Source organism: Microcaecilia unicolor, chromosome 12, assembly GCF_901765095.1.
Source record: "Microcaecilia unicolor chromosome 12, aMicUni1.1, whole genome shotgun sequence".
Taxonomy (NCBI): Eukaryota; Metazoa; Chordata; class Amphibia; order Gymnophiona; family Siphonopidae; genus Microcaecilia; species Microcaecilia unicolor.
The window spans coordinates 52030148-52318505 of NC_044042.1; the positions used below are offsets into that span (position 1 = coordinate 52030148).

General features: G+C 43.3%; 1 pseudogene; it reads left to right on the forward strand.

The window, feature by feature from the left end:
* Positions 1–69753: 69753 nt before the first annotated feature.
* On the forward strand, positions 69754–233293 carry LOC115481372 (annotated as a pseudogene).
* Positions 233294–288358: the final 55065 nt, after the last annotated feature.

The following is a 288358-nucleotide window of genomic DNA, read 5'->3' on the forward strand; positions in this document are numbered from 1 at the left end:
CATCCTTGCTAGCCACCTCCGGAGACTGGGTTCCTTTCAGCTAGCCGTCCTTGCTAGCCACCTCCAGAGACTGTGTTCCTTTTAGCTAGCCGTCCTTGCTAGCCACCTTCAGTGATTGTGTTCCCTTCAGCTAGCCGTCTTGCTAGCCACCTCCAGAGATGGTGTTCCTTCAGCTAGCCGTCCTTGCTAGCCACCTTCAGTGATTGTGTTCTCTTCAGCTAGCCGCCCTTGCTAGCCGCCTTCAGAGACTGTGCTTTGGCAGCGCTAGCTGTCCTTGCTAGCGGCTCTGTCGAGACTGTGTTGCTGGCGTCCAGCCAGGCCGGCCGTCACCCCGCGGTTCCAGCAGTCCCGCTGGCCACCTGCAGCTGGGGGCTCAACCCTCGGTGAACGGCGGTCGCCGCGGGTGAAGATCCGGGGTGCGCGGCAGTCCTCTGAGGTCCTACGGGCCTCAGAGAACCTAAGGGCTCACCTCTACCCAGACCGAACAGGAAACGGAAGCCATGAGCTCGCCGACGCAGCCTGATCTACAGGACCTGGCCAAGGTACTTCAGCAGCAGCAGGAGCAGCTGAACGCCCTGTCAGGGGCGCTTCAGAACGTCTGCTCTCAACTTTCAACGCTTCAGGTACAGAACCAGGGGGCCGCAGCAGCTCCCCGTTCGGGAGGGTTCCGCACGGGACCTCGGTTCCCTGAGCCGGCACGATATGATGGCGCCCCCGGAGGTTGCCGGGGTTCCTCAATCAGTGCAACCTGGCCTTCCGGATGCAACCGGAGACATTTGCTTCAGATCAAAGTAAAGTGGGGTATATCATGGGCCTATGTGCAGGGAAGGCTCTCGCCTGGGTGGCCCCACTGAATGAACAACAGGACCCCATCCTGGACGACTATAGTGAATTTCAGCGCCGGTTCCGGATGGTGTTCGACCTTCCGGGGAGACCATCTTCTGTGGCGTCGGAACTGCTGCGAATTCATCAGGGGGAGGGGACGGTGGCCGATTATGCCATCCGTTTCCGGACTTTAGCCACGGAGCTCCGTTGGAACCCAGAGTCCTTGATGGCAATTTTTATGGAAGGCTTACAAGAACGAATCAAGGACGAATTGGCAGGACGAGAGGTCCCAGGCCAGTTGGATGCCCTGATTTCGCTCTGTATCCGAGTAGATACCCGGTTCCAGGAGCGAGCCAGAGCCCGGGCAGAATGGCAGAAGTGGACGCGGGGAACGTCCTGGACTGCTAAGGGGCTGTCTCCTCGCCGTGGGAACCGGGACTTCAAGGAGAGTGGGGAGGAGCCGATGGTGATGGGCCGGCAACGGCTGGCTCCCTCCGCTAGGAAGAAACGCCTGTGGGACGGACTGTGCCTCTATTGTGGTGAGGCTGGACATTTTATCCGAGCCTGTCCCTCTCGGGCGGGAAACGTCTCCCCCAAGGCACCTTGAGGGGAGGGGTCTTGGGGCATTCCGCTCCCCTACCGGATGCCTTGATCACTCTGCCAGTAACCCTACGATGGCACGAGACCACGATCCAGACCCGGGCCCTGGTGGACTCGGGGTCGGGGGACAATTTCATCGGGCACGAGCTGCTGCAACAGATGGGCTGGCCCACGCTCCCGCGGCGGCCGGCACTGCAAATAACCTCCATCCAGGGAACGACGTTACCGCAGCCGGTCACTGAGATCACCCCCTATTTGGAACTACAGGTGGGGGAGGACCACCGAGAGGAGGTCCGATTCCTGATTCTATCCCGGACCATTCATCCAGTGGTCCTAGGACTGCCATGGTTACGGAGGCATTGCCCTGTTATTGACTGGACCAGGGGAAGCATCCAAGCTTGGGGTAGTGCCTGTCGGGAGAACTGTTATAAGGGCCGGACCGGCAGCTGCCCTGCCCTGGCGGTGGTACCCGGGGGGGCACGGGTAGAGCTGGGCTCGCTGCCGATGGACTATAGAGACTTTGCAGATGTATTTAATCCCATGGAGGCGGAGGTTCTACCGCCCCATCGGTCGTTTGACTGTGCCATTAACTTGATGGTAGACACCGTGCCGCCGTGGGGTCGCCTATATGCCCTGTCCCGAGGAGAGTCCAAGGTAATGCAGGAATACATCCGGGAGAATCTGCGGAAAGGCTTCATCCGGCCCTCTATGTCCCCGGCCGGGGCCGGATTCTTTTTCGTCACTAAGAAGGATGGCTCCTTAAGGCCCTGTATTGACTATCGGGGGTTAAATGCCATCACGGTAAAGGATCGTTTTCCTCTACCGCTCATCCCCGAACTCTTCGGCAGGTTGCAAGGAGCCCAGATGTTTACCAAGTTAAATAGTAGTAGTAGTACCAAGTTGGACTTGTGGGGGGCCTACAACTTAGTTCGAATTCGGCGAGGGGACGAATGGAAGACGGCCTTTAACACCCACGAGGGACATTTCGAGTATCGGGTGATGCCCTTTGGCCTGTGTAATGCCCCTGCGGTATTTCAACGACTTATCAACTTTGTGCTTGAGGATTTTTTGAACTCCACAGTGATTGTGTACCTGGACGATATCTTGGTGTTTTCCCAAAACCCCACGGACCATGTGAGCCATGTTCGCGCCGTGCTGCAACGGTTACGGCAATACCGCCTGTTCGCTAAGCTCAGTAAGTGCGCTTTTCATCAGAGGTCGCTACCATTTTTGGGACACATTCTGTTACCCGGGGGGGTTACAGATGGAGCCGGATAAACTCCGGGCAATTCGAGAGTGGCCACAGCCGCTGGGATTGAAGGCCCTACAACGTTTTTTGGGATTCGCGAACTACTATTGCCAGTTTATTCCTCAGTATTCCCAACTGACGGCGCCGCTGACAGCCCTTACTAGAAAAAATGCTAACGTCCGGGACTGGCCGCCCGAGGCGCAAGTGGCCTTTCGTCAGGTGAAAGAGGCCTTCAAATCAGCGTCCATTTTGCTAGCCCCGGATCCAGAGAAACCCTTTATTGTGGAGGTGGACGCGTCCGCGTTGGGAGCCGGGGCGGTCCTCTCTCAGGTGAATCTTAAGGGCCGGCGCCAGCCTTGTTCATTCTTCTCTCGTAGATTCTCCCCGGCAGAGTGTAATTATACCGTGGGGGATAGAGAGCTCTTAGCATTGAAATTAGCCCTGCAGGAATGGAGACATCTGCTGGAGGGAGTGGAACATCGGTTCACGGTGATCACCGACCATAAGAATCTACTATATCTGCAGGAGGCCCAGCGGCTCAATCCCCGACAAGCCCGGTGGTCATTGTTTTTCGCTAGATTTCATTTTCAACTGGTCTTTCGGGCGGCCGCTCAGAATACCCCTGCGGACTCTCTCTCCAGAGCATTTGAGGTCCCAGAGGAGACAAGGGAGATCCATTCCATGTTGGACCCGGCATGCCTCAGCGCGGCCGTAGGGGAGGTCGCGCCGGTGAAGACACTAGTGCCGGCCGCTGATCGAGCGAAGGTAATGCAATGGGGGCATTCGTCCAGGTGGGCGGGTCATTTTGGGTATCACAAAACCTTGCGTCTCATTGCCAGACAGTACCGATGGCCTCAGATGAGGCGGGACATTCTTCACTTCGTCACCACCTGTCCTGTGTGCGCCTGGACTAAACCGACCATCGGGACCCCCATGGGCGAGTTGCAACTACTGTCCGTACCGACAGGCCCCTGGACGGAGCTTTCCATGGATTTTATCACCGACCTCCCCAGCTCCCGCAGACACACGGTGATCTGGGTGGTGATTGACCGTTTTTCCCGGATGGCCCATTTCGTTCCCCTGCCGGGCCTTCCGTCGGCGGCCGCGTTGGCCCGACTTTTCATCCAACACATTTTCCGACTTCATGGGCTGCCTCTTCGGATTATTAGCGACCGAGGTCCTCAATTCACCTCGCGTTTCTGGAGGGCCCTGTGCTCCGCTTTAGGGGTGAAGACCCATTTTTCCTCAGCATACCATCCCAGACCAATGGCCTGGTCGAAAGGGCGAACCAAACCTTAAAAGGGTTCCTACGAGCATTTGTCAACAAGCGCCAAGATAACTGGGTCTCCCTACTTCCGTGGGCCGAGTTTGCATATAATCACAGTGTCCACTCGGCCTTGGGAGACTCTCCATTTTTCTTGGTATATGGACGACATCCTCGACTGCCAGCACCTTTCCCGTCTGGTTCTACGACCCCCATGGTGAAGGTAACTCTGGCGGACCTGCAAAGAGTCTGGGAGATGGCTCGAGAGCAACTGCAGAGGGCAGCTGCCAAATACAAGGTCTTCGCAGACCGCCACCGGAGGACGGCTCCCGTCTTGCAACCAGGGCAGAAGGTATGGTTAAGCACAAAATACCTCCGACTCCGGGTGCCCTCTCGGAGATTGGGACCTCGGTATATTGGACCGTTTGCAATCCAATCACGACTTGGAGCTGTGACCTATCGGTTGCGACTACCGAGGACCCTGCGAATGCACAACGCTTTCCATATCTCCTTATTGAAGAATTTCCGAGGGTCTCGATGGCATCCCCAACCGCAGGAGTCCGAAGATCTAGAAGCTGACCCTGATCCGGAGTATGAAGTGGACGAGGTTCTGGACTCAAAGAAACGGCGGGGAAAGCTATATTACTTATTGTCCTGGAAGAATTTTGGTTCCGAGGACAACTCCTGGGAGCCCGCGGCGAATGTACATGCCCCGGAGCTGATCAAAGCCTTCCACACCCGGCATCTGTCCAAACCCGGGCCCGGGGAAAAGGGGGCATCCGGGGAGGATACTGTCCCGTCCCGGGTCCTTACCGGTGCTCCCGCGGCGGGGAGCGATGATCGCCGGGGGGCGCGGGCTCCAGGGCGGCAGGGACAAGCCGCCGACGGGGCCATCATCACCGCGGGTCGCTCTGAGGCTGGCGACCGGCGGGAGCAAACGCCGGCCTCGGGGAAGGGGAGACGCCGGCCAAGATGGCGGTGCCGGCGTCGTCGTCTCCCCGGCCAGAGCAGCAGCAGGCAAGTCCCGCCCACTCACGCCGGATTGGTGCGTGGTAGGGGAGTCTCCGCCTGGTAGGCAGGACCGCCAATCCGGGCGCTCCTTGCCTATCAGGGCCGGCGGGATTGGCTCCCTTCCAGGAAGAGAAGAGATGGGCGGGGGATTTAAACCCCGAAGCAAGAAGGGCCCAGCGCTTCCGTTTCGATTGTCAGAAGCCGACGCCGTGGAGTGCAGAGACTGTGTCCCTTCAGCTAGCCGTCCTTGCTAGCTACCCCAGTGACTGTCTTCAGCTAGCCGTCCTTGCTAGCCACCTCCAGAGACTGTGTTCCCTTCAGCTAGCCGTCCTTGCTAGCCACCTCCAGAGACTGTGTTCCCTTCAGCTAGCCGTCCTTGCTAGCCACCTCCAGAGACTGTGTTCCCTTCAGCTAGCCGCCCTTGCTAGCCACCTCCAGAGACTGTGTTCTTTTCAGCTAGCCATCCTTGCTAGCCACCTCCAGAGACTGTGTTCTTTTCAGCTAGCCATCCTTGCTAGCCACCTCCAGAGACTGTGTTCCTTTCAGCTAGCCGTCCTTGCTAGCCACCTCCGGAGACTGTGTTCCTTTCAGCTAGCCGTCCTTGCTAGCCACCTCCAGAGACTGTGTTCATTTTAGCTAGCCGTCCTTGCTAGCCACCTTCAGTGATTGTGTTCCCTTCAGCTAGCCGTCTTGCTAGCCACCTCCAGAGACGGTGTTCCTTCAGCTAGCCGTCCTTGCTAGCCACCTTCAGTGATTGTGTTCTCTTCAGCTAGCCGCCCTTTCTAGCTGCCTTCAGAGACTGTGCTTTGGCAGCGCTAGCCGTCCTTGCTAGCGGTTCTGTCAAGACTGTGTTGCTGGCGTCCAGCCAGGCCGGCCGTCACCCCGCGGTTCCAGCAGTCCCGCTGGCCGCCTGCAGCTGGGGGCTCAACCCTCGGTGAACGGCGGTCGCCGCGGGTGAAGATCCGGGGTGCGCGGCAGTCCTCTGAGGTCCTACGGGCCTCAGAGAACCTAAGGGCTCACCTCTACCCAGACCGGACAGTAGGTCCCTCCTGATGCCAAATCTTCTGCAAGATATAAGTTTGTACACCAAGAGTCAGGGGATGGCCCTTCTTGCCTTCAGCACACAAATTCATTTCTAAATCAAATAGAAGAGATTGAGAACGCTGATTGGGGGGGGGGGGCATTACATTGGTACTGATGATGTCATAGAGGTGGATGTGAGGACAGAGAGTACCATTTGTTTTTGCTTTCTAGTACCTAGATTCTATTAATGAATGTGCATGTACACATATCACTGATTACCCTTGAATGCAGACTACAGTTTGTGCTTATACTGCTGAGGGAGCTCTTATATGTGTAGCTACAGGAGGGGGCCATGATAGCCCGGGGGGGGGGGACACTTACCTCTCTAATCTGTCCCTGATCTCACCCCAGGCTTGGATGCAACGAGTCCTGGGGGGCAGGTGGCGATGGTGGGGGGAAGAATACGCCTGTGCTTCAAGCACAGGTATACTAAAAGGAGATTCTCTCCCACAGAGAAGTTAGGCTCTCTTCGCAGCGCCGAGAAGTTACACTGTCTTCGCAGCACCATGTTTCTCAGTGAATATCTGATGGAAAGCGTGCATCGCCTTATATGGCCGTCCATGCATGATGGATGGCCTTACGTGCACAGCTTCATATAAGGTTCACCATCCCATATATGGATAGGTCGGTATGTGCACTTCTTAGCATGTATAATGGCTCCAGACATGGCCGGCAGTGACGCATGGCCGGCCGTGACGCATGGCCGGCCATGGCCATCTGATGCGTGCGGGGCCTACGTGTGGAGTTTTCCTTATATGGTAGTTTTCCTTATATGGTTCATTATCAAGGGTGCGAACTTCATATATACACACAATAAAATATATTTCCTATAGCTGCATGTTCCACAAGTACAGTGTATGTAGTTGCGGGCATCCAGGTGTGGGGAACATTGAGAAGTATAAAATACAGTAATGCGTTTCTCACATTGCCGTATGTTTCGTATACTTTGGCCGTCCTTAATTTGGCCGGCTCAGATCGTATTATCGAAACAAAAGATGGCCGACCATCTTGTTTCAAAAATACGGTCCGGACCGTTTTTCTCGGGCCCGTCCCCGGAGATGGCCGCCCTTATAGCTGGGTGGCCTCTTTCGATTATGCCCCTCCATATGAAGATATCAAACTGATTTGTTGTGATTGCACAAGCTTATTAAGCCTATTCATACTTGCTTACTGATTATTTTCCTATTTTATTTTGTTCTTTTATGTTTAATATATACTATTTCTGTTGATTTTATACTGTTTTTAGCCTTTTTCAAAATGTAATGTATTTTTTTTTGCTGATATTTTTAATGTAGTTGTTATGCCTCATAGAGCCTTACAGCTAATAGGCAAGTAAAATAACTAAAAAAAATACTATAAGTTTCTGCCTTTAGCGGGTCTGTCTGATGGGACAACTTTGTTAATTTCTTATCACCTTGAGACAGCAGTGCTGCCAGCAGGGTCTCCTGCAGAAGGTCTGAATGGTTTGTGTCTGTCATTCTGTGATGCGTCTCTCTTCCTGAGATTAAATGTTGGCACCCATTCCTGTTAGCTTTGGGAATTCATTGATATGAACCTTGTGAATGCTTTTACTGAACTGAAGGAAAGAAAAAGGAACCTGAACTAATCCATAATGAAATAAAACCTTACCCTGAAGGAAGAACAGCAGAAAGCACAAACAGAACTTTTAGTAGGCAATAGTGAAAACATGCAGAACAAAACTAAGAAAGTAAAACCATGGAGAAACAGAATTTCATTTGCTCCTGTACTGTTCAAAATTCAAACATATAAGAGATATGCCATTCCCAAGGCAGACGCAGAAAGCATGACTTATGTGCCCCACAAAAGAATGAGAAAATAAACCTTTGTTGAATCCCCTGGGAAACAGGAGAAACAGCTATATAGCAGCAAAAAAAATTATATATTGTATCCCGTTACCAGGCCAGAAACATTGTAGATGACAAGAAAAAAATATGGAGCATCACTATAACCTTTGTATTACTGGCTATATTACTTTGAAAGTACATGCACTGTACACTATTGTCATGCCAGTAAGGTCTCTTGAATATGAAATCTTTCACCAGCTTCTCATTCCTATTTCTCACCTCCCTGCCTCTATTTTTTGTCCTATTACCTTTTCTCTTCTGTCAGTGTATAACCAAGGAATGAAAACACTGAGCTGTGAGACCTGAAAACCTATAGTTACCATGCTGGAGTCTGCATAGTGAGTGTGGCGGTCACCTAACCTCTCTTGATTTGTGTCTGCTTTAGTGTTTCTTTACTTTGCATTTAATATCCGCAAGCTGTAATCCTTTCAGCTTTTGCATGCCATGTGTTGATTCATATATCATAGTTAATAGAAAACTCTTTTCTCTCTTTTTGAATCTTTATCTTTTCCCTACTTCTTTCCCGTTGTAATCTTGTTTTTCGCTCTTTAAAACATGTCTTAGGTGTTTATTGGAAGTAGGGATGAAACTGAAGATTGCTCATGTAGAGGATGTAGAAAAGGTTGCATTTGGGAAGACATGAAGGGCCAGCTTTTCTTTCTTAAAAAGGTTGCATCCCCCATACCTTCTCTCTCCACAACCACTCCAATTATTCAAAAGCTTGGCTGAAGCAATAGATATTTCCAGGAGTGTAACCTGTAGTTTCATAGTGAGAAAAAAAAAAAAGGCTTCCAAAGTCCTTAGGCATTAAAGCAGATCTTCCACATGGGTGTTTGCTCAAAAAACCCCACATATTTTATTCACCTTATTTTCATTAGAACTGAAGTTTCAAGAACCTAAGGTTGGGAAAACTAGTCCAGTAGAGATTTAGTTCCTCACTGACAGTAAGGAGCTTGATATCAAGCTTGGTTGTGGACTTTGTGGTTTATTGTTCCAAATCTGAGCACATTTGGAGGACAGTAGACAATTCCAAGTCTGGTCCAAAGCAAATCAGCTCTACTTCTTGACACCTGTGTTTACAGATGAAGAAATCAATATTCAGCTGCATCATAATTTGTTCCTGTTATGCCTTTGAGAAAATCTGGTTAAGTTTATTTATCTATTCATAAAACTTGATATACCACCTTGGCCTATACAAGTAGGCATAACACGGTTTACAAAATAAAATAAACAGAACAATGTGCTACATACAGGGTAAAAATATATACATGCAAAAAATCTAAACATTAACATTCCTTACAATCAAAAAAAAAAAAAGAAAAGGTGAAAGAAAGTCATACAGTGAAAGAAAAAGACCCGGGTAAATAAAAAAGTTTGCAGTGCTTGTTTGAAAGACTGAAGAGGTTGGTTATGGATGGTAGCAGGCAGGTTATTCCAAAGTTTGGGGCCGAGGTAACTAAAGACAGTTTCATAGGTGGTTGTTAGATGGAGTTGGGTAGGGGAGAGGAGAATGAGCAGATTTTGGTCAGCTGAGCAAAGGTAATGCAAAGGGGTGTATGGGATAAGGAAGTTGAAAAGATATGATGGAGCAGAGTATAACTTAGTCTTGTATACAAAAGTGAGATGTTAGCTTGGCAGCCCAATGTTCCCAGATCCATGGAAGAATGCTGTTTGCAGACAGCTCACAAGCAGTGAGCAACCTGCAGTTCAACAATACCTGATGACTCCCACAGTAAATCAAGATGCAATAAAAGCCCCCCCCCCCCCCCCTCTTTTACGGCACCCTGATAACTTGCCTTCTAATGGAAATTGGAAGAATGGCCATCCAAATGTAGATGACATTTAATGTGGACAAATGCAAAGTGATGTACATTGGGAAGAATAATTTAAATCATAGTTACCTGATGCTAGGGGTCCACCTTGGGAGTCAGCACCCAAGAAAAAGATCTAGGGGTCATTGTAGACAATACGCTGAAATCATCTGTCCAGTGTACTGCAGCAGCTAAAAAAGCAAACAGAATGCTAGGAATTATTAGGACAAATAAGACCAAGAATATGATAATGCCTCTGTATCGCTCCATGGTGCAATCTCACCTTAAGTACTGCATTCAATTCAGGTCGCCGTATCTCAAAGAAGATATAGCAGAATTAGAAAAGGTTGAAAGAAGAGCAATCAAAATGATGAAGAGGATGGAACTCTTCTCATATAAGGAAAGGCTAAAAAAGTTAGGGCTCTTCAGCTTGGAAAAGATACAGCTGAGGAAAGATATGATTGAGGTCTATACAATCCTGAGTTGTGTGGAAAGGTTAAAAGTGAATCAATTTTTTACTCTTTCAAAAAGTACAAAGACTAAGGAACACTCAATGAAGTTACATGGAAATACGTTTCAAACAAATAGGAGGAAATATTTTCCACTCAACAAATATTTAAGCTCTGGAACTCATTCCAAGAGAATGTGGTAACAGCAGTTAGCATATCTGGATTTTAAAAAGGTTTGGACAAGTTCCTGGAGGAAAAGTCCATAGTCTGCTATTCAGATAGATATGTGGAACCACTGCTTGTCCTGGAATTGGTAGTATGGAATATTGCTACTATTTGGGTTTCTGCCAGGTACAATATAATAAACTAAACTAAACTTATTAATCAACCCACGCAGAGACAATGAACAAAACGTATATTGTTTTGAAAACTTCCAGATGTTTTATAACACATCTAAATTCTTCCATAAATGAAAGCCAGGATGAAAGTAGTACTAAGACAACTCTACACTCACCTTTAAAGGATAAAGGAAGGGAGAGATTTGATATGGACATAAAGGACTGGTTGAAACATAGCAAGATGAATGCATAACTATAAATGCCAGCACAGTGGTAGGACAGTACATTTAGCAGGCAAAATAGGGCACCTCAGATGTTCCTTATTACTTAGCTCCCTCCCCCACTCTTTGGCAAGAGAGGGATGTAAGTCCAGATATGTCTAGAGGCTGATAAGTGGAGGACAAGGTTTCTACCAGGTCCAATGCAGAGGGTCTTTGTATTACAGGAAGCAAAATGTAGTTCCATTTGGAATATAGGGTCATAATTACTTGTCTATCATAATAGCTAAACTATGAAGGTTGCAATTCCACCTTTGTATCAGGGTCAGCCAAGACCACATTCCATTAGACGCTTATAATTGTTTGTCTTTACTTTGAAATTGATTCAAAGTGAATTAAGTACATTTTCCATTTTGTTTAAATTGTTTACAGTCATCACTCTGCAAAAATACTTGAAAAAGTAAATTATACCAAGAAAACTTGCCTGAGCTAATTAATCAGTTATCAGGGACAGCATGTGTATAATGCTCGATTTCCACTTTCCTCCCCCCGTCCCCTATGATTTCTCTTTTGCTCTTGGATATGCTTAAAGCTGAAGGCAATTTCATCCCTGCCATCACTCACTGTTGCTGACAAGGGTGAGCAGAATCTGTGGTTGACAGAAGGCGGCTGGATGAAGACACTGTATTAAAAATAGATTTGAAGTTATTGCAGCAGCCTAAAGCCTCAGAGGAGAAAAGCAGCCTCTCTGATAGTGGCACTAACTGTGACATACAGTCTGGCTGGGCTGCTGCCACAGTTGGCTATGATGGACTCCTCTTGCTAACAATTCCTCAACAGTGATCAGAGGGAATTCCAAAGAGTAGCCATGTCAATCTGGAACTCTGAAGCTTCAGAAAAACAGATCTAATGTACATTAGGAGAGGAGTCCAAACACCAAAGTAGACTCAACATACTGCTATGAGCTAAGTTGGATCAACCATCATGGACTCAATTGTGTAAATGGCACTCAAATTTGGATGCTGATAAAAATTAGTGCGAAGTACAATGGTGCTAAGAGTTGGACACACCATAAACCACTGCTGCTATAATAATTCAGGGACCCTTTTACAAAGGCGCGTTAGGCTCTATGCACATGCAGTGCATGCCAAAATGAGATTACTGCCAGGCTACCACGTCCCCCTGATGGTAATTTCAGATTTGCCTTGTGCCCATAATGCCTGGCTGATTTTATTTATTCATTTCCTCCCATGCGCTGCGTTTCTGGTGGTAATCGGCAGTTGGCGCTCTCCTACCGGTCACCGCGCATGTAGCGTGTGAGTCTTTACCGATAGATCAATGAGTGGCATTAAGGACTCAAGCCAGTTTGAGGTGCATGCTGGTTTCAGTTTTACCGCATGCCCTTTTCCCGTCCTATTTAAAAAAAAAAAAAAAGTCCTTTTTTGCGGATACGGTAAAAACTGGCCCGGCACATGCCCAAAACCCGTGCCTACACTACCGCAGGCCACTTTTTACTGCGGCTTAGTAAAAGGACCCCTCAATAGCCATTCACACAAGAAAGTAAATTTGGGCCATCGCATTTGGTACTTCCCTCAGAGACAATGCTCCCCAACTCAATTAGTGGTTTTATAGAGAATCCACCTTTTTCTTGTCATCGGACCAATTTGTTAACATTTATATAAGAATATTTCATAAATTCTTGGCAAGCAAGAATTTTGTACTTATCTGAATTGATGGTCTCAGGGCACAATAAGCCAACATGCATTTCGCTCAATGCTTTCTTTCTCAAGGCAAGTCCCTTTTTCATTTCAGATAGACTACCCAGTTCTTCTCCCCTAAAAAACCATCAGTTCAGATAAGTACAAAAATCTTTCTTGCCTAAACGTGTAAAAATTAGGGCAATTTACTATTACAAACAAATGACATGCTGAAAAGTTTAACTGACACTGGCGTAGTTATCCACAGTACAATGTTGCCTACGGAATATGGATGTATATTCATTAGCATGCCTTAAGAGGGTCTTTTACTAAAGATTAGTCCATATTATCTGCCACTGGACCTATTTTATTCCTATGTGCTCTGCTGCACATACTGCCTAGATGAGTTATTTATTTATTTATTTCCTCCCACACGCCTCATTTCCGGTAGTAATCGGCATGTGCTGAATGGTCACCGTGCATGTAGCACATGAGTCCTATGGGTGGTGATAAGGGCTCAGGCCGGTTTTAGGTGCACGCTGGTTTCAGATTTACCTCATGCCCTTTTCCCGTCCCATTACAAACAAAAAAGCCTTTTGTAGACGCGGTAAAAACTGATCCGGGCCACGCCCAATACACAAGCCTACACTACTGCAAGTCATGTTTTACCGTGGCTTAGAAAAAGGACCCCTAAATGTGTGACATAAACAGAAAAAAAGACTTCTGAAAATCTGAGGGAAAGGCCAAAATAAACCAAAAACGTTAGCTCTGTGTACTTCCCTTATACACAATCATGATCTACATGGAAGAGTTGTTAGAAAGAAACTTTTACTGCATGCTTTTGAATGAAGCTGTATGAGAAAACCTTGATAAGCCTAAAACATTTTGGAACAAACTGCTTTGGACCTGATGAAACAAAAGCTGAACTCTTTAGTCACAACCACAAACGATACATTTGGAGAAAAAAGAGTGAACCACTTGATGCTGCTTTTAACTCCTAACCCTTACTCACTTGTTCAGTACCCTTATTGTATCATCCCCACCTTAGTAATTCCCTTATCTCTTATTTGTCCTGTTTGTATGTCCTAATTAGATTGTAAGCTCTGTCGAGCAGGGACTGTCTCTTCACATTCAAGTGTACAGCTCTGCGTACATCTAGTAGTGCTATAGAAATGATAAGTAATAATAATAAGTAAAAAGAAAAGAACACCTTATCAACCATAAAGCCTGAGAGTGGATCTATATACTTGGGATTGTGTAGAAGCCAGTGGTAGAGAAAATATTATGTGGGTGGAAAGAAAAATGAATTCAACTACATATCAATATATTCTAGAAGTTAATGTCCAACAGTCAGTAAAGAAATTGAAGCTGTGAAAAAGGTTGAAAACATACCATTAGATTAACCATTCAGTACGTACAGGAACAAAAAGATGAAGGGTTTAGAATGGTCTTCAGAATCCTCAGGCTTGACTATTATTGAAAATCCATGAAGACTGGGTATCCAAGACTGGGCATGCAAGGACACCTAAGAATATTTTTGAACTAAAGGGATCTGCAAGGAAGAGCGGGGGAAATAAAATCCAAAAGAAAGAACTGAAAGATTCTTAGCTGGCTACAGGAAATGTTTGGAAGCTATTATTTCTGCCAAAGGATGTGATATAAAGTACAGACTGAGTGTCCATACGTTTGCTCTTGGCATATTCACTTTTTAGTTACTTTCAACATTTTAAAAACCAGTAAATAAATAGTACTTATGCTCTGAAATTAGCAGAAAGATATCATGTTAGTTTCACTTTGTCCAAAACACAAGAAAGACAAATCCAAATGCAATTGAATGATGAGAAAAATAGAGCAAAGGAAAACTGAAATAGTAAGCGCTTAAGAAATAAAATTTATTTCACATGCCCCCCCTGTGCGCTAACACGGCTGCCGGTCCACTAATGCCGACACAGCCCATTCACTTTGAATGGGCTGTGTCAGGATTGCCACAATCCTCACATGGCTTAGTTAACGGTGGGGGTGGGGGGGGGGGTAGTAAGTAATACAAATAAACCAGTCCAGTTGGAGTCATATTTGGTCAACCCCACAAATTCAAGCATTCAGCATATGGACCAAAAACAGAAAGAGAAAAAAAGAAAGATATAATCCTTATTACTAAACAGTATTACTCATCAGCCAGGGCTACTATTTAGAATGTTTTTTATAACGTTTTCCCTTGGTGGTTGATCTTAATGAGAAATCTTTAACTATGCTGACTTTCGTTTGCTGTTCTTTCCACTTTTATTTATGCATGGAATACATCTGATCTGGGCTTCCGAGTTAGTATTTTTAAACAATGTCCATGCCTGATTTAAAGTCCTAACCTTTGTGGCTGATCCTTTTAGCTTTTTTTTTAAACATTTTTCTAAGTGATTTTGTTGGTAACCCACTTCCCCAGCCCCTGCCAGCAGTTATAATACAGGTCCTACCTCTGACACAGAGGCAGACTATAATAGGATCGTGTTCCCAGTGGGAAACAAAACAAAATGATAATATTTGGGCTGCCCATCTCTACTCCACACCATCTAACCTGGCTTAAATTATTTTACTCTTTTAGTTAAATATGTTACAATTAGCAGACATACATATTGATCTCTGGGTGTGTGAATTAAATATGTGTTAAAAGAATTGAGTAACACAAAAAGAATGACAGTTGAATATTTGAAATACTTTTCTGCTTATATGTAAGCAACTATGTTCTAGGACAAAAAGGCAACAATTTCTTTTTGAGAGAGGTTTTCAAAGATGTTGAAGAGGTAAAACTAGAGAGAGAACACATAAAGATCCTCATGTTAAAAGCTTGCACACATAAAAGTACTGTAAAACCAGTATTTCAACGTGTATGTCCTATTTACGCCCATATTCAAAAGGGCTGTGCATTGGACAGGAGTTAAGGTGGAACAAAATTTTATACGTGTATTCCCCATTTTAGAAGGGAAATAAACATGTATGCTTTCATATCTCGATGTCAGGATTTACACCTATTTCAACCAACAGTACATGTTGTGGCAAGGTGCTCATTTGGACTATAGTACCACCTGCCCAAAAGAGTACCTTGCCTCCAAATGTAAATGAGCAGAACTGCTCCCCTCCCGGGAATCAGAGCCCCACTGATCATAACCCCCACTGATCATAACCCCCTCTGATCATAACACCTCCATTATAACCCCCACCTCTAATTCAGACCTGCCCCTCACAGGCATCAGATCATCCCTCTAGATCCAATCCCCTCAGAACAACCCCCCTGCCCACTCAATGGCAAGTCCCTCTCCCACCCCCTCACAAGCAGCCCTGGACCCCCCCATCCACCTTAGGAGCATACTTGGAGGTAATTCTGGTGTAATTCTAGGGGCAGGTGTTAAGAGTAGCCCTCTTCAGCTCCCATCAACTCTGGCTCCAAATATAAAATTGGTGCCCATTCTACCCAGTGGTAATCATGAAGTATTTGCAAAAGGCCCTTATATGGAAGCATGACCCCTAGATGTAGTACTATATGACTACAGCTAGGGGTCATGGGTGCCATTTTTTATCCAGGAGCCAGATATGGCGCGAGCAGTAGGGGTCCACTCCCAATCCCTGCCACTAGATTACGAGAATTACCTCCAGGTAAGCCGCAAGGGAGCGGGACTTCATCATCACTGCCAAAAACCTCCATAGAGTAATTAGTGCTATCAATTTTATAAACTTAGCTTAGGCTGCCTGGTCTCTTTTTTTTTTCTTCCCTTCTCAGGTTCTCAAGACAAAGACCATGATCAACGGTGGCCAGCGTTTCGAATCACTGCTTCAGGATCACAGGCCAGAGGAACCTGAGATGGGAAGAAAAAAGAGACCTGGCAGCCTAAGCTAAGTTTATAAAATTGATAGCACTAATTACTCTATGGAAGTTTTTGGCGATGATGATGATGAAGTCCCGCTCCTGTAAGACAGTTTAAGAAGTCTAGGAGCTTCTCGAGGCTTTTCCTCCAGTAATGTTCTTTGTGCTGACTTGTACTTATAAAAGGAGAACCCCACATATTCATTGAACATTAGCGCATGGCCATTAATTGAAAAAAAAAAAAATAGGAACATGACCATATTCTGGTTGTGGAAAAACCCACGTAAGGGCGCGCTAAGGCTACTTTATACCGCAGCTTAGTAAAAAATCCCCTTGATTATTTAAACTCTGCTTTTGTTTTGTGCTGAAACAGCCACAGAGAAAGCAGCTACAAGCCTCTCATGTTAATTTTTCATTGGGCAATCATCATATACTTTTTCTTTGATCCCAACGCAAATCTTGCTGGTGATCAGTTTTCATTATTTGTCCTTATATCTTTAAAAAGAATTATGCTTTTCTCCCCATGAATTAAACTATGCTAAAAGTCTCAGATTGGGTCATCATTGTGTATATAAAAATTTATGTTGGTGGAATGAGAATTAGCATTTGATCATTAAAAAATCATTATCTCAGACCCAACACTCTACTGTACAGCTCTTTATAGACGAGTGTCTCTATTTTTTTTGTTTCATAATAGCAGAAAAGCAATTTGTGCACACAAGAACAATATTAATAGTAATCATACTTGGTAATTGAACTTATAAATATCAGTAGAGCAGATCGGCCATGCCAGGGTACTGTTCAGGGCTGCCTTTTGCAAGATAATCCATTATAAGCACATTAGTGAGACTTGACTTAACCTTTCAGTGGTGTCTTATGCTTTACTCATTTCAGTTGCATATATCATTCTTTCACCCGCCCTTTCCAAGCAGACTGAACATCTGTAGAATGCACATCTGTGTCAGACATAATCACAGATGGCAGTAGCAGATGCCATTTGTGGGACGCTTCTGTGGTGGTCTTCAGTCTGACCGCTGAACACAGGCTGGCTGTTATTGACTGGGAGATGTTACATTGTTATTGAATAAAAATGCCAATGTTTGTGAGTGCTGTACTTAAAATGAGATCTTCTGAGCCTTAACAGTGAAGGGGAGATGGGGGGGGGGGGGGGTGCAAAGGTTAATTCCTTTTGTCTTTGCTCGTAATGAATCATCTATGGCCATTTCCATTGCTTGTATTTTTTTCCCTAGTGTGACAACCAATTGACCGCATTCCTGCAAAGCCCATTTTCTCATCAGGCTTTTGTGAAACAATATACAGATGTTTTATTATGCTTCAGAGTGGCTACTAGAGGCAGTAAGGTTCAGCACCACAGGGGGGCATAAGCATTTTTTGGATTTAGAGAAAGGCAATAAAATTGCATGGGATGGTTAAAAAAAATTCACAGTGTATTTTGGGGTCCTTTTGCTAAAGTGTGACACTTTTTTGCACTTATCACATGTTAGGTGAAAAACCTAATGCACTATAATTGTGAAGGTTGTGTAGTAACTATTGTGGGTGTGTTCAGCGTTTCCCCTGCATTTACCACACAGACAAGTTCCCTGCCACACTTTAATATCAAGTGCAGTGAGCATGGATGCACCTAATGACACCTCTTTAGGCAGCATTAATTGCACCCGTGCTAACTGCACCCTGATAGTGCATGTCTAATCTCGGCCCATAAGTTTGCCCAGTCATTGCCCTGTCCTGCACTAATAAGCATGGATGTTTTACCACACTGGCTAGGAACCAGAAATCCTTTATTGCCAGCATCAATTCTTCAACCCAACACAGCTGTGTTTCGGCATGAACATATGCCTGCATCAGGGGCCTCTAGAACACCTTCATAATAGATGTCACTAAAGTCTGGTTCACAGTCAGCGCTCCTATACAGTGTGACAAGGAGTGCTTTGATGAGCATCAAAACTTTTACACATTGTCATACTGTATAGGAGTGCTAAGAACTGTGAACCAGACTTTAGTCACATCTATTATGAAGATGTTCTAGAGACCCTTGATGCAGACATATGTTCATGCTGAAACACAGCTGTTGGGTCATAGATTAATGCTGGCCATAAAGGATTTCTGGTTCCTATTCTTTTTGCAGGCTCCACTTTTTGTTTTGTATTTGGATTTATTCCATTTGTGGAGGTTTTTCCTTCTTTTCTTTGTGGTTACCACCAGGGCCGCCGAGAGACTGGGCTGGGCCCGGGGTAACGCCGCCCCTGGGGTCCCCCCCCCAGGCTGCCGCACCACAGTCCCCACCTGCCCCCCTCCGTCTGCCACTGGGCCGGGACCCCTGAATTCAAATCTTCACAGCGCCTCACCTGTCACCTCCGTAACTGAAAGCACAGCAGCAGCGGCAGATCAGATTCGCCTCCCTTCGGGCCTTCCCTCCCTGTGTCCTGCCCTTGTCTGATGTAACTTCCGCGAGGGTGAGACACAGGGAGGGAAGGCCTGAAGGGAGGCGAATCCGATCTGCCGCTGCTGCGCTTTCAGTCACGGAAGTGACAGGTGACGGGGACTGCGGCGCTGGGCCCCTCTTGGAGGCCCGGGGAATTTTGTCCCCCCTGCCCCCTCTCTCGGCGGCCCTGGTTACCACACCGGCTGTTATTAGCATATGGTAGCTGCTAGCATGGTCATGTACTAATGGTTAGCACATGCTTAAACCCATGATAACTACTTAGTGCAATTTAATAAAAGGCCCCCTTTATTATGCTCTCAGATTTGTAGATCATATATTTTTGGTAAAGATTCCCTGCACTGTCCAGGACATGTTTGGCTTTGGTGGTTTAGGCTGTGGTTTTGCCAGCAGGTAGCAAGTTTGCGATATGCTCACTTTTGCTAGAAGGGTTGCCCAGTTCTCCAGTCTACTGGAGGGTATCTTCTTCCTTAAAGCAAAGATATGAAACTCTGGCATTCAAGGGTTGCAGATGCCCGACTCTCCAAAAATCGACCTGTTCCTTAGACTAAATGTATGCCGATGTGTCTGACTGAATATTCAGTATGGATATCCTAAAAAAATAAAGCTGTTTGTGGCCTTTTAGGACCACAGTTGTGCATCACTGTGTGAAAGATTTCTGGAATCTGATATTGAAGATGGTAACCAGATAGTTGCCCCATAAACATAGGGCAGCATTTATGCTACCATAAGCTAACTCAATAATTATCCGGGTACCTGCACTGAATATCATTGGGGTGTGAGTAATTCCTAGCTCCTGTCTGACTCCATCCCCAGACCATCCAGGCACTAACTGGATAGTGCCATTGCTGTTTCCCTGGATTTTCAGTAGCACTATCCGGTCATGTGCTGCTGTAAATCTGGTGATCACCTGGTCGGCAGGAGATGACCAGGTAGGAGAGGCTTCTACCCAGTTTTTTTCACTGAATATGTGCTTCAATGAGATTACATCATTCAGCATGTTTGTGGTACAATGTTCCAAGTTAGAATTAAAAGGGGAAATTTCAGAAAGAGTCCTTGGTTGAAAATTGGTGCATCATGGAAGTAGCAATGTGAACCATGTGGAACTTGTGAATATAACCCAGATCTGGTGATTTAATTCAAGCATTGCCTTTATACTGATGCTTCATTGTTCTGGTAGCTAATGCAAAAGCAGTGGGTTAGTGGTTGGGTAGAGGTGTGCTGGGAATTAGTCATTAGGTGAATGGGCTGAGAGGGATTGATAGATGGGTTGGGAGTACATGAGTGGGTAGGAGTTAAATGAATGGGGTTAGGTTGTATATATGTGTGTGTGGTGGAATATAGTTGGAAGGATTAGTGTAGAGCTTCCCATACTGTGGGTCAGGACCCCAAATGGGATCAGAAAATCAGGGTTTGGGGTTGTGAGCTGGGTAGGCCCTCCATGGGTCATCATTGGCCTATGCCATTGGTGATAGTGTGGGGAGGTCACATGCTTTCTGTGACTACATGAATGGGAGCACAACCAGAGAAAGATTGATAAGCACCGGATTATTGACTGGATGAGTTTAGGGGCTAGGTGGAACATACTGCAGGGGAATCGAGAAAGTATGAGCTCAGTAGGAAATTGGCTATAGAATGTGGGTCTCTTGTTCTTGGAGTTCTTGGACTCAGGGATTATGGATTTGGGTCTTCTGGGCATGAGATTCCTGGACTCATGCTGCTGCATATGAGAGTCCTCAAAGTGGGAATTCTGTATCCAGGGATCTCCAACTTGTGGATATTAGGTCTGTTGGTATCAAATTCTTATTTTCCATACAGTGTTCTTAGAAGCAAATGAAAGTTAAAACTTCACCTTACGTCAGCAGTTGTATGAGGGTAAACTTATAACAGGGCATCTAAGAGAGAAATCTGAAAAGGTACCTATTGTAAGCCTATTTTATAAAGAAAAGATAGGCATCTACCTATTTGCTTTTAGAAAATACGATCCTAGAACCAGCCACTGTGGGGTGTAAATATACACAAAACCCTGGCTACCTCACTTATAGACTTCCTTTGTCTCCTGAAGGATAAGGTTAACCATGCACATAGTCTTTCCACCTTCACATTTTACCATAGGTAATTCTTCCCTTCTATCCCCACCTTTCAGCAGCTTATAAAAGCCACATTGTGAGTTCTGAAGGATCACTTGTGATTCCCATTTCTTGCCTGATGGACAGCAGGTTAGAACTTGCTTGGGGGGGGGGGGGGGGGGGGGGGGGGGAGGGAAAGCAAAAGAATAAATCTTAAAAATAGCCTTGGTATGGCATTGTCATATCCAGAAGTGTAAAGAAAGTGAAATCCATTGTTCTGTAACCTGCAGATGGCTTTTGGCTGTAATATTGTTTTAGCAGAAAAGGTTTGAACTATAGTTTTTGCAGGCTCCGAGCAACCATGATTGGCAGTGAGCAGAGGGACTAGAGAAGATCTTTCAGTACTTCAGAGGAGGAAGCCTGCTTTGTCTAGGACTTCGAGACAGGATATGGAAGAACAAAGGCTTTATTCCTTGGAGCTAGCCTACTGAAAAGCCCCCCCCCCCCCCCCCCCCCAATCCTCGCATGTTTGCCCCTCCCTCTTTTCTCTCTCTATTTTATGCCAGCAGGCTTTCTAGCATCAGCAAAGCCTTTCTGGGATTCTGCTGGCATTCCTTTTCCAGTTTCATGGGGTTTTCTTTTTCTCTTTTCCTATTTATGATTCTGATCATTGTGAGACATTGTAGGCAGTGCTGCTTAAAGAAATAGTAATATAGTCATGGTGTGCTCACAGGCCATTAGCGAGAGCAGCTATTCAGGTCTTTGATGCTGCTTGGCTTTTCCTTGCAACAATATCACAGCAAGGATGGGGCTGCATTAGTAAAGTTTAGGGGGAATAGAGAAAGGTTTGGCCGAGGAACAGCAGGTGGCGCTGCACGTCAAGGCTCAGTCATGTTGACTGAGCTGACCTCCGTGGAATACGAGCATAGGAAGAACAGGTGGTGCTGCAGGTCAGGGATGGAGCAGACTGGCAGAGCTAGGTAGGCTCCTCAGTACTGGGATAGCTGCGAGGGGTAGGGGAGGAGGGCATTGTGAGATTCATTAACAAAAGTAAGAAAGAGGAAGGAATCCAGATACAAGATTAATGGTGGTATAATGGAGGTATATATACTGTAAGAGGAAGTTTTGACTTTGCTAATTAAATTAAACATTAAAAAGGCCTATAATTTGGCAAGTGCCTTTTGCGCTTAAATGCACAGAAGCAGCATTTACACACGTAACTGTACTTTGTGCTATTCCATAAGATAAGTGAGGGAGGCAAACGTGGGTGTAGAATGGGAACGATATGGGCGTGTCTCTAACTTATACAAGCAACTTATAACATACTATAAGTTATGCACATTGCATGGTGCACTGAGGCTGACCTATTTATTCCTGCTGTTGACCTGCTGTAATTGGTCATATTTACATTTAGGTGCAACAATGCAGGCTTATACTAGTATTCTATAATAGAATCAGGGGACTAAGATGCCGCTATAGAACAGTCACTCCCTGTGCAGCATTGGGGCTCCTAAGTAGAGGTGCCCTGTTATACTTTTGCCCCTTTAGTAAGGATGTACATTTGATTGAAATGAAATCACAGTTGTCAATGGCATTTCCCATATAATTTTAACCTCAAATGGCAGGACCCCCCCCCCCCCCCCCCAGATTCACAAGTGCGCACTACTTGAGGAAAAGGTACAATATTTTACAATAGTGAGCAGCATTTTGAAAGCGTTTACTACCTCAAAATACGGCATCCTGTTGCTCAAATAGTGTGCACCATTGCAAAACAGTGTGAACTCTCGTGAGATAGTATCCACTACTGCTAATCAGTGGACTCTAAAATTCCATAGGCTTTATTAGGCAGGTGCTTGAAGGGACCTAAAGTTGAAGAAGTGCTTCTATTTCTACTCGTTAAGCGAGGACACGCTTTACTACCAGTGGACACCAGGGTTTTATTCCAGTAGTGAAACCCCTCCCCCCAAAATAAAAAAAAACATTTGCTAGTGAGCTGCAATCCAGCCCTGCAATACTCTCCTGTATTCTTGTTCTGTGTTTTTTTTCTCATCGCATACAAAGGAACATAGATTCATTCCATAACAAAACAACACTATGGACATGGCTCAGCAGATCACAGTGGTGTCTTATTCATTCAGAGTCCATCTGCAATATCCATTTTCAATCTCTGGTATTCTAATAACGCGATATCTGCCTCTCCTTTCTCACAAAGCCCCTCTCGAGCAGAACATCATCCTCTGCTTTTCTAGTGCTGAGACTCCATATACACTGCTCTGCCACTGCTCCTCAGTCCGGCTCTGCAGCCCCCCCCCCCTGCTTTTCCATTATTGATACCATGCCTCCCCCACACACCATAGGTTTGCCAGAGCAGTGCAACACCCCCTCTGCTGTTCAATTTCTGATTCCCATGAGACTCAGCAGGATCAGCTCCTTTAAATTAATGTTTTGTGTACCTGGAGTTGAAGGCTTGTTTACCTTCGCTTATATAATAGCCTTAGGTCCCCAGGGTAGATTAAATCATCTCTTCATTTACTTTTTACAAAGCTGCCTGGCATTTGATGGGAAGTTTTCTTGACCTTCCATCAAGGACAGATACTGACTTCATTGCTTTCTCAGTTTCTGAGCAAGAATAAGGCTCCCTCCTTTCTCTTCTCCCCCAATGAAGCTACTGTGTGAGTAGAAAGGATTGCTTTAGAATGTGTTATACCCCCGGATTCTATAAAGGTCACTGATTTTTACGTGCCAAATTTTGAATGCGATCCTGAGATGTGTACACAACATAATTAGGTAATGAGCCAATTAACATCAATTACCGGCATGGGATAGTCATCCCCTGTGTCTATCCGAGACATTTTTTTGAAAGGTGAGTGAATTAAAAAATGTGTGGGATACAAACAGATGATGCGTAAATAGAAAGAGGATGGAAACAAAACATGGCTGTTGAGGTGTTATGTTGTGCAAGAGTAGTGGGAATGAAAGCCGATGCTGGACAGACTTCTATGGTCTGTGTCCCGCAAACGGCAAAAGACTGAAGAAGATTTACCAAATCCAGCATGGGGGAACTTAGGCTGATGCCGGACAGACTTCTACGATGTGTGTCCCACAAATAGCAAAAGACAGGTGAAGCTTCGGCAACTCCAGTGACGTAGATCACTTTATTGTCATGTGCTGAGAGTGAGAGTGCTGCGCAGCTCAGGGGGGAGGGGAAGGCATCTTGACTGGTAAGCTGAATACTGTCAGCAATACTTAGGGATGATATATGGTTATAACCAAGACTCCATCATGTTTGGCTTCTTGTATGGTTGGCATGGTGGCAACCAGTGTTTAAGCATGGGTGGCTGAGACCTGCACAGAGTGGCGGGCAAGGCACTGGCTACCTTGTTGGGCAGACTGGATGGATCATGTGAGTCTTTATCTGCTGTCATTTACTGTGTTACTATGTAATTGGCAATTATTTGGATTTGCATGAACTTCTGCCTGCATGTTATTCTGTAAAGTTAAACAATGAAATTGTCTTGCATGCAACCCAAAAGGGGGAATTGCCATAGGAGGTGCATGCCCATAACTTAGTCACAATGTTTTAGAATTCTGGAATTGTGCACCAGGAATTATACCAGGTTTCACTTGATGTAAGTCCACGCACCCAAAGCTGATCATGAGAATTGGCGCTAAGCGCTATTCCGTATAGGGTGCTTATCATGGAGCACCCTTTGCAGAATTCAATTTCAGCATGAATCTTTCCGGTGCCTTTTACTGAATCCAGCCCATAATGTCTAGCACTTGACTACCAAATATTGCCATTTGTATGGGAGCAATAACCAAACTGCCCACCCAGACTGTGTGGGCAACTTACCCATGTATGTTCACCACAGAATAAAGTTACCCAGATGCTTTATCTAGATATCTAGTACTTAGCTGCAGAACTTTAAGAGGATAGTGCTAAATATATGTGCTAAAAAGAAAAGTTTAACCATACTCAAGTGAACGCTTCAGTCTTTCCTCTTTTTATGCTGGTATATTTTATCCCCCCCCCCCCCCCAATATTCAAAACCAGTTAACTGGCCAGGAACAGTACTTAGCTGGCTAAGTGCTAATATTCCGTGAGAGATAGCTGGCTATCTCCCTCTGAATATAAGTTCTTACCCCGGATGCTATATAGCGCGCCTAGAGATCTGCAGCAAAATCAATGCAGATTCTATAACAATGCACGCAACTTAATAAGCTTATCAAGCTAATGAACACTGATAACAGCACTTAACAAGCAATAAAGAGCATTAATTGGCATTGATTAGAGTTTAGGCGCACAAGTTGCTAAGTGTATTCTGTAATGATGTATATTGAACTACATGCGCAGCCAAAAAGGGGTGTGGTTATGGGTGGGAAAATGGACGTTTCATTTGCGTTCCGAAATTTACATGGCCCAGTGCACCTAAATCTACGTGCTGGGATTTATGCTTTGTTTTTATTGGTGTAAATGGATGCGCGTAGATTTAGGTGCTGAAATATCAGCTAAGTGTGTTCTATAATCGATTATAGAATACGTTTAGTTGGCTCTGATTTCAGCGCCAATGTTTTAGGCACCATAAATAGAATCTCCCCTGTAGCGGCTAGCTGAAGGACCAGCTATGTCGTGTGACATAGCTGGTCAGCGCCGATATCCAGCATCTGGCCGACTATGTTTGGCAGCCAAATATGGCCACATCAATAGGTGTAATATCTTTGGCTGGTTTGAACTTAACTGGCCAGTGCTGAATATCAGTTTGTCCGGTTAAGTTCAAACTGGCCAAAAGTAAGCCAGATATTCAATGCTGGTCACCAAAAATGGCCTAGCACTGAACATTCGGACTCAGCGCCAACCACGGGAGTTAGCCGGGCTAACTCCTGCGGTCTGAATATCGGGTCCTATGTGTCCAATGATTTACTTGCACAAGATGTATCAGCTGAGTGGGGCAACTAATTAAAACCTTGGTGTTAGTCCAACAAACTTCAAAAGTTAGCCAGACGACCCTTTGAATATCAACTTTTATGGCCATGGAGAAAAACAAAGGGAGCAATATTTGTCACTTGCTAACCAGTAGGAGCGGATCCCAACCAGTTAACTAGTGCTGACCAGGTCCCCATAGTATATTTAGTAGCATATAGATAATGCCACTGACTATCCTATCTGATCACTGCTGCATTATCCAGTTAGTGCTGGAGAGGTCTGGATAATGGTAGAACTCAGAGTTACCTGGGCATCACCAATATTTAGCGGTGGTATCTACTTAACTATCTGGTTAAATTAAGGCAGCAAAAAGGTTATCCTAAGTTAACCAGATGGCTTAATATTGGTGGCGGCTGGGTAAATCTCAATGGCTACCCCAGACCCAGTTTTTCAGTGCCTGTAGGCCCCATCACTGAAACTCTGGGTCTAATTCAACCATTGGCAACCAGCATTTAAAGGAGCATGACCGCTGCTGGCTAAATATTGTCCCCCAAAGTTCCTCTTCATGATTAGAATTCATAGGACTTCACAAACTGCAGAAAGAGAAGCCAGCTCATCCTTATGTGAAATCCTCAACCTGATTCATAGATGTTTATTGCTTATCATTCTTGAATGCATGAAGGGTTTTGTGCAGTGTTGGCAATTTGTCTCCTCCAGTTATGCTTAAACCTATTAACGTTTCCAGCAAGGAATCATTTTACTTAATGAACTTTCTGCATTTTCTCAGTGGGTGTAACTATGACAACAATATATTTCTGGGATGATACCTCTCAGGACGACCAGAGCTTACATGCTTCACATCCTCTCCCTATTAATAGTTTAGAAACAAAATCTATACATCTGTCATTTTAATTTAGGGTGTTACTGATATAAGCTATTAATGACTCAGCAAACTGCTTAGCAGCAACCTATCCTATGTTGTGATGAACACCATCACCTTCAGTTTAGAGAAAAAAAATCAATTTCTTCACTGTCATTCACAAAAGAGTTAAAAGCAGGGTAGAAGATTCTGGAAAGACTTTGTGTGATGTACCTAGTTCCCATCATGCATTTCTAAAACACCTTGCCAGAAAGTTTGTCATTAGGGGTAGACCAGTAGGGCAACTGTTCAATGAATCTTTCAGTTTTTCCTCTTTTTATGCTGGTAGATTTTATCCCCTCAATATTTAAAACCATTTAACTGGCCAGGAACAGCACCTGGCCTGTTAAATGGTACTTAGCTGGCTAAGCTCTGATATTCCGTGTGAGATAGCCAGCTATCTCCCATTGGATATTAGCGCTTAGCAGCCAGCTGAATGGCCAGCAATGTTGCATGACATAGCCGGTTAGCGCCGATATCCAGTATCTTGCTTGGCCATGCTTCCCTTTTGGGTCAGTCTGTGAGACATTGAACCCAAAAAGAAAGGGGAAAGGACTGAAAGCAACCCTGGCCATATGCGCTTTCTCCAAATGGGTTAGTTTACGCCAAGTCCCCTCCCTGCCCATCTTCAAGTCTTTGCTTAAAGCCCACCTCTTCAATGCTGCGTTCGGCACCTAACCCTTACCGTTCAGTGAATCCAGACTGCCCCAATTTGACTGCCCCGATCGGACCGACCGTTCACTTGTCTATTAGATTGTAAGCTCTTTGAGCAGGGACTGTCTCTCTTTGTTAAATTGTACAGCGCTGCGTAACCCTAGTAGCGCTCTAGAAATGTTAAGTAGTAGTAGTAGTAGTAGTTTATGATTGTATATTTTATTATTTATTGTATTGATATTTTTTGTACCTTGACTAAGATTCTATTCAGGCAGGTGGCTGATATGTAAATAAACAATAATAGCTATTAAAAATAATTATTCATTTTTAGTGTTGCAAGTTGCTTTGAGGCATTTTTTTGTGAAAATTGACATAGAAATAAAAAAAGCTAATGAGAATCCATACCCTCATTAACTTCAGGTAGTGAACATTTCAGCTGTGAATATTTATTAGTAATTTTTTTCTTTTGCTTTTTTAATACTAAAACACCATCAAGTAAGCATCCTCAAAACAGAATGGGGCTTGAAGAATCTATGAAAATCCTGCATCCTGCTTCTCTTACAATGCAGTGCTTCTAAAACATGGGCCTTGTGGTATGATCTATTTCATCTTCCAACGCTCTGAGTAGATATCTGCAGATCACCTCTTGCTGTCTTTGCTTAACTGCCCTTCCTATGCTAATTAAGACACCAGATAACCTTCATATATTCTTAAACAAAAGTGCTAATTCACACTCTGTTCTATTTATTACTATATTGTTGAACACATGAATGGGTCCAGCATATCCATTGTCATGCTCCGAAGACAGCCACTTAACTGCTCTGACAATAAAACTGCACTATTGCTAGACATAGAGGATTTATTTAGGATGTCTCTGGGCATCTCAGCAATGCTGAAACTGTGTGTTATTTCTCCCTTTCTCAAGACTGAACAGGTGAAGAGTTATTCTATAACTGCGTCCCTGCATTATGAGGTCATTTTACCAAGCTGTGCTAAAACGTGGCCGGCAATGGTGTTAGCGCATGGGTTTTCTGCATACTGTGGCCACCTTTTGCATAGCGGTAAAATGGCCTCTTTGCCGTATTTTTTATTACTGCCACACATTAATTTCCCCATTAGCGCATAGCCATTACCATGGGAGCCCTTACCGCCACCTATTTATGAGGCAGTAAGGGGTCCCGCACTACTCCTGTTCTAATCAAGTAGCACACAGTAATGTGCCCGTGCTAACCAATTAGCGCAGGCAAGCCTAATCTCCGCCCAAGGATACACCTTCTGTGCTGGAAAATAAAAAATATTTTCCAGTGCTAGATTAGTGCACACTGAGTGGGAAACAAATGCAGGAGGCCTCAGCATTACCCCTTAGAACGGGGTAGGCCTGCGTTAGGCCTACCTTGCCTTAGTAAAAGGTCCCCTTGCACACGTAAATTTACAGCAGGGCTGTCCCGAACGCTGTGTGAGTGGTGTGGCCGAACAGGGCACGGGGAGACGGGGGCTCAAAAATCGCCCTGTATCCTTTGTCTCCCTTGCTCAGCCACAGTGCTGTGGGCAGGATGGAGAGGGCACGATTGAGAGTGCACAATTTGGACTCAGAAAACTCGATTTACAGAATACTAGCACTTTGGTGGGCAGCTAAGCTTTATTCTGTAAGGGTGCTCATAAATAGCTTAGCACATAAATGCAAGGGGCAGTACATATGGGTGGAGCAAGGGTGGGACATAGATGTGTCTCTCAAGTGTATCACTTAAAAACATAAACATTGCCGAACCGGGACAGACCAAAGGTCCATTAAGCCTGTTTCCAATACTGTCCAATTCAGGTCACAAGTACCTGGCAATATCCCAAAATAGTAAAACAGATTTTATGCTGCTTATCCTAGAATATGCATTGGATTTTCCCAACTCCATCTTAATAATGACTTATGGACTATTCTTTTAGGAAATTATCCAAACCTTTTTAAAATCCTACTAAGCTACCAGTTTTACCACATTCTCTGGCAAAGAATTCCAGAGTTTAATAACTCTTTGAGTGAAGAAATATTTTCTTCAATTTGTTGTAAATTTAGTACTTAGTAGCTTCGTTGCTTGCCCCCTAGTCCTAGTATTTTTAGAAAGAGTAAACAAGCGATTCACATCTACCTGTTCCACTCCACTCAGTATTTTATATACCTCTATCATATCTCCCCTAAACCGTCTCTTCTCCAAGCTGAAGAGTCTTAGCCGCTTTAGCCTTTCCTCATAGGGATGTTGTCCCATCCCTTTTATCATTTCCGTTGCCCTTCTTTGTACCTTTTCTAATTCCACTATATCTTTTTTTTGAGATTCGGTGACCAGAACTGCACACAGTATTTGAGGTGTGGTTGCACCACGGAGTGATACAAAGGCATTATAACATTCTCAGTTTTGGTTTTCGTTCCTTTCCTAATAATTCCTAACTCGATGTGGAAGTAAGTGCAGCCCGCTATCAGCAGGTGTGACAGTGCACGATACAGACCTGCATGCTAATTGCCACAGCTGGTCTGTTCTTCAACCTGCCCATGTCATACCCAGTTCCAACCCTCACCCATGTTAGGCAACTATTGTGGGTTTTGTTACCACCTGCTGGTTTTTAATGTGTGGTAGAGGTTTAGCCCGGATCTGTGCTAATGTCTTACCATGCAGTGAAACCCAAACTAGCTGTTTAACGTAGCTTAGTAAAACAGCCCCATAGAATATTTATTTTATTTATTATTTGCAATGATTTGATAATGCACCATTGTACTATAGAAAGCAGAAGGTATAGCAGAGTGGTTTATAAACAAAGGCCAGTGAGCCATAAAGGAAAAGAGAGAGAAGGGAAGCTGCAGATTCAATAATAATAATTTAACTGAGGGCCTGCTCAAAAAGCCAGGGTGTTATGGTTTATTGAGAACTTACTATACTGCCTTTGGCATTCTACAGCTTTTTAAATTTAAAACAAGAGTGCATGAAACATTAACACCTTCATTGGAACAGTTATAAATTTATGTGAGCGAATTTATGTTCTATCAAGAACCTATTCTATAAAGGCACACAAGTACCTATGTTGCATTTATAAAAGAGGCAACCTTTTAGACATTTCACCTAGGCACCCTGCTATGAAATTACCCTCCACCCCAGACCTGTTATGAAGGGCCAGGAACAGAAGAGGAAAGTGTTATAGCTTCATGATGAACCCAAATAAACTTAGACAATAAACCTTTGTTTGAAGGAGATAATGAGTATTGGGTCATGGGTTTGATCAGTGCGTTTTTTCTAGCAAAAAAGGTGCCAGTACTCAAATGCAAGGCCACTGTTCAGGGGTGGATTGATCACTGAGAGGGACTCATCCCACAATAGCCAGGCCCCCTGCAACCAGTCACAGAATCTATGACAAAGCAGAATTGGTGTGTAGAGCATAAGCTCTTTCATTAAAACTTGGAGTCCTAGGGTCAATTTTAGCAGACAATGGAAAAGGTGCCGGTACTCAGTACCCCCAAGTACCCCCTCAAAAAAAAAAAACTGGGTTTGATATACCACCTTTCGGCGTTACAACCTGAGTGGTTTATATTTATTATATACAGGCACATTCTCTGTCCCCAGTGAAGTCACACTACTTTTCACACCTGGGGTAATGGAGGGTTAAGTGACTTGCCCAGGGTCAGAAGGAGCCACAGTAGGAGTCAAAACCTGTTCCCCAGGTTCTCAGCCCACCATACTATCCGCTAGGCTACTCCTAGCATAAAAGTGGTTTGAAACCTTTCAAATGTGAGAGAGTTTGCATCAGTTTAGCACAGCTGAAACAACCAAACTGAGATGCTGAAGAAGTGTCTTGGCTGCTCATAATTATGCATTCATTTCATAGCACTGAGGGAGCTGGTCTGTCCCACAGAGATATGGTGATGTCATACATTTGTGGAGTGGATGAGTGGCCTAGTGGTTAGAGCACCAGTCTTGCAATCCAGAGATGGCCAGTTCAAATCCCACCACTGCGCCTTGTGATCTTGGGCAAGTCACTTAATCCTCCATTGCCTCAGGTACAAACTTAGATTGTGAGCCCTCCTGGGACAAAGAAATATCCAAAGTACCTGAATTTAACTCACCTTGAGTTACTACTGAAAAAGGTATGAGGAAAATCTAAATAAATAAATTTGTGCACCTGATTCAATCCTGCTTGTTAATGAAAAAAAGCTTTGGAGGCAATCCTATAATTTGGCCCCCAAAATAGGGTATGTTTAGCACCAATTCTATACACTTAGGCATGCCTAAGTCATTATAGAAGATAACACAAACTTGCTTTGACTTGCCCAAAGTTACGTGTAATCACTTATGCCAGGTCAATGGTTGGTGTAAGTAGGTGAACTTAAGTGTGCCAATCAATGCACACAACTGATAGTATTCTATAAGTTATGTGTATTGTGTGGTGCACGCCAATGGCCCACCCATGTTCCACACAGTAAAGATGACACAAAAAAAGAAAACTAGACAATGTAAATAGTGTTATTGTTTAATTCAAACACATCCCAGACTCGACAAGAGTTGTGTTTCGGCCAATTTGGTCTGCATCAGGAGTCTTCCCTAGGATGTGAAGCTTGTTATTGCTTCATTGTATGCTGTGCTATGCTATTAAAGAACGACATTCAAGTTGCCTGATATCGTCTTCTGCTTCTCACTGTCTACGCTAATTGAATAAAGTTTTTAGACTAGCTCAGCAAATGCTGAAAGCATGAAGGGCTCATGTCCTAGAGAAGACTCCTGATGTAGGCCAAATTGGCTGAAACATGACTCGTGTCGTCTGGGATGTGTTTGAATTAAACTTTGACACTATTTACATTTTCTAGTCTTTTTTTGTGTCACCTTCGCTGTGTGTCGTGTGTCTTTGAGACTGCAGAGGTCTGTTTGGTTCTTCTGAGATAGCGTCCACCCATGCTCCACCCGTGTGTATGCCCCCCTTGTATTTACACGCTATAGCACTTAGGTGCTATTTTAAAGTATGTCACTGTTGATTATTGGCACCGATGACCTGTTCAAGTGTTGCATACTTCTAGCTGCCCATTTACATGTGGAAAAAGCTTTCTAAAATTACTGTCACAATGTTTATAGTTTCTAGCAGGTAAACTGAGTTATCTTATTGTGCTTTCTATATATAGGCTTTTTGACACTAGCGCATTACAGACATCAACAAGATGTGTAACTGTTTCCAGTTCTGTGGCACTGCGAATGCATTTTTCTATGAAACATTGTATCCATAGTCTACTGTCTTATGTTGAAATTATCACAAGTACCTCTTTAGATTAAGTTCACCATCTTCTTTCGCAGTCAGGTTTCAGGTATCTATCTTCTTGTAGTTGTCGAAGTAATGATCTATATTTCTTACTTACTGTATTTATACTTTAGTCAATTGTTCATACTTGTTTGCATGTCTGAAACACATCCCACATTGATTATATATAGCATTGTTAGGTTCCAAGTTAGGTATGCTGCCCTGTGAAACATCCCTCAAGGTCCAAGTACTACTACTACTACTACTATTTAGCATTTCTATAGTGCTACAAGGCGTACGCAGCGCTGCACAAACATAGAAGAAAGACAGTCCCTGCTCAAAGAGCTTACAATCTAATAGACAAAAAAATAATTAAAGTAAGCAAATCAAATCAATTAATGTGAACGGGAAGGAAGAGAGGAGGGTAGGTGGAGGCGAGTGGTTACAAGTGGTTACGAGTCAAAAGCAATGTTAAAGAGGTGGGCTTTCAGTCTAGATTTAAAGGTGGCCAAGGATGGGACAAGATGTAGGGGCTCAGGAAGTTTATTCCAGGCGTAGGGTGCAGCGAGACAGAAGGCGCGAAGTCTGGAGTTGGCAGTAGTGGAGAAGGGAACGGATAAGAAGGATTTATCCATGGAGCGGAGTGCACGGGAAGGGGTGTAGGGAAGGACGAGTGTGGAGAGATACTGGGGAGCAGCAGAGTGAGTACATTTATAGGTTAGTAAAAGAAGTTTGAACAGGATGCGAAAACGGATAGGGAGCCAGTGAAGGGTCTTGAGGAGAGGGGTAGTATGAGTAAAGCAACCCTGGCGGAAGACGAGACGGGCAGCAGAGTTTTGAACCGACTGGAGAGGGGAGAGATGACTAAGTGGGAGGCCAGCAAGAAGCAGATTGCAGTAGTCTAAACGAGAGGTGACAAGGGTGTGGATGAGGGTTTTGGTAGAGTGCTCGGAAAGAAAGGGGCGGATTTTACGGATGTTGTAAAGAAAGAAACGACAGGTCTTGGCAATCTGCTGGATATGAGCAGAGAAGGAGAGAGAAGAGTCAAAGATGACCCCAAGGTTTCGAGCTGAGGAGACAGGGAGAATGAGAGAGCCATCAACAGAAATAGAAAGCGGGGGGAGTGGGGAGGTGGGTTTGGGGGGCAAAATGAGAAGCTCGGTTTTGGTCATATTTAATTTCAGGTGGCGTTGAGACATCCAGACAGCAATGTCAGACAAGCACGCTGAAACTTTGGTTTGGATGCAAGGTGAGATATCAGGGGTAGAAAGGTAGATTTGGGAGTCATCAGCATAGAGATGGTAGGAAAAGCCATGGGATGAGATTAATGAACCAAGGGAAGAAGTGTAGATAGAAAAGAGGAGGGGACCAAGAACAGAACCCTGAGGTACGCCGACAGGCAGAGGGATAGAAGTAGAAGAGGATCCACCAGAGTGAACACTAAAGGTGCGGAGGGAGAGGTAGGAAGAGAACCAGGAAAGGACAGAGCCCTGGAATCCAAGTGAGAACAGGGTATCGAGAAGTATGCTGTGATCGACAGTGTCAAAAGCAGCGGAAAGATCAAGAAGAATGAGGATGGAATATTGACCTCTGGATTTAGCCAGTAATAGGTCATTGGAGACTTTAGTAAGCGCAGTTTCGGTTGAGTGGAGAGGGCGAAAACCAGATTGTAGTGGGTCAAGAATAGCATGTGAGGAGATGGTCCAAGCTGGGGGCACTTCAAAAGTGTACCTGATAGTGGCACAAAAACCCCTCCTTAGGGCAACTACCATCTATGTGTACTCCTCTTCCCCCACTCACCCCAACAGTTTGCTCATGAGTCATGAGATATTGTGCATCACTGGCGTCTGTGAGATCCCCAAGCCTGATTACATCACAGATAGATGCACCCAAACCTAGGTTTCCCCACTTTGCTGGACATAACATTCTATTCTCAGGCGGGTCTCAGCAGGGCCAGAAGGATGGGAGGATCAAACAGGGTCCCCTGCTACCTCCCAGCCAGCTATAGGCCACATAAGCATGGAGACGCACACACATACCTACATTCCTGACAAGAGCTGTAGCAATGACCCCAGTCAGGCAACAGTGCAGTGGCATCCTACCTCTCAGCCAGTGCCTGGTCACCCAGGGCCCTCCATCAAGGTCGAGACCCATCTTGCATACCTGTAGAGACACAACCCTCTCAGGGGACAAACATCTATCAGGTCCTTGGCTCTTAGGTTCCTTGCTATGTCATCTCAATGGTGCCACAGATCACAGATTTCCACCGGGTAACAACCAGCAGCCCCCACAACCAGGGACAGCTGCTGGTAACAACATATTGGGTACCCGGACCAGAATTGGACCAACCAGAATTAGCAAACAGTCCTCACACAAATGACAGCAACACACAGCACAGTCTCTCCCAGTACTAAAACACACAGTCCTCATACAAACAGCGGCAACACAAAGCACAGTGACAAACTGAGAGTGAGCAAACAAAGGAACAATGAGAAACAGAAGACAAGCATGTAAGGGGTTTGAATGAGAGGTGTGGTGGTTTGGGGACAGTGAGAGTTTGGTGGGGGAAAGGTACGAGGTACAGAGCAAGGGACAGGTGTGGCTGGGGGGGAGAGGCTGGCAGGTATGGACAAAGGCTTGAGGAGGTGAGACATAGAGGAGGCAAGGCAGGAAATATGAGGGTCCAACGGTTCAGGCAGGGGCAAAGAAACAAAGGTTACAGACCACTCAGCAACTCTCCACTCTTTTTCACACACCAACAATTCCACCTCTCCACTCTTCAACTCAGCAAATCACAAATGGGTCCGAAGACAAGTCTGATCTTGGGCTAGTCATTTTTAAAACAGGCCTAAATCACAATATTTTTCTTTCTAGCTCAAGAAAATCATTTTTCTTTCCATTATTGCAAAAAAAAATGTACATCACCTAAGACCGCCTATCTCACGCCCATGAAATGCTCCAGAAATGCCCACTTTCAAAATGTTTTTCTTTCCGTGAATATCGGACTTAAAAGTTTTTATTGTTTGATTATATGGTTTTAATGTTTTCACAGTAGAAACACATCCATCTGCCCCTTGTGCCATGTTTTCTATGTTCTTTTCTTTTGAAAATGAGCCCCATATTGTAAGAGGAAATGTTTCCAGGTTTGGTTGTTTCACTTCATTTCTATGTTTTATTGTTATAGGCCATTCAGAAAGGATGACGTACAGTATGGAAAAATGTCTAAATAAATAAATGTATGTTAATTATTTTCTACTCACTGTGATTATATATTCCAGCTCAGCTTTGTTATTTTTTTCACTTTGCTTTTATTTCCCAGGGCTTTTAGCTGTATTTTTGCAATACTTTCATTGGGTTTTTTTTTCCATTCATAATTCACAAGGACCTTACCTGCTCATAGCTCTACTCATTTTCCTTGTTTATTTTCTGAATATTTTTTCATTTGTTTGTTTGTGTTTACATGTTTACATTTGTTTTGAATTTGTAGTTTATATTTATGATATTTTTGATATACTTCTTATGATATTTTTGATATATGTAAACCAAATTTACATATTACATACTAATATAGCAGGTATTTGCAGAACATAAGCCAAGCTAGCAGTAATTTCCTACCAGAGCTTGCAATCTCTATTCTCATAGGTCAAATGTTGCATGTGACCAATTTTCTCCAGTCAATGGAAGACTTTAGACATCATCCTAAGATGAATCCTCTGATCCTATTGGTCAATCTAGAGCCCCCCCTAACCTTACGGGTATTCTTTGCATACCTTCCTCCAGGCAGAATTCTCCATCTTGGACTTAGGAGCAGGCAGTCCGCAGCTTTTCTCTTTCATTCTCTGCTCTTGGAAATACATCTTTCTTTTCCCTGAAGTCCAACATCCATCCATCCTGAAGCTTAACATCAATTTTCCCTTAACATCCTTCACATCTGGGCTCATCTTCAGAGACTCAGCATTTCTTTACTCTGACAACTCAGAATTTACAAGGACAACTCTTGTTTCAGCTACTTCAGTAAGGGTTCTTTTACTAACATGCTGTAATGAATTTAGTGCATGCTGATGATTAGCATGCGCTAAATGATAAGAGGTTCATTATGCGACTTGTGCGGTTGCCATCAGAGGATTTCCTGGGATTTTCATGCTTCTCTCTTGATTCTTTTTACAAAATCTGCTACTTTTGATTGCTTTTGCAAACAGAAGGAAGCCCATGCAAACCCTTATGCGTGGGCATGAGAAACAGCAGACTCAAGTGAAAGCACACATTGGTGTCTGTTTCCTGTGTCTAAATATAAGCATCCAAACTAAAAAAAAAATATTAAAACACTTATATTTAGGCGGGCAAAAAATAGACACCAATGCTTGCTTCACGTTCAGGTTTTAGCAGGCGCATGCGCACAGGAGCCAAGCTTACCTTGGAACTCTTCTGCGCATGTGCCAGCACAATCCTCCCATGCCAAAGCACAATCCTCCTGCTGAACTCCCTAACGCTCTGTTCCGGAGGTATTTTTACAGCACTATTCAGAAAAGCGCCATAGGTTTGCGCAATGGGCCATAGTGCACATCTCAAAAAGGGGTGTGGCCATGGGCATGTCAGGGGAGCTCTAAAATATTGTGTGCGTCAGTGTGCCCAACTTGGACACCAGCATTTCCACCAGATTTTAGCAGGTGTAAAACTGGTACCTAAAGTTTGGGCGCAGGAATCAGCGGCACCGATCATTTCTGGTGCTCATTTATGAGCGTGATTTATAGAATCCAGCCCTTGATGACATTGTCCCTGAAACAAAAATGAAGACAAACCAAAACAAAACAAACAATGCTGCAAATGACACAAGAAACAAAACAAATATTTTTGAGCTGCTCATCCCTGATAAAGACATTTCATAACAGTGTTGTATTGGTAGTATATGTTTATGGATTTGCTGCTGTAAATTATGACCAGAGGTACTCTGTGGGTATTCTAAACATGCCTGCGGGAAATGCTGCAGTTTAGGGTTGCCATAATTTTTACTAATTTTGAAAGGTTGCTATCACATTCATTAAACTAATTCTCTATTCCCTAAGCACATTCAGCGTAATTTGTCTCTAAATAAAATAGCAGAGAAAACAAATGTAACTCTTGTACTGACCTTGTAAACTGCAGTAACCCGTTCCGCATTTTCTTCCCTTTTTATTGTTGATTATGTTCAAAATACTTGGTTCTAGCTTTATACCCTTTTAACATTTAACTAAAGAAGGATCTGCTTGTGTGACTTAACACAGCACTAGACTGTGAATGGTGCTGATTTATATCCTCCAGAGAAGTGAAATTTAAGTTACGGTAGCAAAAATTAACTTGCTAATGAACATTCATCATTTAATTTGGCATAGGAGAAGTTGGCTATTCAAAGATAATTTGATGGCAATAGACTATTAAAGTAGTCCATAGCATTTACCTTTTCCAGTAATTGCTGTTTAATAACTAACTTTTTGGAGTGTTAATTAAGTGTTCTTTAGCAATATATCTTGATTTTCTCTCAGCAAGCAACTTCCATATACATTTTGGGCAATCAGATTGGCTAGTGCATCCTTTCTTCACGCTTGTTGATTTCTCTTCTGGTGACCACCCTAGCCTTCATAGTCCACATTTTGTAAAATGTTTGTCAGAGATGTCTACTAGCCATTATCTAGGTCAAGGCTTCCCAAACCTATTCTGGGTTAGAAACCCAATATGTGCAAATTTATGTCATTGACATTATGATTGGTTAATTGCTTACGTTATTTTAGTATTGGATCAACAGGGTAGTAAGAGGGCTCACAGCAGTAGAGGACCCAATTTTGCATAGCTTCCATCTAATGTAATCACTTTTGATAGGTGGTTAGGGGCTCATGACCCTTATTGCCCTCGGGCCCAGATGACTGTCAATCTGTCTCTGGGTATATCTGTGGGGTATTTGCAAATGAAAGTGTGAAGGGAGGGAGCTTGGAAGACACCTTTTGGTAGCATTCTTCACCAGCTGTCTCTGTTAATTTCCTTCACTATCTCTGTGGGAGGCGTGTAGTTTTATGGGCAGTGTATATGAGGATATGTGAAGGATAAGGCTGCATACAGATTGCTGGGGGAATATAAAATGTATGCTATGTGGGAGGGGACAGTAAGGAAGCGTGGAAGATACAGAGGCATTTTTGAAAGGATGTCCAAGTCAGAATATCCCAAACAGTACTGTGGACTGTAAGCCAAGGGACCCAGGTTCAAATCCCAATTTAACTTTTTTATTTTGCAATTGTGAGCCCTCCAGGAACAGAAAAAATACCTACTGTATCTAAATGCAGGGCCGGTCAAACCCGGTAAGCGGGGTAAGCACCGCAGGAGGGCACCTGCCTTCAAGGGCACCGCCATACCGCGCCGCCCTTGGTGCTTTAAATCTTTAATTTACCTCAGTTCCAGCAGCCGTGTCATTTGAAAGCCTTGCCCTGTCTCTAGCCTTCCCTTCCTTCGTTAGTTCGTTCTGCAGTCCCGCCTTCTGACGTCATTTCCTCGAGGGCAGGACTCTGAGGGAACAAACTCACGAAGGGAAGGAAGGCTAGAGACAGGGCAGGGCTTTCAAACGACGTGGCTGCTAGAACGGAGGTAAATTAAAGATTTAAAGCACCAAGGGCGGCGCAGTATGGCGGGGGATGGGGCGAAGGAGAATTGCTGGAAAGGGGCAGGGTGGGAGAAGAGAGAAAGGAGATTGGGGGGGGGCGCCAACTCATAGTCTGCTGGGGGGCACCAGAGACCCTAGGACCGGCCCTGTCTAAATGTACACCACTTCAATAACCTTCAGGCTTGCAGATGGCTTCTATATTTATGTACAATAAGTATTTTTCTGTTCCTGGAGGGCTGAAAAAAATTTTAAACATTAAAGTGGGATTGGAACATGTATCCCTGGGTTTACAGTCCACTATACTAATGACTAGGCTACTCTTCAGGCTTGCATCCTGTTTTATTAAGAATGCCTATAATACCTAAAGCTGTCATGGAGACTGATATCTTTCAGTTTCACTTTCAAAGGAGAGGGAGGGGAACAGCAACCATTGGGGGATTAAGGAGATGTCATGCCTAGGGTTACCATATGGCTCCAGAAAAAGAGAGGACAGATTGAGCCAGTCCAGATTTTACTTCCATTGCTTTCAATGGAAGTAAAAACCGGACTGGCTCAATCTGTCCTCTTTTTTTTCTGGAGCCATATGGTAACCCTAGTCATGTCTCAATCTCTTCAGTGGCCAGCTGCTCAATCAGAACAGATTTTTGTACTCCTGAAAGTGATCTAAACAAGGACATCCTTCTTTTTAGACTCGAATGTTTCTTCCCCTTCGGTAATTGCTGTTTGGCATCCTGATTTTGGGCCCTCCCTAGTCCCACCCAAAACACACCCATAACACACCCCCTTGCAATTTGGGCATGTGGCAGTGTTGGATGTCCAAATCCTGCCTTTGCAAAATTGGGATTTGGACATTTTCAGCACATGGATGTCCATTTCAGCATTTTGGGATGTCCATACACTTTGAAAATAAATGCCATAGTGCATGAGAGGGTTTTGAGGGTGTGAAATGGGCATGGCATGGTGTGTAGGTACCTACGCGTGCCCAATGTGCACCAATTTGGAACTACCACCCGACTACTGTGCGGCCCAGGTGGTACATAAGTACATAAGTAATGCCACACTGGGAAAAGACCAAGGGTCCATCAAGCCCAGCATCCTGTCCACGACAGCGGCCAATCCAGGCCAAGGGCACCTTGGAAGCTTCCCAAACGTACAAACATTCTATACATGTTATTACTGGAATTGTGGATTTTTCCCAAGTCCATTTAGTAGTGGTTTATGGACTTGTCCTTTAGGAAACCGTCTAACCCCTTTTTAAACTCTGTTAAGCTAAATTTCAGTTTGTCGCGCATCCAGTAGGCACACCGAAAAATTTCAATCGCGTGGCACTAACTGGGTGATAATCAGCAGTGTATGCGTGCTGACAATTACTGCCCGGTTAATGTGTGAGACCTTACCACTAAGTCAATGGATGGTGGTAAGGTCTCAGGCCGAAAATGGACGTGCGCCAATTTTCATTTTGCTGCATGTCCATTTTCGGCCAAAAAAGGTATTTGTTTTGCAGGTGCACTGAAAAATGAACCTGCAAATGTCCAATACACGTGTCTACATCAGCGCAGGTCACTTTTCGGCTCACCTTAGTAAAAGGACCCTTGAATATCTGGGGTTGGTTCAGTCTACACCTGTGAGTGGCTTACAAGCCACTTATCACTGTGAGTTAAATATTACCCCCATAATTTGTACCTGAGGCAGCAAAAAGTGAGATGTTTTATCAAAGGCAACAAGGATCATTACTAGGATTTGAACCATGGCTTTCAACCTTCTGCTCTAACTACTAGGATACTGCTCCACTGATAGAAGAGAGCACTGGTCTACATTCTACAGTCTCTATTTTCTATAATAAATAATTGGGATTTCTTAGGAAGTTCAGTTGTCCAAAATATTGATATTTCTAGTTTTCAAGTTTGTCTGAGATAGTCACAATTTATTCCAACATGCAAAATCTAGTGAACTAACTTCCTTTATTTGAGCATTATTGTGCCTGTGGACAGACAGAATTTTATCTCTTTTATATAATTCTTCTAACATTCTGTTTGTTGTAAAGCCTAGAACATTTGGGCTTTGTCCAGTTATTCTTGTAATAGTGCCCTAATTCCACAAAGTTTATGTTCAGACCTTCATGATTATGCTCAATTTCCATGCTCTTCCTTCTCTCTCTAGAAATGTTGCTTGGGCAATCTTAGATGAGCATTTGGCTCTGTCCATGGAGATTTACTCCATGCATAATTGTTTCACACTGCTACTATTTTGGTAAAATATAGGCTATTACTTCATCTGTAAACGTCGCTTGAGCTTCAATCTGTCTGAGCTTGGAACCTAAACAGTTTCAGGCCTGGATATTACATGGTTGAAATAGGATTTGGGAAGACCAGGTCCTTTTGGTTAAGATCATAGAATAACTAGTCCATCAAAGTGTTGCTCTAAAACAAAACACCCATAGAAGCAATCATCTATAACCAATTGCTTCTTACCCTCCCTTTGACCAAAATTGAAAACCTGCATTTTATGGATGGGATTTGTACCCTCAGCAACAGAATAACAAGTATAGAATGTTTGTAGGTTTTGGGAAGCTTGCCAGGTGCCCTTGGCCTGGATTGGCCGCTGTCGAGGACAGGATGCAGGGCTTGATGGACCCTTGGTCTTTTCCCAGTGTGGCATTACTTATGTACTTATGTACCATCGAATAAAGAGGCTAAGTACCAAGGGGGTCAACTCAATGTCATCACAATTTATTGAGATTAAAATCACACTGACCTGACACAACTGTGTTTTGGTGTATATTGCCTCCGTCAGCAAATCACGTGCTTATATGTCAGCATAAGAACATGAGTGTTACCATTCTGGGACAGACTGAAGGACCATCAAGCCCAGCATCCTGTTCCCAACAGTGGGCAATCAAGGTCACAAGTACCTGGCAAGATCCCAAAACAGTACATTTTATGCTGCTTATCCTAGACATAAGCAGTGGATTTTATGAAGTCCATCTTAATAATAGCTTATGGCCTTTTCTTTTAGGAAGCTATCCAAACCTTTTTTAAACCCTGCCAAGTTAACTGCTTTTGCTACATTCTCTGGCAACAAATTCCAGAGTTTAATTACATATTGAATGAAGAAATACTTTCTCCAATTCGTTTTAAATTTACTACTTTGTAGCTTCATTGCATGCCTCCTAATTCTAGTATTCTTGGAAAGAGTAAACAAGCGATTCATGTCTACCCGTTCCATTCCACTCATTATTTTATAGACCTCTATCATATCTCCCCTCAACCGCCTTTTCTCCAAGCTGAAGAGCCCTAGCCACTTTAGCCTTTCCTCAAAGGGAAGTTGTCCCATCCCCTTTATCATTGTCGTCACCCTTCTCTGTACCTTTTCTAATTCCACTATATATTTTTTGAGATGAGGTGACCAGAATTGCACACAGTATTCGAGGTGCGGTTGACCATGGAGTGATACAAAGGCATTATAATGTCCTCAATTGCATGCATGGGTCTCCATCCATTTACCTGTTTTTGTTCACCCCTTCAAAGAGATATAGTAGATTGGTGAGGCAAGATTTCCCTTCTCTAAATCCATGTTGGCTTTGTTTTATTAATCCATGGTTTTGAATATGCTCTGTAATTTTGTTCTTCATAATAAGGCATATTTTCAAAGCACAGACTTACAAAGGGCCCCTTTTACTAAGCGGCATTAAGCTGAATTCGGGCTTATCACTCATAAAGCAGGAAGTACTGCTGGGCTACCACAGCAGCCTAGCGGTACTTCCACCTCTAGCATGCAGTCATATCCGGCGCTACAAAAATATTTTTTTTTGTAGCGCCGGAGTGTACCCGGCAGTAATACGGCAGTGCCACACACTGCCTGGTTACTGCCAGGTTAGTGCGGGAGCCCTTATTGCTACCTCAATGGGTGGCGGTAAGGGCTCCCCCCCTGAAATGGCTATGCAGCAAGTGTTTTACTTGCCGCACGGCCATTTCCTGCAGGAAAGAGAGACTTCCCTTTTACCAGCTGCGGTAAAAGGGGGCCTCAGAGCACATGAAAAACACACACCAATGCCAGCACAGGCCTTTCTGAGAAGTTCCGAGAGAAGAGGACATTTCTCTGGTAGGTAAACACTATTTTGCTTTGTGCTTTGGGAACTTAGAGATTGGGGTTTAAAGGAGGAATTGTAGGTTAGTGTTAGGCAAAATAAAAATATAAAAAGCAAATTTTATCAACTAATCTCCATAGTCTTTTCCACTTAGTTTTAAAAACCTTGTACCACAGCATTAACAGATAGAACCTAGCAGGCACTGCAGGATCTAGTTTAGTATTAAGGGGGAATAAAAAGAGAGAGAGAGAGAGAGAGACAGAGAGAGAGAGGGAAAAGCAAGCAGGACCTATTTTAGTATTAAGGGGGGAATAAAAAAAGAGAGAGAGAGAGTGAGAGAGAGAAAAGCAAGCATCATTAACTAGTTGCCATAGAGGGGCATAATCGAACGGGGACGACGATCTCTAAGGGCGCCCATCTCTAAGGACGTCCCGGTGAAGGGGTGGGGAAACCCGTATTATCGAAACAAGATGGGCATCCATCTTTCGTTTGGATAATATGGTCGGGGATGCCCAAATCTCAACATTTAGGTCGACCTTAGAGATGGTCATCCCTGGTTTTCGGCGATAATGGAAACCGAGAACGCCCATCTCAAAAACTACCAAATCCAAGCCATTTGGTTGTGGGTGGAGCCAGCATTCGCAGTGCACTGGTCCCCCTGACATGCCAGGACACCAACCGGGCACCCTAGGGGCACTGCAGTGGACTAACTGATGCACTAACTGAATGGAAAAGGGCATGCAGTGGTCAATAACCACCTCCCACCCTGAAAAAAAACAACTTTAAAAACTTTTGTCTTTTTTTTTAGAGTATAGGTGAAGGATGTCCTTCGTGACGGCAGTTGAGGACATCCTTCGCTATTTATTTATTTATTTAGATTTTGCTCACACCTTTTTCAGTAGTAGCTCAAGGTGAGTTTCATTCAGGTACACTGGATACTTCTATGCCTCCGTCCCTGCAATGGCAGTTGAGGATGTCCCCACCAAAACCCACTGTACCCACATGTAGGTGCCCCCCTGCACCCCTTAGGGCTATGGTAATGGTGTAGACTTGTGGGCAGTGGGTTTTGGGGGGATTTGGGGAGCTCAGCACACAAAAAAATCTAAATAAAACAAAAATAAAATCCCATAAATGACATGGGAAACTAAACAGAATGAAAATTTTTGTTCCTCACTCCTTTAGTAGTGCCTAGTCAAAAAAATTATGGACAATCATGTTAAAAGTCTGTGAAAACAGACAAGGTATACACTATCAAAGAAATGGAAACAGCTGGATATACCGAAAAGTGTACTATGATATTACATAAATCTAATTAGTTTTCATAGTGGCTCCTACACTTTTTAATCATTACTGTTTGTTATACATTGCTCCTAATCATATGCCAATAAACTTGTTCTCCTTTGTAACCTATTTCTGTTATCGGAGAGTTTTCAATATTCTTTATTTTATTACACCTACAATAGTGTTTCCTATTACCATATCTATTCCTCAGATTCCCTTAATCAGCTATATAGTTTTTCAACAATCTCTTTATGAAGTACTAAATGAATATGAGTCAATTCTCTTATTAAAGTAACTGCAATGCAATTTATTAAAAACAATCATTTTAAAGAAAGCTTGCAGCATCCTTATTAATTATAATCATTATTAAACTTCCGTTACAACTCTTTTCATTAAATTATGGCCTTTGCACTACAGAATATAACTGTGCTATTTTTCCCATTTTTTTTCATTAAAAAAGTTTAATATTCTCTCTGTTACTGAGTCATAGCTTAATAGAAAAATATGACGTTAAAAGAGTCCTATCTTTTGGACAAGTTTGTTTGGTTACCTTTTACAAGCACCTTTCCCTATCACATTCACATCTGAACCTCCCATCTCTCGCCCCCAACCTCACACACCCATATCTACACCCACACACATACATTTTATTTTTCTTAGGGCAACACTTACATACTCTTTGCCTCTTGCAGCTTTGTATGTTGGGGCATCCAGAGGGAAGTGACGTAGGAGGAAATGGGTAAAATTCAGTTCTAGAATCTTCATGTTTTTTTCTTATCACATTTTTTTTCTCATGCATTTTGCCAACTCAAATCATAATGTTTCAGTGCCTCCTGTCCAAAAAGATAGTTTATAGGGGTTGATCAGCCTGAACATTTTAATTTATAAGTACATAAGCATCGCCATGCTGGGACAGACCAAGGGTTCATCGGGCCCAGCACCCTGTCATCGACAGTGGCCAAAAGAACAAGCAATTTGTCCCGCCCACCTAGAAATACTCTATTCCCTCGTCCATTCAATAACATTCTATGGCTTTTTCCTCCAGGAAGCCGTCCAACCATTTTTTGAAGTCCGCTAAGTTAACTACCTTAACCACCTTTTCCAGCAGCGAATTCCAGAGTTTTACTACGCGTTGAGTGAAGAAAAATTTCCTCCGATTCGTTTTAAATTTACCACACTGCAGCTTCATCGCATGCCCTCTTGTCCTAGTATTTTTGGAAAGCATAAACAGACGCTTGTTTTCCATATCATTTACAGGAATGTTTGGTTTTGGGGGCATGATTTTTTTTGTGTTTTTAAATGTTACAGAAGCAATATCAATAAGCATGCTCTTTTGTGAAAGTGCATACTTTTCTGAGAGTGTACCTTTTGCAAAGAGGGCACACACTTTCAGAATGAACATGCACTCTTTCTCGACAGTGCACACATAAACTCACTATTCAAACATATGCAATAGCTTGTGCATGCATGCACTATTGAGAAAGATTGCACATTCTTAACAAAAGAGTGTGCACTATTAAGAAATATGAAAAACAAAAACCAGATTATTTTGTTCCTGGTGCTTTGGGAAAAAACAACATAACTAAACATGAATGACATTCCCGTAAAATGAATATACAACCTTAAATACGGCTACCACACCACTTTATATAGACACTTCAAATTGTGTTTTTTCCTCGAGTCAACAAGCTGCTTTGATGGGGATAATGTGCATCCTTTACTCTGTTCTCCCATTAAACTCTTCTGGCTTTCTTTCACCATTATTGAAACCTCTCTGTCAGGATTCCCTAAACATCCTGTTTCAATAGTATCCTTCAAGGATACTCCACACTGAACTATGCACTCCTGGGTGATTGCCATCATTCTCCCCTCCCCCTCTATTTTATTTTAAAAGCTGCTCTATCTCCTTGTAAATGTTAGTGCCAGCAGCCTGGTTCCATCCCAATTAAGGGTAAAGCCTATCCTTTTGGAACAGGTTCCCCCTTTCCCAGAATGTTGCCCAGACCCTAACAAATCTAAATCCCTCATCCCTGCACCAATGTCTCAATCATGCATTAAGGGATCCTATTACTAAGGTATGCTGAAAAATGGCCTACAGTAGTGTAGGCACGTGGTTTCGACACGCACAAATCATTTTTCACCACACCTGCAAAAAATACCTTTTTAAAATTTTTGCCGAAAATGGACTTGCCACAAAAAGAAAATTGCCGCGTGGCCATTTTGGTTCTGAGACCTTACCACCAGCCATTGATCTAGCGGTAAAGTCTCATGTGGTAACCAGGTGGTAATGACCTACATGCGTCAAATGCCGCTTGTTGCGCATCCATTACGCACGTCCCAAAATAAAATTATTTTTTCAAATGCGCGTATCGGACGCGTGCCAAAAATCAAATTACCACAAGAGCCCCACGGTAGCCGGGCGGTAACCCCATTTTGGTGCATGTTGGGCATGCATAGACGCTTACGCAGCTTAGTAAAAGGACCCCTGAGACTGCAGAGCTCTGCTTGCCTCTCAGGAGCCACTTCACTGTTCATTGGTTCATGCATAGAGCCATAAAGAAAATATGGGTTTTTATGGTCATGGTAAAAATGGCCTTTGAGCATGGGAAAGTCTCACGTAAGGGTGTGCTAAGACCAATTTTTACTGCCGCTTAGTAAAATAACCCCTTAGTTAAAAATAGATATTCTAAAGGAAGACAACTATTAGTGTATTAATAATAACATTACCTGGATCATCTTTGGATAGACCATTTTCATAGAATTTTTTTTTCGTGAGAAAGGATTTAAATTTTGAAAAGATACCATCTGTATGCAAATAGAGACTTCCCAGAAGTCCCTGTAGCAGTTTTCACTTTATTTTCAAAAGAATATTTAATAGCCACAGTGCCGATAATATTTTCCCCTTAGAAAATAGAAATTCAGGCCTCTCCTGACAGAGAGGGCTCACTACAGACTAGAGAGCATAGTTTCGTGATATCTTTGAAAACACCAGATTACAGTATGTGTGTAGGAAAGAAATAAGTATTGAAACCAATTTTAATGCTGTGATTTTCCCCTCTGGCAGTTGATGGAAAAAATAATATCTTAATTCTGAAGAGATTCTGCAGTTTGTACACTGTCTTCTGTTTGTGTTTCATTCCAGTGCCGTTTAAATATTTATAACTTTGCTGGTACTTTGCAGCTAGTGTTCGTGTAAGGGAACAGGGCTATGTAATTGAAAATATAATATTGCTAACTGGTTTACAGACAACATGTTTCTTCTGATGTGATATGGAATACCAAAGTAAGAAAACTCAAACTCCATTTGTTTCTGTTACCACTTTCTAGTCATGGAACAGGTTTTTGATTGTGATGAAAAATGTTAACTATGCAGGTTGCAGGAAATTGTTTTAGATGATAAAGATGGATGGATGAGTAGATAGAACAATGAGGGCAATGGTTATATTAATGATGGTAGATGAAACTTATGGGGTGTTCAAGGACTTTCATGAAGTGCATTGTGAGAGCTCCTGGGAGTTTTGCAGGGATAAATAGTGGGTACCTCTGGTGATAATTGAGGTGCATTGGCAGATCTATGGGGATGGTCTCAATGTAGGGTAGGACTGAGAGTCATATGAAGAGCAATAATATGGGATATCAGAAATAGAATAAAGAGGTGCCACAGAGCAGGAATGATGTATACTGGCATAGTGTAGCTGTATTGGTGATATCAGTGCTAGAAAAGTAGGGGACACCGCTAGGAAGGATTATGGACCATGGGCACAAGTGCAAGGAAGCTGACATAGTTGCAAATCTGGGAACTAGAAGTGTTGAAAGAGCTGTGAATGAGGAAGCATGTAATGCTCATTGTGTACTGCCCCATTCTCAGACTGTGCTGGTTACTTCTCACTTACACAAGGAAATTGAACCAATCAACTTGTGAACAGCTCAATAAAAACTTGTTTGACCTCATAATAAACCCATCTTTATGTTTCAATGTTCACATTCACCTCAGTGTCAAACCAACATCGCTGGTTTTTAATTTTCCATGTAGTCAAATCTGTTCATTATACATAAATACTCCCCTATACTGTGTAGATTATATACAACCTGAGGTGAAATTCTTTTAATTGAGGCAATTCTTTATCATGGGCAAAATACACATAAATTAATGACAATATGAGAGATAGTGTTTTCTATGGTCATTAATCCACCAATAATGCCTTATTTCTATCATTTCATTTTATTTAATTTATTTTATATTGAGGGCCTAGCAGCACACTTGCACAGAAATGTATATATGATAAAAGGCAAAAAAAAAAAAAGGAATAATGGAAAAATGATTCCAAGGGAAAAATATAAATAATATAAACCTCTAGTCCTCAACATAAATAGTAGAAAGGCAAAAATGTTAAATGTAAAGGAAAATATTAAATCAGCGGTCAGGAAATATAGCCTTCATGTCCTCAGTCATCAGTAAACCAGAGATCATCCAAATTGTCCTAAGGGAGTCAACTAGAGTGGCTTTTGACGTCTCTTGGAATTAATGAAGGTAATGAGCTGCACAGGACTGGGGGAAAAGACCCATCATATTTAACCAAAGAAAACTTAGCAATAAATGTGCATGGATATTTGAGGAAATGGAACGCGTCTGAATGGTAGACATAATAATAAAATTGCTTCCCCTCCGTGTTTCCTTTGCAACATTGAGGAAAAGTTTAACTTCTAATATTCAGCTCACGATGGTCAGTGTTTTTAAAGCCACTGACTGCTGTGGGCTAAATCTAACCCAGATAATCAATACCGGATCATATCCAAATACCAGCATTTAATATCTAGGTCAGTTGCAAACCAGGAATTTATGTGGGTACTGGCTAATATTCACTGCCGGCGCTCACATGGCTAACTGAGCAAAGTTAATATTGTCTTTTTGCAGTCCTACTTGCCCTGGTAGATATGCGAGTGCTGGTGCCCACATAACTGCTGACTCCCCTTCAACTCCGCCCGTGCTTTATTGAATAATGTCAAGCGATTTCCCACAAATTTTATATATCGCGCCTTAAATTCTGCACAGAAATTGAAGCATTTTGTATAACAATGTGTATTACTTAATTGGTTTAACTAGTTAATCAGCAATTGGATGTTAACAAGCAATTATCATCATTAATTGGCATTAAGATTTACATGCACAACTCACTAAGTGTATTCTGTAATGTGGTGTGTGTAAATTCTAAGTCGCATAGTTGAAAAGGGGGTGTGGCCACGAGCAGGGCATGGGTGTTTCTAATCTCTGTGTGCATTATTATAGAACACACTCACTCTGCGCCAAATTTAGGCATTGGGATTTACGCCAAGTGAAACATGGCCTAAATGGACATGACTAAATTTGGTCATGCATAGAGGCACTCGGCATATTCTATATACCGCATGGAAATCTAAGCCTATTCTATAAAATTTAGGCATACTTTAGAGAATATGCCTAGGTATATTTTTGTTACTACACAGATTTTTCAGGTAGCATATATAGAATCTGTCATAGAGCAAGCATAAGGGATGCTATCTAAATTTAGATACCTAACTGCTGACTTGTCCTAGTATTCTTATAACACATTAGGGGGCCCTTTTACTAAGCTGCGTAGGCACCCACACGCGCCCAACATGAATCGATTTTGAGTTACCGCCCAGCTACCGTGTGGCCCTTGCGGTAGTTTCATTTGTGACATGTCTGCTATGCGCACTGGAAAATATTTGTATTTTCTGGCGTGCGGGCAGTAATCGGGTGGTAATTGGCATTTTACACACATAGACCATTACTGCCCAGTTAACGCATGAGACCTTACCACTAGGTCAATGGCAGGCAGTAAGGTCTCAGACCCAAAATGGCCGCTCAGCAATTTTCATTTTGTCGCATGTCCATTTTCGTCAAAAATTTTTAAAAGCCATTTTTTACAGGTGCGCAGAAAAATGATTCTGCAAGCGCCCAAAACACACATCTACAGTACCACAGGCCATTTTTCAGCAGACCTTAGTAAAAGGGCCCCAAGGAGTATAAATTTGCTGTTGCAGAATACTGGTTTAGTGCCTACATTTTGGGTATCTAACTTTTAGAGCCCTTTATTGATTATCCCCTGTGTGGATAAGGGCCACTGAGTATCTGAGCATGACCCACTGATTGGGGTTAAGTGGACAGAAACCTCTCCTGCCCTCTTAGACCCCTTTGAATATCTGTCCCTTACTGAACAACTCAAGAAGGGAATCTCTTAGTCAAAAAATGTCCCGAGTAACTAGTCCCAGTCAGCTAATAATGCTAAAGTTTTAAAGGAGGAAACAGTCACTAACAAAGTGGCAGAGTGGAGGAGTGGCCTAGTGGTTAGGGTGGTGGACTTTGATCCTGAGGGACTGAGTTCAATTCCTGGCACAGGCAGCTCCTTGTGACTCTGGGCAAGTCACTTAACCCTCCATTGCCTGCCACATTGAGCCTGCCATGAGTGGGACCATGAGTGGGAAAGCACAGGGTACAAGTGTAATAATAAAAAATTCACAATATATGATTTTTCCAAAAACTGTTTAAAACATCCAAAGTTTGTTCACCCTCTTCCAAGAACTTTTTCTTTGCCAGAGGCAGATAATAAATTCTTGATATATGTGGCACAGAATAAGGAGGCACTTTCAAAACTTCTAATAAATATATTTTAAACATTTCTTTTGGTGACAGAGAGGGTAATTTTAGAAAATTAATAACATGAAGGCTCTGTGATCTTGAGACATTTACCAAAATTTCCACTTTACTTGGTAGAGTAGTTAAATCTTTAATCAGAGCAAGGTTCATACTCTGTGATCTCTGTATTTTCCTTTGACACTCAGATCAGCCTTAACTTTAGATAAGTACTCCTCAATATGTTTAATCTTTTCCATATGCCCTTGAGCTTTTAAATTTAAATTATTAATCTGAAGGCTCAATATCATATCTATGACTTCTATTGCTTTACAAATTGAATCCAGGGTAATTACCTTTGGCCAGACTGGAAGGAAATGGGAAGGGAGCATAAAAGATTAAATATTCACTGCAGCACTTTCTCGTTGGTTGCCACCGGCAGATAAGTCAGAAATCAGAAGGAACGCCCTTAGCAGAACAGCAGAAGATCCACCTTCCTATCCACCTGTGGGTAGGGCCTCTGCATGCTGTGACTGAAACTGAGCCAGGTTCAGTGCCAGGCAAACCCCTCTTGCTGCTGATGCACTCACATCCTAATCAGAGGATACCACAGCTTGGGCGAACAGTTAACCATCTTTCCACACTGGTAGCAGAAGCAGTCACAGGTCAGGGCTAAATGATGTTTCCAGACCTGAGAAGGATGCCAAGACCCCAGGCAATGGCATTGATACAACCAGGCATACTTCAGAACCTCCTGAGATCCTTGGCATTGCACAAAGGAGTCCATCAATGGCACCAGATTAAGAGGCTGTTTTTCAGAAGGGAAAACTTGCAGCCATCCTTTTTACCATCTTCCAGATACAAGGAAAGCACAGTCACAACTACATCGCTACAGAGATTATATTCAGCCCATAAGCATCAGCATTTTTATGAGTGGTGATGGGCAAGGGCTGAATTAGACTCAGATATTCAGTTTGGGACCATATTCGGGCATCAGAATTGAATATCCAGGACTTAGACAGCCACTCAAACTATCTGGGTGCTGGCTGATATGCAGTGCCAACGTCCATATTGGCAGAGGAATGGGGTGGGCCACAGGGGCCATGGCCTCACCAATATTTTGCCCAAACCAATATCAGCAGTTAGAGAGTTTAAGACAGAGCTGGATGTTTTGTTTGGCCCCCTCCAACCATAAAGAAGCTTTACTGTTCCTGGGCACTCAGATAATTAACTGGCCATAGTAAAGACAGTTATTTAAGAAGTTCTACTTGGTTTATGAGTTATGGTTTATTCATTTGATATACTGCCTTTTGTTTAAACATCAAGGTGGTTTACAACAAAAGGTTAAACAATTCATGGCACTCACAATTACAATAATGTGTTAAGAGCCAGTTATTCAAATATTATAACAAACTGTTATGTACAATACAACATCATTACATAGCAATCAGTTAACACTAGAATATTCATATGTACCTATTATTAATAAATGTGTTTTCCAAAATATAAATTAACTGACATCAAAACATACATTTATCAGAGGCATTGTAAACTCTAAGTCAATGAATGAACAGCCAAGACTTAACATGAGCCCTAAAAACAGAATACATTAAACCTGCTCTTAAGCCATTAGGAAAGAAATTCGATAGTGCTGGAGCCTAAAACATAAATGCAATTTTTTTGTGTTTCTTCCAGACAAGATTTCACTGGAGACAGAATCATCAGCAGGTGCATGGTAACAGATCTTAAAGAATGAGACAGCGAGACAAGCAAGCAAATAAACTGGTTGCTTAGTTAACAAAACCTTGAAAACAATTGTTGACTAAATTGAATCCTAATTCTAATTGGTAACTAGTGATGTTTTTACAGGAGAGGAGTAATATTATCCAGGCACTGGCAATGAATATCGGTGGTATCCACATAACTGCCGGGTCCACTCCATTCCACCCCTGGACCACCCCAGTGCCAAGCAGAGAAAGTGCAGCTGTAGTCTGTGCTGATATTCAGTGGCACTCTCTGGTTATGTGCAACTGAATCGGGCAGACTGACCATTTGGCCAACCGAAAGACTGAACTGTGTGTGCAGAGAGAATTATGAACATTTCTTTTGTGGCCTGGATCGGATGGACTGAGCTGGTCGGTGAGACCCAGGTTACACCTGCATCAGGGGGTAAATATCACTGGACATAAAACGTTGAAAGAACTAAAAACTGTTGAGTATCATTGTGTGCAAACTAAATATAAAGCTATATAGATCACAACCAAATATACATAATAAAATATTAGAAAAAACAAAACAATACACAGGCCAGTCTTAAAAACAGGCAACAACTGCCTTGAGCCTGCCTTGCGACGCCTTCCCAAAATGGCGACTGCAACCTCTTGTGGTACTACATGAAGTACCGCGAGCTGCCATGAGAAGTTATAGCAGCCATTTTGCAAAGGGGGTTGGAGACGTTTGGGGGAGGGGAATTGGCTTGTGGCCATGGACTGAGTTGGTAAGTGGATGTGTCAAGGGCTTATGTGGAGCTTCAATTATTTAAAAAAAGATCATGCAGGTCCCAACCTGATATCTCTTATGCAGGCCGTGGCTGAATATTGTCTTGACCCGCATAAGTTCCGCCGGCCAGACTGCCCCCATGTAGCCCCCAATATTCAGTGCCTAGCCATGTTTGGGCACTAGCACTAAATATTGAGGGCTAATTTAGCCAGCGACCGTTAGCTTTCAAAAAAAAACGTTGACCGTTGACGGCTGAATATCGGGGGGAGGGGGTATGATTTTTAATATATAGTAGGAAATGCTACATTGTATATTACTACTACTACTATTTAACATTTCTAGAGCGCTACAAAGTATACGCAGCGCTGTACAAACACAGAAGAAAGACAGTCCCTGCTCAAAGAGCTTACAATCTAAATAGACATATGTTAGGACTATTCAGCTTTCCATCCTCAGTTAGTTTTTATGGCTAGGATTCCATTATTGTTGCAATTTACAAATCCAAAGGGTTTCCATTCTAAAGTTGTTTTTTATTCTGTTTTGCTTATTTGACGGCACTGGTTTAGAATGTTCTTCCTATTCAAGCCAGAACACTTACAAGGTATTTGTTACTTAGAAAGTATTTGAAAGCTTTCTTTTTAAATAAATCTTTAATGTAGACCAGTTACATGTGTTATAATTTTGTTGTTCTTCAGTGATTGTCTGAAGAACTTATTAATTATGTTATCCGCATAGAACTGAAATGATTTTGTGGCGTACAAGAAAGTATCAATATTGGTATTGGTGCCTTTTTCCCTAGCTCCTTTCCTGTGGAACAGTTTGCCCCATCCTTATGTTCAGAGCCTGCCCATCAGTGGCGTAGCTACGTGGGGCTACAGGGGCCAGGGCCCCCGTAGATTTTGCCCTGGACCCCCCTACCGATGACCCTCTCGACCCCTCTCCCGCTGCCAACCCGCCGTTGCCTACCTTTGCTGGCAGAGGACCCCAACCCCCGCCAGCCGAGGTCCAAGGCTTCGTTCTGTTTCTGAGTCTGACATTGTACGTGCAGGACATCAGACTCAGAAACAGAATGAAGCCTTGTGCCGGAAGAAGAAGACCTCGGCTGGCGGGGGTTGGTGTCCCCTGCCAGCAAAGATAGGCGACGGTGGCGGCGGGGGAGGGTTGGCGGAAGGAGGGGGGTCGAGAGGGTCGTCAGCAGGGGGGAGTCAAAGTTGTTGTTGTTGTTGGTGGTGGTGGTGGTGGTGGTGGTGGCGGCGGCGGGGGGCAGCAATGGCAGCGGGGGTGTCGGCGGCGCCGGGGAGGGGGCTAAAATGTGCCCCCTCACCTCTGGCTCTGGACCCCCCTCCCGCCGAAGTCTGGCTACACCCCTGCTTCCCAACCAAAGTTTTAAGAAAGGCCTTAAAATACATTTATTTCGGTTAACCTTTGGATCATCAATCACCAGTTAGGAGGGCTAGCTATTATCTGTGATACAAATTACTTTTTTTTTAATATGCTTGTGTCTTATATGCTTGATTATTCTACATTTTTGACATATAAGTTCCTTTTTCATTCATTTTCTATTTTAGAGTATAAATCTGCATTGACTTGCTTGTTCAAAAAAAGCAGAATAGCAAGTGCAAATACAGTACATTAGTAATGCATTTGCTTATATTAGGGTTATGAACCATTTTGTATGCTAGTGTATCTCATAGATTTATTTATTACACAGTTTCTATAATGCACAATAAAAACAGATCAATAACGACACTTGCTCTTCCAACAAAATAAACAAAAATCACAGTTAGCAAACATCCCTAAGACTCCAGATCAATACCTAAGGACTCCCTAAAAAGAAATGCCTTCACATATTTTCTAAATTGACCATAGTTCTTCAATAGGCAAAATTGATCTGGGAGCCGATTTCACAGCCTCACTCCTTACACATAAAACATTTTCAATCTATGATCTTCCAATCATATATATTTCACAGTAGGTACATCAAGAGCGAGGGGACCCTTTTGTACAGGAAATTTGTAGCAGAGTAGCCAAATTGACTGGAGCCCCATTGTTCAGACACTTATAAATTAGTATCAGAATCTTAAATTGTGAGCACCATTTAACTGGCAGCCAGTGGAGTTGCATCAGAACTAGGGTGATACAGGGTGATAGATGTTTGTTGGGGATATTCTGAAAACTAGGCCACCTGGGGGTCCCTGAGGACTTCTTTGAGTCCTACTGTTTTAATCCTATTCCTTAACTGGTGAAGGACAATATGGATAGGCTGACCCAGCCATGAGCTTGCCCCATTCCCTCTATAGATATGGAGTTTCTTTATTAGAAAAATTGGACCTAGAAACCTATAGATGCAGCAGGGCAAAACTAGGTCTGGATCAGGTAGCACCTGACCTGTACTTGAAGGAACATTTTTAGTTGAGAAATTCATTTTCTCTTTTGACTCCTTTGGTCCTTGGTCCTTCCATTAAAATATTTAAGAAAATCAATGATTGGTGCTTTTGTGTCAAGCCAAGCACTTGAGGTTCTAGCATCTACAGAGATACTCACATCATCATAAAACCAAAGGTTTAAAAAAAAAAATAATTTAGTTTTATTACTAATGCTTTGTTTTAGATTTTTCAGGTCTTTCAAAATATAACTTTGAAACATAACACCACTTTCCTTTCACTCTCGTCTTTAATTTTGGAGCACTGAAGGTGTTCTTGCTGGCTACCCTTGTGTGCCCCAGGAAAAACAACAAATCATTCTAACTGACGTAGACTTTCATTTGTAATTAGGGTTTGTTATATGCTTTCCTTTAACCATTTAAATGATGGGTTTATTTAATTTATTTATTTATTTATTTGTTAGGATTTAAATACTGCCTTTTTAAAAAAATTTCAACAAAGGCCAGTGCATTTTTCTTAGCAAAAAAGGTGTCAGTACTCAAATACTAGGCCACCCTTCAAGAGTGGGGTGATAACTGAGGGACCCACCCCATAATAGCCAGGCCCCCTACAACCAGTCACAGAATCTATGACAAGACTGAATTGGTATGCAGAGCCTGAGCTCTTTCATTAAAACTTGGTGTCCATGGGTCAATTTTAGCAGAGAATGGAAAAGGTGCCGGTACTCAGTACCCCCAAGTACCCCCTCAAAAAAGCCCTGCCTAAGGCACTGTATAGGATAGTACAATCACATTTTTCTTATATGTCATTTTTAACACACAAAATAATATACATTCAACTGTGTGCAACACTCTGCACTCTAGTTATGCAAAAAAACCCCTCTATGGATTCTTTGATCTGAGTAGGGTTGCAGTTGACTATGATGAGTTTGATTTTGGTGGTTGACCTTGGCTGACCTTATCTGATTTTGCCAGATTGACAACAGTTACAACCTTGGTTGACAGACAGTATAGATACAGTGGGGTCAATGATATCAAACAGCAAAAATATTAGCAAGATATAATTAGCTATTTCTGCAGTGGTTCAGTCTGGTAAACAATGCCTTAGTTTACTACAGTATAAATTTTAATACATAGGTACTATTATGACAATACATATGGTTTAGGATGGAACTAGAAACAATATATTTTGACATACTACATTGGAGATGGCAAATTTTTACTTCCTTCGGAAATGGAAGGCGTTGCTGCGGCAACAGAACCAGGCTAAACAATTGAGTTTTGTGGCAGGCTATCACTAAATCAACAGCAAACTCTTGTTAATGGGCTAAAGTGTTGCAGGCCCGTTATTCACAATTGTTAACACTTGGACAAGATTGCTCTGTATTGCCAGCCTTCCAGAATCACAGCTCATGCGATGCCGCTCAGCATTCAGTCCATATTTCATGTCAGCCAGCTTAGAGCTCTCGCCAAGATTTCTGTCTGGCTGTGCTCAGAATGAATCAGCCTCAATGCTGAGCTCTTACAGGGACAGGTGACTTATACTAGTGGAAGAAACAAGCCATTTCTGTCCATGGGCCTGATTCATTCCCAAAGATACAGAATGGGAAAAAAGTCCAAGTTAATCAGGCTCCATGGTTGTGTATTTCTCTCTTCATTCATTTTCCTTTTCCTTTTTTCTGTCTTCTTTCCTTTGTCTTCCTTTTGCTATTCTCTCTTTTCTTTCTTGCCTTCCTTTCTTTTTTAATTTATTCTTTGCTTTCTTCTCTTTTCCTTCTGCTGTTGCATATTCTTTTCCTCCATCTGGTTACTGCTTCTGGTTTTCCTTATTTTTTAAGTTCATTTTTATTTATTTATTCTATAAGTAAACACAACAAATATCTGTATATATAATTGCAATGACAAAAGGGGGAGTGGCTAAAACAATAAGAGAAATAAAGAGAAAACAAGAAAATCTGAAGCAAGCATGACATTATAATATCTCGAGCATTAAAAAAAATTACATAATTTAGACTGTATTGCTTATCAACTGTATATTAATGATCTATTTGTTTATTTTTCTCTTGTAGAAAAATTTTAATTGGCCTCCATATAGCTGCTGTAAACTTTCTTTGGTTAGAATTTTGTGCAATATTATGTTCATATTTATAAAAGCTGCAGTTTTCTACCAGAAGTGTACATTTAAGTCACTAGTTCTTCCAAGAATGTAATATTTGATGAATGGCCAAAGCAGTTAAAATAGAAATCAAGGTAATATTAGTCTGTTAATATAGTGGGTTCAGTAAACACATTGAAAAGTGCGCCTTAATATGAGAGTGGCACATTAATAGAAAGCAAGTCCGAGATAGCTGACCATGCTTTAGTCCAGAAATATCATATATTAGGATACCAATAAAGAAAGTGATCCAGAGTGCCCACATCTGCAGCACAGTGCCAGCAAGTGTTAGGAGTATCCTTGGAGACTTAAGTACATAAGTACATAAGTACATAAGTAGTGCCATACTGGGAAAGACCAAAGGTCCATCTAGCCCAGCATCCTGTCACCGACAGTGGCCAATCCAGGTCAAGGGCACCTGGCACGCTCCCCAAACGTAAAAACATTCCAGACAAGTTGTACCTAAAAATGAGGAATTTTTCCAGTCCATTTAATAGCGGTCTATGGACTTGTCCTTTAGGAATCTATCTAACCCCTTTTTAAACTCCGTCAAGCTAACCGCCCGTACCACGTTCTCCGGCAATGAATTCCAGAGTCTAATTACACGTTGGGTGAAGAAAAATTTTTTCCGATTCGTTTTAAATTTACCACACTGTAGCTTCAACTCATGCCCTCTAGTCCTAGTATTTTTGGATAGCGTGAACAGTCGCTTCACATCCACCCGATCCATTCCACTCATTATTTTATACACTTCTATCATATCTCCCCTCAGCCGTCTCTTCTCCAAGCTGAAAAGCCCTAGCCTTCTCAGCCTCTCTTCATAGGAAAGTCGTCCCATCCCCACTATCATTTTCGTCGCCCTTCGCTGTACCTTTTCCAATTCTACTATATCTTTTTTGAGATACGGAGACCAGTACTGAACACAATACTCCAGGTGCGGTCGCACCATGGAGCGATACAACGGCATTATAACATCCGCACACCTGGACTCCATACCCTTCTTAATAACACCCAACATTCTATTCGCTTTCCTAGCCGCAGCAGCACACTGAGCAGAAGGTTTCAGCGTATCATCGACGACGACACCCAGATCCCTTTCTTGATCCGTAACTCCTAACGCGGAACCTTGCAAGACGTAGCTATAATTCGGGTTCCTCTTACCCACATGCATCACTTTGCACTTGTCAACATTGAACTTCATCTGCCACTTGCACGCCCATTCTCCCAGTCTCGCAAGGTCCTCCTGTAATCGTTCACATTCCTCCTGCGACTTGACGACCCTGAATAATTTTGTGTCATCGGCAAATTTAATTACCTCACTAGTTATTCCCATCTCTAGGTCATTTATAAATACATTAAAAAGCAACGGACCCAGCACAGACCCCTGCGGGACCCCACTAACTACCCTCCTCCACTGAGAATACTGGCCACGCAATCCTACTCTCTGCTTCCTATCTTTCAACCAGTTCTTAATCCATAATAATACCCTACCTCCGATTCCATGACTCTGCAATTTCTTCAGGAGTCTTTCGTGCGGCACTTTGTCAAACGCCTTCTGAAAATCCAGATATACAATATCAACCGGCTCCCCATTGTCCACATGTTTGCTTACCCCCTCAAAAAAATGCATTAGATTGGTGAGGCAATTTAACAGGTGTCTACAGTGGTCTTTGAGCAGTAAGGTAAATAGATTGGTGTACTGCCGCAGATTTACAGCACTTGATGCGTTTCATCCAGAAAAAAGACCATTCAGATTCAAACACTGAACAGTTCACTTTTTTGGTCAAAATACTTTTCAATGCTACAGAGTCTGAGAGCAAATCAGGAGGAATAGGGAGGAGTAGCCAAATGGTTAGTGCAGTGGGCTTTGAGCCTGGTGACCTGGGTTCAATTCACAGTATAGCTCCTTGTAAATTTGGGCAAATCACTTAACTCTCCATTGCCCCAGGTACAAAAACTTAGAATGTGAGCCCTCTGGGGACAGAGAAAGTACCCACATATGACACGTACAGCACTGCACATGTCTAGCAGCACTATAGAAATGATTAGTAGCAGTCTGTACCAGTGAAAGGCTTCATATACAGAAGCTTTAATTTGTAAACTCATAAGCTTAAGCTCAGATTGTTCAGTTGTGGAGAGAGATGCACAGACATGTGCTCTTATCATATGTTTAAGTTGCAGCCATCTGAAACACCGAGCAAATTGAAGGCCAATTTTCTTCATCAGTTCTGAAAAGGACAGTAGTTTCGCATCATCAAGTGTATATATTCCACATTTAGTCCATCCAGGCCTCAATGTGACTTCACCTTCAATTTTCAAATTCAGATTGTACCATAATGGCCATTGTAACGATTCCATACATTTATTAGATAACATGGCATCCATTTTGCTTACAGCTTGGATTGTGGATATAAAAATAAGGTTTCCTTTTAGTTGTTTGGGAACTAGTATTCCTACAGCATGTTGTAGTTCAGGGGATCAGCCATGTGTATGTCCATTTGTTTCCAGCTGGGAATGTATATATCCATAGAGTCATCAAACCACTGCCTGTCTTGTCAAAGAATATAGGCCCAATGATAGTTGTAGATATGAGGAAAATTGTTCTTTAGAGAGATAAAGTTTATATAATACAATTCTTGGAGTCTTATTATTACAAATAAATGATGTTAACAATCTATTAACTGTTTTATAAAAGGTTGCATTAAAGAATATTGGGATCATACTTGATGTGTAGAGAATAACAGGGGCAATATACATTTTAATCATTTCATTCCTTTCCCACTAAGATAATCTTTTCGATTTCATTTTGTCAAGAACAACTTTCTGGTTAGCATTAATCGTAGTTTTTAAATTAGGTAGTATTTGTATTCCTAGATACTTAATACCATCTTTTTTCCAAAGGAAATTCTGCAATAAGATTATTAGTTGCATGAATATTCATTGGTGGGAATTCTGGTTTAGACCAATTTATCTTGTATCCTGAAAAAGACCCAAATCTATTTTTAGTGTTCAGCAGTTCAGAGAAAGTAGACTTTCAATTGGTTATACACAGAAGCACATCATCTGCATAAGTAGATAGTTTGTATTCCACATCTCACCATTTTATATCATGTATATTTTTATTCTGTCGTACGGCAATTAATAATGGCACTAAGGCCAAGCTAAATAATAAAGCTAAAAGGGGACATCCTTGTCTCGTACCCCTATGCAAGGAGAAGGAGGGTGCCAAAGTATTATTAATAAATAGTCTGGCAGTAGGATGATGATATAATGATTTAATCAAATTACAGAAATAAGACCAAAACTAAAACACTCAAGGACTTTAAACATTCAACTCTTTCAAAAACTTTCTCCACATTGAGGGCCACAAAGAAGGCTGACTGATGCATATTATTAGAATTTGCTATAATTGAAAAAACAGTCTGGTATTGATAGACGAGAACCTTTTTGTCATGAATCCAGATTGATCAATATGTATTAAGTTGGGCACATAAGTAAGAAATTAGTTTAACTAAAATGTTTGCATTGACATTTATTAAAGATAAAGGTCAGTGGTTTGAAACCTCTGTAGGAACTCTCCCAGATTTTGGAAACACAATAATTAGAGCTTCCACCATGGAGCCTAAAATGGCATTGTTGGATAACTGCTCCTCATAAGCGTCCATTAGATATGGTAATAAAGAGTGTTGAAAATCCAAGAGCTCAATAGTTAACCCATCCATACCTGGAGTTTTACGCTTTTGCATACCCTTAAGTGCTTTTTGTACGTCCATTAATGTGACTTGTTTCTCTAAAGTACTATATTGAGTTTCAGACACCTTAGGAATATATATGCCATTGAGGAATTAGTCACATTGTTCATCAGATTATTCATTTTCACTAGAGTATAAAATCTTATAGAAGTCAGAAAGTGCCTCTAAAATATCATCTTGTCCAGTAAATATATCTTTGTTCTTATTATAAATGGAAGGTATTCATTCCTTAGCTATCCTACCCTTGAGAAAGGGAGCAAGTTGTCTACCTGCCTTATTGTTAGACTCATAATAGGTAGATTGTTGAATGAAAATTTCATGTTGAACTTTTTTACTCAGTTTGTCATTATATTGAAATTTTGCCTTAAGAACAGCATTCTCAGTATTTGGAGACCAATTCTGTTTAAGTTTTATTTCCAGCAGTTGGATCTCTTTTTCTAATTGATTTGAAAGTAACTTATTCTTTCTGTTTTTCTGGGCACAATAACTCATAACATTACCCTGAATGGTAGTTTTAAATGTGTCCCACAAAAGTGGTAGCAGACATGTTCAAATTAGAGTTAAATTCAAAGTATTCTTTTATACATTTGTCTATGTATAATCTAAAATCTTCAATTTCTAATAAAGCATTATTACATCTTCACATAGGAGGATGAGAGGGTTCCAGAGTTACATCTAATTTAATAGTTATATTAGTATGATCACTAATAGAAATGCTACCAATATCCATAGTTTTAACTGAGGAAATCAAAGGTTTAGATAATAAATAAAAATCAATTATTAAAAAGGATTAATGCACATGAGAGCAGTAAGTAAAACCTTTTTCTCTAGGATGAAGCACTCTCCATATATCCAGAAGGCCTAAATCATCAATTAATATAAGCAATCAATGTCACCAGTAATTATCAAATTAGCACAGGTCTTGTCTAACAACTCCATGTGAAGAGTCTGGAAAATCTGTCCATTAACAGAGGTAGGTGCATAAATATTAAGAAAGGAATCAAGCTTTTGCTATTGTGAGAAGTGAATTTGAAGTAAAGGTCTAAACATATCAAACAAGCTTCTGCTGACAGAACTCCAGAATATTCAAAGGTACAGGTTAGGAGAAAACTATACAAAATTTCAATGTGTTTTAATATTCCTTGGTACGCTGTCCCAAGGGTGTAGCCACGGGCGGGCCTGGACGGGCCCAGGCCCAGCCACTTTCCCTCCAGTCCTGCCTAACCAACGCAGACCTGCCAAGTCTCCCGTGAAACACGCGGCACCAGCTCCCATTTCCAGCCACTGCTGCTTCTCCTGTTGAGCAGCAGCGGCCGCTACAAAAACAAAAAAAGCTAATTAAACAACTCAAAATGTTTTTAAAAAGCAAGTGCGGCACCGCAGGCAGCCATCAGGCATTGGCTGTCGGCTCTGCAGCTGCTCCTCTCGCCTCTCACGTCACTGCCTCTGGAGCAGGAACCCGGAAGAGTGCAGCGACGTGAGAGGAGCGGCTGCAGAGCTGACAGCCAATGCCTGATGGCTGCCTGTGGTGCCACGCTTGCTTTTTAAAAACATTTTGGGTTGTTTAATTAGCTGTTTTTGTTTTTGTTTTTGTAGCGGTGCTGCTGCTCAACAGAAGAAGCAGCAGTGGCCGGAAATGGGAGCTGGTGCCACGTGTTTCATGGGTGACTTGGCAGGTCTGTGTTGGGTGGGCGGGCCTGGATGGAAAGAAGGGATAGAGAGAGAGACACTGGATGGAAGAATCGGGAGGGGGGGGGGTAGACGGATTGAACGATATGGAGAGAAAGAGGGAAAACAGATGGAAGGATGGGGAGAAAAAGGGGGAGAAAGGGGGAGATGGATGAATGGATGCAGAGAGAAAGAGGAGAGACTGGAAGGATGTGGAGAGAGAAGGGACACTGAACAGAAAAGAGTAGAGAGATAGAGAGACACTAGATAGAAGGAGGGGGAGAGAGACATTAGATGGAAGGATCAGGAGAGAGGGTAGATGGGTGGAAGGATGGGGAGAGAAAGAGGGAAGACGCTGGATGGAAGGGTAGGGAGAAAGAGGAGACACTATGGAAGGATACAGAAAGAAAGAAGGGAGACACTGGAAGGATGGGGAGAGAAAGAGGAGAGCTGCTGGATGGAAAAGGGGAATAGAGAAAGACTGGAGAATAAGAGGAAGGGGCATGGGGAGAACAAGGGTGAGAAAGATGAAAAGCCATAGGTAGGTGAAGGAAATTAAAGAATGGATAGTAAGAATGAATTAAATCTGGACAGAGAGAGAGGCTGAAAAAATATTGAAGAAAGCAAAGAAAAAGGAGAGAAAAATGACAAATGGTGCAGAAGAGTTAAGCGAAAACGAAGGAAAGCAGAATCTAGAGACTGGGAGCAACACAATGAGAAAAAGTAAATGGCCATACAATAAAGGTAAAGAAAATAATGTTATTTTAAATTTAGGATAAAGTAATATGGTACCTGTGTTAATAACGTTACAGAGACCAATACTTCCTTAGGTCAGGAGAGGATACCATAACAGCATTATACTGACCTGAGGCAGGAGATTTTGGCCTCTGAAAGCTCATTGAAAAGGGTGTTAGGCTAGTAAATAAATTATTTTCTGAAACCTGATGCACTGAAAAGCAGCACTTTACCCCTGTGTGACAAATGCATTTGATTAGTGTGACTAAATTTTGCTGGGGGAAGGGGGTAGAGAGAAAATTTTGTGCCCACCCACTTTGGGTTCAGGCCCACCCAAAATTGGCAGTCTGGCTATGCCACGGCTGTCCAGCCTTTCATTGTAAAGTGGAAAGAATTTGATACCACTAAGACACTGCCTCAGTCAGGCTGTTCCTCCAATGTCAGTAGCTGTAGGTTAAAGAAACTGCTTAGGAAGGTTGTGGGAGATATACCCCTCTCTCATAAGGGGCCAAATTCTATAAATGGCGCTGAAATCTGGGTGCTGAAAAAGAGCAGCGCTAAGTGCAATTCTGCAAAGGGTGCATGGCCTTTACAGAATAGTGCATAGTGCCAATTTCCATGCCCGACTCTGGGTGCCAGACTTGCACCTGCTGCAATGTGGTGTAATCCTTGGTGCCTAATGTGGGCGCACATCCCCGGTATTCTATAACACTGTGTGCAAATTTTAAGAACACCCCAGACTGCCCATGCCCCCCCCCCCCCCCCCATGGCCATGCTCTTTTTTTTGGGTTGTGCACTATGTGGGTGCACATTGGTATAGCGCAGAGGAAGTTGTGCATTCAAATCCAAATTGGTGCCAATTCATGCCAATTAGCACCTAATTACTGTCACTAATTGGCTTGTTAGCCAATTTAGTTCGGCGCACATCTTGGATCAGCACCCAATTTTAGGTGCCTTATATTGAATCCGGGGATAAGTGCATGTTAGCGCTTAACACAGTTTAGTAATAGGGACCCTGGATGCAGTTATTGAGAGCAACCTGTAAAGATTGTGCTGTTTCTGTAGTAACAGATTATTGGTGGAAGATATAATGGAATGGGCCTGTCACTTCTGCTTCTGATATCAGGAGTATGTCCTTGTGGTGAATTACAGCCCAGTATCTCATGTTGGACCATGGATTATCCTTTTTATAATGGATGGCTGTAGTTCTTGAGGAAAATATTAAGCAAATAAGACATGCTTATTTTTGAAGGGCTAGTGAGATTTTAGACATGCATAAACCAACATTTTAGTTTAATTTATTAAAATTTGATATACTGCCCAGTCTAATGGATCAAGAAAAAGAAAAAGTCTAAATCCCAGTTTTACAAAGCTGTGATATAAAATTCCAAAATGTGCTAATAGCAATGGGGCATGGTTTGGGCATGTTCTGAGTGAGGCTAGGGTGGGTCTAGAAAGTAAATGTGTATTCTCCATTTCGGAAGGAGAATGCATATCTATGTCCAAAAATACAAATATCAGGACATCTAGGTTTCAGAAAATTGCTCCTACCAAACAGCACTCCACTAGGGGGATTAGGGAATGGCGCCCCTTTAAACCCCTGAAATTAATATTCTCAACCCCCCCCCCCCCCCCCGCACCAAAGGCAAAACTGACAAGGCATACTGAGATGAGCGACAACTTAGGGAAAAATAAACGGTTATGTTCTGACACTTAAACATTTATGCTGTGATTTCATACCATAAATATTTATATGCGCATTCTGATCCATTGCTATATAGAGGAGTGGAGGACTAGCCCACTGGCTAGTGTAGTGGCCTGAGAACCAGGGAACTGGGCTCAATTCCCACTGCAGCTCCTTGTGATTCTGGGCAAGTCACTTAATCCTCCATTGCCCCAGGTACAAAATAAATACCTGTATATAACATGTAAACCAGTTTGATCATAACCACAGAAAGGTGGTATATCAAATTCTACCCCATTATGTTTCTAAACTGGATGCTCTTGCACATAAATGTCCATCTTTCCATACATTTTAAAACAGGCTCAATCCCCCTCCGATATTCAGTGCTATTTAACTAGCCAGAATGGCTGCTGACTGGTTAAATAGCGTTTAACAAGCTATCCGCCGATATTCAGCAGGGGATAACCGGCTATCCCCCTCTGAATATCCCTAGTTGGCGGCTAGCAGATAGCTGGCTATATTGCCTGATATAACCGGCAATCCGTTAATTATTTAACGCTGGTTTAGTGGCCATATTTGGCCGCATGAAAATGTGGGATATCTTTGGTCGATTTAAAGATAACTGACTAACGTCATCGACTTAGCCGATTATCTTTAACCCAGCAAAAAATAAACTGGATATTCAGTGTCGGTCACTGTAAATATCCGGGCTCAGCACTGATTGCGGGAGTTAGACCGGTTAACTCCCCAACTTAGATGTCTCAATTTTGATTTGAGTCAAAAAACAGCAAGGCAGGTGGTTCACCAAATCCAATATGGAAGATAAAACAACAAGGTAGACCTTGTAAGAAACACAGTCTTTATTAAAAGATTAAAAGCACCCAGAATTTCAGCATAAAATGCCCAACATGGCCAAGTTTCGCCAGTACAAATGGCTGCGTCAGGGGCAGTAGGTCACCAGCTGATGTAAAATTCCAAAATCAGCCTGGCTGGTGCAGCTGTTAAAACATAGTAAGAAAGATTCTGGGATCAGTCTCTCATAAACACGCATTCAGAGCTATGTCGAGAATTTTATGTTCAAATTCTGGGAACTTTTAATCTATTATTGCTTACAAGGTCTGCCTTGTTGTTTTATCTTTAATTCTGATTTGTACTTCCTTTCTAAAAGGATGTGAAGGACAAATCTATAATCTAGACATCCCCATTTATGCATGTTGAGTGGGCTTGGTTTACCCATCAATACCCTTAAACACCTCCTTGGCACTTTCTGGATGCTGTCAGGGCAGTGCGTGAACAGAAGTAAACTGGAGTGAGAAGTTATCTGGACAGCGACAATATTCAGATTGCTAGCCAGAGAACTATCTGGATAAAGTTAGAACAAAAAAATTGATGTCTGGATAGTGGTTTGAAAATCACTACAACTGGATAGCATCAGCACTCCCCGCTCCATACACATATTTGGCACTGCTCATTATCAGGATATTGGCACAAAATATGCATAAATATTGAAACACCATTTTAAACAATCACCAGCTATGGAGTTTAGATGTGGAGAGGCATTTTTAAAAGCGCCTTTTTTGCCATTAAAGTATAATCCAGACTTCCCAGTGGGGACTTCCTCCAAGACTTTTCTTGATTGGCAAGCACGTGGGATCCAGTATTTGTATCAGCTGCTGGATGAGGAAGGGAAACTTTAAAAATTCCCACAATTGCAGCAAGAGTTTGGACTGCCAACCTCCGATATCTTTGCTTACTACCAAGTGAGGCACTATGCTTCCTCATTAGGTTGGGAGAATCTGTGCGAAGATGTACAAGAGGTAATAAGCTCGGCTCTCACATTAGAATCCCAAAATGTGGTGCCGCTGAGGTTCTTTCATCGCAACCTGCTGGACACAACGGAAGACATAGATTACAGAGGATATGCGAAAAAGTGGGCTGATGACCTACAAGTAGAAGTCACGGAGAACCTATTAACAGGGTTTCTGAGGAGCATCTTGAAAGCTACCCCCTTTTTGCGGGATTGGGAGCTGCAATATAAATTTGCTTTCAGACTTTACATTGCACCTAATCGAGCATACAGGGTGAAATTCGGAGCTTCAGGGGCATGCCCTAAGTGTGGACAAGATCCTGCTACTCTGGGACATATGTTTTGGTCCTGTCCGCAGGTGCATAGCTTCTGGAGTGAAATTATAAAAGCTATTGAGACATACTGGGATCGTAAAGTACCTTTGCAGCCCTTGCTTTTATTCGATGAGGTGATGTGCACAGGCCTTAAAGTGCCGGGCCTGAAGAGATTTTTGCAGAGATCCATGCTGCAGGGGAAAAGAGTGTTACTACTGAATTGGAGAGAAAGTGCTAGCCTTACCCTGGCTCAATGGAGGGTGCAAATGGTGGAGATGCTGAAATTAGAGCGGCGAGGAGTGAGTGACTTTGAAACAGAAGCAGGCAGAAATCTGACAAAGATATGGAGCCGCTTTTGGGACACTTTGCAACCAGCAGCCAGAAGTAGACTTCTTAATTGTTGAACTCTGTGTGACATGTTGCCATAATGTGAAGTGTTGTGTCCTGCCTTTCAGTAGAGAGATAGGGATGGGAAGGGGGGTGCGGAGGGAAGGAGGGAGGGAGGGAGAGGGAGGGACTGTTGAGGGGAGATTCAAGATGAATACTGTGATGGTACTAGACACTTGATAGTTGTTGGTTGTACAGTTATGTGAGGATGTTGGAACTTGTGCATGTATTTCATTCTGGCTTATAAATCAATAAAAAAGATTTAAACATAAAAGAATGTCAAAGTCAGAATTAGGATGTTCTGCTCATAAAGTCCCCCCCCCCCCCCAAAAGTCCATCTCACAGCAATTTTTGAACAGCAAAGACATCCAGATTTCCTGTTTGAAAATACATGAGAAGGATTTCCATACGCTGGAAATGTCCATCCTGAACAACCATTTTACAAACTGAAGCATTTAAATTATAAATGTGGAAAAGAGGGCACAGGGACGTCTGTCTGACAGCATTCTTATAAAAATGGCCACACAGACATCCTTGTAAGAACAGAGGAGGAACCTACTGGCTAGTGCTGTGGCCTGTAAATCAAGTAACATAGGTTAAAATTCTACTATAACTTTTTTTTTTGTAAATGTGATCCCTCTGGGAACAGAAAAATGTCTACTGTACCTTCATGCTTGCAGATGTCTTATTCCTTTAGATACAATAAGTATTTTTCTGTTCCTGGAGGGAGTCCCAGGAAAAAAAATTAATAGAGTTACAGTGGGATTTAAGCCTGGGTCCCTTGGTTTAACATCCACTGAGAGCACTAGTGGACACCTGGCATGCTGGTGCCCCAGACCAGCTCTATGCTGGAGGCTGGACCCTAGGTCCCTTCATCGGTGTCCCTTGCCAAAGATCCTAAGTATATAGTCTTGCACTAGACACCCGTCTGGTACCAACCAGCAGATGTGCATAGGCACTGCCTAGACTATAGTTTACTCTCTGTTCTGTATTCCTTACCCACAAACAATATGGCTGAGGGCTTGGGAAGATGTGCAGACAGCTGCTTCCTATATACATATTTACATATTTATAGCAAGAGTAGAATTTAAATATTTACAGTAATGGTGGACATTGGAGAGGAGGAAAAGGAAACCAACTATATACAACTATGGGGAATATATACATGAGGAGGGAAAAGAACCGTTATACACATGTCTCACAACAGCAACCAGTCAGATAGTAACCAGCAGGTGAGCTTGGCCATAGGAGAGACTAGACTTTCTGTGTTCAGCAGGCACCACACTTTTAAAGGTCTAATTCAGGATGTTTTTCTTCCCACCCCTAGGAAGTCATTTTGCTATCCATAAGGGACAATAAACATTCATCACGTAACACTGCCCATGTCACACCCACGAAACACTCCCTCTGGGAATGTCTTCTTTTCAGAAGCTAGCAGACTTGGGCGTTTGTGGGGGGTTGGTTTAAATATATGCTTTAGACTTTTTCTGTGAGAAAAACATATATCTGCTTATTATGAAAATTGTTGGACATTTTTCTCTTTTGAAAATGAGCCCCTTAATATTCCTTGCTTGTATTAATTGTATAGGTGGGTGAAAGCTGTGCTTTTTTTTTTCTAGCATAATCTAGATGAGATCACAATAGATTGTAAGTCATGCCCTTGGAACTTAATGCACTGCTTATCTCTTGTAGTGTGCATTAAAATGTGTTTGTAAAGTAATGGAATTATGCACTGATTGTCTTTGGAGTATTGTGCTTTCCCTGATGACTTCCTAAGCTTCTGTGAGTTCTCTCTAAATGGACTGATTGTGTTGTTTCCCAGACACAGGATGTGTAGGTATATTGCACTAAGTGAATCACATCTTATTCATTCTGTGGGATCTGGCTACCCAATATATGGATGTTGCATTTTCAATGTCTGTTCTCCAAATCATCCTGCCTATCTCTGATTTCTTTTGTCAGTGTCTCCATAGCTTTCAATTTCTTGTCTAAAAACAAACAAACAATAGATTCTATTTGTTCATTAATATGAAGTTCATTCTGCGTAATTCTGTTACCTGGCTTTCATCTCCATTTTTAACTCTCCCACCGCTTTGGACAAATCTGTTCTGAGCAGTCCAATCTCTTGCAGCAATTCAGTCACATCTGACTTAGTTACTAGAGTATTAGCCTTCACTACCGTGTCTGGAGATTTTATCTCATTGCCTCCTTCGTGTCTGCCTTGCTTTCTATATGTGTCTTGGGAGGTCTACTAATTTTGGCCTAAAGCTGCTGTGCATTCTGCAAGAGCTACCGAGATGTGTTCCTTTCCAATAACTCAGGTGTCAAGTAGTCATCAGCAAGAATTAGAGCCAACCTTCCACAAAATAAGCAGCAAGATAAAGTGAGCCTTGAAATCATAAAGGAGTATACCAACTCAGGAATAGAAATATGTGTAATCCCCCATTATATGGGGATTACTGAGTAGTGTGGTTCTTTCCTTGGCATCACTGGGGGGAGGATGTGGGATGTCCCTTGGTGAGAGGGGAGCCCAGCCCAAGGGGTGTGTTGTGAAATAACTTGCATAGTGAATGTGGATTTGTTATAATGCTTGACAATGTGGGTGGAGTTTGAAGGTAATAAAAGTTGTTTGTTTAAGCACATGGTCTTTGGTTGCCTTCACCCCCACCAGGACCCAAGGAGGAGAGGGGGTATTCTGGAAAGGCAGAATAAACTGAGGCTGAATTAAGGCGGAATTCCTGCCCCTAAAAGCAGTAACTGTGAGGGTGAAAAGAGCTCCAGGTGGGTAAGGGGAACCCAGCCTGGGAGCAAGAGCTGGAGCAGGGGAAGCCTGTTCAAGGCCAGGGTGTAGCCCGGAGAGGTACATTGCTGGAAGGAGGACAGAGAGGGAAGTCTGATCCTGAGGGAAATGGATGGTGAGCAAAGACATCAGGAGCAGCATTGGATTATAAAGCTCGAACGAATAGGTGATGGACTGCAGAAGGTGTGAATTTGTATATAGTTCTGAAGTATGAAAGAGAATTGTTTAGTAGTGGATAAGACTGTACCAAATAATCTTGAAACAAGAAACCTCTTAAATGCTGACTGTATATAAAGTGTTTGAAGTTTCTGCCATTGCAGAGTTCAGTAAAGTTTGGATAAAATCACAACTCCTTGGTGTGCTGAATATTCTTTTGAGAGAGAGAGAGAGAGAGAGAAAGAGAGAGAAAGAGAGAGAGAGAGAAAGAGAGAGAGAGAGAGAGAGAGAGAGAGAGAGAGAGAGAGAGAGAGTTACTCCTAGACTGTGAGAAGATACTCAGAAATAATGGCCTTCCAGATCTTTATCCTGCCCTAGCCTGCACCTAAGCTTGAATCTGGAGGACTGGAAGAGGAAAAAGGTATTCAGCGAGTAAGGATTTCTGATTGCTGTGACCCGGGTTGGTTGGAGTATTGAGCTGGTCGGTGAGACATGAGTTATACATGTAATGAATGTATGATATAATATCTTTTGGCAGAGTAGTATTTCTGATTGATTGGTTTAAGGGACACCTCAATGTGTTTTTGTATGATTTGTTTATGTTTTTAAATGTATGTATTTTTTTTTTAGTGCAACAAATTTTATTGAGTTTTCCTTTTATTTATTTTATTTATTTATATCATTTATACCCCACAATTTCCCACCACTGGAAGGCTCAATGTGGCTTACAACAATAACATAAAAAAATAAGAGTAACCGAGGCATTGCAATATATGAGATGCATGGTTTAGCACTCTAGTTAAATGTACAATCATACCACATATAATAGTAAATATTTATAGAAACTGAGTATAATAACAATGAGTACCTAAGGGGGAGAAGTCTATGAATCACAATACCAAGTGAAGGCACTTCAAATCTCCTTATATAGGAGTAAGGCATCATTTCTCATACTTAGCTATGAAACTCATGAGATTCCACCACTGGTGTACAGATGCCTGTGCTGTGTATTTCCAGTGAAGCACCACGACTTTAACCGCCATTGAAATAAGAATATCAAATAACTTATGTAGCTAAGATGGAAGATTAGGAAGCATCACCACTGATCAAAGAAGAATACGTGTAAATGACAAAGGCATATCATACAGAGTAATCCCAGACATCATGCAAGTATTGCATCAGCGATGTACAGTCAAAGAGCATATGCTGGAATGCTCCCACTTGTTGACAATTCCAGCAGATACTGGTGGTTGACTTATTAGAGTTCCAGCTTTTAACTGGTGTCCAATTTGCTTTACATGCAATATAGTATAGAGACTGAAGAATCGGAGCCAAATGTTCTGGTCTATTGATGTGGCACCAGAAGAACTTCCACTGTGAGCTGAAGATTCAATTCTTGCTCCCAAATGGATTGAATTGGTAAAGAAGTACATTGAGGATTAGGAATGATGGATTTATAGAATTTAGATGTTACATACAGTACTTGCTGTTCCATTTGAAAAACTTGAAATATGTCCATTCTGCCTTCCAGTTAACTTCTGCTGGATGCAATTTCTGAGATGCAAATGCTAATAAAAGTGACAGTCTAACAACCCATAACGTGTTTTCAAAGTCTGAGAAGAAACTTTATTGTGAACCACAACTTCCCCCAAACAAAAAATCCCACATTCCGCCCATTGTCTACAGAAAAACTGATGCTTGGCCAGTGTTAAGAGCAGGGCTGCCCCAAAGCGGAGTTGCTTGAGTAATATTTAAGGGATGTTCCAAAGGGCATCAAGCACTTGAAAGGCCCCTATCGTATCCATTATGATAAGGGCTCCTAATGAGGAAATAATGGTTAATCAATCCCAGCAATTTGGATAACGTGTAAGGTTTAACTACTTCCAATTCAATGGCAATCCAAACTGGGACAACATCTGGCACGAGTTCCTGAAACCACCAGCAGGCACTCCACAGATGTGAAGCTAAGGCATATTTCTGAAAATCAGGAAATCACAAAACCCCTTCTGCCTGCAATCTTTTCAAGGTTTTGAGAGATATTCTGGGCACTTTCACACACCACAAAAATTAAAATAGAGTTGATTTGCTTAAAAAAAATCTTGGAAAGATAACAATAACAATTGAAGAATGTATAGAATTTGAGGGCTATAGTCATACGGATAGCTTCCAATTGGCCCCACGACATGAGCCAAAGAGGCGACCAAGTACTACATATCTCTTGTACTTTTGCAAGCAGTAAGTGCATATTCAGTTGCAAAGTTTCCTTCCAGATAGGGTGGAATTTAATGCCTAGATATTTTATTTCAGTAGCACACCATTAGAGAGGAAAATGGCCTGAAAATATAAATGCACAGAGCTTAAAACCTTGTTACAAATGGTATTTTTGAAGAAAACAAAAAGATAGACGTTTTGTGGTTTCAAAAATGGTCATGTTTTCTATTCAGATTTTGTATGTTTACCGCAAAACACCCAAAGTCCGACTCAGACATCATATCAAAAATGCCCCTCCATGTCTGTAGGATTGACATAAAGATGGTCAACGATTTATATATCCTGTATCTTAGAAGCCTGACCCTTATGTTTCAAATAATTTGCATGTAAGCAACCAGTCCTGTTACGACTTTCAAAATAAGGTGCACTGGATTTATTGAAAAGCATGTTTGCTCGTGGTCACTAGTCTCCCGCCAACAACCAAGCCGGCACGCAATGCACACTCTCAATTTCAAAGGGCCTTTCAAAGGAGAGATTAGGAACCTTTGGCATCCAGGATTTAAAGAATTGAACTGGATTGTGGCCTTCCACTTTTCCATGCAAGCCAATTACACATAAGTTGTTGCACTGATTTCTGTTACCAAAATCTTCCATAATTAGTTCCAATTGCTTAATGGCTCTCGGATCCATCCACTGCTGTGAGGAAACATCATCCAAAATCTTATATTTTTGTTCTAAGGTAAAGAGTTTAGCATCTACAGCTATCAATCTGGATATGAAATGGGAGATTTCAGTTTTATTGTATTTAATATCAGTTTTATCTTCAGACAGAAGTGCTGAATTTACTTTGGCCATGCTTTCTTCTGGTATTTTTCTCCATACCTCTTTGGTCGGAGATGGTGGATCTTGTTTGAGACCCTAGGTACCCACATTCAAGGCTAACGCTACCTCCGCTTTTCCAGGTTTATGCTGCAGCATTTCAAATTAACTTGAAATCTTCAATTAGATGACAAGAGGGAAGATTAATTCTCAAACGTTCAGTTGGTAGGAATGGAGCCGAAGCGTTATGCCTTGTGTGGGCTCCTTAGCACTCCTCTCCAAATTTATGTATGTTTTTACTGTACCACATTTAGGCAATAAGCAGGTTAAAATGAATAAATTATTATTTTTATTTGTTGCATTTGTACCCCTCATTTCCCCACCTATTTGCAGACTCAATGTGGCTTACATAGTACCGTGAGGCGTTACCACCTCCGGTGATGAAACAGAGTAATGTTAAAGAGAGTGAGCTATATGTGTTACAGACACATTAGAGGAACGAGAGAGGATGAGTTGGGTGGGCAGAAGAATCTCACCTCACAGGCAATCCGGTCTCTCACTCACCCACCTGTCTACAGGCGATCCAGTCTCTCAACCCCCCCCCCCCCCCGTACCTTTTAAAGAGCACATCTGATAGACACTGCTTGCGCAGGCTCCAGAGCCCTCCTTCTGACGTATCCAACCTATGCAGAAACAGGAAGTTGCATCAGAAGGAAAGCTGTGGAGCCAGCGAAACGTGAGCACTGAGCAGTGTGTATCAGTCATTCTGTTTGCTGCCGGCGAAGATCTGCTCTTTAAAAGGTACGCGGGAGGGAGAGATATTGGAAGTTTTCAGCTGGCGGGTTTTGGGGATCCTTCCAGCCATATTGTAGGTGTGCTGCTACTGGGTAGACCTAACCCAAAGTGGGTGAGTCTGGGCTCACCCAGGCCCACATGTGGCTACACCACTGCGTTTGCATAACCTCCCACCCGCTGCATGTTCAAGCTGCTCTATTAGGCTGCAGCACTTCCAAATGGCAGAACCAAGGTAGCACTGACTTCTCTCACTTTTAGCACTTTGGGATGGCCAAATCGGTGGATCCTTATGATCTCACTGTGTGCTCAGAGAGATTACATTTTTAATTCTGAGCTACTTTCAACACTTAGTTGGGATACTCAGGGGGAAGAGCTCAGACTCTAAGGGGTAATTCTATAAAATAGGCATTAGCATTTATGTGTTAACTGCACATGTAAAAGTTTAGAATACCAGCAAAATGTTGAAATCTTCTGCTCAGTATATAGTGGGAGATAAAAAAAGGAATTATTAGGAAAGAAATGGAAAATAAGACAAAAACATTATAATGTCTCTTTATTACTCCATGGTGCAACCTTACCTTGAGTATTGTGGGCAATTTTTGTGGCTGCATCTCAAAAATGATATAGCAGAATTAGAAAAGGTAGAAAGAAACGGTAAAAGCAGTTAGCTTAGTGGGATTTAAAAAAGGTTTGGATAATTTCCTAAAAGAAAAGTCCATAAGCCATTATGAAGATTGACTTGGGGAAGCAGCATAAAATATATTGTATTGTTTTGGGATCTTGCCAGGTATTTGTAACCTGGATTGGCCACTGCTGGAAATAGGATGCTGGGCTTGATGGACCTTCGGTCTGTCCCAGTATGGCAACGTTTATGTTTTTAAGTGTGACCAATGATAACTCTTTCATATGTTTTATATGCCCATAATTATGCACATATGCATGTAATGCAGAAAATCTGCTTAAGCACTATTCTGTAAATATGCACTTACCTTAAATAATGATATTTGATAGGTAAGCATATGCAGGCAGAGTCTGAGAAGAACATGGTCAGGATTCTTACTTATCTGCATAACTTACAACATACTATAAGTTACACATGTATTTTGGGCATTTAGGCATGAGCACTTATACCAAGCCTATGACTGGGATAAGTGCTCATGCTTAATTATAGGCATGTGTGTAGCCGGTAAAGCTAATACCCTATAAAGGAAAGTAGACACTTAGTTTCTTTTATAGAATAAGTGCCACATAGGCACCCTCTAGGCACCTAATTAGGGGCACACCATTATAGAATTACTCCCTAAGTAGCCATCTTGCTGGGTTCATTGGTGCCCCCTCAACCTCCCTCTTTTTAAGGTACTTTTCCTTTTCTATACATCATCTCCACACGCTCTAGTAATCTTAATTAATCTCAGACTATTTATTAGGTTGTGTTAATCACAGGATGGAAGCTCATCTGTCTGGAATGCCAGTGGTAAGAAGTCTACATTGTTAAGCAACAAACAGACCCACGTGTGTCAGTCTCTCAACCTTCTGTCTGAGACCCTCCAACCTTATGATTAATCACACAGTTACTAGCTGACGCCAGATCTCCTGGGACAAATTAAGGAGACCTAGTTTTGTTGCATTGCATGCATGGTGATTTAGTTCAGATTCTGCCTGTGAAAAGCAGAAACTATGGGGTCCTTTTACTAAGGTGTGCCGAAAAATGGCCTGCGCTGGTGTAGATGCGTGTATTGGACATGCGCAGGTCCATTTTTCAGCGCACCTGCAAAAAAGGCCTTTTTTTGGGCCAATAATGAACGTGCAGCAAAATAAAAATTGGTGCGCATCCATTTTGGGCCTGAGTCCTTACTGCCACCCACTGACCTAATGATAAGGTCTCATGCGTTAACCGAGTGGTAATGGTAATGCCGATTACCACCAGTTTACCACCACGTGCCAGAAATTTTCTGGCGTGCTTAGTGGACATGCATAAACAATGAAATTACCTCCCAGGCCACGATGTAGCTGGGCAGTAGTTCAAAACTGACGCACGTAGGACACGCGTAGGTGCCTATGCAGCTTAGTAAAAGGGCCCCTATATCTTCATGCAAGGAATGATGGTAAAATGAAGAATGGCTCTGTTTCTCCTTGGAGTCATATGGTTACTGTGATTTAATCCTAGGAACTTGAGAGGTGCCTATGATGGGATAGGATTAGATAAATCCTGCGGGTTTGGTAATATGAAACTGTTCCATTCTAAAGAGTGTGTGTGTGCGTGTGTGTGTGTTTGTGTTTGTGTTTGTGTTGTGTTGTGATGGGAGAATCGGGAGAAAAAGGCAAGCTTGACAGGGGTGGAGGCTCTGATATTCATGCATGGCAGCACATGGATTGGACAGAGGCTACTATGCTAATTGTTAACCCACACAGTGACAATGAGCCACCTGCAGTAGCACAAAGGAAAGAGCGAAGAAGAATAATAGAGGGTTTGTATCATCTAGTAATTAGCTGAATCCACACAACAGCAATGAGTCTGTGGGCTCATGCCAGCTGCAGAGATTACCTGAAACATGAACTTGAGAAGTCATTCAGTGCATCAGCTTAATGGTAGGGAAGCAAAGGTCACACTCAAGTCATTGCAGAACATATTTCAGTGACCTCACCCTACTTAGTCAACATTTCGAGCTAAGATGGCATTGCTTTGTTACAACAGTCATTCATATATATATATATATATATATATATATATATATATATATATATATATACACACACACACACATACACACAGTGCAATCCGCTTAAGTGCAAGGGTCTGGGACCAAAGAAATGCATGCAGTTAACCGGAGCGTGCATTTAACCATTGTGACCCATAGAAGCTTGACATCTGATATATCAGTACAGTACTGTTTATTATATGTACAGTATACAGTCTCCGTTAACTGATGCTATACAGTCTCCGTCAACTGACGTTAGGCTTACTTGAAGTAATCAGTCATAGTCCTCTGTACACTCTTGTGTGTGTGAGTTCCATAGACTACATCTGCCAGACGGTAAAAACTGTCATAGCACTGACATCCAGTGGCCTCCAGATAGGCCCGCACGGTGTTCAGACTCTCCAGCGCTCTTGCAAAAGTGACAGGAGGTTGTTGAATTTCGTCCGCATGTGCCTCGCTGCTCATTTCATCATCTGTTCCATCATCAGCCGCTGCCTGAGTGTAGGCGCATATCTTGACATCAGTGCTGTTGTCAGCTGTTTGTAGATCATAATCAACAGCTACGTAGTGATGAAACTCCTCTTCAGTAACACTGGCTGGGATGTCAATAGCCTGTTGTTCTGACGCATTTGCAACAGCTGCATCTGTTTCGTCCCTCTCCACATCCCTAACAAAGCTTGCCCGCTTGTAGCAGTTCACAATGGTTGCCTGTGTAACATGATTCCAGGTTTCTTTCTGCATATGTAGGGAATCCAACAGTGATAGATTATGAGCCAGTTCAATAGCACGTTTATCCTTGCCAGTCTGGTCATCCTTAATGATCATCAGTGCCCGATAATGTTGTTTAAAATTGCCCTAGGCTGGATCAGAGAGGTAGTGTTTGGTGACAGGAAGACCACCTTGACGTTAGAAAGCCTGACATCATCACTGTGTGCAGCATAATTATCACAAAGCAACAAAATTTGATGCTTTTGTGCCCGCTTTCTAGTGTCTAACTTATTTAGCCACTGCTTCCAAATTTCCCCAGTCATCCATGAATTTGCGTTAGCCTTGTATGACACAGGAAGTCGCTTAACATTCTTGAAGCAACAGGGCTGTTTGCTCTTTCCAATGACGAGTGGTTCCAACTTCTCACTCCCATCCATATTGCAGCAAAGGAGGATCGTCAGTCGGTCCTTTGATGTTTTACTTCCTGTAGTTTCGGCTTGTTTGAATGCAAGTGTTCCATCAGGAATCGCTCGCCAGTAAAGACAGTTTTCATCGGCATTGAAAATGTCACGAGGTGCAAACTTGTTCAAGATGGTAGGAAGAACTGAAACAACCCAATTTTCAGCACCAAAGTCATCAGCGTCTTGTTCTTCACCATGCTGTTTCTTGAATTTTATGTTGTTCCTCTCCTTCCATCTTTCCAACCATCCAACAGTGGCTTTGAATTCTGTTAGTCCAAGACTTTCAGCTAGCTGATTAGCTTTCTCCATAAGCAGTAGACCACTGACAAGAAACTGTCTGCTCCTGACTTGAGAAAACCACCGAAGAAGAGCATCTTCTACATCCTCAGCTTTTCCCGGCTATTTACGTTTCCGGTGTAGATTTGTATTGTTTTGCCAGTCTTCCAGAAGCTGGTCTTTCAGCTTCAACATACGTGAAATTTGACTGGGATTGACACCATATTTTTTAGCAATAGATGCTTGACTTTGTTTGCTTTCTAATTTTTTAAGAACTTCTATTCGTTCAGCCAGTGTGAAAGTCTTACAGTTGCGTGACAACGACGACGATGACGACTCCAGTGTACACTCTAACAACATTCTTTCGCTTCTTCTGCCTGTGGCAGTTAACCAACGAGATTTCAAATTTATCGCCCCTTTGTCATGCGACAATCGGCTTCCATATTCCGTGCGTGCGCTTATGCGGAGTCTTTCCTGCAGAGGAGCGGTCTTAAACCATGCATATAAGTGAATCTTGCACTTATCAGTGGTGCACTAAACTGAAGTTTGTCCCCATACAAATTGATGGCGCAAAAAACGGGACCGAAGTACAGCATGCAGTTAAATAGAGCATGCGCTTATCCGACGTGCACTTAAATGGAGTGCACTGTGTATATATATAATTATTAGTTACTGGGGGTACAACCCTTCCTCCTCATGCTCTTTCCTACTGTAATTGTTCTAATCAGACTGAAAGACTGAAAATAGAAATAACTTTTCCTTGCAGACTCAAGGATCAGGTACTAGCTTAATGCTCAGTAATACCTGTGTAATAATCGAGCTCACAGAAAATACCCTGTTGTGAGGAAAAGAACAGAATGGAGCACAGTAGTGACTTGCAATAAACCTGTATCTTCTTGGCCTCCTCTCCCCCCCTTTCTCTTGCATATTATCGACCTAAATTAGTTTGATTGTCAAGAACTTCTATTTAGCTTTCTAATGTTTCAGTTGTGACTTTATCCACGAGATGAATGGATTTAATTTTCCTCTTTGGAATGCCAGGTAGCCAATAAGGAAACTTCTCTTTTGCGGGCGGCACCAAGCGGTTGTGGCCATCTTTCTCTCTCTTTATAGTTCATTGTCTGTGTCTTTTAATGGTGCTCAGTGTCGAGTGGCAGTGGGAAGCCTATATTTCTGCCATGTTTGTTGGCCAGTCTCTAGGGGGAAATGCTTTGTCTTTTGCTCTCTGAATCTCTCCCTCTTCTTTGGCAGCATGACATCAAGGAAAATAATGGATCTCTTGTAGAAGGCATTAAAGCTTTTTTTTTTCTTTTTCACCCTTATGAAAGAGTGAGCTAATGAAAAGGCAGTGACTGAAATTCATCAGAAGCTGAAAAGGGAGGGAACTTAATTGGTGCTCTCCTTAGATCTTGTTCAGCAATTATCTCCACTAATTTTACCTTGAGTGTGTATGTGTGTGTGTGTATGGGGGGAGGGAATCACTCAAGTAATTTATGAATCAATAAAAGCAAAACAAGGGAAAAAAGTCAGTGTTCTGGGTGATGTATTTTATTATGAGAGGTTCTGCTGTGATCATATACTAATGGAAATAGCTAACAGTCTTTCTCTCTGGATCCCATATTTAAACCAGCAACATCTCTCTGACCATGACTTTTATCCAGCCTTTGAACCCTGATCCTGCCACTGCTCTTTATATCTATCTGAAGCATGTTTAAATTAAAAATGTTTTATTAATATGAGCTTTTTGCCTCTCTTCCAGGAACTCCTAAACAGTGAGCCATGTACTGAGCTACAGGGTCAAGCAAGCACCTTTAGTATAAGATGGTTCCCAAACCTGATCCTTGAGGCATCCCAGCCAGTCAGGTTTTAGGGATATCCACAATGAATATTCATGAGAGAGATTTGCATACAGTGGAGGCAGTGCATGCAAATATCTGTCATGAAAATTCATTGTGGCTATCCCTAAAACCTGACTGGCCGGGGTGCTTCCAGGACCAGGTTTGGGAACCACTAGTATAAGGTGATACCTGTAGTTGCTAGATATAAAAACAGTGAAACATGACAGCAGATAACAGCCAAAAGGCCCATCCAGTCAGCCCTTCCTCAGCAACCACTAACTCCTCCTTTTCATAAGTGCTCCCACGTGATAGAATTCAGTGTGAAACTATAAACTCTTGTACTTTATGTACCAGATGACTCTAACTTCTAAGGACCTAAAGCACAAGTTGAGCCAGTCCTGGCTTTGTTTGAATTATATAGAACTTCTATGTCTTCTTTCTTTATGGAAACAAAATAGCTCTCCTAACTAATCTGGATAATTATCTGGATACCAGCACTGAATAGTGACAATATTCAGGTATTAATATACAAACAAACCTTTCCAGAGACGGGAAGGTGGTAGAACTAAAGGACATGAATTTAGGTTGCAGGGGGGGCTGACTGAGGAATAACATCAGGAAGTACTTTTTTCACAGAGAAGGTTGCAGATACCTGGAATGCCCTCCCGCAGGATGTGGTAGAGATGAAAATGGTAACGGAATTCAAAAATACATGGGATAAACACAAAGGAATCCTTTATAGAAAGAATGGAACCAAAAAAACTTAGCGATGCTTAGATGGCAACTTCAGTAAGTGGGGAAGGAAAGTCAGTGTTGGGTAGACTTCTATAGTCTGTGCCCTGATCATGACTGGCCAGATTTGGATGGGCTGGAGAGGGGCTTTTATGATGTTGGAAAAGAAGGCCACTGCCAAGGAGACTGCTATGGTCTGTGCCCTGAAATTGCCAAGGACCAATCAAGATCAAGTATTCATATATAGTATTGCATCATACCTTATGCTATGAGTTTATCTTGTTGGGCAGACTGGACGGACTGTATAGGTCTTTATCTGCTGTCATCTACTGAATTACTATCCTGCTTATAATCGAAATAGAAAAACGCCTATATTGCGACCCAAATCGGGAGATAGACGTTTATCTCACAAAAACGAATAAAGCGGTATAATCGAAAGCCAAATTTGGACGTTTTCAACTGCACTCCGTCGCGGATGCGGACAAGTTGATGGGGGTGTGTCGAAGGCGTGGTGAAGGCGGAACTGGGGCGTGGTTATCTGCCGATCAGAGATGGGCGCCTTTCGCTGATAATGGAAAAAAAATATGCGTTTTTAGCGAGAATTTAGGGCACTTTTCCTGGACCCTGCTTTTCCACGAATAAGGCCCCAAAAAGTGCCCTAAATGACCAGATGACCACTGGAGGGAATCGGGGATGACCTCCTTTGACTCCCCCAGTGGTCACAAACCCCCTCCCACCACAAAATATGCCGTTTCACAACTTTTTATTTTCACCCTCAAATGTCATACCCAACTCCCTGGCAGCAGTATGCAGGTCACTGGAGCAGTTATTAGGGGGTGCAGTGGACGTCAGGCAGGTAGACCCAGGCCCATCCCCCCCCACCTGTTACACTTGTGCTGGTAAATGGGAGCCCTCCACACCGCCCCCCAAACCCACTGTACCCACATGTAGGTGCCTCCCTTCACCCCTTAGGGCTATAGTAATGGTGTAGACTTGTGGGCAGTGGGTTTGAGGGGGATTTGGGGGGCTCAACACCCAAGGGAAGGGTGCTATGCACCTGGGAGCTGTTTTACCTTTTTTTTTTTTTTGTAAAAGTGCACCCTAGGGTGCCCGGTTGGTGTCCTGGCATGTGAGGGGGACCAGTGCACTACGAATCCTGGCCCCTCCCATGAATAAATGTCTTGGAGTTATTCGTTTTTGAGCTGGGCGCTTTCGGTTTCCATTATCGCTGAAAAACAAAAACGCCCAGCTCAAAAAAAGATAAACGTCCATGTTTTTCGAAAATACGGTTCGGTCCGCCCCTTCACGGACCCGTTCTCGGAGATAAACGTCCATGGAGATAGACGTTTCCGTTCGATTATGCCCCTTCACGTAATTTCCAGATATAGTAGCTGGTATCTGGAATGGCCCAGCACTGAATATCTAGATATAAATTTACATGTTGACCGCAGTATTGAAATATTGGGAGTATAAATCCAATGGGACAAAATCTGAACTCTCTCATTCTATTTCATATGGCCTTCAGCACAACTGCATGATCATAGAATCAACTGTGGTACTGAGATTTTTGCCAGCAATTGGTCTTTGCTACTCTGAGATCTGCTGTCTGCAAGGACAGCTATACACATCACTTGCAGTTGACTGTCCATGGTGCTCCAGTACTCTAGTGTTTTATCACCTATAAACCTGTTCCTCTATAGTTTTTTAAGGGGCCCTTTTACTAAGCACTAACGCATGCTTAGCGTACGCTAAAAGGCACTACTGTGGGATGCACTGGTTTATCACCTAGCAGGTAGCCGGTTATATCACGCAATTATAACCAGCTATCCGATGATTTTCAGTGAATTGCCGGCCAAGTTTGGTGTCCAAATTTGGTTGCGTCAATACCTGGAATAACTATGGCCGATTCCAACTTAACCAGCCAGCAATGAATATCATGGAGTGGAGTGGAGTGGAGAAGAAGCCTAATGGTTAGTGCACTGCCCTGAGAACTAGGGGAACTAGGTTCAATTCCCACTGTAGCGACTTGTAAGTGTGGGCAAGTCACTTAACCTTCTATTGCCCTAAGTGCAAATAAGTGCCTGTATATAATATGTAAACTGCTTTGATTGTAACCACAGAAAGGCAATATATCAAGTCAGTGGCGTACCAAGGGCGGGGTGGTGGGGCCGGTCCACCCCAAGTGCACGCTGCTGGAGGGGTGCAGAGAGCAGCCACGCACCTGTCAGCTCTGCTGGTTCCCTGCTCCCTCTGCCCCGGAACAGATTACTTCCTGTTCCGGGGTAGAGGGAGCAGGGAGCCAGCGGAGCCGACAGCCGCATGGCTGCTCCCAGTAGCTAAGAATGCACCCTGGGGGGGGTTGATGAGCCAGGGGGGTCATTGCGCTGGGGGGTGTCATGCTGCACCCTGGGGGAACGGACACTGCTGCACCCGAAGGGGGGGGGATGCGCAGCGGCGATCTGCCCCGGGTGGCAGCCGACCTAGGATCGCCACTGTATCAAGTCCCATACCCTTTCCCTTAAGTTGGAACCAGATACTCAGTGCCAGTACCAGAAACAGCCTGATATTGAATAGCCAAGTTCAGTGCTGACCACAGAAGGTAGCCCAGCTACCTCTTGCAGTCTAATATTGGGCCTATAGCTTTCTAGAACTTATGTAAGTGCGACTCCTGACCAGAGTCTTCATATGTGCATACCCTGCTGTAAAATATATGCTATGTAAAGTGTGTGTATTTATAGAGTAGCACTTAGGTGGAATTTCAGCATACAGGAGTGGCCTAATGCAGTGCAGTGGGCTTTGATCCTCGCAACCTGGGTTCAGTTCCCACTCAAGTTCCATGTGATCTTGGGTAAATCACTTAATGGACCCTTTTACTAAGCCGCATAAGTGTCTATACGTGCCCAATGCATGCCAAAATGGAGTTACCGCCCAACTACCGCGTGGCTTTTGTGGTAATTTCATTGTTGGTGTGCGTCCAATACGCGCATCTGAAAAATATTTTGTCTTTTCGGGTGCGTGTAATGGACGCATGCCAAGTGACATTTGGCACATGTAGGTCATTACATTACCACCAAGTTACCACATGAGTCTTTACCACTAGGCCAAAACGGACCTGCAGCAATTTTCATTTTGCCACACGTCCATTTTCAGCAAAAATTTTAAAAACCGCCTTTTTTACAGGCGCGCTAAAAAATGGATCGGCGCACACCCAAACCCCATGCCTACACTACCACAAGCCATTTTTCAGCGTGCCTTTGTAAAAGGACCCCTTAACCTTCCATTGCCTCAGGTACAAAAAACTTAGATTATGAGCTCTAGGGACAGAGATAGTACTTGCATACAATGTGTACATCTAGTAGCACTATAGAAATGATTAGTAATAGTAGTATGTGCACACATACACTTTTGTATGTCACTATTCTAATGAATTACCTGCATAATTTGCATGTAGCTGTTAGCCTCTATTTGATTGAATTGCCCATGTGCATTTCATTTTTCTTTGATCTAGAGAGAAATTGTAGGTTACGCCTGTGGGATTATACCTTCTGAATACCATCTGCAGGTGATCTGTGCAATTCACAAATGTGTGCAGGGCCCAAAGTAGATGTAGATTTGATTTTTAGAGTATATATTCCTTTAAAACAATGGTGATGGCTAGGATGGAGCCAGATGCCAATGGCATGCTTACCAACCCTACTTATAACCTCATGAACACAGCTGAAACCACAGACATATTGGAGCTGCTTGTTACATTTCAGCAGACATCTCTGAATCTCTTTACAATGTTACCTGTGCTGTTCTAAACCATGCAGGCATCCTGGTCACCCAGGACTCATCAAAATATTGAATGTGATGGCTCATCTATTCAGCCCAACTTCATTCTTGATATAATGCTAAAGACCCCAGTTCATCTCTAGCTTTTCCCTTACCTCTTCACAGCTAGTAATTCTTTGTACTTATTGCATGCAACTTTCTGCTCTGTTTTTTGGTTTTATCACTTTTGCATTCATTCTATACATCCATCATTCTTTCAGGGAAGAAATAGTTTCTGAAGTTGCCTCGGTTTCTCTCCCTTTGCAGCTTCATACTGTGACCTCCTACGCTACAGCATTATTTCTTGAGCATTTATACCTTTGAGATATTAGACTATTTGCACCTTATCCCCCTCCCTATCTCTCCTCTTCTCTAGAACACATATTTAGGTCCTTAAAGTCTTCTATGGCTTCTCACGTAATCTATTGCTTTAGAGCTGTGGCGAGTTCATTCAAAGTCTGAGTGAGACAGACTGCACAGGGGCTAACACAAAGGATGCATGAATTGGAGAAACTGGAAAAAAATAATATATAAGAAAGTGTGAAGGAAGGGAAGAGAGAGAAAGAGAGAGAGGCAATTCAGGATCAAGTAATCGGAAGGAGCATTAGCACATAAAACAAGGTAGAGGTCTGAGAGAACCACTAAGAATGCAAAGAAGGAAAGAACTGTGATGGCATCTCAATCCTGCTCTGTTTGCTAATAATTACAGGGCACAGTATGTTTGCCCTTTTAATGCCATCCAGAACAATTGAAACAGAAGCACAAGCACAGCTTAATAGGGGTGGGGGGGGGGGGGGGGGGGGAGAAAGACCATCATTGCTCATTGAATGCTTGCATGGCAAGTACTAATTATTGCATAGGGATTTTCTTTCCCCTCTCTGTGATAATTTGTAACAGGACTATTCAGAGCACCCACATTAGCTTAAAAAAATATTCCAGGCTTCTAAAAGAAACTCAATAGCGTAAATGCAAATTGCTTTCTCTCCCTCTGTCTGGCTCGTCCTCTGTCCAATTTGTTGACGATGCAACCACTTGTGAGTGGAAAAAAGAACCAGATCTGAGAAAATAACACTAAAGGCAGACAGAAGTGCCGTTCTAAAACTGCTGAGTTCTTGATAGGCACTAGGTATCTATCTATCTCTTTTTATTTCATTTTCATTTCTTTTTGACATCTTCAATTTGCTCCTAATTCTAGCTGAAAGGTGCTATCACCCTTCTGCAACTGTAGTACAATGTACTACTTAGATTGTGAGCACACTAGAGACAGACCGGGTACTTGTAAAATGAAACTGTAAACTACTTAGGTCTAAGCGGTATATAAATACTTAAAATGAAAAGACATGAACATGCCAGGGTAACACAGCGTTCCACAGACCTTCAAAAGGGGTTTTGAAAGGAAGTCTCCCAAAGTGAAACAGGGAAATATTAATATGCATGGAGGGGTAAGGTGTTGGTTATTGGGGTGGGTGGTATAGGGGTGAGTAACAGAGCTAAGTGCTTAAGGGGTCAATTTTCATAAATGAAAAGCTTCTTGTACCATTAGTTGTAGAATACGCACATAATTTCCCTTTAAAGTTTGCTTAAGGAAAAAGTAATGAGGTTTGCACCAAATATTTTTCTGCTTTTTCAAAGTGGAAAACTACATGTGTGGTTCTCTCACTTAACATAAGCCTGTCTCCGAGTCCACCTACATTTCCTGTAGGTTAAGAACTTAAATGTCTTGGGATAGGCAATGTTATCACGTCACTGGTTTTCCGGTAAGACGTTGCTGCATTGCAGACCAGTTTTTCCTTTGGTAAGACACAGCGTTTAATACAGCCAGGATCTTAAATATCTTTTTAAAGCCAAGTTTCTTTATCATAACCCAACAGATTTGTTTGACCCCTGAGGTAGGCTTTTGTGCCGTGTCGGGTCATTTTTATGACTTTTATAATATAGACTTTTATATATTTTTTAACCTCTTTGGATCCGCCTCACTCTTTTCTTTTGTTGCTCATGTTTACGTGAGGATTTTTTCTCCTTTTTTGTTCCATTGTTCCGTTCCCCTATTCGAAGACACTGACATTTTCAAGAAAACTGCACTCTTTCAGCCTAGATGCAATATTACCAAAGCACTGATGCAATTGGTGCTGTATTTCTTTTACCAGTAAGTTGACATGTTGCTTTTTTTTTTAAGCTCCTTTCCTGTGCCTGCTGTATTGCAGAAGAAAAAAAAAAGGTCACAATTTCCATCCTACACATTGGTTCATACTAGTGCACTCATGGTTTCATGTTGTGAGGCAACAATCAACTAATTACATAAACTGAGTCATCTATTCCTTGGATACCTCTCACCCCACCCCCACTCCCCAACACCATCACCACCATGGTATGGGGCTGCAGCTAAATTTCTTAAACAAATTAAAAACTTCTTTAAATAATACTTTTTACTTAATCAGAGTGAAAAGTAATTCTTAGTAATAGAGAATTCATTGTTATTGCAGTCTGACTAGCTAAGAGATAACATGAGAACATAAGTGTTGCCATACTGGGACAGACCAAAGGTCCATCAAGCCCAGTATCCTGTTTCCAACAGTGGCAAATCCAGGTCACAAATACCTGGTAAGATCCCAAAACAGTGCAATATATTTTATGCTGCTTAGTCTTTCAGGGTGGCCTAATGGTTAGTGCATTGGCCTGAAAATCATGGGAACTGGCTTCAATTCCCATTGTAGTTTCTAGTGAGCCTGGCAAAGTCACCTTACCCTCCACTGCCACAGGTACAAAAATTTAGATTGCGAGCTAACTAGACATGAAAAAGTACTGCATATATTAAATATTTTAAATGATATTGTTACATACCACAGTTAACAATGAGAGATTATCTTTCATTATTGTTTTTGAAAACTATTTATAGTTTAATATACACAAATTTGGCCTGGCTTTTTATTTTTAGTAATTGCTGCTCTTACCTTTATTTTTCGTATTATTGTTTAATAACATGGTTTTTATTTATTTATTTAATTTTTCCATTGTATTTTTTCCATTTATTGTTTATGTGATTTTTATGATTTTATGTTATTCTAATCATTCATCAACAGGTCCATTGACCCCTGAGGCAGGCCTACATGTTGAAATATGGCTGTGTTGGGTCATTTTACATGACTTTTACAATTAAATTCCATTGTTTTTGGATTCCTTTTCACATTTGCCTCACTTCTTTCTTGTTGACATTTATATTAAATGTAAACCACTTTGGTTGTACAACAGAAAGGCAGTATATCAAATACATAACCCTTATTCTTTACTATCTTGTCTTCTTTTGGGTCTTCGCTTCAGCTCTCTCTTTTTTTCAGCCTAAAAAAAAACATCTAAGAGATAGACCAAGCTACTACAACTCACTTCTTTTCTACAAAGTTGTATGTCTTGTTCACAGTATACCTGAAATTGATATTATATCTAATGGATTATTTTACTAAAATGCATTAAAAATGGGCTTAGTGCATTTTAACACAGGGCTTTCCTGTCTGCTAAGCCCATTTAGCTTAGTTTATTAAAATTTATAGCTCCCAGTGATCAGAGCGGATAACCAAACATACACAATAAAATCCAATGTCGCATACTTGATTAACAGATCAGTAATGTTAGAGTGTTTATATGTTATCTTGTATTTATATACATACCACCCTAAATGCTAATATAGGTGAGGGAAAACAGATACCTTTAATCTTCTTCAATCATATTGGTGATCAATCACAAGTTTACTGGCAATGCATTCCACAGTATTGGATCCTGAATGGAAAAAAAAAAGTTTACAAATCTCACATTTTAATGCGCACAGGCAAAACTGGGCATTTATTATGGGGGAAATGAGCATTTCGTGGGCATTCCAAAATTTACACACACTGTTATATAATACTAGTAAAAAAGGCCCATTTCTGACACAAATGAAACGGGTGCTAGCAAGGTTTACTTTGGCTCCCCTGCAGCCACCCATGTCCAGCGACCCTCCTCTCTCCCCTGCTCCCCCTGCAGCCACCCATGTCCAGTGACCCTCCTCTCTCCCCTGCCCCCCCTGCAGCCACCCATGTCCAGCGACCCTCCTCTGGACATGGTTCAACTGTGAGGCATGTTTTTTTCCCCCAGGTTCTGAAGTTGACATCATAATGGCTATGGTGATGTCAGCCTGATCTACGGAGCCTAGCAGACCAACTCGGAATGAACCACGATCCCAGGCAAGTCAGAACGTTGGAGGTAAGAATTATTATATAGGATGGCCCTTGTGCCTAAATCTACATGCTGGGATTTACGCCATGTTTTCATTGGTATTAAAGGAGGCATAAATTTAGGCGCTAGGGTGTCAACTAATATACTTAGGTGGAAATGTTTTCTGCACAGATTTTTTAGGTGCCATATATAGAATCCCCCCTTAGCACCACCTGATTTGTAGCGTGAGGTAAAAACACTAGCACACCTTAGTAAAAGACCCCCTAGTATGTGTTGGGGCTTAATGCTCTATAGTCAAAGGTCCATAAATCAAACAAATTGAATAGGACATGTTAGGGCTACACAGGTTTTTTGTTTTTATCACCATACTCCAGTGTTTCTCAACCTTTCTTCTGTTGCAACATACCTGACAGATGCTGTTCATGTGTGTGACATGCTGAACACTAAATTCACAATTGAACAAAAATAAAATCCTAAATATTTCATTATTAACAATGATGCAAGGGAAATGTAAAATATTCTTCGAAATAATTTATTTTTTTAATAAACTGTTAAAATTATCACTTTTTTTTTCTTACAGAAATACAGGCTGGGACTAATGTGTTGTATACAGCTTTCAATGTGAGGTTGACTGGTAGGCAAATTCATACTAACTTACTGTCAACATCAATAAAATTTTACCCATTGCAAAGTATAGTGCTAGGGATGTTTCCTTTACAGGTTGTCATACAAAACAAATTTATATTTAAATTTTGGTGTCACCTCAGTACAATATCACAAAATTCCTCCATTGCCAGATACTGTAAAGAAACATAAAACCTGGAAATATGCTACCCAGAACTTCTGGACAGCTGATCTGCAATATTTCTAGTTGAAGCTGGTGGAAGTAGTTATCATGCAGGAATCTGAAATACAAGACGCTCTACGCTTCTTCCTTCTCGTTCATCAGCCCATGAACCTGGAATGCTTTGCCGAGACTCTTGAAAGAGTCATCGGATCATAAAATGTTTTAAAAAACTGTTAAAAACTTATTTGTTTACTAAAGCCTACCCCGAAGTCAGCAAGGTTGTTTAACCTTCTTTTTTCCCGTTTTGGTAGTTTACCTGCTCTTTACTCTCTGTCAGCTTCTCCTTGGTTGCTCCTGTTTTCCCATCCGTATTCTCTTATTTTAGCTCCTCTGTACTTCTTTGTATCCTATTACTGGAACAATTTTCTCCTGTTATATTATGTAATTTTCTTGTAACTTTGTTAGCCACATTGAGCCCGCAGAAGCTGGAAAAATGTGGGATAAAAGTGGACCAAATAAATAAATAAATCATTGAGGGTAGCGGGGGAAATAGAGACTAGTTACTGGAGATTTTGAGTACCTGAATCTCTGGGTCTCTGTTCTCCCCAGCTTGCAGGCTCAGGTCGTTCTTAGGTAAAGCACAGGCTTGCTATCTAATTTGTCAAATTTTTGGTGACTGGTCCGCCTTCTCTTGGTGACACACCACTGTGTCTCGACACACTGGTTGAGAATCACCTCTATACACATTTATTGTATTTATTTATTTATTAGGATTTATTTACCGCCTTTTTGAAGGAATTCACTCAAGGCAGTATACAGTAAGAATAGATCAAACATGAGCAATAGGTAATTATAGCAGTAAAAATATTCAACTAACAATACAAAGTATGGCGATAGTATAATACTTGCAATGTCAACACAATACATAATAGAACATTATAATTAATAGTAAGGCAAAGTTGTAACATATAGATGGGTAAGAAAGTATGAAGAGTTAGAAAGTAAGGTGACTGATCTGAGGAAAGTTGCACATGAGGTCAGTGAGATGGTTAAATTTTATCTCAGTTAGGGTAGGAGTGGATAAACATGTCTGCTGCAGTATGGGAAAGGGAAATGGGACTTGACATACTGCCTTTCTGAGGTTTTATTTGCAACTACATTCAAAGCAGTTCACATATATTCAGGTACTTATTTTGTACCAGGGGCAATGGAGGGTTAAGTGATTTGCCCAGAGTCACAAGGAGCTGCAGTGGGAATTGAAATCAGTTCCCCAGGATCACAGTCCACTGCACTAACTACTAGGCTGCTCCACCACTGTATGTGCAGCCCCAGTCACTCCTTGTGTGTGTGAGTGAGACTAACAAGTTAATTACTTCTTACATTAAAGGCCTGGTTGAAGAGCCAAGCTTTCACCTTCTTCCTGAAGTAGAGATAGTCTTGTGTTAAGTGGAGCCTTTCAGGCAATGCATTCCAGAGTCTGGGGGCTACTCCAGGGAAGGTTCGCTTGCGGGTATCACTTTGTATAATGTCTTTTGAAGAGGGTGTGGTTAGTGATTGTCCTTGAGAGGACCTTAGTGTCCTTGGTGGTGTGTGGAGGATCATCCTATTTTTCAGATACTCAGGGTCTTTTCCTTTCAGGGCCTTTATTCAAATTCTGAGTGATAGCTTCAAACTGTTATCTTAATGTCAGGTTTAAATTAAAAGGCCCATTAGAATTTTGGCATAGGCATTCATCAGATTTCTTTCTTAAAAACTTGTTTTCAGAAATCTTCATTTGAAACTTACTGGAGAACCAGTCACCACATTTGTCAGGACAGGTTTTAAACACTGTAATTTATGCTGATGAGCATATTCTGTTCTATATTAATCTGCTCAACTGGCCCAGTAATTCCTGGTCTTCTCTGACAAAATCTTTAACATAAGGGACGCAGAAATGCTTGACAGATTTACCAGAGTTTCCAACCCTGTGCAAATCACTTTTCTTCCTCAAATGGCCTGGCAAAGGTGCTAACTCAGTACAGCGATTTGATCACAGCGTCCAATGTTTTATCACTGTCACTGCATTTACACAACAATATAGTCCATTAAAAAATGTTAATGACCCTTAAAGAAAATGTTCAAGAAGGACTGTGTAAGGTTTTATTTTGTTTTCTGTTTCCTTCCTGTCTGTTTTACGTGTTCATTAACATTCATCTGGAGAAGAAAACAACTTACAGCTGCTCTAAATAAATTATACTATATTTAACTCCCATAACTGAAATATCTCCTCAAGACTAAGGGGCCTTTTTTTTACTAAACTACATTAGGCGCTAATGCATGCCTAACTTGGCTAAAAATGGTGTACCATGGGACACACTCAGGCATTCTGCTGTAACTACCAAATGTGCGAGTGCTAAGGTGATCCTTTTACTAAAGATTAACTTGAGTTTTATTTTACTCCTATGGACCCTGCTGCAGATAACTCAAGCTAATCATTAGTAAAAGATCCCCTAACTGTACACTAAAAAATATTTTACATTTTTTGAGGGGACGTGTCAGGGGCAGAGAATGGGTATCCCTGAGCTAATCAGCACAACTATATTACTGCATGGTAACTGGTTAGCTTACAGCCCTTACCGCCTACAAAATGGGTTGTGGTAAGGGCTCACACAGTAAATATTTTTAATGGCTGTAAGTTAATGACATTATTAGTGCATGGCCATTAATAAAAAAAATGCCACTTTTACAGCTGCGGTAAAAATAGCCCTAGCTTGCGGGAACCCCGTTTAAGGGCGCACCAAGGCTGATTTTTACCGCAGCTTAGTAAAAGGACCTCTAACTTCTCTCTCTCTCTCTCTCTCTCTCTCTTTCTCTCTCTCTCTCATATGAGCACCACTACAGTTCCTCTCTTAATGTTTAACTTTGGTTGCTTTCCAGATCAACTTCCTGTTGAACATTTATTTAATTTTCCTTCTCAGAATACTTTTAATACAGCAGCCTTTACCTATGTGATGTCCCTCCCAGAGTCCAACTCTGCCTCTTCCATTCCCTGCCCTAAGACAGCTTTCAAAAATAGCCTGCTGTCCCATGGGAAGGTTGTAGAAGAGTTTACCCTTCCATCTGTTTACTACGGCCTTTGCAGTACTATCTATGGCTCAAATGCCCTGCAGGACATCACCTCAGCAGCCAATTACCCTAGGAGTTCCATTACCACTTCTAATGTAAGTAATCTTTTTCCACTTCATCCTGCACTGCAAGTAGCACCAGGAAAGCTACCAAAAGTAGACAGTCTCCTTCCCAAACTGAGCCCCCAGCTTGTTTTTCCAGTGATGTGGCAGGAAAAACAGCTTGATAGCCATATAAATAAGTTAGCATGGAGGAGATGAGGTGGGGTTCGGCATCATTGTTTCTGGGCGAAGGGTGGGCAGCTTCAAAGGTGGTGACGTTGTGCATTAGACCATACAGGTAGTTGAGAATGTGGGTTTAACTAACTACTCTGTCCCTTAGCTTCCACTTTTCAAGTGCCCTCCAGCACAACTTATAATAAACCAGTGACCTTGAGCTTATATAATTAGTGCCATAGTAGAGGGTAGCAGCATCTGATTGTGTGAGAAAGCTACCTCTCCTTGTCAACACACTGATGGCAGGTGGAAAGTGCAGCGAAAGGTTATGAACATAGTAGAGGTGCACCAGCAGCCATATATAGGCAGACTGTGATGTCAAGACAAGTGGTTCCTGGCTATTATCTAGCAGATGGGGGAGGGGGGGAGAATGAAGTCAATACTGAGCACTAGTTAACTAGTAGGAGGGGTTTCCACCCAGTTAACTAATGCTAGTTAACTAGGGTGCCCCCCCCCCCCCCCCAGGATCCTGTCTGACCACCATGGCACTATCTGGTAGTTCAGGGGGTAGAGTCAGGGTGGAGCCGAGTTAACTGGGCCTTGCTGATTAGATAACTGTACATTTAACTTGGGAAAGGGAAATGGGACTTGATATATCACCTTTCTGTAGTTTTTGCAAGTACGTTCAAAGCGGTTTACATAGTATATGCAGGTACTTATTTGTACCTGGGGCAATGGAGGGTTAAGTGACTTGCCCAGAGTCACAAAGAACTGCAGTGGGAATTGAACCCAGTTCCTGAGGATCAAAGTCCGCTGCACTAACCACTAGGCTACTCCTCCATCTGGTTCTGCCTGGACAGTGTTACAGTGGTCAGAGGGGCGATTCAACAGCAGTGTCCAGTTAAGTGCCACTGAATGTTCCCTCCTGAGGAGCTCAGTGGAGTTTAATTGAGCAGTAACCTCTGCTGCCCAGTTAATTCTTTTGAATGTCCTCTTCTACCATTAGTATTCATGCCACTGTTTGCTGTGCTAAGTCATACTTTTGTGCCTTGGCTTGTTCACGCCATCCTAGCTGCTGCTGCCTGGTATGATCAGCTGTTCTGCCATTCACTTGTTTCTACTGGGATGTTATGTTCATTATAGGATTTAATATGTATGACAGCAAATAAATATACAGGTATAATACATTTTTAAAGGTATAATGAAAAGGAGATAGCTAATGAGACACTGTGCACCCCATATTCAACATGAGTTAACAGCTGAGAACGGCTGCCAACTGGTTAACTCACATCTCAGTAGATAAAAAGTTATTTTCAGCAGCATTTACCTGGATATGGCTACTGAAAATGCCTGGTTAGTACCAAAAATAAAGCCGGCGATTTGGGGGGCGTTCTGGGGGCATGAATGATTAATTTCCGATATTTGGAACCTAACCAGCCAGGCTTAGCAGCCAAATAATGCCACATAAAACACAAGTTTATCTTTGCCTGCTAAGCCATGGCCACTTAAGTCTGAATATTGACTTTAACCAGTCATGCCTTAGCTGGTGTTGAAAAACCTGGATATTCAGTGTCAGTTGCCAGAAATGGCCCGGCATTGAAAATCCAGGTTAAACGCCAGCTGCAGGTAATGAAAGCATTGCCTGCCGCCAGACGAATATTGGGGTGTGATATCAAAAGAACATCCATCTGGTGATAGAATGTCACTCTTGAGCCTATATTCAGAAGCACAGTTTGACAAATTTAACATAACTAAATAAGTACATAAATATTGCCATACTGGGACAGATCGAAGGTCCATCAAGCCCAGCATCCTGTTTCCAACAGTGGCCAATCCAGGTTACAATTACCTGGCAAGATCTCAAAATAGTACAGCTGTGTTTTGGCGTGTATTGCCTGCGTCAGCAAAACACGTGCTTATATGTCTACATAAGATCATAACAGCATAAGTATTGCCATACTGGGACAGACTGAAGGTCCATCAAGCCCAGCGTCCTGTTTCCAACAGTGGCCAATCCAGGTCACAAGTACCTGGCAAGATCCCATAACAGTACAATACATTTTATGCTGCTTCTCCTTGAATTAAGCAGTGGCTTTTACCAAGACCGTCTTAATAATAACTTATGGACTTTTCTTTTACAAAGCTATCCAAACCTTTTTTAAACCCCACCAAGTTAACTGCTTTTATTACATTCTCTGGCAACAAATTCCAGAGTTTAACTACGCATTGAATGCAGAAATACTTTCTCCAATTTGTTTTAAATTTACCACTTTGTAGCTTCATTGCATGCCCCTTAGTCCTAGTATTTTTAGAAATAGTAAACAAGCGATTTAAGTCTACCCGTTCTACTCTACTCATTATTTTATAGACCTCTATCATGTCTCCCCTCAGCCATCTTTTCTCCAAGCTGAAAAGCCCTAGCCACTTTAGCCTTTCCTTGTAGGGAAGTCATCCCATCCCCTTTATCATTTTCGTTGCTCTTCTCTGTATCTTTTCTAATTCCACTACATCTTTATTTGAGATGCGGTGACCAGAATTGCACACAATATTCGAGATGTGATCGTACTATGGAGCGATACAAAGGCATTATAATGTCTTCATTTTTGTTTTCCATTCCTTTCCTATAATACCTAACATTCTATTTGCTTTCTTAGCCACCACCGCCACACACTGAGCAGAGGGTTCAACATATCATCAACGAGTGATGCCTAGATCCCTTTTCCTGGTCGGTGACTCCTAATGTGAAACCTTGCATTACATAGCTATAATTTGGTTCCTCTTTCCCATATGCGTCACTTTGCAGTTGCTCACATTAAACATCATCTACCACTTGGATGCCCAGTCTCCCAGACTCGTAAGGTCCTCTTGTAATTTTTCACAATCATCTTGCGGTTTAACAACTTTGAATAACTTTGTGTCGTCAGGAAATATTAAATTTGCATTGATATTCAGAGACACTTCAATGATACTGAATAGAATGAGATAAACTTAATTAAAAGATATTTGGGAATAAATTCTAAAAATGGCTGAGAAAAAATATCGCTAAGCGCTATTCTATAAACAATGCTCAATAGTGCTTAGTGTCAGGATCTGCAACTAACTTTAGCTGCAACAATTTACATTAACTGAACCCTGGTGTAAATCCTCATGCCTAAATTAGGCACGGATCCCCGTTTATTCTATAAGCGTGCACAAATTGCACAAATGTCTATGATCCGCCCATGACCCTCCTATGGCTGTGCCCCCTTTTTGGTGCCATGTGTAAAGGTTTATGTGTAGATCTCAGCGCAGAAACATGAGTGTGTAAACTTATATTGATCCCAATTAGCATCAATAATCGATAAGGACCAATTATCAATCCTAATTGGATTATTATTCAATTAAATTTGCATAAGCAAATTGGGCCTGCGCCCAAATTTGCATGCGCAATTCTGAGCACCATATATAGAAATCAGAGGCTGGTGAACATCAAGACAGCCATTGCTGGTGCCCAGTGTTTTGTGCACAATCTTCTCATTGGAGACCTTTGGGTTTTTTATGATTCTTTTGAGAATATATACAACAATATCAATTCCTAGACCCCTGATGTGGGCCAGTAGGGTCAAAACATGAATTGTGTTGAGTCTCTTTTAATGTTCCTGAAGATTTTTGAATTAAAGTTCCTTGGACATCATCTACGAGAGACTCCTCTTCTTCTTTTCTCTACTGTTTTATATGTGGTATACTCTATCCATGGAGGGTTTCCTCTGTTGTTGTGACTAAACTCTAACTACACCCCAAGTATGTCTGTGCTTCCACCTCTTTGGCAGCTACTAAAATTTGACTGGTCAATAAGTTGGTGGACAAAATAGTAATTAAGGGGTCCTTTTACTAAGGCGCACTAACAGATTTAGTGTACGGTAACATTTAGCACATGCTAAATAAGACGCACATTATATTCCTATGGGCATCTTATCATTTAGCGTGTACTAATCATTAGTGCATGATAAATCTGTTAGCGCACCTTAGTAAAATGACTCCTAAATGGGTTGGGAGAGGGAGAAAAGAAGGAATTCTAGACAAATCTCTTTTGAATATTGTCCAGTATATATTCTGGAAGGACCAGAGACAAGACAGGTACAGTTTCTGTGAGGAACAAACTACAATTTAGAATCTTTACAGATAAAAATTCATGTGTGCAGGAAGAGTATATTTCAGTAGAGCTAAACTACCACACACCTGACCTGGATGGTGAAACTGACTATTCAATACGTAGATAAGACAGGCAACTACAACTGGAAGCAGAATAATAATTGGAGATTTCAATTACACCACTATTGATTGGGTAAAGGCATTATCAGGACTTGCTAGAGACTTAGGTTTCCAGATGTCATTAATGACTGCTTCATGGAACAGCTATTTCTAAAACTGATGAAAAGGAAAATACTTTAGATCTGATTATTAGGAGAGAAGTTATCAAGGTGTGGTAAAAAGTATTCTCTTATCTGCATCTTGATTTATCATGGGGTCACCAAACTTCAGTATCTCTGTACCGCAGGTTGCAGAGTCACATGGTATAGAAGTAACGCTGCCTGCAAACCACCTTGCATGCAGTGTTAGTTCATCAGTCCAGGAGTATAGGACCACCAAGCTTCACCTCACTGCTCCCAGACCACAGTGCAAAGGGCCCAGCATCCAGGCCCCTCCTCCCAGGCAGATGCCCCTCATGGTACAATGGACTAATGCTGCATGTGAAAGGCATTCTGCTTTTGGGGGGTGGGGCTGTCACCAACTGTTTTAAGCGGTTGCAGTTGCCCTTCAGCAGGGTTATTTACCAGCTATACCACGGCTTGTAGCGTGTGGTGCAAACCTCAAGCTGCATATAGTATTTACATGGTAAAGTGCATACATTTGCATGTTTTGCATCTGATTACTATTTACCGCATAGTGACTTAACTAATTCTCTATTAGGGCAAGAGAGCCTGTGTTAGTTTTATGTTGCAGGGTAAATAACACAAGTTATTGCCCTAACACAGCTTGATAACTTCTCCCCTTAGTGTAATGCAGGAACTGGTGTAAGAAACCACTCGATAATAGTGATCAAAATGCAGCTGATCGATTTTGACATAATCACAACAGGGAGAATAAAAAATAAAACTTCTCTGGAAGCATTAAGGGGCCCTTTTACTAAGCCGCATAAACATCTAAGTGTGCCCAATGCACGGCAAAATGGAGTTACTGCAAGGCTACCGCATGGCCCTTGCGGTAATTTCATTTTTGGCGCACGTCTGCTTCTCACGCACAAAAAATAGTTTTTATTTTCTGGCATGTATCAGCTACACGCGCCAAGTGGCATTTGGCATGCGTAGGTCATTACTGCCCGGTTACCACGTGAGACTTTACTGCTAGGTCAATGGCTGGCTGTTAGGTCTCAGATCCAAAATGGACACGTGGCAATTTTCATTTTGCCACATGTCTATTTTCGGCAAAATTTTTAAAAAGGCATTTTTTGCAGGTGCGCTGAAAAATGATTCTTCACGTGCCCAAAACACGCGGCTACACTACCACAGGCCATTTTTCAGTGCACCTTAGTAAAAGGACACCTAAATGTTAAAAAAGGAGACTATCGACATAAATGAGAAAAACAGAATGAAACTAAAAGATGAAGATTAAAAATCTCCCTGATGCATGGGAATTGTTTAAAAATACGTGGGTACATTTTCAGCCGGCGCTGGTGAGCATTTTGTTCACCACTGTTGGGGTTGTTCTTGGATATTCAATTCCAGGCCATGCCCAGGTTTTGGCATTGAATATTCGGTTTATACAATGCCAGAAAACATGGCCTGTTAAGTCAATATCCAGAACTTAACCAGCCATGGCTTGCCACATAAAGATAGGACTGTGTTTTATGTGGTTCCATTTATGTGGTTACCCTGGCCGGTTAAGTGCTTAATATTAGCACCCTCAAAAAGCTGGCTTTCACTTAGGCACTAACTGCGAATTTTCAGCAATGAAAACCCGTTAAGTGCTGTTGGAACATTAGTGGATAGCCCCAAACAAAGGATTTAACTGGTCAGCAGCTGTTTCTGGCCAGTTCTATCATTTTGAATATCGACCAGAGGATTTTGGAAGCTCAGATAAAATGTTTTCAACAAAGCAGGTGTGATTTCTTTTTCTTTTCTTCTTTTTTTTTAATTTTAAAATTTGTATTAATTTTAACATTATACAAAGTGATTTCAACTGCCCATTGGATATCAAACTGAATAGACAGTTGAACTATAAGATATGGTTCACAAAGTCATAGCAGACCCTGCAATCACTTGTCAGAATTGTGAGGTTAATAGATCTATGGCAGATTGGTAACCCAATGCAGACAGAATTCACTTTTATTTCACTGCCCTATTTGACATATTGTTTATTAAAAAGCTTAGTATAATATCTTTACTGCAATACAGGACAAGGCGGTTTACAGAAATAAAAACAATAAACATAAAATTGAAGAAAGGAACTCCAATAAATGATAAGGAAACAATCTCAAGAACAGTCAAAAACAGCAGACAACAGACAGACAGTAATTATAATTACAGAGAAACAAGCACTTAATTACAGCAAACACAGAAAGAAAAATTAAAATATACATAGAAACATTCCAACAAACAAGCATAGCTGTCAAGATTAATTTCTCATCTCGGTCTCCTGCAGACTATCCTTCAAGTGACTAGGGGGCTTTATTCAAAGCACAATGTTCCATAGGCTACTATATAGTGCTCATTTTCAAAGATCATAGACTTATAAAGTTACATAGAGGGGCATTTTCGATATGATGTCTAAATCCGACTTTGGACGTTTTGGAAAAAATGTCCACAATCTGAATAGGAAAGAAGGTCATTTTTTTAAAAAATACTGTTTGAACAAGGTTTTGTGATTTGGCCTTTTGTTTATTTTTTGTTTCATTTTCGAAAAAAAAAAAAAAACAACGTCCAATTGCAAAATGCACAAAATCAAGCCATTGGGATGTAGGAGGAGCCAGCATGTTTGTAGACTGGCCCCCAGACATGCTAGGAAAGCAATAGGGCACCCTAAGGGGCACTGCTGTGGACTTCATATAATACTCCCAGGTACACATCTCACCATTGCTCCCTTATCTTGTCTATTGAGCCCACCAACCCCTCCCCAAAAACCCATTACCTCCAACTACCTCCAACAGAGATGTGGTTCAATGATTCCCATGAATGGGATTGACTATACCAGGCTATAATCTTTTTAGAAGGATAGAGAGGGCCGAAGGGGTGGAGGAGTGGCACTATATAAGAGAGACAAAATCAGAGCGGCTGAAATGCGAGGCACCTGAGGAAAGGAAGAAGCTTTATGGATTGTCCTGGAAAGAGAAGATGGAATCTCTATCTACACGGGGGTTATCTACAGACCTCTGGCACAAATAGAGAAGCTAGACAAGGATCTGATAGAGGATATTGAAAAGAGTAGTATGAAAGGGGAGGTGCTACTGTTGGGGGATTTCAACTTGTCTGATGTGGATTGGAGCGTCCCGTCTGCGGAATCAGAAAGAAGTAGGGAGATTGTGGACACCTGTCAACGTGCCTTGCTCAGACAAATGGTGACGGAACCCACGAGGGAAGGGTCAATGCTGGATCTTGTGCTCACGAATGGAGGACGTGTTTCTAATATCCGGGTGGGTGCCCACCTATGTAATAGTGATCATCACACCATATGGTTTGATATAAGGGCGAAGGCACAGTGTGGACGCACAAAACTCAAAGTACTGGATTTCAGATGTACTGATTTTGATAAAATGGGGGAATACATGAAAAAGGAGCTGTTGAAGTGGGAAGGCGTAGGAGAAGTGGAACATCAGTGGTCAAAGCTGAAGGCTGCTATAAATATGGCGACTGATCTTCACACGAGGAAAGTAAACAAAACCAAGAGAAACAGGAAGCCTATATGGTTTTCCAACCAAGTAGCTGAAAACATAAGAGCAAAAGAGGCTTTGTTCAAGAAATACAAAAGAACGCAACGAGAGGATCACACAAAAGATTATCGAATTAAACTCAAAGAAGCAAAGAGGGAAATATGGCTAGCAAAAGCGCGAGTGGAAGAAAAAATGGCTAAAGATGTAAAGAGAGATGACAAGACCTTTTTCAGATATATTGGAGAAAGGAGAAAAGATAGGAATGGAATTGCGAGACAGACAGATAATGAGAATGGTTATGTGGAAAGTGAGGAGGAAAAAGCGAATGTGCTAAACAATTACTTCTCTTCGGTGTTCACGGAGGAAAATCCTGGTGAAGGACCGCGGTTGGCTTCTGAAGGAATATTTGGGAATGGGGTGGATACTGCGCCGTTTACGGAAGAAAGAGTTTATAAACAGCTGGAGAATCTGAAGGTGGACAAAGCTAAGGGGCCAGATGGGATACATCCCAGGATACTGAGGGAGCTTAGGGAGGTCCTGGCGGGACTTCTTAAAGATTTATTTAATAGATCTTTAGAGACCGGAGAGGTTCCGCGAGATTGGAGACGAGCAGATGTGGTCCCTCTTCACAAAAGTGGAGACATGAAAGAAGTGGGAAACTACAGACCGGTAAGTCTCACGTCGGTGGTAGGCAAAGTAATGGAGTCACTGCTGAAAGAAAGGATAGTTAACTTTCTAGAAGACAACGGGTTACAGGACCTGAGGCAACATGGCTTTACCAAAGGAAAATCCTGCCAAAAGAATCTCATTGACTTCTTTGACTGGGTGACAAAAGAAATGAATGAAGGCCATGCGCTAGATGTAATCTACTTGGATTTCAGCAAAGCCTTTGATACGGTCCCCCACAGAAGACTCGTGAATAAGCTGAAAGGGCTGAATTTAGGACCGAAAGTGGTGAACTGGATTGAAAACTAGTTAACTGATAGGTTGCAGAGAGTGGTGGTAAATGGAATCCGCTCGGAGGAAAGGATGGTGAGCAGTGGGGTTCTTCAGGGGTCGGTGCTGGGGCCCATTTTGTTTAATATATTTGTGAGAGATATTGCTGAAGGGTTGGAAGGAAAGGTTTGCCTTTTTGCGGATGACACGAAGATAACCAATAGAGTGGATACTCTGGAGGGAGTAGAAACGATGAGAAGGGATCTCCGAACGTTAGAAGAATGGTCGAGGGTCTGGCAGTTAAAATTTAATCGCTAACTCTTTGGGTGCTAGCTGTTGAAAACTGTATGCAATACATACAAACGTAATTCACTGTTACTACCAGAATTACTAATGTATCACATCGAAAGCTTTGGTACTCTTTTTTTATATTTTTATATTGCAGTGCTCAGTATGTGTGGCTATACATTATACCATTGCTCACGGTAACTGCTAACAGCGCACCAACTTCAAACATCACCACACTGGGCCTGCCTATTCTCCTTAGTACATGGTCATAACGCTTCAGTTCTTAATGCAGTTAAAATTTAATCGTTAACTCTTTGGGTGCTAAGCTGTTGAAAACTGGTATGCAATACATACAAACGTAATTCACTGTTACTACCAGAATTACTAATGTATCACATCGAAAGCTTGGTACTCTTTTTTTATATTTTTATATTGCAGTGCTCAGTATTGTGGCTGTACATTATACCATTGCTCACGGTAACTGCTAACAGCGCACCAACTTCAAACATCACCACACTGGGCCTGCCTATTCTCCTTAGTACATGGTCATAACGCTTCAGTTCTTAATGCAAATTGTACAAACATTAAAAGTATAAATCGTGTTTTTCCACTTATCTAATATAATGTTTGTTCAAGGCAAGTCCCTTGTGGTGCTATGTTGTCTGCAGCCGTGACTCTCTTCCACCAGTGTGCTCTTTCGTGATTTAAAACAATTCTTAAGGTAGGATGTCTTTCCCAACATGAGACCACGTTTCGTCATTACGGCGTCTTCAGAGGAATGTATATTCCAGTCTCTAAATTCAAAAACCAACAAAATATTGAGTTCAAGATCGTATATATGACTTCTAGATTCAATTATTGGCTCGCAAGGAGGCAGAATCGCTGCAAGCCCCTCCTGTAGTCAGAGCAAAAGCGCATGTTGTCTATAACGCCAACCTATTTATACTAATCCACCAGCTTGAGAATTCAGGCAACTCCTTATCTTAAAGCAACCACTCTATTTCTTTACTGAGACCTTGGGGCTGAAATGTGCCCATTGAAAAATGACTCTCTGTTCAATGTGTGCTAAAACGGCTGATATATCGCCCCCCCCCCCCCAGCGCAAGTTTACCCCGGGTCAAAACCACATATTTTAAGTCTGCTATTGAGTGCTGTTGTTGTCCCCAGTGTTCTACCAGCGGAGCTTCTCTCTTGTTGACCCATAGATGACTAATGTGTTCCACTATGCGCTGCTTAACCTTGCAGAGTGATGCATTTGGGGTGTAGAAACCCAAAAGAGAGATACCGAATAGGAGGGGCAAGATTAGCAAGCTCCACTCAGGAGAGAGACCTTGGGGTGTTGGTGTCAGACGATATGAAGGTGAAGAAACAATGTGACAAGGCGAACGGCCGTGGCTAGAAGGATGCTAGGCTGCTAGAGAGGGGTATAGCCAGCAGAACAAAGGATGTGTTGATGCCCCTCTACAAGTCGTTGGTGAGGCCCCACTTGGAGTATTGTGTTCAGTTTTGGAGGCTATATCTGGCTAAAGATGTAAAAAGACTGGAAGCGGTGCAAAGAAAAGCTATGAAAATGGTATGGGATTTGCGTTGCAAACCGTACGAGGAGAGACTTGCTGACCTGAACATGTATACCTTGGAGGAAAGGAGAAACAGGGGTGACATGATAGAGATGTTCAAATATTTGAAAGGTATTAATCCGCATACAAACCTTTTCCGGAGACGGGAAGGTGGTAGAACTAGAGGACATGAATTGAGGTTGCAGGGGGGCAGACTCAGGAGTAATGTCAGGAAGTATTTTTTCATGGAGAGGGTGGTGGATACGTGGAATGCCCTCCCGCGGGAGGTGGTGGAGATGAAAACGGTAATGGAATTCAAACATGCGTGGGATAAACACAAAGGAATCCTGTTTAGAAGGAATGGATCTATGGAATCTTAGCGGCATTTGGGTGGTGACGCCGGTATTTGGAGAATAAATCGGTGCAGGCCCCTGGAGCAGTTTTAGTGTGTGCAATGCACTTAAGGCAGGCGGACCCAGGCCCATCCCCCCTCTACCTGTTACACTTATGGTGGTAAATGTGAGCCCTTCAAAACCCACCAGAAACCCACTGTACCCAATTGGTAGGTGCCCCCCTTCACCCCTTAGGGCTATGGTAGTGGTGTACAGTTGTGGGGAGTGGGTTTTGGGGGGCTCAGCACACAAGGTAAGGGAGCTATGCACCTTGGAGTTTTTTCTGAAGTCCACTGCAGTGCCACCTAGGGTGCCCAATTGGTGTCCTGGCATGTGAGGGGGACCAGTGCATTACGAATGCTGGCTCCTCCCACGACCAAATGGCTTGGATTTGGTCGTTTCTGAGATGGGCATCCTCGGTTTCCATTATCGCCGAAAAACGGGGACAACCCTCTCTAAGGACGACCATCTGTAGGTCGACCTAAATGTGAGATTTGGGCGTCCCCGACCGTATTATCGAAATGAAAGATGGATGCCCATCTTGTTCGATAATACGGGTTTCCCCACCACTTCACCAGGACGTCCTGCGAGGACGTCCTCAGGAAAACTTGGGCGCCAGCCCGTTCGATTATTGTCCCCCACGTTGCTATGTAACGGTACACCACTTCTATAGCCCTTATGGGCTATGTGGGTACCTATATGTGGGTACAGTGGGTTTCTGGTGAGTTTGGAGGGCTCACAGTTTCCACCACGTGTAACAGGTAGGAGGACGTAGGAGACCTGGGTCCACCTGTCTAAAGTGCACTGCACCACCACTAGACACTCCAGGCATGACTGCTGATCTAATAGACATGAGTATAACATCTGAGGCTGGCAAATAAATGTTTATAAATCACAGTTTGGGGGGGGTGAGGAGGGGTTAGTGACCACGGAGAGAGTAAGGATAGGTCATCCCTGATTCCCTCCAGTGAATATCTGGTCATTTAGGGCACTTTTTGTGTCTAGCTCAAAAAGTCTTAGTTTTAGTCCTGGATGGTTTTGTTTTGTTCCATTTTGGCAGAAAAACTTCCAAGTGTTAGGAACGCCCAGATCCCGCCCTTAACACACCCCTGACAAAAGCTTCCAAAATAAATGAACATCCATGGAGACTGAATCAGGGCTGCTAATTGAGGATACTTTTCAAGATTATATAAAGCAAGCTGTGACAGATTATTCTGATGTACAATCAGCCAGAGAACACATCACTTGAAATACAGTATGGTGGGATGTCTTTAAAGCCACAATCTGCAGGGCCATCCAAACCTTTTCCAGCAATCGGTATAAGAAATAACATGCAGAAATGGAAGGAATGGAGCAGGCCATTAAAGCACTTGAGCAGCAACACATCCAGTCTTAAGATAATGTAATACTTCTTATCCTGCAAAAATTGTAATGTACATAAAATTATCTATTAATGAAGCACCTAATAAAGAAGGTGTATTACTGTGATGAAGGCAATCACAGTGGACACTTGCTCACAAAGGGGTCCTTTTACCAAGCTATGGGAAAAAGGGCCCTGCAATAGTGGTGGGGGCCATTTTTCCTGCGTGCAGGGGCCCTTATTACCGCAGCGGGTAAAAAGCCCCCAAACAAACATGGCCATGTGGTAAGAGAACTCTTACTGTGTGGCCATGCGGCAGGGAGCCCTTACCACCACCCACTGAGGTGGCAATAAGGGCTCCCGCCGGAAACTCAATAATAACCGGACAGCACACGGCGATGCCAGGTTACCGCCACGCAAACCATTTCTGGGGGTTTTCTTTATCTCCTGAAAATGGCATGCGTCTGGGGCGGAATGACCACAGGCGGCCTCATTGGGTCGCAGTAGTCCTGATTTAGCATTCGGTAAGACCGCACTGGGTTTACCGATGCTTTGCAAAAGACCCACAAAATATCTGAAGAAGAAGGAAGAACAGGCAGAGGATCATGAGGTTGCAAGTAGGGAAAGATCATGTGAAGGGCAATTCTATAAAGGATGCCTACCTTTAGGCACCAATTATTCCCACTAATTTATAGAACAGGTGAACTTGTGCATGAAAGACATTACAAATTAGCATTTACACTATTCCAGTGGTTCCCAAACCTGCTCCTGGAGGCACTCCAGCCGATCAGGTTTTCAGGATATCCACAATGTATATGAGAGAAATTTGCTTGTAGTGGAGGCAGTGCATGCAAATCTCTCTCATGAATATTCATTGTGAACATCCTGAAAACTTGACTGATTGGGTGCCTCCAGGGCCAGGTTTGGAACCACTTATAAAATTGGTTTGCTAGTTGCATGGCATATAACAATAAATGGGCTGTACCAGTGGGCAAAGCACAGGCATGTCATGGGCATTTCACCTAGCAATGCACACACCTTATAGAATAGTATCTGATGTGTGCATTGCAAGGTGCACTTAAGCATGGCAGTGTATGCCTGCCATTGACCTAGCATAAGTTGTCACACCTAAGTTTTGGCATCCCAAAGCTGCTTTGCACTACTATTCTGTAATAGGTTAGCTGTGTCTTAACACCATTATAGAACTGGGGCTAAGTGCGCTTTTTTGTCATGCCTACATTTATGTGCCATGTTACAGAATTGCCCCCATAGTGATTAAAGATAGACATGGGGAAGCCACTGCTTGCCCTGAGATTGGTAGCATGGAATGTTGCTACCAATTGGGTTTCTGCCAGTTACTTGTGACCTGGATTAGCCACCGTTGGAAGCAGGATGTAGGGCTAGACAGACCATTGGTTTGATCCATTGTGGCTATTCTTATGTTCTTATGTTCTCTGTGGATGTTTGAGCACCCCTAATATTGAGAAAAATCCTTGACTCTATTCAGGGAAGGGTAATTTCTTTTGGGTTTTGCACCCCAAATCATTTTGAAAAGTTGGATCCCTGTGTTTGGGGGATCTGATGGGGGAGTTTCTGTTTTGAGGGCCTGATGATGTGCAGGTAAAGTTGTTGATCCTGATCGAGGGGTGGGGTGAACATCAAGGGCGGCGGGTGAAGCACTGTGGGCTCTTGTTGATGCATTCTGGGAACATCAGGCTGTGGCTTGGTTGACCAATGCACCCAGGATGGTAAAATAATCCCACCTTTTGTCTGAGGTTATTTTAGAGTGATTTATGGGTATAACCCCCCCAATTCTGCATGGTGCAACCTACGTTTTTTTTTTTGTTACATTTGTACCCTGTGCTTTCCCACTCATGGCAGGCTCAATGCAGCTTACATGGGGCAATGGAGGGTTAAGTGACTTGCCCAGAGTCACAAGGAGCTGCCTGTGCCTGAAGTGGGAATCGAACTCAGTTCCTCAGTTCCCCAGGACCAAAGTTTACCACCCTAACCACTAGGCCACTCCTCCACTCCAATGTGCATGCAAATCTGGTCTTATTCTGATTTGTGTGTGTGAAACTTAATTGGCTTAGTAAGCCAATCAGGACCGATAATTGCCACTTAGCAAGCAGTTATTGACACTAATTGGCTTTAATTAGAATTTACGCACACAACGTTCTAAGCATAGTCTATAAAGTGATGCATGTAAATTCTAAGATGTGGTTCTGAAAAGGGGGCATAGCCAAGGGAGGACATGGGCAGATCGTGGGCATTCCTAGAATTTACATGCAATGTTATAGAATATTCCTGTTCCATGCATAACTTAGGTATCAGCATTTACACCAAGTATTATGGCCGCAGCTAAATATAGTCACAGAAAATGAGCACTGGGTGTATTCTATAAACTACATCTAAATTTAAGCATATTCTATAAACCGCACCTAACTTTAGGCGTAGTTTATAGAATTTTTTTTGGTGCCGATTGTTTTAGGCATCATAAATAGAATCTTGCTAAATGTGATGTGTGAACCAAAGAAAAGCACAGCTGGGCCTTCAAGACTGAGACAAGGAGTCCTTTATTAAAATCAGACCCGACACGGGCCGTGTTTCGGCGTCAACCACTCCTGCCTCAGGGGTCCAAATTCAATATCAAGATACTAAGGTAGGGGACTCAAAAAAAAGCTAATTCTTAAGTTAATATACAGCAAATAGGTGGGAAAATGTGGGATACAAATGCAATAAATAAATAAATAAACTCCCCACCGAAGAAGTTGAAAAAACTCCTGTGGAATGCCGTTGGTTAGAATCTTTTGGCAGTTACCACGTGGCATTTCTGGTGCTAGTGGAAATATTTGAAAAATATTTACACATGGGGTTACCCGGTGGTAATGGTTACCACTGGGTTAGTGTGGGAGCCCTTAGTGCCACCTCAATGGGTGGCGGTAAGTGCTCCCTCTGCATGGTCATGCAGTAAGAGCAGTCTTACCACGTGGCCATGTCCTTTTTCCAGCTTTTTTACCCGCTGCGGTAAAAAGGGCCTCAGCGTGCGGGCAGTTGATCTATACACAGCAGGCAAAGCTTGAAAGAAACTCCCTGGCAAACCTGTCTGTGGAGACCACCTGGTACACTATCAGGCACCCCTCAAACTATCTCATTCTTCTACAAAGCTTTGATGCTGATCTAACTTTCTTGGTGCTTCTTTGTTCTAGGATTTGGGGTCTTCATGCCAAGGTTAGTGCTACTTCACCTCTCTTCTGGTGCTTTGGGTTCTTCTTATTAATATTGGTTCTGTTTTGCCCCTCTACTTGTACTATGGGTTCTTCCTACCAATATTGCTGTTACGTTCTCCTTGTTTTCAATGCCTCGGGGTCCTTCATTCAACTGTTTGTGCCACTTTGTTCCTCTCTCTCTCTGTCTGTGGCAGATGCCTACCATCAAGTTGTAATCAATTTTGATTAAAAATGAATGAGTATCTTACTGTTAGAGTGCAAAATTTCTTACCCCATTTACTCTGATAGACTAGGGTGATCCAAATAATCTGAGTAATTCAAAATATCCCCCCCCCCCAAAAAAAAAAAACAACAACAAAAGTGAGCAGGTGATTGAATTGAACTCAAATTGAACTGAAAATCTTTGCCATATCAAGGGAGAATGATTATCTTTTCTCTGCTTCAGTCAGTATCCAAAAGATGTGAAAAAAATGGCCAATCCCTACTATACCTTGTAAAGTACATAAAACAGAAAGTAGGGATACTCTTTATTGGAAGTTTTATGGGAAATGTGATTGTTATTTATTTTATGAATTGTGATTTTATTATGGAACTTTTGTGGAGTTAGATGTTTTTAGTATGTTTCAATTTTTTTGCTGTTCTGTATGTTTGATATATATAGCAGATGTTAATTTTGGATATTTTACATATTTCTGTGGTGCCATCAGAGCAATTCTATAAAATAAGAGCTAACTAATTATGTTTGTAATTTATTAGAAATATGGCATATGTGTGTATGTATGCACATATGCGTGCAAACACCAACATTTCACCTAAATGCTATTCTGTAAATAGGCATGTTATCTTACATGGCATATATTTTACAGATGGGTGAGTCCAGGTAGAGCATGGACAGGACTCAGCCTTACATGTGGAACTAATAGAATACTTTAACATATGCAGGTATTTCTGGCACTCAGACACACACACTCACACTAGCTATTTGGCTAGCATAAGTGCTTGCACCTAAATTACAGGCATGTATTTTTGCTGTTATGCTAGGAAAGTAGGGTGCCTAAGTTCCATTATAAAATAAGCTCCTACCAGGTGCCCTCTGAGTTATAGAATTGCTCTCTATAAGTGCTGGCTTTGAAAATCCCACATATAATTTTAAACAAATAATTATACATTTAAAGTTAGATCTGGCTTTGATGTAAAAGTTGTACATTCAGCCACTAACTCCCAAATTCTATAAAAACTGTGTGTGCAAATTTGAGCCAGTAGTGTAGCTAAAGGGGGCCAAGGGGGCCTGGGGCTCCCCAAATTGGCTCTTGGGCCCCTGGTTTGGCTGACCGGAGTCCCCAACCCTTGCCACTGAAGCGCTTGTCCAGCGCTGGTCTCCGGCTCTCCGCCACATTGCCTGCCCTGCTCTTCCGCTCACATCGCGTGCATGCTTGTTTTAGTGAAACAGAGCATGCGCAACACTAGGCAATATGGTGGAGACCAGTGCTGGACCAATGCTTCAGCTGGAGAGGGTTGGGGACCCCTGCCAGACAAGTTATGTGAGGTGGCGGTGGCGAGGAGGCAGGCCAAAATATGCCCCCTCCAATTTGGGCTCTGCACCTGCTCCCCACATCGAGGTCTGGCTATGCCACTGATTTGAGCATGTGCTGAATTTGCGCATGCAATTTAATTATATAATGAGCCAATTAGTGACAATAATTGGCTCTTTAACAAGCCAATTATTGGCACTAATTAGATTTAATTTGAACATACACATATAAATTTAGGCATGGGATCAATGCTTAAATTTTTCTTGCAGCCCAAGAAAGGGGTGCAGAAATGGGAGGGTCATGGGCTTTTCAGGGTGGATCAGGGGCATGGTTTTGAGACACATGCATAATTATAGAATATAGGTGCTCTGTGTGTAATTGAGGCATGGACATTTGCACCATGTTTTCATTGGTGCCAATGGTGGTGCCTAAATTTATGCGCAACCCCTGGGCATAAGTGCTATTTTATAAAACATGCCTAACTTTAAGCAGGGTTTATAGAATAGGATTTTTTTTAATGCTGATTTTTTTTTTGGCACCATATAATCTAGACCTGAATGTATAACTTTTTTGCTCCTTTTTGCTCCACTGCCAAACCACTCCACTTTTTAAAATGTATAACTTTGACCAGTTTGCAAATAAATACAAATTGCCACAATTATTTGTATAAGAGCAGCACTTAAGAGGCCAGAGTTGCCACTGACTATGCTTTAGAATATCACCCTCCTTTGTTTACAACTTATTTTAACTCTGCTGGAGTTTAGTTGCACAGGCAAGATATAAATGTAATAAATGAAATGAAGTCAAATCCTTGCACCCTCAGGCTATGGAGGTTTATTGATACCAAGTCTGGAAGGAAAATTGTTCCTATAGAAGACTTGACTAAGGCCCAAGGTGCACAAAGATGGCCCAGGAATACCCGTTTTCAGATGTGATATTGGAATAAAGGACTCTTTGAACCTTTGCATCACCCATAAGCATTCTGACGCAGGACACCACTGGCTCAGCAGAAAGTAGGATACTGTTGTAACCAAAACTGTGGCAAATAATGAAAGCATAGCTTTAATCAATGCTTTCATAGCAGACTGCTTCTGAGCTCTAAGGGGCAGAAATTCAGCCTGTGGCAATCCCCGTTTTTTTAAACACTGCCTACTGCTGGCAGAATTAGCCCCAGATTCAATTTGCATGGATGAGTAAATGCCTATATGCATTTCCTTTTTAATTTCTGGCTCTGTTACATATCGTGTGACATATGCTTGGGGAACAGGGGAAGCAAAATTCCCAGGGCCCCACCAGCAAGCTTCTTCCAGCCTACTTCCGGTTTACTTTGTACTACTCTCCTGCTCAGGGTTGCCAGGTGGAAAATATTTTTCCAGCCTAAAGGAGCCCAAAATCCAGCCCAAAACCCGCCCAAACTCAAACCCCGCCCCTGACACCCCCGCCCCCGCGTCATCACCCCCGCCCCCGCCGTCATCAACCCCGCCCCCGCCGTCATCGGCCCCGCCTTCCCCGTCACTAACCCCGCCTCCCACGTCTCTAACCCCGCCTCGCACGTCACTAACCCCGCCTCCCACGTCACTAACCCCGCCCAAAAACGTCACTAACCCCGCCCACCGCGGCCAAAAAAGCCACCTAAAAAAACCGCCCGAAGCACAAAAACCAGCCCAAAAAACCGCAACCCGCCGCGGGCAAAAATTTCCCGCGGCGGGTCGCGGAAAACCGCCCAATTGGGCGGTAAAACCGCCCACCTGGCAACACTGCTCCTGCTCCGCCTGCCGCCCAGGACCCGGATGATCGGATTAACGCGATATCGCGTTAATGCAATCATCATCCTGGTTTGGACTCGCGGCATGGACTGGACAGGCGCAGCACACGAGAGGGAGGAGACAGCAAGGTAGGTTTGTGTGTGTGTGTGTGTGTGTGTGTGTGTGTGGGGGGGGGGGGGGGGGGGCGGTCCGGCCCGAGTGGGGTATGGAGCTCGTCTGTGTCCCTCGGCGACCCTGGCTTGAAGTTCTAATGCAGATATGCTCTTTAGGTATTTAAACTGTTTTCGTATTTTTCGTTAATCAGTCTAATGCCTGAATTATTTGAAAACATTTAATATTTGCCAGCACAAATACCGACTTTTCCAAATGTTTGGGGTTGCTAAACACAATACAAGTTCCCCCAGCCTTGATTCAATGTGTATTACTGCACCCGTAGAACTGGTACCTATACTTAAGATTACAGCAATTTCACCGATTTACTCATGTCCCCAAAGATCAGGCAGACAGGAAAATAATCCCAAAAATGTGCCGGTAGTATTTGAGCTCGCCAAACTAGAGGACCTTGCATGACAAAAGAAAATGATTTTTTTTTCCTGGTTGTCCAGTGGATTACCTAGAATAAAAGTGGTTAGTTCTTCTTCACCAAGGTGTTTACAATTCATGATCGTTCTTCTCGAGACAAGAGACATTAAGATTTAAGAACAAAACTTTTAGATATAAGAACTCTTTTGGAAAACGGGATCCTTTTTTTTTCTGCCTTTGTTCCCTCACAGGTTGAGTTCTCTCTGTCTAAGCCTTCAGACTGCTTTCCTCAGTGATTCCTTTGCAGCCACCACTTCGTGCGTGTGTGTATGTGTATCTTTTGAGATTATTGTACACCTGTCAATCGCTGGATTAGAACCAATGAGTGCACAGCGTGGGAGGGTTGTTCTTGTCTGGGTTTTACCATGTGTGTTTCACTGCTGGAGAGTCATGAGTGCTGGTAATTGCTGAGAAGTCAGTCTCACTGCCTCTGGCTTTTTCATCGTGTCCTTCAGCAAAGAGATCACCCCCTTTCCCCCCCTCCCCTCCAGTGGATTTAAATCTCCTCAGAGGATCTGGAGACCTACGAAACCTAGCGGAGATTAAAACAAAGCAATCAAAAGAAATCATCAACAATAATACAACAACAGCCAGAACATGATCACCATCCTGGCAAAAATGCACGGTTGCATCTCCTGTGCGATCCTCCTCGCTGGGATAGCCGCTCTGCTTCTCCTGCAAGGTAGGAACCGGTGTTTCTTTATATCAGTAGCAGGTTTTTAACTGCCTCTGTGGTACAGTGTGCGTGTGTGTGCCGGGGAATGGAGGTGAATCCTTATTGCTAAAGTCTTTAGCTTTTTGGCGGTTTTACTGTTGGATGGAGAGGTGCTGTTTGAATAGGATGCTTATATCTGTGAGCAATCATGTGGATTCCAATGCTGGGTTCTCTCAGAAATAATTACATATGTATGTGTGTGATTGCTATGTTGTCATCCGTTTACACTACAAAGGTGTGTATACATATGGAAGAATTTATGCTGCACTGTGTTTACTTTGATTTAAAATGATGGCTTCTTTCATAAAATATAAAATCAATGCAAGCAGTTTTATGGAGATGTGCATAGCACCTGTACCAATACAAATTTTGTGTGTGCATTGTTGGTACTCATAAAGGGTTGTATAACTTTGAGGATAATAGCTGAATTACTAGACTGGAATATTAAATCATATTTGTATGTAGGCATAACATATTCTCTGTATATGTGCAAATATTCTATATATGGAATCACAAAAGAATTTTCGCTGGTGTCAGACTGAGCTGCCTTTCCTTACATCTTAATCTTTTATTTACGTCTCATTTTGATTGTCTGTTTATTTTATACAAAAAAGAAACTTCGTGCTTCTAGAGTGTCACAGTGATTTTAGGCTGCAATAGGCAGCAGCCCTATGATGTGCAGTGCAAACAGAAGAACTTTAACTGTACCTGAGAGGTAAAGGGAGAAGGAAGAGACAGAATGAACAGTGAAGGAAGGAGGGGGTGGAAGGAGAAGGGAGAGTGAGATTGGAGAATAAGCTAAGAAAGGGGTGGGGAAAAGAGGGGATGTGAAGGACAGGGAGAGGAGAGGAGGGAAGGGAGAAGGGGAGTTGGAAAATGAGACAAAAAAAAAGGGATAGTGAGGAGAAACGAGAGGGAGGGAAATTGAAGAAGAGAAGAAAGGGAAGAGGTCCATAGTTTTACTAAGACTAGGCTTCAGTTGCAATGTCACACTGTAAACTTTAGTATAATCTCTTTCTGGTCATTGGCTCAGGTCAGTCAAATTGATGACATCCTCATGTAGCATCTTTGGATCTGCATTGGTCTGTGGAAAACAACATGCAGGATAAGAGGATTAAAGCAAAATAGGAGCTGTGCACCCAACTGGCACGGACAGTGTCTGATACCATAAACAACTGAGATGGCTAACACATTTTTTCAGCACTTTGTAATAAAATATAAGGTTAATACATAAACATCTCTAACACAGGCATCATACTTCTTTATCTGTAATAAAATATATGGATATGCTGGTTCAGATTTAAGATTGATAATAGGTTTTGTAGCACTCCTAACTTTCCCCTGTTAATGTTATTTCTCTATTAAGAGATGCTTTTTAGTGCATAGCCAAACTAGTTTAATATCATAATCCAACCGCATTAGGATCTGGTCTTTTAAGACTGCCCTGAAAGAGAACTCTGCCCCCTGGAGGCTGAGTGGCTGCCAGTGCCCCTGCTGCTGATGTTTTTTTTTTTTTTTTGTCAAAAGGTTCATGAAAAAGTTGGACTTTTTGTAGAACTGTAAAAGTTTGGGGAACCTTCTGAAGTGAAAGAAGACCAGCATTCCATGCCCATGCAAGATCTCCAACAAAATGTCACAGTAGGCACTTGCCTAGGGGCGTTTGTGTCATGCAGGGAACTCTGAGAAATGGTATTTTAAAAATATAAACACATTGGAAGTACTATTAAACAAAAGATCCATGAATTGTAAGTTTGAAGGAGCAGGAACTCTGCCTTACAGCAGGGGTTCTCAACTCAGTCCTCAGGACACAGCTAGCCAGATAGGTTTTTTAGGATACCGAGAATGAATTTGCATGAGATTAATTTGCATGCACTGGCTCCATTATATGCAAATGTTTTCTCATGCATATTCATTTTGGATATCCTGAAAACCTGACTCTAGGGGTGTCCCGAGGATTGGGTTGAGAACCCCTGCCTTACACATAACATTAGTGCTGTTCTTTCTCCTCTCCCTCATTCTGGCAGGGATGTGGGTGTGGGTGTGGAGGCGCGGAAGATTCTATAGCTGGGGCATGCAAGATGTAAATCGGAGCCTGATATCACCTCTCTGTGCAGCTATCTGCAGTCTTCTGCTTTGCTTTAGGCACAGAATCTTTTGGCTGCATATAGCAGCTAATTGGGCAAAGTTGTCTTTTGATACTTTATAAATACTTCCTCTTAAGCAATATTATAAATACTTTAAGATAGACCTTGTATGCAGGCTGATGTTCTGTCTGACAGGAAGTGCTGATTTGTGCAAAGCATCATCTCTTTAGCAACTCGGCTTGGTTCCATTAATAGGAAGGGGTGCAGAAGACGTAGGATTTACCAGCATGTGAAAACAGAAATGTGATTCAAAACTCCTGTTCGCATTGGAACTGTTGCCACCTCTGAGATGTGATGTGAAGGAGGAAGTGTAGAGTGGGGGCTGGTGGGAGAGGATTCGGAAGCACAAGGCTGAAACTGAATTTGAATATGTAGAGCTGGGGTGGAAGGCACCAACACAGTAGCTTCTGAAGTAACTGCTGAAATTTGGCCCTTTTTTCCCCCTAGAAAAGCAGAAAGTGGCTCAGAACAATGCAGCGATTGTCATGTGTCTGCAGTTATGCAGACAGCATGCAGAGATTTATACTTCTTTTAGCTTTAAGGGCAGAATTTATGGCAGCACAGTTATTGCTAGCTCCAGCAGCCAGGCCATTACTAAATAGTCATTTTGGGGGTGAGGAGGGAGGTATCCTGAAGGACTTCAGTTCAGCTCAGCAAATGGGTTTAGCTGAGTCTCTTCATTAAGGGGCACTGATTAGGGATTAGTTCCCATGGATTTGCTTTTACATTAATGTTTAGAGTCCATTAATAAGCAGTGTCTATGGTGGGGAGAAGTAGGTAATAGAAAGCATAGCATCAACTACTTACTTCTTCTATTCATAGAAAGAGCTGTGCATTTTTTATTTATTATTTATTTTTATTTGTAGCATTTGTATCCCACATTTTCCCACCTATTTGCAGGCTCAATGTGGCTTACATTTGCCGTAATGGCGATTGCCATTCCGGACTACAAATATGCACATGGTTTTACAATCAAGTGCGTACAAAAATGGTGAAAGAATACATTGTGATCTTGCGTACATATTAGTACATAGTTTTACAATCAAGTGCATACATACATGGTAGAAGAATACGTTGTGATCTTGTGTAGGTGTCGGCATTGTGTAGTTGCTCATGTGAGGACGTTAGGGTGAGAGTATTAGTGTATGGTGGTAAGGTTAGTCAGCATTTTGTGGTTGCTTAGTAGTCGATATTAGATTAGAAGTGGTATTTGGTGGGGCACACAACAGAGTCTTGGTGAATTATCTGGAACCATGAGTTCACTGTTTCAGTTACTCCCCTGGGATTGCTGTCTCTTTCTTTTCTTATTCCTGCCAGTTGATTTCTCAACTCTCTGTTCCTCGACATATCCCATTTCTTTCTGCTGTCATTCTAGAACAGGGGTAGGTAAACTTAGTCTTAGAGATTTGCAGCTCACTTGGATTTACAAGATTTCCACAATGAATATACATAAAATGGAGTTAGTGCTTGCAAATAGATCAGAGAAGATCGTTGTGGAAAACCCCAAATCCCAACTGGGTCACTGCTCCCAAGGGCCAAATCTGTACACTTCTCGTCTAGAGCAGTCTTTCTCAAGCTGGTCCTGAACTACCCCTACCCAATCTGATTTTCTAGATATCCACAATTCATATGCTCAAGAGAGATTTGCATACAGTTGAGACTGCATGGAAGTCTATCTCATGAAAATTGATTGGGAGTTTCATGAAAACCAGGCTGGTTAGGGGCTACTCCAAGATTGGCTTGAGAAACATTATTCTAGAGCAGTCAGTCTCCATCATTGGTTCATGTTTGGTCCTTCTCCTCTTCCTCTTACCTTCTAACCCTCTAATGTTCTGGCAACCTCTCCCAAATACACATACACACACTTGCTACAGTATTACTGGCTACCTTATCTCTTCATCAGCATCATCTCTCCTGGACTTTCTTCTACTATGATACTAGGCTTTCTCCTTTCTCACCTTTTAATCCTTTATCCCCTATGGACCAGAAATGTTTAAACTTGATTTATTACCATATCCTTAGCAGTAAATTCTTTATTCTAGTCAAAAAAGATATAGTGGAATTAGAAAAGGTACAGAGAAGGGCAACGAAAATGATAAAGGGGATGGGACGATTTCCCTATGAGGAAAGGCTGAAGCATCTAGGGCTCTTCAGCTTGGAGAAAAGGCAGCTGAAAGGAGATTTATAGACCTCTAAAATAATGAGTGGAGCCGAATGGGTAGATGTGAAGCGTCTGTTTACGCTTTCCAAAAATACTAGGACTAGGGGGCATGCGATGAAGCTACAATATAGTAAATTTAAAACGAATCAGAGAACAATTTTCTTCACTCAACGTGTAATTAAACTCTAGAATTCGTTGCCAGAGATTGTGGTAAAGGCGGTTAGCTTAGTGGAGTTTAAAAAGGGTCTGGACGGCTTCCTAAAGGAAAAGTGCATAGACCATTATTAAATTGACTTGGGGAAAATCCACTGCTTATTTCTGAGATAAGCAGCATAAAATATATTGAGCTTTTTTGGGATCTTGCCAGGTATTTGTGGCCTGGATTGGCCACTGTTGGAAACAGAATGCTGGGCTTGATGGACCTTTGGTCTGTCCCAGTGTGGCAATACATATGTTCAAATCCTGAGAAAATTAAGATGATTAAATGCTCTCTGGTAATCTTGTACCTTCTTGGGGAGTGATTTTTAAAAACTTATTTCAGAAGTATTTAGTTTACATAGAGGGGGATAATTGAATGGGGACGCCCATCTGCATGGCCGCCCATCTCCGAGGACGGGGACGCGAAGGGGCGGGACAGACCGTATTATCGAAAAAGGTGGGCGGCCATCTTTTCTTTCGATAATACGATTGGTGCTGGCCTAATGGCTAGGATTTGGGCGGATTTGAGATGGTTGGCATCGGTTTTTAGCAATAATGGAAACCGAAGCCGCCCATCTCAAAAATGACCAAATCCAAGCCCTTTGGTCGTGGGAGGGGCCAGGATTCGTAGTGCACTGGTCCCCCTCACATGCCAGAACACCAACCGGGCACTTTTAAAAATAAAAAAACCCCCCATTAAAATACCTCCCAGGTGCATAGCTCCCTTACCTTGGGTGCTGAACCCCCAAACCCCCCCCAAAACCCACTCCCCACAACTCTACACCATTACCATAGCACTTATAGGTGAAGGGGGGCACCTAGATGTGGGTGCAGTGGGTTTTGGGGGGGGGGTTGGAGGGCTCCCATTTACCAGCACAAGTGGAACAGGTGGGGGGGGGCCTGGCTACCTGCCTGAAGTGCACTGCACCCACTAAAAACTGCTCCAGGGACCTGCATACTGCTGTCATGGAGCTGGGTATGACGTTTCAGGCTGGCATAGAGGCTGGCAAAAAATGTTTTTAAAGTTCTTTTTTTTTTGGTGGGAGGGGGTTAGTGACCACTGGGGGAGTCAGGGGAGGTCATCCCCGATTCCCTCCGGTGGTCATCTGGGCAGTTTGGCCACTTTTTTGAGACTTGGACCTAAAAAAAGGGTCCAAAAAAAGTGGACCAAATTCTCGCTAGGGCCACCCTTCTTTTTTCCATTATCGTCCGAGGGCGCCCATCTCTTAAGCATGCCCTGGCACGCCCCTGGCACACGTTTGCTACCCTTCCGACACGCCCCCACGGACTTTGTTTGTCCCCACGCTGGACTGCAGTTGGGGGGCGCCCAAAATTGGCTTTCAATTATACCGATTTGGGCGCCCAAGAGAGAAGGGCAGCCATCTCCCGATTTGGGTCAGAACATGGTCGCCCTTCTCTTTCGAAAATAAGCTGGATAGTATCATCTGCATGAGGACTCCTGGGATTTGGTCTCTCCACAAGCTGGCACACATACTGGGGGTGCTTCTTTAAAGAGGAGACCAACATTTAGGTACCAAGAATGTACATACATGCGTATATATTGGTATTCATATCATTTATGTGTGCACATACATGCATAAAATGCCAGTATTCTGGCTACACCCTATTCTATAGCATGATGCCTAAATGTGTTGGAAATCTCAGGGGAGGGCTAATTACATTCCAACAAACTACAGAGGTGAATAAACATACATAAAGTGGCATTTATTAACAAAAAACAAACACTTTTCTAAAACCAATAAAATGCAAAAAACAGATTGCCTAATTCAGTTACAGAAAACAACAAGACAGGTGTTCCACCAAATACAACGTGGAAGATACAAACAAGGAGTCAGATCTTGTAAAAAGCTCAGTCTTTTATTCAGTAAAAAGGCTTCCATCCAGATTAACAATCATCTGTGTGCGACATGGCCAGGAATATTGGCTGCGTCAGGGGCAGAACAACCAAAAGCAAGCATACAAAGATTCATGCATTTAAAAAAAACACGAAAAGCATCTTTAAAATGTTGCTTAAAGAGCAGATAAAACACAGAGGAACTCAATCTATAACCAATTTATACAAAGCTAATCCTTATATTAAAGTAAATAAATAATTGCAACATAAAAACAACTGTCTAAAACACATATGTTTTATCTGCCTTTTAGCTACATTTTAAAGAAGATTTATATGTTTTTAAGTGCATGAATTTTTGTATGTTTGCTGAAGGTATCAAAAGGTATTGGGAAAATGGTCTTGAAAAAGACCATTAGCAATCTTCTGTAAGCACAGTTAGGCTCTCAGGTTAGTAGCAAAATGTCATAGTCCATTTCCCACTGTCTTTTATTACCAATTACTGAATCCACATAATCAAGAGATAAAGCACATACACATACCCATCAGCTAAACTTTGCTACAGAGTAAACTTTCTCCTGAAAAAAACAAAAAGACCTTCCCAAAACCAGACAAGTACTCATTGGGCATTCTTTTATTTCCTTGTAGTTAAAAGTGGGTTCTTTTGACATCCTTTTATCACACAGTCCAAAGAGATCTGCATAAACATTTTTTCTTCTCACAGACGAGCTCCACGGGGACCACTGGAAGACTGGGCATCCAAAAGACAGATGAAATTTAATGTGGACAAATACAAAATGATGCACATTGGGAAGAATAATCCGAATCATAGTTACTTGATGCTGTGGTACATCTGAGGAGGCAGCACTCAAGAAAAAAATCTAGGTGTTATTGTAGAGAATATGCTGAAATCTTCTGCCCAGTGTGCAGCGGTGGCCAAAAAAGTAAACAGGATACTAGGAATTATTAGGAAAGGGATGCAAAATAAGACCAAGAATGTTGTAATGCCTATGTATCGCTCAATGGTGCGACCTCACCTTGAGTATTGGTTGAAGTTTGGTCACCTTATCAGATATAGCGGAATTAGAAACTAAGGTTCAAAGAAGAGCGGCCAAAATAATAAAGGGGATGGAACTCCTCCAGTGTGAGGAAAGGCTAAAGAGGTTAGGGCTCTTCAGCTTGGAAAGGAGACGGCTGAGGGGGGATATGATTGGGGACTATAAAATCCTGAGTGGTGTAGAACAGGTAGAAGTGAATCAATTTTGTCACGCTTTCAAAAAGTACAAAGACCAGAGGACACTCGTTGAAATTACATGGAAATACTTTTAAAACAATTAGGAGGAAATATTTTTTCACTCAAAGAACAGTTAAGCTCTGGAACTTGCTGCCGGAGGATGTGGTAACAGCAGTTAGCGTATCTGGGTTTAAAAAAGATTTGGACAAGTTCTTGGAGGAAAAGTCCATAATCTGTTATTGAGATGGATGTGGAGGAAACCACTGCTTGCCCCGGGATTGGTAGCATGGAATGTTGCTACTAATTGGGTTTCTGCCAGGTACTTGTGACCTGGATTGGCCACTGTTGCAAGTAGGATACAGGGCTATTCTTATGTTCTTATGTTCACAGGATGCTTCTGATTTTCGTTTCTACAAGCAGGACAAACATATGTGTACCTCTATAACAAATAGCCATTCTAAAATTGCAAATTTGTATCTTTCTTTTCAGTCTTATCATTGCAGTGCTTGCTAAATACGTGCCTGTGTAGAGTTGAACGCTATATGAGTATAGTAAATCAGTAGCTTTTTGTTCCTTGGCTCTTTTTGATAAATGCATAACTTTTTTGTAATGATGTTGGTGCAGTATGTGTTGCTTTTGCAAACTTGCACCTTTTCCCCATCATCTGTGCATTTTTCTTATTGAAGTTTCATTTCTTATTGCAAAGCCTACAGCTTTGGTAATTATTTTTTCAATGGCAAATCAATGAATGCTGACTTCCATTGCCCCCGACTAATGGCTTGTCTGCCTTTTAGCTATTTGTTACAGTGCAGTGTAACATCTAGATCAATGATGGCAAAGCAATGTTGCTCACCTGTAACATATGTTTTCTATAGACAGCAGGTTTGGTAAGGCAACAAGTGGGTGACGTCATCTGATGATGCTAGGATGGAACTTCTCTCCCAGAGCTCAGAACTTTAATGTAATGTTCCAATCATGTGTGACCCTTGCCACATGGAGTAGTCTCCTCAATTCTCAGTCTCAAAATAGTGAGACAGCTCTCAGAGGAGGGAAGGATTTTGTGCCTTTTCAATTCTGCCATCTGCAGAAAACATCTGATACAAGTGAGCAAAATTGATTTTTCATTGACAAGCAGGATTGAGTTAGGCAAACCATTTGAGTGACTTCCAAGCCCATCATTGAATCGTCTTAGACCTTGCCCACATATTCAAGTGCAAGAATTGTTAGTTGACAAGGGCAGATTGGCCAGCACCGCTAATCCTGTACTGAAGCTTGGTCTGAACAATAAGGTGCAGGAAAGTAAGAAGAGAGGACTATGTAGTTGCTTTATAGATAATATTCAGAGAGGCGGACTTCAGGAAGGCAACTGTAGCTGTGGAACGCTCTCATCTGATGAGACTTGACCTTGGAGCAGAGAGGAATGTCCACTTGTTCCTGGCAGAATTGCATACAAAAGTCCAGTCAGTTTGTTTACGTTCTTTTTTGCATCTGGCAAACCAGTTCTATTTGGATTGACTTGCCTTTCTCAATGATGAAGTTCTTTTTAAGTAACAGGCAAGAGCCCATTTACAAACTAGAGTATAAAGGGCCTTCTCTTCAGCATTGCATGAAGCTTCAGAGAGGCAGCTTTCCTTCATATAGAAAGCTATAATAATGTTAGGTAAAAACTTGGGATGGCATGAACAGTCACAGGAGCACAGTCAAAAGGAAAGCTACTGCTTATGGTTGGGCAGGGGTCACCTGCTTAAGTTGAGCCATGTCTGTTTGCCTTGGCTTAGAGCCTACAGTACATTTAGCCTGCTGAGGTTGTTTCTGATAATAACATCTCTTGTGGTAGTAATAACCATGTCGGAATGGTTGAATGAACTGTATCTGGCAGAGGTGGCCAGTTTAACATAGTAACATAGTAGATGACGGCAGAAAAAGACCGGCACGGTCCATCCAGTCTGTCCAACAAGATAAACTCATATGTGCTACTTTTTGTGTATACCTTACCTTGATTTGTACCTGTCCTCTTCAGGGCACAGACGGTACAAGTCTGCCCAGCACTATCCCCGCCTCCCAACCACCAGCCCCGCCTCTCACCACCAGCATTGTGGAGGGTTAAATTGCTGAGAAATGCTGAACAGTGGAATAGTGGTCTTTAATTATGTCCACAGTTTCTTTCACTTTCTCTTCAAAGAGTGAGTATCCAGTACAAGGAGCATCAGCTAACTTGACGTGGACATCTTCTTCAAGCTGGAAGCTCGGAACCATGCTAGGCTTCAGGCTACAATTGCAGAAACTCCAGCTGAGGTTTTGAAGGCATCAAAAGCTGCTCTGATAAGATAGGCACCACATTCATCAGCCCCTGCTAGCAGCTCTTGAGATGATTTAGGAAGAATAGGTGAGAAAATCTGAACCTTGTGAAAGATGGTATATATGTACTGTACCATATGCTTTCTTCCCCTGTGATAAGACATGAACTGAGTTGGGCAGGAGGCCCTCAAGAACATATAGCTAGACCCAGTGGCGATCCTTGGTCGGCTTCCACCCGGGGCGGTTTGCTGCTGTGCACCCCCCCTGGGTGCAGCACAACACCCCCCCCCCCTTGGCGCATCAACACCCCCCCCCAGCGTATCACCCAAGCCCCCCCCCCCCCCGAGTGCATTCTTACCTGCTGGGAGCAGCCGTGCGGCTGTCGGTTCTGCTGGTTCCCTGCTCCCTATGCCCTGGAACAGGAAGAAACCTGTTCCGGGGCAGAGGGAGCAGGGAACCAGCAGAGCCAACAGCCATGTGGCTGCTTTCTGTACCCCCCCCCCCCCAGCGGCATGCACCCGGGGTGGACCGCCCCCTCCACCCCGTTCTCTGTATGCCACTGGCCAGATCAAGGGGAAGTGAAATCAAGCTCTTTTATTAAACTGTTACTTCAGCCTGTTATCCCAGAGGTACGGTGAACAACAAGTATAGGTTTTTTTACTCCAGCGTCAACTATGCAAGCTTTAACCCCACAGTACATACACATATACACCTTTCCTTGCCAGGTTTTACTACATGGGTCTGCCTCCCACCAGACATCAACAGTATCCTTATGTAGTTTAAAAATCAAGCTTAGCCTACCTTATATCAGGTTGTGGTAGATTTCTTACAAGCTGTGGAGACCCTCACTCCAGGGCAGCTTCTCTCCTCCCAGGGCCTCCCTGGTGGAAACCTCTGTATCGGGACTTCCTTGACCTGTTCTGGCTTAGGGAATTTAACGCCCTCCTGGCCTGAGCCCCACTCTTCTGACAGGCTCAGTCTCAGCCTCTGCCTCAGCAGACTAGCACCACCTACTTCAAGGTGGCTGAACTGTATTCTTCCCTATACTATGCACTCCCTCACATCCCCAAATGATTCATCAATTGCAAATGCTTTCCAGGGGAAGTGTTAGAATAATCTCTGTATTTTCTTTTCTTTTTTTTTTTCCATAGCTGCTACTGAGGAGTGTGATAGCTGGAGATTGTTAAATCATGAAGGTGGTTGCACTTTATATTTCATATCCAGTGTTTTAGAAAAATGGCTGAACAGAAAGTAGATTCTGCCACATACAGAATTGTTGCTCCTTAAACATGCCAGGGCCAATATTCAGACCGCAGGATTTAGCCTAGCTAACTCCCACAGTCAGTACTAAACTGGGACATTCAATGCTGGGCCATTTCCGTTGACAGGTATTGAATATCTGGTTTATTTTGGGCCAGTATGAACATAACTGGATAATTCGATAATCAGATTTAGTTGGATATGTTCAAATTGGCAAAAGATATCCCATGTATACATGCAGCCAAATATTTCTGCTAAAGTGGGGTGAAAATTGGAGGATAGCCGGTTATGTTGCCCAATATAACCAGCTAACCGCTAACTGGTGATATTCAGTGGGAGATAGCTGGCTATTCCCTGCTGAATATCAATGGATATGCTGGTTATGAGGCATTTAACTGACCAGGTGCCGATCCTGGCCAGGGGGAGGCCATGTGCAGGTACAGCTAATGTTGATATTGTCTTAGGGGCCTCTATATATTTAAAAAAAAGCCAAAGATATCCAAACTGGGTTCCATTTCTCCTGAAGGGGAAATGGAACTCTATTAGCCATTTTACTAACAAACTATGGAGACTCATTTCTTGGCAATAGAGGAGAAGGGCTAGATGGAATTCCTGTAGATCCTTCCTCATCATATTCTGTAGATGGTCGTAGAATATCGAAAGGACCCTCAGTATTAGATGGAAGTGAGCCTGGAGAGGAGCTGAGGAGGCCACTGTTTATGGGAAGGTCTGTGCTTGCTCAGAAGTCTGCACTAATGTTCTGAGCTCTTGAAGAGTACTTCTATCTACTACTACTACTATTTATCATTTCTATAGCGCTACAAGGCATACGCAGAGCTGTACACCATACACAATACATATACAGTGTCATCGGATGACATTCACCCACTTCTGTGCCTGTCTCAGTCATGTTTGTCAATAAAAATATTATTGTTCAGTTCATATGCTATACAGGTCCATACATTCTGGATATACCAGACTGGCAGCTATCTGTAGTGAGACTTCATGAATTCTCAGTTGTCAGCTGTGTTGTTTGATGATCAGTAGATATGAGCGTCCCTAATATAAATGTGCTACTAGTTGTGTATCAGTTCTCCATTAATAGTTTCTGATTTTAGGTTACAGCCAATAAACCCCAATAAAACACCCCAATGGATAAACACCAAAGAAGCAACACTTTATCTAGAAATTTCTCACCCTTCCTTTTGCCTTCTTATGATCTACTGTTTTATTTTTCTGCTTCTTCTGGGCTAACAAGTCCACAACTGTATAAACATATGCATTTGATTCAACCAGAAAAGGTACCTAGGAATACTGCCTTTGCCTTAAAAAAACACTAATTTTTCCTACCCTCAAAGAACCCCCAATTCTGCTGGCGGCAATCAGCATTTTGCTGACTGCTGCTGGCATTATCCTCGGAAATTCAGTGCTGGTCCATGTTTGAGCTCTGGCATTGAATTTCCAGGTTTACGGGGCTGGTGAAAACATAGCCAGTTAAGTGCAATATTTATATGATTTAACCAGCCAGGAGCCATTTCTGGCCAATTAAATTGCTTTGAATATTGACCCCCCCCCCCCTTAATTTATAAACAGTGAAAACTAGAGGTCCTGTCTCATAGTGCCTCCTTCCATGCTTTATGATGTGGCAGGGGCGTACCCAGACTTGCTTGGGAGGGGGGTCCACAGCTCGAGGGGAGGGGGCACATTTTAGCCCCCCCTGCCGCTGCCCCCCTCCCGCCGCCATTGTCGCCCCCCTCGTCTCTGCCGACCCCTTCCCATCGCGAACCCTCCCCCGCCGCCGCCTACCTTCCGTTTTGCTGGCGGGGGACCCCACTCCCCGCCAGCCGACGTCCTCTCCCGTAGAACGCAGCGGCACTGGCACTGGCAGAGAAAAGTCTTCTTCCTTGCATGCTGACGTTTTGCACGTTGTACAGAACTGTTCTCTGAGGACGTCTGCATGCAAGGAAGAAGACTTTTCTCTGCCAGTGCCGCTGCGTTCTATGGGAGAGGACGTCGGCTGGCGGGGAGTGGGGTCCCCCGCCAGCAAAATGGAAGGTAAGCGGCGGCGGGGTGGGTTCGCCGGGAGGGGGGTCCCCACTGAAATCTACAGGGGCCCAGGCCCCCTCAGGCCCCACGTAGCTACGCCACTGTGATGTGGGATCTATAGATAATAGATTTGGTGCTCCATTTATCTTACTAGTACCTGTATTCTACAATGCACTATGAAAATGCAGATGGGGCTGGGAAATGTCTTGTGCAAATATGCACAAATCAGATTCTTGGGGTCAAATCTATCAGCCATTAGTATAGTCTAGTGGTTCCCAAACCTGGTCCTGGAGGCACCCCAGCCAGTCAGGGTTTCAGGATACCCACAATGAATATTCATGAGAGCGATTTGCTTGCTCTGCTTCCACTGCATGCAAATCTTCTCTCATGAATGTTCATTATAGATATCCTGAAACCCCGACTGGCTGGAGTGCTTTCAGGACCAGGTTTGGGAACCACTGGTAGAGTCAATATTTGTACGATGTATAGGGTTTAGTCTGCCCATCAGTGGGTATACAGTGTTTGGTTTGGGTGGCCACAGTCACAGCATGGTGCTTAGCAGCAGTTTCTGTATAAAGTGGTCTGTGGACCATTTGTGGATTGCCTATACACATTTGCAGTTGGCCTAAGGGAATCTGCAGCTTTTTCATGTTTCTGTGGTACACAGTGCTCTGCCATTTCAGGTTTTTGCTGAATAATAGATAGTTTGACTAAATGGTGTAGCTTGGAAAAAATGTAAGTTTTGCGCCTTAGGCTGTTCTGATTTTTGAAATGGAATAGTATAAGAACAAAAACAAAGCAAATTACTCTATTTTTATCTTAATGTCAGAGCTGCATTCTGAATATTTTTCCTTTCCTCTACTGTTTAATGTCAAGTATAGTAATGTAGACATTTGGCTAATATGTAGATATTAACCCAAGTATGACTGTTGCAACTTACATATGGGAATACACATAGCTCACTAGCCCACAAATAGGTTGTGGGGCCACCCATGGCTGGTCTTGTATATTTTATGGAGGACATGAATAACAGATTGGCCAGGTACTCTATGATCTGAAATGTCGCTTCAGAGGTTTAAAATTCTTCTAAAGGCTCATTATTTTCAACAAGCCTTTAATTTCCTTTAATTTTCTGCCAACGATATGATCCTTGGAACACAGTGTTTAGATTCGAAGTGTGTGTGTGTTTTCTAATGAATGGTCTTGTTTGAATGGTTGTTTTCTGTCCTACCAAAAATGGAGTACTTTAATTTTTATTTAATTGTATTGTACTATTTTATTGTAAACCACTTAGCTCCTCTTTTAGGCATTAGGCTGTATATCAAGCTTTAATAAACATAAACATATTAGAGAGAAGAGAATTGGAAGGTAGGAACTGATGGGTCAGTGTGAGTACTACTGATTTAGCCAATTTCTCAACAGGTTAGAATGGATTTTACTTCAGTACTTGAGGCTTCTCCAAAAGGTCTGGTTTTCAAGACATCTGCAGTGAATATTTACTTGCAAAATGCCGTCTTAGCATCTGGGCTAATTTGCTTATTTGACTAACCTAGAACCCTGACTGTTTTGGGAAGGGAGTGGGGAGAAACCTTATGGCCCTGCTTAAAAATCATTTAAGAGAGCGTAAAATCATAAGGTGGAGGTAGGAGTGCTGATGACCCTTAATAGACTCAACATTTTTCTTACTTGCTTTTTTCTTAAAGAATTTTGGTAAGACACCTAAAGGGCAATTCTATAATAGGGCTCCTGTAGTTAGGCATCTAGAGGCCACATTGTAGGAGCCTATTCTGCAATGGAAAGTAGGTGTCCATTTTTCTTTATAGAATACTAGCGTAATTAGGCATATTGTCGAACCAAAAACATTGGGATGGAGCACCATGAACCAAAACCAAACTCTATACTCATAAATGACTGGAAATTTGGTCTCTCTTCTGTGTGTTCTTATCGCCATTGGAATGTATCTAGGTTTGATCTTATTTGTCATAAATGACTAGAAAGTTGCAACATTTGAGAGTTGAATCAGCACCCAGTACAGGTTAGGAAATGCCATTGCCAAAAGATGGCCCAGAGACAGGAGTGAGCAGGGATCATTTCAGTAGAAGGCAGGATTTTAACTTTTGCTGGTGAATTGGGGGTCAATGACTAGAGTGAAAATGGGGGAGTCGGGGGATTTCTGGGGTAGTGCTTGTTTTGGGGTAACAGGGAGTAGTGCTTCAGATAGGGGACAGGGATTTGGGGGTGGGCAGTTTGGTAATAGGAAGTATTTACATGGGCTATTGCCCACCTTGAAATTGAGGAGGGCCTCAGAATTGGGAGCAGTGGGCTGTTTAACAGTCTGCTGTTGTATGAAGGAAGGCATTTGTTTTCTGGAACTTTCTTATGCATAGCCATAATGGTAATGGGATTTGATATACTGCCTTTCTATAGTACTAGGAACACTCAAGAAATTGTTTGTGAAATGTAACTATGTGTACTGTTAAACCTGCAGCATGTTTGCACCAGTTGCTGGAGAGCATTAAAAAATGACAGCTAATCTGCACATTTTTATGCATTAGTACATTGGTCCTGTAGATTGCATTTTCAGCTTTATGTGCATTATTCTCCATGGAAAAGGTACCTAGACAGAAAGCAGCTGAAAATGTCTATGTTTACTTTTACCCACAGCATGATTTAAAGATAAAATAGCTGTGTACTTTTTCTTTAAAAACTGATGAAAGGACGGCAAATAGACTGTTCCCTGTACTTTGTTCCGATGCAGACAGTTTGAAAATTGCCCTCTAAATATATCTGTAGCTCTGTACTGCGACTCAGCAGTCTGAACACAGGAGTAGAACCCCTGATGCAGCTTCGGCGAAACGGGGACTCCCTGTTGGGTTATGTGGACTCAACCTGGTGGTGAATTGGAGCAGCACAGCGCTGGTGGAATCGGAGACATTGGTTTGATCTTCAGATAAGTGCTGGGGGGTTGTTGATTGCATCTAAGTTGTAGATCTGAGATGTAGTGGCAATTAGGAGACAGGATTGAACATTGCACGAAATTACAGTAGATTGATTTTCTGCATTCTGTGTCCTGCATATATGCACAAGTTCGTCACTTGGACTTTTCAGCGAACACTCAAGCATAGAAAACTGTGGAGTTTTTTTCGGGCAAGATGATGGTATACTGAGCCCACGCCTTATAGCTGAAAGTATTGGCTGGCTGGGTGGTATTAATATGGCCTTTTTTCTCCACCAGTTGGTGGCTGGGTACCGCTTTTACATCAGGTGCATTTATAAATAGTAGTACATTTACAGCCTTGTAGCTGTAAGATTGGATTTTCATATGTAAAGTGGAAGCTTTGGTAAACTTTGGTTATTATCGACTAAGTCATAAAAAGGTGCCCCAAATGACAAAATGACAACTGGAGGGATTAAGGCATGCCCTCCCCTAAAAGAAACAGCACATATCAGGCTTTATGACAGCTTCAGATGTTATCGGCAGTCCTATTAGAGCAGCAAGCAGGTTCCTGGAGTAGCCTTGTGGTTGGTGCAGTACATTGTCGAGAAGGGGGACCCAGGCCAATAATGCACTCTAACTGTTACACTTGTGGTGAAAAGTGTGAGCCCTCCAAAACCCACCAAAAACCTACTGTACCTTCATATTGGTGACATTTGCATGCATAAGGGCTACTGTAGTGGTATAGAGTTGGTTACAGTAGTTTTTTGGTAGATTTTGGAGGGCTCACCATATAATATGAGGGGGTAATGATGAGATGTGTACCTGGAACCTTTTTTGTGAAGTCCACTGCAGTGCCTCCTAGGGTGCCCCACAGCTCTGCTGGGTTGTTTATGTGGCTATTTTACTAAGAATGCTGGCTCTTCCTATATCCCAGTGGCTTGATTTTGTGCATTTTTTACTTGGTCTTTTTTTCCCCCAAAATGGTCTAAAAAGATGGACGCACTGAGCACAACAACATCTAGCAAATGGCTATTTTCAGGACAAAAAAAAAGACCTTTTTCAGGTTCAAAAATGGCTATGCTTACTATTGGATTTGTGGATGTTTTCAGCAAAGGAGTAAATTCTACAAGTGGAGCCTAAAAAATTGATGCAAAAAATCCTTTTTAAGCAATATTCTATAAGCCACTCCTAAAGTTCAGCATGGTTTATAGAATACACGCTTAAGCAGAAAGTCCTTCATAAATTTAGGCATGGCCATTTGCACCAATGAAGACATGGTATAAATGCCCACACCTAAATTTATGCACAGAGCACCATTATTCTGTAATTACGCATGCAATTTGAAGCCAAGCCCTCATTCTACCCCAAAATGCCCATGACCTTCCCATTTCCATGTCTCATTTTTAGACTGTGCATAAATTTTAGGCACAGATCCCGTGCCTAACTTTACATGCATTGGTCTCATTTAAATCTAATTAGTGTTAATAATTGCTTGTTAAACAATTATTGGCACTAATTGGCTTGATATTCAATTAAATCGCATGTACAAATCAGAAACACATCTAAATTTGCACACATAATTTTTGGTGACCTTTACAGATTTGGTCCGGCACTGAATATCCAGTCCCAAATCTGTCCCTAGCAGTCAGCGTTTATTGACCCCAAGAAATATGCTGGGTCATACTAATGATCCATCAATTCCAGCATCCTGACCATGATATGGGCCACCTGGCGTACCATCAGATCCTGAATACAAAAGCCTATTGCTCCATCAGGGAAGCAGGATGTGGAGATACTTATTGGTGTCCTGCTAAATAATGATTAATGGGCCTGTCCTCTGAAAATCTGAATGGGCCTTTTTAAAATCCAGTTAAATTATTAATCTTGATCACATTTTCTGAAGTTTAATTATGGCTTTACTGCCAAAATACTTTCTAGCACTTGGCCCTTAATTAAGGACACATGCCATTCTGGTTCATAAGTCTCCTCTCTGGGAATGTCCTTTTGCTGCCCAGATGATAACACTGAAAGGGTTTCTATAATCTAGGTGCCTGCATGTACGCACCCATTGCATATGCAAATGTCTAGAATACAAGCACCTAGATGTAAATGCTAGCAGGGTTCCTAAGTACTATTCTGCTAATATCCACTTAACTTATAGTATTTAGCATATATTTGCAAAGGGGAGGGGTGTAAATATGGGTGGAGATATGGGCGGGGCTCCACCTTATGTGTAACTTACAGAACACTACAAGTTATGCACACATTGCCCCTTTTTGGTGCCTGTATCTATGCTAGTTCTAATCTAATGAAATATGAACATTTATATTCCACTTTTCCAATTAGGGCTCGAGGCAGATAACAATACAAGAAACTGGATAAAATCCCAAGAATAACATATTTCTTACTGAAAAATAAGTCAAACAATACCTACTTTCGTCAAAAAAGGATAGTAAAGGTCTACAGAGCTCAAAGAGTTTGGTAACTTGTTCCACAAGTCTGGTCTACCTACTGTTGATCTATGTCTGATGGGAATTTTCCAGCAAAGAATATTTGAAGGGACAGTCAGTTGAATTTCCTGAGGAGAGTGCAAAGATTTTCTTGGGGAATAGAGGGAGATCGAGGTGCTGAGCTATTGAGGGGCAAGACCATACAGCATTTTAAAAATAATAGTCAAGAGTTTAAAATCAGTTCTTGTTTGTATTGGAAGCCAATGTAGTCTTAGTAGAACCAGGGTAGTGTAATCAGTGGATTTGCCTCCTAAAATTAATTTAATTATGGCGTAATTGTGAATAATGCTTTATTCTATAAATGGTACCTGAGTGCTCAGGTCCTGTTATACAGCAGGCTTCTACTACTTGGCATCAGGGTACTAGGAACCCACTTGTAGAACTGCCTCTGCAAAGGTTTCAGCTCTAAGGGCCCCTTTTACCAAGCTGCAGCAGAGGCCCCATTTTACCGCAGTAGGTAAAAAGGAAGTCTCTCTTTCCTGCAAGAAATGACCTTTCAGCAAATTGAGGTGGCGATAAGGGCTCCCGCGCTAACCTGGCGGTAACCGGGCAGCATTCGGCATTGCCCGATTACCGTCGGTTACACTCTGGTGCTACAAAATATATATATATTTTTTTGTAGCACCGGATATGACGGCACTCTAGGGTGGGAAGTACTGCTGGGCTGTTGCAGTAGCCTGGCAGTAGTTCCTGTTTAGCGAGCAGTAAGCCCACATTGGGCTTACCACCACTTAGTAAAAGGGGCACTAAGTTTCCAGGTTCTGGTGCTGCAAGTCATGGGATCAGTTTCTGGTGAATTTGACTGTCAAGCAGAGTAATACTATCTAGTGAATAGACAAGGAAGAAAAAGGAGTTAGTTGACCTACCATCTTGAATCTAGTCCAGCCTCACTTCTTCCAAGTCCCACAGCTCATCATCTCATCATGAATCTGAAACCAGAACAATTTTCTTACAATTTCTTCCTTGGATTTCAGAGGGAGAGAAGCTTGTATTAGCAAGATGTAGGCTTCAGAGGGAAAAGAGGTGAAAATGATCAAGCTTAGAGAGAGAGAAAACAAAGAGTGGTCACAGGGCTTAAGTTCAGAGGATCTAGGCATTCTCTGAGTTAATGTGTCGGAAAACGTCAGGCTTTGTGGTGCAAAGTAAATAGATTCTGCAGTGAGAAGCTTGATAGAAAATAAATTGAAAAGAGCAAGCAGAGACAGGGCTGAAACATCGATGGACCGATGGTCAGGACTCCAGTGGTAAAGCCAACAGCGCAGAACTCGCACCGCCGGAACAACGCAGAAAAATAGTTTGGCAGCGCTCAAAGGAATGGTTTTCAAATTATATGCATGCTATAAAAGCAAATGCAAGGGAGGAACGTGCAGAAGATCAGCTCTTGTGCGCATTAGTTCCTGTTTTCTGCACTGTTAAATATAAGCTTTTCATTTTTTTTAATACTTAAAAGACTTAAGAAACAGGTGTCAATGTGTGCTTTCACTTTGGGGGTTTGTTCTGACTCACATTTATTCATCTATCACTACCAAAGGGAGTTGCACGGGCTTCATTCAGCTTCCAAATTAAATAAAAACAGTAGGTTTTAAAGAAAGAATCATGAGAAATCCTCTCTTCAAACACCCTAGCGCCTGCTACAAACTGGAGTTAGGTTTTCAGCAGTAAGGATGACTTTGTTTTGTGTGCTGTTCTCTGAGCATTGGGCGGGAATAGGAAATGACCTAATTAACATCCATTTGACTACATTTGCATGCTGTTTGCGCTAATCTTTGGCACGCACATTGTGTCCTGCACTAGAGCCTTCTGAGAAATCTGCACTCACTAACGCCAGTGCTAATCCGGCGCTAATCACCTCTAGCGCTGACATTATGTTTTGAGCATTGGTCCACGAGGTAGGTAGTCACACCAATTGAGCTGGTGTGTATGAGAATCACTTCACTTGTGAAAATCTGTCAGTTCATACAAACTTGCTGGTTCTTTTTTTTTTTTTTCATTTTGAGGCAATATTGTAACTAGTGTGCACTTTTCAGAAAGAGTGTGTGCATTATCCCCTGGATTTTGTAAATGTCACCCAAAATGTGGGCACTCAAATTATAATCAGTTTCCATGTAAATTCAATAAAAGCTCCTTTTACTGGAGCTTTGTGTGGATATCTATCTGTTACCCTTAACAACTCATCAAACTTAACCCGACCATAGAAATCATCAATAATTACCTCTAGGCTTATAGTAGACACTGAGGGGAATAATCGAACGTCGCCGGCAAAATAGGTCGCCGGCGATCTATTTTGGCGGTGGCGCAACAGCCGGCTAGAACCGTATTTTCAAAAAATATGGCCGGCCATCTTTCTTTCGATAATACGGTGTGGGCCGGCGAAATGCCTTGGATTTCGCTGGGTTTGAGATCGCCAGTTTTGTTTTTCCGCAATAATGGAAAAAACTGCCGGTGATCTCAAACCCGGCGAAATCCAAGGCATTTGGCCGTGGGAGGAGCCAGCATTTGTAGTGCAATGGTCCCCCTCACATGCCAGGACACCAACCGGGCACCCTAGGGGGCACTTCAAACATCTTTTATAAACAACCAAATTAGCTTCCAGGTGCATAGCACCCTTCCCTTGTGTGCTGAGTCCCCCAAATCCCCCCCAAAACCCTCTGCCCACAAGTGTGCACCATTACCCTAGCCCTAAGGGCTGAAGGGGGGCACCTACATGTGGGTACAGTGGGTTTTGGGGGGTTTGGGAGGGCTCAACATTACCCACCACAAGTGGAACAGGTAGGGGGGATGGGCCTGGCTCTGCCTTTCTGCAGTCCACTGCAACCAACAACAACTGTTCCAGGGACCTGCATACTGCTGTCAGGGTGCTGGGTATGACATTTGAGGCTGGCATACAGGCTGGCAAAAAAGGTTTGTATTTTAATAATTTTAGTGTGGGAGGGGGTTGGTGACCACTGGGGGAGTAAGGGGAGGTCATCCCCCATTCCCTCCGGTGGTCATCTGGTCAGTTGGGGCACCTTTTTGAGGCTTGGTCGTGAAAATAAAAGGACCAAGTAAACCTGGCGAAATACTGCTTATCGCCGGGTTTTATTTTTCCATTATCCGCGAAAGCTGGCCATCTGGTAGCCACGCCCAAGCCTGCCCATGTCCCGCCTTCACTTCACCGCCAACACGCCCCTTTGAACTTTCGCCGGCGAGGTGAAGGGAAAGCGGCGAAGCTATCACAAATGTAGCTTTCGATTATACGCTTTTCGCCGCTTTTGCGAAAACGCCGGCCATATCCTGATTTGTGTCGGGAAATAGCCGGCGATTACTTTCGATTATAAGCTGGACTATCACCAGCTTCTTCACAAGCCCTTTTACTCTTGCCCACCCCTGGTGGCCCAATATACACTCTCACTTCAGTCTTAAAGCTCCTCCTCTCAACCAATCCAACTGTAGTGATGTAATCTCTCAAGCCCCTCCCATACTTTATAAATACAGAAGGATGTGCTTCCGCAATCTTCACTATAACTCCTTTGAACTCGTGAGTGGAGCACACTGGTGCCTTAATATCATTTCTACAGCCAGGACATTGAGGCTGACCAAACTCTTCAAACTGCAAATCTTTACTATAATACTTCTGATTTGCAAAATCATCTCCAATGGCTTTCTCAAGGTGAGCTCTATTACTTATCAATTGCTTCATTGTCCCTATCTTCTTCTTTGCTTTACCAAGATTGGGCATGGATCTTAGATTGGTGCCCAACATAATTAGTTGATGGGCTCCAATGATTTAATTATTGGCACTAACAACATTATAATCGGCACTAATTATGATTTGGTTGCCGATTCAGCTACGCGCTTCTCTGTAACAATGGGTGCCTAAATTGAATTGTGCACAACTCAAAAGGGGCATGCATGGCAACGGTAGGTGGATGGGTGGGTCAGGGACATTTAACAAAAGATTCATGCAGTGTTACAGAATTCTGGGGATATGTGCCCAATTTGCGGGCCAGGATTTACACCAGGTTTCAAGTAGTGTAAGTCCTCGTGCCCAAAGTTAGGCCACTCCACTCCACTCCCATAGGCTCTCATTTTAGAAATCCTGGGGTCTTTTTACTAAGGTGTGCTGAAAAATGGCCTGCGCTGTTGTAGACGCATATATTGGACGCGCACAGGTCCATTTTTCAGCGTGCCTGCAAAAAAGGCCTTTTTTGGCCAAAAATGGACGCTGGGCAAAATGAAAATTAGCGCGCGTCCATTTTGGGCCTGAGTGAGACCTTACTGTGTGACACCTTACTGCCACCCATTGACTTAGCGGTAAGGTCTCACGTGGTAATTGGCGTGCATTGGGCACACGTAGGCACCTATGTGGCTTAGTAAAAGGGCCCCCTTGTTTGTAATTTACATGTGTAAAACCTGATTTCAGAAAGCTGGTATTTACATGTGCAAACCCAAGCTGTGGAGGCAATTCTACAACTGGGAACCTCCATTTAGGTGTCCTGAGGACGTACAGGGAGCCTGTTCGACAACAGCATTTACTCTGCTTTAGGCACTTAACCTTACCATTACTCCTCTATTCAATACCACTACCAATCTGTCTGTATTATGCATTTGCATACCTTAATTGTCTTTAGCTGTTTAGGTCTATTAGTCTGTCCCTATGAACTATTGTGTAATCAGATGTACTACGCTGTCCTAATTTGATTGTCTCCGTTGTTATGTCCTAGATTGTAAGCTCTTTTGAGCAGGGACTGTCTCTCTCTTCATGTTTGACTGTACAGTGCTGCATAAGTCTGATAGCGTTTTAGAAATGTTGAGTAGTAGTAGTAGTAGTAGTAGTAGTAGGGTACATAGACTGCACTGTAGAAAATAAGCATAACCCGATATTCACATGCCAAACATTTATATACCCACAGTTATACATCAACCAGATGATGATGATTTTGTGTTTAGCTTTCATTTTTTTTACAAGTAGTTCATGGCCAATTACGTTCAGGTATAGTAGGTATTTCCCTATCTCCCAATGGCTTACAATCTGAGGTGCAGCATACATCTAGTAGCGCTATAGAAATGATAAGTAGTAGTAAGCCCCGATGCTCAAAACCTAATGCCACGCTAAAGGCGATTAGTGCCAGACTAGCGCTGGCGTTAGTGTGCTCCAAATGCTGTACTGGTTTCATCATGGGCACCGAAACTAGTAGTGCAAACCGCGTTTGAATGCATTTAAATACCGTCAATAAAAACTCTGCACACACTTAAAAAAAAAAGGTTCTTGGGCACGTTCAGCGCGTGAAAACTAACACTAGGTCTGGTGCAGTGTTGGAAGGCGTCTCCTGTCCCTCCACCCAAAATCCCTCATAGTCAGTGATCCCTTGACCCCCTACCCCTTCTGCGTCCTGACCCTCATCAAAACTGAAACAAAAACCTGGTGGTCCAGTGGGCCCCCCCTGGCTGGGTCAGGTCAGGCCCGACCTACCTGGAGGCCCCACCCAGAGGCCCCCCTGACTTAGGGCCCCCTGGCTATCTAGTGGTTAACCATGCTCCCCATATACCCCGTATCTTCAAAGTTGGAAACAGGAGCGATACCCAGTCACTCCTGTTTTTAAGGCCACCATTTTGAAAATGGCAGTGCCCCGCCCAGTGCAGTGCATCTTGAGATGCACTGGGCGGGGCCTAACTGCCAGCTAAGGGTTGAGGGAAATGGGCTGTGGCAGTTTTTTTTCTCCAAACATCAGCATTTCATGTCAGTGTCTGAGCCGCAATCTGGCAGCATTAATTTGCATGCTTATTACTCTGAGCATGCTGTGATGATTTTTTTTGTGTTACATTTGTAGTAGAGTTTCCTTCTACTACAAAACTTTTGAGAACTGTACCCTTTTTTTAGTATTTTATCTCCTGCACACATACTTTTTAATTTTAATTATTTCATATTAAATGCATCATTAACCTAGCCCCCTCTCATATCCAACAAAGAAAACATACCAGAACAAAGAAAATCAAGCACCAGAAACATAAAATAGAGATGCTGAATGCTAGGACTTAAAATTTCTAGTGGGAAAGCACTAAGCACACGTTAACTCTTTTTTTCTAAAAATATTTTTGTAGAGCGGGCGTCATAGGCAGAGTGTGGGTGAGCCTGCATTATCCGACTAATGCATCCTGATTAACCTGTGCTAATGCAGACTTTTACTAAGCCGTGCTAAAAATTGGCTGGCGGTTTTAGAGCATGAGTTTCCCGCACTTTCCGGCCATTTTTTAGCATGGCTCTAAAATGGCCGAATTTCACTATTTCCCATTAATGTCCACGCGCTAATTTCCAAATTAACACATGGCCGTTACCACATGAGCCCTTACCAGCTCCTCTTTAGAAAGCAGTAAGGGCTCATGTGCTGCTCATACGGTAATCAGGCAGCGAGCAGCAATATGCCAGTTACTACTGGAAATGTCTACTCCCCACTTTGCATGCTAGAAAATAAAATTATTTTCTAGTGTGGGAAACACGGGCCCCGTTTACCAAGCTGCGGCAGAAGGGGGCCGGTGCTTACATAGGCTCGTGTTTTACATGTGTGCCGAGGCCCCCCTTTACCACAGCTGGTAAAAGGGAAGTCTCGCCTTCCTGCAGGAAACAGCCATGCGGCAAGTAAAGCTCTTCCTGCGTGTCCATTTTTTTTGGGGGGGGGGGGGCCTTACTGCCACCCATTGAGGTGGCGGTAAGGGCTCCCGCATTAACCTGACAGTAACCGGGCAGAGATTACCGCTAGGTACACTCAGGCGCTACAAAAATAAATACATTTTTGTAGCAACGGAAATTACGGCACGCTAGGAGTTGGGAAGTAGTGCCGGGCTGCTGCGGTAGCCTGGAGGTGCTTCCTGTATAGCGAGTGGTAAGCACGTGTTGGGCTTACCGCTGTTTAGTAAAAGAAGCCCAACATGCGGGAAATCCAGAACTACCATAGGGCACCTGGGCAGCACTAGTGCTGTTTTGTCATGCACAGTATCCCTACCACATCTTGGTAAAAGGGACCCTTAATGTGGGAGCTCATAGTGCCTTTTAAATAGATGCTAAGTGCTTCTGCTTTAAATTTTTGTAGATCCCTCGCGCTAATGGCAACATTAGTGCATAACCTGCAAATTTTAAAAAAGCCCTAAAAAGTGCAGATTTAAATCTGAGCTTAACACACAGGAAAGTCCCTCAATAAAATGCGTTAAGCCCAGATTTCAGTGCACTTTAATAAAAGAGTCCCTAACACACAAAATAATTGATTTGTGCATGTTAAAAAGTTTAAAAGGACTTACAAAAAAAAAGAAATAATTTGTAAAAATGAATGCATTAAATTAACTGAAAATAAAATCCAAAAATCAGGAAACATTTTTTTTTATATCTCAGAATGAATCCAACATTTTTTTTTAGCTACGTGCATCCCTACCATCCACAACTCTTCACTCATGTCCTTCACTATCCCCCTGCTGTTTTAGGACAGAGACTCACATACAGCTCTGCTGATTCTCATCATTCTAGCCTGAAGAACCCCTGCTATTCCAGTACTCAATCATCTACATATAGCTCAGTCAGAACACTTGGGCTCTGCTGTGCAGTACTTTCTGCTATTCCATTACTTAGACTCCTCCCTCCTCCCTTCAATAGCCCTGATACTGCAACTCTGTCCTGCACTTCACCCTCTACTGTCCTTGTAGTGAGAGCCTCACAGCTCAACCAATGCCCCTAAATCCTGACTGGCACCTTACTTGACAAATAAGTATCTTGAGGTCGGCAGGAAGGACCTGGCGGGTTGAAAGGGGGATCCTTGAAAAAAAAGCTTTTGGCGAAACAAGACTCATCGGAATAACTCCCACCTGAGCCAGCATTCATACAGAAGTCAAACGATGCTTTGAAAAATCTTTTAAGAGTTGAAATTATTGATTAAGATAGTTTGAACATTTTAAGGAGCCAATAAAGATGTTGGTGGGTGAAGCTTGATGACAGAAGTTTGAATCGTCAAATACCGCTGCTGAAGTCCCCTATAAAGTTGATCTTCAAACTTTACATCAAACTTTCATGTGTTACATTGTGGTCACATTTGAATAGTAATCACCTTACTGACACATGCATGCACGAGGTCCCGATGCATGTCAGTCCTCATCCTCTGTACCACTTGCATTCCTAGTCCCGGACTTTGTGACAGATGGAACCATATTCTGTGGCAAATTAGGTTTGTGTACAATAAGAAGTTCAGATTCAAATCATCAGTCATTTCACCGAGAATCAAATCAGGATTAATCCCCAGATTCTAAAATTGGTGCACTAGACTGTGTCTCAACGCTCACTGAGTAAAGTAAAAGGATATTTTCCTCATCTGCTTTGTTTGTGCTTTTTTTTAAATAATTTTTCTGGTTGAAAAGACTTGTACTGATAAGTACATTAAACAAGAAAGAAGTGATTAGTATTGTGGAAATGATGACTTGCCAGAATAGACTGTGCAAAACCCCCAGTGCATTAAAAAAATGAGTTGAAATACCAGGTTCCAAAAAATCAATTGAGTTTGTAACTAATTAAGCTTTAATCTCCTCCCCTCCAGTGATAATACAGAGGAACAGAAAATGCTGGCAATGGAGATAACTCAGCAAACTTGCAGGTGCAGAGAACTCTAATGTCAGGGTACACTGGAGCATGAGGGGCGTGGGTGGGGAGAGAGAAGGGTGTGTTTGGCCCATGGATTCATATTGAAGGCTTGGGAAAAAGTGAAAGGCTGCTGAATGTGTGAAGGAAAACCAATATTGGAATTCTAGAAAGTGTGAGATAAGCACAGGGGATCCTTAACTGCAAGGAAATGAAGGCAAAGTCAAAGATTAAGTGGTTTCTGTGAGGTCTTTGTGTGTGTGTTAAAAATCTCTTATCTCAGGTTCTAGTTTTTTTTTTACTTAAAATCACAAGTTATATGTTCATTAATTAAGACTTATTTACCAAGTGCAATGTATACATAAGAGAATTCACATGGCTGGAAGTCCCTACTCAGGGGAAATTACTGTCCAAATTTGAGTTTTGTGGAGATTAAGCAGTTTGCCGATACAGAGTGTAAGAGAGGGGAATGGAATTGGGATGCCTCAGTTCAAAATTATGTGGTCTGGTCACATTTATTTACTAGAAGTCACTTTCTATGATTACAGCTCCTTGGAAACACTTATTATCAGACAACAGCAAATGAAGAGGTTGTTGCAGGACTCAGAGAGAGAAGGAATACTGTCTGGGTTCAGCTTGCTGAAGCCACAAATTGCAAATCAGACACCTTCCTTCACAAGCTGTAGGCAAGGTATAGCTATAGCACAGTAACTGCCAGGTGAGATTGGAGACATGCCAAAACATATGCACAGGAGTAAATATCTGTGGGTTGCTTCTGAGTCTCTCTTTAGTAGAAGGATGGGAGAGTAACTAGAGAGTCTTGGTGTTTTACACAAATTTTCTTTGATTGTAAAATGCTTAGATGTCTGTTTTTCAATTGGCAGTGTAGCACGTAAATTGAACACTGAACTTTGAACAGACAGCACAAAACACGGCTGCCAGACTCATCTTCGGAAAAATTTGCTTCGAAAGCGTGAAACTCCTCCTAAGAAGCATACATTGGCTTCCTCAGGGCCGTGCCTAGGGTCTCTGGCGCCCCCCTGCAGACTATCAGTTGGCGCCCCCCCCTGCAGACTATCAGTTGGCGGCGGCGCCCCCCCCCCCCCGTGAAAATGATCGCTCACCACTTGCCACACTGACAGGAATTGTCAGCAATATTCTTAGAAACAAACTGCTATACATTGCAAAATAAGAGAGCAGATGTAAATTCTCAAAGTGGACATATTCCAAACACTAAAATGAAAATAGAATGATTTTTTCTACCTTTGTTGTCTGGTGACTTTCTTTTTCTGATCATGCTGGCCCAGTATCTGATTCTGCTTCTATCTGTCCTCTTAGCTTCGTTTCCAGGGCTTCCTTTCCATTTATTTCTTTCCTTTCCTCCTTTCTTCTTCATTTCTGGTCCTCAGCTTCTGCCTATTTTCTTCATCCATGTGCAGTTTATCTCCTCTCTTCCTTTTCCCTCATTTCATCTCCTTCATCTCTCTTCCCTCCTCTCTATGTCCAGCAATTTCTCCTCTCTCCCTGAGCCCTGCCTTCCCATCCATACTCCTCTGTTCCCTGCCCCCTCCATTCATCCCTATCCAGCAATTCCCCTCTCTCCCTGAGCCCTGCCCTCCCAATCCATGCCCATCCATGCTCCTCTATCCCCTGCCCCCTCCATTCATCCTTTTCCAGCAATTCCCCTCTCTCCCTTCCATTGTCCCGTCCCGGGCCCTTACCTGGGGGCCCACAGCGGGGGGCGAGGACCGACGGAGGCCGCAGGATCCGAGGCGGCGAGGACGAGCCGCCGACGGGGCCGGCGCTGCCACGGGCCGCTCCGAGGCCGGCGAACCGCTGGAGCGAACGCCGGCCTCGGAGAAGGGGATACGCCGGCCAAGATGGCGGCGCCGGCGTCGTCGTCTCCCTCGCTGGAGCGGACCAGCGAGCCAGCCCTGCCTACTCACGCCAGATTGGCACATTGAGAAGGAGATCCCGCCCGCCGAGCAGGCTGGCCAATCCAGGTCTCCCTTGCCTGCCTAGGCCGGGGGATTGGCTCCAGCTGCTTGAAGGGGAGGGACGGGCGGGGGATTTAAACAACGAAACAAGAAGAGTCCAATACTTCCGTTTCGTTCGTCAGAAGCCCACACAGTGGATCGGAGACTGTGTCTTCTTCAGCTAGCCGTCCTTGCTAGCCACCTCCAGAGACTGTGTCTTCTTCAGCTAGCCGTCCTTGCTAGCCACCTTCAGAGACTGCGTCTTCTTCAGCTAGCCGTCCTTGCTAGCCACCTTCAGAGACTGTGTCTTCTTCAGCTAGCCGTCCTTGCTAGCCACCTTCAGAGACTGCGTCTTCTTCAGCTAGCCGTCCTTGCTAGCCACCTTCAGAGACTGTGTCTTCTTCAGCTAGCCGTCCTTGCTAGTCACCTTCAGAGACTGTGTCTTCTTCAGCTAGCCGTCCTTGCTAGCCACCTTCAGAGACTGGGTCCTCTTCAGCTAGCCGTCCTTGCTAGCCACCTTCAGAGACTGCGTCCTCGTCAGCTAGCCGTCCTTGCTAGCCACCTTCAGAGACTGTGTCCTCTTCAGCTAGCCATCCTTGCTAGCCACCTTCAGAGACTGTGTCCTCTTCAGCTAGCCGTCCTTGCTAGCCACCTCCAGAGACTGCGTTCCTCTTCCAGCTAGCCCTCCTTGCTAGCCCCCTGCAGAGACTGTGTCCTTTCCTGCGCTAGCCGTCCTTGCTAGCTGCCCTCTAGAGACTGAGTTGCTGACTACCAGCCAAGCTGACCGTCACCCTGCGGTTCCAGCAGTCCTGCTGGCCGCCTGCAGCTGAGGGCTCAACCCTCGGTGAACGGCGGTCGCCGCGGGTGAAGATTCGGGGTGCGCGGCGGTCCTCGGAGGTCTTACCAGGCCTCAGGGAACCTAAGGGCTCACCAACAACCACACCGGGACAGGACCGGGACAGGAAACGGAAGCCATGAGCTCGCCTACGCAGCCCGATCTACGGGACCTGGCCAAGGTACTTCAGCAGCAGCAGGAGCAGCTGAACGCCCTGTCGGGGGCGCTCCAAAACGTATGCTCTCAACTTTCTACGCTTCAGGTACAGAACCAGGCCGCTGCAGTCCAGGGGGCCGCAGCGGCTCCCCGTTCGGGAGGGTTCCGCACGGGACCTCGGTTCCCTGAGCCGCACGATATAATGGGGCCCCCGGAGGTTGCCGGGGGTTCCTCAATCAGTGCAACTTGGCCTTCCGGATGCAACCGGAGACATTTGCTTCGGATCAAAGTAAAGTGGGATATATCATGGGCTTATGTGAAGGGAAGGCCCTGGCCTGGGTGGCCCCACTTAACGAGCAACAGGACCCCATCTTGGATGACTATAGTGAATTTCAGCGCCGGTTCCGTATGGTGTTCGACCTTCCTGGGAGACCATCTTCCGTGGCATCGGAACTGCTGCGAATTCATCAGGGTGAGGGAATGGTGGCCGATTATGCCATTCGTTTTCGGACTTTAGCCACGGAGCTCCGTTGGAACCCAGAGTCCTTAATGGCTATCTTTACGGAAGGCTTACAAGAACGAATCAAGGACGAGTTGGCCGGGCGAGAGGTCCCAGGCCAACTGGACGCTCTGATTTCGCTCTGTATCCGCGTAGATACCCGGTTCCAGGAGCGAGCGAGAGCCCGGGCGGAACGGCAGAAGTGGGCACGGGGAACGTCCCGGACTACTAAGGGGCCATCTCCTCGCCGTGGGAACCGGGACTCCAAGGAGAATGGGGAGGAGCCGATGGTGATGGGCCGTCAACGACTGGCCTCGTCCGACAGGAAAAAACGCTTGTGGGACGGACTGTGCCTCTATTGTGGTGAGGCCGGACATTTTATTTGAGCCTGTCCCTCCCGGGCGGGAAACGTCTCCCCCAAGGCACCTTGAGGGGAGGGGTCTTGGGGCATTCCGCTCCCCTACCGGATTCCTTGATCACACTGCCAGTAATTCTACGGTGGCACGAGACCGCTATCCAGACCCGGGCCCTGGTGGACTCTGGATCGGGGGGCAACTTCATCGGGTACGAACTGCTTCAACAGATGGGCTGGCCCACGCTCCCGCGGCGGCCGGCGCTGCAAATCACCTCCATCCAGGGAACTACATTACTGCAGCCGGCCATGGAGATCACCTCCTTTTTGACATTGCAGGTGGGGGAGGATCACCGGGAGGAAATCCAATTCCTAGTACTATCCCGGACCATTCATCCAGTGGTTCTGGGATTGCCCTGGCTACGGAGTCATAGCCCGGTTATTGACTGGACCAAGGGAGGTATCCAAGCTTGGGGTAGTTCCTGTCGGGAGAACTGTTGTAAGGGCCGGACCGACAGCTGCCCCGCATTTACTAGTATGCCCGGGGGGGCGCGGATGGAGCTGGGCTCCCTGCCCATGGACTATAGGGACTTTGCAGATGTGTTTTGTCCATTGGAGGCGGAAGTTCTACCGCCTCATCGGTCGTTTGACTGTGCCATTAACTTGATGGCAGATACCATGCCACCGCGGGGCCGACTGTATACCCTGTCCCGAGGGGAGTCCAAGGCTATGCAGGAGTACATCCGGGAGAATCTGCGAAGAGGCTTCATCCGGCCCTCTACGTCCCCGGCCGGGGCCGGGTTCTTTTTTGTTACTAAGAAGGATGGCTCCTTGAGGCCCTGTATCGATTATCGGGGGTTAAATGCCATCACGGTAAAGGATCGCTTTCCTCTACCGCTCATTCCCGAACTCTTTGACAGGCTGCAAGGAGCCCAGATGTTTACCAAGTTGGACTTACGGGGGGCCTACAACTTAGTGCGGATCCGGCGAGGGGACGAATGGAAGACGGCCTTTAACACCCACGAGGGACATTTCGAGTATCTAGTGATGCCATTTGGCCTATGTAATGCCCCTGCGGTGTTTCAGCGACTTATTAATTATGTGCTCGAGGATTTGCTGAACTCCACGGTAATTGTGTATCTGGACGACATCTTGGTGTTTTCCCAAAACCCCGCGGAACATGTGGGTCATGTTTGCGCAGTGCTGCAGCGGTTACGACAATACCGTCTGTTTGCTAAGCTCAGCAAGTGCGCTTTTCATCAGAAGTCGTTACCATTTTTGGGACACATTCTGTTACCCGGGGGGCTACAGATGGAACCGGACAAACTCCGGGCAATTCGAGAATGGCCACAACCGCTGGGATTGAAAGCACTGCAACGTTTTTTAGGATTCGCGAACTACTATCGTCAGTTTATTCCCCAGTATTCACAACTGACGGCGCCGTTGACTGCGCTCACTAGAAAGAACGCGAAGGTCCGGGACTGGCCGCCCGAGGCGCAGGTGGCTTTTCGCCAGGTAAAGGAGGCATTGAACTCAGCGTCCATTTTACTAGCCCCGGATCCAGACAAACCCTTTATTGTGGAAGTGGATGCGTCCGCGTTGGGAGCCGGGGCGGTCCTCTCGCAGGTGAATTCTAAGGGCCGGCGCCAGCCTTGCTCTTTCTTCTCTCGTAGATTCTCCCCGGCGGAATGTAATTACACAGTAGGGGACAGAGAGCTCTTAGCATTGAAATTAGCCCTGCAGGAATGGAGACATCTGCTGGAGGGAGCGGAACATCGATTCACAGTAATCACTGACCACAAGAATCTACTGTATCTACAAGAGGCTCAACGGCTCAATCCCCGACAAGCCCGGTGGTCATTGTTTTTTGCCAGATTTCATTTTCAATTAGTTTTTCGGGCGGCTGCTCAAAATACCCCTGCGGATTCCCTCTCCAGAGCATTTGAGGTTCCAGAGGAGACTAAGGAGACCCATTCCATGTTGGATCCGGCATGCCTCAGCGCGGCCGTGGGGGAGGTGGCTCCTACGAGAGAACTAGTGCCGGCCGCTGAACGAGCGAAGGTAATGCAATGGGGGCATTCGTCCAGATGGGCGGGACATTTTGGGTATCAGAAGACTCTGCGTCTCATTACCAGGCAGTATCAATGGCCTCAGATGAGGCGGGACATTCTTCAATTTGTCACCACCTGTCCTGTGTGCGCCCGGACCAAACCGGTGATCGGGACCCCCATGGGGAAGCTACAACCACTGCCCGTACCGACGGGGCCCTGGACGGAGCTTTCCATGGATTTTATCACCGACCTCCCCAGTTCCCGGGGACATACGGTGATTTGGGTGGTAATTGACCGTTTTTCCCGAATGGCCCATTTCGTTCCCTTGCCAGGACTTCCTTTGGCGGTCGCATTAGCTCAACTCTTCATTCAACACATTTTTCGACTTCATGGGCTGCCTCTTCGGATTATTAGTGACCGAGGCCCCCAATTCACCTCGCGTTTCTGGAGGGCCTTGTGTACTGCATTGGGGGTGAAGACCCATTTCTCATCAGCATACCATCCCCAAACCAATGGCATGGTCGAGAGGACGAACCAAACGTTAAAAGGGTTCCTACGAGCATTCGTCAACAAACGCCAAGATAACTGGGTTTCCCTACTCCCTTGGGCCGAGTTTGCATATAATCACAGTGTCCACTCGGCCTCGGGAGACTCTCCATTCTTCTTGGTGTATGGACGACATCCTCGACTTCCAGCACCTTTCCCGTCTGGATCTCCGACCCCCATGGTTAATGAAACTCTGGCAGATCTGCAAAGAGTTTGGGAAACGGCCCGAGAACAACTGCAGAAGGCAGCCACCAAATGCAAGACCTTCGCAGATCGGCATCGGAAAACCGCTCCCGTCTTGCAACCAGGGCAGAAGGTATGGTTAAGCACGAAATACCTCCGGCTTCGGGTGCCCTCCCGTAGATTGGGACCTCGGTACATTGGACCCTTTGCAATCCAATCCCGAATTGGAGCTGTGACATATCGATTGCGGCTACCGAGTACTCTGTGGGTGCATAACGCTTTCCATATTTCCTTATTGAAGAGTTTTCGAGGGTCTCGATGGCATCCTCAACGGCAGGAAACCGAAGATCTAGACGCAGATCCTGATCCAGAGTTTGAAGTGGATGAGGTCCTGGATGCAAAAAGACAGCGAGGAAAGCTATATTACTTATTGTCCTGGAAAAATTTTGGCCCCGAAGACAACTCCTGGGAACCCGCTGCGAATGTACATGCTCCGGAATTGGTCAAAGCCTTCCATGCCCGGTATCCCTCCAAACCCGGGCCCAGGAAAAAGGGGGCATCCGGGGAGGATACTGTCCCGTCCCGGGCCCTTACCTGGGGGCCCACAGCGGGGGGCGAGGACCGACGGAGGCCGCAGGATCCGAGGCGGCGAGGACGAGCCGCCGACGGGGCCGGCGCTTCCGCGGGCCGCTCCGAGGCCGGCGAAACGCTGGAGCGAACGCCGGCCTCGGAGAAGGGGATACGCCGGCCAAGATGGCGGCGCCGGCGTCGTCGTCTCCCTCGCTGGAGCGGACCAGCGAGCCAGCCCCGCCTACTCGCGCCAGATTGGCGCATTGACAAGGAGATCCCGCCCGCCGAGCAGGCTGGCCAATCCAGGCCTCCCTTGCCTGCCTAGGCCGGGGGATTGGCTCCAGCTGCTTGAAGGGGAGGGACGGGCGGGGGATTTAAACAACGAAACAGGAAGAGTCCAATGCTTCCGTTTCGTTCGTCAGAAGCCCACACAGTGGATCGGAGACTGTGTCTTCTTCAGCTAGCCGTCCTTGCTAGCCACCTTCAGAGACTGTGAGGCATATTTTCAAAGCACTTTGGGAGGCTAAGTTCCATAGGTTTCTATGGAACTTTGGGAGGCTAAGTGCTTTGAAAATGAGCCTGTGTGTCTTCTTCAGCTAGCCGTCCTTGCTAGCCACCTTCAGAGACTGTGTCTTCTTCAGCTAGCCGTCCTTGCTAGCCACCTTCAGAGACTGCGTCTTCTTCAGCTAGCCGTCCTTGCTAGCCACCTTCAGAGACTGTGTCTTCTTCAGCTAGCCGTCCTTGCTAGCCACCTTCAGAGACTGGGTCCTCTTCAGCTAGCCGTCCTTGCTAGCCCCCTTCAGAGACTGCGTCCTCATCAGCTAGCCGTCCTTGCTAGCCACCTTCAGAGACTGTGTCCTCTTCAGCTAGCCGTCCTTGCTAGCCACCTCCAGAGACTGCGTTCCTCTTCCAGCTAGCCCTCCTTGCTAGCCCCCTGCAGAGACTGTGTCCTTTCCTGCGCTAGCCGTCCTTGCTAGCTGCCCTCTAGAGACTGAGTTGCTGACTACCAGCCAAGCCGACCGTCACCCCGCGGTTCCAGCAGTCCTGCTGGCCGCCTGCAGCTGAGGGCTCAACCCTCGGTGAACGGCGGTCGCCGCGGGTGAAGATTCGGGGTGCGCGGCGGTCCTCGGAGGTCTTACCAGGCCTCAGGGAACCTAAGGGCTCACCAACAACCACACCGGGACAGGACCGGGACATCCATGACCCCCCCCCTCGCATCCATGCTCCTCTCTCTCCTCTCACTCCCATGTCCCAGTTGGCCTGGCCTGGCCCGCCCTCTTCTCCCCTCCCCCTTCGCATCCATGCCCTCCCGCTCCCATTGTTCAACTGCCCGCCCTCTTCTCTCCCCCCAACATCCCTTTTCTTTTTTTTTCTTTTAAAATTTACCTCCGTGGCGGTTCCGGCAGCGCAGCGTCAGTGAAGGAGGCGGCGCTGCGCTCCCGACGTCTCTAGCTTTCCCTTCGCTGTGTTCTTCCTTCTTCTGACATCAAGGAAATGACGTCAGAAGAAGGCAGAACACAGCGAAGGGAAGGCTAGAGACGTTGGGAGCGAGCGCCGCCTCCTTCACTGACGCTGCGCTGCCGGAACCGCCACGGAGGTAAATTTAAAAAGGAAAAAAAAAAGAAAAGGGATGTTGGGGGGGGGGGGAGAAGAGGGCAGGAAGTCGAACAATGGGAGCGGGAGGGCGAGCGAGGTGAGCATGGTGCGGCGGCGCCCCCCAGAGGGGAGTGCCCCCCTGCCATGCTTACCTCGCTTACCGTGTTGGCACGGCCCTGGGCTTTCTATTAACGTTCGCATAACATTCAAAATATGCACAATAGTCCACAGAATCATCTACGGACTCGCACCAGATTACATGACGGAACTTATTGATCTACCATTAAGAAACGTGACGAGAACAGCAAGAACCTACCTAACCCTTCACTATCCCAATTGCAAAGGTATAAAATACAAATCTTCACATGCCACTAGCCTCTCCTTTATAGGCACACAACTTTGGAACTCACTACCCAAAGACCTGAAACTCACAGAAAACTACCTACAATTCAGAAAAAACCTGAAAACACATCTTTTCAAGAAGTCTTTCCCCCCTGGATCTGCCTAATCCCACACCACCATACATCACGAGAAGTTCAGAAATGGAAAACAATAATATTAACCTTTCTCACAATATGCTAATATATCAACCTAAGCGTTTATTGTACTTCTGTATTATGCACTAGACTTCTACAAATCTAAATTTTGTAACCACCTTTTTAGCAATATGTAAGCCACAATGAACCTGCTATATGGTGGGAAAATGTGGGATACAAATGCAATAAATAAAATAAATAAATAAACTTGAGAAGGGAAGCTTCAGGAGCCGAAGTAAAATGTGAAATGCATTATGTGCTGCATATCTTTCATAGGCCAAGCTATTTTTTCCAAGGCCTGCCATCATTGAGTGCTTTTCAAAAACAGGTAGAACATTGCATAGATGTGTCAGTAATAGGATCCTCTCAGGAAAGATGCAGTTAATAGAGTTGTTCCTGAAAAACTTGCCCAGGAAAAAGAGGACAATTCTATAAAGAGGGTCTACATTTAGGTGCCTAAAAGATGCTTATTTTGAGCCCATTCCAGTGCTTCACAACCCAGTCCTCAGGGCACACCCAACCAGTTGGGTTTTCATGTTATCTACAATGAATATGCATGGCATAGATTTGCAAGCAATATCTCCTTGGTATGCTAATCTATCTCATGCATATTCATTGTGCATATCCTGAAAACCTCAACTGGCCGGGTGTGCCCCGAGGACTGGGTTTGAGACGCTCTGGCCTATTCTGTAAAGCAGAAGTTTTCAACCCAGTCCTCGGGCACCCCCAGCCAGTTGGGTTTTTCAGGATCTCCCCTATTGTTTGAATCACATCAGATTCACATTACGTCCATTCTGTATTTGATTTGTTTATCCAGTATTGCCAGTTGATAAGGGATCATGACTCCTGATGCAGGCATACTTGCCGAAACACGGCTGTGTCGAATCTTCACACAATAGGCTTTCTGAAGTGATAAGCAATAAAGATTGTGAATATTTCATGCTTGGTTTCCTCAGGGCCGATATTCAGATTGCAGGGAGTGAGATCGACTAACTCCCGTGGTTGGTGCTGAGCCCTGATATTTAATGCCGCGCCATTTCCAGTGACTGGCATAGAATATCCGGTTTATTTTTGTCCGGTTTAATGATAACCTGCTAAGACGATATTCAGACTTAGCCGGTTATCTCTAAACCAGCCAAAGATATCCCATGCTTTCATACGGCCAAATATGGCCACTAAACCGGCTTTAAAAATCAATGGATAGCTGGTTATATGAGCCAATATAACCGGCTATCTGATAGCCACTAACTGGGAATATTCAATGGGGGATAGCCGGATAGCCGATTAAGCGCTGGCCAGCAGCCATTCTGGTGGTTAAATAGCGCTGAATATTGGGGGGAGGGGGGCTCATCTTTTGTGGCCTCACTCCTTGTTCCTGTTGCTGTTTCATATTTGTGAGGATTGGAATTTCTCCTTTTTTTTTCCACAAGAAAGTAGGCACATACTTTCCTTTGTAGCATTCTAGCATAACTGGGTATATACGTGCTCATGTGTTTAAGCATGATCATTTAGGCAAGTCATGGAGCTGGTGTAAATGTTTATGCATGTAAATGTGCAACCAGGCTCACGCTGCACCCAAACTGCACCCATGTGAATGCCCACCTGCAAAGTGTGCACTACCGAAGATATGCGCATACCTACAGGCTAGTGCATAGCCAGATTCTTGCTATATACATGCTTATGCTATATACATGCTATATACATGCTTATGTGTCCACATATGTACCTAAATAACAAAAATACCAGGATTTATGCACATTCATGCGCCTAGCTTCAGACTGCTCCTAATAGAACTACCTTCAATAACTTTAAGTATTTGGGGGTTCTCGTTGACCCCCTCGTTGCCTCACTAGTGAAAAAAACAGATTTCTTGCCCCTGCGGCAGTTTTCTGTGGTGCACTACTATCTGGATGAAACATCACAATTGATTCTGCTTTATGCCCTGATAAAGTGGTTCCAAGACCTGTCCTGTGGGAACCCCAGCCAGTCAGATTTTAAGGCTATCTACAGTGAATATTCGTGAGATAGATTTGCATCCACAGCCTCCACTGTATGCAAATTTATCTCATGCATATTCAGTGTGGATATCCAGAAAACCTGACTGTCTGAGGTTCCCCCAGGACAGGTCTGGGAACCACTGATAGCTTCTCAAGTTGACTACTTGACTACTGCAGTGTAGTGTATGCTGACCTTAGCTTTACCCTGATTAGGCGACTTCATTTAGTTCAGAACACAGCCATTAGAATTCCATGTCATGTGAGGAAGTTTGACTATACCACTTTTGTTCCACTACCACTGACTTCTTGAATTTACTGAACACAGTTTAAGATCCTAACTCTTACACGTATAGCATTATCCCCCAGATTCCATAAAGGATGCCCAAATATCCTTGTCGAATTTGGGCACAGTCCTTAGGTGTGTGCGCAACCTAGTTGATTAATGGATGCTAACAATTATTGATGTTAATTGGCACCAATTAGGGGTTGTGCATGCATTTGGCTATGCTTTATTCTGTAAGTCTGGGCACCCAAATCCCATAGCATGCAACCCAAAAGGGGGTGTGGCCATGTGACGGGCATGAGCAGGTCAGGGATTTTCTCAAAAGATGCAAGTAGTGTTATAGAATTCCGGGGAACTGCACCCAACTTGATCATCAGGATTTACACCAGGTTTTCAACTGGCGTATGCCCTTAAACTCAAAGTTGAGCACAGGAATCCCCACTAGGCACTATCCTATAAAGGGTGCTGATCCTGGAACACCCTTTTTAGAATAGCGCTGATGCTGATTTTTCCCAGTGCCTATTTTTTGGCATCATTTACTGAATCCGGCCCTATATTCAGGCTCTCCTACTTATCTAGCCTCCTCAGTGACTTCTTATATCCCTGCTCGCCCCTTGCGATCATCTCATGATTGCTGCTAGCTAGTCCAATTGTCTCATGAGCTTGACTGGATACTGTCAGATACAGTGCCTTTTAGTTCACTGGCCAATATCTCTGGAATGCTTTTCCATCTCTGCTCTGTGCAAAACCATCCTATAAGAAAATCAGGAATGCTCTTAAAATCCACAATTTAGTCCAGGTCTTTGAAGAGCTGATGGGATCTTATAAGTCCTAGTAGTTGTTGGGATCTGTGCCTGTGGATCTTACATTCTGCCTACTGACAATTAAATCTTTTATTTCTACTCTATATCTCTCAACTTAGCATATGACTTTCTGACCCTGTTGTCTGTCCATCCTTTCTTTTCGTCTGGAACTCCCTCCCCATTGACATTAGGATAGAAAGCAATTACCTCAGCTTAAGGAAGAAGTTAAAAACCTTTTTATTGGCAAAGCCTGTCATGTGATCAACCAGCTCTACACAATTACCCCTAGATATGCTTAGGCTGCTATTACACGCCTTAAACATCGCACTGCTCACACTCATGTTCTCTGCGTTGTTATAGTCAAGTAATTTAATTATTGTAAACCGAACTGAACCCTAGTAAGGGGATTTTAGCGGTATATAAGACCTAATTTGAATTGAATGATAGTGTATATCTTATTTATACTTTCTAAACTGCCTTATCTAGTAGACAGGTGAAAGTGATATACAGCTAAATGGAAGGAAGCAATAGAGAATAGCTATTCAAAACAAGCACATACAAACTCTATGCACAGAGGATTAAGTAGACTAATATTTTCAGGGATTGCGCTCAGGGAGAAATCAGTCACCAGAAATCCCAAAGGCCTTATTTTTAACCTGCAAACCACATTGTTGTACATAACAAGAAAGGTGGTATAATAAAACCTAATAAACCTAAACCTTTGAAATGCCCAATGCCCAGGTCAGGCTGGTAGGGATGTGTTTTGGAAAATGGTGTTTCATTTTATTTTCTGCATTCTTTTCATGTTTTTCCCCATTTGTTTTGTTTCATTTTGGGTACTGGTATTCTCTTCGTCGTTAGTGCACATTATTCTTCAATACCACATACTAATCAAAAAGTACTTGTTGTAATAGAGTAGTGTGTGCAATGTATGACTAGAGCATATTATATAAGAATAGTGTGTGCTATTAACACAGCAAAGAAACTGAGACCCAGCATATGTCATTAGCATACTGTGTCATTTCAATTGAGTGCCCATCCCTGTTGGATAGTTGACTACCATCTGTTGCTGTTTTACATTCGTCACATTAGACTTGGCCTGTTGTACCCTGTCTGTTTCTCCAAAAATCTGAGATATGGCTGCTGTCAATCTGAGAGTTATTCTATTGCCGTAATGGCTTCCTTGTTGAACAGGGTAATGAGCCAAGTTCATAGAAAGTCCATCTTATAAGTTTAGAATTGTAGGTAGGACAGGAGACAAGATCGATTAAAAAGAAAAAAACTGAACACCTTTTGTGAATAGCATCTATGGCTCTAGAATGATTAGGGGATTCACTCAGTGTTGAGCCTAGATTGGGTTTCATTAGCAAAGCAGGAAACCTATCTCTTGTTGTAAATGAGTTGGGGTTACACATACTTTTCGCCAAGACCATTTCTTTCATAAGGTCAAAGGAAACAGTATCCATTGCAACACGGTCATATTTACAGTTGATAAAATAAGTTTGCTATAGATCCAGTTGTAAGTGATTCCACAGGTGAGACTGGATGTGGACCTAATACACAGGGCCACCGAGACACCGAACTGGGCCCGGGGCAGGGCCACCACCACTAGGGCAGGGCCGCTGCGGCCCCCCCCCCCCCCACCAAATCATCATCCGCTGCTGCCCCTTGATTGCTGCTGCTGCCTCCCCCCCCCATCATTGCCACTGCTGCAGCAGGATTGAAAATTGAAATACCTTGGCTGGCAGGGTTCCCAAGGCCCCTCCAGAAGAAGATGTCTTTCTCCAGCGCTGACTGCCTGCCCCTGCGGCTGCTTTTCCTCTGAGGGCATGCTTGGTTTCAAAACCAAGCATGCACGCCTGAGAAGAAAAGCAGCCTCTCAGTAATGGGCAGAAGAGCAGCACTGGAGGAAGCTCCGGTTCCTCCCCATCCTCCAAGAGGGGCCCGGCGCTGGAGTTTTCTCTCTCCTGCACCTGTCAGGACATGATCAATTGGGTCCCACCAGGAGCAGGAGAGAGAGCGAGAGACCCTGGCACCAGGCCCCCTTTGGAGGCCTGGGTCCAGGGAATTTTGCCCCCCCTTCCCCCCCCTCTTGGCTGCCCTGCTAATGCATAACCCAAGGTAGTCTTGACATGATACAGACCTAAAACTAACCCCTAGGCAGCAGACAGTAGAAAAGTCCAGAAGCAAGCCGGGTCTCTAGGCACGCAGCAAACAGTAGAATAATCCAAAAAGAAGCCGGGTCTCTAGGCAGGCAGCAGACAGTAGAAAAGTCCAGACAGGCAGCAGACAGTAGAAAAGTCCAGAAGCAAGCCGGGTCTCTAGGCAGGCAGCAAACAGTAGAATAATCCAAAAAGAAGCCGGGTCTCTAGGCAGGCAGCAGTCAGTAGAAAAGTCCAGAAGCAAGCCGGGTCTCTAGGCAGGCGGCAGACAGTAGAATAATCCAAGAGGCTAGCAGGGTCAAAGCTGAAAACAGGAAGAAGCACTGCAACTAACTCTCATCAAAGGAAAACTCCTCTGAGGACCTCTGTTGCAAAGGCAAACCAGAAAGTTCCCAGGTGCTTGATAAAGGCACTCCCAGCTGAGGTCATGAAGAAGGGTGAGGCTTGACAGCAGAGCATGGCTTGGCAAGAACAGGATCCCGCACCGGATCTGGCTTGACTGGAATGGGACTCAGGATTTTCCCCCAGGCTTCAGGATTTTTCAGCCGGCCAGACTTGACTGGAGCTACCCCAAAGCAAGCCCAGCATGGAATATGGTCACAAACGTGACAGCTCCCTAATGCAGCCCTTATGCTCCCAGTAGCTCCTGCCCACAGCCCACCCTTTTCCATGTCCACAGTTCTGCATCCTTTTTGTTTACAATTGAGCACTACAAACAGACATATCTATCTAAGCACAGTTGCCCCCTCAATTACTTATTCAACATCATGGCTGAAAGAAGCACGTTGTAGAAACTTGCATGTACATCAGAGGAGGTGCAAAAGGTGATGGGAGAATTTTTCATTATGTGTGTGAAAATGGGAAATACAGAAATAAAAGGCAGTTCTGTAAGCTAGTGCCAAAATTTAAGGGTCCTTTTACAAAGGTGCGCTGGCGTTTTTAGTGTGCACTAAAAATAAGCATGTGCTCAATGCTAGACTTGCCCAGATATTCCTTTGGGCGTCTCTAGCGTTCAGCGCATACTAATCATTAGCGCACACTAAAAACGCCAATGCTCCTTTGTAAAAGACCCCCCTTAGGTACCCATAATATGCCTAGTTTATAGAATAGAAGCTTTTACGTGAGTGATCAGAATCAGTAATTGAACGTTACACGCAAAATGCTAGGTGCTATTTTATAAACAGTGGATGGAATTCAGTAAATGGCACTCAAAATTTCGTGCTAAAAATGAAATCGGCAATAAGCACAATTCTATAGAGGGCGTGCGTGCTTTATAGGATTATGTATAGGCGTAGAACCGGGCCTACCTGTTGGGTGCAGGACTTACACCCGTTGAAAGCAGGCGTAAATGCTGGTGCCTAACTTTGGCTAGGATTGACCTATAGGCCCCAGGTTATATGATTGACCTCATAGACCCGCCAACCAGAAACACAATCAGAACATCACGAACATACCTAAATCTTCACCACCCTAGCTGCAAAGGACTCAAGTACAAATCAATTTACAGATCCAGCTTCTCCTATATAAGCAAGCAACTATGGAATGCATTACCGAAAGCCATAAAGACAACGCACGACCATCTCAACTTCTGGAAATCACTAAAGACCGATGTGTTCGAAAAGGCATACCCTACTGACCCAACTTAAGTGCCTGAATTCAGCAACACAACAAAACCAAAACTTGCAACGAACATTATATGACTCGTCCTCTCTCGTTCCTCTAATATGTCTGTAACGCATACATCTCATTCTCTAATGTGTCTGTAACGCATATATCTCCCTCTCTTTAACATTACTCTGCATTTGTTTCATCTCCGGAGGTGGGAACGCCTCACGGTACTATGTAAGCCACATTGAGCCTGCAAATAGGTGGGAAAATGTGGGGTACAAATGCAACAAATAAATAAATAATTCTATAATTCCACACACAACTTTTGAGAATGCCTCCAACACACCCTTGGCCACATACCCCTTTCAGATACATGCTATAAAAGTTGCACATTGATCTTTATAGAATAGGGTGCAGCTATAGGCATGTGTAATTGCAAATCAAAGCCAATTAACTCCAATAATTGGTTGTTAGTGCCCAATTATTGCTAGTTAGGATTAGTTTATCAATTCAGTTGCACATGCATATTAGACGTGCACTACGGGGTAGTGTGCTTAAATCACACAGGGGTCCTTTTACAAAGGCACACCAAAACGTGGCCTGCGGTAGTGTGGGCGCGTGTATTGGATGCATCCTGGACCATTTCTGTACGGCGTCTGGAAAGAAAGGGGGGGTTTGGGCCAGGAAGTGAACATGCAGCAAAATTAAAACCAGTGTATGTCTATTTACAGCTAGAACCCTTAATACCATCCATTGACTTAGCGGTAAGGGCTCATGCGTTACCCACATAGTAACCATCCAGCACGCACCAACTGCTGATTACTGCCGGGAGCGCCCCCAAGGTAGAAAATAGGAAATTATTTTCTACTGCAGGTTTTTGGTATGTGCCAAACTCAGAATTACCGACAGGCACGTGTGCTAGCCGGGCAGTAAAACCAATTTGATGTACGTAAAAGGGCCCCTTTGTAAAAGGGCCCCTTAGCACGCAACTGTCGGGGGGTACATGTGGGCGAAGCATAGGTATGTCGTGGATGTGTCTCCAAGAAATGCGCACAAATTATGCAATACTATCAGTTGTGCACATTGCATGGTGCATTTACATGTGTCTACTTAAGTCAGCCATTGACCTATTTTGCTAATATGGGCTTTGTGCTAATATTCATTAATGGCTTAGACATGACCTTAAGCCATTATTGAATGGATGCCATGCATGTCCTTTTATGGCATCTACAATGTGCCAATTTATAGATTTGCTGCCATAACTTTTTGGTCTGCTCAAACCATGCTCAAGACATGCCCTTTTTTAGTCTTTGCATCCCAAGCTGTATTCATGTATAAATAGCAGCATTTTGAGAAGTTGTTTATACATGTATGCAATCTACACATGTAAATGCCTCCTTCATGTGCCAGTGATCTATCAGGTTCCCAGCTGCTGCTTCCAGCTCTTGGTTACCATGAAAGGATCACAGGTTTGTGGACCCCAGGGCCAACTAGCACATAGAACGCCCCCTCCCCCCCCCCCCCCCCCCCACACACACACCTTCCCGGCCACAAGTGCTAAGTACATAGTTTTACTATCCATCACACAAGGAACACAATATACATGCGACTGTACAAGTGTTTTAAATTTATACAAGTATGCATACATGTTTTAAAATTAAACAAATATGTATATAACATTAAGGATCAAGCTCACCAGCTGTTATACATGTAATTAATAATTGCTGTCTTAACATATTAATAGTTATGTATTGCTCATGTAGACATAGGGCCTACAGTACAGTATCTTCACAGAGGCTTTCGCCTTGCTTATCTCCATGAAAGCTCATCCACAGTGTTGCATTGAGTATGAAATGTAGTCTACATGGATATTGGTAGATGGAAGAAAAGAAAATATTTTGCTTGGTCAAATTACTGTTAGTGTTATAAGGTATTGGCACAAGCATTTATAAATGTTAAATTTTAGACTTTCAGCAGAGTTTTAAATTAGAAAGACACAACCACCAGACTGTAAAGGTAGGCTACTACACAAAGCCTGTCTTGATAATGAGAAGCCCCCCCCCCCTGATCTTTGGGCCTTGGGCCTAGACCCCTGTGGGGATACTACTACTATAACACTATTCCATCCCTGTAGGTTACTCTGGTTCTGTAGTACAGATTTCAGCCTCTTGACGCTTGGACATCAGGCTTAGGAGATAGTGGGTAGAGTCTTTAAGGTACTGTGGAAGTTGAGATGTATAAGGTCTAATTTTTCTACAGAAATGTTTAGATTGATAGCCCAGACTTTGGTACTGTCCAGGTAGACATGGGGTGTAGAGATAAGCTAATTAAAAATTCAAACTCTGTTAAACACAACAGCTCGTCTGATTTATAAGGTACCGACATTTGAGAGAGCCACCCCATTTCTAGTACATTTACATTGACTGCCTAAGCAGGCGCATGTAGTGTCTAAGTTATACTCCTTGGGTTTTCTGATCTTACATGGTTTGGCACCCTTTTATATGGCCTCCCTTATTCATCTATCTGCTAGGCACTCCGGCTCTAACTCTCTGGATTTTTTACTGCTTCATTTCCCTAATCCTAAGAGAATTATAGACAATAATTATCATGCTAGTACTTTTGCATATCAGGCAGCAACCCATTAGAATATTCTTCCCTTTAATATTAGGAGTCAGGCTGATTATGTTAAATTTAGGAAGATGTTAAAATATTTTTTATTTAGAAAATACCTGTCTTAGTAATTGACGAGCACTATATGAGATGATCTTTGCATAGTAACTTATTCCTGGGTATGCCCAGTCTCTTCATTATGTAGGCCACACTGAACTCATGAGGCATGTGTGGGGTATAAGTGTCCTGGAATGTAATGTAATCTATCAAGGCGGATAATTCACCATTAGGTCATGGTTAATAATTTTCCCAAAAGAAAACAGAAAAGGAGAGGAAAATTGCTCAAGCTCAAAAAGGAATACTAATAACTCTCTCAGCCAACATTAAAGCTAGAACACATTTCCATCAGGCAATAACATTCCAATATACAGCTGATCTGATCCTCCATAATGCAGACCACAGCTTATAGGCTTTAACATGGCATCCCCTGTTAGCTTCCTTGTTGCCAACTTCTGGCTTAAAAAAATCATTAGAATTACAATTTCCAGGTTTGTTTGATTTTTTCCCCCCTACTACAAGCTTCCTGATCAAGTATTTTAATATACTAATGGGATGCTTTACCATAGCTTCTAATTAGAACCTCTCACAGCCAACCCAGACACATAGCCACAGTGCATCCAGGCTGCATTTCCTATAGGTGATAAAGTTCCTTCTTTTAGCTAGTCTGACCCTGAAAAGTATTTGACCTTGTGCATCACAAACTGTGGAACTACTGCTAGACATTGGCCTCAGGGGCACTGTATTGACTAGTTTCACTTATCTTTCTGACTGGTCAAACATAGTCACATGACTATCTTCAGTTTCCCATACCTATTCCCTCCCCTGCAGCATTCCAAAGGGATCCATCCTTGCACCTACCCTGTTTAATATATGCCTTTCCACTTTGTTAACAGTTATCCAATTTCTGGGACTGACCCCCTTCGTCTATGCAGGCGATATTCAGATTTTGGCCAGTATATCCTGCACTGACGACAGAGACATCCATAGCCTTAATCAGCATCTGGACTGCATAACCACTTGGCTTCATTCCCATAAACTTCAACTTGAACCCTGAGAAAACTAATCATTAGCCACTCCATGGATAGCTACATAACCTCCTCAATTATGCGAGCACCTATATCAGCTCAATGACCAGTGCAAATGCTCACTCCTGACTGTAGGCAGTTAGGCGCATAACTGCTAGTATTCTATAACCCATGCAATTAACTGTTAATACTCTATATCCTGGGCACACCCCTGAACACATCGATGCCCCTTCCAGGTCCACTCCCCATTGTACTTTCATGCCTTGGATTTTACACACACAGTTTGTAGACTTAGGGCAGTTATGCACATAACAGTTAATTAGTGCCAATTGCCAGCAGTTATACCAAATAATTGGTCATTAATGCCAATTAGCAGCTCATTAATCAATCATGTTACCCACGTTACAGTATTCTACAACCAGATTGTGCAACTTTATGTGCTAAGCGTAAAGATATGTGCATAAGTTTATAGAATTAGGGGTTTAGTGTGTGCTAAATCAATGCAACAAGTTCAACTATTAATTAAATTTGATTAAGTAGATTAGCATGCATTAACAATTTTTAATGCATGCTAAATGAACTGAGAAAAAAACCTGTGGTCTAGGGCTTTAACCTGATATCCTTGGTTCATTAATTACTTTTAAAAAATCTGTAGCAGCATTCTTTGCATCAAACTCCTATTTCACTTGAGTGTTTTGGCATTCTTGACAACTAATCCCAGTTGCGTTCACATTCCTCCTGTCAATCCTTTTCTAGCTTTTGCTTCATTCAACCAGCAGTTTCCAAATTAGTTCCACATGTGAGCTTGTCTGAATCTGATTCCTGAACCCCATCGTCTTCCTCACTACATCTCCCAGATTGCACTTCTCGGTGGCGTAGCTAGCTTGTTCACCACCCAGGGCGGGTTGCTGCTGCGCCCCCCCCCCCCCAATGCATCATCCCCCAGATGCATCACCCTACCAGGCGTGGCACACCCCATGAAGCGCATCACCCCACCGCCTTTCCTCCTAGCAAGGGGATGCGTGGATCAGGTACACGGTTGTCAGCTTTGCCAGTCTCCTGCCCTGGAACAGGAAGTAACATCTGAGGGGGCAGGGGATCGGCGTACCCCCTTGCTGCCTGCACTTATGGTGGATCACCTCCACCGCCCCGCCCTTGGTAGGCTACTGGCCCTTCTCTAGTATGAGTGCACTTCCTGCCAATTTAGGACCCTTGCAGACTACATATCCCAGAATTTCCTCGAGCCAGTGTGCTTTCAGAGCTTTCCTGTCATGCAATCTACATATGTAAATGTTGCTATTTACATATAGAGATGCTTCTAAAATAGGGATTCTCAGCCCAGTCCTTGGGACACACCAGGTAAGTCAGGTTTTCAGGATATTCACAATGAATATGCATGTGATAGATTTGCATACAATGGAGGCACAACATGCAAATTTCTCTCATGCATATTCATTTTGGATATTTTGAAAACCAGACTGGCTTGGTGTGCCGGGTACCCTGAGGATTGGGTTGAGAACCCTTTTTCTAAAATAAAGGCCTCCATATTGTTGAATTATTTCTTCTGGGTAAGGAACCCTGTTCAGATTGTGCCATGGTACATGCTGTTTACCTCTGAGAGACCAGCTTGTTTTGTTTTGTATTTTATTTTATTGTATTGTATCCAAAGTCAATGCTTTGTAAGAGATGGAGATTATTTCCCTTGGTACCACTAAAACATGTCTTCCCAAGCCATTGTAATGTATGTTGCAGCTCATTAGAAACAGATACACTTATCCTGAAGTAATCTCATTTTTTGAAAGTCTCTTACCTCACCCTCTTTTACAAAGCTGTGCGGTAATTGAATGGGCTGAGTTGGCATCAGCCCACTGGCAGCCACTAGCACGGCTCTGTAAAAGAGGGGTTTTGCATTTTCTCCATTTCGTTTTTGCAAGAAATAGACCTCATTTCTGCATAGTGCAGCTGCCTTTCCTCGCTCTTGGTACTGGAGGTTAATTCCATAATGGACAGAATCTCTACTTAAGTTAATTGTGCTTAATTGTGCTTCATTGTTGTTTTGATTTTGTTAATGTCATTGTCTTTTGCTGTTTGCTCAAGATTATTTGTCTAAATGTGTATTTCGCCTTCAGCTATTACCGAAAAGGCAAATGAAGGGCTTCACAGCAGCCCCACTATAGCATAAAGAGACAGTGAAAGTACAGGGTGAAGAATATTTCTTTTGAATATTTCACCCTGAAAGGGAAGAGGAGCAGCTGATGAATATAACCATTTGACTGTGCCTCTGATAACACAAGCATATTTTCTCCCAGTTGTGAAAAAGAGATCTGAAGGTAATATTGCTTCTGAACCTAAAACACCGGCTTGGCGGCTTTCAAAGTTTTGGACATTGTGGCAACTTCTGATTCTGAATTAATGACTCCTTCAACATTAGTTGTAGCCTTTGCCCTGAAAGCTGATAGAGATTGGTTTCTTCATCTTTCTTTCAGGTTTAGAGACGTGCCGGTCTTGAATTCTAAAATTAGAGTGTATCTGGATGTGGCGAGAGACTCGAAAACGAAGGAGAGAATTTCTTTTGTTACACTCAGGGGTTCTTCAGTTAGAAGCTCTATTTTTTTTAATTTCCATGTAAATGTATTAAGTTTAGGTCTAAGAAGTATGCTTTTTTTTTCCAGCCTGAAAAATTGACAGCATTCCTTGCTGCAAATGGGAAAACTGTAGTAAGAAGTTCTATTCCACCTAGTAATACTGGTTAATACGTTTGCATGATGTGTAAAACCATTTGGGGTCCTTTTACTAAGCTTGAGAAAGTACTAGCATGAGTTTACTGTAGTTTAAAAGAGTTTACTGCAGGATATGCTCAGGCATCCTGCAGTAAATTGCTAATCTGTGGAGGGGGTATGTCTGGGGGGAAGGGAGCAGCAGAGAGTGGGCATACCTGTACTAATCAGTTAGTACAGCTACATTACCATGTGCTAACTGATTATTTATTTATTAGGATTCATTTACCGCCTTTTTGAAGAAATTCACTCAAAGCAATGCACAGCAAGAATTAGTACAGGGTGGAATCCAACTAGCAGAGATCTGGTCTACCATTTTAACCCCGTAATATCAAAGAGCAAAGAATGCTTTTTTTCCAATCCAAAACCTTGCCCTCAATCCCTAATGAATTTAATTAATACAGTAGTATATCATAATTACCATATTGAAAGCTGCAGCAAGATCAAATTGCAGGAGAATGGCAGTTTTGCGATATGCAAACAGTGTTCTTATCTCGGAGACAATGGCCAATAAAACTAACTCTATAGAATGATATGGTCTAAATCTGAACTGTAAGGGATGCAAACAATCAAATTTAAATAAAATCTGATAACAGTTCCGCAACATAGGCCTCCACTAATTTGGCAGCCAGTGGTATACTTGCCATTGGTTTATAACTCTCTAGAAGACTCCTTTCCAGAGATGCACTTTAATATGTGGGGTCAAAATAATTTCTCCTAACATGGATGGGATGTGCCCATCTTGAAGGAAATCATTTTGAATCATTGTAAGCCATTTTTTTAGTTTGAGATAGTGGGTCCACCATCAAATATGCAGGGCAACTATCTAATAAACAAGAAGATTTAGACAGTTTATTTTTTTTAATAGGGCCTTAATTTTACAAGTTGTAACAGGTGGAAATGATGATCAGTATCTATCCACAGAATTGTGACAGAAAAATTAATTACAACTTCCAAATTGAGAGGAATAGATGATCTTATTTTCATGATGTTATCTGAAAAATACAGAACTAGATCTTCAGCTGAAGGACAGGAAGCTTGTATATTATTTCCTTCTAATGAGTACAAAAGCATAAACAATAATTGTCTTCTATTCGTAAGGAATGGAATTTTCATTTAGCTGTTTGAATTGCTCTTATAAGGTTTAAATACAGACGTCCATTGTAGTTTTGCATCAATATGAGATTTTTTACCAAATATGTTCTAACCTACAACAAGATTTTTTCAGTTCTGCCAGCTCCCTGCTATACCATGGCACTTGATGCCTAGTTGGCCTTACTTTAGAATTCAAAGGGGCCATTTTGTCAACAGTTGAAGAAAAAATATGATGCATAAGTCAGCCATTTTGAAAACTTACATGTATGAATTATGCTAATTAAATACAGAGGCCACAATTCCTATTTAGTTCTAAACTGCAGGAGGAAATAAATGATACGTGATTATGGAGGATACTTCCCATAATCCCTCCTGTAAAGGATTGGCTGAATTGATCAGTTTTGAAAAACTTGGTCAGTGCAAAGCAGTAGCTGTAAATCCCATGTTTGAAATATTTGGGACATACATGAAATGGGGAATATACATGTAGATTTTGGTTCCACCCAGGCCATGCCCCCTTACAATTTACACATGAAAATATCAGCTTTAGATGGCAATTATTTACACATATAAATCACAAATAGGACTTCTAAAATAAGGGTCAATGCATGTTAATTCTTAGATTAACCCATGTTAAATCAATTTAGACAACAGAACTTTTTTTTGAGGTATGCTGGTAAAGGGCGCTTTGCGTGGAGTATCCTTTACAGAATATAACTTAGTGCACATTTCATGTCTAACTTTGGGCATGAGCATTTATACTTGTCAAAGGCTGGTGTAAATGCTGGTGCCCAACTGATGACAATTAGGTGTGTAAATGCAGGTATTCTATAATATTGCACCTAATTCTGAGAATGCCCCTGACACACCCATGGCCACACCTCATTTGGAATTGCATGCTATGAAATTTAGGCATGCATGCTACAGAAAAGGGTATAGGGCAGATCTGTGTAATTCCTAATTATTGCCAATTGTGCTTGCTAGCACCTAAATGACTAATTATTTTACATGCAGATCTGGGTGACCTATACAGAATCTGTCAGAAAATGTGTGTATTTGGGGTGTGTGTGTGTGTGTGTGTCATATTGTCTTTATTGAAACTTGCAACAAGACAAAACAAGCATACAAACAAGCAATAAAACCTGCTAACTAATACATAAAGAAAACCTTACTGGCCAAACCCCATCCCCCCCTCCAAAGCATCTCACTCAGGGAGGCTGAAACGAAAAACCCCTCCAATGTCTTGCCCACTAGTCCAGAACAATGCTCCCTCTCCCTCCCTGACAGCTGCTGGAGAAAATGTACCACATCCCCTGCCACCTCCTGTACTGACAACCACTTCTGATGTAATGAAGCCCATATTCCCTTTCCAGAAGCAAAGAAGCGTATTGATCATAGTAACATAGTAACATAGTAGATGACGGCAGAAAAAGACCTGCACGATCCATCCAGTCTGCCCAAGAAGATAAATTCATATGTGCTACTTTTTTATTTGTACTTTCCTCTTCAGTGCACCGACCATATAAGTCTGGCCAGCCCTATCCCCGCCTCCCAACCACCAACCCCGCCTCCCAACCACCAGCTCTGGCACAGACCGTATAAGTCTGCTCAGCATTATCCCTGCCACCCACCACCGGCTCTGGCACAGACCGTATAAGTCTGCCCAGCACTATCCCCGCCTCCCAACCACCAACCCCGCCTCCCAACCACCAGCTCTGGCACAGACCGTATAAGTCTGCCCAGCACTATCCCTGCCACCCACCACCGGCTCTGGCACAGACCGTATATGTCTGCCCACACTAGCCCCGCCTCCCAACCACCAGCTCTGGCACAGACCGTATATGTCTGCCCACACTAGCCCCACCTCCCAACCACCAGCTCTGCCACCCATTCTAGGCTAAGCTCCTGAGGATCCCTTTCTTCAACATCCTCAACTGGGCCTGCAAAGCTTCTATCTCTCCCTTCTCCGGTTGGTTGGAGACCGCGTGGTCCATTTGCTTGCGAAGATGACAGCACCGTGCCTGTAACCCCTGAATCTGCTTCCTGGCTAGGGACTGGAAAAGAGTCTTGACTCGCCCCTCTACCATGTCCCACCAGGCTCCCTTATCATCCATCACCTCCCATAATGTTTCTTGGTCTGCTAAAAAGCCCTCAAACACTTGTCTGTTCTCCTCTATTTCTAATAACTTCGCACTCAGTTTCCAAAATCCTGGGCCTTTCTGCGCCCCTTCGCATATTGTTAAGACTGTGGAAACTAAGGCGTGATCTGAATATTCCGTCCATCTATTGGGCTGCCCCTGAAACCTAGCCGACCCGCCTACAAAGAGCCAGTCAATACGGCTCTCCATGTCTCCCCTTCTAAAAGTAAACCCCTTGCCTCCCGCCGCCTCCAGTCTTGCCTGTTTTACTATTGCTGCCAGCTGGAGGCTGTCATAACCCACCTGACATTTGGACCCCTTTCTATCCGCTTGCTGTAAGACCATATTAAAATCTCCTCCGAATACCACCAATTTGCTTGTATATAAATATGGTTTCACCCGGAGCAACAGCTGCTTGCATTCCCATCTAATCTGGGGCCCATAAAAGTTGATGATTCGCACTGCTACCCCTCTGATTAAAACATCTAATATGACACCCATCTCCACCTCTATTTCCCTCGTTACCTCCACCTCTTGGGTAGCAAAAAGAATTGCCACCCCTGCGCATCTCTCTTTAGCCAGAAACAAGAATGAGGGCCCTCCTTTTTAATCTCTCTTGGCCCGGTGTAGGAGCTGCAATGAATCCAGACGAGTCTCCTGCAACAGGATGCAGTCTACCTTGCACTGGGTCAAATCGCTAAAGGCGACAAATCTAGTTCTCTCTGCCTTTATGCTGGCTACATTCAGAGTAGCAAAGATTAAGGACAAGGCAGCCATGGTTTATTTCTTAAATTTCTTACTACTCCTCATCTCTTCACCACAATCCCTCTTCACAGATATTCCTGCCCCCATCATTTCTTCCGGATCCATAATTTCTTCCAAATTCTCCCACTCTGAGTCATCTTCCCTAGCTTTCTTTCTACCCTTCTTTTTCTTGGTTTCCTCTGGACCAGCACTTTCCCCTTTCACCCCTTCCTTACCCTCCTCTATTTCCTGCATGAGGCCCTTCGTTAAATTAACAGGGTGTGATGCTAGACTTGGGGGGTGACACTGCTGGCTCCTCTCTGTTGAGTCTTCCAGATGATTCATTCCTCTCTCCCCTCCCTCCTCTTCTCCTCCAAAACCTCCCTTTGGGGTGGATTCACCTTGAGATCACCCTCTACTTTCCCTGACACCTGCAACACTGCATATCGATTACTCTGGCTCTCCAGAATCTCTGTTTTCCCCGCTCGGGCTATCCCCCTCCCCTCCTTTCTCTGACCCCCCTTCCCTCCAAGTTTCCCTACCAGGGTCCATGCTTCCCCTTCTTCTCCCACCTTCTCCCCACCTCCTTCTTCCATCTTTTCACTAATGCCCCTTCTTTGAATTTGATCCAAACCTGATGCCCTCTTCTTCCCCTTTCCCTTTCCCTTAGTGCCTGCCTCTGTGTGGATAGCAGTATTTGATTTCTCCATTAGTCCCTTTAACGCTTCCTGCTTTTTTCCTTGTATCCTTGTAGCTTCTGCTTGTGCCCATTCCTCCCCCTCCTCTCTCCCTCTGCCTGATTGTGCGATGCTTGTGGGCACTAGCTAAAAGGGTACCTCAAGCCCCCACACAGGTTACAGCATATGGTAGTGCAGTCGCTGGTGTCATGATCTGTACTGCCACATCGAGAGCACTTTAAAACTGTACAAGACATGCTGAAGTGATGGAAAGATCCCACCTGTAGCACTGTCTGGGTTGCCCTGCATAAAAGCATTGAATTCGATCCCTTCCAATGTATGTGGCTGAAGATATGTGTTGGGTGACATAGCCTGTCTGTTTTAATTTTACAAGGGCACTCCACCTCCCACCCCCTGCCCACACACGGCCCTGAATGGGTATTTTTCTTAATGGGGTCCTAATTTCGGCATACCATCCCAACCAGTAGGACAGGTCTGCAACTGTGAGAGACTCATTACGTACCAATATGGCAGTGGCGTTCCTAGGGGGGTGGACACTAGGGGCGGCGCCCCATCCCGGGGTGCGGCGCCCCCCCCAATTCAGCGCGGACCCCCCCCCCCGTTGAAAGACACCCCCCCCCCCCGCGAAAGAGCCCCCCCGGATGCATGCTGCTGGGGGAGGGGGTGCTGCAGCGCGCGCATGCTGCAAGTTTACTAACTTTGCTCGTTCGCTGCAGCTCCCTCTGCCCCGGAACAGGAAGTAACCTGTTCCGGGGCAGAGGGAGCTGCAGCGAACGAGAGAAGTTAGCGAACTCTTGCAGCAGGCGCGTGCCGCGGCACCTCCCCAGCGGCGTGCACCTGGGGCGGACCGCTCCCACCGCCCCCCCCCCCCTTGGTACGCCACTGCAATATAGTAATCTGGACTGTGTTCTGTCTACTGATGGGGACCACCTTAAAATCCGCCCATCTACCCCGATGCTGCACCTCTGTGTACTTTTCCCAAAACAGGTCCAATCCTCGCCCTGTTAAGAAACTAATATATTCAGGGATTCCCACAGGGTGGATGCATGCATGCATACAGATCTTCAGGGATAAAGCCCAGGGAGAATGCCATTCTTAAAACAACCTCTCTAGGTGGTGCTACCCCTATGCCCACCCAACACAGCTGGACAACATTTTGATGTTTTGGGGTAACACTGCTCCCGGGACCCCGCAATGGGCCAGAAAATGGATTTCCCCTTGTCCCCGCGTCTGACTCCTACTTCCCCTCCTCCTCCCCTGTCTCCACCCCTCCTCCCCATACTACCGCTGCAAAGGATAAAGGGGCTGATACCAGTGTGCTCCCCCCTCCCCCTCCCTTCCCCAACATTCCCTTCTTGCTTTCTTTCCCTCCCCCTCTCACCCTGCTCTTCCCCTCCCTCCTGTTCCATGTCCACTAACCCCACTATGTTCAGTTCACTTGCGCTGTTTCTGTCTTTTCCCCCTCTGCAATGTCCTGCTTCCAGTCCTCTGCCAGTTGCTGCTGTTCCCAACCAGCACTTGCTCCCTTGCTCTGCAACTGTCCTACTCAGACCAGGTCTGGGATCCGCCTCCTCTTGTAGTTGACGCTCTCCACCATGCACTTTCCTCGTACCTGTCACTGTCCCACTCGGACCTGGTCTGGGCTCCGCCTCCTGGTGCAGCTGACACTCTCCTCCATGCACTTTCTCTGTATCTGGCACTGTCTTACTCAGTCTGGGTCTTGGCTCCGCCTCCTGGTGCAGCTGACACTCTCCACAATTCTCTCTCTCCTTTCTCGGACTCCTTCTTTGATGGACTTGAGTTTATTGGAAGCTCCCTTCTTCTCTTTCTTCTTGGTTCTGAGTGGCTGAATCTATTGGGAGCCCTTGCCTGTCACCGGGCTTCTCCCATGATGTCATAAGCAGTCCCGATTGTGATTGGACTGCAGCTCTTGGACAGCCCCATTCAGAGGTCTGCCTTATCAGTTCTGTCCATGAATGACTGTGGTATTTCCATGATGTTCCCACCCCTGTCCACCATATTTGCTCTGTAGACATATTGAGAGATAGAAGGCTGAAGATAGAGGAAGTGTCGTGAAGCGCTGTTCCACTTTGTGAATGCCTTATTGTACTGCTGTTGGTAAGATTATAATAAACTATCTTCTTATATCCCAGTGAGTCCTTCTGATTATAGAGCTTGTTAATTCCTGGACTGTGTAAGAGCAGTCTGGGGGAATATGAGGTCAAAATAATTGGTGGGAACACACAAATTAACAGCTCTCGGCTTCTTCCATCTCTTGTAGTACTCCACTACTCCATTCCTGTACTTTCCCATATTCTTCAGTCTCTGTCTCCATCTGCAATTCCCCCTGTTTTTCCTCTGCTTTTTCTTCCATTGTTCCTTGTAGCTGCTGCACTTGTTCAGTGTCTAGTGATTCTGCTCCAGCCTCAACATTCATACTGTTCTGATTCTCCAGGCTGTCTTTCCTCTCTGTCTCTCCCAGCAAACCAAAGCTGTTCTCTGTGGGTTCGGCTATGCCCTGCCAGCTCTCTAAGTATAATGGACGTTTTTGAATTTTTTTCAGTTTCATTGCTCTTTTGTGTTCCAAACTTGCCAGGTTCTCTTGCAGTGCAGGAGCCTCTCCTTATCTACAGTGCCTGCTACAACTGGACTAGTAGCTCCTGTTCCCCAAGGCTGGTAAGTGGATGGAGCGCCTAGTTCTTGGGAATCTTGTAAGAAATAAAATACTGGTGATAACTGGGAATTATCTGTATCAGTCTTGTCTTTCCCTCCTTCTGCCTGCTGCTGTTTCTCTTCCCCTGCTGTCCTTTCTAGCACAGCCTCTGGGGTCTCTGGAATCACGGTGTACTGTATGTCTCTGGGTTCCACTTCCTGCTGGATCTGGGACTTCATCTGGATTTGCTGCATGTGTTCCCTGTTCAGGAAAACCTCACGAAGGGGGTTACCTCTGCTGTTCTTTAGTTCTTGCAGTTGCCTTTGCTTTGCTGTAAACCGCTTCTGGAGTGCTTCAACTCCCTTAATGTACTTGTCTCGTGGTCCTGTGGAAGCCAGGTTACACTTAGTTTTTTTTTAGCTTCATCTGCTTCCTCAGTACCTCTATTTCACATTCTACTCGATTAATTCTCTTCACCAATCTAATTACCTCTTCAGGAGTCATTTGCTGGGCCTCTTTCTTCTGCCAGGCCCCAGACCTGGACTGTTCCTCCTCCTCCTCCTCTTCCTCTTCCTCACTAACGTCCTTCTCAGACTCTCTGTTACTATCTTTCTCCACCTGTCCTCTGATACTGGATGCAGAAAACCCTGCTCTGGAACCAGGGCCTTGGACCTGCCTTCTTGCCCCCTGTTCTTCACCCGGCTTAGGAATGTTATGGCCAGGACTTACAGTCAGGGTGAGCTGGCTCCTGAGCAAGCGCCGCTGGGCTCTAGTCCTTCCTCCGTCCATAGACCTGGGCTCTCCTGGTTGCATGCTTGGGGCTCGGGTGGAGAAAACCTCCCATTCATGGTGTTTCTCAGCTCTAAGTGTGCTAGGCATTTCAGCCTGGGGCCTTCCTGCAGGGGTGCCCCCTCTCCTCTGCATTGTTCAACAGCCACAAGGTACAGCAGCTCTCCTTCCAGCACCTCTTCACCACAGGTCTGTATTCTGCAAATGTGTGTGTGTGTGTGTGTATACATGCACACAGTGCAAAGTTTGATGTTTACAAGTATGATGTTGAATTACTTGCTTTTACAGGATCATTATGGATGTTGGGTGATTATGATCATTGAGTGTGAATGTATTTACAGAGCTTCCTTGAAAGGTATTCATATAGAAACAAATCTTTTTCAGAGATGGGGTGGCAGTAGAATTAGAATTTATGAACTGAGGTTGCAGGTGGTAGACTTAGGAGTAACATCAGGAAATACATTTTCACAGAGAGCATGGTGGATGCATGGAATACCCTCCCGGCAGAGGTGGTGAAGACAAAAAAGTGACAGAATTAAAACACTTGTGTGATAAGCACAGAGGACCCATGTATAGGAAACCAAGGAAGAATTTAAATAACCTTAGCTTGTCAAACAGGTCATAGAGGGGTGTAACATGCACAAAGTGATAGGTACAACTCTGGCTAGCTTGTTGGGCAGACTGGATGGACTACACAGGTCTTTATCTGCCATCATTATCTACACAATTATGAAAATCTTAGTTTGTGCAGATGAAGTTCAATGTTGACAAGTGCAAAGTGATGCATGTGGGTAAGAGGAACCCGAATTATAGCTACGTCTTGCAAGGTTCCGCGTTAGGAGTTACGGATCAAGAAAGGGATCTGGGTGTCGTCGTCGATGATACGCTGAAACCTTCTGCTCAGTGTGCTGCTGCGGCTAGGAAAGCGAATAGAATGTTGGGTGTTATTAGGAAGGGTATGGAGTCCAGGTGTGCGGATGTTATAATGCCGTTGTATCGCTCCATGGTGCGACCGCACCTGGAGTATTGTGTTCAGTACTGGTCTCCGTATCTCAAAAAAGATATAGTAGAATTGGAAAAGGTACAGCGAAGGGCGACGAAAATGATAGTGGGGATGGGACGACTTTCCTATGAAGAGAGGCTGAGAAGGCTAGGGCTTTTCAGCTTGGAGAAGAGACGGCTGAGGGGAGATATGATAGAAGTGTATAAAATAATGAGTGGAATGGATCGGGTGGATGTGAAGCGACTGTTCACGCTATCCAAAAATACTAGGACTAGAGGGCATGAGTTGAAGCTACAGTGTGGTAAATTTAAAACGAATCGGAGAAAATTTTTCTTCACCCAACGTGTAATTAGACTCTGGAATTCGTTGCCGGAGAACGTGGTACGGGCGGTTAGCTTGACGGAGTTTAAAAAGGGGTTAGATAGATTCCTAAAGGACAAGTCCATAGACCGCTATTAAATGGACTTGGAAAAATTCCGCATTTTTAGGTATAACTTGTCTGGAATGTTTTTACGTTTGGGGAGCGTGCCAGGTGCCCTTGACCTGGATTGGCCACTGTCGGTGACAGGATGCTGGGCTAGATGGACCTTTGGTCTTTCCCAGTATGGCACTACTTATGTACTTATGTACTTATGTAGGTTCACAGAATACCCTTGCACCTGCCCTGCCTAAGACAGGCCGAGCCAGTACTGAGTTTGCTCTATGATGTGCATGGTGATATAGTTCCTGCTTTTATTGAAGAAATAAGCATTAGAAAGTCCTTATTTGCCACGGGATAAAAATCAGGATTAGCACTGCCTGTCCTTTGTGATATGAAGCCATCTGCTTACGCTTCCAGATACATCATTCCCACAAGATGTGCCGTGTCAACAACTGAAAGGAAGGCAGCAGACTTAATGCTGAAGTGCACAAAAAAAAATAAATTGGAGGTGGGGGTAGGGTTGGAGATGGGACTGGGAGAAAAATAGCCCCTCTTTCTACAGGCATGTCATCGAGGTATCAGAAAAATGAATCTGACGTGCTGCGGGAATGTTAGGAAGCCCACATGTTAGTAGGCAAAGTGTTGTTGAATGAAAAATTCTCTTTGATTTCAATTTTCATATTTGTCAGCCATAATTAAATTCAAGAGCTTTGTGTGCTGCTGTTTCAAATGTTCTAATAAGCGAGGCAGGCTCTGTAGTATGTTTTGATAGAGTTGATGGTGTCTTTCTCTTCCTCCTAGTAGGCCGGAAAAAAATTCCATTATAACAAAACGTCATAGTGTATTATACAGCATGTCAATAGAAAGAACCCCAGCTGCCATGACAATCTGTGTGTTAGGTATGAGGTGTGGAAGAATTTGTGTTTTAACCAGTGGAACTACTGCCCATAGAAGGCGTTAGGGGGTTATACAGTACTATGTCCATATATAACAGGGGCAATAGGGATGTAACAAAAATCACAAAAACTACTTCTGCAATGTAAGAACTGTAGAAGTGTGGATAAATGTAAATATAGCAGTGTATAAATCAGCATCCCGTACCTTACCATGCATAGGAACAGCGGTACAAAAGTGGTCCATAAATTGTCCAAAACTTTTATCAGCAAGATTCTCTAAACAATTTATTGCACCATAAAATGTTGAGAAAAAGACCCCTCCTGAATGGACTCAGACCAAAAAAAGTCCTCAAAAGAATTGTCTGTAAATGATCAAAAAGCCACACTCCAGTCCACACTTTTTAAGAAAAAAAATGTAACAAATATTTAGTCAGAACTGACAGTTTATAACAACGTTGATCTTTTTTATGTCTCTTAGAGATGCAGTTAAGAGCAGATACAGCCTTTACACACAGTTCTCACTTAATTTGAATTGTAGAAGCACACCGGCCATTCCCTTCCAGATGTAAATGTAAAATCAACTCAGGCTGTTGCATCAGGGTGGCAGCTCTTCTCCGGCTCCTGCCTAGCTGTAATACTATTCCAGTGGACCTAACAAGGACCCCTGCTTTCACCGACAGGCTTCATCAGAGGAGTTCTGCATTCGGTGTAAAGAATACATTAGAGGGGAGCCTTCCCCAAGAGCGGTAGCTGGAGTTATACTACTCCCATCAGCATTCATCTATCCATAACTGGGGTTATACTAAAAATAAGCTTGCAAATGTAAACTAACCAAATCTTATAAACAAACCTAAGAACAATTTGTTTCAAAAGATTCTGCAGCAGCAAAAGATTCAACAGAGGAAATAAAAATAGAGGAAAGTCATATTTTTATCAGGGGTATCCAAGGTTGGCCATCTCCTCGTCAAGTTTTGAGGATTTCCACGATGAATATACGTGAGATTTATTTGCATACAATGGAGCCAATGAATGCAAATTGATCTCATGCATATTCATTGGGGAAATCCTGAAAACCCAATTGGATGAGGGCTGATGTTGGATATCCCTGCATATTCTGAAAACCTGACTGGTTGGCTGCCCTTGAGGACTGGGAGTAAAGACCAAGGCTTCTGTAATTTCCACACATAGTGCCTCTGATTTAAATGAGCAGCTGTCTAATAGGGATCAATCAAGCTAGAGGAATCTCATTAGATGACTCACAAAAAAAAAAAAAAATCAAAAGCCCCATGTCCAAAGAGACATTCAGTCCCACAGGAGCCACTGAATGAAGCAATATTAATGTGCAAAATTAACCAGTTTGGAGACATTGCCCTGTTTGAAGCCTAACCATCCAGAGGCCAATATTCAGACCACGGGAGTTAAACTGGTTAACTCCCATGGTCAGTTCTGAGCCTGGATATTCAATATGCTTGGCATTCCATATTGTTACCGCAAGACCATTTTTTTAGTGGCTTTTTACCCACTGTGGTAAAAAGGGCCCTGGTGAATGGAAAAATAGTCCCCGCCGCTACCGCAAGGCCCTTTTTACCACTGCTTGCTAAACCTACGTAGGTTACTTACATCAGACAGAGGCGGGCCCAGAAGGAAAGGAGGGACGCCCGGAGACTCCGCGAAGAGGCATCAGCTGTTCTTCTTGCCCGTGCAGCGCCTTCACACAGAGGTGAGAGGCGCTGAGTAGGCCGGTAAGAGGGAGGGGGCCCGGTGGAGGGGGGGGAGCGGTGGCAACGACCTCAGGGGGGCATGGGGGCAGGGCACGGGGGCGAGGATGGCGGGAGGCGGAGCTGGGGAGAAATAGAGAAAGGACGAGAGGAATGGAGGGGGTCCGGGGCAGCCTTAAGTTTTGATTTTTAATGCAGGGGGTAGCGGGGAGCAGCAGCGACCTTGGGCGGGGCAGGGAGGGGCAAGGCCATCCATAAAGGACGTGTTTGTTTTGGGGTTTTTTAAAAACGTTTTTGGCATACGCAGAGCAGCCAGCATAACGCTTGGCTGCTCTGCGCATGCTTTACGGGCAGATTATCGACGGGGATTACACCAGTTTAACGATTCTTTAATGCATTCTACTTTACAATACCACACCAAACATGTGCAACTTGTTTTTTTAGTGCATTCTTCGTTTTTTCAAATTTGGTAAGGACTTTTACGTTTTAGATTCTTTTACGTTTGGTTGATGCATCTGGCCCATTGTGTCTTGCTTATGTGCAAAAGGACAGGGGCATTGTATGACCTAAACCACTATTGTTGATCCTCACATAGTGGAAAATCTTTATCCTAGGGATAAAGTGCATTTGTAGTGTGCATTTGGTTCATTAGTATGTCTTAACAAATCTATGGAGCAAGATTCTGCCTACAGTGTTAGTGTATGTGCGTTCTTTTTTTTTTAATGCTGACCATTACCAGTTTGAATTAGACTCAAATATTTAGTGCTGGCCGCTTTTTGACTACTGGCACTGGAATTTATTGAGTCTGGACTGTCCACTGGGAGTAGCCGGGTACCACCAATATTCAGTGGCAGCACCCAGATACACAGTAGTGACCTGGTTAAGTTAGGGCAGTCTTTTTTTCTCTCCTAAGTTAACAGAGTAGCTCTCCAGGTACCCTCGCTGAATATCCATATGGTGTCTGTATAACTCCACGATCTGCCCTAACTCTGCCTCTAGGCCACCCCAGCCCTAACCAGATAATTCCACAGCAGTCTGCCCAGATTTTCAGTGACAGTATCAAGGTAAGAGCTACTAAAGATCTGCATTGGTCCTGGTGAGCAGGGGTTACCCCCGGATTCTATATATGGCGCTCAAAAGCGTGCACAGAAATTTTAGTGCACGCCCAATTTCTGCGTGCAATTTAATTGAATAATGAATTAGAACTGATAATTGGGCGCTAATAATTACTGGTACTAATTGGCAACAATTAAAATTTATGCACACATCTTGCTAGGTGCTATTCTGTATGCACGTAAATTCTTACGTGTGGATCTGAAAAGGGATGCGGCCATGGGAGGGGCATGGGTGGGTCATGGGTGTTCCCAGAATTTGCATACAGTGTTAGAGAATACACCTGATTTGCGCCTAATTTAGGCACACAGATTTACACCAGGTTTCAGTTGGTGTATATCCTTGTGTCTGAAAGTTAGGCGCGGATCCTGGCGCTAAGCACTGTTCTATAAACAGCGCCCGATGTGGAGTGCCATATATAGAATGGCGCTTTGCATTCATTTTTTTTGTGCCAATTGTTTTGGTGCTCTTTATAAAATTTGATCCCTAGTGTCAGAGGAGGAGGAGGGCCGCTGGCGAAGGAGGTCTTGTTATGCTTATAGTGAACAGCAACGACGATCCCCAAGACAAGTTAGAAGGTGGGAGGGAGGCAGCGGGAGTGATAAGTTTGAGAATAAGAATGAGGGAGAGAGGTTGGATTGGGTTCTGGTTCTGCTCCCTTTTTTGACGTCTTCTGTACAAGTAGGGAAGTAGGGGATGCGTCGGGGGGGGGGGGGGGGGGGGGGGCGGGACCAGCAGCAGGCGCAGGTGGCCGAAGCTAAATGCTGGTACTGGGCTGGGTTAGGTACCTTTCTTCGGGTTTGCGGGACCAGAAGGGAAAGGAGAGATATGCTTCTGATGGGTGATCATGGATGTGGAGAAGAAATGAAATGCAGGATACATATTGGGGAGGGGATTCAAATCTTCAGATCTAAGCTAAAAGCCCACCTTTTTGATACTGCTTTTAACTACTAACCCTTATTCACTTGTTCAGTTTAACATGTGTTAACCTATAAATATCAATGATTATTAATAATGTTTTATTAAAACAAATGCGTAAAACAAACATCCAGTGAACTGAAAATCTTTGCCCTATACGTATCTCAACCTTTCCCATATCAGGAAGAGAAAACACTGTCATTGTTACAGAAAATTGAAATACATTACAATGATCACAAAAGTGGTAACCTAAAAATGATTCAACCTCATCTTGCACCATATGAAAAATGGAGCAGGCTAAAAGGTCCCTTAGCTGACATTTATATGCAAACGATAGCAAAGAGCCTAACGCGGAGTTCCACGGTAATACTGACCATCGCTTCTTTATTGTTTCAGGGTTCCTTTTACCAAGCTGCGGTAAAAAGGACCCTGCGGTAGCTGTTTTTGACACGCGCCAGGGCCCTTTTTACCGCAGCAGGTAAAAAGCCCCTACAAAAGACGTGGGGGAGGGGGAGCACTTACCACCTCCCATTAAGGGGGCGGTAAGGGCTGTGGTGGTAAAGGGGATTATCGCTGGGTTAACGCCATGCTAAAAATTGCGGAATTATTTTTCACTAGTAAAAAAGGCCCGTTTCTGACACAAATGAAACGGGCGCTAGCAAAGTTTTCTTCGGAGTGTGTATGTTTGAGAGAGTGTATGTGAGAGTGACTGTGTGAGAGAGAGAGAGTGAATGTGTGAGTGTGTGAGAGAGAGAGTGAGTCTGGGTGCGAGTGTGTCTGAGAGAGAGTGTGTGTGTGTGTGAGAAAGAGTGTGTGCAAGTGCGTATGTGAGACACAGTGTGAGAGAGAGAGAGTGTGTTTCACACAGATACAGTGTGTGCGAGAGAGTGTGTGTGAGACACAGACTCTCTGTGAGACTGAGTGTATGAGACCAAGAGAGTGTGTGAGTGACTGTGTGACACATAGAGAGTGAATGTGATACAGTGTGAGCCATAGAGTGTGTGAGAGACAGTGTGTGAGAGAGAGAGAGAGTGTGTATGTGTGACAGAGATACCCCCCTCCCCCTCTGGTGTCTGAGCATTACTGTGCAGGACGCTGAGCTCTGGCTGTGCTTCAAGGAACTGACCAATCCTATTTAATAGAATGCACCTCCAACATTCTGAAGCTGAGAAACCTCGTGTGGTTGGTCACTTCTGCTTGTGACGAACCCGGAAGTACGTGATGTCAATTCAGGAGATGGATACAGAGAGCAGGAATGCCTCAGCCATGCAGTCAGCTTCAGAATGTTGGAGATGCGTTTTATTATATAGGATGGTACTGGAAATGGCACGTGCTCGAGGTAGAACTATTTTACGTAGCGCTGGAAATGGCGCGCGCTTCCAGCGGCTGCGTTGGGCCAATGGTAGTTCCGGGTTGCCACGCCGCAAATCTTTAGTAAAAGGGCCCCTCAGTAATCCCCATATCCTGTTGGAATAAGGCAAGAGGCAAACTAAACTGCTGTAAAGAAGTGGGTTGTTCATTAGCAAAAGATCTCTATTACTAAGCAAAACGTGTTTGTAAGCTGGTTTAATCACTTTAAGAAGATATCCTGTCTGTATGAATCACTGAAACATTGTAACAGACTGAGTCCTGAATTCTTTTGTAGTAGAACAAAGGTGCCTTAATCAAAAACTGACAGGGATGTTTTCCTTCAGATTCTTTGGGAGAAAACTTTTAAAACCATTAAAATGTAGTTTTTTTTTTGTAGTATGCTTCCTATCTTTAAAGAAGTTTGAAAAAAGCTTATCCACACATCAAATACAGGTGTCCAAAGTCTACATCCCTGGTGTGCTTTCACAGAAGAAAGATATCATCAATAAATTGGACTCATTGTGCAACCTGTGAGCGAAAAACAGATTAACAAAGCCATTTCTTTTTAAAGGAAGTCAGAATAAAGCATGTTATATCAGGGGCTATTGTGGCTCCCACAACTGTGCTTTTGACCTACTGGAAAAGATCTTGGTGAAATATAAAGAAAAATGTTTGAAGGAAACAGATTCCCACATACAGGTATGAGTCATTCATTTGATATATTGCCTTTCTGTGGTTGAAGCAAGGTGGTTACCATATATACAGGTATTTTCTCTGTCCCCAGTGGGTATAGTTAAGTGACTTGTTCAGAGTTGTAAGGAGCTTTGGTGGGAATCAAACTTGGTTCCCTACCCACTGCCCTAACTATTAGCTATTCTTCCACTTCGGAAAACAGAATCCTACAATGGCTCCAAGTGGTGCTCAAACATGCTGGCCCAAATGTACACTTGCTTTGAAGAAGGTATAAATATATATAAATATATATATATATATATACTATATGGGCTATATTTTTACTAATCTGTGTAAGCGCCTACACACACCCAACACGCGTCAATTCCAAGTTACTGCCTGGCTACCGTGTGGCCTGGGCGGTAATTTAACTTTTTACGCATGTCCACTACACGCGCCAAAAAATATTTGTATTTTATGGTGCATGGGCATTAATCGGCATTTGAATGTGTGTTGACTATTACCGCTCGGTTAACACATGAGACCTTACCACTAAGTCATTGGCTGGCAGTAAGGTCTCAGACCTAAAATGGACGCATGCCAATTTTCATTTTGCCGCATGTCCATTTTTGGCCCCCTTCCCAAAAAGGCATTTTTTATAGGTGCGCTGAAAAATGATTCTGCACGCAGCCAATACACGCCAGGGGCATAGCCAGACCTCAGCGGAAGGGGGATCCAGAGCCCGAGGTGGGGGGGCACTGTCGACCCCCCCTCCAGCCACCGACCCTCTTCTGTCACCGCCGCCGCCAGGTACCTTTGATGGCAGGGGTCCCCAACCTCCGCCAGCCGAAGTCTTCTTCAGCGCTACACTCCAGTGCATTCGCTGATCTGTTTCTGTGAGTCCTGACTCCTGATGTCCTGTGTGCACATCAGGAGTCAGGAGTCAGCGAACGCACTGGAGACCGGTGCTGAAGAAGACTTTGGCTGGTGGGAGTTGGTGACCCCTGCCAGCAAAGGTACCTGGCGGCGGGGGAGGGCCCACCGGGGGGAGTCAAAAGTGGCTGGGGAGGGTCGGCGGCGGCAGGGGTAGGTCGAAAGTAGAGGGGCCAGGGCTAAATCTGTGGGGGCCTATGCCCCCATGGCCCTACCTAGCTACGCCCCTGAAACGTGCCTACACCCCTGAAACGCGCCTAACGTGCAGGCCATTTTTCAGTGCACCTTAGTAAAAGGACCCCTATATATGGCAACAAAGAAAACCATTTAACTGGTATTCTATAAACCATGCCTAAAGTTCAGCATGGCTTATAGAATAATGCTTAAGCAGAGATGTCAAGAGTAAATTTAGGTGCGGCCATATGCACCAGTGAAAACATGGTGCAAATACTCCTGCCTAAATTTACATGCGGAGCACCATTATTCTATAATTACATGTGTAACTCAAAACCACGCCCCTAATCTGCTCTGAAACGTCCATGACTCCCCATTTCCACACCCCTGCCCTTGCGGAAACAGGAAATGAGGGCGGGACCAGAACTGAGAGAGAGAGAAGGGAAAACAACTAAGCACCGAGCCGAGCCTGCATGCTTTTTACCACTGCTGCTGGCCTAACCCCGACGAGGTAAAATAGATGACTTTTAAAATTTGGAGGGAGGGGGCCTGGAACTCGATGGGAGGAGGGAGGGAAGGAACGAACTTCCGGTGGGTGAAATATTGGGGGTGCTTGAGCACCCACAGCACCCACGGAGTCGGCGGCTATGGGCCCAGTGCTAATCAGTTAGAATAGCTACATCACCATGTGCTAACTGATTAATGAGTGGCTATCGCAGGAGCCTTTATCGCCTAGAAAATAGGTTTCAGTAAGGGCTCACGTGCTAATGGCCATGCACTAATGGTGAAATTAGCATGTGGCCATTAATAGAGTAAATGGAAAATGCGGCCATTTTACAGCTGTGCTAAAAGTGGCCTCAGAACATGGGAAAACCCTGCACTACTGATAGCACCGGCCACTTCTTAGTGCAGCTTATCAAAAGGGTCCCTATGTCTGTTTAGTTTATTACTCATGCAGTCATCAAATTACCTCCTGAAAGGAATATTAAAAAACCAAGCAGTGTTTTTAATGCAGAAATTATTTTGTTTAAAAAAATGTTGCATCTTACATTCAGATAAAAATATTTGTGTAGGACCATGACATTTACACGTCTACTTGCAGCAGGGGAAGGCTTCCCAGGAGGCGAGTTATGGTGAGATTTAAAAACGTACTTTGCAATTTTGAAAAATAGGTGCATATTTTTTTTTACAATACAATACAATATGAAATTTTAGAGACCGTCTCTACCCATAGCTCTAAGTTTACAAATAAGTAGGCAAAAAACCTGCAGCTTTAGCATAATACAACAGAAACTTAGGGCCCTGTTTACTAAGGCACGCTATAGGCGCACTAGTACTTTTAGCATGAGCTAAATGTAAGAGATACCCATAGGAATATATGGTTGCCTCTATCGTTTAGCGCACACCTAAAACGCTAGCGCACCTTAGTAAACAGGACCCTTAATCTATGCATTAGAAAAATATTTTGAAAACAACTAGATTTTATAAATTTATGAAAACACATGTAGTTAGTTTCATATCGAATATGAAAAGGCAAAGAATTCCAGGGATTAGGAATTATGTTGTGTAAAGTTTTTAACTACACATCTCAGCAGATGTAAATCTGTACAGGTTCTTCTTCTTCTTCTTATTATTATTATTATTGTTTTTAAAATAAAAGTATACCTTGAAAACAGTTACAAAATCCAAGGATAAAAACAATACCTTGAGACTTCGTACATCTTCCGCTAGTTATAACAATTACCACTGTGGGTGTTTGATTCATGTGACTGCAGAATCAAGAAGGCTTTTGTGTTGTCTTTTCTACACTCCTTCAACCTATTAAGGAAGCAAAAGTACTGGAGGAATGAAAAATGCAAATAGCCAACACAACCCGATTAATCCTGGCTGTAAAAGTTCATTAATAATAATAATAAAAATACAGGCTTTGAATCTGCAATCCTTGTTGCTGACTACAGGCTCTGGGATTGATGTATTCTTTGTAATTGTATTGCAACTAATAGGATACAAAGAAAATTGTACTGGGGAACTTGGTCTTTCAAAAGCCTTTTCCAATCAGCAGAAATAATGACTTGTGGTAAAATGCCCAGAGAGGTAATGATACTTAATAAAGTGACAGGAATATCCATTATTCCAGCCCAAAGGATTGTTTCTTTATTTTGCATTTTTTGCTTTGATTCAATATCCAAGAAACAAGGGAGTACTCACTTTACAGGGTCCTTGGTGCTGAAAGAATGGGAAGAGAGATAAGGTGATGGGACATGTTTTAATGGTTTATTTATGTTCTGCTTTGACAATAAAATATACATAATAATATGTAAAACAAACAAAAAACACAACATCATACAAAATAAATATATGCCCAATTGGTGTGCAAACAAAATCATTCACGCAGATGCCCCACTCTATATGTTAAACCTAGTGGACTTACCGCCCAGGAATGCCAAAAGATCAGCCCGCAAATTCCTCAACCTGAACTTCCCCAGCTGTAAAGGAATGAAATACAAACAGGCTTATGCTACTACCTTTGCGTACAAAAGCACACAGTCTTGGAACACACTACCCATGGCCCTGAAAACCATGACCAATCTAACCAGCTTTCGCAAAGCTTTGAAAACACATCTCTTCAACAGAGCCTACAAAAGTCACCCTCAATGAAACAAATCATTCCTTAAACCACCCAAGTACACCAAAACACCTCTCACAGACCTTACCTAACACCTTTCTACCTAAATTCCTCTTTCACCTCAGCTTATGATCAACTGTTTTCTTAAATCATGTAATGACGTTCTCATTTCCGTACTCTGTAAGCCACATTGAGCCTGCAAAAAGGTGGGAAAATGTGGGGTACAAATACAATAAATAAACAAACAAACAAACAAACAATTCCTTGTCCTACTGGATCCAGCCAGGGTTCAGTGTAACTCGAGTCAGACTGAATTTGCAAATGTTTAAGATTCAGTGGGGGAGGGGGGAGATGGTTTGCCAGACCTGAAGGTAAATTTTGAAGATGTTTAATTAGTATTAATGTAAACAAAAAAATAACCCAATTGGATATGCATTTCTTAAGTTGTCCAAAGTGAGCTTTTCAAATCTGCTTTAGGAAAGGAAAGGGAAAGGGGACTTGATATACTGCCTTTCTGTGTTTTTTGTTTTTTTGCAACTACATTCAAAGCGGTTTACATAGTACATACAGGTACTTATTTGTACCTGGGGCAATGGAGGGTTAAGTAACTTGCCCACAGTCTCAAGGAGCTGCGGTGGGAATTGATCCTACTTCTCCAGGATCAAAGTCTGCTACGCTAACCACTAGGCTACTCTTCTGAAAGAATTTTAACTAAGCTCCTAACATTTTTGGGTCTAGAAGTTTATGTTATTTATTTATTTATTTATTTATTTATTGGCACTTATAGCCTGCCATTCTGGTGCACAATGTCCTTCTGTCATTGGGGTTCAGCAGTATATATAACATCTCATAGAAACAAAATGCAAGATATAAACTGAATCCTTCTAAATAGTACATAGCACCCTCTCTTAAACCTAGGCAGACCTGCATGCTTCAGTGAACAAGGTCTTCACCTTCCTTTGAAAATCCAAGATACCATCTTCATCCCTAATGGATTTCAGCTACACATTCCATAGAGCATGACCATGTATAGAGAGGGCCCTGGACTGTGATCAAAAATGGCTCTGACCTGTGAAATTGTCAATCTAACTTCCAATGGGGATGGAACCATTAAAGATTTTTATTTGCAGACTGCAAGGAACGCTCTAGCACATAATCTCTGACCAAGTGCTTCAGCAACCAAACACATCAACAGCAACCCCTTAAATTTCACCCTGCTCTCAGTAGGCAAAAATGCAGTGGCTTTAAATAAGGAGTCCCAGATGTACAGAGAGGCTGTGATCTGCAAACAATTAGAGCAGCAACCACAAAGCAGACCAGCAGGTGTAGAAGTGTGCAAGTTATTATAAACAAGTACCCAACAAGGCTACATTTTGCCTTTAAAAAAGGCTGTCAGGGGTAAAACTATTCAAGTCAGAGATAAAATAATTAAAACAAACATAATTATATCAATACAGAATTAAAAATTACATGCATAAAAATAATATGTTTTAAAATAAACTGCACAACTATTGACTATTTGGTGTTATACGGAAAGAGAATTTTGCTCTTCTTATGTCACAATTCATTCCACTTCTTTTGCACTTGTACATCTATTGATATTTTGCTTATTTGTTTTTTGTATATTTTAAACACTTGTTTATATACTCAACAATTGTACAGTTTATTAATTTTAAATATAGTTTATTTTTATGTATGCTATTTTTAATGCTTTATTGATATAGGAGTCATTTTACTAAGCCACGCTAAAAAGTGGCCAGTTTCCCACATTCTCCAGACACTTTTTACTTTTCCGTGGGAAATGGTACATGCTGAACAAAGCACTTCCGTAAGGCGCCTGTGTGTGCCCGGCGGTAGGCTGTTTTTCTGTATGCTACCTATACAGTAGCCCTACCGCCCTTTAGTAAAAGAACCTCATAATTATCTATTTGTTTTTAAATACTTTATATGTCTGAATTGACAGCTTTGCCCCTGATGCAGCCTTTTTAAAAGGCGAAACATGGCCACGTCAGGTGCTTGTTTTTAATAAATTGCACACTTCTGCACCTGCTGGTCTGCTTTGTGTTGTTTGCTGTTTAAATAAGGAGTTATATGACCACAAGAAGAACATCTTATCACCAGGTGGGCAGTCAAATTCTGGATCAATTGCAACATTTGCAAAGTCATCTGAGGAAAATAGACATTAATCCAATTATAGTAGTCCAAGCTAGAAAAAACTACCCTTTGCTCACATTTGCCATAGCTAGGTAGTGCCACAAACTATGAATCAACTATAGCTTAAAATAAGGCTGTGTGTTTCGGCAGAAGGTTCATGAGTATTTATATACTGCTTAGACCTAAACAGTTTATGGATTCACTTTTACAGATACTGGGTCTGTTCCTGTTGGGCTCACAATCTAGGTAGTAGATTGTACTACTGTTGTACCCGGGGCAACGGAAGGTTTAAGTGACTTGCCCAGGGTCACAGAGAACTGCAGAGGGAATTAGACCTGGTTAGTGCAGTGCACCTGGATCCCAGCAACCTGGGCTTCATTCCCAGTGCAGCTCCTTGTGACCTTGGGCAAGTCACTTAACCCTCCATTGCCCCAGGTACAAAAACAAAAAAAACTTAGGGCCCTTTTTACGAAGCTGCAGCAAAAGGGGGCCTGTGTTGGTGTGTCTTTTTGACGCATGCTGATGCCCCCTTTTACCACAGCAGATAAAAAGGCAGGTCTTTGGTTTTTTTTCAGGAAATGGCCATGTGGCAAGTGAAGCACTTGCCGCGCGGCCTTTTCAGGAGGGAGCACTTATCGCCACTCATTTAGGTAGTGGTAAGGACTCTTGCGCTATCTTTAATGTCTCTCACCACTAATCCTCTCTCCCCCCACCATCACCTCTTTTTCATAATATTTCCCTCCCACTTGATCCCTATCATTGATCCAGGCTTGGTAATCAGTGGGGATCAGTAGTGGGCAGCACTTCAAGTCACTTCCTTTTCTGCTATCTTGGGCTAGAGTGTAGTGTATGGTTTAAACAGTCAATCATGGAAACTAGAGAGGAAACAGCTTGAAATGTCACACCACCACTGTCCTTTTCTGATCCCTAAGCTTGGATCAAGCACAGGGTTAGGAAGGGGCTTAGCATGGTATAGGAAGTGGGAGAGATATGTCTACTGCAATGGCTGCTTCCTTCTTGACCCAACATCAGGTCTCTCACAGTGATTTCACAGATAAGAGGGAAGTTCATGGCAAGAGTCAGTTTTTGTGGTTCTTCCCATTACTGTTTAATAAAAGGAGAGTGGAGGCACTGATTGTAACTTCTACAAAGCAGATGCAATCTTTTATCTTTTACTTCTATCTGTACAGTACTATGTCTGTCTAGTAGAACTAAACAAATGATAAACAGTCATAGTTTTAGCCATAGGCACAATGATTTGATGATTTGCGCATATGGTATGCCTGTGCTACACAGAGTTGGCAGACTGTGTAAACTGTTCCCTTGCTAATGCGTTTTTCTGTTGCCTCATAGCACAGCACTTCTATGGTAATGCTTATGGGTTTGGCACATTGTAGTGTGCTAATTGTTTGGGTATAGCATTTGGCACACAGGGTGACAGTCATTGCCCAAAAGAAGAGGGATATAGGGTTGATCGTATCTGATGATCTTAAGGTAGCCAAACAGGTAAACAAGGTGATGGCAAAAGCCAGAAGGATGCTTGTGTGTGTCAGGAGAAGAAGGACCAGCAGGAGAAAGAAGATGCTAGTGCTTCTTTCTAAGTTTCTGATGAGACCTTATTTGGGAAAACTAAGGTGCACTTGCATTTTTAGCGTGCACTGAAAATAGCACGCACTAAACGATAGAGACACCCATAGGAATACATGGGTGTGTCTAACGTTTAGTGTGTGTGCTAAAATTTAGCGTGTGCTAAAAACGCAAGCACACCTTTGTAAAATACCCCTAAATGAAGTTCTAGAGACTACACTTTTGAATGGATGAAAACTGGATGCAGTTTTCCCAGATGGTGACTCTAAAATGATCAGTGTTTCATCATAAAGCATATGAGGACAGATTTAAAGATCTAAACATCTAGGTGAAAAGGGGAAGATATGAGAGAGCATTAAAATACCTCTAAGGTATAAAGGTACTGTACAGAAGGTGGGTCCCTTTCAATGAAAAGTATCCTGAGGGTGAAAGGAGGTCGACTCAGGAATAATCTAAGGAAATATTTTTGTACTGAAAGACAGCTGATTTATGGAGCTGGTAAGGACATATCAAATTCAGGAGAGAATGGAGCAAGCATGGAGAATATCTGAGAGAGAAGAAAGGGTTGTAGATACTGGGGTGTTGGTTTAAATGGGCAGACTGGATAAGGGTGTATTGATCTTTTTCTGACATCATGTTCTATGTTTCTGTGCTGTAAATCTTGTACTCTAGAATACCACATCCACTGGTGATGCTTTGGATTTGACATTCTCACATGGTATTTTATTAGTAGGCGATGCATGTGGCATTAACGTGCTCACTGGAAAGCATCACTACTGGCACAAGCACTGAGAATGGAGATCATTTGTTTTTAATGATATTACCACTGATCTGATTTACTGTGAGTAAATTGCTTTGAGTGGCTCTTCTGGTTTTCTGTCATGGTGAAATTACTGTAAAATTACCTTTCTGTGGCACTGCCAGGGTTAATAGTGCTTATCTCCACTGCATAGAGCAAGGCATTTTTGAGCAGGATTCCCATACACTTCAATCCATTAGGCAAAGTCTCTTGATTGCTATCTGTCTTTCTCATACCCTTCTATACAGTGGATATACACATATGAAATTGTGCTGTACATATGAGATTGATGGTGAGGGTAATAACTTTCTAATTCCAAGCTGTACTATTTTCAGAAGGAAAGATCTCTATCCAACCCAGGTGATCAGCCACCCTCTGACCTGGAGCATTCTAGCTGGTGTTTTAAAGGGGTTGTTGTACCTAGTACTGTAATTAGGGCATCAGAGTAACCAGTTGAACCTATTATTGCTAAGGCCTTAAAATATCCAGCTGAGCTACTCACACTTAGACTTACATAGTACATAGAGGGGCTTCTTTACTAACCTGTGGTGAGGTATTGCAGTTACCTCAAGTTAATAGCCAAATTTAACACATGGTTTCTGCAAAACCTCTGCAGTCATTCCAACAATTTTCTGTTCAGTTAATGCAGAGAAAAGCTGTTTACTGTGCATTAATTGAATGACGGATCATCCAATGCAGTTAACCTTACCTATCCAGTTGTTCTTAACTGAACTGTGCTATCTGCCATGTTGACAATTAACATGCAGCTACCTGCACATAAGGTGAATTCCCAACCATTCCTTTTCCGTTCCATGCTCCCTATCATATTAAGATGTTAACATGGAAATTATTGCATGCTAATAACTAAGGCACCATGTCAACTGCTAGTATGAGCTAACTGCCATGTTTACAGCTGACACAGCTTATTGAATAGTCCCTACACTGCAATATGTATGCCTATGACTGAAACAGATATAATGTATACATATAGATACATATACTTGCATGTTTATATTCCAGATGTCCAAACCTCTAGTAGACATAGATAGATAGATAGATAGATAGATAGATAGATAGATAGATAGATAGATAGATAGATAGATAGATAGATAGATAGATAGATAGGTAGATATTTTGCTATGCTATTTCAGACTGAAAGGGTGTGTGCATGCACAGAGCAGCTTTCTGGAGGAGGTGGTGGAGTAAAAACAATAATGGGATGTAAATCAATTTGAGAAAAGCATATAACATCCTTCATTTTGAAGAAGTGAAGGGAAAACCAGGGATCAAATGGAATTTATGGCATTATACCAGGAATGAGATTGGACAATCAAAATGGGCCTAATGATTCTAATCTACAGTCATATTCTATATTTCTCTGTATGGAGAAGCAGGAGTTACAACACAGCCAGTTCTTAATCCTTTAGTGTCTGAGCAGCTAGACTAAGATTAAGAGCACATTCATTAATACATCTCTTTTTCTCTTAATATTTTCTAACCCACTTTCCATGCTCTAGCCACATTCTCCACTATGCCTTACTAATGCCAACCTTTCCAGACAGACATCCCACCCCCTCATCCTTTTCCCATTCTCCCATTCTCTGTTCTCAGAAACTCTTACTTTCTATCAAGCAACAGTAACAGTCCTCTGGCTATTTATAATTAATGCTCCGAAAGCTGCCAATCCATTTAATGACACTGTCAGGTTGTGACCTTCCTTGCAGCTCTCTATTAATCATCATTAGAACCATGTGGGTTTCTTACATTCTTTCTAAATGTTAATGCATGTTTAGAATGCTCCTTTCAGATGCAATAGCTGGGGAAATGCCACAGAACACAGCCACAGGTGGAGGCTGCTACCATAGGGTCATTAATGTTCGTAATGAAGTTGTCTTGCTTGAAGACCTTTCGTGATGCATTATCATGCACACACCTACCTCCCCTTTCCACTGCTTCATCCTTGCCTTGCCCTTTCTGCTCTCTTTTGTCTTCCTCTTCGTTCATCTTCTTCTGTTTTTTTCTTAACTATCAATTTCTCTCCTATTTTTCCATAGTCTCCTTTTTCATTACCTTTCCTGTTTTCTTTCTTCACCTTTCATTTGTCTTTTCCCTCTCTCTTCTTGGAGTTTTTTTTTTTACCCATTTCTCTCAATCTTTTCTCTATCTCTTTATCCCTGTCATTTGTGTGTGTGTGTGTGTGTGTGTACAGAAATCACCAAATTCTATATATAGTGCCTAAAATTGTTTGTGCTAATTTGGCCACACAGCCAAATTGTGAGCACAACTTAATTGAACAAGCTAATCAGCACCGATAATTGGCAATTAACAACCAATTAGCACTAATTGACAATAATTAGGATTTACATACATATCCGATTCTATAATGGAATACGCCTAAATCCTATCATGTATGACAATTTGGGGTTTTCCTAGGGGCGTTCCCAGATTTTATGCATGTTGACACAGAATCACGCTTAAGTGCACCTAACTTAAAGCCTGTAGTTTCTGAAATAGGTGGAAATAGGTGGAAACTAATGAGGGAAGCATGTCAAAGTCTTTAGTTATCCCTGTAAAATGTGTTTATTTGCTGACCAGTAAGAATCACCTTCAAAAAGTACTTCAGAATTTTGGGGAGATCTGATGGTTGGTGTTTATTGCAAACATTTTGTCCTATGTAAATGGAAAGGAGGGGATATATGCTAATTGTCAATTAAAAAGATGTACACTGGGCTTTCACAATATCTAATTCTTTATTTTCTATTGTTCAGACTAATTTTGAAGTTTAATATTCATGATGGTTTAAGCTAAGTTATGCAAGCCACATTGAGCCTGCAAATAGGTGGGAGAATGTGGGATACAAATGTTGTAAATAAATAAATACATCTTTCTTATATAGATGCAATAATCTGTCAACACAACAGGGATATGCATTCATTTGAAAAGATATATTTTCCACATCATATCATGTCATTTTGAAAGGACCTTAAAAAATCCCAATTTTTTTTTTCTGTGAAGTGTGCACTATTGCTCAAATACCCCAGGATTCAATATAGGTCACCACAATTTCTGCTCAGAACTCAAAGCTTATTCTATAACAATGCGCTTATCTTAATTGGTTAACTAGCTAATCAGCGCTGTTAATGGGATGTTAACAGGCAATTAGCACTGACTGGAATTAATTGAGATTTCCTTGCACAACTCATGAAGTGTATTCTAAAACGTGGTGCACCTACATTCTAAGTCACATAGATCTGCATAGTTTAGGCATCTGGATTTACACCAAGTAAAGCGTGGCCTAAATGGACATGACCACATTTGGTTGTGTGGAGAGCCACTCAGCATATCCTATATAATAATTCTCACCTCCAACGTTCCATGCTTGGGACTGTGGGTCCCTGGCTGCAAGTGGTCTGCGAGGCAGACACGCAGGACGTCACTGACGTCAACACAGCTGATTGCAAGGCAAGGGGAGGAGTAGGGAAACACGCGCAGCGTGTTTCCGTACTCCTCCTACTGCCTCGGAATCAGCTGTCACCCCCCCCCCCCGTGCTATGGCCCCCTCGAAACCCACCCCCTCCCGCGAACCTGTCGATCCCCCCCCCCGCTGGAACGCCGAAAACTGCCGCCGCCGTTGTTGTGCTACCTTCCCTTCCCTTCCCATAGGTTGTTCAATCATCTTTTTAGAAAGTTTAACTCCGTGCGTCTGACGTGAGACGCACGGAGTTAAACTTTCTAAGAAGATGATTGAACAACCTACGGGAAGGGAAGGGAAGGTAGCACAACAACGGCGGCGACGGTGGCGGCAGTTTTCGGCGTTCCGGGGTGGGGGGGGATCGACAGGTTCGCGGGAGGGGGTGGGTTTGAGGGGGCCGTAGCACGGGGGGGGGGGGGGATTGCCTGCCTAAGGCCCGTTTCATTGCCTACAGAAACGGGCCTTTTTTACTAGTTCTATATAATGCACAGAAATTTAAGCCTATTCTATAAAATTTAAGTGTATAGAGAATATGCCTAGGTGGTTTTTTCCACGCAGATTTTTCAGGCACCATGTATAGAATCTAATCCATGGTGTGCACTATTGCTTAATAGTGTGCACTGTTGCTCAAAAATGTCCACTATTCATCACTATTCAAGAACAGTGCAACCTATTGCACAATAGTGTGCACTACTGAACAATAGTACAAATTATTGGAGCAATAAGCCACACAATGGCCGCCATATTGAGCCTGCCCATGGGCGGGAATATTGTGGGATATAAATGTTATAAATAAATAAACAAACAAACAAACAAATAAATAATATATACTGTTGTGCAACAATATACATTATGGATGATATTACACCCAAAATGAAACAATAGTCATTCTTACAGATATTAGCTTCCTCATTTTCCCATCTCTGTATAACATCAATTACTTTCTTGGTTAAAGGTTCTCTGTTTTGTCTTGTTGTCCTTCGATAAAATGAGATGTTTTGGTAGCATATGTTTGCCTGGGTTTCACATCTAGCTTTTCTTCACAGCCAAATAAAAACCAAACATGACTGTCCCATGAAGGTGCTTTGATGCTCTACGCCAATTTTTGTGGAAAGTACAGATCATGAATGCAATTGATATTAACTAATTAGATGATATAACTGACTTGTGTCATATATTTTTGCAGTTACGTTACATGGAAATTGGCTATGCAAAGTCAGAAAAGTTATCTGAAAACTTTTACTAAGCTGCATTAGGCAATAATGTGTGACTAATTGCATAAAAATGGACTACTGCAGCACGTGCTACAGCATCACATGCTAGTTTTTGAATGTACACATGCTAACCACACGCTAAATAATTTGGGGGAATTTTTTTGAGGGGTCCGTCATGGATGGAGATTGGGTATTCTTGTGATAACCAATTCATAATCTACAGTAACACGTGCTAACCGGTTAGCACACAGATGATGCAGGAGCCCTTATCACCTACAAAATGTAGAAAATCAAGGTTTTTATGGTCACGGTAAAAATGGCATTAACCCACAGGAAAGACCCATGTAAGGGCATGCTAAGGCCTATTTTGTTCCACAGTTTAGTAAAAAGACCCCGTAGTTATTTACCTCAAGTGGGAATATAAACATTCCTTGAAAATTAATAAGCATTCCCTGAAAAACTTATATTGCTATACATTGTATTACCTTCTGTTAATACACAACCACTAACTCCAGATCTATGATTTTTTTGTTTCTAAAGAAAACATATGAGACCTCCCTAACAAGGATAAGAGGATCTCAGGAAGCCCAATTAATATGCATGTTAAAATGTACCCTAGTTTTTTTTCTCTACAGTGATTAATAGTCTCTCAGTCCAAAGTCATGTGAAGCATATCATTTAATTAGGAACTCATTTTTCATCAGTATAAAGTCTTTTTAATTTGCAGAGGTGCAAACGTTTTTAAAAGGCCTTGGATATTAGTTCAGCATCTGAACCAAAGGGTGTTCTTCGATAATTTCTATTTAGAGCTTTCCTACTTAGGTGTTTATATATTGTAAAGTTAGGTGACCAATATTCCAAAAATTTTGTTTGGGTAATTTTAGAAGTTACCCAATACAAATCTTTGCTTTTGTAAATTTCCTGCCCTGCTCACTAAGGGACCCTTTTACTGAGCTGTGGTAAAATGTGGCCTTAGTGCGTGCTTACACGTGTCAATCCTGTAAACTAAGACCACTGTTTACCATGTGGATAAAGGGCTAGATTCTATACATAGCTCCTGAAAAATCTGTGCCGAAAAGAAATATCCCTAGATGTATTCTCCAAAGTACACCTAATTGTTATAGACTTGGCTTAAAGTTCCATGTGGTTTATAGAATATGCTGAGTGGCTGTCCACGTGACCAAATGTAAATCCCAATGCCTAAATTAGGCACACAGCGGGGTCTTTTCACAAAGTGACAATAAACCCAATGCGGGCTTACCGCTCGCTAAAAGGGACGTACTGCCGGGCTACTGCAGCAGCCCAGTGGTAGTTCCCAGCCCTCAGCGCGTACCGTTTCTGTCAATACAAAAATATTTTTACTTTTGTAGCGCCAGTGTGTACCCGGTGGTAATCAGACAGTGCCAATGTCTGCTTGGCTACTGCTGGGGGTAGCATGGGAGCTGTTACCACAACCTCAAAGGGTGGTGGTAAGTGCTCCCACCTGTAATGGACACGTGGCAAGTGCAATACTACCATTAGGATGTTGAGGTGGCCATTTTTGATACCAGGAACCACCTGGGCAAGAACATCTAGAGAGTACTCCTCTCCCCCCTACTACCAACCAGAGTGAATCTTAATAGGTGCCAGGGTGATAATAGGGTGGGGGCTTATTCCAGAAGGGATTGGAGATGGAGGGGTTAGTTATTTAAAGGCATATCAGAAGATGGGGATACTTTTTCAAGCATTGGCTACTTAAAGAGGGTCACCAGGAGCATCACATCATGTGTTAATAGTTCAACGCTCTTGGGAAGGAAACATAATCTTTCCATGAATAAACACTGGTTGTGAGATTAAGTGCAAGGTGCATCATTCATTTTACACAATACTCTACTTTGCATGTATTGTACTAAAAATTGTTCATTGACTGCAAATACAGTTTACAGGTTATTAAAAATTTGATATACCACCCATCACAGCTATTTGAGTGGTTTGAAAAGTTAAAATTAAAATGTAACAACAGAAAGAAATATAAAAAGTTACTAAATCCAATAAAATAGGAGAAATAGAAGAAATATTAATGCATGTTCTAGCCAATTAGCTTGTATTATTTTGCAAATAATATGCATTATTCCCTAAGTGCTGAAAATCTATGATAGTTGTTTAACTTCCCTCACCCAGTTTGGCCCTGTGATTGCTCAGGCAGGTAGATTTAGGAACCTAGTGAAATAGGCCTCTAAATTTAGTTATATATTTCCTAAATTTAGGAATGTAAACCATTTGAAAATTGAACCCTAAACAATCAAACAAGTTCACCTTTTAATGCTTAAAGTTCGATGTGCTTGTGCTTCAGATACCCCAGTAAGCCCAAAAGAAATGTTGCAGAGTCCAAAATTATAGAGCAGTGCATAAATCCAGTTCCAGTTTAGGTATGAACAGCAATCAGCACCTCGGACAGCATCCTCAGACCCCGTTAGCTATGGGAGGCACGGTGAATATGTATCATAGGAAATGCTTGCTGGTTACTCCCATTTCTTTCTTCATCTTTTAAACCAGTCCAGACTTTATTTTTTAAGCCAGTCATTCATTGATTTGTATTATTTATGACTGGATTTGAATCTTTAGGACTGACCAAACAACACCACAATCTACAGTGTAGCCAACTACAGCTCTCTGAAAACAACTTGCTTTGATGGTGACTGGGTACTTTCGAGCCAGGCCATAGGGATCCAGTAAAGCAACTCTGAGGGCAACAGCTTCATTAGTTTTGCTAGTTATCTAAATTACAAAGTATAGTTGTGAGAAATGTGAAGGAGCTGAGTTTTGTATGGATCTCATATGCCTATTTAGGGAGGAAGCTATCAAAATGGGCTACCATTAAAACGGGTTATTTTACTGTTAACCCAGGTTATTGGTAACTAAATCTTATTGTATAAAATGGGACCTGTGCTAAAATATCACAAGTTGTGGTAAAATAACCATCTTAACAGTAGCCCATGTTGATAACTTCTCTTTGTAGTCAACCAATGATTAAAGGCTGGAAGCTGGGTTATATCTTTAGTAATACAGACTAGGATAAAAAAAACACTGGATGGGCCACTTGGTCATTACTTGTCTTCAACTACTATGTGGGGGGTAAAATGTTCCATATTTAAAGCCTGTTTTACACATAGAAAAGAGTTTTTATAAAATTGTGAGACCACATACACATATAAACAGTATTCTGGTAGGTGGGCCTGCTGTGACTGCTACTGGGTTGATACAGTGGTTACTTGTCACTATCTGTGGGATGTTATTATGGTTCATAAGGTCTTGATATTGTTTGTGATAGTGTTGCGTTCTCGAGGGCCTTGGCATTCTGTCAGGTCATCGAGGTAGGACTGGAGTTCGTGAGCCCTTGGGCCACTGCCGAGGAGCGGCAGCGGCAGGCAAGACCACCTCGGGACTGGAAACACAGAAGAGCAGTACTGGAACTCTGGACTGGAGTAGTACAAGGCAGGCAACTAGAACAGATGAGACAGGAACAGCTTCACCTGCACCTAGCCACCGTTCCTCCGGAGTTGAGCTCCGAAGTGCAGGCGGCCGGCAGGACTTGCAGGATAAGGCAGGAACTGAAGATCCAGAGGACCCACCCTGGGTCTGGGATACACGAGGGTGACAGGGCACGGAACTAGACTCAGACAGTGTGCTGCTGCACAGCCACTAGCAAGACCCAGAAGACAGACCAAGGAACACAAGGCGTACAGAAGCTAGCAGGAGCAAGGACTAGGGCAGCAACACACTAGGCAGAACGGGGATCCGGGAATACCCACAGGGTAAACCCTCTAGCTAGGGAGACAGGATGCAGGAATAATCACCCAGGAAAACACACTAGCCAGACAGATACAGGATTCAGGATATACCCTCAGGATATACAAGCAGGGTAGGCACACAGGCTAGGCAAGGCAGGGTTCAGGGTAAAGAGAGCAAACCGGGAATAACAGGCCAAGGGTCTTGGGGCAGGCAGGCAGCACAGCAAACAGAGTAACCAGGAAGAACAGGCCAAGGGTCTGAAGCCACAGCCGTTCCACACACTGACTGGGGAACCCACACAGGCTGAGGCTTCGCATACAGACAGAGAACAAACCCAAAGGCTTCACCCCAACCCAGGGTAAGCCAGGAACAGAGGCTTCACCCCAGCACAGGGTAAGCCTGGAGCAGAGGCTTCACCCCAAACACAGGGTAAGCCAGGAACAGAGGCTTCACCCCAAACACAGGGTAAGCCAGGAAGGACCCGCAGTCCACAGAGGCTTCACCCCAGCTCAGGGTAAGCCAGGAAGGACCGCAGTCCACAGACAGACAGTGGGAGGGAAGACCCCCCACGGAAGGACAACAGAGACACAGACACAGAAAGAAGCTGGGCTGGAACCCAGAGAGAGGCTAAGCAGTAGTGCATCAGACACTTACTAACCTGACCTGGCCTAAGAGCATAACACTTATGCAATGGCCCAGAATGCCAGCACAGCACTTCCTTATGAAGGCTCTCACTGATGAGGTTACCAGCAGCAGGACAGAAGCAGGAAGTACCTTGACCCCAAAGAGAGGCTTGACACATAGGAAGTGAGCCCACAGGAAAGACAAGTAGGAGCCATCTTGGAAGCTGGCATAGAGCCGGTGGCAGCCATCTTAGATGCTGGCTCCCTAGAGAGGCATAGCCCACACAGGTGAGGTCTAGTGAAGCAATCAGGTTCATGCTGGAAGCAGCCAGCACACCAGGACAGAGACAAGACTAACACAAACACAGAGAGAAGCCAGCACGGCTGCTGGCCCCCAGAAATGAGGTAAGTCTGAGGGTGGTCACGGCCACCGACATGACAGATAGCACATGCAAATCAAATGATAGCTGCGATGATGGCAGTGTCCGTTTGGATGGAGTGTATGTTTGCTGGTCTGTTGTTTTAAATAAAAAGTCACCAAAAATTATACATATAGAAAGTGTGCACCTGATTTTACACCATTTGCATGTAGGAGATTTCTGGGACATAACTGAGATAGAATGGTATATGGGAAGATTACATACAAAATTTCCTCCTACCTGGCTGAGTGTGCCCTGAGGACTGGGTTGAGGACCACCCACTTAGAGAGACAGAGATAGAAAAATGAAGAAAGAATGATGAATGAGAAAAATCAATATCATATAGAGATGTAGGAGAGGAATTGAAGAAGACAGGAGAGAGAAGAAAGGGAATATACTGTAGAAAGGAGCCCATTGAGAGTTAGCAGTAAACACATAAGAGGAAAGTGGACAAGAGATAGTGGAACCAACTTAGTATTAAAAATGAGGAGATCAATATTCAGAAGCACTTATGAATGCAGAGTTAGTAGCACTGGTTGCATAAGTGATTTAAAAATATTCCAGGTGAATCTACATATTTCTTTCATCATTTTGTTTGAAAACAGCCAAAGCTATGCATTAGAAAAAAAAAGACTAATTTGAACAGGCAACAGGAGGCACAAAAACATGTATATTTCATGGTGAAATTGAACTGCTGAAGCATATGTTTAAGTACAAATGGGTATAATAGCACTAGTTATTTAACTAGTTATTTAAAGTTAAAATATGTGGATTTTTAAAGTGACCAGTTATATATTTAAAAATTAAATGGTGGCCATATTGCTATTGACTTACAGATGTCCAGACAACAAAATTACAAAAGATACATTTTGAGGTAAATTTTCAATGGAATGCTAACCATAAAACACTATCAGGCTTATTTTCGAAAGAGAAGGGCACCCATCTTTTGACACAAATCGGGAGACGGGCGTCCTTCTCTCAGGGTCGCCCAAATCGGCATAATCAAAAGCCGATTTTGGGTGTCCCCAACTGCTTCCCATCGTGGGGACGACCAAAGTTCCCAGGGGTGTGTCAGAGGCATAGCGAAGGCGGGATCTGGGGCGTGCCTAACAGATGGGCGTCCTCAAGCGATAATGGAAAAAAGAAGGGCGTCCATGACGAACACTTGGCTGACTTTACTTGGCCCTTTTTTTTTACGACCAAGCCACAAAAATGTGCCCTAAATGACCAGATGACCACCGGAGGGAATCGGGAATGACCTCCCCTGACTCCCCCAGTGATCACTAACCACCTCCCACCCTGAAAAAAACAACTTCAAAAACGTTTTTTTTTTTTTTAGAGTATGGGTGAAGGACCTCCTTTGCTATGACTCCATCCCTGCGATGGCAGTTGAGGACGTCCTTCGCTATTTATTTATATTTTGCTCACACCTTTTTCAGTAGTAGCTCAAGGTGAGTTACATTCAAGTACACTGGATATTTCTATGCCTCTGGCAGTTGAGGATGTCCTTTGATATGCCTCTCTGTCCGTGCGATGGCAGTTGAAGACGTCCAAAATGTGGATGTTTATGAGAAGGATGTCCATGCCTGTATGTTTCTGTGAGAAGGACATCCATGCCTGCTATGCCTCTGACACCCCCTTTATTTATTTGGATTTTGGATCACAAGTAGCAGTACTGTGATTTCAACAGGCTACCTCTGGATTGTAAAACCAGTGCTCTAACCACTAGGCCACTCCTCCACTCTGCTTCCTTGAAATTTGGCCATTCCTGTGGGGCGGGGCAGTATGCAGGTCCCTGGGGGGGAGGTATGTGTGTGTCAGTGGAGGCATAACGAGGGCGTGGCCGTCCTTCTTTCAAACATTTTGGATGTCCTCAACGGCCCCCCTCCCTCACAGGGATGGCCAAATTTCAAGGGAGTGGAGTGGAGGAGTGGCCTAGTGGTTAGAGCATTGGTCTTGCAATCCAGAGGTGGCTGGTTCAAATCTCACTGTTGCTACTTGTGATCCAAAATCAAAATAAACAAAGGGGGTGTCAGAAGCATAGCAGGCATGGATGTCCTTCTCACAGAAACATCCAGGCACGGACATCCTTCTCACAGACACTCACATCTTGGACATCCTCAACTGCTGTCACAGAGACATAGCAAAGGACATCCTTCACCCATACTCTGAAAAAAAGACAAACATTTTTAAAGTTGTTTTTTTCAGGGTGGGAGGTGGTTAGTGACCACTGCATGCCTTTTTCCATTCAGTTAGTGCATCAGTTAGTCCACTGCAGTGCCCCCTAGGGTGCCCGGTTGGTGTCCTGGCATGTCAAGGGGACCAGTGCACTATGAATGCTGGCTCCTCCCATGACCAAATGACTTGGATTTGGTCGTTTTTGAGATGGGCGTTCTTAGTTTCCATTATCGCCAAAAACCGGGGATAACCATCTCTAAGGTCGACCTAAATGTTGAAATTTGGGCGTCCCCGACCGTATTATCAAAATGAAAGATGGACGCCCATCTTGTTTCGATAATACGGGTTTCCCTGCCCCTTCACTGTGACATCCTTAGAGATGGCTGCCCTTAGAGATGGTCATCCCCGTTCGATTATGCCCCTCTATGGCACTCATTTTCAAACCACATGGATGTCTCAAAATGTAAAAAAAAAGTCATCTGCCAAAAACATCCAAATTGTGATTTTGGCATGGCAGATTTTGGACGTCTTACATCGCAGTTCATCCAAATAGCAAGGAGGTGTGTTGTGGTTATGTTTTGGGTGGGAGTAGGGAGGGTCCAAAATTAGTACACCTAACAATGATGTACACCCAACAGGAAGAAATGTCCCAGTCTAAAGAGAAGGACATTTTGATTTAGATGTGTTTCACTCATGTCTGGGGTACAAAAAGGTACTCTGAGCAGCGGAATACTGAGATATTAAGGCATGACTCCCTATGAATCTCACAGTGGTTGCTGCCCCCCTCCCCCGGCTTCTCCCTGAAGGTGAACATGGAAGGGCCGTATGACAGTATCAGGTATTATGGGCATTCTGAAAAAAGAAAGCAGAAACCAGGTCTGAGGGGTAGCCTAATGGTCAGCGCAGTGGACTGGAGACCCAGGTTCAATTCCCACTGTTTTCAAACAAAGTGCTGACTGTAGAGTTTGAATATTGCCTCAAGGGTTTTTAAGTTAAAAGAGTGGGGCCAATTAATGAACAGGTTTTACTTGCTATCTAAAACTGTGCTAAATTGTCATGTTGTAAGCTTAATTGAATATATTCATGGATAATGCTTTATATATCAGTCATATTTTAAAAAAGAATCTCTCATTTTATTGAGTTATATGATAGCTCTTTCAATATCGCTTAAGGAGGGAAGTATTCATAATTAATACATAATGCCTGAGTGCCCTGCTTAATATCACTTTAGACCTAGCTGATACCCATGGACTCTAATTAACCATTGGCTCAACTGGCAGTCAAATAGATTTTCCTCTTTGTGGTTTTGAAATTAAATGGTTTTACAATGCAGGATAGCAACATGGAGATGTATATCATAGGATAGCTACACAGAGGTTTTCAGCTGAAAAGGACCACTTGGCTTATCGTACTGTATGTTGCTACTCATGGACACGTGCAAAATGATAATTTTATAACTGGGAACCTGGTTTATGAGGCTAAAAAGGTGCTTGCTTAGATGCTGTTTTATAAAGATCCATGGACACCTTTGTGTCTTTATAAAATACTAGTAAAAAAGGCCCGTTTCTGGAGCCAATGAAATGGGCGCTAGCAAGGCTTTCCTCTGCCCCCCTCCCACCCAACCAACACACCTTCGTCGTCACTGACACCATTGCGCCGCCCTGCTCGCCGTCGATGTGTGACTGAATTGCTCCGCCCTCAATGTCATAACGTTTGACGTGAGGGCAGGGCCCAGAGACTGGGTGATTTTCATGGCTTCAGCACCACGAACTTACGAACCTTGGCTTCAGTGACGTCAGAGAATAGAACGTTGAGGGTGAGTTTTATATATATAGATTAACATAAGCAGCAGACATTGCACCTGCATTGAAGGTGTGGACACTTACACCTGCTTTGAAGCAGAGATAAATATCTACACCTGGAATGTGCAAGTACATACATAGATTAGCATAATTTAAATTTCAGAACATAAGAATAGCCATACTGAGTCAGACCAATGGTACATCTAGCGTAGTATCCTGCTTCCAATAGTGGCCAATCCAGGTCAGAAGTACCTGGCAGAAACCCAATTAGTAGCACCATTCTATGCTACCAGTCCCGGGGCAAGCAGTGGTTTCCCCCATGTCTGTCTCAATAACAGACTATGGATTTTTTTTTCTCCAGGAACTTTTCCATATCTTTTTTAAACCCAGGTACGCTAACTGCTGTTCCCACATCCTCCGGCAGCAAGTTCCAGAGCTTTGCTATTCTTTGAGTGAAAAAGTATTTCCAACTATTTGTTTTAAAAGTATTTCCATGTAATTTCATTGAGTGTCCCCTAGTCTTTGTACTTTTTGAAAGTGTGAAAAATTGATTCACTTTTTTCTACACCACTCAGGATTTTATAGACTTCAATCATATTCCCCTTCAGCCATCTCTTTTCCAAGCTGAAGAGCCCTAACCTCTTTAGCCTTTCCTCATATGGGAGGAGTTCCATCCCTTTTATCATTTTGGTCGCTCTTCTTTGAACCTCTATGTGTGTGTATCTGCAAACTCTGTCTACACTCCACTCAAACTCTACCCCTGTATATGCCTACAAGCAGAGTACACACCATCATGCTATGGTTCATAATTTTATGCTGGTGGGTATCTTATGTGATCTTATTTATGCGTGTATATCAGTATATTACACCTGAAAATGCTTTATAAAATTACCCTCAGAAGATCCAATTAATTTCTTGCAAAGCATAAGAATGGCTAACATAGGTATTCTGGCTGTTTCTGGCCTTTTACAATAAATATATGAAAATCTTAGTTCTTGCAGCTGTCCAAATTGTGCCACATCTGAGTTTGCTTGACTCATGTTTCAGCCATCTTGCTGTGGTTTTCTTCAGCTCGAGCACCATCCTGGAGAAAACCACAGCAAGATGCCCGAAACTTAAGAAGTCTCAGACATGGCACCACCTGGACAGCTACAGAAACTATGACACCAGTCATGGAAGTCTAAGAAAACTTTAGAAAATCTTGTTTCCATTAGCTTAGATCTTGGGACCCCAAACCCGGTCCTTTAGGGTTGCAGTGCAGTAAGGTTTTCAGGATTTCTACAACAAACATAAATGAGATCTATTTTAATACAATGGATGCAGTACACACAAATAGATTTCCTGCATGTTCATCCTCTGAGTTTGAGTGGGTAGATGGGAGGTGAGTCCCTGACTTTCCCTCTTTAAACCTTTTGGTGTGGTCTCCTCCTTTCCCCTTCCACCTTTGCTTGAATCCTGGCACCACCAACCTCATATCAATTGAAAAAGACTGACATGTCAATATTCAGAAACTGTGGTCAGTGTTTTTAAAGCACCAGTTACAGTGGTCAAAAATATCTGGTTATTTGGTGCCACTATCCACTGTATATCGAGATAAGGTGGTTGGTGCTGGTATTTATTTATTTATTTATTTATTTATTGCATTTGTATCCCACATTTTCCCACCTATTTGCAGGCTCAAAGTGGCTTACATAGTTTTGTTAGTACAGTTAGTCCTGGATGTCAGGTACAATAATTGTTGTGCGGAGATTAATTAAGGGAAGAAGTAGAGAGTAGAAGGAAGGTATTTATTAGGTATAGTAGACGGGTGGGTTTTCAGCGGTGGATTAGTAAGGTTCTGGGTTTTCATTGTATGCTTTGTTGAAGAAATATGTCTTGAGGGATTTGCGAAAGATAGTTGTTTCGTTGATTGTTTTCAGGTTTCTAGGTAATGCGTTCCATAACTTCGTGCTCATGTACGAGAAGGTGGTATCATGCATCGACTTGTATTTTAGTCCTTTACAGCTGGGGAAGTGCCATTATCCAGATAATGGCAGTATTCAGTTTGCTACTTGTGAGTTCCTAGTTTTGGAAGCCAAATTTTGGCTACCTAAGCTAATCTGATTTTCAGCTGAATCTAGTCACAATTTTCCTCCCATCAGCAAACTATAACCTCCTAGCTTCCCCCATACACCATTCATATCCCTTAGGCTTCCTAAAAAGCTCATCCTGGCAGAGGTACTCATGTGCCTTCTAGACAGTATTGAATGTTGCTCTGACAACGATGCTAATAGTGGCTAAAATCATAGATAAATAACCTAAAAAAATAAATCATGTATGAACTACATAACAGACAGCCTATAAAACTAGTCACAACTCACAACTCCTAGTAAATTCAGTTCCAGTTATCTTTATTTAATTGTTCCAGCCCTCGGGGAATGAGCATACTAAAAATCATAGTGAACCTACTACTATTGTTCTCAATGGAGCAATATTGCTAAAAAATTTGCATATAAAGCCATGTCTACGTTTCACTGAAAGCAAGAGTAATCTAATTCTAGGTGCAGTTCCTGTGGCAAAAATCTCCATAAAAGTGGTGCTGCATGTGAAAAGACCCTTTGGTTCTCAAGGGAGATTCTGGACTGTTATTGGGGGAGGGAAGGGAAGGGAAGAGAAAATGGAAAAGGAAGATGATGGACTGGGTGGGTGGAGATAGAAGGAGGAGGGAACTGATTTATAGGTTGCAGAATGCTGCCATAAACCCTAGGACTGGCTCTATGGAAAGAGAAAATGGAAAAGGAAAATGATGGACTTGGTGGGTGGAGATAGAGGGCGGAGGGAACTGATTTATAGGTTGAAGGATGGTGCCAGAAATCCTAGCTCTGGCTCTGATGTGAACCACCTTGAACAAGCAGTGACGTTAGTATTGGCAGTATATGAATATTTGAATAAAGATAAAAGATAAAGATGGTGAAAAAACAGCAACTCTTCAGGTGAATAATGAGAGTCCTGGGGGGGGGGGGGGGGGGAGAGGGCTGTTGTGGCTACAGTCATATAATTTACAATGAATACAGCAAAATCTTGAAGGATAGAAAATGGAAGCCTTATACATTACATAATGTGACTGTCCTACGCTATGATAATGGAGCAAGTTAACAGCTGGCCACCTGTCCTCTGACTTTGTGCAAGATACCTCTGTTAGGAATGAGGCAGTGCTTTATTTTGATAAATGTGCTGCCTTAGCCTTCCGGACATTGTTTGGAAGGAGGAGGTTATGACTCTACCAGAGAGTTAAACTGTTCTCAGCAGACTCTAATGGACATAAACATTTTCTCAGAGAGCAGCAGATATATATTATGGGCCAGCTGGGATTTTCATGAGTAGACCTTTCTGACTTCTTCACATTGGTAGGAACATCATAAACCAGATTTATTGGCAACCCTATGCAAAAAAGGAGAAGCGGGGGTAATGGGGCTATAAAAAACAAACAAACCCTGCGATGCCCTCTCTCCAAATTAGTGGATGCATCTGTGTCTGTATAGATGGAGATGGGCTTATGGTGCCTGTAAACCACCTGCTGGTACTTGTCCAAATTCCTCTGGAAAAATGTGCTGAACAGCTCAAGCATCACCTCTTTTACTGTGAATTGCTCTAAAAGCACATACTTTTTAAACTGCTGGATCATTTCCAAGAGAGGAGGTCAAGCCAAATGCTAGGGTGGAATGAAATGGCTTTTACTGTTTTATTCTCCCGATGTCACAAGCAACTGCATCTGTTTTAATGATATATATAGTACTGGCAATGAGGAAATCTCCCTTCCCACTCTAGGTAGAAGTCAAGAGCATGCCTATGTGTGCATTATTTTTCTGGGTGTACATATATGTAGGATATACAGGAGGTTGCAAGGCAAAAGCCTCATTTCATTGAAGGTTAAGTAGGAGAATAAGTGGGTCAAGGGTGAGCAGTTTCATACTCACATCTGTTCCACTCACTGCTGTCAACCTGCCTTCTATTTATCCCCGCATTTCTATCTCCCCTCTTTTGCTCTTGTGCTCTTTTTCATCTCTTTTTCCATGTCTCTTTCCTCCTTAGTAGGGGTCACCCACTCTAGCTTGCTCCATTTCATTACTGATTGGTTTCACTAGGGCTTTTATGCTCAGAAGGCTTATTTTAAGGCTTCTTTAAGAACTAGTTAAGTTGACAGGTGTGCAGCAAATTTTTAAAAAGAATGTAGAAATCAGAAATAATGAGGGACATTTTAAATATGATGTCCAAGTCTCATTGTAAATGTTTTGGTAAAAACATCTAAAATTCTCATCCTGAACATACCACTTTTTGAACCGGAAAAAGTCTATTTTTTGTTTTGAAAATCACTAATTGCCAGACGTTTTTTGTGCTCAGTACGTATTTCTTTAGGAATCATTAAAAAAAAATCCTAGAGAACAATGCATAACAAAGAAGCCATAAGGATGGCTGCATGGCACCATTCCTAGTAAACTGGCCACACAGACATCCCATCAGAGCAGAGGGGTAGCCTATTGGTCTGTGCAGTGGACTTCACATATAGGGACCCAGGAACAAATGTCAACCTTGACACCCTTATTTGATATTGTGAGCCCTCCAGGAACACTTAAAAACCTACTGTATATAAATGTCCACCACTATAAGAGCTCTCAGCAGGTGTCTCCTATCTATGGGTATAGTTGTCATTTTGTGGATTTTGGAAGGCTTGCAATTCCTACCACAAGTGTACCAGTTAGAGTGGGCTACGGATCTGGGTCCCTTTCTTTACAGTCCACTGCACTGACCAATAGTCTACTCCTGGGACCAGCTTGCTGCTGTAATAGAAATGGCCATAATATCTGAAGCTGTCAAAGAGCCTGGTATCTACTGTCACTGTCACATCTTTGGTGGGTGGGAGGTGGTCTGTGACCACTGAGGGATTAAAAGAGGGAGGGATCATGCCTCCAGTGATCAGCTGGTCAGTTAGGACACCTTTTTATGAGTCAGTCGTGATTGAAACAGATCTAGATGAAAATGTCTCAGTACTTGTCCTAGACATTTTTATCTTGTTCCATTATCTCGGAAAAACGTCCAAATTCTGGGCCTGCCCAAATCCCACCCAGAATGCACCCCCAACCTGCACTCTTGCGATTGAGCTAAACTGTAGAGAAACTGTAGAGTTTCAAAAATCCCAGCTTGGTCATTTTCCTGTGAAATATATCCATCTGGCACTTTGTGCCACTTTTGAGATGTTGGGTGCCCATATTCTATAAAGAGCACCCGACCTTTATAAAATACTAGCATAGCATACAGGTTACACTTAACTTTGGGTGCCCGACTGATGCCTGGTTCTATCAGGCACAAGTCTGGTGCCCAAAGTTAGGTGCAGATAGGCATTATTCTATAACATGGCACCTAGCTTTTGGGAATCCTCATGACCAGCCCAGGACCCTCCCATGGCCATGCCCTCTTTTGGGTTGCTCATGGGAAAAGCTGGGCACCATGTTAGAGAATAGCGTGCAGAGGAGATCCATATGTAACTCCAAAGAAGTGCCTAATTGGTGCCTGTTATCACTCATTAATCAATTGAGTTGCGCACAGAACTCAGATCCGTTTGCATGTTCCAGTGCCTAACTTTGGGCAATTTATATAGAATCCAGGGGATAATGCAGCTATAAATACAAATACTGGCTTTCAAAATTCAGATTTTGCACATGTATGTGATATATACATGTATTTATATATATACAGGGCTTTTTTTGAGGGGGTACTTGGGGGTACTGAGTACCGGCACCTTTTCCATTGTCTGCTAAAATTGACCCCTGGTCCCTAAGTTTTAATGAAAGAGCTGAGGCTCTACACACCAATTCTGCCTTGTCATAGATTCTGTGACTGGTTGCAGGGGGCCTGGCTATTGTGGGGTGGGTCCCTCAATGATCACCCCACCCCTGAAGGGTGGCCTGGTGTTTGAGTACCGGCACCTTTTTTGTTAGAAAAAATGCACTGTATATATATAAATCACAGATAGAGCTTTTGTAATAAAAGCCTAATGCTTTAAATAGCTCAAACTGCTATGGAGTGAATTTCTTGAGACAGTGTCCGTGTGTGTGTGTGTGCTTATAGTATGCTTTTATCTATATAAGCCTGTGTGTTTTGTATGCTGAATTGAGAATATCTGCAGTGTGTGGTGCTTATACTGATGTGTATCAATGGGGGGCAATGATCCAACTACCCATGTTGGTTCAAACCCCAAAGGTATTATTATTTTTCTGATGGGTAGTTTTGCTTGATTATCACCTGCTGAAAAATTGCCCACATAGATTTGTGCCTATTTTCTCCATCATTTTTTTTTAGCAGAAATAATGTGTGCAGTTGTACCATCCTCCACCCTTTCTTGTAGCCCCAGAAACATCTCTTAACAATGTGAGGAAAAATGACTCAAATTGTAGAATGGCTTGGGTAATTTTGCCTGCATTGAGGGCGGCAATAATCAAAGCCCCATTTGTGTGGACAAATCACTGTTTTGCCTTTGGAAATGCCTTTGATTATTGTTTTCCCCATGGCCTCACAAGAAGTCTTTACGGCTATAATATCAAGTGTTTCAATAATAGCTGTGAAAGCAGCCCCTCTCATCGCAAGGGCCAGTGTTCTGCAAAGGCTGGATCTTTCTATTTTTCCCTTAATATATTCTTATAATGAACACTATATGTTCATTAAGGGGTCCTTTTACTAAGCTGTACTAAATAGTGGCTGGTGCTGCTGTCAGCTCGTGGGTTTCCTGCACACTGTGGCCACTTTTAGCATGGCAGAAAAATGGCTACATTTTTTTTTTGTAATTTCCCATTTGCGCATGGCTATTACTTCCAGGAGCCCTTACTGCCACCTATTTAGGAGGACTCCCTCACTACTCCAGCGCTAATCAGGTAGCATGCAGTAATGCTAAGAGAAAAACTACACTGGCTCCACTGAAAGAACGTATTACGTTCAAAATCTGCACTCTGGTTCATAAAATCATTCACGGGCATAGGAGCTGACTCTGTGGGTGCTGTGGGTGCTTGAGCACCCCCAATATTGAGAAAATTCCTTGTATGTGTCCATGGAGGGGTTATTTCCACTGGGCTTAGCACCCCCAATAATTTTGAAAAGTTAGCTCCTATGTTCACGGGGAGGCCCCGGTCTACATGTCAGACCTCATAGACTTACCAACCAGGAACACTAAAAGATCAGCACGTACATTCCTGAATCTCCACTACCCCAGCTGCAAAGGACTAAAATATAAATCAACATATTCAACCAGCTTCTCCTACATAAGCACGCAACTGTGGAATGCACTACCAAAAGCCACAAAAGCAATACACGACGTAACTAATTTCCGAAAACTACTAAAAACCAACCATGCCACAATGATCCATCCTAAATACCAGACAACAAAACCCATACCAGAATTGGATAAAACTGAACTCTCTATACTTGACTGCCTAAATTACTCTGTCACGTATGGACTTTAATGCAATACCACTTTATTTCTCATTACGAAAATGCATTCTCTATACTTGATTGCTTAATCTATTCTGTCATTCATGAACTTTAATGCAATACCACTTTGTATTTCTCATTCCGGAAATGGCGATCGCCATTACGGAACAATGTAAGCCACATTGAGCCTGCAAATAGGTGGGAAAATGTGGGATACAAATGCAACAAATAATAATAATAATAATAATAATGTGCCCGTACTACCCAGTAGCAGAGGCATTCCTACTTTCTATCCCCAGACACGGCTCCTGCAGCACAAAAAAAAATTACCGTGGTAGTAGCACACGCTGATGGCCAAAATACTGCGGGATGCCTCAGAGCGTCCCGTGGTAGTGCCCTTTTACTGCGCAATAGGCCCGCATTTGCAGGGCCAGTGCTAGGGTCTCTGGCACCTCCTGCAAACTACCAGTCGGCACCCCTCTGGTCCAGCACCTCTCCTCTTTCTCCCACCCTGCCCCCTTTTTCAGTGCACTACCTTAAAAGGTGGAGAACAAAATGTTTTTGTTTTTTTTTTAATTATTTGACAGCTTTTTAATTTATTTGAAAGCTTTCCATATGTAGATATAAATATCACTTAAACTGCTTAAAAAATGATTGTAGCTGGTGAAACCAGTGCTAATAAAGTCTGTATTTTGTGTTCATTTTTCTACACTGTTCTATACAATGCAGTAATACATGGCCAACTTTCAGTGAGAATATTCTGTTTACTGATGGGTTCATCTTAACTGTTGTAATCTGCCTTGGGAAGGAATATACTGTGAAATTTAATTCAATTAAAATTAAACTCTCCTTTCACTGGGGCACATGGAATCACGTCTTCACCTCATTTCTTTTGTACAAATGGATTATTCTGTTTTGAGCATGTTTCAGGGACAAGTGGTTTTCATAAGTCAAAATAATAAAAATAAACATTTTTTTTCAATCATATCTCTCAGTTGTTTAAATATAACTAAATGGGCTATAAGCCTCTAATGCAGTCCATTGGTTTTCTTATTTATTTATTTATGAACATTTATACCCCACTTTTTTCCACATTAAGCAGACTCAAAGTGGCTTACAATGTACAGGCATCAATTACAATTACATTAGATAGAGTAAAAGGAACAGGGTAGGAAGGGAAAGGGAAGAGGGTCTAAAATGGACTGTGGAAGACCAGAAGCTGAGACGGAACAGAGTGCTGTGCCAAAACCTGCTCACCGCCCCCTCCTGGACACCACAACCCCCCCCCCCCCACCGCAGTTGCCACCGCCGCTCCCTCCCACGTACTACAACCCTCCCACCGCTGTAGTTGCCACCCCCCCCCACACACACACACTAAAGCCCTCCATGGTCCTAACTTTTAAGGTCCTTGGTGGTCTAGTGGCTTCTTTGGGGGAAGCAAAGAACCCACTCTTTCCTGCCAGCTGTCGCTACTGTGCTCGGTACCGCTCATGTTTTCAAAATGGTTGCCGAGACTTCGGCAGTCTCAGCAGCCATTTTTAAACATGGCAGTGGTGCAGAAGAGCAGAGTGGCAGATTCTTTCCTGCCCCCCGCCAGCCCTGTGTGTTAGGCTTACTGTGCCTTAGTAAAAGGGCCCCTAAGGGAAATATTTAACTGCAGCTTTATCAAGAGATAATATATTTCAGGTTAGAGTATTTAGAATATGAAAACGGCCTTTAATGGAAAATTTTAGTGGTGTCCACTTAACCATTTATTTTAATATGTCTTTAGGTATAGATCAGTCAGTCTTGTACAGAGAACAGAATTTTGTATTTTAGTGGAATAATATTTTGATACCTTTTAAGGTGCTTATCCATTGTTGACCTCTGTTGCATTGATCATATGAAGGATTTCATACAGACATGTATGTTATGTATCACTGTCTTTGTGTGAGAGAAGCAGTTTTATTTGCTCAATGCAGGAGTAGGCTGGAGTGTTTCAGATCATCAGACCAAGATACTATTAAATTTAATGTGGTAATATTGCTGAATTATCATATATGGAAATACTCATCAATCTCACTTCTGTTAGGCTCCCAGTTAATTTTTGCTCTTTCATCCTTTTCTGTTGCTCTAGGCAGTCACCATCTGGCACTCTGAGGCCTTGCCAAAGTGTTTTCTGCACTAGCAAATGGTCTTGCCAGCTTCCAAAACCTTTCCCCCTCTCCCTTGACCTTTTCTCACTGGCACAACCTCTACCTTAATCACTTGGTGCTCAACAACAGCACTGACCGGTGGCCATCTGGGTGGAGAGCAAGACCCTTGCTGAGGGTGGGTCTTTCTCCCATCTGCAGGAGACAGCTGTTTCCCCATATGTAAGTGGTGCATGTAAGGATGGAATTGGCTCTTTTGGGCATTTCTCAGTGTTTTCCATAAGATGGAAGACCCAAGAGACACATTATGTGCAGGCTGTAATTCAAAGTCTTTCATGAGGTAGTGTCTCCGAATAGATTTGTTTTGTATACACTATTACCGGAATGAACCTCACTCATATGCCAGCGTGTGCTGGCTGTTATCTCAGTCTCTCAAATTTACTGCTAGTGCTCTTTTTAGTACTTGCATTATGCCAGAGAGTCTGGACCACAAAGGCTATAATATGTATAGGCAATGTAGACGTTCTTTTTAATCATACGTAATCAACCACTTCTTCCACTTCCCCTTCAACAAACCCCCTAAACGTTGGGAGGGGGGGGGGGGGTCAATATTCAAAATGATTTAGCCAGGCAGGAGAGTATCATTTAGGATTAATTCATGTTGGCTGGCCCAACTGCTAATATATAATAACAGCACTTAACTGGATAGTGCTGCTGAATATTAGTACTGACCGCTGTGGCACTTGCTGCCTAGTGCCGGGGACATATGAGCACCACAGATAGTCAGTGCTGATGCCCAGATAGCTAAATGAGCACGTTCAATAAATGGCACCTAAAAAATAACGCTTAATGCTATTCTAGAAATGGCGCTCAAAGTTAGGCATTGTTTATAGACTACCACTTAACACCAGGAACTGTGACTACTTTTAGGTGCAGCCATTTACACCAATGAAACCCTGGTGTAAATCCCTGTGTCTAAATTAGGCGTAGATTCCCTTTATTCCATAACAATGCGCATAAATTGTTGGAACGTCCCCGATTCACCCATGACCTTCCATGGCTGAACCCCCTTTTTGGAACTGGTCACATAAATTTATATGAGGATTTTTTAATTCATGCCAATTAGCACTGATAAATGATTGCATTCAATCATCAGCGCTAATTGACTTTTTCAATTAAATTGCGGGCACAATTTGGGTATGCGCCCAAATTTACACACACACAAATTTTAGTAACTTTTATAGAATTTGGGGATAATGCAGTCCTAATTATGCCCAGTTAGCTATCCAAGTACAGCACTGAATACTGCCTGTACTCATATAACTTCCGGTGTCTCCAAAAACCTTCATTGTATCGGTATCTGGATAGGTGCCAGCACTAAATATCCAGGACTAATTTAGCTGTTGGTAGCTAGTGTTTAACATTGACTGCTGCTTGTTGAATTGTGACCAGTAAAAATGTGAAAGGCAATTCTATAACTGGACATATAGCATGGCGCATTTAAGCATGCCAACTTATGCCAGTCATAAACCTGGTGCAAGTGGTCTCACCTAAATGTAGGCTCGTCAATGCAGACTTGTGCCAGTATTGTAGAATGGTACTAAGATGCCTGTATTGGATTGGAGCTCAGTTCTCTGCATCGAGGCACCTAACTTTAGACACCAGGTTATACAAATGCATGTTTACCTTTTAATCCCCTGTTCCCAAAAAAGAGAAGTAAGCATTGGGAACAAACAAATCATTAAAACGTGTTGTGTCCCAGCCCTACACTTTCCAAGCTCTCCCTTCTGTTGTCCTGCCCCTACCTTTTTCCAATTATCGGAGTCCTTTGTCCTTTTCCCCATAGCAATCTCCTCTTTTCTATTATTACTATTATTATTTATTGCATTTGTATCCCACATTTTCCCACCTATTTGCAGGCTCAATGTGGCTTACAGAGTATTGTTATGACAAAGTCAATTCCAGGATATCAGATACAATTGGTAATGTACAAAGGTTAAGTAGGGGAAGAGAGAAGGAAGGTGTTAGGCAGGATAGCATAGAAGGTGGGTTTTAATAGCTGGATGGGTTGGTGAGGCTATGGGTTATCTTTGTAGGCCTTGTTGAAGAGATGTGTCTTCAGAGATTTGCGAAAGTTAGTTATTTCGTCAATAGTTTTCAGGGCTGTAGGTAGTGCATTCCACAACTGCATGCTCATGTAAGAGAAGGTGGTGGCGTGTACCAGCTTGTATTTTAGTCCTTTACAGCTGGGGAAGTGCAGATTGAGAAATTTGCGGGCTGATCTTACGGCGTTTCAGGGATGCAGGTCCATGAGGTTTAGCATATAGGTTGGGGCTTCTGCGTGAAAGATTTTGTGTACAATCGTGCAGATCTTGAACGCAATGCATTCCTTGAGAGGGAGCCAGTGGAGTTTCTCTCTTAAGGGTTTTGCACTTTCATATTTGGTTTTTCCAAATATGAGTCTGGCTGCGGTATTCTGGGCTGTTTAGAGTTTTTTGATAGTCTGTTCTTTGCAGCCAGCGTATAGTGCGTTGCAGTAGTCCAGATGACTTATCACCATTGACTGTACCAGGGTTCGGAAGATGTGTCTCGGGAAGAAAAGTTTTACTCTTTTGAGTTTCCACATTGAGTGGAACATCTTTTTCGTTGTGTTCTTCATGTGAGCATTGAGTGTGAGGTTTCGATCGATGGTAACTCCAAGAATTTTCAGATTTTGTGATATAGGTAGAGAACAGTATGGTGTGGTTATGGTGGAGTAGTTGTTTGTGTTGTATTGTGAAGTGAGTACAAGACATTGTGTTTTTTCTGCGTTGAGTTTTAGCTGGAATGCGTCCGCCCAGGAGTGCATGATTTGGAGGCTTTGGTTGATCTCGTTGGTGATTTTGTTTAGATCATGTTTGAATGGGATGTAAATTGTGACATCGTCTGCGTATATGTAGGGGTTGAGGTTTTGATTGGCTAGAAGTTTGGCTAAAGGTATCATCATTAGGTTGAAGAGAGTTGGTGAGAGGGGGGATCCTTGGGGAACTCCACATTCAGGTATCAATGGGGGTGATATGTCCGCATTTGTTGTTACTTGGTATGATCTTGTAGTCAGGAATCCTTTGAGCCATTTGAGAACTGTACCTCCTACTCCGAAGTATTCTAGTATATGTAATAGTATTCCATGATTAACCATGTCGAAGGCGCTGGACATGTCGAATTGAAGGAGTAGTATGTTGTTACCAGTTGCAATTGCTTGTTTGAATGAGTTCCTTGCAGACACTAGTACAGTTTCGGTACTGTGATTTGACCAGAATCCTGATTGAGACTCATGCAGAATTGAGTGTTTATTTAGGTATTCAGTAAGTTGTTTCGTCACTATGCCCTCCATGAGTTTGGTTATGAGCGGAATAGATGCTACTGGGCGATAATTAGTTATGTCCATTGTGCTTTTTTTAGCATCTTTTGGCAGCGGGGTGAGTAGGATGTTTCCTTTATCCGTGGGAAAGAGACCATTTTGAAGTCTGTGGTTTACATGGTTCGTGAGGTCTATTTTGAATTGTTTGGGGGCGGATCTTATTAGGCTAGTAGGGTAAATGTCTAATTTGCATTGTGACTTGGCGTATTTTCCAAGCCATTTTGAGATTTCATCTGATGATATTGTGTCAAAGTTGGTCCATGATTGGTCTGCTGGGCATTCCCCAGGTTTTGGGTCTAGAAAGGATGCTTGTGTACTCAGTGATGTTGGTAGGTATCATGAGTCTGAGCTTTATAATTTTTTCATTGAAGTAGTTCGCAAGATTGGTTGCGGATGGGGTATTTATATTGTTAGAGGTAACCAGTGTAGTATTTATGAGTTTGTTTACAAGTGTGAAGAGTTTGTGTGTATCCTTGTAGTTTGGTCCTATTATGGTTTTGTACTACGTTCGTTTACTTTGTCTGATGGTATATTTGTATTTTCTTTGTAGCTGTTTCCAGTCTTTGAGTGTGTGTTCATCTTTTTTCTTGCTCCATGCTCTTTCTAATCTTCTGACCTGTGTTTTTAGTTCTTTCAATTCTTCATTAAACCATGGTATTGAGTTTTTTCTATGTGAGGTTCTGGTTTGAAGTGGTGCTATGTTTTCTAGTACTGCTCTGTATCTGTTGTCCCATTCTTGGAGAAATTGGGGCGAGTCTGTAGGTGTTGTCCATTTGTCGGTGTAGAATTGTTGCCAGAATATTAGTGGGTCTATTTTGCCTCTCGTAGTATAGGTTTTTTTTCTTTGTTTTTGTTGTGCCTGTTTTGTTCTCCAGCAGATGGAAATGTTTGCTTTGTAGTGATCGGACCATGGCGTGGCTGTCCATTTTGTATCTATAAGTGTGAGGTTAGGGTTTGATGAGAATTTGTGGGTGATGATATCTAGTGTTGTGTCCTTTGTTATGGGTGGGTTGCATGATTGGGCAGTGGAGCTCCCATAGCTGAAGGAAGTCCTTGTATTCATGTACATTGCTTGAGTTAGAATCTTCAAGGTGAAGATGGATATCTCCTGCTATGAGAAGATCCTGGCTGGAAACGCAAGTATTCGATATGAAATCCATAAAGTGCATTTGTGAATCTTGCCAGTTGCCCCCTTATGCCCCCACCTCATCAACCCCATGCTAACTATCCCTCCAACTCTCCATTTTCACTTCTTTCAACCATTCCCCTTTTATTTTCTCCCCTTCCAAACTCTCCCACCATCTCCAGTCACCCATCCTTTATCATCATCTTTTTAGCTCTTCCCTCCTTCTATCTTCCACTGTCTCTCAGCCCTCCCTATTTTAAGTTTTACTCATCCATCTCCCCATCCCATATCTATGTCCATTGTCCTTCCCAGTCCACATTCTTCTTCTTTCCATCTCTTGTCTCTCTACCAGCCTTCCAGTAGAGTAGAGGAGTAGACAAACAGTTACAGCAGTGAGCTGAGAACTAGGCAATCCAAGATTAGAATCTCTCACTGAAGCTTCTTTCGCAAGTCAGTTCACTACACATTGCCTTAGATACAACTGAAAATGTAAGCCAATCTAGGCCGTGCAGTATGTAGAGTAAATGAAATCAGCTTGAGCTCAGATTTGGAAAGATAGATAATAAAATCTAAGAAACCGATGTTCCACGGGAAATAATGAGGTGGGTAATAATGAGGTAGGAGAACTCCTATCTGTTTATCTTCCACTCACTGGGTGATCCCTGGATTTTCAGCGGCACATAACTGAATAGCGCCACTGAAAATCCAGGGAGAGTGCCACAACACTATCCAGTTAGTTCTGGAAATGTCTGGGAGCAAAGTCAGGGTAGAGCTGGGAGTTGTCTGGGCACTGTCAATATTTATTGGTGATACCCGAATAAATATCCAGTTAACTTGCAAATTAATCCAGTAGCTATCCAGGTACTATTTTATTTGTTCTATTGCCTATATAAAAAAATATTATGTACGTAGTTTACAATATTAACAAGAAGACAAAGGTACAGGAAGCAAAGATAGGAGAGACACAACAGGAGGCCTGGGTTACAAGTGTATCTTTGAAAACAACCATCCTAACCACAACGGGGGGGGGGGGGGGGGGGGGGGGGGGGGGGGGGGGGGGGAAGGAATGTGAGAAACCAGTGCGGGGATGCTGCAGTCAGTCTCCAGGCGATCAGGGCAAATGGAAATCAGAACAGTTCAATATTTAATCAGGATATTGCCAACTGCCTGGATATTCAGTGCTTGTACACTGATAAATGTAGGCCCTGAATATCCAGGCATAATTCAGAAGCTGGCAGCCAGCATTTAAAAAACTGCTGACCACCACTGGCTGAATAATATTCCTTAAATTGCCAACTGAATATTTCTGTCTTCCACTCTCACTCCTTTCCCAGCCCTACAAATTCCCAAAGGCCTTCCAGCGTTTCCCAGGTCCCTATTTTCCCTGTTTTTCACTCTTTCCTCAGTGTATTTCCTTTTATTTTTCTTTTATACACTATATTCCATTTCCATCTTCTGTAATCCACTGGCCTAATCTACTGTCCACTAGTTCTCATTCTATCCCAGCCCCAGATTCTTTTCTCTCATGCATACCCTCCTCTGTTTCTATTTCCTCTCTTTCACTCCTTCTTCACCCTTTATTCCTTCCTCCATTCTGCCACTCCCTTTTCATTGCTTCTCCCCCCCCCCCAGCTTCCAGATCCTTCACATCTCTCTGATCCTTTCCCCGTTCTTCATGCCCTCACACAATCCTGAGTTTCCATTCTCCAAAGTACCCTCAACCCAATTCCCATTTTCCACTCAGAGCTTACGTCCTCACCTTTCATATTCCCCTTTCCTCCTTATTTCCTGTAATTCACTCTTCTGTACACATGGGCATAGTTTTAGAGGGACGAGGGAGGGAGGGCATTGCCCCCCCAAATGTGGTTTGACTAAGTGCCTCCCTCTACCTCCCCTTCCCCACATGCCCAAGCATATACCCCTCTTTTTCTTCTCCTTTCCCATCCAGCATTGTCTGTTATGACTGTACATTTGTCCTTTAGATTGTAAGCTCCTTTGAGCAGGGACTGTCCTTCTATGTTAAATTGTACAGCGCTGCGTAACCCTAGTAGCGCTTTAGAAATGTCAAGTAGTAGTAGTAGTAGTAGTTATGGGTCCCCCACCTCTCCCCTCCCCTCAAACCTGTGGCTCCTTTCCGCCACACCGGTTCTGTGCTCTAAAAAAAAAAATGATACAGCTGCCAGCACAGAGCCTCCTGCTACAGCACTCACCACCAGGCTCTGCAGGAACCTCCCCCACAGTAACAGGAAGTGCATCACAGGGGGTGGTTCCAGTGTTGCCAGGTGGGCGGTTTTACCGCCCAATTGGGCGGTTTTCTGCGACCCGCCGCGGGAAATTTTTGCCCGCGGTGGGTGGCGGTTTTTTGGGCTTGTTTGGGGTCTTTTGGGCGGTTTTTTAAGCGTTTTTTTCGGCCATGGGGGCGGGGTTAGTGACGTTTTGGGCGGGGTTATTGACGTTCTGGGCGGGGCCGATGACATGAGAGGCGGGGCCGATGATGTGGGAGGCAGGGCCGATGACGGCGGGGGCGGGGTTGATGACGACGGGGGCGGGGGTGCTGACGCGGGGGCGGGGGTGTCAGGGGCGGGGGTTTGACTTTGGGCGGGTTTTGGGCTGGATTTGGGCTCGTTTGGGTGGTAAAAAATTTTTCCACCTGGCAACCCTGAGAGTGGTTCGGGTAAAGCCTGGCAGTGAGTGCTGCAGCATGAAGCTTTGTGCCAGCACCTCAATTATTCTGTTTAGTTTAATTTTTTTAGCGAACAGAACTGCAGCAAAAAGGAGATGCAGGTTTGAGGGGAAGGGAGGGGCGGGGGAGCCAACCATTTATTATTTATATTTTGTTATTTAAAAGGAGGAGAATGCTTTTCTGTTTTTCTTTCTTCAGTGGTCCACTGTTAACAGAGTGTGGGGTTTCCATTTATTTTTGTCTACATATTTGTTTCTGATTTGCAGTCTGTTATTTTTACTACGTGATGGTGGAGGTTTTCCATGTGTCACATGTAGGAATCTGTAGCAGACTGGCTTATCCTCTTTTCTCAAACTGTTGGTGTACTGCTGACTTATCATAGGTAGGGCTGGTGCATTTGGGGATCATGGATTTAGCGCTGGTATGGTATAATCTTGAGTGCCCAGCTCCACCCTGACTTTGTTCCCAGACATTTCCAGCACTAACTGGATAGTGTTGTGGCACTCTCCCTGGATTTTCAGTGTCAGGTAGGTGGGGGAGGGAAAGGCAGGGGGAGAGCTTAGGCTGCAGGAATGGGTGGGTAACAGGAACTATGGCCCTACCAATTTTTTGTCCAATACATCATCAGCACTAGGGAGAGGGCAAGGGGACAGAGACAGAGTTTGGTTTGTATGGTCCTTCCAAATAAAATTATGTTCTGCCTCAGTGGAAGAGTTCGAGGAGGGTGAAGGAGAAGTGGGAGGTGAGAGAATGTGCCAGGAGGGAGAAGGAGGGGGGAAAAGAAGAGAAAAGAGGAGTATGGACTGGAGAGGGGGGAGGTGAAAAGAGTGTTTCAGGAGGAGAAAGGGAAAGATGAGTAGAGGAGGAGTGTGTACTGGGGAGGAGGAAAGTGAGAAACAGGAGAGATATGAGGGGAGAGGAGTGAGGAGTGAGAGAAAGGGAGGGAAGAGATGGAAAAAAAAACCAAGAGGAGAGGCAGGGTGAGGAAGGAGAGAGGTGAAGGAGCAGAATTGCTGAGCAAAGGGTGGGGTGAATGATGGTGATAATGGCCAGAAAAGAACAAAGGAAGAGAAGAGGGTGGTGTAGAGGAGAGAAGCAGGAGGGAGGGTGGAGGAAGAGATGAGAGAAAGAGGTAAATGAAATTATGAGAGGTGGGGAGGAAGAATGTGTCTGGAAAGTGAAGAGGGGGAAAGACTAATGGAAGAGTATAGGGGAATAAAGGGAAACAGAAGGAAAAGGTGAAAATAAAAGAAACGGCAGGGAGAGTGTAGGCTAATCAATGCCTATTTGAAGGTAGGGGGAGAACATTCTACCACCAATCTGAACTCTCTATCCCTTGCCCTCCTCCCCAATGAAATAGTCAAACTACTCCCTTCCATCCCTTCTCATTACCTCACCTTCAGTCTCTTATTTTACATGAGGCCTGATATAACCTCTTCCTCATCCATCCATTTCAGTAGGAGATCAGAGGCAACAGTTCTATACAGTTCAGTGTACAAATCACCTGTTAGAAGCGTGGTGGAAATTGAGGAGTCAGTGGGTTTAGAAATACCCAGCTGATGATTCTACATAGGAGGGGGTAGAAGCTATAGGAGAGACTGTGGCCAAATGTTTTGCTCCTGTGGGCCATGGGGGGGGGGGGGGGGAGTTATCGGGGGCACCATACTTCCAAGAGCTGTAGCAGATGTTCTTTGCCCCATTGGGTGGAGAGAGGCAGCAGGAGCTTTGTAATCAAGGGGCAGGGACCTTCTTTAGCACAACCTCATGTTTATCTTTTTTCTGTCCTTCCTGCCCCCAAATTTACCATGGACTGTTAAATTAACCCCTGTGGTCATCCCAACTTTGACCTTGGAAAGACACGAGAACTCTCAGACCTTTTGCTGCAGTACATGTAAAATAGCTAAAAGTTCAGGTAAGAAGATGACCACAGCTTTTCCCTGCTCGTAACCATCTCTAACTACAATCACAGACTTTTCAACATGACAACCAGATGTGTCACTCCAGGTACAGAATGCTGTATTGCTTGGGTGCATTCAGAGAATTAACAGCATCGTGCACATAATGCTGTGTAAGTGGGAAGGTGTTTCAATAATTGCAAAAGAATTAGCTAACCCTGGAGCTACAGGACCTTTAGGAGGTACTTCTGTAACTGTGTGCCCACATTGCAGTGCCACTTAAGAGTAAGTGAACATTTACACACGTGATTGCAGCAAAACAAGCACTATTCTGTAAGGGTGCATGTAGGTGGCATGGCACATAAATGCAAAGGGGGTATTCACAAATAAACCTTTTCCAGAGATGAGAAGGTGGTAGAACTAGAGGACGTGAGTTGAGGTTGAAGGGGGGCAGACTCAGGAGTAATGTCAGGAAGTATTTTTTCACGGAAAGGGTGGTGAATACATGGAATGCCCTCCCGCGGGAGGTGGTGGAGATGAAAATGGTAATGGAATTCAAACATGCGTGGGATAAACACAAAGGAATCCTGTTTAGAAGGAATGGATCCACGGAATCTTAGCGGAGATTGGGTGGCAACATCGGTAAATGGGAAGCAAAACCACATACCATGTATAATGAGTTTGTCTTGTTGGACAGACTAGATGGACCGTACAGGTCTATCTGCTGTCATTTACTATGCTACATGGGCTGAGCATGGGCAGGCATGGAAGGTGCTTCCACTTACACACATCACTTACAGAATAGTGTAGGCTATGTAGTTTGCCACATGTAGGCACTCACAGTTTCATTAGGTCTGTAATACCTGCAGGCTCATTTTCGAAAGAGAAGGACGCCCATCTTTCGACACAAATCAGAAGATGGGCTTCCTTCTCCCAGGGTCGTCCAAATCAGTATAATCGAAATCCAATTTTGGACGTCCCCAACTGCTTTCCGTCGCAGGGACGGCAAAATTTCAAGATTTGGGCATCCCCTACCATATTATCGAAATGAAAAATGGACGTCCATCCTGTTTTGATAATACGGGTTTCCCCGTCTCTCCATCGGGATGTTTTGCGATGATGCCCTCAACAAAACTTGGCATATCTTTCGATTATGCCCCTCCTGGTTACACTAGCATTTTATAGTGGTCAGTGGCATAGCTAGGGGGGCATCAGAGGAATGACCACTCCCCCAAACAGACTTGGCCAGCACCGGCACCTATTTTTCATGTACTGTCACGTCTACGCAGTCCATTCGCGTGTACCTAGCAGTCTGCTCTCTGCTCCCCCCCCTGCATCACAACCTAGCTATGCTTCTGACAATGGCATCTGGGTGTCCAGGTACTGATATAGAATAAACTTTCACTGTGTGCCATCAGGGCCCATTTACCTCCTTAATATTTACACTCTGCTGGTGGATGCCATTGGCTTATATTGGAGGGCAATGCTCTTCGATAAATGTATCACAGTATGAGTCAGTCCTGATGTTCTGCCACTGGGATTGTGTACTTCCAGTTTCCCTTAAAAGCAGGAGACGTCAACATAGGTAACAAGCAGAGAATTTAAAAACAGGACTAACTCAACTGGTCTCCAGTGGCCTGGAGTTAAATGGAAATCCTAACTTGAGTGGCACAAGGCAAGTTCTCAATCAGGTCTCTGGAGCCAAATTAAGAGCCATAGGTTAGTGTGGCACTGTAACTTCCTGATACTTAAAGTTCCTGCCTGCAGGGACTAAATCTGAAACTCTATTCCACTAGAAAGAGCCTGGTGCTTAGTTAGCAAATCAGCTTTGTGACTGTCCATTGCCTCCAGTAACACACTCCCAGATTCTTAATGAATTCTACTCACTTCAGAGTCACTGCACAAATAAGACTCCTAATAGGTATTTTTTGTCCTGTTATTAGGGTTTTGTTTGACTGGAATGATGATGATGATAAATGGAAAGACTGGTTTGCATCATTACGTTGAGCACTAATGCAGTGTGCGGGGAATTTCTACTCATTAAAATGAGAAAGAAAAAAGGCTGAAGCATTGCTGTGCAGTGTGTGCGCTGGTAAATAGAGGGCTCTCACTTCCACTCAGAATCCAATAAAGTTTATGAAGCCTTTGTTTGCTAAATTATGCACATGCAACCATGAAAGAGAAAGCAGAGTATCTTTGTCTCAGAGATTAATACGCCATCCCATCGTCTCAGGCTCCCACTTAATTCCAGGTATCAATTATCCATCTCAAGTCTCAGGCACCTTTCTATTCTCAGGGATTAAGGATTAATATTCCATTTTGTTCACCTTCATTCAGGGTCTTGGTCACCATCTTAAACTCAGGGATCAATAATCCATATCTATATTCCACTGAGGGTTTTTTTTTTTTTTTGGGGGGGGGGCGGGGTTGTTTTTGCATTGATGCATTTGACACTTATGAGAGTGGCATTTATTCATGTGCAAATACATGGAAGGAAACAGCAGGCAATCATCCATCATCTTGATGTACCTCCGCCTTGCTCAGGAGGGATCATCCAGAAAGGGTAACACAGTTTCACTCTCTTGAGAATTTGAGCTACGGCTTTTGGCTGTAAAGATGTGTTTCATGGAATGACTGCATGAGAACTGAATTTAGACTAACATTTCACGTGTTCCTTGCAGCACAGACTCCTTATCAACTATTCTCAATCCCTGAACCAGCCTTCCCTATACTTCATGGTTATTAATCAGAACATCAGAGGTCAACCTGTAGTGTGCTTAATTGCTGTGTTCCAGAAGTAATGGATGACCCATATCATTTGGTTTCTAATCTGTTTTTCCTAATATGAATTGATTATGAACAAGAAAATAAGTCTTTTGCCAGAGCTCAATTCTCTTGCACCAAATGGCAGTTGAATATGTTTATGTTTGAGTGACGTGGAAATATAAACAGAAGAACAGGAACCCACACAGTCTCACAAGCAAACCAAACACAGCGGAGGTGTCTAATATGTGACTGCATTTCTGTTATCTCTAGTGACACACAGCCTCTTCATAAAGCTAATTCTTCAGTAACCCCCAAATTCTATATATGGTGCCTTAAGTTGTGCATGCTAATTTGGCCGTATGGTCAAATTGCATGCACAACTTAATTGATTAACAAGCTAATCAGCGCCAATAATAGTTACTTAACAACCTGTTAGCAGCACTAACTGGCTTTAATTAGAATTAACATGCACAACTTTCTTGGCGTACTTTATAGTGCAGTGTGTGTAAATTCTAATGCGTGCAGTCAAAAAGGGGACATGGTCATGGGTGTGGAATGGGCAGGTTGTCGGTGTTTAAAAAAACTATGTGCACTATTATAGAATACGCTCAATCTGTGCCTAACTTAGGCACAGGTATTTAGGCCTGGTTTTAGGTGGCCTAAATGGGTGCACCTAAATTTTAGTCACAAAAATGGCACATGAGCATATTCTATAAACTACGTATAACTATAAGCGTAGTTTGTAGAATCATGCTAACCGTGTGGTTTTTCAACGCCAATTTTTAAGGTGCCATATATAGAATTCCCCCCTAAGGCTGTTGTTTTATCTTGATAAACCCCTTTCTAATGGCAATCAAAGAGGTTTCAGAACAGGTTTCAGAGGAATGAACCCTCACTGATGAAGCAAACCCTTTTAAAATATGTATCCTTCATTATAAGATTCACTTGCCATTCTAAATGTTAATGCAGTATGTGAAGAGTACGAGGACATGGAGTGGGAAATTGCTAGGAAAGGGGAGAGTAGAGCTCCTTTGGGTTGGCCTGAGTCCTCCCGTAGGGGTGGTCGCCATAGATTCCAGTCCCCAAGGATCCAGCATCTTTTAGGGAAAGCAGCTGATCACCTTCCTCAGAGGAAATAGTGAGAGCCAAAGACTACAATTCCCAGCAGCCCCTGAGGGAGACACAGAGTAGAGCCAGGGACTACAATTCCCAGCAGCTCCTGAGAGAAATACAAAGTAGAGCCAGGGACTACAATTCCCAGCAGGTCCTGAGGGAGACACCGAGTAGAGCAAGTAAGAATTATTCACACTACCAGTCCTAGAAGGCTAAGGGGAAGGAGGAGACTCTGAGTAACTTCAGTCAAGGGAATGAAGAGCAGCTGGGAGGGGCAAGGTAGAAGAACCCATGGATTGGCAATCAGGGGATGATGGGGAGAAAGAGAGAGAGAGGAGAACCTGGAAGAGGAACCCATGGATGTCTCAGCTCTTGCCCAAGCAAAAGGTAGAGAGTTAAGAGGGCAGATGGCAGCCTGGTTATCTGGCTTGATGCACGGAGGCAAAAGGTGCCTGCATCAGAGGTGGGATTAAGGAACGTATGTTTTAACCTGGGTCAAGTGGGAGGTTGTCAGGAGTTGGTGCTGACAATGAAAGGGTGGGACCCTTACATTCCCTTGGCTGGGTAATAGGTGGACAAGGGGGAAAAGGTTGAAGCAGAAAAGTGAACTGTTTAAATTGGGGTTTGTGCTGTGATAAAAGTGAACTGTTTAAATTGGGGTTTCTGCTGCAATGCTGACTCTCTTCCTATTCAGGAAAGTTGAAGGAACCTGAGAGAAAAGGGGGGGGGGGGGGAATGGAGCACACAGAGACTCTCCTTCCCTTCTGTAGGAAAGGGGAAGGGAGAGAGAGATTGTTTCAGAGGGAGTTTGGAGCTGAGTGGGGGAAATGGTGGTGGAATCCGGGACGCACTGAGGGGCCATACCCACATAGGAGTCTTAGTCCCAAGCAGGGGGCAGCTAAGAGGGAAACCTCCAGTCTGTAAAAGCGAAGAGGTTGAGCGAGATAGCCCTGGCTGTGGATTACAATATAGCTCTCCCTGTGATCCGGTGGATTGCAAAGGACCCCGTGGAATTCCAAATCCCAAAACACGGAGGGTAAAAAGAAAACTTCCAGACTGTAAAAGTGCAGAGATCGAGTAGGGCAGGACACAGGCTGTGAGGGAGCCCTATCACGCTCCTCCGTGGCTGGGAGCTTTACAAGTATTTACTCTGCATCCTTGGACATGTACACAGTACTGTACATGATAAATGATATAGTTTCAAAACCCTAACTATTTAAAAGCTCTCACAGATTTAATCTAAGCATATACATTTAAGCAGCCTCTTTGAGGTACCCCCAGAAAAGAAAGAATGGTTCAATTAAACCTTTGTTTTGCTTTCAGAGCTCCCTGCAATCAGCAGAGGTATTTTAAAAATGGATCTGCCAGTATAGAGCCTCTTCTGTAATATGTGCAGGACAGCACATTCATTTGCTGCCACATTCAATGGGGACAGACAGTTTATAACGATGCACATTGAAAAAATGGATGGTATAGACCCAGCATCTTATAATTGTGTGGAAGTGGTGATTTCATACAATACACATAAACAATTCACAACACAATAATCCTCATTACACACACCGCTGCTTGCCTCCCATCCCCACTCTCATCAATTTCCTATGCACCTCCATCAACTCACACTTCATAACAATTTATAAACTCTTAGGCTCCCATCCTTAATCCCATAAATTTGCCAAGACAAAGTAGCTTTCATGGTCTTTCAAAACCATAAATAATCTAAACATCCTATCACAAATAAGTGAAGAGAATAATTTTTAAAGCTTTCCCTGTGAATAACAGCTGTTTACCCTGCTGAAAACTGTCGTCCCCCTCTGCATTTAAAAGTAACTGCCTCTAAAAATGGTCAGAATTAGGTGGGTGGTAGAAACATCTATGTGGAGGCTTACTTTTTTGTGTGTTGTTAAATGTGCGTACTCTTCTGAAAGAGTCACACATTTTGCAAAGAATGCACACTATCTGTGAAGAGTTTGTATTATTTACAAAGAGCTTTCAGAACGAGGGAACCCTCTTTTCCAGTAGAGCAGACGTGCAAACCATTGTACATGCATGCACTACTTGGAAAGAGTGTACATTCTTCCCAAAAGAATGTACCATCTTTGCAAATAGGAAGGAATTCAATAAATGGCAAAGAAAATTTGACACCAAAAGAATTGAGCGCTAAGTGCTGTTCTATAAAACTACTACTACTATTTAACATTTCTAAAGCGCTACTAGGGTTACGCAGCGCTGTACAAGTTAACATAGAAGGACAGTCCCTGCTCAAAGAGCTTACAATCTAATGGACAAGTGTACAGTCAGTCAAGTAGGGGCAGTCAAATTGGGGCAGTCTAGATTTCCTGAAAGGTATAAAGGTTAGGTGCCAAAGGCAACATTGAAGAGGTGGGCTTTGAGCAAGGATTTGAAGATGGGTAGGGAGAGGGCTAGGCGTAGGGGCTCAGGAAGTTGATTCCATGCATAGGGTGAGGCGAGGCAGAATGGGCGGAGCCTGGAGTTGGCGGTGGTGGAGAAGGGTACTGAGAGGAGGGATTTGTCCTGTGAGCGGAGGTTTCGGGCGGGAACGTAGGGGGAGATGAGGGTGGAGAGGTAATGAGGGGCTGCAGACTGAGTGCATTTGTAGGTGATACCAAAATAGGGCCTGAAATTCGAAGGTGAAAAGCACAATGGTGCACACTATTGATGACATTTTGTAGGCGATAAGGGCTAACGCACTAATCATGTGCTAATGGGTTAGTGACAGTAGCGTACCAAGAGCAGGGCGATGGGGGCCGTCCACCCCAGGCGCACACTGCAAGGGGGTGCAGGGAGCAGCCATGTGGCTGCTGGCTCTGCCAATTCTCTGCTCCCTCTGATGTTATTTATTTATTTATTGCATTTGTATCCCACATTTTCCCACCTCTTTGCAGGCTCAATGTGGCTTACATTACATCATGAATAGTGGAAATACATAAGAAAATAGACATTTAGTATTACATAAGGATCTTGGGTAACATGATAGTAGTGTGTCAAGTAAATATCGTAAGGCAATTCTGGATATGTGTGTTGGAGTTCACATTTGTTGATCTTTGTGGTATGCCTTGTTAAAGAGATGTGTCTTCAGTAGTTTGCAGAAGTTAGTTAGTTCGTAGATCGTTTTTAAATTGCATGGCAGCACGTTCCAGAATTGTGTGCTCAAGTAGGAAAAGGTTGACGCATGCATTAGTTTGTAGTTTAGACCTTTGCAGCTGGGGAACTTCCTGTTCCGGGACAGGGAACTGGTGGAGCTGACAGCCGCCTGACTGCTCCCTGTACCCCCAGGAGGTGATGCGCTGGGGGGTGGAGCTTCCTGGAGGTGATGCGCCAGGGGATGGAGGTGATGCACTGGGGAGTGATGTGCCAGGTGGGTGCGTAGCGGCACTCCGCCCCTGGTGGCAGCCAACCTAGGAACTCCACTAGTTAGCACATGGCAGTGTAACTGTGCTAACCAATTAGTGCAGAACATGTCTACTCTTCATCCCCAGACATATCCTCACCGTGAAATAAAAAAATTTTTAGCGCATGGGTAGTGAGTGCACATCTCAAAATTACCACAGGACAATTCAGCACATCCTGTGGTACACGATTTTTGCTGTGGTAAGAATGCATTAGTGCTTACTGCAGCTTTGTAGAAGTTCCTTTAAAATTTTACAGTATAAAGCAGGGGTTCTCAACCCAGTCCTCGGGACGCACCTTGCCAGTCAATGAATATGCATGAGTTAAATTTGCATGCACTACATCCATTCTTTGCAAATCTATCTCATGTATATTCATTATGCATATCTTGAAAATCTGACTGGCTAGGTGTATCCTGAGGACTGGGTTGAGAACCCCTGGTATAAAGGAAATTAGGCTCCTACTTTCCATTACAGAATAGGCTCCACATAGGTGCCCTCTGGGCACTTAAGTATGAATATAGCTGCTCCTCTATAGAATTTCCTCCAGGTGTTGGTATATAAATCTGCCCCTCTCTATCTGAACAGGTATCTTATTCCCTACTTTCCTTTACATTGTCTTAGATTGGCTGGTAATAATCATTTTTCCTTTCCACCACCCTCTATTATCCATCTCACTAGTGCTCGAGATTCTGCTTTAGGTCCTAAAGTGGAATGAGCTCCCACATCAGATATGAAATCAACCCACCATTGCATCTTTCTTACTGGCACTAAAAACTATTACTACTACTTATCAAAGGGACCTTATTCGATCACAATATCACCTTGTATTTGTTTCTCTACCAGTCTTGGCAAATGCCTTACGATACTATGTAAGCCACATTGAGCCTGCAAATAGGTGGAAAAATGTGGGATACAAATGTAACAAATAAATAAATCACTTCTATAGCATTACTAGAACTGCATTTGACCTTCTTTCATAACCTTTCCCTTTTGCCTGATTTTTCTGATTTCCTCCCTCTCTCTGTCTCCTCCCCTCCCCCTTCTCACTCCACGGTGTCCCTCCTCCATTTTTCTTATTTTTTTCTTTTTCTGTTTTCCATTTCTCCTTTCTTCTATGCCTTAGTTTTTAAATTTGTTTTTGTAAACCACATTGAAGCCTTGGCTAGGCCCTATGCGGTATATCAAGCATGTGAAATAAATAACTTGTTTTGATAGCCTTCTCTCATCAGGGACCATGAGAGCTGCTGTCACAGCATCCACAGCCCAGTTTGGTAAAAAAGAGCAGAAACCAGGCCTGAGAACTTAACCTAAGTCTACCAGCTGCCAAACCACCAGATAGTTCTGCAGGACATGGGTTGGGGGGGGGGGGGGGTTGAGGAGAACACTCTACTACAGTAAGCAATGCCTCTGTTTTTCACAGCTGGAGATCCAGTGACATGAAAATGTTGATCAACTTCTGAAGAAAGGAATTTTTTTTCCCTTTTTATTATATCCTAAGAAGCATAAGAGATATTTGCATCTATGCACAGCAGTGGCATAGCTACGTGGGGCCTGGGCCCCCGTAGATTTGGCCCAGGACCCCCCCCTGCCGACGACCTGCCCGACCCCCCCCCCCTCCCACCGCCAACCCGCTATCGCCATCACCTGCCTTTGCTGGCGGGGGACCCCAACCCCTGCAAGTCGAGGTCCTCGTCTTCTCGCAAAAGGCTTCCTTCTGTTTATGACGTCCTGCAGGTACAACGTCAGAAACAGAAGGAAGCCTTTTGTTAGAAGAAAAGGACCTCGGCTGGCCGGGGGTTGGGGTCCCCCGCCAGCAAAGGTAGGCAGCGGCGGGGTTGGCGGCGGGAGGGGGGTCGAGAGAGTTGGCGGCGGGAGGTCGGCAATGGTGGGGGGGAGGGCTAAAATGTGCCCCCTCACCTCGGGCTCTGGATCCCCCTCCCGCTGAAGTCTGGCTATGCCCCTGATGCACAGTGAAATTGCAGTTGAACAAGGAAGGGGGTGGGGTTGCAATATAAGGGAGAAAGTAAAGACAGAGAGAGGGAAATGGGACTTGATATACCACCTTTCTGAGGTTTTTGCAACTACATTCAAAGTGGTTTACATATATTCCGGTACTTATTTTGTACCAGGGGCAATGGAGGGTTAAGTGACTTGCCCAGAGTCACAAGGAGCTGCAGTGGGAATTGAACTCAGTTCCCCAGGATCAAAGTCCACTGCACTAACCACTAGGCTACTTGCTTGACATTTTCTAACCTAGATGAAATTTTACTTTTTTAATTGATTTTTTTTTTAAGACAACAGGCTGTTCATTCACTATCAGCATCTTATTAAATTAAGAGTCAGGAAGGGGAGTGTAGGAGAGAAGCCAAAAAAAAAAAATTCTGATCAATCTCCATCTCTGTGAGCTCCAGTGGCAAATGCTAAATGCTGTGGAGTATGAAAGGAGAGGCAGATCAATTCATCAGCTAACAAGATAAGTGCTTTGCTCACCCATCTGTTACTACTGTGCCCTTATCTGGGAGTGGAGCACAGCAACAGAGATGTATCTTGTGTCAAGTACTGGATCCCAGATTTTGTATGAATGAAATGTTTTCCTCTTAACCAGCCATGTTTGGACTGTAGCAAGGCACATTTCCTGGTATGATGGTTCTTGCTGTACTTTTACAGTACCACAGCAGCATTGGGAGGAAGTGAGAGAAAGCTATGACAGGAGGCATCCAAGGCTTGTTTTTGTACCATCAGCTTGCATTTCCTATTCGAGTGCTGCTCTGTCCATCCTTGACTTTATAGCCAAATTATTCTTATCACTGCCTCGTAGTCTAGCAACCATAGAAGGAGGTGCATCTCTCTCACCCTCCCTTTGTTATTAAAGTGGACACCTTTATAGAAGCACAGTCCCCTCTCAACCACTAGTTACCCACATAGTAACATAGTAAATTACAGCAGATAAAGACCTTCTCAGACCATCCAGTGTGCTTAACAAGGCAGCAAGAACTGCACCCACCACTCTGAGCAAGATACACTCCTTCATGAATAAATGATGGTATTTCAAACAAGACAGTTGGCAATTTGCACCATGCCAAACCTATATGGGCAATTATATATAATGTAATCTTGGAATACAACACCGCAACAGCACGCCAATATTCCAAAGAGTGGTTTTATTATTTCAATGTTAAGATGCTGTTCCCTTCCCCATTGAGTTACACAATCCAACAATACTGTTAAATAGCAACATTTTACTCAACTTTAATGTTAAGATATCTTCTCCTCACTAAGTTCTATAGCACCTGCACTCATAGCATTTGATATGCATATGATATAAAATACACCTCAACGGTACAACACAAAGAGCGAGCGTTTCAGCATATATTGGCAGGGCCTTTTCTAGACTCCTGTAATTGAGCTCCAACAGATGGTGCACACGTTAAGTGCCACTGCTGAGCCTAAAAGAGTATCCATGAATTGAGAACCCGGTGTCCCCTGAAGAAGCCTTTTGGTGAAACAGGTCCGTTGGGTCTCGGTTGTCATTTGGGAGAACTACATATGTCAAGCTCAGCCAGTTAAGTTTAGCTGAATTTTTATTTACCTTGATTGATTTTTGCATGTTTGGCAGTGAGTTGTGCTGGTTACACAGTGATTATTCTTTTTTTTTTTCTTTTTTCCTTTTCTAACTGATGCATGAGGCAAAAATAAAAAAAAAAACATTCAAAAAAAATAATTAAATGACACAAACAATTTTTACCAACCTTTGTGGTTGGTTGGGGGTTTTGACCAATGATTACAGAAAACAGGCATGAGACAAGGATTGTCTAATCACCATAGGTTTGCAGCAGCAGGTCATTCCTTTCTGAGGTCTTTCCCCCCTATTTTTTGTTGAAGTGGTATGATATAAAATACACATACTTGATCTGTCTCTGCCATTTTTGAGCTTCATACAGTCCATAGAGGTCTGCCCAGCACTGGCCTTATTTTCCAGCTATTGTAATTGCCATCAAAGCTCACTCTAGCCACTTCTGATCCATCTTTGCCATTTGCCTGGCACCAGCCTTATTTCCAAACTACTGGAAACGCTAAGTACTAATCCTGCCCATCATAACATATCAATCAAATACAAAATGGTAGATAGTCACTGCTTGAATGCACTCTTCATGCGATATTATTTTATTGTTGGGGGGGGGGGGGGACTCTCATACTGTCACTGGGAACTTATCATTACACACCCGCCACATGGGTGAAACCCTAGACTTACTGTTTTAATCGCAGACAAAAAACCCCTTCCAACTGATGTGCACTGAAAGAAATTTTTATTTATTTTGCCAATTTTCTATGTTTTTAGCTTGATTAATATTTTATATTATCTTGCGTACACATCGCTAGATAAATGCTGACAATGGCAGGCTATAGGTGGTCACTTATCTGAGAAATCCAAGGTGCCCAAGGTTCACTCAACCCAACAGGTGCCTGTTTCGCTTTCAAGCTTTGTCAAGGGATCTTCAATTAAATAGCACCGGATATCAGCTAGAGCACATCCTCAGTATGCTCAGTCTCATATAGGGTTTCACCTGTGTGGCAGGTGTGAATGATAAGTTCCCAGTGACAGCTTTCTGACATTTTATTTGTGGAAATTGCTCCAGCAAAGAAAGGCGGAGGAAAGAAGAAGGGCCGATCTGCTATCAAAGAGGTAGTTATGAGGGAATACACCATCAACGTTCACAAACGAATCCATGGAGTAGGCTTCAAGAAGCATGCACCCCGTGCTTTGAAAGAGATTTGTAAATTTGCTATGAAAGAAATGGGGACTCCAGATGTGTGAATTGACACCAGATTGAACAAAGCTGTTTGGGCCAAAGGAATAAGCAATGTTCCCTACCGCGTCTGCGTGCGTCTCTCCAAAAAGCGTAATGAGGATGAAGATTCACCTAATAAGCTATACACACTGGTCACCTATGTACCAGTCACCACTTTCAAAGGGATGCAGACTGTCAACATAGATGAAAACTGAGGAGTTCTGCATTTGTTCAAATAAAGTTCTAAAACTGTTTTGGTTGTATTGAATGTTACTTACTTTAACCTGAAGAATCAAAATTAAATTATTTATTGTGTTATATTCATAATTGCAACAGACCCTACCAGTTCGCTTGAGAGTAGCCTTTACTACATCTAGCTTAGAAAGGGAATGCATAAGTCAGGATGTAAAGAAATTCCCAGGTATTCTGTAAAAAGCTCCCTGAGAGCAGAGCCTTTTGTAAAATATGTATAAGAATGGAAGAATGGGTAGGACTACACCAGTAAAGATAATTCTAAAGAAAAAAAAGTGACAGTATGAGACTCCCCCCAACAATAAAATAATATTGCATCAAGCAGTGACTATCTACCATTTTGTATTTGATTGACAGCATCATAATACATTAACAGCCATGAGACCATTTAAGTTGTGTTTTGATTCCTTCCTCTTTCTGTTTAGGGATCCTGTGTGTTCATCCCATCCATTTTTGAATTCCATCACTGTTTTTTGTCTCCACTACTTTCACTAGGAGAGCATTCCAGGCATCCACCACCCTCTCCATTAAAAGCATTCCCTGATGTTACTCCTAAGTCTACCACCCTAAAACCTCAATTCCAGTCCTCTATTAGTTCTACTGCTTTCCAGTCTCTGGAAAAGATTTGTTTGTATATACCTTTCAAGTATTTGAATGTCTGTATCATATCTCCCCTATCTCTCTTACATGTTTAGGTCTGGTCTTCAAGTATCTTCTCATACCTCTTTTGTCACAAACCCCATACCATTTTTGCTTCCATCCTCTGAATCATTTCAAGTTTTTTTTAATGACTTTAATGAGATGTAGCCTCCAAAACTGAACAAAATACTCCAAGTGGGGACTCACCAACGACTCATACAGGGACATTATCACCTCCTTTCTCCTACTGGATATGCCATGCTCTATGCAGCCTAGCATTCTTCTAGCTATGGCCACCTCCATGTCATATTATTTCACCAGCATCAGATCTTCATACACTATCACCACAACGTCCCTTTCCTGGTCCATGCATATCAGCCTCTCACCTTCTAGTGCATACAGCTCCTGTGGATTTCCACACTCTAAGTGCATCACTCTGTACTTCTTTGTATTAAATTTTAACTGACAAACATTAGAAATTTCATTTGATTTTTGTGGATTGCTCCTCTTGTTATCCATTCCCTACAGGTGTCCACTCTGTTGCAAATTTTGTGTCATCCGCAAAAAGGGAAACTTTTAACCTTTCAGCAATGTTGCTTACAAATATATTGAATAAAATTGGCCCCAGTACCAATCATCGAGGCACTCCATCACTGTCCTTTCTTTCCTTTGAGCAAATTCCATTTACCTCCACCCAATGTTCCCTCTAAGTGGAGCACGAGCGATTGCTCATACATTTTAGGAATGTTGCTCACAGATTTTACATGGTTGCTCACAAAACTGTTTTATAAAGCTATATACAGAAATGCATTCCTAATACTGGCGCTCAAAAATTGTTTTTAAAACTTGTTGCTCACACACAAAAAAAATTGCACACACCAGGCCACTCCTTAGAGGAAACATTGTGTCCACCCTCTGTTGTCTGTTAATCAACCAGTTTCCTAATTTAGTTCTTCATTTTGAGTCCTAACTTCAGCCTGTCGAGAGTATGAATTAGCCTTCTTTGAGATAGGCTACATGTAAAAAGCTTTGCTGAAATCCATGTAGACCACATCTAGCACATGCCCTCGCCATTTGTCTGGTCACCCAATCAAAGAAATCAGTCAGATTTGTTTGACTCAATTTTCCTTAGTAAAACCATGTTCCCTTAGATCTTTGTATCTTGCTGGATTCCAGGAAGTTCACTATCCTTTCCTTCAGATGAGCCTCCATTACTTTTACAACCACTGAAGTGAGGCTTACTAGCCTGCAGTTTCCCACTTTTTCTCTGTCACCATTTTTGTGAAGAGGGACAACAATCCCAAGGAGCCTTTCCTCTCTCCAAGGATATATTAAGCCAGTGCATTTTGTCTAGCAAAAAAGGTGCCGGTACTCAAATGCCAGGCCACCCTTCAGGGGTGGAGTGATCATTGAGGGACCCACCCTACAATAGCCAGGACCCCTGCAACCACTCATAGAATCTATGACAAGGCAGAATTTGTATGTAGAACCTGAGCTCTTTCATTAAAATATGAGAACCATGGGTCAAGTTTAGCAGACAGTGGAAAAGGTGCTGGTACTCAGTACCCCCAAGTACCCCCTCAAAAAAAGCCCTGTATTAAGCAAATCTTTACGAGGATCAGCCAGAACCTCCCTAAACTCCTTCAGTGTCCTGGGATGGATCTCATCCAGCCCAAAGGCTTTGGCCATATTCAGTTTTTCTCTCATGGGTTTCACCACCATTTTCTTCTATGAATGGTGCAGTATCCACTCTAGTCCCATATATACCTTTGTCAGCCATCTGAGGTCCTTCTCTAGCATTTTCTTCCATAAGCACCAAACAGAAGTACTTGTTTATCATATCTTCTTTTTCATCATCACATACAGTAGCTGTTCTCAGCATCTTTCAGTCTTACAATTCCATTTCCAGCCTTCTTTTTTCACCAATATATCTGAAAATAAATCTTGTCACCTATCTTTACATCTCTACACATGTTTTTCCTGCCTGTATTTTTGCCAGCCTGATTTCTCTCTTTGATTCTTTGAGTTTTATTCAGTATTATTTCTGTGTTCCTCTTCTTATTTTCTGTATTTCATGAACACTATCTTTTTTTGCTTTTATTTTGTCAGCCATTTGTTTGGACAAACCTATCAGTTTCTGGGTTCTCTTGTTTTTGTTTATTTTCCTTACCTAGGGGCCCTTTTACTAAGCCACGGTAAAAAGTGGCCTGCACTAGTTTTGGTGTGTGAAATTGGTGCTCAGTAGGCCATTTTTTTACCGCAGCAGGAAAAAGGCCTTTTTTTTTAAATGGGGCAGTAAATGGCCATGTGCTAATATTAAAATTAGCACATGGCTATTTACTGCCTGAGCCTTTACTGCTACCTGTTTAGAAGGTGGTAAGTGGTCACATGCTACTCGTGAGGTAATCAGGCAGCATGCAGCAACGTGACTGCGTTGCCAATTACAGCCGGGAACCGTGATAGAAAATAGAAAATTTTTTTCTACCACGGGAAACTACACATGGCAGCTTAGGAACTACCTCCAGGTGCCTGCTCTACCCCAGCGGTAGGGTCGATTTGGCATGCGCTTCGCATGTGTAGCTCTACCACAGCTTAGTAGAACAGTTCCATAGAGAGCTGTTGCCATGTCTATAGATTTCCACTTCTTTCCACTTTTCTTATATCCTCTAGCTCTTTCTTATTTTTTGTTTTATTTTTGTTACATTTGTACCCCATGCTTTCCCACTCATGGCAGGCTCAATGCGGCTTACATGGGGCAATGGAGGGTTAAGTGACTTGCCCAGAGTCACAAGGAGCTGCCTGTGCCTGAAGTGGGAATCGAACTCAGTTCCTCAGTTCCCCAGGACCAAACCACTAGGCCACTCCTCCACTTCAATTATTTCCTCATTTTACTAGATCCAGCATCACCCCTTCTCTTATGGGATTTGTCACCATGTCTCTGAGCAGAGCACTTTGCAAGGCATTCACAGTCTTACGACTTCTTTATGATTCTGCAGTTGGGACATTCTAGTCAGCATTTGGCAGGTTACAATCTATCAGCAACAGCACCTCACCTTTCATTCTCAGCTTTTAGATAACTATGACCAGATCTTTGTCCAGCTTCTCTGTTTGAGTTGCAGGTCTGAGGATGACACTTGTAGATACATGTTCTAGCTTCTCTTTCCAAGACAATCTATATCACTTCCTCCTTTCCCCAGACCCTCTGCATTTTCAGCTGCTCTAATATTGTTTTCCCGCATACAGTGCTACTCCTTCATGTTTTTGGCCATCATTATCCTTCTTAAATAGATCTTAGCCTGGTATGGTTGAGTCCCATTCATGGGAGTCATTGAACCATATTTCTGTGATAGGAACGATGTCTAAATCTGCCTCTAACATTAGGTCTTGCAGGTCCTGAACTGTGTTTCATGGAGTGTGAACATTTGTGTTCATTGCTTTCCAGCTATATTTTATTGATCTCTCATCTTCTGTGTGTCTTTTTGCCTTGTGCCCCTTTCTACTTTGTTGCTTACAAGGAAGTTGCTAAGATGGCTGATTCTATTTTATCACCTCTGCTGTCACTCTTTTGCTTTGCTGGGATGACTTTCTGAACTCAACTGCTTTCCACCCCCACCTTCTAGTTTAAATGCCTTGAAATATATTGTCTAAAATTTTCACTAAGCATTCTCTTGTAGCCCATCATGAAAACATAGCTGTTTGTTCTCCATATATTGCCCCATCCTCCTATGTTTCTAAAACTATCTTGTTGACACCAGGTTTTGAGCCACCTATTGAAGTTCTCTGTATTATATATTCCCTCACCCTTTCCCTAGGCAGGCAGTACTTTAGGTAAAGCTACAGTCTGTACCAAAGAACTCAGCCCCTCCTCCAGGTTCTGGAAAGCTCTGTGCGCTACACGTGTGTTATTTTTGACCAGGTCATTTGTCCCCAGGTGACTTGCAACATCAATTATACAATTCTTACTCTCTTCTCTGATCCCACTCAGTATTTAGTTTGTATCCCTGCTAGATTATGAATCTGGAAGAATTTTGATTTTATTGGAATCCATGGGCTGAGTTCCAAATGTAATACCTCTGATGATGCAGTCCCTTAGCAGCAAGGTTTTTCTGATGTTGTTTTTAATTGAAAATGTCAAGATTTTTACAAAAATATCATAATAACAAAAGTAACTCTACCAATCACAAAAGTAATACACTCAATAGATTATTAGAAAGGAAAAATAGGTAATTTTAGCCCACATCTAGGAGCACATATGCACAATCCTAATTAAAACATTATATAAGCAATCAAGTTAGAGTCTGAATGGAAAAAATATGTCTTTTTTTTTAATCCACTCAATTGGAGAATGTTCTTCGAGGTAGGACGTACTTTCTTTGTATCAGTAGTAAGATAGGGTGATTGGGGGTTTAGTCCTTAATTAGTTGGATACTCCTTAGATAGTTGAGAAGATTGGATCCAATTAGATCTAATTATCCTCTAACTTGATTTTTCTGTTGTGAGTTGTTTTGTCTGTGTTTTGGAGATGTGTTTAGCATTGAGTTAGCTTCTTTGATTCTGGCTCCACTTCAGCCCTAATTTCTTGAGCATCATTTATTTTTTTGTTACATTTGTACCCCGCGCTTTCCCACTTACGGCAGGCTCAATGCGGCTTACATGGGGCAATGGAGGGTTAAGTGACTTGCCCAGAGTTACAAGGAGCTGCCTGTGCCTGAAGTGGGAATCGAACTCAGTTCCTCAGGACCAAAGTCCACCACCCTAAGCACTAGGCCAGTCCCATAATGATCTAATGCCGCAAAAGAAATTTGCAGGTGAAATAATTGGGAAGGTGGGTGCCTTTGTGTCACAGGTCACAATCTAGAAGAGCCTACTCTAGTCCATCTATCTTTGGGTTGTTTCATTCTCTGTGGCAGTGAGGGTAAATTGGTTAGATGCTGTGTAGTCCTGAAAGCTGCTTTAATTGCAGCGAGATCTGCTTTGAGTTGGTGAGCTCCCCCTGCATAGCAGAGAGGTGTAGACAGATGGGGCAAACATGATTTGCCTGAGGACCAAGGCACCACAGTTATTGTACTGAATGAAAATCGTGTTGATTGAAATGAGATTGAAGGGGGGCAGACTCAAGAAAAATGTCAGTAAGTATTTTTTCACGGAGAGAGTAGTGGATGCTTGGAATGCCCTCCCACGGAAGGTGGTGGAAATGAAAACGGTAACGGAATTCAAACATGCGTGGGATAAACATAAAGGAATCCTGTTCAGAAGGAATGGATCCTCAGGAGCTTAGCCGAGATTGGGTGGCAGAGCCGGTGGTGGGAGGCGGGGCTGGTGGTTGGGAGGCGGGGATAGTGCTGAGCAGACCTATACGGTCTGTGCCAGAGCCGGTGGTGGGAGGCGGGACTGGTGGTTGGGAGGTGGGGATAGTGCTGGGCAGACTGATACGGTCTGTGCCCTGAAGAGGACAGGTACAAATCAAGGTAGGGTATACACAAAAAGTAGCACATATGAGTTTATCTTGTTGCACAGACTGGATGGACCGTGCAGGTCTTTTTCTGCCATCATCTACTATGTTACTATGTATGTTACTATGATTGGTTAGAATGAGTGTGAACAGGTGTGCTATGATAGGGATACCAACCAGCAAGATCCCTTGAATGTGACTTTATTGACGAATATTAATAATGTTTGCATATCACAGCACAAGACCCCTTTAGAGCAACTGTGAGCCACCTGAGATAATTGGCTGAGGATGACTATAGAAAAACCTCATCCTGGGGTAGGTGGATTTTTAATTGTTCTGAACCTTATAGACTTTTAATCTGGACTGAGAGCCCATCTCCTACATATGCCAATGGAAAGGGTTTACTGATCTCAGTGCAGAATCAAAAGGATAGTCTATTTTCCTAGAAGGAAAAGCAGTGCAGAGAGGTATGTATAAATAAATAAATTGTGTTCTTTTTGTTTTGAGTTTTTTTTAAATTAGAAATCCAATAAACTGTAGAATAACTCAGCAGAACAAGTAAATAGATTTAGCATAGATCTGAAAGGAAAAAAAACACATGTAAACAGTGAAATGAAGATAAAGAACCCCAAACTCACTTTAGTTTGTAGCTCCTTGTCTGCAGCAGAGCTCACAACGTGGGTGTGTGTGCGAGAGAGAGACAAACCAGGCTTTGCTTCTCTGTGCAGAAATCACCCTACCCCAGGTTCAGGTAAGTCCCTTGTTACAGCTCAGCTGGAGGTGCTAGGCTGAATAAGGCACAAAAGTAATCAAGCTAACATAGAAAACCAAATTCTAATATAAAACTTGAAGTTGTAATTGCAAACTCTTATTACAAATTAAGGGCCCTGTTTATTAAGCCGTGGTACAGGCACGTTAGCGCTAACCGTGTAATGCCCATAAGAGTCCTATGGGCATCTACAAGGTTACTACGCACTAATTTTTAGCATGTGCTAAAAACGCTAGCACACCTTAGTAAACAGGGTTCTAAAATCTAAAAACACTGGGGTTAATATTCAGTGTGATTTAACCAGCCAGAAATGGTTCCAGGCTGTTTAAGGGCCTATTTACAAAGCGACAGTAAGCCAAATGTAGGGCTACCAATCGCTAAACAGGAAGTATTGCCGGGCTACAGCAGCCTGGCAGTACTTCCCACATCCAGCACGCTGTTATATCCAGTGCTACAAAAATATATTTACTTTTGTAGCACCGGGGTGTACCCGGCTGTGCGTAGCACTGCCCAGTTACCACCCCGGACTCCCCCCCCCCCCCCCCCGAAATGGCTATGCAGCAAGTGCTTTACTTTCCGCGCGGCCATTTCCTGCAGAAAAGAAAGACTACCCTTATACCAGCTGCAGTAAAAGAGGGGACTCGGTGAGCGTTAAAAACATGCGCCGATGCCAGCACAGGCCCCCATTTGCCGCAGCTTGGTAAAAGGGGCCCTAAATCACCTGTTCAGGACTAACAGTTCATTTTCAGCAGTACTTAACTGGTTAGCGCCGAATTGCAAACCTGCTATTTTGGGGGATGTTCCGGAGGCAGAGTCATCACTTGGCTGGTTAAGTGCTGATATTCAGCACTTAACCAGCCAGGTTAACTGCATAAATGGGCCATATAAAGACTGTCCATCGATTCTCTCCCCCACGGTGTCTTAAACTCTATTATATAACATTTTGCTTGCTTTTTAAATTTTATTTCCGTAATTTGGACTCCGATTAGAGATTTTTCTCTGCTTCCTTACAAATGTTGACTCCTTGGTTATATTTTGAGAAAATTCAATAAATATAAATTTTTTTTTTTAAGGCTGCCCTATCTTTGGGTCCCTTTTACAAAGGCACAGTAGGGCTACTGCGTGAGTAGTGAGTACCAAATAGGCCCTACCATTGGGGTAGTGCAGGACTCCGGCAGATGGTGCTTGCAATTTCCTGCAGTAGAAAATAATTTTGTATTTTCTACCGTGCAGCCCTATTGCCGCGCACTGCCTGATTACCATGGGATTAGCGCATGAGCCCTTACCGCCTGCTAAAAAGGTGGTGGTAAGGATTCAGGCAGTAAATAGCCATGCACTAATTTTAATATTAGCACATGGCCATTTACTGCCCCATTTAAAAAAAGGCCTTTTTCCTGCTGCGGTAAAAAATGGCCTACTGAGCACCAATTTCACGTACCAAATCTAATGCAGGCCATTTTTTACCCATGGCTATAGGGGCCCTTTTACTAAGCGGCGGTAAACCCAGTGCGGGCTTACTGCTTGCCATTCTGGAACTACCGCCGGTCCAACCCAGGCACCAGTGATAGTTCCACCCCCCAGCAAATGGCATTTCTGGCGCTAGCAGAAATATTTGAAAAATATTTCCGCAGGGGGTTACCCAGTGTTGCTGCCCCAGTTGCTGCTAGGTTAGTGTGGGAGCCCTTACCGCCACCTCAGTGGGTGGTGGTAAGTGCTGCCCTCCAGCAGGGCCATGTGGTAAGAGCAATCTTACTGCATTGCTATGTCTTTTCTCAGACTTTTTACCCTCTATGGTAAAAAAGGGCCTCAGTGTGTGGGGAAAAAAGTCCCCTGCCACTAGCACAGGACTCTTTTTACTGCAGCTTAGTAAAAGGGCCCCTAAGTCCTGAATATTGGATTTAACCGGCTATGCAAAATCAGGTTTTTAGGGCTGAAGCCCAGACAGGGCCCGGCATTGAATGTAAGGAATAACAGCAGTGGCGTTCACCAAAACGCTGAGTGCCGCCCGCTGAATATCAACCCATTGGAGTTTAGTTGTCCTGGGCCTGTAGACCTTTTACCTGGACTGAGAGCCTATCTCCTACCTATGCTAATAGAAAGATATAGTAGAGATTTTCAACAGGGTTTATCAATTTCACTGCAGAAAAAAAGGACAGTATGTATTCCCAGAAAGAAAAACAGGGCAGAGATGTATGCATAGGGTTACCATATTTTGTCCCCCAAAAAGGAGGACATATGCCCCGCCCCTGTCACATTTTCCCCTCCTCCGTCACACACCTCCGTCACTCCCCCTCCCCCTCCCCTTACCTTACTACTGCCCTGGTGGTCTAGTGACCTCTTCGGGGCAGGAAAGAGCCCCCTCTTTCCTGCCCGGAGCGCTGCCCTGCATGCATCCTTTCTGTTCGTGATCTCGGTGCCAATTCAAAATGGCCGCCGAGAGTTGAAGTCTTGCGAGGTCACTTCAACTCTCGGCGGCCATTTTGAATCGGCTCTTTTCTGCCCCGAAGGCGGAAGAGGTCAATATACCACCAGGGCAGTAGTAAGTAAGGGGAGGGGAGACTAGCAATCTGCCCGTTTGTCTGGATTTCTGCAGATTGGCAAAACCCGCCCGGTTGCCCGGACATGTCCGGGTAAATCCGGACATATGATAACCCTATGTATGTATATGTGTTTGTATGAAGAAAAAAGTTAGGTCTTGGGGTGGGGTTATAAAACCAATAACTCAGCAGTACGGGCAAATAAATTTAGCATAGATCTTAAAACAAACAAACTAACAAAAAAAGAGCCAAACAGTGAAATGAAGATAAAGATCCCCAAAATTCACTGATCAATTTGTGGCTCCTCATCTGCAACAGAGTTCATCACCTGTGTATGTGCGAGGGAGTGAAACAAGGCTTTGCTTCTCTGTGCGCCATTTATTTTCTATTTTTGTGACGGCGTTAATTGGGCAGCCAGGTTAGTGTGGGAGCCCTTACCACCACCTCAATGGGTGGCGGTAAGTGCGCCCTCTCAAAATGGCCGCGTAGCAAGTGGTTCACTTACTGAACAGCCATTTCTTTTCCAGAAAAAAGACTGCCTTTTACTCACTATGGTAAAAGGGGTCCTCAGCGCGCGTCAAAAACATGCACTGATGCTAGCACAGGCCTCCCTGTTACCACTGCTTAGTAAAAGGACCCCTCAAATACCATGGCATTGGCTGCAGGTTCTCTCAAGTCAGTATTCCCATATACAAAAAGCTGCTTGGACCCCACATTCTACAAACCATTAAAATCTAAATTGAAAAAAGTATGTTTTTAAGACTGCCTTGAATCTTCTAATTGAAGGTTCTGAGAGGAGAGAAAGGAGGAAAACAGGCAAAAGAAATAGTGCGCCCTCTCTACCCCCGAGACACACCCCTGCAAGGTAAAAATAAATTATTTTTTAGCATGTGGTGTGCATGCGCTAACCAGGAACTTGCTGTAGGATTCCTGAGCGTGCCCCGCTGGAAGACCTTTTAAGCTGTGGTAAGCACACACTAGTGCTTACCGCAGCTTGAAAAGAAGATCCCTTATTAACCACGCCCTCAATCAACTACCAAATACTCAAAGAGGTGTACAAACCCTAGCCACCCATACAACCATTAAAAGTAATCATTTAAAAGAATTGTAATGAAGTTAACCTTAAAGTAGCATGTATTTTACAATTCCATTTGATTAGACGTTGACAACGTAAAGATTTCTTCATTGCATTGTATATCTATTATGTTCCCATACTACAAGAAAAGGCAAAAACACGTCTAAAATTAAAAAGAACCATTCAATAAAAGCTCATTTCAAGGAAAGATGCAGATCCATACAAGCAGAGGGATAGACCTACCACCCAGGAATGCTAAAAAAATCATCTCTCACATTCCTTAATCTTCATTTCCCCAACTGCAAAGGTCTAAAATACAAATTAATGCACGCATCAACCTTTTCCTATATGAGTACGCAATTCTGGAATGCGTTGCCACGCAACCTAAAAGCGATCCATGAACTGACCAACTTCCGCAAACTACTGAGGACCCATCTCTTTGACAAGATATACCACAAAGATCAACACATGTAAAACTCCACACACATATATCCAGAAATGTTTAATAATGCCTGCTGTTATATTACTATCTTGTATTCTATTACCATGTAACCCAAAATCATTCTATAACACCAAATGTCTATTCTCTTCTTATTTCCACTATCCATGATGTATTGTAAGCCACATTGAGCCTGCAAAGAGGTGGGAAAATGTGGGGTACAAATGCAATAAATAAATAAATAAATGTATCCATTAAGAAATCAAGAAAACAAATCCAATTATAATAGTACTGAAAAACATTATCTGCATCTTGCATACCCTAACCATCCCCCTTCCTCAAAAGAAAATTATTGCTTTTTCTTAGCTAAAAACTTTTCCAACTAGAAAAAGTTCACAAAATATTTTTTATTATACAGATTCTGTGAAACACAGAAACAATAGATAGTATTGCAAGGGTAATTTGGAGTTGGAATGGTTAGGCAAAAGAAGTATAGATGTGTAATTAACTTTAAATGCTGGGCTTTGAGAATGCAGGAGAGTCAGCCACGAAGAGTGGAGGAATGCTTTTATCCCTACGACAGTAGTACATTCAGACCAAAACATAGGGTGGGTGGGCTGTTCCAAAAGACACAAGGGAGACATGATGATTCTTGGATATTATTTATTGAAAAACACCAAAAGACTCGACACAGCATCCGGGTTTCGGCGCTCAAGCGCCTGCTTCAGGAGTCTGAAAATATGGTGTATGCTTATGTGTATTCTTCATCCAATCCTACAATAGTGAAGACAATGTTGCAAATCAACACTGTGCTAAGGTGAGAAAACACTTTAATTCCTGAAGTAGACACACAAAAAAATCACCACTGGACAATTCCAAGAGTCAAACAAGAATCATCGTATCTCCCTTGTATCTTTTGGAAGCACCCACCCATCCTACTTTTTAGTCTGCTTGGGATTTGAGAATGCAACATGTTTAGCCAACTATATAATTGAAACATGTGACAAAATGCCTAGCCACCCACCTGGGGTTACCCCGAGGCCACTTAGAGGGTCTATCCCCAGCACAGCTCAGGTTCATCTGCACCTGCCGCTTCTGCTCTACACTAGCACCCTCCTCCGACTGACTGGGTCACAACCGCCTCTGGGCAAGACTCTTGCTCTCCAGTTATCCCCAGAGATTTCTAGGTTACTGGAGCCACACTCCCAATGGTCCCACAGTTCCCAGAAAGCACTCACAGACCCAACACACAAGCAGGATTCTTTATCAGTCCAGATAGGCAGAACAAACAAACAATTGTGTTTATTCTATAACTTGAAACAGTGGACAAAAATGTGCAATTGGCAAACAATAACAGGTAACTGAAATATGGATCAATTATATCACTAACTAAACATCTGTATATGGTTTAAACAGTAGCTGGGAAGATCAGGACATATAATTCAGCAACGAGATCTGTCTCATTCTTCCTGGATAAGACTGAAGGCAAAATAAGTACACTCTAAAGAAAATGAGCTCCTGGGCCAATCAGAGCCCAGTCAACAAGATTTGAAAGTATACTGCTGCTTGCTTCCTGCTTGTGCTAAAGAAAAAGAACATTCAGTTCCCCATAAAAGCTTTACAGCAAAGAAACACCACCTGCTAGCCAAATAGGAGAAATACACTTCAGGACATAATTAAAATAGGAAAATATCTAATGCATTTTATAGGCTTAAAGCACACTGTTTCTTCACAAAACACATTTTTGCCATTTAGTTGTTCCTAGTGAGACTAATGCAATTGGCAAAAGAAAACTGGCATCTTCCTGTCAGTGGTATGGATGAAGTAGTTCAATCTATGGATGCTCACTTTTCATGTCCTGACTATCAGACCATGATTGATGAACAGTATCCTAGCTCTAGTTTATATCAAAACCCAGAAAGGACCATTTAGGTCAGTGGTCTTCACTAATTTTTGATTTGGAGCTACTTTGGATCCAAATGAGCTGAAGATGAGCCACCAAATATCGTTCAATGAGAGACCACAACACTGCTGACCAATGTGTGTCAGACATTCACCCTACCAGCCCGCCTTCAAACTTTTTAATGTATTTTTGAACAGGCTGTATCCTGGGATTTGTAGCCTTGATTTTGTCAGAAGTAGAATTACAGATTCTCAGAGTGTGTAGAGATTGGAGTCTATAAACCTGCTGGATTGACTCATGCTGTCTGATGGCTTGAAGGTAACCTGGCAGGCTTGTTGATTTTATAAAATGGGTTGGGGGTCAGATATGTATTTAGTGGTCTTTTATTGCCCTTTTCACACTTTATATTCTGTATTAACCTCCTAGACGTGAAAATTCACACAGATTCCATTTCCTCTGCACCCAGCTTTGCTATTACCACTTCGAGAGCTGCTTCAAGCAATTTACCTTCATTACTAATAATTTATTATGTTCTCACTGATTCTTTTAAATCTTTTATATCATTTTAAATGATAACTTGGCACCAAACACTTTAGCATTCACTCTTTGAAGACATGGTTATAATCTTCAGTTAACCTTCCACGTCCAAAAAAAAGCAAATAATTTAAACCTGAGAACGTTCCATCTTTAATCATGTTTTGTCTTTATGCTTTGATTAAAAACGATCTTTATGGCAGTATGGAAAATATGGTCTTGCTTTACAGAACCTATTTATCACTTTTTATGATCTTGTACTTCAAATCAAGCTCTAGCGCACTAAATTCTGGGACATTAGAAATTCCTTGCACATTGGAGCCTGGGTAATAAGGGACATTCTTCCATTTTGTGGCCACTGGGGAAAACATCTTAACATTTGTGGTTCACTGTATTTGATTATAGTAAAAAAAATAATATTCAGAAGATGTTACCATTTTTCATGTCAATACAGATGGTACATCAGGTTTATAGCAGAGTTCTGGACTACTGGAAAGGAGTAAGTTTAATACAAAGGGGACTGAAATAGCATTAATTGTTTATGCTAGATTTGGATGTCCATTCTCCTATCTAGATGACATGCAAATCAGTCTTATAATCAGATAAATTATGATATAAAACAATAAAACTAGCTTTGTATACCTTGATCCGTCCAGACACAGAGAGACTGTCTAGCTTATTTTCGAACGGGAAGGATGCCCATCTTCTGACACAAATCTGGAGATGGGCGTCCTTCTCCCGAGCTCGCCCAAATCGGCATGATCGAAAGCCGATTTTTTGCTTCCTTAACTGCTTTCAGTCGTGGGGACGACCAAAGTTCACGGGGAGGTGTCAGCAGTGTTCCGAAGGCGGAACGGGGTGTGGTTAAGAGATGGGTGTCCTCGGCCGATAATGGAAAAAAGAAGGGCGTCCCTAACGAGAGTTTGGTCAACTTTACTTGGTCTCTTTTTTTTTCATGACCAAGCCTTGAAAAGGTGCCCGAACTGACCAGATGACCACCGGAGGGAATCGGGGATGACTTCCCCTTACTCCCCCAGTGGTCACCAACCCTCCTCCCACCAAAAAAAAAATTAAAAAACATTTTTCCAGCCTCTATGACAGCCTCAAATGTATCCAAGCTTCCAAATGAACTAGAGCCTCCCGCACTGCCCTTCAAGAACAGTATGCAGGTCCCTGGTGCAGTGCACTTCAGGCAGGCGGACCCAGGCTCATCCCCCCCCCCCCCACCTGTTACACTTGTGGTAGTAAATGTAAGCCCTCCAAAACCCACTCGAAACCCACTGTACCCACATGTAGGTGCCCTCCTTCATCTCGGGCTATGGTAGTGGTGTACAGTTGTGGGGAGTAGGTTTTATGGGGGGTTCGGGGGGCTCAGTACCCAAGGTAAGGGAGCTATGCACCTGGGAGCAATTTGTGAAGTCCAATGCAGTGCCCCCTAGGGTGCCGGTTGGTGTCCTGGCATGTGAGGAGGACCAGTGCACTATGAATGCAAAGGGCTTGGAGATGGTCGTCCTCGGTTTCCATATTGGTCGAAAACCGGGGATGACCATCTCTAAGGATGACCATCTCTAAGGTCGACCTAAATGTTGAGATTTGGGGTCCCCGACTGTATTATCGAAATGAAAGATGGACATCCATCTTGTTTCGATAATATGGGTTTCCCCGCCCCTTCACCGGAACTTCCTTAGAGATGGACGCCCTTAGAGATGGTCGTCCCCATTCGATTATGCCCCTCCACATCTCTGTGTGACTAGCTCTAGAAATGAAAGATTCTGTTTTCATGTACCCATCACATATCTATTCCTAAAGATGACAGGCTTCACATCCCTGTGCCTGTGCCATTTGGTTTAATCTAATCTTGCGCTTATTAAACTTCAGTTCCTAAAAGGTCCAAGGTGGTGCACAAGATTTTAAAAAATGCAAAATAATACAAATCATACAGAGGCCCTTTTACAGACTGGTGGTAAGCTTACTGCTCGCTCTTTTGGGACTACTGCTGGCCCAACATGACCGCTGGTGGTAGTCCCACTCTGAGCGCATGCCATTTACGAGGGAAAAAGAAAACCCCGCTGCATGGTCACACGGTGAGAGTTATCTCACTGTGTGACCATTTTTGGGGGAGTTTTACTGGCTGTGGGAAAAAGGGCCCTGGTGCGTTGGAAAAATGGCCACTGCCACCAGCACAGGGCCCTTTTTCCTGTAGCTTAGTAAAAGGACCCCGCAGCTAGCAAAGTAAGATAATATCCATTTAATAGAATTTACAAGTATTTATTAAATAGAAAAGTCTTGTTACAAAATAAGGAATATGAATTTTCAGTTCTTAATTACTTCATCAAAGAATTCCAGTAAAAAGCAGCCTGAAAGGAATATGATCGTTCATAATTTCTCTTTGATACTAAACATTGAGCCAGAGGATAAAGAAGAAAATTATTATTCTTAAATCTTGGAAAGAGAGCGAAAAAGCAAATCTTATAGATAGAAGTCTGACCATGAAATGAGTTAAAAACTAAACAAGAAATCTTATAAATAATCCTGACTTTCAGTGGTAACCAGTGTAAATCAATTAACAAAGGGGTGACTCTATCGTATTTGTTATTTTGAAAGATCATTGTAGCAGCAGTACTGTAATAATTGTAATCTATCAAGTTGTTTCTGAGGAAGTCCAACATATACCGAATTACAGTAATCCAACTATGACAGTATAAAAGATTGAAGGAAAAGACAAAATGTTTATTATGAAAATATGAATGGATTAGCCTCACTTGCCTCAATTTAAAAATATCTTTCTTGATAGATTATTAATTTGAGCTTTGAATGAAAGAGTGGAATAAAAAATGATACCCAAGACTTGGGCAGGTTTGTGCTACAGGAAGAGAATTAGATTGTTGAAGTGGAATTGAAGTAGGAATAGAGTGCAAGAATTACTAAACCATAAAATTGTTGTTTTGATAGCATTGAGCTTCAGCATATATTTAGTAGCCCAAGATTTTATATTATTAATACAGAAAGAAATTGCAGAGCAGGTCAAGTCTGAGGGAGACAGAGAGATACATAAAAAAGGCCTACAGGAACATTGTAGAGAAGTCCCACCTCCAGTCTGGCATCCTCTCTGCTGCCTTGGAGAAGGGAGGTCGGCTAAAAGGAGAGCATCATCCTGTTGAAGTAGGAAGTAATCCTGATTCCAGGACCTGTCCACCAGGGGATGCAATATCCTTTCACACTGAGGATGTGTCTCCAGGAGCTTCTACCCAGTAGGGAAGGGTTAGGACATCTGTAGTAGTTGGTGATTTGATCATTAGGCATGTAGATAGCTGGGCAGCTGGTGGACATGAGGATCGCATGGCCACTTGCCTGCCTGGTGTGAAGGTGGCGGACCTCATACATTACCTAGATAGGATTTTAGATAGTGGGTACCAATGACATAGAAAAATGTGAGAGAGAGAGGTTGTAGAAGCCAAATTTAGGCTCTTAGGTAGAACACTGAAATCCAGATCCTCCAGGATAGCATTTTCAGAAATGCTTCCCATTGCATGTGCAGGACCTAAGAGATAAGCAGAGCTCTGAAGACTCAATGTATGGTTGAAACGATGGTGCAGGGATGAGGAATTTAGATTTCTTATGAACTGGGCAACATTCTGGGAAAGGGGGAACCTGTTCTGAAAGGAAAGATGGAACCAGGCTACTGGTGCTAACATTTGAAAAGGAGATACAACAGCTTTTATGGGGGGTGGGGGAGGGGTAGCCAAAAGTCACCCAGGATTACATGGTTCAGTGTGGAGTATCCTTGAAGGATACTATTGAAATAGGATCTTTAAGGATCCCGATAGAGAGGTTTCAATAATGGTGAAAGAAAACCAGGAGTGTTTAATTGGAGAACAGAGTAAAGGATGCAAGTTATCCCTATCAACTTCAAAGCAGCTTGTAAATGCAAGGGGAAAAAAAACACACACAATTGAAGTGTCTACATATAAATGCTAGAAGCCTAAAAAAATAAGATGGGAGAGTTGGAGTATATAGCACTAAATGAAGAGGTAGATATAATAGGCATCTCAGAGACCTGGTGGAAAGGGGACATTCAGTGGTTATCAGGGTATAAATTATATCTCAATGATTAGAGTGGATCAAATTGGAGGGAGAGGATTGTGCTATATGTTAAAGAGGGAACTGAGTCAAACAAACGTTCTACATGAAACAGATAGCAGCGTGGAATCCTTGTGGATAGAAATTCCATGTGTGAAGGGAAGGGAGTATACTGGCAGGGCTGCAGTACCATCCGTCAGGACAGAGTGAACGACAGATGAAGAAATGTTTACAGAAATTAGGAAAGCTGGCCAATTGGGCAACATTATAATAATGGGTGATTTCAATTACCAAGGACAAATCTCTATTGGAATTGATTGCAATTACCCAATATTGACTGGATAAATGTTACAGCAGGGAGTGCTAGGGAGATAAAATTACTAGATGTAATAAATGACTGCTTCTTGGAGCAACCGGTCAAAGAACCAACAAGAGGGGGAGCTGTTTTAGATCTAGTGCTTAGTGGAATGCAGGGCATGGTATGCGAGGTAACTGTGTTGGATCCACTGGGAAACAGTCATTTAACCTGGAAGGACCCTGGTTGTGGAGTCTGAATTAATCTCTCGTTGTTTTATGTAATGTTTTCTGTGTTGATTTATGTTATTATTCTTAATTGTATATATTATTTTTGTAATCTGCTATAAACAGTGGAAAGATCAGAATATATATATTTTTAAATTACTAAGGGGCCCTTTTACTAAGTTGCGTTGGCACCTACGTGCGGCGTTCGCTACGCGTGCTGGAAAATATATTTTATTTTCCGGTGTGTGGCACTAACCAAGCGGTAATAGGCATTGTACACGTGTAGCTGATTACCACGCGGTTAACGCGTGAGACCTTACTGCTAAGCGAATGAGTGGCGGTAAGGTCTCAGACCCAAAATGGATGCACGCTAATTTTTATTTTGTTTGCATGTCCATTTTTGGTTAAAAAAAAGTCAATTTTTACAAGTGCACTGAAAAATGGATTTATGTTTGGCCAAAACACATGCCTACACTAGCACAGGTCATTTTTCAGCACACTTTAGTAAAAGGACCCCTAATTAATAAACTGAATAAATGCTTGGAGGGGGGGCTTGGGCAATGAATGAGTGCTTATAGGGGCCTCAGACAATGGGTGAGTGCTGGGGAAGGGTCACCAATGTTATGATTGAGTAAATGTGTGGGGGCTTGGGTGAATGCTTGGGCAAGCGGGATTTGGCAATTAGGTGAGTGCTTGGGGAGGAGGTCTCAGGTGCATGTTCCAGTGGAGGAAGGGGGGTCATATAAGGACTTATAGAATCTGTAGGAGAGCAGGGATTCAGAGATTAGGTTGGAGAGCAAAGAGGGAAAAGAAGGTGAGTGGGTTAATGGGATTTGGCAGTTAGTTGAAAAGTATGACAAAGAGTATGTTAGATGGGCTGGGTGGTTTGAGACTAGGTGGCAAAGAGTGGAAAAGGTACAGAGATGATGTGAAGGACCTGGAGAGGTTGATAGGCAGTGGAAAGTGAGAGGGGCTGTGAAGGATGGATGACAGATGGTAGAAGTGGGAAAACTGGGGAAGAGATGAAAAGAGGCTTGATTTTGTACGTTTTTCACTTGGACTTTTTTTGTTCATTTTTGGGAAAAAAAAAGTCCAATTGAAAAATGCACAAAATCAAGCCACTGGGATGTAGGAGGAGCCAGCATTCTTAGTAGAATGGCCTCCCAGACATCCCAGGAAAGCAGTGGGGCACCATAGGGGGCACTGCAGTGGACATCATATAAAAGCTTTCAGGTATACATCTCACCATTACCCCCTTATATCGTATGGTGAGCTCTCCAAACCCCACCAAAAAGCTCTCCAAACCCCACCAAAAACCCAATGTCCCCAACTGTACACCATTACAATAGCCCTTATAGTTGACAGGGTAAACTATATGTGGGTACAGTAGGTTTTTGGGGTATGTGGGAGGGCTCACACTTTCCACCACAAGTGTAAAAGGTAATATGGGATAAATGGTCCTGCATCTCTTCTCAACAGTACACTGCACCAACCACTAGACTAGTCTAGGGACCTGCTTGCTGCTCTAATAGAACAGCCATAATATCTGAAGCCATTATAGAGGCTGGAATATACTGTTTCTTTCACATCTTTGGGGGGTTGGGGGGGGGTCACTTATGGGGAGCCCACAAGGTCATGACTCCAAGCACGGGTTTTATGTCCCTACTTAGGGTCCTGATCCACAGTTTGGGAAAATGTATTAGACTCCTCTGTATGTTTGGACCAGTCTGCTGAATCATTCAGTTTCTCATACTCTTACCTAGAAAATCTTCTGCCTTTAGATTTTATAATAGTAAGTGGAGAAACGTGTGGTCATATCTTCCCATCATCAAATCTGAGAGGAGAAATGTGTGTAGAACTCATTACTGTGGTCTAAATATTTTTCTTTCTGTCTAGAAAGAAAACCTTTGCCCTCTATACCTTTTAGGTTGCTCAGAGCCGGTGATCTCTCAGCCTGGCTGTTGGGCTGGATTATAACCATTACAGTTGCATCACATTGATTGGAGATTAGCTCTGAATAACAGCTGTAAACCTACTGAATACATTTCCTAAAGGGAATTTAGAATGCTGTGTGCTCATGGCTTTTTAATAACTGTGGGTTTTATTTGGGATTTTTATTTAATTCCTAGTCCAGGGAGAAAAAGAGGGAACAAAGCATGGCATGAATTCTAAATACTCTCACAGGGACCTGTGCCGCCAGACTGCAGTCTATGTCTCGGCTCCTTACAAAGCCCAGAGAATGATGGAGTGGGTATAATTGGGATTATATGGAGGGTGGGGGTGGGGACAGGCATCCCTAATGAGCATAAACTTGCAGCTGCTGTAAATATTAGACAGTTATCCCTGTTAGGGTATGGTGGAATGTAAGAACTGGGATTAATGACCACCGCAGTAGTGTCACATGTGACCTGAGATTCAGAAACAGGATTTTGTGTGTTGGGTTTGGGACATCAAGGAAATGAACAAAGAATGAGAGAGAGAGAGAAGAAGAAGAGTTGAAAAGAGCCAGGATGTTTGGCTACTCAGGCAATGAAGGAAAGTAAAATGTTCTTGTTTTAGAGGGTCATTTTCAAAGCCATTTCTACAGGCCTGCTATTTTGGTTAGGTACATGGATACAATCTGTATGCATTTAACTTTGCCCATTGAGGAGGTATTCACAAGGACAGCATTGGGGTCGGGCTGTACTTAGGCACAGACTTTTTGTTTTTCTCAAAAATGCCGTATTTTTGCACATATATGCCTCACACAGCTAAAATTATAAGGTTTTCTTGTTTTTAACTATTTATGTATTTATTTGTTATGTAGTGTTTGACCCCTGAAGCAGATGGTAGATCCGTCGAAACACGGCCCTATGTCGGGTCTTATACACACTTGGTGCTGAATAAACTTTACCTCAGCTCACCATCGCCTGATGAGATTTTTTGGTCCACCCCTACTCTTTTGCACTTGATTCACACAGCTGAAAGCCACACCTTAGTATAAGATGTGGATTTTCTGTCTTTCTGTAAATGTGCCTCTGCATAAGTCACACCTATATTAGCTGTCCCTTCAGGTATGTGTCAGTGGTGTAGCTACGTAGGGCCATGGGGGCCTGGGCTCCCCCAAATGCCCTCTGGGCCCCTGGTTTTGCTTGCGGTGGTCCCCAACCCCTACCAGCTGAAGCCTGGTCCAGCACCGGTCCTGTGCTGCGGTGTTGCCTGCCCTGCTCTGTCTTCCCCTCACGTCCGGCACGCTCCTTTTAGTGAAACTGAGATTTCACTAAAAGGAGCGTGCAGGACGTGAGGGGAAGACAGAGCAGGGCAGGCAACATGGTGGTGCTGGAGACTGGCGCTGGACAAGGCTTCAGCTGGTGGGGGTTGGGGACCCCGCCAGCCGAGGTATTTGCTGTGGCAGTGGGTGTGGAGTGGCAGGGCGGCGGCGGTGGGGGGGGGGGGGGGCTGCAGACCAAAATATGCTCCTCTACCTCGAGCTTTGGCCCCCTCCCACACGCAAGGTCTGGCTATGCCCCTGTGCACGTTATTGTGCACTGAATGCTTGAGCACAGGTGTTAACATGCATGGTACAGATGGCCGTAAATTGTAAGCTTTAAACATGGATAGTAAGCAACAAACATGTGCGAACAAAACTGAAAGTGAAAGCACACATTCAGGTGCAGAAGAACAGGTACCGATGTGTGCTGCCCAGTGGCGTAGCTATGTGGGGCCATGGGGGCCTGGGCCCCCGTAGATTTGGCCCTGGACCCCCCTGCCGACGACCCTCTTGACCCCCCTCCTGCCACCAACCATCCCCGCTGTCACTGTCGGCTACCTTTGCTGGCGGGGGACCCGAACCCCCGCCAGCCGAGATCCTCTTCTTCTGGCACAAGGCTTTGTTCTGTTTCTGTGAAATCTCATGGACAATTCATGTGTAGGGTGTAAAGAGTATGTAGGAAAGGCCCCAAAGGAACCCGGGGATAGGCCAGAATACCCCCGTTATAGGCAGGCATTCCCCAGGAAAAAACTAGAAATAAAGAACTACAACTCCCAGCATGCCCCAAGGGAGCCTGGGGATAAGAGAAACTATGTGCATTCCCAGGAGTCACCAGAGGAGGGCCGCAGGGGAAGGAGTAAGGCTGATTCTCCAACCTGGTGGAAGAGGTGGTGGAACAAGTGGGTGGAGAAAGAAGTGACTCCAAAGAACTTTAATGAAGAAAAGGGTGAGCAGCTGGGAGAGGGGCGGGGTGAAGAGAATATGGATTGGGCTCCTGAGGAGAGGGAGGAGGGGAGTGAGCCTTGCCCTATGGAGTTGACTGAACCGGAGAACACCCTGGAAGAGCCGATGGACTTTTCAGCTCTGGCTCAGCGAAAGCCAAGGAAGTAGCGGGGCCAAGCCGGGTCATGCGGGAGGAGGTCAGGTAGGAGTAGGACTGACCAAGAGGGTGGGACCCTGGGCTTTGAGCCCGCGCAGAGCCTTTGTGTTTAGGAAAGCTTGGCTAGAACTGAACTGTGTTTTGAAAGCTTGGCTAGAACTGAACTGTGTTTTGAAAGCCTGGCTAAACTGAGCTGTGTTTTGAAGCTGGGCTAGAACTGAACTGTGTTTTGAAAGCCTAGCTGGACTGAGCTGTATTTTGAAGCTTGGCTAAAATTGAACTGTGTTTTTTGAAAGCCTAGCTGGACTGAGCTGTATTTTGAAGCTTGGCTAAAATTGAACTGTGTTTTGAAAGCCTAGCTGGACTGAGCTGTATTTTGAAGCTTGGCTAAAAAATTGAACTGTGTTTGGAAACCAGGGGGGGAATTGAGCCCTGGGTTTGTTTTTCTTTTTCCTGCTACTCTCCAGGGGACCAGGAGAGATCATTATTTTTGTTTTTTCTTTGAAAAAAGGGGAACCATACAGGTGTGTGTGTGTGGTTTTTTTTTGTTTGTTTTTTTTCTTTTTGGAAGAGCTGCAACCCAGGAGAAAAGAGGATCCACTTTACAATTGGTGGCAGTGGTGGGATCACTTCGCGGACCTGTCGCTCGAGGAGACCAGGACGAGCTGGACAGAAAAGCCCGACGGAGGGGCCAATGCTGAGAAAGGCGCAGACCCGTCTGGGGTTCCGGTAAGCGGGGCCTAGATTAGGGGAAATAAAAGGGATCCTAGTAAAAGGGGAAACATAAGTAGTGAAACCGCACTTGGAGGTGTCCTCTGTTTTTTTCCCCCACCAGGAGTCGCTGTTCCGGAGCAAGGATGGACCCCAAGGAGATCTTCGCGTGGATGACGATGCAGTTCCAGAAACAGCAAGAACTGACGGGGAAGATGGTGGAAGACTCCTTGACGGCGGCACGAGAGCAGCAACAACCGGTGCTGAATATGCTCCAGGACTTTTTTCAGCGAGGGATCGAGGCTCCCAGGGGCGGTGGAGCCGGAGCAACTGGACAGGGACCGGGAGGAAGCGGTGTGGTAGGACCTTTATCCCTGAACTCACTTACTTGGGGAAAGTTGTCTGAGCAGGATAATGTAGATGATTTCCTGACTGCCTTCGAGAGGGTGGCAGTGGCCGCAGGATGGCCACAAGAGCAGTGGGCCATGCGGTTAGTGCCTTCATTATCTGGGGAGGCTCTAGGAGCCTTTAGAGACTTGGCTCCTGGGGACGCTGCCAACTATGGGAGGTTGAGAGAGGCCATTAAAGACCGGTATGGACTGAGTACCCAGGCTTATAGGCGTAAGTTTCGGTCCACTAAATGGGAGAAGGGGGAAACCCCTAAATCGGTGGCCACTAAACTGATGGACTTGGTAAAAAAATGGTTGGAACCTGAGCGCCACACCCCAGGAGAGATTCTTCAGGAATTGGTAGTGGAGCAATTCCTGCAGGGTCTTCCCAGGGAGATTAGGGCAGGATTGGTCCAAAGGGGCTGTAAGACGGTGGAGGCCGTGACAGCCGGGTTGGAGTGTTATTTGGAAGCCCAACATTGGGGAGGACCCGACCTGGAGGGTGGGAAACCCCGACCTGAGGGAGGCTGGGGTTCCAAAAGTTCCTTCTTTAAGACAGATCCCCAGGGGGGGAAACCCGATGACGGCTGGGGTGGTAAAAAGCCCGTAGTGCCCTCAGGCCCTGGAAAAAAGGCCCCCTCGTATGAAGGAAAAATCTGTTATAAGTGTGGGAAGACTGGGCACTTCCGGAGGGATTGCCCAGGTCGAGAGGGATGGACCTCGCAGGTTGCCCAAGGGTTTAGGCCTCGGTATACCGCCAAGGTGGAGGTTGAGGGTTTTCCGATTGTAGCCATGTTAGACTCCGGGGCAGACCAGTCCATGATCTCTAGGAGGTTATGGGAACAAATAAGAAAGAGGAGGACAGGAGGTAAGGATACCTATGAGGGAGCGGTGGCTATTCAATGTATACATGGGGCCAGTACTCGTTATACCCTCCATAGGGTTCACGTGAAGGGGCCCACAGGGGAGATAGAGATAGCCAGGGCCGTTCTGCCCAGACTGCCACAGGAGATGATTTTGGGAAGGGACTGGCCCCCCTTTACCGAGTGTATTAGTGAAAAAAGAGTGTTGGTCACTACCCGCTTTCAGACTCGGCGAGTCCCTGAGGCTGAGGAAGAGGGAATAGGAGGTATTTTTCCTTTTCAAGGGGAGGTCTTAGGGGAGCCGGGAAAAGAGAGAAAGGGGAAAGCTTTGAAAAAAAAGGAGCAGAGGGGCAGACGGGAGGCCTTGGAGCAGGCAAGAAAAGAAAGTTATCTGCCAGTAGCCCCGAAAGAATTGAGGGAACAGTTTCCCCAGTTTCATAGGGAGCAGGCCACAGACCCTACTTTAGAATATGCCTGGGAAAGGGCACGCCAGGGGGAGGGCCGGGAGGCCCCTGGTTTCATGATAGAAGGGGACATTCTATATCGCAGGGTACCCAATTGGGAGAACTCGGAAGCTGGGAGACAGTTAGTAGTCCCCCAAGCTTTCTGTCCCCTAGTAGTAAGGCTCGCGCATGATCACCCTTTGGGGGGGCATAAGGGCTCCCAAGCTACCCTGACTCAGATATTGGGCCGGTTTTATTGGCCAGGAGTTTATGGGGAGGTGGAGAGGTATTGCAAGTCCTGTCCCAACTGTCAGAAGGTGGCAGACCGGCTACCGCCTAGGGCACCTTTAACACCCCTTCCTAGAGTGGAACAACCGGGGAGGAGAATCGCAATGGATATTATTGGCCCGGAAACAAAATCTCGAAGAGGCTTCCTCTATGTTTTAGTGGTTATGGATATGGCCACTAGGTACCCCTGGGCCATACCTTTGAGAAGCATATCAGCGAAGGGCATTGCCAGGGAACTGATAAAAATTTTTTTGTGAGGTGGGATTCCCCCAAGAAGTTTTGACTGACAGGGGGTCCAATTTTATGTCAAGTACCTTAAGGCAAGTGTGGGAGGCTTTTGGGATCCAGCATATCCGTACAGCGGCCTACCATCCGCAAACGAATGGGATGGTGGAACGTTTTAATAGAACTTTAAAGGGTATGTTAAAGAAAGCGTTAGGCAAGGATAGGACAGGTTGGGACCAACTGTTGCCCTTCGTGCTATATGCCTACAGGGAGAAGGTGCAAGACTCATTAGGAGTTGCGCCTTATGAATTGATGTTTGGACGGAGGCCCAGGGGAATTTTAGATATTTTACAGGAACACTGGGTACCCCCGGACACCTCCGATCAGTCAGTGGTCGAATACCTACAGGATCTGAGGGCCAGGTTAGATAAGTTACAGGAATATTCCCAGGATAGGCTGGAACAGAGCCAAAATCGTCAAAAGGAATATTATGATAAGGGTACTCGTGAGAGGGAGTTTGTAATAGGAGATAGGGTCCTTATCCTAATCTCAGAGGATCCTCATAAGTTTGCCTCTAGGTGGAAGGGTCCCTGGGTGGTGAGGAGGAGACTTGGGCCTCTTACATATGAGGTGGCGAACGAAAAGGGGCGGCTCCAAACTTTCCATGTTAACCTGATGAAACCCTGGGTAGCAAGGGTAGGCTTTCAGATCCGGGGGGAGGAAAAGGAGGGAGAGGAGTTGGGACCGCAAATAAGAGATATTTTCGAGCCCGGTGAACCAGGGGTTAATCCCCGGTTGACACAAGTACAAAAGAAAGAAATAGGAAGGCTCCTAAAAGGGTTTGATGATGTGTTGACGGCCTGCCCTGGAAATACTCACCTAGTGGAGCATGACATCATAACGGAAAGGGGTAAAGTAGTTCGGCAAAAGCCATATAGGCTGTCCCCCATGAAAAGGAGGGAGGTGATAAAACAGGTCCAGGAAATGTTAGACTTCGGGGTAATCGAAGAGTCAAATAGCCCCTGGTCAAGCCCAGTGGTGTTAGTACCAAAACCTGAAGGGGAGTGGAGATTCTGCATAGATTTCCGCCAGCTTAATAATATCTCGCAAGCAGATGCATATCCTATGCCCTATATTGAGGAGCTGGTGGACAGGCTAGGATCTGCACAATATCTCACCACCCTAGACTTCACAAAAGGGTACTGGCAGATTCCCCTTACGCCCGGGGCGCAAGCTAAGACCGCCTTTAGTACGCCCATAGGCCTGTACCAGTTCAAAAGATTGCCCTTTGGCCTTAATTCAGCAGCTGCAAGCTGCCAGAGGTTGCTGGACAGGGTGCTCCGACCACATCAGGCATATGCCGCCGCCTATATGGATGATGTGGTAATACATAGTGGAGACTGGAACACCCATTTAAACCAGGTAGAGGCAGTGCTGCAGGCTTTTAGGGATGCAGGTCTCACCCTGAACCCAAAAAAATGTTATTTTGCGCAGTACCGGGTGAAGTATTTAGGGTATAATGTGGGAAGGGGAGAGGTCCGGCCCTTATTGAATAAGGTTAAAAGCATCCAAGAGTTTCCCAGACCAAACACTAAGAAACAATTGCGTAGATTCCTGGGGATGGTAGGGTATTACCGCAGGTTCATCCCTCATTTTTCCGCAATGGCCACTCCCTTAACTGACATGCTGAGAGGGAAGAATCCGGACCACTTGAGGTGGGGAGGGGAGGAGTTGAGGGCATTTGAACAGATGCAGAGGGCCCTGTGCCAGGAACCTGTGCTGAAGGCAGTTGATTTTGAAAAGCCCTTTGTCCTTCAAACAGATGCTTCGGGGAGGGGGTTAGGCGCAGTGCTGTCCCAAGAGCATGAAGGGGAGGAACACCCGGTCCTTTATTTAAGCCGGAAGCTCCTGCCTCATGAGGAACATTACTCCACCATAGAAAAGGAGTGTTTAGCCATACGATGGGCAGTGCAGGAGTGTAGTGTCTATTTAGAAGGGAGAAAATTTAAGTTGGTAACGGACCATGCTCCCTTGAAATGATTGAATGTGATGAAGAATAATAATGGAAGACTAATGCGGTGGTACTTAGCATTGCAGCCTTTCCAATATTCTGTGGAGCATCGTCCCGGGCGATGTTTAGGAAATGTTGATGCCCTGTCCCGGGTGGAGGAGGAGGAGGAAAAAGAATGCGGGGGTGGAAATTTAAGGGGGGGGGGGGTATGTAAAGAGTATGTAGGAAAGGCCCCAAAGGAACCCGGGGATAGGCCAGAATACCCCTGTTATAGGCAGGCATTCCCCAGGAAAAAACTAGAAATAAAGAACTACAACTCCCAGCATGCCCCAAGGGAGCCTGGGGATAAGAGAAACTATGTGCATTCCCAGGAGTCACCAGAGGAGGGCCGCAGGGGAAGGAGTAAGGCTGATTCTCCAACCTGGTGGAAGAGGTGGTGGAACAAGTGGGTGGAGAAAGAAGTGACTCCAAAGAACTTTAATGAAGAAAAGGGTGAGCAGCTGGGAGAGGGGCGGGGTGAAGAGAATATGGATTGGGCTCCTGAGGAGAGGGAGGAGGGGAGTGAGCCTTGCCCTGTGGAGTTGACTGAACCGGAGAACACCCTGGAAGAGCTGATGGACTTTTCAGCTCTGGCTCAGCGAAAGCCAAGGAAGTAGCGGGGCCAAGCCGGGTCATGCGGGAGGAGGTCAGGTAGGAGTAGGACTGACCAAGAGGGTGGGACCCTAGGCTTTGAGCCCGTGCAGAGCCTTTGTGTTTAGGAAAGCTTGGCTAGAACTGAACTGTGTTTTGAAAGCTTGGCTAGAACTGAACTGTGTTTTGAAAGCCTGGCTAAACTGAGCTGTGTTTTGAAAGCCTGGCTAAACTGAGCTGTGTTTTGAAAGCCTAGCTGGACTGAGCTGTATTTTGAAGCTTGGCTAAAATTGAACTGTGTTTTTTGAAAGCCTAGCTGGACTGAGCTGTATTTTGAAGCTTGGCTAAAAAATTGAACTGTGTTTGGAAACCAGGGGGGGGAATTGAGCCCTGGGTTTGTTTTTCTTTTTCCTGCTACTCTCCAGGGGACCAGGAGAGATCATTATTTTTGTTTTTTCTTTGAAAAAAGGGGAACCATACAGGTGTGTGTGTGTGTTTTTTTTTTGTTTGGTTTTTTTCTTTTTGGAAGAGCTGCAACCCAGGAGAAAAGAGGATCCACTTTACAAGGGTTAGTGCAGGAAGCTGGAGGACAGGAGATGCAATGATAAAGGAGAAGAGATGGTAAAGGTTAGAAGAGCAGGAATAAGAGTGATGGTTAGAAAGAGAGGAATAGGTAAAAATAAAGAGAGAAAAAAAATGTGGCACAGGGAGACAGCAATAAGCCAGTGTTCAGACTTTTAAAAACTACATTGCTTTCACATAAGTGGAGTTCAATATCTCTATATAGACAACTTGCAGCATTCAGCAATTTCTGCTTCCATGTGATAGAACCGTTCTAGCTCATAAACTTAGCTAGACCTAATCAGTTTTTAACTTGCACAAAAAGCTGAGGTCCAGAGATTCAGAAAAAATAAAAACTGAAGTCTATCACTTTGGCTAGAGACTATAAATTCACCGTTTTCTAATATTCAATGGGCTCATTTCATCATAGGAACAGAAGAAAAGCCAAACTGAGCCAGACCAAGAAGCATCCTGTCTCTGACAGTAGCCATTCTGGGTCCCAAGACCTAGCTGATCCCCCCCCCCCCCCCCCAAAAAAAAAAAAAAAAAAAAGATCTATTTCTCACAAACCTCATTTCCAGGGATAAGCCACAACTTTTCCAAGTCTACCTGGATATTTATTTATTTAATTAATTTATTTATTTACAGCATTTATATCCCACAATTTCCCACCCATGGGTAGGCCCAATGTGGCTTACAACAATCTACATAAACACACAACAAGTCAGGGGTCAAACAATTAATGTCCTAGAAGTATAATGGGGAAAGGGCAAAAGCGAGGTAGAGAAAAAGAGAAAGAGCAGCGGTGATTAATATGACACCGGGTAAAGACAGTTCAGAAGTTCAGAAGTTAGGAGGGCCAATGCAGAAAGCCACTGTGGGCTTAGCTGCAGAGTAATCGATGGTTGAACGCTGGTTCTACATGTCGAGTAATGTAGAAAAGACTTGTGCATGAGTGTTAACTTATGCAGAAAACACAGCCACAAGTTGCATTAAAATATATGTTGATGAGCTTCTTTAGCTATTTTGTGCTATGCAGGGAGTATGGTGCCCACGTTTGACACAGGCACATAAGAAACTTACCACTAGGGTCCAGGGTAGTGTAGAAAGATTTGCAGAGAAAATTTCTTGTCAATCTTTAACGTTAAAGTGGTGGTTTTGTCTTGTAATGCAAGCTTGAAGGAAGCTTGTGCAAGTTTGAAAGGAAGATAGTGAGTAACAAACGTGAAAGCACACATCGGTGTCTGTTCCTCTACGCCTATTTTTTGCTGCGTCCTGGAAAAATGGCCTTTTTTTAAGGGGTCGGAAAATGGACATGCGGCAAAATAAAAATCAGCACGTGTCCATTTTTGGCCTGGGACCTTACCGCCACCCATTGACTTAGTGGTAAGGTCTCACGTGCTACCTGAGCGATAGGCATGCAGTGCACGTCCAGTGCCATTTACTGCTGGGTAAGCGCCACGCGGTAGAAAATAGAAAATATTTTCTGCCGCGTGTTTTCAGCGTGTGCCAAATTCAGAGTTACCGCTCGGGGCACACGGTAGCTGGGCAGTGATTCTGATTTTGCATGCGCTTAGGCCCTTAGAATGCCTCTAATTGTATTTATGTTTAATTGTGGTTATTTTACTATTGTTAGGCTACCTGATATACACTGAATTGAGTGAATCCCTTCAAAAAGGTGGTTAATAAATCCCAATAAATAAATAAATATGAGCCTCTCAAAAATTCAAGTGCAGACAGTTTTTGAAAGGCTCATATTTAGGCGCTGATGAACAGACACTAATGTGTACTGACACTTTGGGTTCAGACGTGTGCAAAAGAAGCCACGCTTATTGTGGAACCTTTTGTGCTTGCGACCAGCATACTACCCCCATTTTTGCCGCAGATTTGCCACACATAAAAATTTGCATATGGCTGACTTACTGCATTCTGTGCCGTTATGCTCACAGTAGAAGCCACACATTTAGACATCTGTGCGCGGCTCAACCGCAAGCCTTTCTGCACCTCCCTCCAAGTGAGGTGATTTACAGTGAAACCGTAACTGAGGTCTACTGTGATGCAGCTGGAATTAAATTGGGCAGATACAAAGATGACCAGTCTCACTCATTCAGAATGTAGCACACTCATCTGAAAGCTTTCTCAATCTCACACTCTTTCAGCCCTATTTCTCACTCATCAGAGCTTCAGTACCAATGCACTGATCTTGATCCCTGCTTTCATGAGAAGGAAGCCTTAGAGCAGCGTTTTTCAACCAATGTGCCGTGGCTGGTCCACAGGTGTTTTGCGGGAGTTGAGGGTCATTTATTAGTAGGGCCAGCTTAATTTGTGCTGGAACGGAGCGTACCTTTTCAAAGTTTTCTTGTCTCTGGCAGTCAGTACCAGCAAGCAGCGATTCATATAGCCTGCACGTGCCAACCCCAGAGCTTTCTCTGTGATGTAACTTCTGCTTCCACATAGGCAGGAAGCAGGAAGTTATGTTAGAGAGAAAGCTCTGGGGAGCAGGCTGTATGAATCGCTGGTACCAACTGCTAGAAACAAGCAAACATTTTAAAAGTACACCTTGGGGAGGGGGGGGGGGGGTCAAGAGACAAGGGAAAATGCCTGGTTGCTGGCTGGAGAGGGAACAGGACGGAGAGATGCTGGACTATTTGTATGTGGGGAGGGGGGTAACAGAAGGTAAATACTGGACTGGACCATGTGTGGGTGTGCAGGTGGGGGGTGAAGAAGGTAAATTGCTGGGCCATTTGTGGGGGTGTTCCTTGACAATTTTAGCACTATATAAATGTGCAGTGAGATGAAAAAGGTTGAAAATCTGCTTTAGAGAAATAAACCAAAAGGTTCAACCAGTAGGAAGAAATCTGAGTACACCTTCCTGCCTACTGCTTCCCCTTGTCTTGTCTCTTTTTCCATTACAGCAAGTACCTGTGCTCTGAAACCAATGTACATTCTTTTAACTACTGGGTGGAAGACCATTTTCAGCTCAAAAAATTTACCCAAATTGTTCCCTACTTTATCTGTATTCTTTCAGTCTCCAAAGAAAAGCCAGTATCATTTAATGCTGCCTTGATTCTTTTGCAAAGCAGTACTACACTTAAATCATTCTAGATTTATACTCTGGATGTACTGTCTGAAAAATCTCATTCTTTGGCCTTTAATCTCACTCCTTGGCATGGTAAATCTCACTCTTTGGGATGGTACACCCCTGGCATCTCTGCAGATAAGAAGGGTCTTAGAGCTTTATCTGCCATCATTTTCTTTTTCTAGATAAGGTGTCACTTCTGCAGTAGAGATTGCTAGTAACTGTTTCCAGTGGTGGAACAACAGTGACTTTCTGTGGGGTAGGCCTGTTGTTAAACCCTACGGGAATATGTGTCATGTTTCTCAAGCCTTATTTGTAGAATTTCTGAAGACCAATACTGTTTCAAGTATATACACCCTACCAGGCATTGCCACCTGCTATTCCAGTAATGAAATCTACATAATAATGTACCTCAGTCCTCATCTGCAGTAACCCCTGCAATGCTAGCACTGAGATGCCCCAAAGGCAGCTCTGTCAATATTCTTTAGCCCTACTCTGCAGCACTTCCTGTTATTCCAATAATCATTTAGTTAAAAAAATGTATACTTTACCATTTCACACTGTGAGGAACAAAGAAACTACAAAGCCCAGAAGGCAGTGCAGCACCAGCGAAATCAGGAACTAAGAAACTACAAAGCCCAGAAGGCAGTGCAGCAACAGCAGAGGGATCAGGTGAAGGGAGAGGATTCTATGCAAGAAAGGGAGGAGCTGGGGGTTGATTGGGAAATGGAATCAGATGTGGGAGGGGAGAAAGGGGAGGAGAGAATGGAACTGGAGAAGGTAGAAGAAAGAGAGAATGAGGAGGAAATGGAAGGACTGGTGGAGGGCTCTTAAAGTGAGTTATGGACTGATCATGAGAGAGTGAGTGAAGACTTGATGGACTGACCCGGAGGGTGGATGTCAGGAGGATTTGTGCTCACAAATGAGGGAGGTGGGTCATTAGGTCTAAGAGTGAGAAAGTGCTGGTGGGCTCCCCCTTGGTAAACGCCCACCAGCAAATTATGCACTGTCAAAGCATGGTGTGCATTTTTCAACTAGTTGGTATTCTATAAGATACACATGTAAGTATCCACTTATGCATGTAAAGTGACTAGATAAGTACCCGCCTGTTGCTTAAAGGCTAAGATTGTTTAGACTGTAATTTTACCTATGTGATATGAAGCACAACTTGCATTGCTAATACTATTGGGCCAATGATTGAAAATGTAAAGATCTGGACACGCTAAGGGGGATACACTTTAGAAAACGTCCTTTGACCTGTTTCATGCACATGACTCGCTGATGCCCTAAAAATGTAAGGGGCCCTTTTACCAGGTCATTCCTGCATTCTAAGGCCATTTTTACTGCATGGGTAAAATGGATGCTTTTTCTATTTTTTTGAATTAATGGCCACACATTAAGGGGTCCTTTTACCAAGCTGCTGTAAAAAGGGCCCTGTGTTAGCAGTGTGGCTCATTTTTGCCGTGCGCTGAGGCCCATTTTACCGCAGCGGGTAAAAAAAAAGACTGAAAATAGCCATGGCAATGTGGTAAGATTGCTCTTACTGTGTGGCCATGCGAGGGGGAGTACTTGCTGCCACCCATTGTTGTGATGGTAAGGGCTCCCATGCTAACCTGGCGGTAACTGGATTGTGTGCAGAGTTGTCCGATTACCACCAGGTTAGTGCCACACTAAAAATAGGGTCCAATTTTCCCTAGCATGGGACATGGCACAGGCTGGGGCTGGAATTATCACTGGTGCCCCTGTCGGGCCAGCAATGGCTCCTGATTAGCATGCGGTAAGCTCATGTTGGGTTTACTGCTGCTTTGTTACAGGCAGGGACGTAGCCAGACTTTGGCGGGAGGGGGCACATTTTAGCCCCCCCAGTGCCACCGCCCCCCCCAGCCACCACCACCACCACCAACAACAACTTTGACCTCCTCCTGCCGATGACCCTGCTGAGAGTCTCGACCCCCCCCCCCCCCCGCCATCGCCTACCTTTGCTGGTGGGGGACCCCAACCCCCGCCAGCTGAGGTCTTCTTCCGGCACAAGGCTTTGTTCTGTTTCTGTGAGTCTGACGTCCTGGGACAAATCTAGGGGGGCCCAGGCCCCCGTGGCCCCACGTAGCTACACCACTGGTTACAGGTCTCCTAATTTTCTTATTGTGGCATGGCCATTATCATGTAAGCTCTTACTGACACCTATTTTGTAGGCAGTAAGGGTTCACATGGTAATCATGTGTTAATCAGCTAGTGTACAGCAACCAATTAGCGCAGAACATGCCTACTCTCTGCCCTGATCTGCCCTCAGAACTTAAAAAAATAATCTATCTTTTAATGCATGGGAAGCACACTTTGATGCCAAAATTACCACGGGATGCTTGAGCGTGCCCCATGGCAAGGCAACCTAAAATTAGGCAGCTTCCTATTCAGTTACCCCTAGACTGTCCTGCACCCAGTTTTAATCTCATATATTGTGGTGTTTTCCATTGCATCTGATGCCATTGTACAAAACAAACCTGAAAACCGAGGATAAATTTAAGTAAACTGGAAACTTCCAAGAAGTTACTTAGACTTCAGAATGCAGACACAGCTAGTACATTCACCATTTAGTTGTAAAATTTAAAATTAAAAGCATTGACCATCCATCCTCTAGAGAGGTACATGGGGCAAACATTTTCAGTTCGTTTTCATTTCATTTGGACTTCTTTTCACCCTGATCTTTATACTTTTTTCAGTTTATTTCACATATTTGCTTTAAAAAAAATACACGTTACAATTTCTTAGCATGCGTTAATTAAGGGCTGCATTTACAGAGCCGTACTAGCGATTCCCACATGGTAAATGAGAGGAAGCCCATAGGAACTGAATGGGCTTCCTCTCATTTACTGTGCAGGAATCACTTGCGCAGCTTTGTAAAAGAAGCCATAACTTAATGCATGCTAATTTATAGATTAATATGCACATAATTTATTCAGTATGCACTACAGACTTTATTTTAGTAATATCCACTTTTAAATCGCTTACACGTGGTATTTCAGAGGTCTGCACCATGCAGATTTCAAGGGCATGTGGCTGGGCTTTGATTTGGTTGTGACCTGGGAGGGACAAAAATCTACACATGTACTCTCTCTATTTTACAAAGGGAATACACATTTCATGGGAAACAATGTTTCCCTCGGTTTTTGTACCAGCTCAGAAGCTTGCATAATTTTTTTAAAATGTGCACCTTTCAGTCAGGATTTTGCATGAGGGATTAATAGAGTAAATTTCAATCCCACACTTTTTTCTTTCTAAATCAGAAAATAATAAAAATTGCTGCCTCTGTACTTCTACATGTAGGTTTGTAAAATGGGCAGGCTACAGGTAGAAGCCACACCACTTACACATACAAGTGTAAAACTGCCATATCCCCGTGGAAGCTGATGAGTTCAGGCCATGCACGTTTTCAAGGCACATATATGTAAAATGGGTGCTCTCGCTGCATATGTACACAATTACATGTGTACTTCTGCGCATCTTTCTATGTATTTTGCAAAATTCTGTGTTCAGCAGTGCCTTTGTAAAATGCCATTAGAACTGAGCTTGTCTCAAAGCCAGTCTCAATGTTCTATATAAAATATGGCTTTTTATCTTTTAAGGCACACTAACAAACTGAATGTGAACTAAATTCCCATCCTTACTATCCACCTTATCCACTAATCACTTCCTCTCCCCCACTATTTCCTCCTCCATGCTCCCCCTTCTTCCCTTACAAAACTAGCTATGTGGAATCTGTGCTGGGGTGTTCATTTGATCCCAGCTTCAGTACTGAGGCTGCTGCTGCTGTGGAAAGTATGTCTTAGCAGCAGCGCAGGGGCTGAATACTAATGGCCTGGGTGCCTCCTGGGGAACCAGCGCATGGACAGACTAGGCTGCAGCACTTGGCTACGGAGAATTGATTTATCACTGTGCTTCAGATGAATGTGAGCAGGAGAGCCAGCGGTGATAAAACAGAGAGCTCGTAATTAAAGGACCTGTGCTATGGAGGGTTTTTTTTTTTTTCTATGCATCTCCTGTGATTCTTTTCTGTGAAATTCTTCCCTTTTCCTTTTTACTGCCTGGATAAAACTGTTTGTTTTTTTCTGGATTTGTTTCCTTTTCCCAGCTGAAGACTATAAAGCAAGATGCCTGGTCTACCTCTAGGAGCCCTAGGTCAGTTTAAAAAAAAAAACACCCCAAAACACACATAGTTACTCTCAGTTGGCTTTTTTATGAATTTTCTTTTTACACTGTATAGGGTAGCCAGATTTGAAAAAGGTCATAACTGCTATTTAAACTAATGGACTCTAGTACTGTTTCTATTAGTCATTTATATAGTGCTACAAGGAAAACATTGGGGAAGCAATACCCGCTCAATGGAGCTTACACAAACATTAACCTCTTGATATTTAAACATGGCACTCAGCGTTGGATTTGGACACCGACAGCAGCATTTAAATCTATACCCGGCTAATATTCAGTTAGGGCTTCTTTTACAAAGCTGCGCTAGCGATTCCCGTGCAGCAAATGAGAGGAAGCCCTTAGGAATTGAATGGTCTTCCTCTCATTTGCCGCACCGAGCATCGGTAGTGTGACTTGGTAAAAGAGGTCCATATTTTATGTCCTAATTTACCTGGATAGGTATCCAGGTACCAGCGCTGAATATTGGTAGGCCCTGGATAACTTCTGAGAATTACAGATAGAGCAATGGGGAGGGAAGGAATGAAAGGAGTGCTACAGATACATCCAGGACTCACCCCCATGAACTCGCTGATGAGGATGGGGGGCAACCCCTCCCCCCCCAAACCTAGTGAAAAGCATCTGGCAAAAGTCTGGATGTACTAGAAATCCACAAGTGGAGAATTCTGAGATCCCACAGGATACAAGTGGGAAAACGACCGTGCATTGGTTTACGCAACCAGAGTAAACACTGAAGTTGATTGTTAACTCACGGTCGTTTTCAAGATCTCTCCAACCGTTTTTGATCAAAGATACTACATTGAAGATTTTATCATCTGTTTGTCGTCAACAGTATCAAGGTTGTCCCTCTCGTTTCTGGAGTCTACAGTCGTTTCCCCACTTGTTTCCGGCTATAAGTGTGGATGCAAAAATGCAGCAAGCATGCACATAACTTACAGTATCCTATATGGCAGGGACATGCCTAAATGGGACCCCTGCCTAAGTCCTGCACATGATGCATTCCTCTGTACACTCCCTTGCAAATATGTAACTGACTGGGAAAAGGTGACTAGAGTAGCCGATCCAAAATGTTGAGAGTGGCTGATTTTTCATGTCTTGGGTCCATGAGCAGTCTATAAAAGTTATATTTTTGAATTTCTGTAATTTTTTAATGTTTTTCACAGAAAAGGATGAGGTTTGGACTGTTGCATTACAACTAGTTTGCTCTAACATAATTCATAAAACCTCTTTTTTTGGAGACTTTTCCCAGAGAAGGTCCCATATGTCCTATGAAAGTTGAGTGGGTATTTACAGAGTAGCACCTAGGTGCCCTGCTAGCCCTTACATGGACATCTGTGCACATCTGGATTTCAATGCTTATATTTTAAATGTATATAAGCATAACATGCATATAATTGTGGGTGTATAGGTTATAGAATTGCCCTTATAGACCTCTGGATGTACAAAGGAGAGAGTGCATTGCTATTTTTATACAATACACCCTGAATTTAAATCGAGAGGGTGCATACTAATCCTGCAAAATAAACTGCTAGAAAAGCACTGGTATCAAAGGAAAAGATGCAAAAAAAAAAATAACTGATGCAAATTTCAAACCCATAATTGCAAAACTAAAATTACAAAAATGCCATCTTATAACAATATTGATATTCCTGAAAAACAAATAGAGAGGGATAGGTAACATCTGGAGATGAGCATCAAAAGAGCAATGCTGGAACAGTTAGATTATTTGTAGAAAATAAAGGATGAGGAGGGCAAAAGCCTGCCTGTAGGCTGCACCTCCATCAATTTCAGCCAGGTTAGGGACTTCCCTGTGACATGGGGGCCCTGGGCAGTTGCTTTAGCTGTCCACCCCTAATGCCAGTCCTGACCTAAGACAAGCCATTTGGTTATACTTTCTTTAGAGAAGCTTTCAGAAGGAAGATGTGAACCAGCAGCCAGCCATTGTAGACAAGATGAAGAAAGAGTGCTGTTGAAGAAAAGAGAGTAAACAATCAATGGCAGGAAGCCATAAATGCATACAGTAATAAATGTTCTATGTCCAGATAATAATATAGTACTATAACACATCAAGCAAATGTATCTTATTATCTAAGTGGCCAAATAGTGAAATATTTTTTTCTGGCTACCTGAGGCAATCCAGTACAAAAGTGCTCAGTGACTAGTGTTCAGTGCATTGCAGAGGAAACCATACCCACATTGGGCCTTCTCTTTTCTCTCAGTCTGCTAGAACTCAATGTACATGCTGGTCATATTAAGCCAGATTTAGTAAATGATGCTCACATTTAGGAGCTGGGAAAAATCTGTGGTAAGCGCTTGTAACGTCCCTTTGCCTGGGCACTTTTGGGTCCAGAGTCCAAGCGGGCTGGAGCCCCTGTGAAGGGCAGACTCCGTCAGACCCTCACTCACTCATTTTGCAAGCAGTTCCTCCACCTGGGGAAAGAAGTGTTAGCAAGTAAGAGTATCCTCTTCTCCCTCAGGAATCTGAAAGTCAAGGTCCAAATCTCTGTGGGAAACAAGGCTGGCAGTTAAGATAGGCTGCCTGTGGGGAGACAGCTGTACGCTTTGTAGTCCAGATGACCACTCTGAAGTCAGTAGCTTAAAACTCAAACCAGTTTGTTCTGTAACTTGAAACTACAGGAACATTTCAACTGCATAAACTCTCCATCACTTGGTGCAATCTTTAAATATGCTGTTCCTCCGATATTCCCCAGGGGAACTCCTGTATTCTCTTCCCTGTATTACAAGGTACTCTGAAACAGGATTATTTACACTCTGTACAGTTCCAGTCTGTGCCTATTCCCAAAGATTGTGTTTCAAAGGTTGTTTTCCTTTCTATGTTTCAGGTTCAGACTCTCCTGGTCTGACCTCCACCCAGGGTGACCTTTGCAATGGCCCACCCCGGCCTCAGGATGGGCGCTCCCTGGCTCCTATCCTGCACTTCTTGATTGGGTCTCTCCACTGCCCACCCAGAGCTCTCCTTCACAGTTACTATTTCTCCGACCAGCAACTCTCCTTGTCCTTAGCCAATGGATTCACTTCTTTTAAATGGGATCCCCCCTTTCCGTCTTTGAGTCACTGGGCAGGGGCTTGGAAGCAACCAAAGACCCATGGCATAAACAAAACCAAAAAGAACCCAAAACCCTTCTCCAGGCCAAGCTATCACCTTTATCTCCTCCCGAATTCTTCCCCCCCTTGTCACTTTTCCTTCTCCTAGCATTATTTCTCTGCATTTTTTTTCCATAACTACTCCACTTGGGTTGGGCTTCCTCCCACCTGGGGACCTCCCAGTCACTCCCCCCAGTGACTCTCTACAGGGACTTACTCTGCTAGTAATCCTCAGCCTAATAGGGGATTACATGTTATTCCATAAAGGGTGCTCTGGGTTGAGTGTCCTTTATAGAATAGTGCTTAGGGCAGTTTCCCATTCCCAACTTTTGGGGCGAGGATTTACACCTGATGAAACCTGGTGTAAACCCTGGTCCTCAAGTTGGGTACATAACATAACACTGTTCTTAAATTCTAGGAATGCTCCGACCAACCCATGCCCCTCCCATGGCCACTCTCCATTTTGGAATGCACATGAGACAATTTAGGTGGCAGTGTTATAGAATACCATGCAGGCAGATGCATGCACAGATCCAAATTAGTGCCAATTAACATCAATAACTGATTGTTGACACCTCGTTAACTCATTAATTTGTGTGCGCATCTGCCTAGCATGCACACTTAGAACACGGCAGCCAGGCTCATCTACGGAAAAACACGATTTGAAAGTGTGAAACCCCTTGATGAAAAACTACACTGGCTACCTATCAAAGAACGTATATCCTTCAAGATTTGTACTCTGGTGCATAAAATAATCCATGGCCTAGCACCAGGCTACATGACTGATCTGATCGACTGAATCACAACTGAATCAGCAAGAACGTACCTAAACCTTCACTTCCCAAGATGCAAGGGACTGAAGTATAAATCAACATACGTGTCCAGTTTCTTCTACATATGCACACAGCTGTGGAACACATTACCAAAAGACCTGAAAACCACGAACAATTACTAAACTTTCGAAAAAACCTGAAGACTCACTTTTTTAGAAAGACATACCCCACAGAACCAACATAAACACCAAACAATGAAATACAACACCTAAGCTAGGAAATGAACAATACTCAATCCCTCACTGTACGATCCCACCCCTTGCAACCTGCTTGGGACGGACCACACAAGATCTATTTAATTATACTATGCACTCTGTATTTGTTCACCCCGGAGCCTGTAATCACCTCTACGGAATTATGTAAGACACACTGAGCCTACAAATAGGTGGGAAAATGTGGGATACAAATGTAACAAATAAATTTAAGTGACCTGTATAGAATCAGGCCTCCTGACATTCAAAACTATTTAACTGGCCAGGAATGTCACCTGGCAGGTTAAATGGTACTAGAAGGCCGGCTAGCTGGTGATATTTAGTGGGAGATACCCGGCTGTCTCCCACAGAATATCACCGGTTAGCACCTAGCAGATTGCCAGTTATATCATGCAATATAACCAGTTACTGCCGATGTTTGGCACATCGCTGGCCAACTTTGGCAGCCAAATTTGGCTGCATCAATACTCTGAATATCTTTGGCTGGTTCCAACTTAACTAGCCAGTACTGAATATCAGCTTGACCGGTTAAGTTGTAACCAGTCAAAAATAAACTGGGTCTGAATATCGGGTCCAAGGGGATGAAGGGCAATAGATACCAACCATTGCCCAATAGGTTTTGGGAACCATATTGGCATATAATGATGTGATACACAGTAGTATTATTTCACAATGGCAAGAGCTTGGAATGTTGGAATGTCGAAGGAGTCTTCTGAGAATGGATCAGATTTCCAGTACTGCTTTCTTATGCACCAGTGGTGTCAAAATGTTAGAGTTTTCATCTGGAAATCTCAGTGCCCCAAGGTTTGGTTTTGCAGTTTATGACCATTCCAGACTTTGCATGACATTTTACCTTTATAATTGCACATTCCTCAGAATTAACCTTTTTCAGTTCTATCCTCTCTATCCTCTGGGCAGTAGATGTAGCAGTAATTAGTTTCTGTACCTTATCCCCATCACCTTAATGGCCTGAAAAGTCTATTCTGTACTTCATCAGCCAATCAAGAAAAGTCATTGGGGGCAGAAGAGAACATAGTGATGCTTCACATTGTATCTTCAGATGCCAAGTCTGCACAAGTAGGCATCATTCAATAGCTGACTGAGAGATTTAGAAAAAGGTGGGGGAGGGGGAAGGAGGGGATGAAGGAGAAGGATAAAGAGGAAGTAACATTCTAATAATATATTTTTGGAGCGAGGAATGGGTTGTACTAAAAAACTAAAAGTTATTAGGGGGCAATTCTAGAGCACAACAATTCTGGCACCTAAAAAGTGAGCACTAAGGGGGAATTTCTATATATGGCACCTTAAAAATCGGCACCGTAAAACCGCACAATGTAATTCTATAAACTACGTCTAAAGTTAGGCATACTTTATAGCATATGCTCACGTGTTGTTCTTGTGCCTAAAATTTAGGGGCACCCATTTAGGTCACCTAAAACCAAGCCTAAATACCTGCACCTAAGTTAGGTACAGATCAGGTATATTCTATAATAGTGTGCATAGTTTATTGAAATGCCCACAACCTCCCAATTCCATGCCCATGGTCATACCCCCTTTCTGACTGTGCACATTAGAATTTATGCACACCGCGTTATAGAATATGCTTAGAAAGTTGTGCAAATAAAATCTAGTTAAAGCCAATTAGTGCCACTAACTGCTTGTTAACATCCAATTATTGGCACTGATTAGCTTGTTAATTAAGTTGTGTGCAATTTTGCCAAACGGTCAAATCAATGAGCACAATTTAAGGTGCCATATACAGAAGTTCGGGATAAGGCAATATTATATAATAGCTAAATTGTATCCCAGAGCTGTTACAGAATACTAGCTCGTCAACAAAGACATGCCTAAATGTAGGCAGGCATTGTTTGCGCCTAAACGTGTCAGTTGTGCACGCAACCATAGGTGCCGATTCCGTGAGTGCTGTGGGTGCTCGAGCACCCCCAATATTTCACCCACCGGAAGTTCGTTCCCTCCCTCCTCCCTCCCAGTTCCAGGGTCCCCCTCCCTTCCTCCCTTCAAGTTCCAGGCCCCCTCCCTCCAAATTTTAAAAGTCATCTACCTTAACTCGTGGATGTTAGGGCGGCAGCAGCGGTAAAAAGCATGCAGGCTTGGCTCGGTGCTTAGTTCAGTTTTCCCTGCTCTCTCTCTCAGCTCTGGCCCCCGCCCTTGCGGAAACAGGAAATGGGGGCGGGACAAGAGCTGAGAGAGAGAGAGCAGGGAAAACTGAACTAAGCACCGAGCCGAGCCTGCATGCTTTTTACCACTGCTGCCGCCCTAACCCCAACGAGGTAAGATAGATGACTTTTAAAATTTGGAGGGAGGGGGCCTGAAACTGGGTGGGAGGGAGGGAGGGGGGTCCCTGGAACTCGGAGGGAGGGAAGGGGGGTCCCTAGATCTTGGAGGGAGGGAGGTCCCTGGAACTTAGAGGGAGGGGGGAGGGAAAGGAGAGAGAGGGGAGGGCGGGGGACCTGGAACTCGAAGGGAGGGAGGGAGGAGGGAAGGGGGCCTGGAACTGGGAGGGAGGGGGGCCTGGAACTTGGAGGGAGGTGGACGGGGGACGAGGGAGGGGGGACAGGGGAGGGGGAGGGGGTCAGGGAGGAGAGGGGGGAGAGGGAGGGGAGAGGGGAATGCACCACCTGTTAAAAAAAAAAAAAATTCAGCACCCCCAATCACTTTGAAAAGTTGGCTCCTATGCACGCAACTGTCAGTATTCTGTAAAGTGCATTCTAAAATGCAACAAGGCAGTTAATCCACAAACTCCAATGTGGAAAACAACAGAGCAGATCAGTAGTGGATACAAACAAATCTTTTTTTTGTAGAGTTTCAACCTAATGCAATACCCAACACAGGCCGTGTTTCGCCCACAAGGGGGCTGGGTCAGGGGCTATGTGTTATAAATGCTGATCTTCACCACCAAAGAACTTTGTAGTGCATATTAATCTTTAACACAAAAAGGTTAATGCTCAAAATGGTCAGTACCATAGTGGATAAAGAAAGTCAGCACAATCGCTGTATAGCAATCACAAAAGCTCTCCAGGAGACGGCAACATCCTCATATGGCCTGTGTCGGTCATTGCATTAGGTTTGTATCTGCTCTGTTTCCACAACTGCATGCTAAAGTAATGGGCATACCCTTGAACCACCCATACCCCACCCACACGTATGCTCCAATGCACTTGTGTGCTATAGGAGTTAGGTGCCAACTTCATTGATAAGGGGCGTACTTCACTAACGGGCATAACTGCTAACTTGTGCCAATTCTACTTAGCACTAATTATTGACATTTAGTGGCACTTAGGGTTCAATTTAAGTCCAGTCAAACAAATTACATGTGCAAGTGAAGTATTCTACAAAATGCATGTGCATTTTCATGCATAACTATGCACCATTTATAGAATTAGAGAGTTAGTGCGTATAGTTAGGGAAAAAAAAAACTGGATTTCAGCCCTGCACTCTCCTGTCCCTTAATTAAACTCACCAAGATTTACAAAACACCTTCACAAGCTTTTCCTTCATCCTTCCATCCCTTGGTCCCAGTTCCATTTTACTTGGGACTCTAAAAGAGGCAGGAGCTGGCTATGTTTAGAAAAATATATATATATTTTTTTTAATTCACATTTTGACTTTGACCTTTAAGGTACTGAAGGGTGTGGGCCCAGAATATTTGGCTGACAGACTAGCTATTTATGTACCAGCCTGAAGTTTGCAGTCCTTTTATGAAGAGAATTTGCATGCCCATTTAATGAAGGCGTGCACTTGTAGAGGTTGAGAGGTAAAGCAATCGTTACCTCTATAAATTCTCTCTTCTTGTCTCTATAAACAGAGAGAGAGAGAGCTCATGCCTTTTCATTTGCAGCTTAAGGCAAATGGTAAGTTACATTGAGGTACAGTAGGCATCTAATTTTTTTAACCTTTTGTGCCTGAGGCAATAGAGAAGTACATGATGCCCAAATTGTATCTATGGGACTGGCTTCTCTGGTTCTCTGTCCACAGTTGTAGCCACTACATGGCTGTGTCACAAACCATTTCAGTGGTGTACCGAGAGCGGGGCGGTCCGCCCCGGGTGCATGCTGCAGGAGAGGAGCAGGAAGCAGGCACGTGGCTGTCATCTCTGCTGGTTCCCTGCTCCTTCTGCTGTTGTTTCCTGTTCCGGGACAGATGGAGCAGGGAACCAGCGGAGCCGAAAGCTGTGCGGCTGCTCCCAGCACCCTAGCAGGTAAGAACAATGCACCCGGGGGGGGGGGGGGGGGTCAGTGATTTCTGGGGGGGTTGGGAGGGACGGACGATGCTGCACCCGGGGGGGGGGGGGGGGGGGAGTGCACAGTGGTGATCTGCCCTGGCAGCCAACCAAGGAATGCCACTGAACCGTTTCATCAATATGAGATATAAGATATTCATATAGAACTAAATTCTATATATGGTGCCAGGGCCCTTTTTATTGGAATGGGTAAAAAGCCCCTAAAAAAATGGCCACAAAGTAAGATTACTCTTACCGCGTAACCATGTGGCAGGGAGCACATACCACCATCCATTAAGGTGGCAGTAAGGGCTCCCACGATAACCCATTGGTAACCAGGTAGCAGGTTAGCGCTGTGGTAAAAATTACAAAAATATTTTTCACTGCGCCAGAAATGGTGCGCGCTCAAGGTGCAACTATCGCTGGAGGCCACGTTGGGCCGGTGGTAGTTCTGAGTTGTCGCATGGTAACCCTTTAGTAAAAGGGCCCCATAATTTTGCACTTCAGATCTACACATGTAGTTTTGAAGATGAAAGTGACTACAAAAAGCAGATGCGTATCTCTGCAGGTATTTTTCCTAGGCAATTCTCAAAGAAAAAATATCAAAATGCTAATCTAATCTGGAGTCTTTCATAGATCACTTAATCATCAAAGAGGTTATGAACAGTGTACAATTAAGAGAACCAATACATTTACTGGGAATTACAATTTAAAATAGTTTCAACAGTAAACAATTTCAATAATCATCTTGATTCAAGTATTTCTGGAAAAGATAAGATTTCTAATGTTTTCAAAATAAGGCATAAGAAGGTTGACAAATTCCATGTTTGCTGCGTACAGCATATGCCTTTCTGGACATGTTTGCCTTCGATAAAGGCTAATGATCCATGCCATTGACATTGATCTCTAGTGAAGTAACTTCTGTTACCCTAAAAATCTACTAGAAATAAAGGATTTTTAATTTCTGGTATTTCCATATCAATATTAGTTAGAGTTAATTGTACTGTTGAAACCATCTGATTAGCATTGGGTGGTCCAAGGAAAATAAATGTTTTCATTTAATTGGCAGTAAACAGATGTCCACAAAATTTAAAGCATTCTTCGGCTGGAAACACAAGACTGAATTGGAATAAACAACACACTAGCCTCTAACATCTTTGAAGTGGTACTTATAAGACCAGTGCATTTTTTCTAGCAAAAAAGATGCCAGTATTCAAATGCTAGACCACCCTTCAGGGGTGGGGTGATCGCTGAGGGACCTACCCCACAATAGCCAGGTCCCCTGCAACAAGACATAATCTATGACAAGGCAGAATTGGTATGTAGAGTGTGAGCTCTTTCATCAAAACTTGGGGTCCATGGTTCAGTATTAGCAGATAATGGAAAAGGTGCCAGTACTCAGTACCCCCTCAGAAAAAAGCCCTGAATAAGACTGAGATGCAACAGGGGAGAAGCAGGTCCTGATGCTGTCTGTATTGTCCTTACCCTGGGAATAAATGTCAGTTTTCAAGAACAATTAATATGCTATCTATACAATATGTCATCTATATTAATATGTTTATATACTACTACTACTACTACTATTTAACATTTCTAGAGCGCTACAAAGTGTACGCAGCGCTGTACAAACACAGAAGAAAGACAGTCCCTGCTCAAAGAGCTTACAATCTAATAGACAAAAAGTAAAGCATTTAAATTAAAAATATTTAAGCAGTCAAGCACAAGAGAACAGTCACAGAAGGACTGAAGATGTTGAAGGGTGGTCATATAAAAGGGCACATATGATGTCTGCTGAAGGTTTGGCAAAAGTATCCCTGCCAACAAAGATGTGAATGGGAGGGAAGCGGGTGAGATGGGGGTGAGGGGAGAAGAGCTGAGCCCTGGACCCCCAAAATTGGACTTCTGGCTATGCCCCAGATATGCATGTAACCTGCCTCTCAAAAATTGTCCCACCTGTAAAATATTAAGTGACGATAAGATGCTCAAGCTTTTGTGTGACTTGGGTGTAGGTATGTTTGGGGATGCAGAGTCGGAATTTATGAACATACAAATATTTGCATTCACCTGTACTTTACATGTGAATATTAACCCCTCCTCCTGAGATGGCATAAATGTCTGCAGCTTCCCTCTGGAGTTTTCCTGGGCAGTTTTATAAAGACACATAAAAGGCAAATCTATAAGTGTGCCTAAATAAAGACACCAATTGTGCACATTAATTTATAGGATAAGCACTCGTATGCACGTGGATAACATTACAAATTTGCAATAACATGCATATGTACTTAGTGTTTTTCTATAAAATTGGTGCACCAGCCATGGATCTAGATTCTATATATGGTGCCTGACTATGCAGTGCGGAAAAAATATGCTTCTGTAAAGTACACCTAAATTTTATAGAAAAGGTTTAAAATTCCATTCGGTATATAGAATAATGCTGAGCGCCTCGCCACGTGACTAAATATAGTTGCGGCCATTTACACCATGTTTTACTTGAAGTAAATCTCGACGCCTTAATTAGGTGCAGGACAGGTATATTCTAAAACAACGCACATAGATTTTAGAAATACCCATGGCCACCTTCCCTTTTTCCGCAACTTGGTAAAAGGACCCCTTAGTGAGTTGTACACGTAAATCTTAATGCCAGTTACTGGTGATAGTTGCTTAACATCCAATTAATAGTGCTGATTAGCTAGTTAACCAATTAAGTTATGCGCATTGTTATAGAATATGCTTCAATTTCCACGCAGAAATTAAGGTGCCATATATAGAATCTCGGGGCTGATGCGTAACAGCAAATGTGCTGTATCAGTAGGTGGAACATGGACATGTTATGGGCATTACGCCTAGCAAAGTGTACGTTATAGAATAGTATCAGATCCGTACATTGCAAGGTACACTTAGGTGTGCCAGCTTATGCCTGTCATTGATCTGGCATAACCTATCGTGCCTAAGTCTCAGTATGAACTACAGTTTTATAATGGGTTATGCATGCCTTAGTGGTCTTATAGAATTGGCGCTCTGGGGCGAATTGTATATATGGGGCTGAAAAAAGTGTTATTCTATAAGCTGTACTTAAAGTTAGGCAGGGTTTACAGAATAGCGCTTATGCCCAGAAATTGCTCCTAACTTTAGGTGCAGTGCACACTTAAATTAGGCACATAGCTCTCCCCCCTTATTCTATAACAATTCGGGTAAATGCTAGGAACGACCCCGTTCCTCCCATTTCCATCCCACCTTTTTCATTCACTCACATATACTATTTATGAGTGGATCCTGTGCCTAAATTTACACACATATATTCTAATTAAATCGAATTAGTGTCTATAATAATTTGTTAAAAAGCCAATTATTGGCAATAATTAGCTCATTTATTTAAATTGTTTGCACAAATTGGCCAACTTATATAGAATTAGGGGCTATCTGCCAGACTCTATATCGAGCCTTAATTTCCACGTCGAAATCAAAGCGTATTCTGTAACAATGTGTGTAACTTAATTGTTTAGCTATCAACTAGATGTTAACAAGCAATTATCAGCACTAATTGGCATTAAGATTTATGCACACAACTCGCTAATCGTATTCTGAAATGTGGTGCTCGTAAATTCTAAGTTGCATAGTTGAAAAGGGGATGTGACCATAGGCGGGGTATGGGCATTTGTAAAATCTATGCGCGTTGTTATAGAATACACCCGCTCTGCTCCTAATTTATGCATTGGGATTTACACTAAGTAAAACATGGCGTAAATGACTAGAACAAAATGTGGTCACGTGGAGAGGCTCTCGGTGTTTTCTATATACTGCATAGAAATTTAAGCCTAGTCTTTCAAATTTAGGCGTACTTTAGAGAGAATATGCCTAGGTGTATTTTTCCATGCGGAATTTTCTGGGACCATATATAGAAAATCTAGCCCTATGTGTGCTTCTTTGTCATGCCTACGTTTAGGTGCCGTTTTATAGAACTGTCCCTATAGGCACTTATGTGTCTTTTTAACACAGTCTATAAATAGTTGCCTTCCTGCCCTCTCAACCTAGGCGACCTGTAATAAAATGACCCTCCTAGAGAGTCAATGAGAAGTCAGTGAGCGTAGCTTCATGAACAGATAATTAAAAAAAAACTGAAAATTAGGGATGCACATTGGTTTGAAAGATGTGGGAAATCACAGGAACAAACCTGAAATTTTGTTTTGTTTAATAAAAGGTAGCGTGTTCAGTTTCCATGCACCCCCTACGTGAAATTGTAAAAAAAAAAACCAAAAACCCCTAAACATAATGAAATGAAAATTCCTACAAACATCATGGGAAACTAAAAAGAATAAAAATGTTTGTCGTACATGCCTCTCCTCAGAATGTCTATGATCTAGTGGTTGGCTAGCTCATGAGTTGAGAGAGTCCAAGATGTTAACTCAAATTTGGATACTCTTGACAATGCCCTTTCCATGCACGTTGATTTTGGAAAGTCACCTTAGCTCTTCATATTTCAAACTCCTCACCTCAAATTGTACAATATTAAACAAAAAAAGTTTTGTCTTCATTCCTACCCCATTTCCATCATTCATTTTTAGGCAACTGAAAGTGCTGCTATTGGAAAGGATAGTGGTATTTTGAGTGGATAAGAGGCATTAATGTGCATGATTGTATTGACTTCTGAAAAGATTCCTAGTCAATTGCGAAGTGGGATTGAAACATATGAGTCTCTCACTGAACACCCTGCAAAATATTAACTTGTATCTCTTTTGGTATCTTCAGATAAGTTTTGTAGTACAATGAAGATTAGAGTAGAAGGAAAAGCATTAATAAATAGAAGAAAGATACTGTGATAATTCCTGCATCTCTACATCATATCACCAACTGTCATGTTTTCTTTTTTTTTCAGACTAGAATGCCATGTCTGTGTGCTTCTCTTTCTTGTCTGATTGACACATTGTTTAATAATAGATAATAGCATATATTATGGATTAACTAAGGTATAATGAATTGATTGACAACTCAAGAAAGGAGAACTGGATGCACAGCCCTAATACTTATTAGTTAACAGTTAATTAATTAAAAAGCAGTTTCACTTTAATAAGGGATGCACACAATGATATGATTGAAAGAATAATTTGCTGTGTAGGTTGGATGATGGTAGAAAACTTTGATGATTTACCTACACTCTCCTTATTTCAACCATTTAGAGAGGAAGTCACGGACTGTACCAATCAGTCACAAAGATGCAAATTCTGGGGCACTGACGCACGTCAGTTTGAATCCACCACCCAGCTACCACGTGTGATCCGTCTGTTAATTTCATTTTTTACGCGCGTCCAATATGTGTGTTGGAAAATATTTTTTATTTTCTGGCACTTGGCGCTAAACGGGCAGTAATTGGCACTGTATGCGCGCTGACGATTACCGCCTGGTTAACGTGTGAGACCTTACTGCTAAGTCAATGGGTGGTGGTAAGGTCTCAGGCCCAAAATAGACGCCCACCAGTTATTTTGCCGCACGTCCATTTTTGGCCAAAACAAAAAGGGCCTTTTTTACAGGCGCACTGAAAAGTGGATCTGTGTGTGTCCAAAACATGCGCCTACACTAGTGCAGGCCATTTTTCGGCGTGCCTTAATAAAAGGACCCCTCTATTAGCCAATCAAAAAGCTTGTGTCATTCCATCTAGAACACACCTAGTTTAGATTTCAGAACCTCCACAATGAACATACAGGACAGAGATTTGCATGCATTGCCTCCATTTTATGCAAATCAATCTCACGCCTATTGATTGTGAATATCTGAAAAACCCAAATGGTTGGGTCTGTTTCAAAGACTAGGTTAAGGACCACTAATTTTAGACAAGAATGAGGATCCCAAAACTAGAGGACGAGAATGAGCTATGCCAAATGAACATTTAAGAAGTCTTCGAGTCATATGTTACTCCATACAGAAAGGCAAGACCTTACCAGTTAAGACAGCGTGAACCCTATCAATAGCTCAAATGTGAAGGTATAGTTTGTTCTGTTTGTTTAAGACAAGTTATTTAAACAAACCTCTATATTCCAATGTATATGTTGTTGGCCATTATAAAGAGAGGCAGAAAATATACAACACTGGTTTATTCAGGAACTAAGACCTGTATTTGTTCATAATAGGTTGCCCCTCAGGGCTTTGCCTGGCAGCTATAAGAGGTTGGTGTTTTAAGACAACACAGCTTGTATGTTCAGATAAGCTGTTTGGGAAGTGTTTATTTACAGAGCATATTAAACAAATTCAGGTTTTCACAGGCAGAAGAAAACAATCTTAAAAGAAAAACCCTAGCTCTGAGTTCTACCTATACTGTGTGTGGATTCATCTAGCCCTTTCTCTGCTGGGAAGATGTTAAGGCGCTTATTGCGTTTTATACATGTATAAATTGCCATATTACTTAAACATCTAAATCCTGATTTTACAAAGTTGGAATATACACATTTAAAACTGAAAAACATAAATCTGGCAAGGGGGCATGATATGGGCATACCTGTATTCTCCATTTCAGGAGAATACATGTCTGTCCAAAAAGATTGATGCTAAGATTTGCACCTGCTATCCAGGATGTCTAGGTTTCAGAAAAATGCTCCTATTGAGCGGTGCTCCACTGAAGGGTTTAGGGGAGGTCAGCCCCTTAATCACACAGTGGTTGATGTCTCTACTCCCCCACCCTTAAACCAAAACTGGCTAGGATACCGGGCTCTGTAACTGCTTCAGGAAAAATAAATGTTTATGTTTCTAAAATGGCTGACATAAGAGTTTATGTTCTGGCACATAAACATTTATACACCTGTTTGACCCTTTGATACTTTAGACATTTATGACTGTAAAATAGATGCTACAACCATGTGCAACTGGTATATAATCATCCATTTCTCCTTATGTTTTAGAACAGGCTCTATGTTGGCAGATTCTTCATCATCAATACTAGCAGAACGTAAGGCTTTCTGGCCTGGGTGTTTCAATTCCAATTTGGATAAACTAAAGAGTAGGGTAGATAGGCTGATCCAGGTAACATAAGGGAGGCACCAAAAAGTCTTATATCCCGACATGGCAGCTGTGTTTCGGCACATAGATACCTGCCTCAGGAGTCTGCGAATTTGGTGTATGCTTTTCTCTATTTTCAATCCAATTCTGAGTTTGTAGAATTGAAAAAAGGTTGCCAAAATAGAGAGCTATGATCTCCTGGCTTTGTCAGTAGACCCTATTCTGTATTTCATTTGAAGGTTCCTCACTTGGCATATGTTTACCTAGCAACCTTTTTTCAATTCTACAAACTCAGAAGTGGATTGGAAATCTCAGAGGGTCCCTAACCCGGCTGTAATTGATGAAGGTGCAGCCTGCAGGCAGGCTTTGGGGCCTGCTCCTCAGATTCTGCTCTTGACCCCATTATGTCCAACAGTGGCCCTGTCTTCAGTTGCCCTCCTTATCCTTTATTTTCTACAAATAATCTAACTGTTCCAGCATTGCTCTTTTGATGCTCATCTCCAGATGTTACATAAGTGCATAAGAATTGCCATAGTGGGACAGACCAAATGTCCATCAAGCCCAGAATCCTGTTTCCAACTGGCCAATCCAGGTCACAAATACCTGGCAAGATCCCCCAAAAGTACAATACATTTTATGCTGCTTATTCTAGAAATAAGCAGTGGATTTTGCCCAAGTCCATTTTAATAATGGTCTATGGATTTTTCCTTTAGGAAGCCATCCAAACCTTTTTAAACCCTGCTAAGCTAACTGCTTTATTTACATTCTCTGGCAATGAATTCCAATCTTATGGTACCATGCTTCGTTTTAAAGATGTTACATATTACTAACAATAGCTCTGCAAGTTCATTTTTCAGTTCTATCACAGGAGGATGATCAAAAGCAAATGCCGGTGCTATAGACCTCATCGGAGGGTGGGTGGGGGGGATTAGAGGGAAATGCAAACAAATACGGTGTGAAGCCCCATCCAGCACATCCCAGGATACACTGGGCAGGGCTGGGCGCCATCATTTTGCACGTGGCATCGAAGGAAGAGGAGGGAGGCAGGCCACCTCCCTCCTCCAACTCAAGGTAAAGGGTGGTGGGGGTAGGGGGATTGACACTGGACCACCAGGAACCCCTTGTTAATGCTAGGGGGTTGGGGGGGCTGGAGACCCACCAGATCTCCAGCCCTCCTTGAACCTGGGAGGGGGGGTCGTCAGGGGGACCAGAGGTCCGCCAGACCTCCAGCCCCCATTTTGCCTTGCTTCGGGCCAGAGGTAGTTGGGGTCTGGTGGTCCCATGGACCTCCAGCCCCTGTGTTTGAGAAGTCTGGGCTTTTGACAGCCCAGACCTGTCAAACAAGTGCGGGAGGATTGTGCTGAGCGCATGCTCAGGCACAATTCTCCTGCACTTCTACCCCATGATCAGAGATAATTGTGTGCTTTAATTTGCATGTCGTCATCTCTGATCATAGGTCCAATAACGTCCCGTGCTGTTTGGAACAGTGTGGGCTTTTGATCTGCCTGTAAGTGACTTGCCCAGAGTCACAAGGAGCTGCAGTGGGAATCAAACCCAGATCCCCAGGATAAAAGTCTGCTGCACTAATCACTAGGCTACTCCTCCACTTCAGTGACTACACATTGTATGATTTTGTTTGTCAGTTCCATCTCGAGTTTGTTCCTTCTACCTCACTTTTATCAACCTGCAAAATTCTGTCAGAAGAGAGAGGGACGGAAACAATGGGTGGCTAGAAAGATTCTCTTTATCTTTCACTTCCATATTTTTTCCCATCCATTTTTTTCCCATCCATTCAGAACAAACACACTTACTTTTCCAGCTTTCTTTTTCCCTTCCTCTCTGCCTCTGTTCCTCTCAGCACAATTTGCTGATGAGATTAGGGGAACCACTGTAAACAGCCATTTCATTTATATTAATAAATTAGATTTGTTTAGTGTTATTCAGTAACATATACGAGTTCAACTTTGATACGAGATATGGAGACAAATTGTGTGATTACGTTTGAGGTAACTGCAGGGAAAGGAGGCTCAAAGTGCTATTTAATTGACTTGGTGTAAAAGTTGGCTCCATTCTCATCTGAGAGACCATCTAGTGTCTGAATCTTCAGCATTCGGTTTTATATGGATGTGCATTCATTTTGTTTTGTTTTCATGTATGCGCATAAATGTTATTTTAGGCACATAAAATTATATTATGCACATAAAAACTACAAGGGTAATATTGAGTCTGTGGTAGTCAGTTTTTTTTTTTAAACATGGATTGCTGTGGGTTGAATTAAGTACGTAAGTGTTGCCATACTGGGACAGACCAAAGTTCCATAAAGCCCAGCATCCTGTTTCCAACAGTGGCCAATCCAGGTCACAAATACCTGACAAGATCCCAAAAAAACACAAAACATTTTATGCTGCTTTATCCTAGAAATAAGTTGTGGAGTTTCCCCAAGTCCATTTTAATAATGGTCTATGGACTTTTCCTTTAGGAAGCCGTCCAAACCTTTTTAAAAACCCCGTTAAGCTAACCACCATTACCACATTCTCTGGCAACGAATTCCAAGTTTAATTACACATTGAGTGAAGAAACATTTTCGCTGATTTGTTTTAAATTTACTACTCTGTAGCTTTATCAAATGCCCCCTAGTCCTAGTATTTTTGGAAAGAGTAAACAGACGCTTCACGTCTACCCTTTCCACTCCACTCATTATTTTATAGACCTCTATCATATGTCCCCTCAGCCGTCTTTTCTCCAAGCTGAAGAGCCCCATCTGCTTTAGCCTTTCCTCATAAGGAAGTCATCCCATCCCCTTAATCATTTTTGTCGCCCTTCTCTGTACCTTTTCTAATTCCACTATTGAACGGGGCGCCCAAGTTTTCCTGAGGATGACCTCGCAGGACGCCCCGACGAAGGGGCGGGGAAACCCATATTATCGAAACAAGATGGGCAGGCATCTTTTGTTTCGATAATACGGTCGGGGACACCCAAATCTCAACATTTAGGTTGACCTTAGAGATGGTCGTCCCCGATTTTCGGCGATAATGGAAACCGAGGACGCCCATCTCAGAAACGATCAAATCCAAGCCATTTGGTCGTGGGAGGAGCCAGCATTCGTAGTACATGCCAATCAAGCAACCGGGCATCCTAGGGGGCACTGCAGTGGACTTCAGAAATTGCTCCCAGGTGCATAGCTCCCTTACCTTGGGTGCTGAGCCCCCAAACCCCCCCCAAATCCCACTCCCCATAAATGTACAACACTACCATAGCCCTAAGGGGTGAAGGGGGGCACCTACATGTGGGTACGGTGGGTTTTGAAGGGCTCACATTTACCACCACAAGTGTAACAGGTGGGGGGGGGGATGGGCCTGGTTCCGCCTGCCTGAAGAGCACTGTACCCACTAAAACTGCTCCAGGGACCTGCATACTGCTGTCAGGGAGCTGGGTATGACATTTGAGGCTGGCATAGAGGCTGGTAAAAAATATTTTTGTTGTTTTTTTTTTTTTTAGATTGGGAGAGGGTTAGTGACCACTGTGGGAGTAAGGGGAGGTCATCCCCGATTTCCTCCGGTGGTCATCTGGTCAGTTCAGACACCTTTTTGAGGCTTGGTCGCAAGAAACAATGGACCAAGTAAAGTCGGCCAAGTGCTCGTCAGGGACGCCCTTCTTTTTTCCATTATCGGCCGAGGACACCCATGTGTTAAGCACACCCCAGTCCCGCCTTCGCTATGCTTCCTACACGCCCCCAGGAACTTTGTTCGTCCCCGCGATGGAAAGCAGTTGAGGGCGCCCAAAATCGGCTTTCGATTATGCCGATTTGGGTGACCCTGGGAGAAGGATGCCCAGCTCTCGATTTGTGTCGAAAGATGGGCACCCTTTTCTTTCGAAAATAAGCCCATATATCTTTTTTGAGATGCAGTGACCAGAATTGAACACAATGTTCGAGGTGCAGTCGCACCATGGAGTGACACAAAGGCATTATAATGTCCTCATTTTTGTTTTCCAT